General features: G+C 43.3%; 1 protein-coding gene across 1 annotated transcript; it reads left to right on the top strand.

Annotated features, from left to right (window-relative positions):
* Nucleotides 1-44,407: 44,407 nt before the first annotated feature.
* PRKAR2B (protein kinase cAMP-dependent type II regulatory subunit beta) lies at nucleotides 44,408-187,468 on the top strand. Its single transcript, XM_063448096.1, has 11 exons — nucleotides 44,408-45,469; nucleotides 98,640-98,675; nucleotides 131,432-131,484; nucleotides 137,389-137,472; nucleotides 143,376-143,482; nucleotides 149,290-149,443; nucleotides 167,221-167,322; nucleotides 167,414-167,488; nucleotides 168,285-168,350; nucleotides 171,508-171,646; nucleotides 185,787-187,468. The coding sequence occupies exons 1-11, from the start codon at nucleotides 45,202-45,204 to the stop codon at nucleotides 185,918-185,920; spliced, it is 1,218 nt and encodes a 405-aa protein (XP_063304166.1). The 5' UTR covers nucleotides 44,408-45,201; the 3' UTR covers nucleotides 185,921-187,468.
* Nucleotides 187,469-208,895: the final 21,427 nt, after the last annotated feature.

Raw genomic sequence — 208,895 nt, 5'->3', positions numbered from 1 at the left:
GGGGGGGGTTAGTGCGCGGTCAGAAAGTTGCTTTACGGGGGTGTGCGTGCATACAAAAAGAAATAAAAATACAAAAACACAACTTGTGGTAGCTTAGGGTAACTTAGAGTAACAATGGGTGTTGGGTACCCCGTATCATATGGAAGAGTTCAGGTGGTGACCGGTGTGGCTCCAATCGGTGGAGACTTCCGCGGTACGAAAGTTGTCACTTTTGCCGGGTCCCAGCGTTGAGGTGCAGGATTGGGCCTTTGGAATCCATCTGGTGGCACCGAGTCCAGTGTGAGTCCCATTGTGTGCATCAGAGCCTGAGCTTCAGTGAGGTCGCGGACTGTGTGCTGAGATTCTCCATGTAGGACTATGAGGGTTCGTGACAGCCGCCACTTGTACTGGATGCTCTTCTGCCTAAGGAGGGTGGTAACCGGGCGAAGAGATCTCCGCCATGCCAAGGTCCCTCCCGAGAGGTCTGGATAAAGGGTGAGTTGCGATCCTTCGAAATTGTAAGAGTCCCGGTCTTTGAGAGCCATGAGCATTGCCGCCTTGTCCCTGCCATTGCGGAAGCGAACTATTAGATCCCTCGGGGCTGCTGCTGGAGCTTTCGGTGCTTTCGGTATGCGGAAACAGTCCTCCATAGCCATGGATTTGGCCTGTCTTGGGGATACCAGTGCCACCATGAGGCGTCTCAACATATGTGGCAGCTCCTCTGTGGGTATAGCCTCTGGGATGCCCCTGATTTTTAAATTGTTTTTGCGCCGCATGTCCTCCAGTATCGCCAGTCTGGTATCGAACGCTGCGTTCTGTTTCTGGAGCCCCTGTACTGTTTGCTGCATGAAGGCAATTTGTTGGGTATGCTCCTCCGTGGACGCTTCTACGGTTCCAATCCGGCCTGTCAGGCCCTGGAGGTCTGTGCGTAGGTTCGCCACGTCAGCCAAGATATTGTGCTGAAGCTCCGCCAGCAGAGTTTTCAGCACCGCTGTTGTCACCGGCTCTTTGTCTGGGCTGACCGGTTTCACTGCTGGCGCCATTCTAGACGGCAGATCGTCCTCGTCGTCCTCCAGGGACAGTTCTTCAGACAGGTCTGAGTAGGCCTCAGGGAAGTCGGCCATTTTGGGCCCGCAGGCCTGTTGTGCCTGCCTCAGGAGCACGCCAATGTCGTGGCTTAATCTGGGTGTATCGGGCTTTATCTTTTTGTTTTTCCGACCCATATTGTATTGTGGGTCTACCGCCTGCTTTTCCTGGTGCCTCGGTTCGGTAATACTGCGGATAAAGTTTGTAAGTAACGCAATGTGTCTCGGAGCTCTGAGACCGTGCGGCCATGCAGGTCGGTCGCTTAGCCACGCCCCCAAAAATATGTGATTTTTAAGTAGCTTTGTAAGACTTAAAACATTATTTTTTGTGTGTCATATTCTCGAAACATACATTCCAATAATAGCTGCCCTCTCAGTAAAGTAATACTTCCTGATATTATTTTTAAACCTTTGCCCCTCTAATTTAAGACTATGTCCTCTTGTTGTGGTAGTTTTGCTTCTTTTAAATATAGTCTCCTCCTTTACTGTGTTGATTTCCTTTATGTATTTAAATGTTTCTATCATATCCCCCCTGTCTCGTCTTTCCTCCAAGCTATACATGTTAAGTTTCTTTATCCTCAATCCATGAACCAGTTTATCCCTTCTCTGAACTCTTTCCAAAGTATCAATATCCTTCTGGAGATACGGTCTCCAGTGCTGTGTACAATATTCCAAGTGAGGTCTCATCAGTGTTCTGTACAATGGCATGAGCACTTCCCTCTTTCTACTGCTAATACCTCTCCCTAAACAACCAAGCATTCTGCTAGCATTTCCTGCTGCTCTATTACATTGTCTGCCTACCTTTAAGTCATCAGAAATAATTACCCCTAAAACGCTTTCCTCAGATGTTGAGGTTAGGACTGTATCAAATATTCTATACTCAACCCTAGGATTTTTACGTCCAAGATGGATTATCTTGCACTTATCCACATTATAAGACATGTAAGACATATCACAGCGTCAAGACCATGAGGAGCCATGCAAGGCCTAGGCAGAACAGGGACACATAAGTGAGAGGGTAGTGTATACAGAGGAATGTGGTAAAGTGGTCCTAGCAGTGGCGTCTCTAGGATTCATTTTTAGGGGGGGAACAGGGTGGGCCAGGGACAAAAGTATAGGGGCACATTCAACCCCGCCCTCGCCGCAGATTGACCCCGCCCCTGCCGCATGTTAAACCCCGCCCCCGACAAAATGTGTTTGTTTTTTTTATAATCCCTGGTGGAGGATTTATTATTTTCCACCAGGGATTATTAAAAAAACCAAACAAATTCCCTTTGATACAGTGCCATAGTTGCCAACATATGAAAAAAAATTCCAAGGACATTTTGCAGCACAGCTATCAATTACTGTCTGTGTATAATATCCCTGGACAGTCAGTGCTCTCTGTATAATACAGGGTTGTGTGTATAATAAATTGGGACAGTCAGTGCTCCCTGTATAGTGCTGCTCTCTGTATAATACATGGCTGTGTGTATAACAGGGCCGGACTGGGAAAAAAATTAGGCCCGGGCATTTTTCAATCAGAGCGGCCCCTAAGAAGGGGGCGGGGCCAGAGAGGGTGTGTTTTGTCATCACTAATGACAAGCACACCTCCTCTCAAAGTGAGCAAGTTGGTTCAATGCGCAGAGCCGCGCTGAAGAGCTCTGGCATTAGAAAAAGGCTTGCGCTGTGTTTGCTTTTAAATGGTCTCTGGTGTCTCCACAAGTGGGATACCAGAGGACAATTGGGCCAGGAAAGTGTATGGTGCATGTGTTTGGAGCCTGCTTGTGAAATTGCGTGTGTGTAGAGTGTGGTGTGGTATTGTGTAAATAGGTCAATTTCATTTGTGTTTGTGGTGTAATATGTGTGGCTAGGGGCTGTAGATAGTGTGTGTATAGGGGGCATAGTGTTATAGGGGCTGTAGTGTGTGTGTGTGTGTGTGTGTATAGGTGACGTAGTGTGTGTAAAGGTTGTAGAGAGGGTGTATAGGAGATCTAGTGTGTAAAGGACCCAGAGTGTGTATAGGAGATTGTGTGTGTGTGTGTGTGTGTGTGTGTATATATAGAGGATTAAGAGTGCATATAGGGTAAGGGATCTAGCGTGTATCTGGAGCGTAATGTGTGTGGTGGTGCAGTGTGAGGGGTGCTGTAGTGTGTGTGTGTGTGTTTATATATATATATATATATATATATATTTGGACGTATTGTATGTGTGAGGGGCGCAGTGTGTGTGTATTTAAGAGGGGTGCTGTGTGTGAGGGTGTTTTTATCTGCCGTCACATTCTAGGTTTCTAATTTTCTTTGTCTGTTAACTCACTGAGGGTTATTTTATATATGTGTATGTGTGTGAGCGAGGGTGCGGTCTGTCTGAGGGTGCTGTCTGTCTGAGGGTGCTGTCTGTCTGAGGGTGCTGTCTGTGAGTGAGGGTGCTGTGTGTGTCTGAAGGTGATGTGTGTGTCTGAAGGGTATGTGTGCTGAGTGTCTGAGGGTGCTGAGTGTCTGAGGGTGCTGTGTGTCTGAGGGTGCGCTGTGTGTCTGGGTGCGCTGTGTGTCTGCGTGCGCTGTGTGTCTGCGTGCGCTGTGAGTGTTTGGGTGCTGTGAGTGTCTGGGGGTGCTGTGTGTGTCTGGGGGGGGCTGTGTGTGTCTGGGGGTGCTGTGTGTGTCTGGGTGCTGTGTGTGTCTGGGGGTGCTGTATGTGTTTGGGTGCTGTATGTGTTTGGGTGCTGTGTGTGTCTGGGGGGCTGTGTGTGTCTGGGGGGGCTGTGTGTGTTTGGGTGCTGTGTGTGTCTGGGGGTGCTGTATTTGTTTGGGTGCTGTATTTGTTTGGGTGCTGTGTGTGTCTGGGGGGGCTGTGTGTGTCTGGGGGGGCTGTGTGTGTTTGGGTGCTGTGTGTGTCTGGGGGGGCTGTGTGTCTGGGGGGGGGCTGTGTGTGTCTGGGGGTGATGTGTGTGTGTGAGGGGGCTGTTGGTGTGATTTTTTTTTATTTAAATATTTTAATTTAAATATATTATTAATAATTAATTATAATTTTTTTTAATTTAAATATATTATTAATAATAATTAAAAAAAAAAGTTATATCCCCCCCTCCCTTCTTACCTTTAGCATGGGAGGGGGGGAGCCGTTCTGCCTGGGGGGGATCCTTTCTGCAGCTTCCTTCCCTGGTGGTCCAGTGGTGAGAGTGAACTCTAACCTGCCGGCTAGAGTTCACTCTCACAAGATCTGAGCGTTGCCGCGGTAACCGCGGCAACGCTCAGACCTCGCGAGAGGACCCGGCGGAGCTGCTGGATTGAGCTCCGCCGGTCCTCTCTGCTGCCTCCCTCACACCCCACAGCCGGCGGCCGCCTGTCAGTGTCTCTGGGCCGGTGAGGGAGATCTTTGATCTCCCCACCGGCCCATGGAGGCTCAGAGCAGGGCCGGCGCTCGGGTAGCGCGCTGGGGCTGGCAGGGGAGATCCTGTGATCTCCCCTGCCGCCCTCGGCCCCACGGCCATCGCGGCCCACCGGGCATTTGCCCGGTGTGCCCGATGGCCAGTCCGGGCCTGGTGTATAATATCCCAGGACAGTCAGTGCTCCCTGTATAGTGCTGCTCTCTGTATAATACAGGTCTGTTTGTGTGTAATATCCCAAGACAGAGAGCAGCACTATACAGGAACACTGACTATCCCGGGATATTATACACACACAGATCTGTATTATACAGAGAACAGCACTATAGTATTATACAGATAGCTGAGCATATACCCCATGTCCCAATCTCTAGACTACTAGTACCTGTCAACAGCAGCTCCCAGACGTGTGTAACAGGTCTAAAGTGTGCGGCAGCTCACACAGATGATTCAGCTGTAAAGCGCACTCGCTGGCAGAGCCAAACTGAGAATCCAAAGCAGCCCTGGAAAAAAATTATGCCATTTCTACAAGTCAATATGTATATATTGTACAGTAAGCACACAAGCTCACTGACATGCACAAATAGGCTTACTGACAGACAAAACTCTGACTCACACACAAGCTTACTACAGACAAACTCACTTGTATAAACACAAGGCTCACTACAAAGAAGTTCAGGGACACACACAAGCTCACTAAAGATAAGCTCACTGACACACACATGCTCACTAAAAAGAAGCTCACTGACACACACAAGCAGTACTATCTTAACAGCGTTAAGGGCCCCCGGGCAAAGCAGTGCACTGGGGCCCTTCCTACACAACAACTCACAGGAATACATTTTTTCATTATTGATAGACTGCTGAGTACATACACACAGTTCACTGAATACATACACACACACACAGATTTCTGAATGCACACAGACTACTGAATGCACACAGGCTGATTTATACACGTACACACAGACTGCTGAGTCCACACACACACACACACACACACAGACACACAGACTGCTGAGTCCATACACACACACACAAACACACAGACTGCTGAGTCCATATACACACACAGACTGCTGAGTCCATACACACACACAGACACACACACACACAGACTGCTGAGTCCACACACACACACACACACACACACAGACTGCTGAGTCCATACACACACGCAGACTGCTGAATCCATACACACACACACACACAGGCATACAGACTGCTGAGTCCATACACACACACAGACTGCTGAGTTCATACATACAGACTGCTGAGTCCATACACATACACAGACTGCTGAGTCCATACACACAGACTGCTGAGTCCATACACACACGCAGACTGCTGAATCCATACACACACACACACAGACTGCTGAGTCCATACACACATACAGACTGCTGAGTCCATACACACATACTGCTGATTCCATACACACACACAGACTGCTGAGTCCATACACACACACACACACATACAGACTGCTGAGTCCATACACACACAGACACACATACAGACTGCTGAGTCCATACACACACATAGACTGCTGAGTCCACATACACACTGCTGAGTCCATACACACACACACACACACACATACACAGGCTGCTGAGTCCATACACACACACACACACACACACACAGACTGCTGAGTCCATACACACAGACTGCTGAGTCCATACACACACACACACACACACACATACACAGACACAGACTGCTGAGTCCAAACACCCACAGACTGCTGAGTCCATACACACACACACACACACATACACAGACTGCTGAGTCCATACACCCACAGACTGCTGAGTCCATACACACACACACACAGACTGCTGAGTCCATACACACACAGACACGCACACAGACTGCTGAGTCCTTACACACGCACAGACTGCTGAGTCCATACACACACACACACACAGACTGCTGTGTCCATACACACACACAGACACACACACAGACTGCTGAATCCTTACACACACACAGACTGCTGAGCAGGGCTGCCATCAGAAATTTTAGGGCCCCTGACACAGCTCAAGATCTGGGCCCCCGGGGCCAGCCCCGAGTCCGCCCTCAAGGATGAAGTGTGTGTGTGTGTATAGTGGATGTAGAATGTGTGTCATGGATGCAGTGTGTATAGTGGATGTAGAATGTGTATAGTGGATGCGGTATGTGTGTCATGGATGCAGTGTGTATAGTGGATGCAGTATGTGTGTCATGGATGCAGTGTGTATAGTGGATGCAGATTGTATGTTTTGTGTAATGTATTTAATGTTTGTATGCATGCATTAGATGCAGAGTGTGTGTGTAGTGAATGTAGGTGTGTGTATAGTGAATGCAGAGTGTGTGTTTTGTAGTGGATGTAGTGTGTACAGTGAATGTAGTGTGTTTGTAGTGAATGTAGTGTGTTTGTAGTGAGTGCAAAGTGTGTTTAGTGAATGTAGTGTATGTGTGTGTAGTGCCGTGTGTGTTTAGTAAATGTAGTGTGTAGTGAGTGAAACGTGTGTATAGTGAATGTAGTGTGTGTGTGTGTGTGTAGTGTAAAGTGTGTTTAGTGAATGTAGTGTGTGTGTAGTGCAAAATGTGTTTAGTGAATGTAGTGTGTGTGTAGTGCAGAGTGTGTTTAGTGAATGTAGTGTTTGTAGTGAGTGCAGAGAGTGTATAGTGAATGTAGTGTATGTGTAGTGCAGAGTGTGTTTAGTGAATGTAGTGTGTGTGTGTGTGTAGTGCAAAATGTGTATAGTGAATGTAGTGTGTGTGTGTAGAGCAAAGTGTGTGTAGAGCAAAGTGTGTTTAGTGAATGTAGTGTGTGTAGTGTGTGTAGTGCAGAGTGTGTTTAGTAAATGTAGTGTTTGTAGTGAGTGCAGAGCGTGTTTAGTGAATGTAGTGTATGTGTAGTGCAGAGTGTGTTTAGTGAATGTAGTGTGTGTGTGTGTGTAGTGCAGAGTGTGTTTAGTGAATGTAGTGTGTGTGTAGTGCAGAGTGTGTTTAGTGAATGTAGTGCAGAGTGTGCTTGTAAGGATTCAGTGTGTGTGTAAAATAGGGGGGAGGGGAGTATTTTTTTATTTATTTATTTGTGTATATTTCAATTTTATTCCCCCCTCCCTGGTTCTTACCGTGCCAGGGAGGAGGGAGATCGCATTTCCTGTTGATCCAGTGGCATAGTGGAGGGAGCTAGCCTCGGTACATTGAAGAGGGGGCCCAGCAGCACACATTGTCTTCCTTTCAAAGTTAGACAGAGAGCAGCTGGAAAGGAGGACAGAGTGTGCTGCTGGGCCCCCTCTTCATTGTACAGGTAGCAGGGGGGCCTCTGTGCACATATATGTAGCGAAAATCGCTATATAAATATATATATATATATATATGTGCACATAATGAATGTGGGGCTCGGGGCCCCCCAGGACCGCCAGGCCCATGACAACCGTTATGGTTGTCATGCCCTGATGGCGGCCCTGCTGCTGAGTCCATACACACACACACAGACTGCTGAGTCCAGACACACACACACACACACACAGACTGCTGAGTCCATACACACACACACAGACTGCTGAGTCCAGACACACACACACACACAGACTGCTGAGTCCATACACACACACAGACTGCTGATTCCAGACACACAAACACACAGACTGCTGAGTCCACACACACACACACACACAAACTGCTGAGTCCAGACACACACACATACACACAGACAGGGCCGGACTGGAGATGCAAAGCAGCCCTGGAAAAAAAATCTATGCCAGCCCCATAAGTCAATGCGCCATATATTGTCGCATGTAATATGTAAGGCTATGTCTTGCCACCCCAGATGATTGAGTAATATATATATGTGATGTAATTCCAGTAAAATACAAGTTTAGCAGGCTAAGATTGCCACAAGGCATATGTATGTATGTATATGTGTTTGTAGTATCAGTTAGTTAATAACACGTAGCTAAGATACTGTCATCACTGTACTGACCAGGTGCAGGAATGTAAGAACTGGAATTACGCGTCCCTCTCCTTTGTATCAGATGAGCCACGTGGTTAGACCGGATGGATGAGTTTAGACTCTATTTATTAAATAGGTTAAGGGTATGTGTGGGTGTAGTTAATTGTGGGAGGAGCTACAGTGCTATATAAGGAATGTACTCTATGTATTCAGTACTCAGACTTTGCTGTATTTTGGTGACGCTAGTCCCTCTGAGTCCCGATCGGTGATCCAATAAAGAATCTCTTCCTTCCTGAAGAAACCTGTGTCCATCTCTCTGTGCTTGGCTTCCGTCAGTTTCTCCGGTATCATTTGGTGCATTGGCCGGGAAGCTCATCGTTCAACGGTAGCTGAGAGGCAGAGGCGTGAGACGGTCTATCTTTGCCCACGTTCTCTACGGCTGCACCCCTGAACTTCTGCGTGGACCTCCCTTCGTCTCGGCGCCACTGGTCTGTTGTCCAGGAGATCATCGGCCTCTACGTGAGAAGTGCTGGGGTGTCCCCGTCGATGAGTGTGAACTCAGGTTCAGGAACGAGGAGGTAAGACAACTGCTGTTTTAGACGGCAGGACCCGCTAGGGGTATACCGATTGTGCGGTAGGCCCAAAGGGGTTTTTGAATCTGTATCTGCCCCCTCTGTCGGAGGGAAGGAGCGAAGGCGCACCGCTCGATCGAACGCTCTTTAGTCAGACCGTTTGATTTGGTTAGTCAGGCGGGGTCCTGGTGTAAGATAGCCCTAGCCGGACACCGGTGTCTTGTCTAGACTAGCGTTCTAGGGTGTATATTACGTTCGCTAGGTCGGAGGGACCGGGAGACTAAGCGGCGCCTGTGTAAATTCGGTTCGCTAGTTCTCATCCTATCTGGGCTAAGTGGGAAGGCGTGTAAATTTGGAACCCACTAGACTTTTGATAGTACGACTAAGAGGCGCCTGTGTAAATTCGGATCTCTAGCTCGTTGTATAGTGCGACTAAGAGGCGCCTGTGTAAATTCGGTTCTCTAGCTCGCTATGTATATGTGGTGATTGGGCAGTGTGGCTAACCAAAACGGGTGTATATAGTTTTAGGTAGTCCATTCAAGGTACTGGCCAATAGTTTAGTTGGGAATTGTAAATGTGTTAACGATTGTTTTAGTAAAGTGTATATCTTGTTAGATAGCGCGAGCTCAGCCGTCTAGCGAGAGTGTTAATAGTGTGTTGCTGTATTATAGTGCACGGTACCATAACCCTGTATATTTACTGACATTATATAATAAGTACTAATCATTGTCGTCCATTGCATGTTTAACACCATAACCACTAATAATTGTATTGTGACCTTAACTTGTGCTTTGACCTATGCTAACCGTACTGTAACCGCTATTTGTAAAAGACGATGTTACTGGGGTGTGTTATAGACGGGTAATTCGTATATAGAGAATTATAGCGTGGGTGACTGTGTAGTTACGCCAAAGGGCATAATATTGATTATATAGTGACTGGTGTAGCAGCTGTGTGTGTACGGGAATTCCCTGAGTGTTTATTGTTATTGTGTACGTTTCACTTGGTAACCGTACCACGTGGTGCTGTTGCCAGAGGAAACGGGTGTGACTGTTGAATAGTACGCGTGTATAGTATTCGTTGTCGACGACGTTCCATTGTTAAGTATGGGTGCGTCGCAGTCAACGATTCCGGATCCCTTAGGATGTATGGTTAAGAATTTTAAAAAGGGATTCAAAGTTTGTGATTTTGGGGTAAAGATGTCTCCTGTACGTTTGGTCACTTTGTGTACTAGGGAGTGGCCTACTTTGGTTGCGGCATGGCCGCCACGTGGCAGTTTGGATCCAACTCTGGTACAGCGCTTACACGTGGCTGTATCGGGTAGGCCTGAACTTTACGTCCAGTTTCCTTATATTGACTGTTGGAGACAGGCCGTAAATGACTCGCCAAAATGGCTCCAGACATGCCACGAGGAGCAGTGTCGCCTCATGGTAGCTAGGACTTGCTCGTCCACTAGGACTGGTGTTAGGCCCATTTTGGACACGCCCCCTGAGTCCGAGATCCCTTTGCCGCCCCCTTACTTTCCGTTAAGAAGAAGTGACGCAAACGCAGGAAGTCCTGCACCCCTCCCCTCATTACCCTCATCCACTTCCGCTTCCTCCTCCAGTACAGGATCCACCCCCCCTCGTACTAAATCTCCCCTTCCGGAACCAGAATCCACCCCCATTAGAAACGAATATCCTGATTTGGCGCCACTTCAGACTTCCGGTCAAGCTTCATCTAGCTCGGCTTGAAGTGTTTTATTTACGACCTTTTCCCAAAACCGACCTCCCACATCCCCATACCCTATCTCTCCCCGACCGGAACCCATGACTGACGCCTCTCTACGTAGCCCCATCCAAACCCGACAGTTGACTGGTGCCCAACAATTAAAGCACTATCAGATGCCTCTTCGTCTGAATCCCGGGTCAGCTTATATCGATGCCGCAGGTCAAATGGCACACGCTGACCCAGTCTTCGTATATGTCCCATTTACCACAACCGATCTTTTAAACTGGAAGACCCATAATTCCTCGTATACTGAGAAACCACAAGCTATGACTGATCTGTTCACCTCAATAGTACAGACGCATAATCCGACATGGGCTGATTGCCAGCAGTTACTAATGACTTTATTTAACAATGAGGAAAGGACAAGAATAAATCAAGCAGCCATTAAAGCATTAGAGGATAGAGCCCGTGCTTTGAACCAAGCCAATCCAGCAGCATGGGCCGCGACACACTATCCCAACACCGATCCCGATTGGAACGTAAATGGTGCTGATATGGTTCAACTCAGAGCCTATAGAGACGCTATAATTGCTGGCATGAAAGCCGGAGGAAAGAAAGCCATTAACATGTCGAAGACAGTTGAGGTGATCCAGAAAAGCGATGAAGCGCCCAGTGTCTTTTATGACCGATTATTGGAGGCATACCGCTTGTATACCCCCTTTAATCCGGAAGACGCAGACAATTCCCGAATGGTTAACTCCGCCTTTGTCAGCCAAGCATACGGAGATATTAAGCGCAAGCTACAAAAGTTAGAAGGGTTTGCAGGTATGTCCATCACCCAACTAATGGAGGTAGCAAATAAGGTCTATATGAACAGGGATACAGAAAGTAAGAAAGAGGAAGAGCGCAAGATGCGTAAAAAGGCTGATATGCTAGCGGTAGCGATCGCAGGCGTAGATAAACGGGGCCCAGATAGAGGCAATAATAGATGGAGTAGGGAGCCTTTGAGTAGGGATCAATGCGCGTATTGCAAGGAAGAAGGGCATTGGAGGAACGAATGTCCGCAAAGAGAGCAGTACGAGAGAGACCAACCCAGGGCAGGCTACGGAAACTTTAGAGGTAGAGCGAGAGGTAGAGGAGGCCCCGGAGGGAGTAATGGTTATAGAGGGAGTAATGGGAACAGAGGAAGTGTTAGGGAAGACAGGTATATTCCAGCAGCGCAAAGGTCCCGCGATAGAGAAGGTAGGGACTTCGTAGGATTGGCTGACACTGTCATGGAGGACTATTGATACCGACCGGGCTCCATCCCCCTTGGTCGAGCGGAGCCTATGGTCGATGTATCAATAGGGGGGAAAGAGGAGTGCGTTCATGATCGACACTGGTGCTGAACATTCAGTGGTGACTAATCTAGTTGCTCCTCCATCTGGAAGGACTATTACTGTGATAGGAGCAACTGGAAGAAGTGCTGAAAAACCGGTTCTTAAAAGTCGACTCTGTACATTGGGAGGCCACGTAGTAAAACACCAATTCCTTTATATGCCTGAATGTCCAGTCCAATTGCTGGGACGTGATATGCTATCAAAATTACAAGCGCAGATTACGTTCCTACCAAATGGAACAACATCCTTAAAGTTTAATGGACCTTCAGGTATTATGACTTTATCCGTACCAAAGGAAGAAGAATGGCTGTGGGAGTATTGACACAGTACTTGGGATCATGGCAAAGACCTGTTGCCTACATGTCTAAGCAACTGGATGCAGTGGCCAGCGGACTTCCACCTTGTCTAAGAGCCGTAGCTGCAGCCGCCCTGCTAGTAGCTGAAGCCGATAAACTCACTCTGGGTCAAGAACTTTATGTACGAGTCCCACATGCAGTACAGACGTTGTTGGATTACAAAGGAAATCATTGGTTTAGTAACAGCCGTATGACCAAGTATCAAGCAATGTTGTGTGAAAACCCAAGAGTGCATTTAGAGACTGTAAACACCTTAAATCCAGCTACCCTTTTGCCACAACCTACTGAAAGTCAACATGATTGTTTGGAAGTAATGGATGAAGTATTTTCAAGTAGACCAGATCTTCGTGATTTTCCCATCCAGAACCCCGATGTTCAATATTACACCGACGGCAGTAGTTATGTGAAAGAAGGGATCCGCTATGCAGGATATGCAGTGACAACAATAGACAAGGTGATAGAAGCTCGGCCACTGGCGAAAGGAACATCAGCACAAAAGGCAGAATTAATAGCACTAACACGAGCGTTACAATTGGCTGAAGGTTTAAGAGTAAATATCTATACGGACTCTAAGTATGCGTTTTTAACCACTCATGCCCACGGAGCTTTGTATAAAGAAAGAGGACTACTGAATTCAGAAGGCAAAGAAATCAAGTACGCAGCCGAAATCCTACAACTATTGGAAGCAGTGTGGGAGCCGAAAGAAGTCGGTATCATACATTGTCGAGCGCATCTGAGAGGAGATGGTGATGTAACCAAGGGAAATCGGATGGCAGATAGTGCAGCTAAGCGTGCTGCTGAATCAGGAAGACAGGAGTATGTGGGGCATATAGCTGCTCTTATACCAACTCCACTGTCCCAATGGACTCCAGTTTATACAGCTCAAGAAGAGGAGTGGTTAAAGACTGAACCGGGAAAGTATTTGGAGAACAAGTGGTATCAGCTAGAAGATGGAAGAATAGTCATACCAGCATCACTAGCGGTAGAAATTGTCCAAAATTATCACAACGGGACACATTCTGGGAGAGACAGTACTGAAGAATCTCTCAGGAAACATTTCTACATACCAAGATTGTCCAACTTGACTCAGGCCATTGTACGCAGATGTGTAACGTGTGCTAAGAATAATGCAAGACAAGGACCAGTAAAGCCACCAGGAGTCCAGTTTATGGGGGGACTCCCCATGTCCGATCTACAAATAGACTTTACAGTAATGCCTAAATCGGGTGGACATCGTTACCTGTTGGTAATTGTGTGCACCTATTCAGGCTGGGTAGAAGCATGTCCTACTCGTACAGAGAAAGCAGGAGAAGTTGTAAGATTCCTGCTACGAGAAATAATACCCCGATATGGACTACCCTGTTCTATAGGATCGGACAATGGTCCAGCTTTTGTTCATCAGTGCCTACAACAACTGACTCATATGCTTGGTATAAAGTGGAGGCTTCATACTGCATATAGACCCCAGAGTTCTGGTAAGGTAGAGAGAATGAATAGAACTATAAAGAACCAGTTGGCTAAAATGTGTCAGGAAACCCAACTTAAGTGGAACGTTCTCTTACCCATAGCTTTATTGCGAATCCGCAGTACCCCTACCAGAAGGATGGGCCTCTCTCCTTTTGAAATCATGTATGGGCGACCACCTCCCGTACTTGGTAACTTAAGGGGGGACTTGAGTCAGTTGGGAGAAGGAATTACCCGGCAGCAGGTTGTAGAGTTGGGTAAGACTATGGAGGAGGTACAGAAATGGGTACAAGATAGATTACCTGTGAATATTTATCCCCCTGTTCATAGTTATCATCCAGGAGACCAAGTGTGGATTAAAGAGTGGAATAATGTACCGTTAGGGCCCAAGTGGAGAGGTCCTTATGTTGTTCTTTTGTCTACCCCTACAGCGATAAAAGTAGCCGAAGTAACTCCGTGGATACATCACTCCAGGGTTAAACCAGCAGCAGTCGATTCTTGGCAAATTACAGCAGATCCAGAGAATCCCTGCAAGATCCAGTTGAAACGCACTACTCAGTCGGAGTAACGAGGAATTATTGTGGATTACAAATTTTATTGTTACAGGTGTGAGTGAGAAGGCCATAATAAAGCCTGTCCGCTTACCATCACATAGTGTATAAGCCAGGAAAGTCTCGAAGGGACACCTGTGAAGATGAGCAGAACTCCATTCCCTGCAGCCCTCACATCCTGGAAGCTGAGGTTCCATCGCACGGACGAAGACTGAGGATGACGGCGAAAGATGTGCTTTTGATTGTGTTTATTTATATGTGTTTTTATATTCAGGAAGGTAGAGGTACCGACACTCCTAGCTGTGAGGTATGCATTAAGACTACGAGAACAGGTAACCATATTTCCCAAACCCTAATTTGGCATTCACAATACGAATGTAAAGGAGAGGTATCAAGATGTAGATACCTAAATATAGACTATAGTGTGTGCCATTTAGGAGTAGGAGAACCTAAGTGCTTCAGTCCAGAGTATCAACCTCGTACAATTTGGTTGACTCTCAGGAATGGAGATCCTCAGGGGACCCTAATTAATAAGACGGTGTTAGAATCCGTACATTCTTCGGGTGTTCTGCTATTTGATGCATGTAAGGCGATATCAAGTGGTAGAAAACCGTGGAATGTATGTGGGGATCTTAGATGGGAGAGGACGTATGGGTCTAATGATAAATATATTTGTCCCAGTAGTAAAAATAAATATGTGAGTCCTAGATGCCCAAATAAAGACTATAACTTTTGTCCATATTGGTCTTGTGTGGGGTGGGCGACTTGGGGACAGACAGTAGATAAAGACATGATAGTGACTAAGTTGCCGACTAGCCCTTATTGTAAGTCTATGGAATGCAACCCAGTCCATATACTTATTAATAACCCCGACAAGTTCCTAGATAAGTATGGAAATTTATTTGGGTTTCAGATATACGGGACGGGTTTAGATCCTGGGACATTATTGTTTATAGGAATAGAGACTGATACGGTATCCTCCCAGACTCATCAAGTATACCATTCCTTTTATGAAGAGATGAGTATAGATAATAAGATCCCCCATAACGCTAAAAACCTGTTCATTGACCTAGCTGAAAGTATTGCCGGTAGTCTTAATGTTACCAACTGCTATGTGTGTGGAGGTACTAACATGGGAGACCAATGGCCTTGGGAAGCAAAGGAGGTAATGTCCGGTTCTGAGGCAGTTGACCAACTAATATCTACACAAGCCGATTATCATTTGAGTGTTAGAGGTAAATCTGAGTGGAGATTAAAGACCTCCATCATAGGTTATGTTTGCATAGCAAGGAAAGGAATAATGTATAATACTTCTGTAGGAGAATTAACTTGTCTAGGGCAAAAAGCTTATGATGATGATACTAAAAATACAACTTGGTGGTCGGCTTCAAATGTCTCAGAACCATCTAACCCGTTTGCTAGATATGCCAATTTAAAGGATGTGTGGTTTGATCTATCCATCACATCTACCTGGAGAGCCCCAGCAAATTTGTACTGGATCTGTGGTAAGAAAGCCTATTCGGAGTTGCCACAGGACTGGGAAGGGGCATGTGTGTTGGGTATGCTCAAACCATCCTTCTTCTTGTTACCGATTGAAACAGGTGAGACTTTAGGTGTTAAAGTGTATGATGTGAATCATAGGAAGAAAAGGGGACCCATAGAGATAGGCGCCTGGGAAGATGATGAATGGCCTCCCCAGCGTATTATAGATTATTATGGGCCAGCCACGTGGGCAGAAGATGGTACCTTTGGTTATAGAACCCCAATTTATATGCTCAACCGTATTATAAGATTACAGGCGGTGGTTGAGATTATTACTAATGAGACCTCACAAGCACTCAATCTTCTAGCGAAGCATAATACCAGGATGAGGACAGCAGTGTACCAAAATAGATTAGCCTTGGATTACCTTTTGGCAGTAGAGGGAGGTGTATGTGGGAAGTTTAACCTGAGCAATTGCTGTCTTCAAATAGATGACGAAGGGCAAGCAATAGCTGAGCTTACTAGCCATATGGTTAAACTAGTGCATGTGCCTACTCAGGTATGGAAAGGGTACAATCCAAGTAGTTGGTTTGGTAGCTGGTATGAGTGGTTTGGAGGGCTTAAGGCAGTGGTAGGTGGAGTCCTACTGATTTTACTGTTGTGTCTACTCCTACCGTGTCTTATACCCTTAGTAGTTAGGTCTGTGCAAAGCCTGATAGGAAGTATAGCAGAGAGGAAGGCTGCTGCACAGATAATGGCGATATATAAGTATAAGGCTCTAGATCAAGGAGAACCAATGCAGGAAGATGAGTGTTAAAAGATTCACATCATAAGATAAGTTTGGTCTGGTTCATGGTAACCTGAGGTATATGCAAACCAAGGTTAAGTGATGCCTCAAGTAATTGTGAAATATCAGAGGCATCAAAGGGGGGAATGTGATGTAATTCCAGTAAAATACAAGTTTAGCAGGCTAAGATTGCCACAAGGCATATGTATGTATATGTGTTTGTAGTATCAGTTAGTTAATAACACGTAGCTAAGATACTGTCATCACTGTACTGACCAGGTGCAGGAATGTAAGAACTGGAATTACGCGTCCCTCTCCTTTGTATCAGATGAGCCACGTGGTTAGACCGGATGGATGAGTTTAGACTCTATTTATTAAATAGGTTAAGGGTATGTGTGGGTGTAGTTAATTGTGGGAGGAGCTACAGTGCTATATAAGGAATGTACTCTATGTATTCAGTACTCAGACTTTGCTGTATTTTGGTGACGCTAGTCCCTCTGAGTCCCGATCGGTGATCCAATAAAGAATCTCTTCCTTCCTGAAGAAACCTGTGTCCATCTCTCTGTGCTTGGCTTCCGTCAGTTTCTCCGGTATCATATATATATATATATATATATATATATATATATATATATATATATATATATATATACACAATATATATTGCTTTTTCTAATATAAAATATTGGTCCTTTCAGAGTAAAACGTTTAATTATACAGTAAGCATACTCACATGCCGACACAGACAATCTCACTGACACACACAAGCTCATTGATATACAGCCTCATAGACAATCTCACTGATATATATAAGCTCATTGACATAAAAACACAAGCTCACTCACTAGCAGACACACACACACACACACACACACATACATGCAAGCAAGCAAGCAAGCTTACTAGCAGGCGCACACACACACGGCTTAATGTATTGGTTCTGGTGTCTATAGCCTGTCCCTGCAGGCTCTTCAATGTAAACACTGATTTTTCAGAAAAAAAGGCAGTGTTTACATTGCTTCCAAGTGACACTTCTAGTGACAGTCACTCAGACAGTTACTAGAGGTGCTACCTGTGTCAGTGAGTAAAAACACTATTTTTAAAACACACACAGACACACACACACACACCATGGCAGACACACACACACCATGACAGACACACACATACCTGGACAGACAGACACACACACACACACACGCACCATGACACAAGACACAAACAGACACATACACAAACACACACATCATGACAGACATACACAATGACACAGACACACACCATGACACAGACAGTCTATGACACAGACACACACACCATGACAAACAGACACACAACATGACACAGAAAGTCCATGACACAGACACACACACCATGACAGACACACACACATACACCATGACAGACACACACACACACACACCATGACAGACAGACACACACCATGACAGACACACACACACACACCATGACAGACACACACACACCATGACAGACAGACAGACACACACACACACACACACACACCATGACAGACAGACAGACAGACACACACACAAACACACATACATACACTGACAGCATTACACATTACCTGTGGGTGACCGGCCAGGGGGTCATGCAGGGCAGAGAGCTGGGAGTGCTGATGGTTGCAGAAGGAGCTGGGAAGGCGGCCGCAGAAGGAGCTGGGAAGGCGGCCGCAGAAGGAGCTGGGGAGGCGGCCGCAGAAGGAGCTGGGGAGACGTCCGCAGAAGCTGTGCTGTCTCTGCTCCCCCGCCCTCGCGCGCTACTGATTGAGACCAGGGCCGGAATATGACGTCATATTCCGGCCCCGGTCTCATTCAGTAGCGCGCTGGGAGCAGAGACAGCGCAGCACAGCTTCCCATGCGGCCGCTAGAACAGCTCCTTCTGCGGCCGCCAGCACACCTAGATGTCTGCCCGGTCCCAGGTGCCGACGGCCCACCGGGAAATTTCCCGGTGTCTCGGTGGGCCAGTCCGGCCCTGCACACAGACTGCTGAGTCTATACACACACACAAACTGCTGAGTCCATACACACACACACAGACTGCTGAGTCCAGACACACACACACACACACACAGACTGCTGAGTCCAGACACACACACACACAGACTGCTGAGTCCAGACACACACATACACACAGACTGCTGAGTCCATACACACACACATACACAAAGACTGCTGAGTCCATACACACACACACACAAACTGCTGAGTCCATACACACACACATACACAAAGACTGCTGAGTCCATACACACACACACACAAACTGCTGAGTCCATACACACACACATACACAAAGACTGCTGAGTCCATACACACACACACACACACAAACTGCTGAGTCCATACACACACACACACACACACACACACACAGACTGCTGAGTCCATACACACACACACAGACTGCTGAGTCCAGACACACACATACATATCAAGCCTACCTGTTGCTGGGGGTCAGCCATCTTCTGGCCTTTGCAGCAGCAGCAGCAGCAAGGGATTCTGCTTAACGGCGGGGGCGAGGCATATGTGCGGGAGGCGGGGCTTCGTTTGGGGGCGGGGCCTGTGCCGGGGAGCCTGTCAGTGCTCTCTCCAGCCACAGACAGCTGAGCTGCTCTGCCCTGCATTCCCTCCCTCGGGCTGTCACAGATTCTAAACACATGGCCAGCAAGTTGTTGGCATTTGGGGGGGCCCAAGGAGGGGCACAGCATGATGTAGGGGGAGCCATTGCCCCCTCTGCCCCCCCCCCCCCTAGCGACGCCACTGGGTCCTAGGACAGTGTGTGGAATAGTAAGGGGTAGGTGGCTGGGATAGTATAAATAGGTTGGCATCTTACAGGATAGCAGCCATCTTAATTATCAGTTGGTAACAGCTTGGTAATTGCTGGTTGTTGCGCTCGTAATACCTGCTTTCCAAGTGCTGTTTGCGGCCAGGGTATGGATATCGAAGCTGTCCTCTCTGCCCTCAGGGCTGAGGCCTTACAAGATGGGGGTCTGCACCTGCAGGCTCAGCTGGCTCGTCTTCAGGCCTCCGCGGCTGTTGCCGCCACCCCTCCCGGCGGTAGCAGAGGTTCCTGAAGGCAAGCTCGTCCACCAGAAAGGTTTGCCCCTCAAGGGGAAGCTACAGGCCCTCCTAAGCTCAGGAGTGCAGGCCTGGCCTCACAGAGTTGTTGGTCTGCGGCCGCGAGGCTTGCTTCACCTCCCTTGCAGGCTTTTGTCATTACTCGGGCAGCGGGGCGGTCTGCTGCTGTCTGCGCCTGCTTATCATCCCCATCTCAAGCCCCACACTGCAGGAGCCGCAGTCCTTCTTCCCAGGCTGCCTGGCCCGCGGCTACGCAGGCTGGTGTTCCGGCGCAGGCTGAATCTGCTTCCACGGCTGCTGAAGGTTTTCTGGCGGGCCTTTTCTTCATTGGCGGACCCGCCACGTGGGTCCCGCAGCCCAGGCATGCGGAGTGGTGGACGGGCCTCCAATCGTGTGAGTAGGCTTAAGGGTGTCCTCCTGAAGTGGGGGTGGTGGCATGGAGGACTTTGAGGCATCTGTCTCCTACCCCTTCCCGTGGGGTCCACATGGTGTGGGCTATATGTGCTGGTCAGGCCCCCTGGGGCTGCATTTCTGTCAGGAGGTGTGGGACAAGATTTGAAAGGGGGAGTTTGTAGAGATTTTCTCCCTGCTACCCTTGGAGGACTTGCCCCCTCCTGATAAGGAGTCTAAGGACTCTGACAAGGACAAGTTCCGGTATCGGAAGTTTCCCAAAACATTTGGGAATTGGATTAGGGCCGTTTCGATCCTGGACAGTATTATAGGGAAAAAAGTGCCTGAAAAAGGCTTGGCCCTGTTTTGTTATCAGGATATGGTCTGGACTGCATGTTGGGTATATGGGGGGGTTAAACTGGTGGCGCTATGATGAGCAGTTTCGCCAGCAGATGGCGGTTTGCCCATCCTTTGGCTAGGATCAAATGGATATTGGTTTGTGGCTGGCGATTATGACTCGCCCGGCCTTGCATCGGGGCGGTATGTTGTCCTTTCTCGGGAATGGAGGGCGGCGCATTGAGACACTGCTCTGCGTCGGCCTTGCCCAGGCGCACTGGTTGCTGCTGGCAATACAATGAAAGTCAGTGTAAATGGGGGATCAGTTGCAAATTTAAGCATGAATGCTCCAGGTGTGGGGGTTCTCACTCAGCCTCCCGCTGTTTCAAGCGGGGTAAAGCAAAGCTGCTCCTCGGGGTTTTGGATTCCCCATCGGGTAAGGAATTCTTCTGGGATTTGTCAGAACCTCAAGACTGTTCGGGATCACCCCGAGGTGGTGGCTGCCAAGCTCAATAAGGAGCTGTCTTTTGGACGGATGGCTGGTCCATTCTCGGCCCCTCCATTGCCTAACCTATGTGTCTCCCCGGGTATTGCCAAAGAAGGAGCTGGGTAAGTTTCGGCTGTATCACCATTTGTCTTACCCCTTCAGGGGTTCGCGGAATAGTGATATTGATGACCACCCTCATAATTATGTGTTTCACTCACCCATTGCGCGAGGATCTGGCGGTTTGATCCGTCTTCTTGGACGGGTTTAATGGTCCATCGTATTGGCAGGTGCCTGAGGTGTCCAATGCCAAACTCTATCTGTTCACCGACGCCGCAGGTGAGTTGGGTTTCGGTTCCATTTTTGGGGCCCACTGGTGTCCCAAATCTTGGCCGGAATCTTGGCATTCGGCGGGGTTGACTACGAACCTTGCTGTCTTGGAGCATTTTCCTATCGTGGTGGCTGTGGAGATCTGGGGTGATCTCCTCAGGGATCATAGGGTGGTCTTCCACTGTGATAATATGGAGGTTGTGCAGGTCATCAACAATTTGTCTGTTTCCTCCCCTCCAGTGGTTTGTCTTCTTTGGCGCCTGGTGCTGCGCAGTTCGCTTCTGAATGTGTATTGTTGGGGTGTGTATTTGCCCGGGGTTTCTAATGTTACAGCGGATGCTCTTTCTTGTTTTCAGTGGTGGGAATTGAGGGCGGTGGCGCCCGGGGCAGATAAGGTGGGCTTTCTATGCCCAGCGGAACTGTGGGGATTTGGGCTGACCAAATTATGTCTTGTATGCGGGGTTCGGTCTCGAAGTCTACTTGGCAGCGTTATGATAAGGTGGTTTTCAGTCAGATGGTGAGTGTGTGCAAGGTTTGTTACAGCTAATTTGGTTCTGGGAAGCTTAGGGATGTTCCTCCTTGGCTGTGTCTGGGAAGTTGTCTGAGCTGAGCTCAGGGCCGGACTGGAGATACGAAGCAGCCCTGTAAAAAAATCTATGCCAGTCCCATAAGTCATTGTGCTATGTAGGGTGTGTGTATATGTATATGTATGTGTGTGTGTATGTGCATGTGTGTGTGTGTGTATATGTGTATATATATATATATATATATATATATATGCAATTAAAATAGTTGGCTGCACTCTCGGATTTCCTTAAAATGTAACTTTTATTGAAATATTTAAGAGAAGATAAACTTTTCAGTCCCTATTGTGGACTTTCATCAAGTTTTAAGGAAATGTGAGAGTGCAGCCAACTATTTCAATTGCCGGGATACTGGAGCCCTGGTGATGCACCCGGTCACACAACTTTGAAGCCTGAGTGCAAGGTACAACAGTGTGTGTGTATATATATATATATATATATATATATATATACACACAGGGCTGCCATCAGAAATGTTGGGGCCCCTGACACAGCTCAAGGTCTGGGCCCCCCGGTGCCTGTACCCGAGTCCGCCCAAAGTGCTGCGCCCCCCCCCCCCCCCCGAGTCAGCCCACAGGGATGCAGTGTGTATTGATTCTGGTGTGTGTGTAGTGGATGCAGAGCTTGTGTGTTAAGTGGATGCGGTGTGTGTTTAAAGGATGCAGTGTGTTTGACGGGTGCAGATTGTACATTTGTGTAATGTATGAGCATAGGCGTGCGCACGGGGTGTGCCGGGTGTGCCTGGGCACACCCTAATCCCTGCGGCACGCCTATGTATTGAGACCGGCACGGGAGATCTCAGGATCCCCCCTGTCGGCTCATGCAGAGCCTGTGCTATCCAAACGCCGGCTCTGCTCTCAGCCTCCCGACCCACCGACCCACAGGCAGTGAGGGAGGCAGGAGAGGACCGGCGGAGCTCTTGCCAACAGCTCCGCCGGGTTCCTCTCGCGAGATCTGAGCGGCAACGCTCAGATCTCGCGAGAGTGAACTCTAGCCCCGCAGGCTAGAGTTCACTCACCACTGGACCACCAGGGAAGGATGGCAGAACAAGGATCCCCCCTCCCAGGCATAAGGTAACAAGGGAGGGGGGATATTAACTGATCTGCCCCCACCTCCACTGGACCACCAGGGAATGTAGCAAGGAACAAGAATCCCCCCTCCCCACATAAAGTAAGAAGGGAGGGGGGATATTGAGTAATGTATCCCCACCTCCACCCCCCACAATCACCCACACACATACAGCACCTACAGACATACACAGCATCCACACACACATACAGCACCCACATACAGCACCCACACACAGCACCCACACACAGCACACACACACATACAGCACCCACAGACATACACAGCACCCACAGACATACACAGCACCCACACACATACACAGCACCCACACACATACACAGCACCCACAGACATACACAGCACATACAGACATACACAGCACATACACACATACAGCACCCACACACATACAGCACCCACACACATACAGTACCCACACAGATACACAGCACCAACACACATACAGCACCCACAGACATACACAGCACCTACACACATACAGCACCCACACATACACAGCACCTACACACATACACAGCACCTACACACATACACAGCACCTACACACATACACAGCACCCACACACATACACAGCACCAACACACATACAGCACCCACAGACATACACAGCACATACACACATACAGCACCCACAGACATACAGCACCTACAGACATACACAGCACTTACACACATACAGCACCCACAGACATACACAGCACCTACACACATACAGCACCCACACATACAGCACCCTCACAAAAACACACAGCACCCTTACACACATTACACAAACAGCCCCCTAACACACAGCACACAAACAGTACCCACAAACACAAACATGACCCTAACAAACACACACAGCACACTACCAGTACCCTCAAACACAGTACATTAACAGCACCCTCACAAGTGCGCACACACACACAAACAGCACCCTCACACACAGTACATTAACAGCACCCTCACAAGCGCGCACACACAAACACCCTCACCCACATAGTACACTACCAGCACCCTCACACACACATCACACTAACAGCACACACACACACACAGCAGTGTATGTGTGTGTGTGTATATATGTGTATATGTATATATACACACATATATATATATATATATACATACATACATACATATATATACGCGGCGTGTGCTTGTGCTTTAGGGTGCACACCCTAATGCAAAAGGCTGCGCACGCCTATGTGTATGAGGTGTATATTAGATGCAGAGTGTGTGTTTGTGTAGTCGATGTAGTGTGTGTTTACAGTGAATGCAGAGTGTGTATGTGTGTTTGTGTAGTGGATGTGGTGTTTGTGTGTATTAAATGCGATGTGTATAGTGTATGCAGAGTGTGTGTTTGTGTAGTGGATGTAGTGTGTTTGTGTAGTGGATGTAGTGTGTGTGTGTAGTGACTGCAGAGTGTATGTTTGTGTAAGGATGTAGTGTGTGTAAATGTTAGTGTATAGTGTGTGTAAATGTTAGTGAATAGTGTGTGTAAATGTTAGTGTATAGTGTGTGTAAATGTATGGGGCTGCAAAACGTGGGGGGAAAAGTTTTTTTTTCCATCCATTAATAGTAATGTTTTATCCCCCCCTCCCTGTATCTCACCTGTGCCCATGGAGGGGGGAGATCACATTGGCTGGAGCCCTGGAGCCAGAGGTCCTGAGGCATGGTGCAGCCCCCCACTACCTGTATTCTGCAGGGGGCCCAGCACACTTGAAATATACTGCCCAGCTACTCTGCTCTGTAGAAGTCTTGCGAGCCATGCGGAGCGTTGCCATGGTAACCCGTGGCAACACTCTGACGATCGCGTCGCTCGCAAGACTTAAACAGAGCAGAGCAGCTGGGCAGTATATTTCAAGTGTGCTGGGCCCCCTGCAGAATACAGGTAGTGGGGGGCTGCACCATCATCTCACATTTGATGATGGACCACAGGTTCTCAATGGGGTTCAGATCAGGTGAACAAGGAGGCCATGTCATTAGATTTTCTTCTTTTATACCCTTTCTTGCCAGCCACGCTGTGGAGTACTTGGACGCGTGTGATGGAGCATTGTCCTGCATGAAAATCATGTTTTTCTTGAAGGATGCAGACTTCTTCCTGTACCACTGCTTGAAGAAGGTGTCTTCCAGAAACTGGGAGTTGAGCTTGACTCCATCCTCAACCCGAAAAGGCCCCACAAGCTCATCTTTGATGATACCAGCCCAAACCAGTACTCCACCTCCACCTTGCTGGCGTCTGAGTCGGACTGGAGCTCTCTGCCCTTTACCAATCCATCCATCTGGCCCATCAAGACTCACTCTCATTTCATCAGTCCATAAAACCTTAGAAAAATCAGTCTTGAGATATTTCTTGGCCCAGTCTTGACGTTTCAGCTTGTGTGTCTTGTTCAGTGGTGGTCGTCTTTCAGCCTTTCTTACCTTGGCCATGTCTCTGAGTATTGCACACCTTGTGCTTTCGGGCACTCCAGTGATGTTGCAGCTCTGAAATATGGCCAAACTGGTGGCAAGTGGCATCTTGGCAGCTGCACGCTTGACTTTTCTCAGTTCATGGGCAGTTATTTTGCGCCTTGGTTTCTCCACACGCTTCTTGCGACCCTGTTGACTATTTTGAATGAAACGCTTGATTGTTCGATGATCACGCTTCAGAAGCTTTGCAATTTTAAGAGTGCTGCATCCCTCTGCAAGATATCTCACTATTTTTGACTTTTCTGAGCCTGTCAAGTCCTTCTTTTGACCCATTTTGCCAAAGGAAAGGAAGTTGCCTAATAATTATGCACACCTGATATAGGGTGTTGATGTCATTAGACCACACCCCTTCTCATTAAAGAGATGCACATCACCTAATATGCTTAATTGGTAGTAGGCTTTCGAGCCTATACAGCTTGGAGTAAGACAACATGCATAAAGAGGATGATGTGGTCAAAATGTAAATGTAATATGGACTGACAGTGAGAAATAAATATACCCAATGGGATGAAATAACAGTAGGGCTGCGTCACATACAAGGGAGCGACTTATTAAATGAAACCGAAAAGATATAACTGGTATGTGAGCGCTCCAATTAATTATGCAGATCTACATAAAAATAAAGATGAAAATATCAATAAACTTAAAAATGACCAATCTCGCCGAGATCACCACAATAACCACCATAAACCACAATTGAATGTACTGGGTGAGTCTTATCTGAATCAGAATACTCTACACATATATATAAGAGTATAACAAAATATATATAATGGTCTTGAAAAAGTCCTCCAGCTAGGACGAAACGCGTAGACGTGCTGTCTGCTACCTCACCACACCGCCGACGGATTTGAACTTCCCAGCCGATTCGTCCTTTACGACCCGCCATTGATTTTCGGCAAGCGACCTGGCGAGAACGGCCTTTTTCCTGCAGCCCTCACGGTTTGGAGTTTATGTGCTCCCAGTTTCTCACCCGATGGTCGGACGGATAGGGTAAGTTGCTGAAGTGATATCCCCATAGTTTTCCATATCTGGATGTGATTTTTCACCTTTGGGGCCATCCCTATCGCTTCCCTCTTAGTCTTGACCAGGGTGTTTGGCTGGTGTTTGAGCTCCCTCTCCGTAAGACGGCTTGGTCGTCTGGGCACTATCCGTTTATCCACTTATATATTTTTTTTCACGGACTGGACTGGAGCCTACTGCTTGAACTTTTTTGAGTTCACATATAGTTTTTATGCTAATGTGCACATCTCGGATTTTTTACATCAGTCCTTTGTCGACAAGAATATGAATAAGGGGCCCCTTACTATTCATCACGATTACATCTGATACTGGACATTTTGAGATGTTGTTTCATTTTTTATGATTAGTTTATTATACAATAAATGATGTGGTCAAAATACTCATTTGCCTAATAATTCTGCACACAGTGTATATAGCGTTAATCGCTATATATGTGTGCACATAGCTAATGTGGGGCCTGGGACGACCTGAGCAGTCCAGGCCCCCCAGGACCACCGGGCCCATGACAACCGTTATGGTTGTCATGCCCTGATGGCGGCCCTGTATAAATATATATATATATATATATATATATTATTGATACATTTCTTCTTCTAATTCAAAATATTAGTTCTTTCAGGGTAATTAAATTATAGAGTAAAGTTACTCCAAAAAAGACACAGACAATCTTACTGATGCACACAAATGGGCTCATTGACAGACAATCTCAATGACACACACAGACAATGTTACTGGCACACACACAAATTTAGTACAGACAAACTCTGATACACACACAAGCTTACTACAGACAAGCTCACTGTCACACACACACGCTCACTACAGACAAGCTCACTGATGCGCACACACTCTCCCTACAGACAAGCCCATTGACACACACATGCTCTCTACAGAAGAGCTCGCTAACACACAGATTCACTACAGACAAGCTCACTGACACACACAAACTCACTAGCAGGCGCACACACAGAGGCTCCCTCACTAGCAGATGTGCGCGCACGCACGCACACACACACACAGAAGCTCGCTCGCTCACTCACTAGCAGATGCACACACACAAACGCACAGTCACTGACACCGAGGCAAACATCCACACATACAGAGACAGGCAGACAGCCACACACACGCAGACAGTCAGATACACACAGTCACACACACAGACAGACAGTCACACACAGGCAGACAGTCACACACACACAGACACACTGACCTGCTTCTTACCTCCACATCCCTTGGAGCTCCTGGAGGCTGGGTGTTGGGGAAGCAGGGACTCGTTCCTGCTTCCCATGCTGCAGTCAGCCAGGCCCTCGCCGCACAGCAAGCTCCGCCCTCGCTGCACAGCAAGCTCTGCCCTCGCCGCACAGAAAGCTCCGCCCCTGCCGCACACTAGGCTCCGTCCCCGCCGCAAATGTTTTTTTTTTTTTTAATGATCCCGGCCGGCCATGTGTGAGGTGTGCCGGCCACCTGGCTCCCCCCTGCTCCCATGGAGTCCTGTGCGGCCGCACAGCTCACACATAGCCGGCTGGGATCACAGGAGCCTGAGTAATGATAAGGGCTGTCAGCCCAGCCCCAGGTGCCGCGGCCCACCGGGAAATTTCCCGGTATCCCTGTGGGCCAGTCCGGCCCTGGCTGAGCTTTTGGTTTGAAGCTCACCAGGGTTTCAGACATCACGAAGGATGTTCTGGTTTTATTGGTTATGAGGGGATAGCATAAGGGGCCCAAGCTTTCGGATTCTCGGAGGCCGGTTTCAGTCGCTCTTATGGTGGGCTTGCTTACAGTTTTGCCGCAGGTTTGTTTCTCCATACTTGAGGTGGTGTTATTTTGATTGGCGTTCTCCCCTTGCCTTTTTCGGACCATGCGGGTGGGTGAGCTTGTGAGCCCATCCAAATCAGTCCCTGGGGGTTTGATATTCGTTGATGTCTTTGGCGAATCGGATGAAGTGAAGTTTTTGATTCAAAAGTCCAAGACGGACGTTCTAAGACGAGGTACCTGGGTCACGTTACTTAGCATTAGACTCTATGGTCTGTCCTTTGGCATGTCTTCATGCTATCTGGAAGGTTCGTCAAGCGGGCGTGGGTCCTTTGTTGGTTCACGGGGATGAATTGGTCCGTTGCTTGAAAAAAATATTGGTGATTTCACAGAGAGCTGTGGGTATGCTTGGTGTCGTGTTACCCTTTGTAGCACCACTTCTGCCCCGGGCATTGGTAGGAATCAGCACCCAATGTCCACGAGCCACGCTCCCTAAAACCATGGTACGGCTATGAAAAAGTCCTGAACAGGGATGGATCTCCAAGGTATGTGGACTGTGCTCTGCTGTACAAACCCTTGGGGTTCCCCCGCCAAAACTGAACCCCCACTGTTTATTAGCGGCTTGGCAGTGGTTGGAGTGTGTTGATTCAATCGGCTACTTAAGCTATTCCAGAACCATATGCATAGGGCGCCAGATGCCTCATGAAAGCCATCTTCTCTCCGTAAGTCACCTTCTCTTCAGCCTTAGCTGATGCATCTTAGATAACCTTTGTGGGAGCCAGTGGCGGACTAAGGGGGAAGTGGGGGGGCGGGTTGGGCAGTCCGCCCCGGGTGCCACCTGGTAGGGGGGCGCCATAACCCAGGTGTGAGGGCTAATGGGGGACGTGTGAGCTGTGCCCCATGGCAGTTGGGGTGTTGCACAGCTCATACAGAGACCAGCAAGCTTAAAGGAACACTATAGTCACCTTTTAAGTGAGTTAAATCACTTTGTTTCTGTTTATGCAGCCCTAGCCACACCTCCCCTGGCTATGATTGACAGAGCCTGCATGAAAAAAAAACTGGTTTCACTTTAAAACAGATGTAATTTACCTTAAATAATTGTATCTCAATCTCTAATTTGAACTTTAATCACATATAGGAGGCTCTTGCAGGGTCTAGCAAGCTATTAACATAGCAGCGGATAAGAAAATCTTAATTAAACAGAACTTGCAATAAAGAAAGCCTAAATAGGGCTCTCTTTACAGGAAGTGTTTATGGAAGGCTGTGCAAGTCACATGCAGGGAGGTGTGACTAGGGTTCATAAACAAAGGGAATTAACTCCTAAATGGCAGAGGATTGAGCAGTGAGGCTGCAGGGGCATGTTCTATGTGTGTGCGTAACTGTCTACCTGTAACTGTGTGTGTGTGTGTGTGTGTGTATGTAACGGTCTGCCTGTAACTGTGTGTATGCGTAACTGTGTGTGTGGCTGTAACTATGTGTATGACTGTCTGCCTGTGACTGTATATGTGACTGTCTGCCTGTAACAGTGTGCAACTGTTTGTAACTGACTGTGTGTGTGTATAACTGTCTGCCTGTAAATGTGTGTGTGTGGGTGTGTAACTGTCTGCCTGTAACTATGTGTACGTGTGTGTAATGGTCCGTCTGTAACTGTGTGTGTGTGTGTGCGTAACTGTCTACCTGTAACTGTGTGTGTGTGTATGTAACGGTCTGTCTGTAACTGTGTGTGTGCCTGTAACTATGTGTATGACTGTCTGCCTGTAACAGTGTGCATGACTGTGTGTAACTGTTTGTAACTGACTGTGTGTGTGTATAACTGTCTGCCTGTAAATGTGTGTGTGTGTGTAACTGTCTGCCTGTAACTGTGTGTACGTGTGTGTGTGTAATGGTCCGTCTGTAACTGTGTGTGTGTGTGTGTGCGTAACTGTCTACCTGTAACTGTGTGTGTGTGTATGTAACGGTCTTCTGTAACTGTGTGTGTGCGTAATTCTGTCTACCTGTAACTGTGTGTGTGTGTGTGGTTTTAACTATGTGTATGACTGTCTGCCTGTGACTGTATATGTGACTGTCTGCCTGTAACAGTGTGCGTGACTGTGTGTAACTGCTTGTAACTGACTGTGTGTGTGTGGAACTCTCTACCTCTCTACCTGTAACTGTGTGTATGACTGCCTGTGACTATATGTGTGACTGTCTGGATGTGACTGTGTGCATGTGACTGTCTGCTTGTACCTGTGTGTGACTGTCTGCCTGTAACTGTGTGTGAGGGAGTGCAGGGAGTTTGTAGAAGGGCCGGGGGTTTGAAAAAGTTTACAAATTTGTTTAATACATTTTTAAAAATGTTGTAGGTTTTTTTTTTTTGGGGGGTGGGGGGGGGGGGGTTGGAGAGGTGGGTGGGAGGGGGGTGCAAAACCCAGGACCCGCCCCAGGTGCCACATGCTCTAGGTACACCGCTGGTGGGAGCTGTCTTTCATGATTGTGCCCAGGAGCGAGAATTAAGAGAGTGCTTGGTGGGAACTGGGGAACCCCAACCGGTCCAGGGTGGGGGGGACTGCGGGGCCAGTACAGAAGCAATGAAACCTTGGCTGTCCCAATGGGATAGATCCGTTGCTTCTCCCATTAAGGGAATTCGCCAGGCCGCAGAGACTGGACACCAGACCTCCTCGGCTTATTATCGATAATATCTTGAGCTTGCAATAAGATACCCAGTGTACCAGATTCAGGTACAAATAAGCTTAAGTCTATGTCTAATCTGTTACTTTATAACGGGATTGCAGAGTAGCACACACCTCCTGCATCTATCTGGCATGGTGGTCAAGTCACGCCCCCACATAAATTAGTATAGTGATTAATAAAGCAACATGAGCCTAAAAAAATAATATCACACAACAAAATGTCATAATATATAGTAATATTATTGTCATTTTTTTTCAAGGTGATATATGGTTCCTTAAGAAATAACCATGAAAGGTGTTAACAATTTCTAAAGTATGTCCTGAAAAAAATAACACTGTATTTACATGTCTTATTTAGCAGCCTGTAATATTTAAAATACAAAACATTAAAATAATCTGCATTGCATAGCTCAAACGGATAAATATCATTGTTATTTTGATAAGTGTACCTATTTTTCAGCATTGCACAGCAATTGGTAAATTACTGCCAGAATGGCTGGAATCTCATAAAAAAGAGGCCATCTAAGGATAATCTGTGAAGGGCTCTTTACTTGATTAGGACAATATACATGCTGTAAAACTGACGGACAGTGACAGACAGGGAAAAGACAGTGGATTCTCTCTAGAAATTCATTTATTTTTCACCCAGTCTATTATTTTTAAGACAGCACTGAAAAATGAAATGTATCTAATGGTCCCAAAATACCGAGAATGAACTAGTTCTGTTTAAATATTTTTTCTTTAGTGTTACTACATTGCATTTGTGATCCCACCCATTCAATAGATTTTTAAAGACGACCTGTCACCTTATACTCACATTTTGAGCTTAGACATTTTGAAAAACTAACGATAAAGCTGAGAATGTTTTTTTAACACACATAAATAATATCATTATGTAGCTCTTTAATTTCAATTTGTTTCCCTTTCGGTTAGTCGGTAAAGCATAGATTACTCTTCACAATTGTTATCCTGACAACAAATAGATAGAGATAGTCCAAATGCATGCATTAAAGAGGTAGTCTAAATGAGATACATTGTGATACACAAGGTCAGGGTATCAACCATACAGCCCAAATGCTGGGTCCACAGCCGTGGTTATTGATACTGACTATTCGTGAACACCTTTTCTCACTTACCTGTCTGGTAGTATTTGGCAGTACTTGGTAATGTACCTTGTGCAAGCAAACATCACAGATTGGATGCAAATCAGAAGTGAAATCCTTTTCAAATGTTTTTTATTGTTTCAAATAATAATAATAAAAATAACAATTGTACATTTTTGTCAACGTTTCTAACAATCAGTAGTATTTAAACAGTATGGTATATGGACCATGACATAATAGCAAGGATGTTTGGTATAGTTACATTATTAATACTATGAGTAACAACACAAAGATCATAAATGAAGAAAAACATGAAAAATAAAAACTGGGGAAAAATTTATAAATTGCACATCCATAGTATAAAATGAAATAATTAAATTAGTAAAAGGAAGAAAAAAATGAATAACATTTCTTACGTCGTATATATTTATATAAGTATTGTAAAATGAATGACAAATGCTGTAAATAAGGAGTCAAACATAAGTGATAAATCGGTTTTCGGTCAGGTGGAAACACCGTCAAGTTTATACTTACTTCTCATTACCTTCTCCCACTCAGACCAGTCATGTCTGAGGAGTACATTGGTAGCCAAGAGCAAGTTCACATCTTTTATTTTCAAATAAAAACAGTAAAACATCTTTAACAGAGGGAATTAACAGATTTCCAATATCTAGGAATGATTAATATCCTAACATTATTTTTTGTGAATTGATAAATCCTCAAAAAGATGTTTAAGTAAACAATCCAGGAGTTAAATCTACAGGGAACTCAATGATAGATATGATAATTTCCAATATTGTTTGCCAATACGTGTATAGTTTTGGGCATGACTAGAAAATGTGGTATAAAGTACCTGTCTGTCCATAACCTCTCCAATGTAAATTAGATGTGGAGAGGTGTAGTCAGAACATTTTAAAGAAGTGAAACCCTTATCTAATTTTCAACATTATCTTGGCTAACTTGATGTGGAACCTAGGAGTAGGATCCCAAGGATAAAAAGTAACTCTTGTTCATTTTATTTTTTTTATTTGTGTCATGCTCTGTTTTCGGTGAGTACAGCACTTTTCATTTTTCTTTTTGGAGAATGCCCATATGGTGGAATGGGGTTGCAATCTACACGTGGCTCATAAATATGTTTAGTCTTTTTATAGGTACAATTACAGCTATGTCCAATTCCAGTTGCCACATCCACTTATATTTTCCATGACATATTAATTCTTTACTTAGGCTTTGAATTATTTTGTTTTGATAAGCTTTTCAAATTTAAATTTTTTGGATAAACTATTTAAATATTTTTTTTTACAAAATATTCAAATATCATAAAATAAATCATGATATATTTTATATGAAGAGACACTGTGCTACAGCTGCCTACCCCCTTTATACAAGCGCCACAAATCTTACTTGTTATTTATCATAAAATATATTGTATATAAAAAAATATATACTTTTTGGTGTATGTTCTATCGTGATTTTTCGCATAGTCATTTTTGTCCCGAAAGTATTTTTTCTTTTTAATTTCAACTATTCCTTTCTCCATTTTATCCAAATTGTTTTGGAAACAACTTTTCATCTGGGAGTAGTCATCTGGGGTGATATTTTCCTCTAGAGACTTTTGGATGCTGTTTATTTGGTTACCTAGTGTTTAGAGTGTTATCCCTTCTTTTAACTATTAGACCCATTAGGCCAAATTAAAAGTTCACAAGCCAATCTAGCCATTCTTGAACAAATTCCTCCTCATCCTGATCAAATGAGGGATTTTTTTGTGAATCTTAAACATCTCTATTGTACCCTAATTTCAATATTTTCTCTCTAATTATTATTTTAAATCTAATAACTATTTATTCATTTCTAATATTCAGTCCATATCAATTGAGTAAGACTGGCTGTTTTTAAACAATTGATCACTTGCCTTATTGGAGACATTGTCAATTCTGTATTTGAAAGACACAATATTATGTATAGACATGACTAATATCAATATATTTTCTGTTCCTTTTCTTCCTCATTATTTTAATGGTGACTACTTCACTCATAGAGGACTGATGTAAGGGCAAGATTGCATGTATATTTCTATTGATTCCCATATTCAAAATGGAAATAATGATTGTAATAGGAAGTGACGTTCATATTTGTTCCATCATGTCACTTGCGGTCTAGACTTGTGGACATATGCCCAAAAGGAAAATGGGCGGAATTGTGGAAGTGACGTAAGTGGGGACGTCACGTCACTCCCGATTACCTTAATCATCTGGAGGTGTTGAAATTTGACCTCCCACCATCCTGGAATCTGATTGGAAGACCGTTAAGGAGAAGGACCTATAGGACCCAAGTGCACACCTGGCATATTTAAACGCAGCAAGAGTGAAAGGAAAGAGAATACCGATTGAAAAAGTGCACTGCACGTGGGCGAAACGCGTCTTGAACTTTAACCCCTTAAGGACCAAACTTCTGGAATAAAAGGGAATCATGACATGTCACACATGTCATGTGTCCTTAAGGGGTTAAGCCATTATCTGGACATTTGATCTTTTGCACTTTCTTACATTTTTACCATTGTCTATTTTTTTATTTTATATTTAAAGTTCAATACATTTACCTAGTCCAATTGGCTTCATCCATTTCTTGCTGCTAAAGAAGGGAATGTGCCCCCTTTAGAGGCACCTAGGTTTAGAGGCTTTAAAGGAGGTGAGCAAAACCATCAACACTTTATGTTTTATATGTAAACTGGAACGTACAACACTAGAGATTTTCTAATTTTATCTCGTTTTCCTACCCCGGTAAAAAGGGTGCAGTGTCACTAACGACACAATTGTTGATGTGACTTGAGCCGGTCCCCTTGACACACTTACGATTAAGTTCTATTTTATCACCATCTTTTTTGTAGATTCACACTATATTGTTTTATTCTGTCTCCTTTGTATTTATTTATTGTACATCCAACCTCCACACCCTATTTAGGTATAACACTCACATCCTACTGATTTATTTTGTTCACTACTGCATATACTGAGGACTGGAACACCCAGCCTGCTTTTTATTACAAAAAGGTACACACAGGACACTCCCAGGGGGAGGTTGAAATTAACCAATCACATACATGGTACCACCCCCACGTCTCCTCCCCTCAGATAAACACATAACATAATTATAGCATACAGTAAAAATACAGTTTTCACACATACACTGTAACTTTAAAACTATACATTCAATCTCCATTAAAATTACATATTCAGACTCAGCATACATCAAACATAAACACTTCCAAAAATCAGCCAAATCCCTCCAGTGGATCAAAAGTTAGCTGGAGGTCCCTTTATGACCGACCGCAAGCACAATTTCCTGCCCAAAACAGTTCCATAGATTTGGGCTGTGCGGTCGGTCAATTTCATGCCGAAAAACGACTAAGTCCCATTTCGTCTCTGGAGCTGAAAAACGAAGTGTAGGAGAAGGTAAGGGTCAGCGGTGTTCGGTAAAATGTGTAGCCGATTTCAGTTCCACAGAATCTTTAGCATACACCCCTGACCGCATTCGAATGAACAAAGATGGCCGCCGCCACGTGCAATTAACCTGCAGTAACCTCACAGCCTGGGAGGTAAATTGCCTGCACACTTTAACTTCTGGGTGGTCCGCCTGTGTGGTACTTGGTTCAGTAAGCCCTATTTACTGAACCAAGTGGGGGAAAGCCAGGGGCAAGTTATTTTACAGGTCTGGGGACATAGTCTTAAAAGGGTATTGTTCAGCAAAGTCACAATATGTCCCCAGACGGTTCTTAAAGGGCCATACACACCCAATAAAAGTTCATCAGTTTTCAGGGGCACAATCTTCCAGGGGCCAGTGTCATGAGGAAGGAGGCTGGCAAACATGCTTCTCCACAATCCAGGGAAGCAGGGCAATTTCTCATTGAAAGGGCCAGTTACAAATAGCGATTTGTAACACATCTCCCCTTTGGGGGTAAGACTAACCAGGCACCTGACCTTCTGTCGGTCAGTGCCTCCGTTAGTCGATCCACCAACCCACAATAAACAAATGCCAGAGTTGCCCCCCCACAACAACAAAGTACAAGAGCAGCCCCGACACCTTCGGCCCCCTGGGGTACACACTGCCGCTGGGGAGAGGGGGTGCTGTGCTCCTTTCCCGGAAACACAGGCTGCCGCTGGAGAGGGAGACCGCCTTTCTCCACTCCCGTAACATTGTCCTGTTGCTGTAGAGAGGGACCAACTGTCTCTGCTCTCTGTAGGACACACTGCTGCTGGGGTGAGGGGGTGCTGTGCTCCTTTCCCGGAAACACAGGCTGCCGCTGGAGAGGGAGACCGCCTGTCCCCACCCCCATAACATTGTCCTGTTGCTGTAGATAGGGACCAACTGTCTCTGCTCTCTGTAGGACACACTGCTGCTGGGGGGGGAAGGTCGACACCTCCAGCTCCCTGTAACACACACTGCCGCTGGGGGGGAAGGACGACACCTTCGGCCCCCTGACACTCACTCTGGGGTTGGGGATTTTCCCAGTAAACCTCTACGATATCCTTCCAGCTGAAGGGCTCTAGACCTGGTTCTGCTTGCAGTGTAGACTGTGGCTGAATGGTGCAGAGCAGGCGTTGGTAGGCCTGCTCCAGTTCCCACTCCCTGGTTGCTAGGTGCATCATGTCTGGTTTCACCGCGCAGTCGACAGGCCAATCGTACATGCCCATCCTGTAGTCAAGGATGTCCCAAAATCGGAAATCCTCCGTGCTGCCGAAATCAGGCTCCTCCTCCATGGCATCCAGAAGTAGACCAGGACCATCATAATCATCCCCCTCCGGTAAGTCGTGCTCGGCCGTCCAGGGAGTAAGTATGGTATGGTATGCCACCAGAGGGCCTGGTATGCGTTGTCTAGCCAGATCTCTCGCCATACCAGGGTCTCTAGTCTTGTCACCCACTCATCCAGGGGCTGCTCTCCCAATAGATACATCCGCATCGCCACACGCTTCTGTAGCCGCTGCTCATCACTGGGGAGACTCTTACCTCGCCGCCACTGGGCGTCTTCCAGGGCATCATACCAGAGTTCCTTTCTGTCTGCATCCCTGTAGTCCGCGGCCTCCTCCTCCTCCTCATCATGGAACGCTGTCCGAAAACTAGCTGATTCCATCCTGCTGTAGCCAGGGGCGCTGTATGGATACTAGCGTTGCCCTCAATTTGTAACTCCAAACGTTACCAGTGTCTCTGAGCTGCTTCTCATCGCACTAGGACGCCATCCCACCGCTTGCCACCAATGTAACGGATCCACTGGCACCCCGACTGGGTACCTCCGTTGAAAGATGCTCCTAGCGCTTCCAGAGGACTCCAAGCACTCCACCAGACACCATAAGCACCGCAGGCTGCAGCTATCTCCCTTCAGAACGAAGCAGGAACAAGCTCTTACAAGAGCTCAGTAATTATAGCAAGGGAATATGCCTAGCATAGCAATCCCTTGTAGCAGATTCCCCCAATAAGAGACAGGACTCAAGTTGAGGGTAAAAATAGAACTCTCTGGCTGCTAGCTTGCAGCCCTTTTTATTAGGTGCTCCCATGAAGGGGAGGGACACACACAGTAACGTACATTAACCAATCACACAATAGTTACATCCCACACATAGCCCTCCCCTCTACCTGTAAACTAATTATCTGTACACACAGGAAAATACAATTATCATAGGTAGGGAAAATACAGTTTTTACACAACATTCATAACTCCCAAAATATACATCACATTCGCATAAAAATACATATTCACAATCAATCCGTTCGGGGGAACAACATACTCAAAAATCATACGAATTGGACCAGGGGTTCAAAAGTTAGTACAAATGTGCATTTGACCTTCTGGAAGCATGGTTTTTCCAGCTCAAACTAGTTCCCCAGAATCCTCTATCCTGGAGACAATGGAGAAGCTGATTTAATTATATCCAGGGACAAACACAGTCTCCATTAAGCACATGTTACCAGCAACCACCAAAAGACATAAAAATACATAACTCCTGTTATACTAAACAGAACCCCCACATTCAACCCATCCCCAGATGGCTTGGATCTGAGCGCTCAACATATAGGGCCAAATCGCCCAGGGACCGTAGTATCAGGGTAAGAGGCGGGCAAGCAGCCCCCTCCAAAACACAGTGGCGAAGTGGCTTTCGCTACAGAGCGTCTCTGAATATCTACCAGCAAGCCCAATGATTGAGGGAACCAAGGTTTGGCAGGCCACATTGGGGAAAAATACATTAAAGGGACACTATAGTCACCTGAACAACTTTAGCTTAATGAAGCAGTTTTGGTGTATAGAACACGCCCCTGCAGCCTCACTGCTCAATCCTCTGCCATTTAGGAGTTAAATCCCTTTGTTTATGAACCCTAGTCACACCTCCCTGCATGTGACTTGCACAGCCTTCCATAAACACTTCCTGTAAAGAGAGCCCTATTTAGGCTTTCTTTATTGCAAGTTCTGTTTAATTAAGATTTTCTTATCCCCTGCTATGTTAATAGCTTGCTAGACCCTGCAAGAGCCCCCTGTATGTGATTAAAGTTCAATTTAGAGATTGAGATACAATTATTTAAGGTAAATTACATCTGTTTGAAAGTGAAACCAGTTTTTTTTCATGCAGGCTCTGTCAATCATAGCCAGGGGAGGAGTGGCTAGGGCTGCATAAACAGAAACAAAGTGATTTAACTCCTAAATGACAGTGAATTGAGCAGTGAAATTACAGGGGAATGATCTATACACTAAAACTGCTTTATTTAGCTAAAGTAATTTAGGTGACTATAGTGTTCCTTTAATGATATCTGGCCTGTGGTGTGAAATAACACTTTTGAAATAATTAGGAAGGTGGAAAACATGTAGTGGGTCCCTACAGACCAATCCTGTAGAAATTAATCTAACTCATCAAGACAAAGATGCCAAAAATCTTTGGTTATATCTTTCAGATCTGGACTTTTTTCCCTCCGAGACGATCATTTATTGAAGAGGACGTATTGTCCATCTTCAGAAAAACATAGCAATTTGGTCTTTTTTTTAATGCAGAATTTATATCGAGAGGAGTTGTGTCTATAGACCATTTCCTGCCTGTGAATAAGATTCAACAATGAGTTTCCAACCTAATCAGCTCGTGTTGGACTTTATTGGAATATCGGAAAGAGAAAATAAATTTCCTGTGCTGTGACCAAACATATTTTAAGCACTACAAAACTTAATTTCTTATGTCCAGGTAGGAGAAATCAAGTCCAAATAACCTAGGCCCTCTTTCAGATGTTTGGCTTTGAGACTCTGTTGTGTAAGGGAGCTAAAAATATATTTTATTGAAGCAGGCAAGAGATCACAATGTGAGCTAAAGTTCCTGAGATATAATAAATCTTTGTTTAGAACAGATACTATTTCTTTCGAATTTATCCTTACCTTCCTGCTTTGAAGACTGACTATTAGTTTCTAGGAGTCTACTATGAAACTGAGAAATAATTCTTCTAGTAGAGGTACAATGGATTTTGGCATTTATAATGAAACCTAGATCCATCAATAAGGATCTGGTCCAATTCAAGAAATGTTTGGTTGCATGGTTAGAGACATAAACAGTATGTCATTGAAATAGAATGTGAAAAAACCAGAAAATGAATGGAGGGAGACGAGACTCTATATTGTAAGCCAGTACAATCCAAAAAAACTCAACATCTGACATTACTCTTGACTAAATGTGGACAAAAAGGGTGTGTGACAAAACTGTATATATTTTTCCCCAAGTTACTGTCCCTGCATTTGGTAGATAAATCTACCGAACACTGACCACCCCCTGGCTCATTAAGTTCATAGAAAACCACATCATTAAGTGCTCTCCCTGTGTGGCCGCCGTTCGTATAACCGAACGCCACAAGCTGGAGAAAATGCAGCCATCTTGTTGCATGAACGCAGGCAGCGGGACTTGGTCGTCGAGTGTCAGGAACTCTAAGTTGGACACTCGACCTTGCGGACACCGGTAAAACCATACGAACGCCTGCTTCTTTTCGCTACAAGCCAGGAGAGTGTTGTTCGGTATATTTGTTTGCACGAACAAGGCGAACAAACGCTACCTAGGAGCCAGGGGAACTGACCGTAATTCTTGCTAATTTAAAACTGAGATTGTCGGTCATAGGTTCCTTGGCCTGGTATTTCGTAGCCATTTTGTGTCAGAATTACAGGTTGATCCAGCACGCAGAATTGTGTCACACCTAGGACTAAGGATAATGTATAAACGGACCTTAGAATGGCCGGACTTAATGTATCCAAGAATAGTCAAAAGACTTGCAGAGGTCAGGAACACAGAATCAGACACAACGATGAGGGAAAGCCAAAAGTCAAGGATACCAGAATTCAGGGAAGTCAAAACTAAGCCAAAGTCAAATACCAGAAAATTAAGATCAGGAACGCACTCTCGGATTACCATCAAGATGAAACCACGACAGGGCAAAGAGCAAAAAGGATAATTGGGTTTAAATACCCCTCTTGTGGATCCAATTGGCTGTAGCCGGCCTTTGACCCCAAAAGCAATTACCAGGTTTCCATGTGCATGATTGCTGCTCAGCACAAACCCTCCTGTGGATCTGATTGGCCATGACCGGCCTTTGACCCCAAAAGCAATTACTAGGTTTTCATGTGCATGATTGCTGCTCGGCACAACTTTTCCTGTTAGGACGGTAATATTGCTTGAGACAACTTTTCCTGTCAGGACGGTAAATGCCATTAACCACATTTTTATGTGCGGATGAATACATGACAGTTTGCAAGTACATACAAATTATCATATTAAAAATAAATAGAATTGGTCTGTGTGACGGACCGCCTGGCACCCCGACTGGGTGCCTCCGCCAATCGCTGCTTCCTAGTGCTTACCGATTACGACAAGGACCGCACCAGACACCATCAGCACTGTAGTCTCTACTTCCAGCGTTATAGCTTGGTAGGGGTCTCACTGTCCTCCACCCACCCTGGATCCAGCTGCCAGCTCTCCAAGAAAGTATAGCAATATGCTCTTAAAAGATCAAGTGATTATAATCCCAGGGGAGTATAGTGATATAGCAATCCCCAGAGTAGATACAGCTGTTTCCCCCAAACATAATATGAGATTCTATGTTGAGGTTAAGCAGGAAATCGTTTATTGGCAGCCACAACTGGCCTTATATGCAGGTCCCCATGCAAGTGGCACCCCTCCCCCCTGGACCTGAGTGTACACTACAGTAAAAACATATACACGGTTACATTGGCTCTCAGGTCCAGGACACTCCCATACAAAATAGGTCAATCCCTCCCCTGTGCCTGAGAGATAATTGAGTCAAGAACTGTACTAAACTTCTCTCCAGGCACAGAAAACATACACTTTACCAAAACCCCAAAAATACCTTTAAACACACAAAACCCCCACAAAAGTTACATCTCTTGATAGCCCCGATCTGGGTGACCAACATATCCAATATCACCCAGATCGGTTTAGGGGTTCGGTAATTTAAAAACCGAACATAGTCAATGTTCTTACCCTGGAGCTTGTTCATCTTGTTCATGGGAATGTTTCCACCTAACAGTGCCCTTCTAAGTTGTGTAGAACCGAACGGAGGTGATCCTGGAAGTCCAGCGGTGTTCGGGAGTTTCAGTATCCGAAAACAGTTCCACGACCAAACACTGCTGTCTGCGTTTGCGGGAACAAGATGGCCGCCATCATGTGGTCGTTCATGCGAACAGCAGGCCAACCAGACAAACACTTAGAATACTGTGGTGGAAAGTGTTACAAACTGTCAATTAGGCTTAACAAATTCCCGGTGTCACGCCGCCCGCCAACACTGCTCCTGTCAGAGCTACTGCGGTATTCCCACAAACGAAGGGGAAAACTGCCAAACACTCACCAGAGTCTCAGCAGCCGGGTCTGTATCATTAAGGATGCCGTCCGCTCCAGCTGTGAATAATAAAGGGTTTCCTGTTTAACCCCTTAAAGGGCCAGATCAGTTAATGTAATATGGGTGTGTTACCCACATAAGCTTGATCACATGTTTCCCTACAGCCTATCAGGAAACACTTTTAGCTATTTAAACCCAGTTTGTCCATTTCTCAGTTCCCTGTTGTGGTTTCCAGTTGGTTATCCGAGAGCATGTTCTGACCTTGGCTTCCCTTATTGACTATCCGATCTCTGTATTCCTTAACCTTTGGCTTGGCTTCTGACTATTCTATTATCTCCATTCCTTGACCTTTGGCTTGTTATACCTTTGTCTTTGCTTTTCCCTATCTTGCGTCTTTTTCCTTTATACGTTAAATCCGGCCATTCTAAGGCCCGGTAATACGTCTTAGGTATTTACTTTATATCTACTTAAGTTCTGCGTGTTGGGCATCTACAATAATCCTGACACCCAGGCGGTCTCTGGTTTGTGCGGCTGTTCGGGAACCGAACCATATAATCACGAACAGAGCCTTTTAAAAGTATTTTAGCCAGGTCTATTGCAGGGGGCCATAGTCCTGAGGCAGGTAAGTAGGCCCCTTGAAGAACACGGGGCAGAGGCATTTCTGCTACAATCTGCTTATAATGAAACAAGTGTATTGTTATTTCCTGTCCTAATGTGTTTTATACCCCACTTCCTATAGACTGTAAGCTCGTTTGAGCAGGGTCCTCTTCAACCTATCTTTCCTGTAAGTTTTCTTGTGATTGTCCTATTTATAGTTAAATTCCCCCTCTCATAATATTGTAAAGCGCTACGGAATCTGTTGGCGCTATATAAATGGCAATAATAATAACAATAAATTAAAATCCTAAGGTATATAGTAAATCTTAAGGTATATAGTAAACACTAGTTTGTCCAAATAGATAATGAGCCTCGCTCTACTGCATCCTTAAGAAGAAACTACAGGTTTTAATAACTAGGAGAAACACCAAAGAGCAGAAGGAACTAAATGGAAGGCAAAACAATTGCTATTTTCAAGATAAAATCTTGAGGCTTTCTGGCATGTGTGACAAGAACTAGGACATATCAAAACCAGCGGCGTACATACCGCAGTCGCAGCGGTTGCAGCTACAACCGGGCCCATCACTCCAGTAGGCCTGGCCACCCTACGGACCCCCGCGACCGGGTACCAGCTGCCACATTTTGCGGCCCCGGCCTATGCGGCAAACCGACACGGCCGCATGTTAAGGGGTCCATCGGGTGGCCCATGCTGTCAGGGCCACCCAATGGATATGGATTGTGAGGGGGCCCGGTCTGCGCTGGGCGCTTTAACAGTGCGACCGGGCCCCCTGTGATGACATCAATGCTGGGAGGAAGTGACTTCCCGGTCACTCCTCCCAGCTATCAGAGCCCGCGTGGGAGGAAGCATTAAGCATTGAGCCCCCACTGGACCCTAGGGAAAGTAACAAAAGGTAGGAAACATCTTGTGTTTGTGTGTGTGTGTCTCTGTATGTGTGTGTCTGTGTATCTGTATGGGGCTGTGTGTGTCTCTGTATGTGTGTATGTATGTGTGTGTCTCTGTATGTGTCTGTGTGTGTCTCTGTATGTGTGTATGTATGTATGTGTGTGTCTGTGTCTCTGTATGTGTCTCTATATATGTGTATCTATGTATGTGTCTGTATGTGTGTGTGTGTCTGTATGTGAGTGTGTCTGTGTCTCTGTATGTATGTGTGTGTCTCTGTATGTATGTGTCTGCATGTGTTTGTCTCTGTATGTATGTATCTGCATGTGTGTATGTATGTGTCTGTGGGAGGGGGTTTTTGTATGTATGTGTCGGGGGGGCACAGTCAGGGGGGAGAGGGTCAGGGTAGAAGGGGAAGGGGGACGGGGGCCCACGGATCAGTTTCGCACCGGGGCCCCATGGATTGTGTGTACGCCACTGATCAAAACCCTTTTTCTTGAACTGTTATCATTTACATTTAAGGTACCAAGCAAATTTCATATCAATTGCCAATGTTAATTGGTAACTTTTTTGGCTTATTATTTTACACTACACATAAAAATCAAAATAGACCTGTATAAAGAACACAGTGAACTCAGTACCATCAGAAATCATAGCCCATAAAGCACTCAGATAATGACAGAGGGTTATTTTTCCAGTATATACCCAATTTCTCTTGTATCCCACTGTATGAGAGAGAAGAAAGGGGCAGGTTTGTGTTCTGTGTGGCTGGCATCGTTCAGAGTGACCCCATACCATTAATGAGGGGCACACCTTAGATACAGGTATAAGGGTATAACAGCCCTCACTGTGCCTCCTGTGCCCCTATCCACTGCAGCTTGCACAGTGCACACATCATGACACCCCCGTGCTGCTGCAGATGCCATCCCTCAGGTGGTTGCCATGGTTTCCGGGGGTCACATGCGCGTGCTGCCCCCCCTGGCGAGTGAATGCGGGGGGGCGGGGGATACACCGCTCGCCGTGTCCCTGGTACATTTCCAGCAGCAGGCTGTGCTCTGCCAGCGGGGGGGCGGCTCACTCACACAGGAGGCAATCAGGGATTACCTAGCGGCCGTGCAGCCCCCCCCGCCGCGGATGATGTAGGTGCGGGCAGACGTTGAGGCCGTGTACATGGTATACCCGCCCGTTCGCCAGCCGCAGGGTCCCCCTAGCCGGGGAGCAGGCCGCCCGGGCTCCGTCTGAGCAGCAGCGTGGGAAGGCGATCTGCATCACTGATGTAATTAAAGCGATCTGAGCAGCCAGGACTCCCTCCTCCCCCACTCCGTGTTGCGGTGTCTCCAAGATCCCGGACCCTCTCCTTCCTCCCGCAATCTGCCAGGGGCCCTCTGCACCATTAACCCCTTATGCACCGGGTCACTTATTACTCCTCGGACCCAGTGTCAGTACTCCCCCCATTTTACACTACCTTCAGCATTCACCTGCCCACACCCCTTCATTGACCCCTGAGCCAGACTTTGTGCTTCTCATGCCCCAGTAGTAGCCTGTGCCGCATGGTGTACCCCAGCCTGGAGCAGACCCAGGACATCTGACAGCTCTCCCCTCCTGTACCAGCTTCTCACACTTTCTCCTGGATCCCCCTCCCTCTCAAGGCCATTGCAGTGGATTCCTCATCTCCCCTACATTCCATCCCTGGAATTACTGCTCACTGTCTGGAGAGGCTCCCTTGTGCTGCAGCCTGGGGAAAAGAGACACATTGTATACACACCGATTAGCAGCAGCATTCATTTTTTTTTTTTTTTTTAACTTGTTACCCAAGTCCTCCTTTTGCCTATTGCCCCAGGAATGAGTATAGAAATCCCTGAGGGGCTGACCGAGCTGCTGCAGGGCTTTACTGTGGAGGTGCTGAGGAGGCAGCCTGAGGACCTGATTGACTTCGCCCTGCAGTACTTCACTCAGCTCAAGGAGTCTCACAGCCAGGGGACCACCCTCAGCCATGGCATGGACTTACCCTTCAAACACTTCAAGGGGGTCAACTTTTCCGAAGAACCCATGCAGACAGACTCTGAAAATGGCGATGAAGAAGAGGATGATGATGATGAGGAATTTGTGGGTATGTTACCCTGGAGAATAGTTGAAATAGGAAAAACATTGCCACCACCATTCATTAGCTTTCTTAGGAGCTTATTTTAGTAGTATGTTATGTTACATTTGTGTGAATTGGCATTACAATGCTGCATTGTATCTCAATGAGAAACACACCAACAAAGCCTGGCAAATGGGGGGTTCTTTATGGAGAAACTAAGGATGGGCATATTCTACCAGCTTGTATACAGGTGTCAGGTGCATGAAGCATACATAGCCAAAATGTACTTAGAATATTGGATTTCTTTTATATGATTCCTGTGCACAAATAATGTTATTTATAGATAATCCAATGGTGCTACCAAATATTTTTACTAGGAAGAATGATTTTTCAATTCTAGGTCTGGCATCAGTTGTTATATTACAAATCTCAGTGTAATACATATGACATTTTGATCTCTCTATCTATACCATTGATTTTGTAAGGTCTGTTCTCTATGGCTTCTGTCCATGTACAACAATTATATGTAATGTAGAAAGAATAATTGATGCTTCTGTGCACTTCCAGTGTTTCACTTGGATGCTTTGTTCTGCTTACCCTTACTTCACCCCACCTTGACTGAAACCAGTGGTAAAGATGCAGGAAGCAGAATACAGTGAGAATATCCAGATATATACAGTTGCAGTCATAGTGCTTTCAGACGTTTTCTATCCTGTGTACATTGTGTGTGTGTGTGTGTGTGTGTGTATGTTATGTCTGCACTAATGACAGAATTGGCCATCATCAGGTGGTTTCATTAATTTACTGAAGGAAAACACAAAACTCATCTTTGTTTCCATTCTTAATTTATTTGTAAAATAGGCTGGTGTGTTTTTTCCCTCTGCTGCCTCAGTGTGCGGGATCTGCGAACCAATCGGTGCTTTAGCCAGGATCATAGGCAGTACCACCTCTGTTACAGTGAATGAGATACATTATTCAGACATTTCTTGGTGAGAATGAAATTTCAATTGATTAATTGGATTCAGTCATTAATGTTAGATTTTTATTTTTTACATTTTTTTTAACATTTATCGTAACAACAATTTTATAAATATCGAGGTAATTAACTGTTCATTTAGTACACATGTATTTAGATAGATTTCAGTGTATGTATATATATATATATATATGTATAAATCACAATCTTTACTTTGCGTTTGATTAAATCAATGATTTAATTGTTAATTTAGTTTACCTATTATCATATGAAAGAAACTAATTGACTAGTTTGTCGCTTATCTTTAATCTCAATGAATAAATGAAAGTACAGATTAGATCTATTATTTAAAATGCATTTCTAGGCCACAAATGTTTAGGCAACAGGTCTAGAAATGAATTGAGATGGACAGATTAGGACAGAGGTAGACTACCTTTAGCACTCCGGATGTTGTGGACTACATCTCTTTAGGAAAGCTTATGGCCTCCAAGACTAACCCTTACCTCACATACCTCTCTTGCCCTCTCCTAAAGGGCAGCCCACCTGATTTGGTTGCAAATTCCTGTCCTAATGTGTTTTACACCCCACCTCCTATAGAATGTAAGCTCGATTGAGCAGGGTCCTCTTCAACCTATTGTTCCTGTTAGTTTATTTGTAATTGTCCTATTTATAGTTAAATCCCCTCTCATAATATTTTAAAGCGCTACGGAATCTGTTGGCGCTATATAAATGGCAAAGCAGGGTCAGAAAGGGTTATGCTCAAATGATCTAAAGCTCTAATTAGATCAAGCTTGCTTAGTTAATTTTTGTGCAATTATGCTTAAAGGACAAAAACAACTTAAGCTCTTGAAAAAGACCATAACATTCCATCCTAGAACAGGATTACAGGCTATGTTACGGCAGCGGGTCCTAGAGACTGGGGATTTAATAGACTTCACAGCGGAGAATGTTTGTCAAGTAGGTGTTCTCCACACCTGAATCACAGCGATGCTGGACGGTTGGCCCAAATCCATGATGCTCTCTGGAGGCCTCCCTCCCCAGCAGCAGATTGGGCTCCAGGGAGAAGAGGTAGTTGTTCTCTCTCCCCTGTGGCAGACAGGGTTCCAGGGAGAGGGAGGTAGCATGCCTCCCTCCCCATCGGCAGATTGAGCTCCAAGGAGAGAAGGTAGCTGGCCTCACTTCCCATTGGTAGAATGACCGCCAAGGAGAGCAGGTAGTAGGCCACCCTCCCAAGCATCAGATTGGGCTCAAAGTTGAGGATGTAGCCAGCCTTCCTCCACAGCGACAGATTGCAACCCATGAAGAGGAGATAGAGTTAGCTGACCTTCCTCCTCAGCGGCAGATTGCAACCTAAGGAGAAGACAAGGTAGCCAGTCTCCCTCTCCAGTGGCAGATCGCAACCCAGGAAAGGAGGTAGTTGACCTCTCTCCCTAGCAGCAGATTGGACTCCAGGCAGAGACGGTAGTCTGCCTCCCTCCCCAGCAAAAGGGGCAATTGTCACTGTGGGGATTGATATAGGGCCTCTGAAACTTACTGTGCATCCAGACCGACCTGAGGACCTCTCGTGATTGTCTGAACTTGTTTTATATATTGAGCTCCTGACAGGGAGATACCCTGAAGACCTTCAGAACCGGGACTGTGACGAGGTCCGGTCAATCATTAAGCTGGTATCGGTCAGTTCCTCAACCTCCAAATAGAGCGCTATTTTGCGGGGAAGTCAGGGAGGCATCGGATGATACCTGGATCTTGAGAGCACTCCCCTCCCTGAGGGTTCAAAACCACAATAAGCTGCTGCACCCTTGCTGTATCGGAGTATAGGTGCGAACCAGTAAAAATGTAATATGCTGTAATTCGGGCGCGGACCCTCCTATTGGAGTGCTATTTGGACAGCGAGAGTGCTCTGTGACAAGCCTTCTAGGGATATATATGAGAACATTTCCAGTTCGGCTATTTTGGCCTTAAATTTGTAAGTTACTTTGAATTGACTTCGAATTCTCACTTATACTGCCAACTGGCAATCGCCTGTTATGGTTCTGTCAGGATTGCTAGTAGATCCAGCACGCAGAATTATATCACATCTAGGACTAAAGGTAATGTCTTACCGGGCCTTAGAATGCCCGACTTAACGTACCAGAGAATAGTCAGAATACTTGCCGAGGTCAGGGACACAGAAGGAGGGAAAGCCAAAAGTCAAGGATACCAGAATACAGTGTAGTCAAAACGAAGCCAAAGTCAGTAACCAGAAATAAATGCTCAGGAACACACTCTCGGAGAACCACTAAGGGAAACCACGACACGGCAATGAGAAGTAAATATGTGTTTAAATAAGCCTCCTAAGGATCCGATTGGCCGTTACCGGCCTTTGACCCCAGAACGTGCGTGTGCTTCTTTTGCATGATGTCACACGCACGTTGACGTCAGCTGTGGGCGGACGTGGGGCTATAAAATGGCGTGGATCCGCAGCAGTCGGCGTCCACCCACATGTTACAGGAGTCTGGTATACTGGCGCATAGCAGCTGAGCGGCACAAGGTGAGGATGAATATGTTACAGGTTCTCGGCTTTAGTTACATAGTTTAGTTACCTAAACTTCAATTTTTTTGATATCTTGTCTCTTAAAATTGAAAAATTGCCAAAATAAATTGATATTTAAACATTTCTTCTTATAAATAGATAAAGACAGTTACTAGATAAAGTCTTAAAGGGGAACCTTCATGCTTCAGGATATTTAACATTATATTTACGTCTCTCATATTTTAGCAAATTTGTGTCTCTGATGTCTGAAAAAAAAGTCAAAGTCGAAATCCTCACAGCTGTATTTACCTCTATTCTGATACTGGGTGCCGCTATCTTGGTTCCCTATCAGTTGGCTTAAATGTTGTCCTTTTCTGCCCTTAGTCATAATTATTTTAAGAGGCTCAACAGAAACAATGTTTCCATTTGGTTCTTCATTTGCATTTCATAATTTAATAGACTGGCTGCGTTTGCAATAAAGCGGATTGTGATGTTGCTAGCTAAAAACTTAAAATACAGAGAATCACTTGAAAAAGGCAAATACAAGTCCAATGTAGTTACTATTGTGCACAAGAGAGTAAAAATGTATACATGGTCTAATATGTGCTATGCTATTGAGAAGTGGTATTTCACTTTGAGATGCTGGGCACACTACAGTGGCCAACGGGGATCAGAATCCGGAAAACAGAAAGCAGAAAACTGCTCCACAGGAGTCACATCAATGCATTAGTCATTTCTCTATATGAGAATGTGACCAACTCCTCCATTATCTTCATCTCAATGTACACACACTCAGCATTAGGAGGGGTGGTTTCCCGCTAATGTACTGGGATGAGGGATTTAGTGGCAATGAGAAGACATGGTCGTGTTGGAGAGGACAAATCGGAGGGATAGTCTGCTCAGTATCTAACAAATACCAGCAGTGCCTATAAAGCTTGTGTGAGTGGGATATTACTGGGAATGAACAATGGACAATGTTCTACATTAAATGGCCAGAGGTCTATCCTTTATCCTAACTCATAGAGCAGCATGATGCTATCACTGACAATACTCCCAATCCAACCTAATCCCTGTGGACAATATGAATATTTTAGTGGATTGCATCCTAACAAAAATATGGAACAAAAGATAGGGGGGAAAAAAATAGAACCAGTTTATAATGAAGGACGTAAGTGAGAAGATAAAAGGTCATCAATAATTATTGATTTGTAATCCTTTTTGCATTTGTGAAGAGTTGAGTCATTGACCCAGATCCTGGCTTTAGCGTAAGAGGGCATGAGTCATCATGTCTTGCATAGGACCAAATTACTTGAAGACCACAGCCAAGAGTAAGTCCAGCTTACTATTTTCTAGGACAGCAGACAATAACAAGGCAATCAGCTTTTTTGTCTGATGCAATGCAAGATTCTTTTTAAAGCCCTTATGGTATCTCCTCTGGAATGAAGCAGCTTTAAGTGGGTGGATAATTGTAGGGTGCATGGGACTGATTTTGGAAATCAATTTGATATCGTTCAGCAGTGAATTTGATTTGTAAAAGTTATACAGCAGGAGATCTTTACCATATTTTTAAAAAAGGGATAAAGTGCAACAGATTTAACATTTCACATGTCTGTTTCTGCTGTGGATCCAAAATAAAGATAAAATACCAGAAAATAGGGGGAAATCTTTCTTGACTCCAAAAAAGCTTTTACACTATATATAAATTATGTATTTGACCTTATCGGTAAATAATTAATATCCTTATTGTAAAAAAAAAAAACATTCTCCTCCTCTAAGAGAGATCCTATTTTTCTATTCTTTGTGGCAAATCTCTGCAAGGTTTAGAATTGACTGTAATGTTTGCTATTAGAGATTGTGGATGTTGATAGGGCCAGGACTTTTTTCATAGGGAATGTTTTCAAATTTTAGTGTTGTTCATTGATTTGTAGCACCGTTGTCCTCACAGTTCTTCTTAAAGCTTATTTGTAAATAACCAAAAAAGGACCTTAAAGGACCACTATAGGCACCCAGACCACTTCAGCTTAATGAAGTGGTCTGGGTGCCAGGTCCCTCTAGGTTTAACCCTGCCTGCTGTAAACATAGCAGTTTCAGGGTTAATACTGTCTCATTGACAGCCGCTAGAGGCGCTCCGGCGCTTCTCACTTTGATTTTCACAGAGAATGAGAATGCTTTCCTATGAGACTGGCTGAATGTGCGCGCGGCTCTTGCCGCGCATGCGCATTCAGCCAATGACGGAAGAAGAGGGAGGAGAGTCCCTTCCTTCCCCTTCAGCACCACAGGAGTGGGACCCTGAGGGTGGGGGCACCCTCAGGGCACTATAGTGCCAGGAAAACAAGTATGTTTTCCTGGCACTATAGTGGTCCTTTAATACCATGTGGCCATCAGGCATTTTTGAGCAATTATTCTTCTATATTCAGCATATAAAAGTTTAATGAAGTCTGTGCAAGAAAAAATAATAATCAATGAAGCACTATGTTTTGCAGCACTTACAGATGGATAGAGAAATGTTCGAAGAGAATGAAAAATAAACCATTTGCTAAAAAAAAGTCAATCAGGTTTTTTTGTTTTTTTTACAAAAGTTCTGGACAAAAGTGATAACCTGTGCATGGCAGTTTGTATCAGTTGCAAAATATTTGATGTACTGTATCAATTTGCTTTGTGGTTGACAATGCAAATAATAGGAAAGCAGCATAGGAGAACATAAGAGATACGTATCCACATATTACTGCAATGTGATGTGCGTGACATGTGCTAAACTTGATTTTTAATAGCATCATAAAACAGGACGCCCTCCAAAAGATGTGCAGAGGAGCGAAATAAGTTGTGCAACATGAAAAAGTAACTTACTTTGCAGCTGCCATCTTCAAGAAGACATAAGGAGTTATATGGCTGTGTGTACATAGGGGCAGATGTGGCAGCACATCAGAAGTTTTTCTTGCAATTATTAAAATGAACACCAAACTAGGATATGTGCAACTTAGTCTAGGACATGGCTGCCTCCTTAAAGGAACACTATAGGGTTAGGAACACAATCATGCCCACTTTGCCCCCCTAAATATAGTAAAGTCTTACCATTATTCCAGTCTGCTGCTGTTGGCCCTGCCCCTGATCTGCCTTCTTGGCTGACATAATCAGAAATGTTGTTAAAGCATTGGATTGGCTCAGAATGTCAAGAAGGCAGATCAGGTCATCAGCACAAGCCAAACACACCCAGCCAATAAGCATATCCTAACAGAGATGCATTGAATCAATGCATCTCTATGAGGAAAGTTCAGTGCCTCCATGCAGAGGGTGGAAACACTGAATGGGAGTGCTGCACACTGTGCAGCACTGCCCCAGGAAGCACCTCTAGCAGCCTTTTGAAGGTTGTTCAGTAAGGGCCAGCTCGTCCATAAGGTGACACAGGCGGCCGCCAGGCCCGGGGTGCGCTAGATGAGAGTGACCGGCAAGAAGAAAACGCACAGCGCTCCCTCCTACCAGCCACTCAATGTAGCGTAGAGGACCGCGGTACAGGAGTCTGTATGAGAGAGCACTTCCTGCCAGTCCGGCCAGGTACCGCAATCAGACGCTCCTGTACTGCGGTCCGCTCCGCTCGGCCACGGTACAAGAGAGCTGTTGAGGCATACCAGGGTGGGAGGGGTGATGACCACAAAGGGGGGGGAGTGAGAGGAACACGTAAGGGATGGGGAGACCACTAAGGTGGATGGCGGGGCACTAAGAGACGGGGAAGCAAGGGGAGAGGACCACTAAGGGACATGGAGGGGAGAACCACTAAGGGATGGGAGGGGAGAGGACCACTAAGAGACAGGAAGGGGAGGCGAGAGGAACACTAGGGGACATGGAGGGGAGGGGAGGGGAACACTAAGGGACAGTTAAGAGAGGGGAGAACCACTAATGGACAGGAAGGAAAGGGGAGAGGTCCACCAAGGGACAGAAAGGGGAGGGGAGAGGAACACTAAGGGACTGGGAGGGGAGCACTAAGGGACATAGAGGGGAGGGGAGCGTGGCATACAGGGGGCCTAACTGGGGAGAAAGACGCACAGAGGGGCTGGAGATGAAAGAGACACACAGAAGGGTCTGGGGTGGTAAAACAAAGGGGCTGGGGGTGAAAGAGATACAGAGAGGCTGGAGAAGAGGAAAAGGAGACACAGATGGGCTGGGGGTGACAGACGGGCGGGAATGAAAGAGAAACGAAGGAGCTGGGAAGAGTAAAATACATAAATGGGCTGTGAGAGAAGGGGAGACACAAAGGAGCTAGGGGGTGTAAGACACGCAAAGAAGGGATGTAAGAGATACACAAGGGAGAAAAATAGGGCATTAGATACACTAAAGGACGTAAGACAGTTAAAAGAGGGGATAACACAGAAAGGGGGGGTTAAGAGGCACACAGGTGAAGATGCTTTAGTTTGGTGATGGGAGGGAGGACGCCAAAATATCTTTGCCTGTGTACCCAAAAATCTTTGCACTGGTCCTGTGGCCATTGGAGATGCTGTAAATCTCAATGCTGTAATGTAAACTCTGCATTTTCTCTGAAAAGACAGTGTTTACTGCAAAAATTCGGAAAAGAATGATTCTACTCACCAGAACAAATATGATAAGCTGTAGTTGGTCTGGTGACTATAGTGTCCATGTAATCCTATAGGAAATCCAAGGTGACCAGGGAAGCATCATTGTATGTAGCAAGTTAGAAATTAAAAAAAATACTGAAGGTAACATTTACTGTAATGGAGTGACAGGCATTCCCATTATACAGCCTAATTATCATACAAGTAATATCTATGTGGGGTGGCCCCAAACCAATAATAAAATGACTTTCATGCTACATAAATTGTAATTTGTTCATTGTTTTCAAACTTTGTGGAAATTTGACACATCTAGTATTACCTCTACTAGAGGTTACCGTATTTATTCGAGTATAACGCGCACACGTGTATAACGCGCACCCCTAATTTTCGATTAAAAATCGGTATAAAATTTTATACCGATTTTTAATCTAAAATTAGGGGTGCTTGTTATACTCGAATAAATATGCTCCGATAATACCGACCGCCGGGCTCATTACAAGCCCAGCGGTCCTGGGGGGGCGGGCAGCAAGCGTTTACTCACCTCTGTGCAGCTCCTCCAGCTTCCCAGTGTAAATCTCGCGAGACCCGCGGCCAGCTCTGACGGCCGCGGGTCTCGCGAGATTTACACTGGGAAGCTGGAGGAGCTGCACGGAGGTGAGTAAAAGCTTGCTGCCAGCCCCCCCCCCAGGAACGCCAGGCTTGGAATGAGCCCGGCGGTCCTGGGAGGTATAATTGGAGCACCCACTCGAATATTTATTCAAGTATAACGCGCACCCCTAATTTTAAATTAAAAATCGGTACAAAATTTTGCGCGTTATACTCGAATAAATACGGTAACTACCAGAGATTGTTGCATCCAAGCAAATTAATAAACCATTACACCCCTAAAGGATGGAGCCAATTGTACACGTTGTGATCAAAACAAAACATAAACAAAACCTGGAATTTACGCTATATGTCTGTTCAACCATAATTCACCTCTTTCATATTAAGTGCACCCACACTTATTATATATCATTTTTATATATAATTTTGTTCAGGAGAAACAGGGCTTTTATTTCATCTCACATATTTATATATGAATCATAATTGTGGATAAAATCTTGAAAAGTGTGAGACATTTTGTTATTTTTCAAGTTCTACATGACATTTTAACTGTGAATGTCATAACATAATACTATTAGATTTTACTGCAATAAAATACACATATTTGAATTCAGCAATGTCTCAGGTGTACCACAGTACCATCCATGTACAGGTTTTATGGGTTTTTGGAAACTTACAGGGGTCAAACTCCCCTTTTCCATTTTTGCACATTGAAATTTGACAGACTGGTTTGCTGAGCCTATGTGACCTTTGAGACCATATGGTAGTCCAGGAATGAAAATTAACCCAATCTTGGCATACCATTTATAAAAGTAGACAACCCAGGGTAATCAAAATGGTCCCGCAGGGTCCACTGTATAGGAACACTTTAGGGTCAGGAACACAAACATGTATTCCTGACTAAATAGTGTTAACCCCCTCTCCCCCCCCCCCAGCCCCCTTAAAAGTTAATAAAATGCACCTTATTTCCAGCACCGCTGGTCCCGCCCCCCAGCCCCCTTGGTGATGTAATCCCCATGGGGAAAGCATTGGATTGGCTAAAATTGGCAAGGGAGCAGGGCCAAATGCAGTTTTGGCCAATCAGCACCTCCTCATAGAGATGCATTGAATCAATGCAGAGTGTGGAGATGCTGAATGGCACTGCTGCCTACTGTGCAGCACTGAGCCAGGAAGCACCTCCAGTGTTTGCATTAAAATGCCTGCATACAATGATTATACTCACCAGGACAACTACATTAAGCTGTAGTTGTTATGATGACTATAGTGTCCCTTTAATAATTCCTTATTTTTTATGTGCATGTTAGGAACATATAGTATACATTGGACACTAGCAAATCAGCACCGATGTGACATGCTGTATCAGGATAAGTGTACATATAAGTCAGCACATTTTTTTTTAAATTGATAGTAAAGAACAAGAATAAAGTGCAGGTTGAGTATAACATTAGTGTTATATTTGTGTAGAGTAATGTCGCACGAGTACAACAGTAACCCTCGTGTACAGGTTTTATGGTGTTTTGGGAAGTTACAGCTTCAAACATGAAATTTGCCAATTTCTGTTTTTTCAAATTGAAATTTGTTAGATGTTGCCTTTGAGACGGTACGGCAGGCCAGAAATGAAAATGAACCCCACCATGGCATACCATTAAAAAAATTAGACAACCTAGGGTATTTAAAACGGGGTTTGTTCAGTCTTTTTTAGTAGCCACTTAGTCACAAATGCTGGGCCAAAGTTAGCGTTCATATTTGTTTTTTGCATTTATTACACAAAAACTGCACTTTTATTGGTGATATCGTCGTGATAAGTTTTTACTGTTTTGAAACACTCATATTTGTGTTCAGCAAAGTCTCCCAATTACAATAGTACCCCCCATGTTCAGGATTTATGGTGTTTTAGAACGTTACAGGGTTAAACATAGGACTTGCAAATTAAATTCTCTGGACTTGCTGGCTGGGTTGTCAGGTCCCTCAAATTATATTTAATACAATTACTTAATTATGTAAAAAGATTAAATAAATATACACGTAGAATTTAAACATATATACATATTTATGTATTTAAATCCTACGTGTATATTTATATAATTATTTATGTAATTTTATCTATTTATATGTATATATTTTTTATTTATTTTTATATATTTATATTTATATATATATATATATATATATATGATCAAAATACTTTTAGAATGAAATTGCATACATATAAAAAGATTTAATTTTTTTATTGATTTAATTAATTTCATGTATTTATTATTTTCATTTTATTAATGAAGAGGATCACGGCGAAGGTGAATAGGAGCTGGGCGCAGGGGCTCAAAGCCGTTACGGTGTTAACGGGTTAGGATACATACACTACTTTATTTGTTTTAATGGGACACTACACTGCCCAAATTGGTAGAATTCACTGTTTCGTAGATACACTGCAAATTTCTCATGGATGTATTCATTGGGAAAATATCTTTAACCCCTTAAAGACACATGACATGTGTGACATGTCATGATTCCCTTTTATTCCATAAGTTTGGTCCTTAAGGGGTTAAAGAGCTTGTGAAATTTGCAGTTCTAATGAACTGCAGCCTTTGCAAGTCCTCTCCTTTATCCCAAGAAGAGACTAACAGTCTCTTCACGTGGAAAATAGCCTATCAGAGACTTCTCATTGAGAAGTTTTTGAAGCTCTCCTCTGTGTATGCGCCTGCTCGGGTGAACATGTGTTAGTTCTTGCATGCAGACATTGCACAGCATTCTGATCTGAGGTCTGAGAAGGAGGTATGCTGGGGGAACTAACAGAAGCTGGAAGCAAACCTCCCTGGCTGTTTACTAATTAGATTTTTTTTTAAAGTGCAGCTTTCTCATAGGAAATTAAATAGGATAATCCTCAGACTCGTCATCAAGCATGCTGAAGTGCTTTACAAGTGTGGCGTGGTCCCTTAAATATTAATTTAGCTTAATTTTAAGTGGAATTTAGAGTTTGAATAATATATAAGTTGAAGAGCTGCTTGCCAGTATTTTTTGTGAAAAGAAAAATTAAATAGCTATTTGACCTATTTAAAGGGACACTATAGTCACCCAGACCATTTCAATTTATTGAAGTGGTCTTGGTGCAGTGTCCCTGTCCCCTTTAGTCCTTCAATGTAAAACATAGCAGTTTTAGAGAACTGCAATAATTACCTTCTAGAACTAACACTGGCTCTTCCTGGATACTAGCGGAATGTGAGTGTCTTAAGTGACGCTGGACATCCTCACGCTCTTCATAAGGACAACCTTGAAATCACCATTGGAAAGTATTGACACAATGCTTTCCTATGAGAGGGGTGCTGTCAGGATCCAAAAATCTGTTCCTGCAGTAACTAATATTTGCCACTACTGGCCTCCCTAACCACTAGCACAGAGATTTCCATCTCATCTAATTCAGATCTTATATAAGGTTACATCCAACTCACCTCATGGCCTTGCCATTGAAGTTGATGATTGCCTGAAAGACCTCAAATCCTGGCTCCTGTGTTATAACCTGTGGACTTACCTTATTGGCTTCAAAACCTGCTTGACTCACAACCTACTCCAAATTTACCTGAACAACTATACATACTTGCTTTATTTACATACCTGCTCCATACCCGCCTGAACAACCCTGCATTCCTGCTTGACTTCCAACTTGCTTAATTCTATACTGGACTTTAATTTATTACTTTGTGGCTACCTGCATTACTCCTGCATTGGATTTACAAACATTCCAGATAATATTGGCATCAATCATGAAAGACCTGATACTGCAGTACAACCTCCAAAAAGACTGAACAACTAAAAAAATATATAATGCTAACTTTATATTTCTGTTTAGTTATTTGTTTTCCTGTAACTTATTACTTTATTAATATGTTTTCATTATCTTGCTTTACCTATCTCTCTCTTATAGGTTTCCCTGTTTCTTTATATCCTGTTCTGTGGCATATTGCCTAAATTCTGTTTTCCCTCAAGATTGTACCTATAATTTCTCTTATAGGTTTATCTTCAATCTCCTACCTATAACTTAATTTATAGGTTTACCTAATTTCCACTTTGGGCTTATTGTCTAAACCCTTTACTTCATAGCCTAGTTACTTCCCTATAACTTCAGTTATTCTGTTTTGTTTTCTATTTTTCTTTCCTATAACTTCAATTGTAGGATATCCTGTTTATACTATAATGCCTAAGATCACAAAAAAAGACCCTGAAGTTAACCCAGTGTCAGTCTCATCCCTGGCCTGCACAAGATCATGACAGGTGCCTAAGGTGCAAGGAAGGAGGGAGCCTAAGGGGACTATAGTTCTAGGGAATACAAATTTGTATTCCTAACACTATAAAATCCCTTTAACCCCTTAAGGACCAAACTTCTGGAATAAAAGGGATTCATGACATGTCACACATGTCATGTGTCCTTAAGGGGTTAAAGTGAACCTGTGACGCCATGTTAAAGGGACTTTCCATTGCTTAAATACAATAAATAAATGAAAAATAACTGCTTAGTAAATATATCCAAAATGAAAGCATGCATGCATTTAATTATGTATGTTTTCATGGGGGTTATATCTAAAAACGGCTTGCAAGGGCTGCAGTTCTCTTGTATGAGCCCTTCCCTTCTTCCTCAGCCCAGACTTTCTGTGGCTGTCCAATCACAGACTTCCCAATGCAGCTCAATGAGAAGTCTTTTCAAGGCAGGGGCTCTGAGTAATTCCCTGTCTCTTGAGTTTAGTTCCACTGAGCTAACCAGACCACACAGTAACAGGACCTGTTATTTGATTGACAGCTAGGAGATGTAACAAGGTAACATTATAAATTCTTAATTGCTGTAGCACCCACCTCTGGAGCCTCATGTGTCACACCCACCCTCTGATTTAATTTGTTCTGCTTTTGGAAATGTGCCCATTCATGATATCAACTGTTACGCTTCATTACCGAGTGCATGACAGTTGTCACTCCAATGCTATGCTCTCCAGCCAGTGCCTGAAGAGCACTCCAAGAGTATTTTCAAATGGTTTGACAAAAAAACAGCGATCAATGGTAGTCTGTGGGTATTGGGCAGCACAATGTTGTCAGGAAGTATAGTTTCCCTTTAATATTATTAACCAAAGTGGGAGAGATGCTTATAGTTGCATAAAGCGTTTGTTAATTTTAAGTCAGAAAGAGGATATTGGGTGTCTAAATATACACACAAATATAGAGAGACATGGATGAAGAAAGTTAGTTTTACACGGACTCATATGTGCAATAGCCAAATAAGTTTCATATTCTTATTAAAATGTGAATTCGGCATAGGACATGTTTAGTGTGCACACTATTTATTTGCCTTCGACATCACACTTGAACTCATTTTTCTTTCGTTAATATATAGGTCACTATACAGTGCTAAAAATACAACTTTGGCATCAAAATTATGCATAAATCATTATGCACGATTCCTTCTATTTGTATTTTTTTACCTTTCTGGTTTAATTTAAACAGTGCTTTTTATTTTTTGTTAGCACATAATATAATAAATATCAAAGTAAAACTATTCATATATGTATCCTGTAGGTTTAGAAAGTTAAAATTGGATTTAAAAAAAAAATCAATTTATTTGTTTTGTTTATTTCCAGAGTGATGACAATTAATGGATTAGGAAGAGCATAAATGAGCAATTGCTACAAGTCTATCTGGCAAAATAGGTATACCATGTATTAGGCATTCTGCCCATGCATGGACACACAATTACTTTTGAATGCATTTTAATAGGCAAATTGCTGTAACGAAAGTGAAAGAGCAAAATTATTTATTTATTTTATTTATAAAATATTTTACCAGGAAAGAAACATTGACATTTCTCTCATTTTCAAGTATGTCCTGGGTCCACAAAACATTGCATTGATACATTCGGGTACAATAAAATACAAAAACAATATTAATACACAATTTATACAAAATTTAACATAGAACAGGTAGGAAATATATAAGCAACCATAACAGGTGCATTCTGTTTTGAGGTATGTAGAGAGGGATCTCTTAAAGGACTTCGGGCTCGATGAAGATTTGAAATTGTGCGGGAGGTCGTTCCACAATTGTGGCACTCTGTAGGAGAAGGAGGATCAGGCCGCTTTCTTTTTGTATTGAGGTAGACTAAATAAAGTGCTGCTACTGGATCGGAGGTTATAGGAGGTGGGAACAGGCAGGGAGAGCATTCTGCTCAGGTAGGGTGGGAGTTTCCCAGAAAAGCTCTTAAACACAAGGCTGGAAAGATGAAGGGTGCGTCTGTATTCCAGCGACAACCAGTTTAGTTCTTTTAGCATGTCACAATGGTGGGTCCTGTAATTACATTGTAGCGCAAATCGGCAGAACGAGTTATACAATGTATTGAGTTAGTAATGTGGGATTGTGGTGCAGGTGCATATACTACATCCCCATAATCAATGATTGGCATCAGCATTTGCTGTACAATCTTTTCCTTTACTGTAGAGCTTAGGCAGGGTTTGTTTCTGTACATGCACCTAGTTTTGGATAAAGTTTTGATGCAAGTTTTTCTATGTGGAGGCCAAAAGATAGATTGTGGTCCAACAACATGCCCAAGTATTTGAAAGAGTGGACTGCGGTCAGTGTGCTATTTGAATTAGTTTTGATGGATAGGTGGGAATTGTGTAATTTGTGTAATTTAGGTACTGTTCCAAAGGTCATTGTGACAGTTTTGTCAGTGTTTAGGAAGAGTTTGTTTTTTGCAATCCACTTTTCTACTTCTGTAAACTGGTCTTGGAGCACAGCCTCAAGCTGCGGTAGATCAGATTTGCTCGCATTGATCATTGTGTCGTCTGCGTACATGTGTACATTTGAGGATTTGCAGGCATTAGGCAGATCATTTATAAATAATGTAAATAGTAGGGGGGCAAGAATGGAACCTTTGGGAACACCACACGTGACTGGGAGAGGGAGGGAGTCGCTGTCAGAAATGGACACATATTGCGAGCGATCCGATACATATGATCGAAAACAGGTTAGCGGACAATCACCAAAACCTGAGTTTTTGAATTTGTGCAGTAGAATGTCGTGGTCTACTGTGTCAAAGGCCTTTGCAAAATCAAGGAAAATAGCTCCAGTTAGATCTCCATGTTCCATGCCAGTTTGTATGTCATTGCAAACTTTTAAGAAGGCAGTTGTAGTGCAGTGATTTGGGCGAAAACCTGATTGTTCAGGGGTCAGATAGTTATAATGTTGGTGATACTAACATAGTTGCGTATGGACACATTTTTCTAAGAATTTTGACAATACTGGGAGCAATGATATTGGGCGATAGTTAGAAACCAAAGTAGTGTCACCACTTTTATGGATAGGCACTACTCTCGCAGTCTTCCAAAGTTTGGGTATGTATCCAGACACCAAGGATTCATTAATTAGGGTTGCGACAGGTTTAGCAAATGCCGGCGCACTGAGCTTCAACAGCATTGCTGGGATTTGATCATGTCCAGACTGGTTTTTCATTTTTAGATTAAGGTGTTTTTTAATGACACTAATAGGTACAGGTCTAAAAATGAACTTGTCTATATTGGGTCTTTGCAAATTTAGTGGGTCCCGATCCACATTTGTAGTTTCAGGATTTGTGTAATTTATCAGCTTGGCAATCAGAGTAGTGGAGCATCTGACAAAATAATTGTTAAAGGCATTTCCTACATCTAAGGGAAGTTGCAGGGTTTGGTTATACACTTTGACAGTAGAGGGTTGGGAGTGGATTGGGTGAGTTTGTAATTTATTTATGACTTTCCAAATGTTTCTAGGGTTTGATAGGTTATTGTTCATATATACTAAATCCACATGTTTTTACTTACACTAGCACAGCATACATATCTTTTATCATCTTTGCTAAATTTCACATACAGTGAAAAGCATTTGCAATCATCCAATGGGCACAGACCACTATTCTCTTATGGTCCTCTATGACATAGTCCATATCAGGGTTGGCACACATGATGATAGGGAAAGAGTGACGAAGATGTTCTTAGCTGGGAAGCATAGGAGAATCTACAAGGGTTACATCTCCAAAGCAGCAACAGAAATGGGGTATGTCACCTAAACTGTGACAATTGGAAAACAATAAAAAAAATAACAAACCAACCAAATAAATCTATAAAAGCAAAGTAAAACACAGTAGATATAGTTTTCATGGGCTGTTGAAGTTCTAATGCCTATGATTGAGTACATATATAGTTAAACTTTACTAAGGCACATGGAAGCCCAGATACGTTATGTAAAGCAGAATCCATAGGGTATAAGAGTTCCTATTTCCCTAAGTCTTGATGTTAAAGTACAACTGTGCTATGGTCTTAAAAAAACAAGATAAAAAGATCATATTGTTTTCTTAAAAATTACACTTCATTTCACACACGGTAAAAAGCACTTTCAGTGGACCTAAGCACATCAGGAGTACATAGTCTGATAAACATTCTGCCACAGTAGCACCACTATTTGCTTATTGTCCCCTACAAGGGAGTTTGTATCTGAACCAGCCTCCATCTCTGGTATCTACCCACAGAGAATTTACAGATTTTACTATTAACATGACGTAAAGTCATGATTTTATTAATGACACGGAGGCGAGTATTATGCTGCACTCTTTCTTTATTTACCTCAGCAGCAAAGAAAAATAACATTAAATCAGTATAAAAGAAACCAGTAAATAACATGAGGTATATCTTCCTAGCAACAGGAACAGCCAATCAGCATCCTCTTTGTAGCATAATAGGCAGTGTCCAGTATACAACTTCCTCTTTCTTGCGATCCCGAACAAGGACAACAAATCCAAATAAAAAGTGGGCTCCAATTAGAGGGTATACGAGCCTTAAACTGGATCTCGAAGTCAAGCTGGAAGAGAAAGGAGAATATGGTAATATCCAAGTATAAAACTGGATTTATGCATAAATTCGCATTACATGGAATATCATATATATATACATAACATGAAATTCAGTTTAGTCAAACCTTAAGCTCTTGACTGTCATTAACAAGGATAAAACCCAGTAATCAAAAAAGACTTACCGTGAAGTCAACTTACCCAGAGAAGACCAAACCTCCAGGGATGGGAGGGAGGGATAATACTCGCCTCCGTGTCATTAATAAAATCATGACTTTACGTCATGTTAATAGTAAAATCTGTAAATTTTATTAAGACACGGAGGCTCCTATTATGCTAGTTCAAAGCTGTGAAATTATGTCTCCAGTGAAGTGTTGAATAGGTCTAAAGTAGAAATCATGGAATGTAGACTCCGAAGACCAGCCGCTCTCATAATATCCTCCAAGCGACAACCAATCGAGGAAGCCTTAGAAGCCATTGCCCATCGAACAGAATAGGTATCAATACCTGCTAGAGACATAACGTATTTGACCCACCAGGCTAGAGTAGACACCGGACGATGCGACTTTTGGAAGGAGATGAAGAGTTCCTGTTTCAAAGGATTCCGTAACGTAGTGGAACGATGTTCACACACCCATTAGTATGCAACAGGGCAAAGGAGAGATCTATTAGGGAAAAAAAATTTCAAGACAATAGAGACGTCCCACAAGACAGAGTATCGTGGTAAGGGTGGATGAGCAAACCATATTCCTCAGAGAAGTCAATATATGACAGGATGTCAACCGACAGGCGTCCAATTGAAACTTTGATGGCCAGCAGAAGTGGACGATCGGTCCACAGTGCGATAGGCTTTACCTTCATCATAGAAGTCAGAAAAATGGAGGAGAGACATAAAAGGAGCCGATATGGGATTTAAATTTAATTTCATGCACCAACTATGCCATCTGCTCCAAGCAGATTTATAAGCCTGTCTCGTGTTGGGTGCACCCTTGATAAGTTGGGGAGTTGATTGCGAAACTCCCTTGACCGACCAAGGTTCCCTGAAATAGACTACACTATGAGATGCAAGAGACCTTGGAGAACAAGGGGATGAGGTACACCGTCCCGATCCTGAAGAAGGCACTTGAGAGATGGAAGGTCGATAACCCTCTTCATAAGAGGAGAGAACTATGGTTGGGACGGCGATAGAGGAGCCACAATCACCAGGTGTCGGACTGGTGATATCGATGGAAAGGCAACAGGGAATCAGTGCAAAGGGCAAAAAATCGTAATTCCTTGGAGAAAACATTCATAGCCAGTGTTATCGGATCTGGTCTCCAACTGAAAAAACTGGAAAGTTGAGCATTCAAACGAGAAGCGAAAAGATCTATTTGCAATAGACCACATAGGTTCCAGATGTCTTGGAAGACCATGGAATCCAAGTGCCCGTCGCTGGAATCTCTGAGTTGGCGTGAATACCAGTTCGCCGTAGTGTTGGAGAGACCTTGAATATATTCTGCCGTGACTGAAATGCTGTGTCTCAGGCAAAATTGCCAGCAATCACGAGGCATGTAGGTCAGAATTTTGTATTTTGTGCCTCCAAGTGATTGATGTAGCGGACTGCTGACACGCTGTCCATCTTCAGAATGATTGCGCATTGGGCTTGAGTTGGGGAGAAACTGTGGACTGCAAAGGAACCGGCCAGATGTTCCAAACAATTGATGTGGAGTGTCGATTCCAGGTTTGATTATCTGCCCTTGGTGGAAATATTTCCGCATTGAGCACCCTAACCGTGCAAACTTGCGTCGGATTTGATTATCAAATCTGGAGCTGTTCAAAATATAGTGCGCTTATTCCAAGCTTCTATGTGAAGAAGCCACCATTGGTGTTCACCCTCCGCTTCTGAGTCCAGAGTTACCATATCTGTGTATGATGCGCTGCCCTTGAGATAAAGTTTGTAATCGTTGTAGGGCTCGATAGCCAAGAAGACCTGGAAAAATGGCCTGTATAGATGCCGGTAGAAGGCCTAACATTCTCAACAGTTGTTTGAGAGACGAGTTGAGAGGTTGCTAGTGTTCGCCTATCTCCTTCTCGATATTGGCTAATTTTGCCACCGGAAGGTGTAGAGTTTGAAGGGTAGAATCTACAATAATCCAATATAACCCAGAAATTTGATTTGTTGCGTGGGAACGATAATGGATTTCTCCCAATTGATCAGGAAGCCTAGGTTCTCTAACAGAGTCAAAGTCCATGCAAAGTATGTCCGGATTAATTGAATAGACTGAGCCAGAATGAAAATGCCGTCTAAATATATTATAAGACGTGAGCTTGGTGAAGCACCATGGAGCTGAAGACAGTCCACATGGGAGGCACCTGAACCTCTATTTACTGCCCTACCATGTAAATTGCAGGAAGTTCCCGATCTTGATGTTGTACTGGGATAGGCACTGTGAGATATGCATCCTGCAGATCCAATTTGGCCATCGAATCTGCTGGTTGGAGAAGATCCCGTAAACAATGCCCTTCTTCCATCTTGTAAGTGCTGATATGCTCATAACTATTGAGCTGTCTCAAATTTATCACTGGACGGATACCTTTGCCTTTTTTGGGAAACAAGAAAAGGTTGCTTACGTAACCCAGGGTATGTGCCGGAATCTCTATGATTGATTGTCCACTGAGTCTGCGTCTCATTGGGAAAAAACAATTTCCCTTGATGGGGAACATTGAACAGGTAGAGAAAGGAAGTCTATGCAATACCCTTTCACAGTGTGAAGAACATAAGCATCTGATGAAATGAGGGATCATACATGGGAAAAATGTGTGAGCCTGCCCCCCCACTACCAGTAAGGAAGAATGGAAATTGTGAAGACTTCTTAGGAGCACCTCTTAGGCCACTAACAACCCAGGGTCTACCACTTTGTGGGAAGGAGGTTGGTATAGTGCATTGTTCAAAGAAATCGGCTCGTCAAGTATAAGAGCCTTGGTTCTGTCTAAAAGAACTTCTGTTTGTTTAGCCGGACAAAGGAGCCCAATTCTTTTACAAAGTTGTCCCCAAAGAGAAAACCTTTTGCCTGTGTTATCTGGCTTGTTCAGAGCCATAGTTAAACGTTTGGGCTCAATCTTGAGCAAGATCGATTTGTGGCCCCCCTGACCTTCCCTAAATATACTATAATCTTACCATTACTCCAATCTGCTGCTGCTCTACCCCTGATCTGCCTGCTTGGCTGACATCATCAGAAGTTGTATTTAAAACCAATCACAGGGGGCGGGGCCGGACCGCCGAGCTGGACGGTCGCACACAAGTTCAGCTCCTGCACCATACCCACAAATAAGCTTAAAAATTCTGGCAAACGACCTAACTACTACCCGGCAGCAAGGGTCTTCAGATCCACGAAGTTACCAGGTCCTGGGAGAGGCTGGCTCTCGCAGCTACAGTCCCCAGGAGGCGAGGCCCATGACTACCAAGTTGGGGCCTACGCCGGCGGTGAGAGGGGCAGGCGGCCGCTGCCCCACTATCCTGCCTGAAGGTACCAAGCCGGAGATTGAGACCCGGGCGGTCCTGGCCCTGTTCCCCCCCCCCCTTTGGACCGGCGGGGGTGATCCCGGTCCTCACCCGGAGGCTACACAGCCAGGGCTTGACGGCACCAGCATCATGCTCATAGGCCTGAACACGGCAACCAAGATGGCGATTACCATGTGCGCAGGGGCTGGGGAAAGGGAGTGCGCCCTCGCAGGGAGTAGAAACACAGCAACCCCACAAGCGACAACTTACCAGCCCATCACGCGGACCTCGCCACAGGCGAGCAGCGGAGGAGACCTTGCGCGAGCCACAAGGGCAGCGGAACCGGCCCACACTGCACCCGGCCTTCCACCACCAGAGACTGCCGACCTCGCAGCAGATCGAGGAACTCCCACAGCAAGGCCGACCACGAGAGCAACCCACACACACCTTCTGATCAACGGCGGCCATCACAACAGTCTCATCGAGCAGCCAACTGTATCACACAGCGCACAAGCAGCCATCCTGACAGGCGCTCACTTCGGGAAACCCAGAAAATTTACCCATGGCACACCGCACAGCGGCTCCCCCCGCCAGCGACTTTCAGCACAGCAGTCAAGCGAGGCGCACCGACAGCGAAGCCAACGAAGAGTCAGAAAGCACGCATGGCTGAACCCTGCTCGGAACCCTGCTCTTGCGGACACTCATGCTCTGTCACTCGGACACAGCAGATCGACCTGCCCCTACCAGCGAGATGTCACGCCAGCCCTGCAGTCAGCCCCTGGAGCCGGTATCAGTACATGCCCTTTAGACCAGCCAGGGTGATATTTTATGCGAAGCTTATGATTTAGACCCAGCATGTTCATAAATTAAGCTATTTGGTTCAACGTATCAGTAGAATCCCTTATTACACTCACTAAGCTAACTAGCCCTAACCCACTTTAATACCTATGCAGCCTTTGGTTTAGCGTTACCTCTTCTATTTTGCCTGACCTACATAACTTTGGTTTCTTATATTTACCAATGCTAAAGTGTGATTACGCTAGTCTAAATACCTAACTAACAATGTACACCTATAGATATATTCCTGTACTAATCGTAGGAAAATAACCTAAATCAAGCTCTTACTAAGCATGTATGCAGTATAGGTGTTTATGTTTAGTCAAAACTACAATGCTGAAACTTAAATGTAAAATTGTGCATGTTACTACTGTGCCCCGCATGTTCCGCGTGGGATAAACTGGAGGACTGCCTTTGGGGCACCTCTTGTCTGCTTATGTTACCTCTATGCGCTACAAAAATAAAGAATTAAAAAAAAAAAAAAAAAAAAAACAATCACAATGCTTTCTAATAGTAAAGCATTTGATTGGCTGAGTCTGTCAAGAAAGTAGATCAGGGGCAGAGCCAGCACAAGTCAAACACAGCCCTGGCCAATCAGCATCTCCTCATAGAGATGCATTGAATCAGAGAAAAGTTCAGTGTCTGCATGCATAGGGTAGAGACACTGAATGGCAGTGTAAAGGATCCTGCTATCCGTGCAGCGCTGATCCTTTTTAGCGTCTCCCGAAATCCAAGCTGAGTAGAGTAAAATAGTGATTAAAGCTCCCAATCCCCCAAACATGAGTCGAGACTTCATGAAGGGGTAAAACGATCTGTTTTAATGCTGGCCACACTCGGCCTTTTATGATGGTCTCCCAGCAAGGGAACTCCCACATGGGACCTTGTGGGAAACTGTGACATAAAATACAGAACCAATCCAGGTACAGTACAATTATTAAACACACCCACGGTAACAGTGAAACTACACCTCTCTATCCTTGAGATAATTGGCTTAAGCAGTTGGAGAAAACCTAATTATCTCCAGGCAGAGAGAAACATGCTTTTTGCTTTTTTACCTTTTAACAAAACTGTATTAAAATCAATAACTTATGTTTAGCCTAACATATTCCCCATGTTCCACATACCCCCAGATAGCTTGGATCTGAGCGCATAATATAGGCGAATAGCGCTCAGATCCCACGAACACAGTTCTCAATATCGTCGAGTAAAGTTTTAGTTCACCAGTTGTTCGCGCAAATGTACCCGAAAAGAGTTCCATAATTTCATCTACCTGGGGTCGGTCTCCTTCATCTGTTATGAAAATCCCGAAAGCATATTGTTCGTGCCTAACTAAACGAATGGCATGGATGGTGGTGAGCTTCAGCGGTGTTCGTCTAAATAAGTGTCCGAAAATAGTTCCAGAGCGTCGACGACAAACTACCGCTGAGCGTTCGGCAATTTAAAATGGCCGCCGCCACGTGTTCGCCAAACGAACGCCGGCCACCCAGGCATTTGCCAATTAAGCTGCAGTTAACTGCAGCTTCTGGGTGGCTAATAAGAAGCACACTCCGCAGACAGGGTGGTCGGCACTTCGGCAGTTTGTTCGTCAGTACGAACAGCCTTAGTCCAGCTGTAATGGAAGTTAAACTGCACGAACCCACATACGAATGAAACAGGGGAAATGTACAATCCAAGCAAGTAAGGCAAACAATGTAATCCAGGGACAGAGTACTCTGTCCCAAGTGCCTTAAGACCCAATAACTGAAAGGGCCAGCATCCCAGGTTAAGAGGCTAGCAACCCAGCTCCTCCAAGAGACAGGGGGGCAGGGCAGTTTGTCACATGTAAACCCAGTGACAAAAGACATTTTGTCACAGGCAGTACTGCACACTGTGCAGTAGTGCCACAGGAAGCACCTTTAGCAGCTATCTGAGGAGTGGCCAGCAGAGTTATCACTAGCATGTAACGTTCATTTGTTTGTGAGTTATTTGTAGTACAGTTTAGATGATATACCCCCTATCTTCTGCTTTTGAGATATTGGCATTGATAAAAAGCTTCATATTGTATTACAGATTCTCCCATGTTTCCCAGCTCAATATATCTTCATTACCCACACTCTTTCCCTATCAACATGTGTGCCCCATCTCTCTTAATTACTGAACACATGGTAACACTTTGCTTTGCAAATCACTTGGGCCAATATCTCTATTTAAATACACACACACATGCTCTATCCTTCCCAAGTACAACATGTGCTGCCTGTCTGCATGTACCACATGCACATCCCTTCCACTGCATAACAAAAGAGGAATGGTTCAGTTAGAGACCGCATTGTCATTTGCTGTTACTGTATTTTTTCAGAAGCTTAGACAGTGCTTTTTTATAAGCAGCAGCATTAAATGGCAGACCGTGTTTATATTTTTTCTATTTCCAAATAAACTGCCATCCAGCAAATAATTGTCAGAAAGCCTGTGAGTGAAATGATCTTTGATCAGTCCTGCAATGAGATGCCCATAACTTAATATATACTCTCAATTGGATACCCTATATGACTATAATATAACCACAGTAAAAATGGCAGCATGGAACAAACTCAGACAAATCAAAACGCTGGTTAGTTTGGTTCCCCTACAATAACAGTTTGCCAAAAAATGGGAAAAAAAGGAAAATACCACAATTTGTAATTATTTTACCTCTTCAATGTTGATGCCCTCCAAAAGAGAGGGCTTGTCTTTTGCTATATTGAACAGCTGTTGTTATAATTAATTTACAAAATTTAACTGGTGTCTATATCCTGTCTCTGCAGGCTTTTTAATGTAAACACTGTCTTTTCAGAGAAAAGGCAGTGTTTACATTACTGCCTAGTAACACCTCAAGTGGCAGTCACTCAGACAGCCACTAGAGGTGCTTCATAGTCCAGTGTTGCACAGTGTCTGCCAGCTCTGCATGGAGGCGCTGAACGCTCACCATAGAGATGCATTGATTCATATTGATGATCTCAGCCATGGAGGCAGAGTCAGGCGGGGCGAGTCTGGTGTGGCGTGAGAGAAAAGGTGTGAGAAATTGCCCTTTCACTGCACAGGGGGAACAGGGGACTAAACAGTAGGGATGTGCATGGGCAAAAAATTTGGTTCAGTTCAGAAATTCGGGTAAGTAAAAAAAAAAATTTATTCGCAAGGGGAACAGGGGACTAAACAGTAGGGAAAATTTGGTTCAGTTCAGAAATTCGGGTAAGTAAAAAAAAAAAAAAAATATTCGGCAATTCGAACCAGTGGTGTTCGGTTCGGCACTTTGCTAAGAGAATATAATTTTATTATTTTGCCTATCTTTTTTAATCATCAGACACTAGATCCATTTTGATTTCTGATTGCCAGTGCTCAAATTTTGTTTAATCCTGGGTAGACTGTAGTGCTAGATTAATTTATTACAACTTGGTGTCAACAATACCAAATTAATTTAACTAAATTGCTGAAAAAGCCCCCTTCGGCTTATACTCGAGTCAGGGTCTGTATTATGGCAACTTGTAATGAGCCCGGTGGTCCTGGGGAGTGCCGGCAGCAAGTTGTTACTTACCTTCCCGGCAACTCCCTTCATCTCCCTGTGTAAATCTCGCGAGTCCTGTGGCCGTCAGAGCGACACTCCGCGCAGCACGCGGACCGGGAGATTTAAACAGGAGAGCTGAAGGGAGCTGCTGGGAAGGTAAGTAACAGCTTGCTGCCGCCCCTCCCCCACTGCTCAGTAAATACCACTGGACCACCAGGGAATGCCATAGTCCCCCTCCCTGGCCAGGTAACAAGCAGGGAGGGGGGACAAAAAAGTTAAAGAATTAAATATTACAATAAAAATATTAAAATAATAAAAATGCTCTCCCCCCACCCTGTTTACACACACTACACAAACACACACACATACTCTGCATTATATACACACACACTGCATTCACATAAACACACACTCTGCATTATATAAACACACACACTGCATTCATTATATACACACACACACTGCATTCATTATATACACACTGCATTCATTATATACACACAAACTGCATTATATACACACACACTGCATTCACACAAACACACACATTCTGCATTCATTATACACACACACACTGCATTCACAAACACACACATTCTGCATTCATTATATACACACACTACACAAACACACACACTCTCTGCATTCATTATATACAGACACTACACAAACACACACTCTGCATTCATTAAATACACACACTACACAAACACACACACACACTGTATTCATTATATACACACACTTTAAATAAATATTCAATTAATGTAATTTTATTGGGATCTAATTTTATTTAGAAATTTACCAGTAGCTGCTGCATTTCCCACCCTAGGCTTATACTCGAGTCAATAAGTTTTCCCAGTTTTTTGTGGTAAAATGAGGTGCCTCGGCTTATATTCGAGTCGGCTTATACTCGAGTATATACGGTAATTTCCATTTACCTATTCAGCATTCTAGCAGCGTAATCAGATTACTTTACTAATCCAAAAAATAAAATCAGAATAATTTATTATAGACAAATCCTCCTAAAACCATGAGTTGGTTGTTATGCTCTTGGAAAAGGTTCTGAAAAAATGTAGACCTTTTTTTTCTTTTCAATTCATGTATTTTTACAAGACACAGACAAACGTGCATATATGAGTTTGCAAGAACATTCTAATTTAACTTTATAGTGTAGATAATTTTGTCAGCTCATGACTTCCAAATCGAGTATAGTAGATTTTGGTTAGCAACATAAATTGGATTATTTAGAAACAAGATCTTCAGCTGTTGGCAAAATACTGCCATGAATATTTGCCAGCGACTTGGTGGTCTTTTTGGAAAACAAAAATGAATACAAATTGTAGTTCATATGCAACTGGAGTTCCCTATCGAATTCATTTATTAAAATGATAGCAAATTATAATTATGCTCAATATTACTCAATTATATTTAAAAAGAAAAGTGCTTCAAATGAAAACTTTAATTGATTTCCTGTTATTTTCAGATTTTTACATGGCATTTCTGTGAGATATTTTCTAGAAACTATGGAAGGATAAAGAGTAATTCTGGGGAAAAGTTATCAAAGCAAATCACAATGGAAACCAATGGAATGTTCCTACTTATTCTGCCACTTTTAGAACTTTGTATATAAAAAATTAATAGGGATGCAGTTGTATAAGTTCAAAGGAATATATCAACAGTACATAATGTGATATTGTTACAAATAAGGTGACACGTTTTTTTGATGTCTCCACATTGTGTATTGTACCTTGTCATAAAGGCATATCTAAATTTCTAATTTTCCTTAATTTTCTTTTATATCAATGAGAAGATAATTTCTCTTGAGGTTTGACATACCTCTAATCTCTTTCTCTAACTATGTTGTTCTTATTAAATCCCCTTTGGACCCCTTTATCTTTAACATGTTCTTCCAGTGTCTTAAAATCCTGAGTTTTAGAACAGTTGTGTCTAACCCTAGTTAGTTGACTCTTTGTTATGCCCCTCAGCTTTGGCCGATGGTAGTGCAGTGGACGAAACGCATAGGACCTGGGCTCAATTATATATTTTTATTTAACTTTATTTTATATAATTTGTTTATGCTATTATAAATCTTTTCATACTTACCTGGATTCTTGACTTCTCTCGGTTCCTGAATCGAAAACATCAGTGACAGTGAGGAGATCGATAACGCCTCCCATCACCATCAGTGGAGGCACCCTAAGGCGATCTTAAATGATCTTGTGAGTGCAATTGAAAAAGGTGTAACTTTATTTATTTGTAACAATGTCAGGCTATGATCTGTTGATATATTCTTTTCAGATTATACAGCTGCATCCCTATTTTTTTTATATACATATTCTGCTATTGTGGTAACCATCCGGGAAGGTTACCCTGGGAAGTTACCTTGTGAAGCTGTTCATTATAAGTTAAGTTGATTTTTTTTTTGTTATATCCACCAAGCACTTTTTGTGGCAAAAAGGGGATGAATTGTTTTGTTGTATATTTTTTAGTATACACTTTTAGAACTTTGCCCCAGAATGAGTCCTTATATATAAAGCCCCTTATCCCTGCCCCTCCCCTGTTCCTTTTCATAGGTACCCAAGTCAGTATAAAGATTGGTATGAGGTGGATGTTATGTTAAAAGAACACTATAGGCTCAGGAACACAAACATGTATTCCTGGCCCTATAGTGTTAAAATAACTATTTAGCCCTCTCCTCACCATATGCTATAAATAACAGTGCCAAACATTCCATCATTTTCAATCATCAATCTTAAAAAACAGGTAAATGTTAATCAGAACTGGAGCATAAAATGTATCACACTGTCAGCATAGTATTCAATATACTCCATTGCAAAAACTTCTGTCTGAAGAAACCAGTCAAGCATGACAAATTTCCAAATGAAATCTATACAGTCAAGACTAAATTCTTGTGAGATCCAAAACAAATTGGAGGGAAAATCTTTATTACAAAAGCAGTGCTCCCAACAGTAGGCATGATCTATATACAAAAACAGTAGTAGTCCCCATTTCGTTGACCTGTCCCTGTTGACACTCCCACATTCGAGGTCTGTTATACCTGGAATGTAGGACACTGCCCACTCACTTTAACTAGTGGCTACACCCCTGTGATGATTCACTGGTCAGAGAGCGTGGCAGCCATCTTAACTCAGTGATGGTGAAGCAGTGCTGCACTACAGAGGACGTTTTACTCCTGTGTTCCTGTCAGTTATAATTTTAATTTCACCCACTGTGCTAACGTGGTTCATGAAACAGATTGGACAAGATCATGGAAAGATAGAGAGAGAGAGAGAGAGAGAGAGAGAGAGAGTTTACGTAATTTTTATTCCAGTAAAAAAGGTTTTTATGTAACTTTATACAGGACCCAAAATTGTTAATAAAAAAACAGGCTTTTATTCAGATACTGCTAAGAAAAATCTATAGATTCCATGCTAACCTGTGACTCTATTGTCTACGTATTATTATTTTTATATAGCGCCAACAAATTCCGTAGCGCTTTACAATGGGTGGACTAACAAACATGTAATTGTAACCAGACAAGTTTGATGCACAGGAACAGAGGGGTTGAGGGCCCTGCTCAATGAGCTTACATGCTAGAGGGAGTGGGGTAAAGTGACACAGAAGGTAAGGATAGTATTAGGGAAGTAGATTGGTAGAATAGTATTTAACCCCTTAATGACGGACCGGGTGGCAAAAATAAATAAATAAAATAAAGATTTACTCACCTTGTTCCAGCCCGAGACTCCCTCGGCGCTGCTAACCTCTCCCCTTCCAAGACCTTTAATGAAGGACACAGGGCCTTCTCTGGTGTGGTCCAGTCCAATGCGCATTCGCAGTAAGTGCCACGGATGCTATCAAAGTTTCTCATAGTAAAGCATTGTATTAAATGCTCTTCTATGGGACTTGCGTATCACATGACCAAGTTTTACTTGTTCAGTGCAGTGGAAGTGCTCCTATGGCTGTTATACTGAACTACACTAGAGGAGGACTTAAAGGAACACTGTAGGGTCAGAAAAACAAATACGTATTCCTGACCCTATAGCGTTGAAAAAACTATTTAGCTTCCTGCACTATATAGCACTGCCCTAGGAAGCATTTCTAGTGGCTCTCTGAGGAGTGGCCACTGGAGGTGTCTCTAGAGTGTAAAGTAAACACTGCCTTTTCTCTGAAAAAAACATGTGTACAGCAAAAAGCCTGCAGGGACTGACTGTACTCACCAGAACAAATACAACAAGCTGCAGTTGTTCTGGTGACTGTTGTGTCCCTTTAACCTTGCAATGTAAATATAAGTTTTTCAAAAATGTCAATGTGCAATTTTACATTGCAGTGTTAAGGGGATGGGACACTGTCCCCAGACTACTTCAATTATATCAAGTGGTCTGGGTGACTGTAGTGTCCCTTTAACTAACCGTGAGTATTTTAGTATGATAGGAGAGCTGTCTGAGTTGCACAAAAGTTCCTGTGACACCTCAGCCGGGAACTTTTTTTTGCACATCCCTGACAAAGTTATTATATATTAGTGGTTCATCACATTTGGCTAAGGATCTAAGACTGGGTCCCCATGTCATTTTTTTTAATACCCACTGATGGAGGCATATTCATCAGTCTCCAACAAATTCCCACAAGAGGTCATCTGTAGTGACACTGCTTTACCTAGTGCAGGAAAGAGTCTTCTGGTACTGGAGAGAGCCTAAGGTATTTTGCAAAATGTATTAGAATTTAAATATATTACACTTGAGGAATCAATCAATCACCAAGGTTAATTTTCCAATGAAAGGGTTACTCCAAGCACCATGACAACGGCATTGAATTGAAGTAGACATGTTGCTTGGAGCCTGCTTGAGCAGTGTTTCGCTATGAAACTTTACACATATAGAGTTTAACCCGTCTGCTGCCAGACTGTAACTCCACATCTGCTATGGTCATTGGGGCATCATTAAGAAGCCCACAAAAGTTACAAGCCGGCAAATGTAAGTTCTGCTTGCTGTCTGGTAACAGCGGCACTGCAACCCAAACCTCAGCACTGGAACACAAGTGAGTTGGGTTTTTTTTTGGAGGGGGTGGGGGGAAGGGTAAAGATAGGAAGGGTTATTCCAATGAAAATTTGAGTTTTCTTTTTTGATTGGAGTCACCCTTTAAATAATGGCTTACCAAGCCAATGCCATATATATAACATTATGCCCCATTTGTTATGAAGAGTCTAACAATTTTATAATTTATTTGATATAGTGATTTTAATAATTTAATGGGCATAATACTAATCCCATTAAACTAGTTCTTCCTGCTAATAAATTAAAATGTATGGCTTTTCGTATTGTTCGCTTTAGAATAAAATATTCTTTTCAGCAACTTACATTGTCATCACTTTTGACATTTTACTTTATTCTCTTGCAAAGAACATTAAACTGTAAGGATAGTTTTACTCATTGGCAGATATTGTTTTTAAGTCAGTTCCTGCTCACAGGATACTTTATCAGAAATGACAGTTTTTTATTGTAGTTTTTCACTCTATCATTGATATTCTTCTTTCTGCCAAGACTTTCAACACAAATAGTGTCATTGGTATTTAATTATTCTTCAGTTGTCTTTCTTATGTCAGCTCTTTACTCTGTGTCGTGTTTATTCACCAAAGTATGAATTGTCAGGAATTTAAAATGTATTTTAATTTTAGGTCAAACTAGCTGAATTGGAAAAATTCTCTGTTAGCCTGCTTCCTGAGCTACGTGTTCTCGCAAAAAATATCCTCTCATATACTGTGGGGTTTCAGTAAACAGTGATTTAAAAACTGCAAAAAATAGAAAAAAAATAGACAACTTCTAATGATACTGAACCTGGAGAATTTTTCCAATTTCATTTTTGGGTCTTTAGTTTGCAATTCAGTTTTAAGTTCACTACAATTTTACATTTAATGAATTAACCCCATGAGGTTGATCTGTTTGTTGACTTGTTAATAACAGCATTCTGATAATAACCACGCATAGCAGACTGCACAGCAGGCTCTCTAATTAGGCGGTTTAGGCGGCCGCCTAAGGCCTCGCGCTGGCTGGGGCCTCGCGGCCGCCTAAACCACCTGAGGGCACACTGTGTCAGGTCCTCGGTCAGTGACCGAGGACATAACACCAGGAAGGGGCCCGGCGGCTTGCCCGGTATGCCGCCGGGTGCGAGGCCCCTCCTGGCTGCCCGGCCAACCACCGCAGACACCGGTCTGCAGCACCGCAGTGAGCAGAGCTGCAGACCATGTGTCTCGCGAGAACTGGCCAATCAGAGCGTTGCCGCGGGTTACCTGCGGAGCTGCAGGCCAGAAGTACTGGCCACTGGACCACCAGGGAGCCCACTGGACCACCAGGGAAATTAAGGTAGGACCTCATTACCCCCAACCACCCTCAGCCTCACCCCCCACCCCCCTCAGCCTCACCACTCTCAGCCTTAGCTTCACCCCTCACCACCCTCAGCCTCACCCCTCACCACCCTCAGCCTCACCCCCACCCCCACCACCCTCAGCATCACCACCCTCAGCCTCACCACCCCCCCACCACCCTCAGCATCACCACCCTCAGCCTCACCACCCCCCCACCACCCTCAGCATCACCACCCTCAGCATCACCCCTCACCACCCTCAGCCTCACCACCACCCCACCACCCTCAGCCTCACCCCCACACCACCCTCACCCCCCACCACCCTCAGCCTCACCCACTCACCAGCCTCACCCCCCACCACACTCAGCCTCACCCCCACACCACCCTCAGCTTCACCCCTCACCACCCTCAGCATCACTCCCCTCACCACCCTCAGCATCACTCCCCTCACCACCCTCAGCATCACTCCCCTCACCACCCTCAGCATCACCACCCTCACCACCCTCAGCATCACCACCACCCTCAGCCTCACCACCCCCACCACCCTCAGCCTCACCACCCCCACCCTCAGCCTCACCACCCTCAGCATCACCACCCTCACCACCCTCAGCATCACCCCCCTCACCACCCTCAGCATCCCCCCTCAGCATCCCCCTCACCACCCACAGCCTCACCACCCTCACCACCCTCAGCCTCACCCCCCTACCACCCTCATCCTTACCACCCCCCCACCACCCTCAGCCTCACCACCCCCCACCTCCCTCAGCATCACCCCCCACCACCCTCTGCATCACCCCCCATCACCACCCTCAGCATCACCCCTCACCACCCTCAGCTCCATCACCCCCCCACCCTCCGTCACCACCCTCAGCCTCACCCCCCTCAGCATCACCACCCTCACCACCCTCAGCATCACCCCCCTCACCACCCTCAGCATCCCCCCTCAGCATCCCCCCTCACCACCCACAGCCTCACCACCCTCACCACCCTCAGCCTCACCCCCCCTACCACCCTCATCCTTACCACCCCCCCACCACCCTCAGCCTCACCACCCCCCACCTCCCTCAGCATCACCCCCCACCACCCTCAGCATCACCCCCCATCACCACCCTCAGCATCACCCCTCACCACCCTCAGCTCCATCACCCCCCCACCCTCCGTCACCACCCTCAGCCTCACCCCCCTCACATCGCCCCCTCGTTCTCACCATCACCCCCTCCTTCTCACATCTCCCCCTCCTTCTCACATCTCCCCCCTCCTTCTCACATCTCCCCCTCCTTCTCACATCACCCCCTCCCTCTCACATCACCCCCCTCTCACTCTCACATTACCCCCCTCTCACTCTCACATTACCCCCTCTCACTCTCACATTACCATCACCCCCCCTCTCCATCTCACATTACCATTACTCCCCTTCTCCCTCTCACATTACCATCACCCCCCTTTCCCTCTCACATTACCATCACCCCCCCGCTCCCTTTCACCATCAACCCCCCGCTCCCTTTCACCATCAACCCCCCGCTCCCTCTCACCATCAACCCCCCGCTCCCTCTCACCATCACCCACCTCTCCCTCTCACCATCCCACCCCCACACCATCTCCCGCCTCTCACCATCACCCCTTCTCACCATCACCCGCCTCTCCCTCTCACCACCCCCCCTTCCATTACACACAACACACTTCAAGCAGCTACCCCATACACATAGGGTCTCAGACAAAACCGCAAACATGCTCACAGAGACATACATTCACACACACAAGGATACTCTCTGTCAGACACACTCTCAGGCACATACACAGGTAGACAGTGCATCAATGTGTATATGTGACACTTTTTTTATTAGTGGGGCCTCATGTTTGCATTTCACCTAAGGCCTCATAAAGTCTAGAGCCGCCTCTGGCAGACTGTACTGTCACTGACTGACCACTGTCCAAATAAAGCTGCCTGGTGAGAAACACACATGGCAGACTGTACTGTCACTGACTGCTGCCCAATGATAGCTAGATGATGGGAGCCAGTAGCCCACAACAACTGAGAGCTGCCTGATGATAGTCACGCATGGCTGACTGTGCTGTCACTGACTGACCGCTGCTCAATGAGAGCTAGCTGATGGGAGCCAGTGACCGCACTGTCACTGACTACTGCCCAATGAGAGTTTCCTGATGGGAGACACACGTGGCAGACTGCACTGTCCCTGACTGTATCCAGTGATGACTACCTCGCACAGCAGACTGTTGCCAAATGAGAAAGTGATCTTTACTAACTGCTGCTCATTGAGCGCAAGGAGTCAGCTTCTCCTTGTGCATTGTGTAAGCCTGTCTGCCTACAACGTTCATCACTCATAGCTAGCCTCTGCAGGGCTGGGTAACATAGATTAACTAGTTACGAAACTATCAGGGTTATTCACTAGACGCTAAAATTATAATTTATTTTGCAAACCTGAATGGGAAAAGTGAAGCAAAATCTAATCTGGAAAAAGTCTCCAACTAATCACAACTAAAGCTATTCTTGCTCAAGTTTTAATTCAGTTTAGTGCATAGCCTTGTAAGAGCCTCGCCATCCCCTAGACCAGGGGTAGACAACCTTCAGCACTACAGATGTTGTGGACTACATCTCCTATAATGCACAGTACAAAGGCCTATATAACATAAAGGAAAAACAGGTGATCCAAAACCACCGTGATTATCACAAAATTAACTTGACTCATTTGCCTAAATCAAGGGTAGGCAATTTTTGGCACCGAGATGTTGTGAAATAAATCTCCCAACATGCTGTCAGAATTATGGCTGTAAGAGCATTATGGGTGATGTAGTCCTCAACAACTGTAGTCCCGAAAGGTGCCTATCCTTGTCCTAAATGAATACAGAGAAAGACTGACATCTTTACAATCCAAAAAGTATACGATTTCAAGCAGTCACAAATACTTGGTCAGTATTTCTTCTAAAATTGTTTATCTCTGAAATATAGATACATTCTTTGTTCTGAAAAATAAAGTGTATATGAATAAGAAATAGCTTATTGACTAACAGTATTTATAGTTTATTTCACTGAGTACTGTCAGAAGAGGGCCCAAGAGTGCTGCGGAGAACCACGTGGACACAATCCTTCCATAAAGGCTTTCAATATTAGTGCTGCTACACATGTTTATTCCAGCAGGAGGAACTTGTACCACAATAAAAAAACAGCAGCAGAAGTGTAATCAACCTCTTCTAACTGCTATTCTTAAACTCTGCATTATAGTGGACTGTCACATTCATCATTTAAACAAAAACATAGACATGGAACTGTTCTTCAAACAGAGTGGGCAATATTTTATGCATTTTTGTATTTGTCATTTGTCTCCAATGTATATGAGTGCCACTAAGCATGTATCTGTCAAGTTTACAGAAATATGTTTATGTATGATGTGGCAGAACTAACCTCGCCACTATGTTCTGGAGAAGCCTGGTTGCTCGCCTGCTGCCTCTGGAATATGGCCCCATGTTAAAAGCTTGTATTTTCCACTGCAGAAAGGCTTGTTCGTGCCTTTCTGCCTGGGTGTTCGGTAGATTGAATCTACCAAACCAACTCAAGAATGAATGGACCACTTGGGTAAGGAATGTGCCAGTGATTTACCTCCCATAAGCTGCGGTTAACCGCAGCTTAATGGATGAACGCTGGGTGGCCGCTGTTCGTATAGCCGAACACGTGGCAGAGGCCATTTTAAACTCCCGAATGGGCAGTGGTGTTCAGCTCCAAACCTGTGGAACTCAAAATGGACAGTTAAATGCACGAACACCGCTGAGCCACGACCTCCCTTCTCCTGCCTTTAGTCGTTTAGCCGAACACCTGTCCAAACGGTATTTTAATGTGTGAACAGTGTTACCCCAGATAGCTATGCCATGGAGCCTATTCATATACCGAAAGACTATGTGAAAGACTTTGGCTCCATGGCGATTGAACTGTATGTATGTGATCTGAGCGGTAATAATGTGCGCCCAGATCTAAGCTATCTGGGGATAGGTTGAATGTACCTGTTTTATGCAATGGCTGCATAGTTATATATTTTTATGTCTTTTTACTGCCATGTGGTTAATGGAGTTTTGCCTCTGTGATTGGAGATAATTGGATTACTTCCCAATTCTCTCCAGGATAGAGGAGAGGGATTGTAATGTACTGTGGGAGTGTTTTAACCCTGTATGCCTGTGATTGGTCATTTTGCCATTTGTGTCCCAGTCTTCCATCTGGTCCCCTAGGGGAGTGTCCACCAGGTGGAAGACCTGCATAAATACCGGGCAGGTAGCCCCATTAAATCAGACCACTGCTTGACCCTCAACACGGAGCCTTGTCTCGTTCTTGAGGGGATTTACTGTATGCTGCTTCAGACCGATTGCCAGGAGTGAAAACTGTTTGTATGGTTTTTCCTGTTCGCCTGTTTGCAGTATTCGTATGGTTCCAGTTCGGGAGTTTGAAGCATTCGTGTGTTTCAAGTTCGGGAGATTGGTGTTCTGCAGTAGCTGCCTGTATATCTGGAAGGGAATATCCTTTAAACAGCGTTTTAACCCCTTTTATGCCTGGGGTAGCCGTTACATATATGTTCATATGAGGAAGAAAATTTACATTGAACTGTAAGCATTAGCTGTAATTACCGTATTTACTTGAATCTAATGCACACCTTTTTTAGAAAAAAAAGTTTCCAAAATTTTAATGCGCATTAGATTCAATGGCGCATCACATTCGGGCCAAATTAGAATGGGCAAAATCTGGTGAATTCAAACACTCAGTATCAAACACAGAAATTTAAACAGGTGAATTTCATTCCGGCGACTTCACACATGCAAATTTCGTTCCTGAAAGAGGGCTTTAGAAAGAATAGACTTAACATGCCATGTAAAATTTAAACACCTCAATGTTACTATGGTATATGGCAATAAACATTTTCATTGCTGTACTGTCGCGCATTCATGAGAGTACAGCATTGAGGTCTCTGGAGGATCCCACAGACACAACCAATTCCCTGCAGTCGTCACTGGTGACAGCTGTTGGGATTCATACTTCGACTTTGCCCTGAGTCTAAGAAAGTCAGGCAAAGGAGAAATACAGAGACAAAGTAGTCCCTATTTTAGGAATTTCAGTGCAATTCTAATCTTCATTTAGTGGGATTCTATCTTTATGAAATACTCATTTTACAGGGAGGGGTGACAGTGGCACTTTAAAAGTGAATTTCAGGGGGGCGGGGCCTGACAGCAAAGATGGCCAGTCGCACTTGTTCAGTGCTCCTGTGACTACGGACAAACTTATGAGGTTACCGACTAACAAAGGGGCATTAGCGGCACACGGAGACCGGGATCAAGCGTAGCAAAGCATGCTGAACACACCGGTACCACTCCTCAACCGATGCGCCACGGACAACCTCCAAACGAACATGAGGCCTAACTCTGAGCTGAGCCAGCGGACTGGGGGAGGCGGCCGATTCCCCGGTTCGGGACACGCTCTTGAGCAGAAGCCTACCGCAGCCCTGCTACCCCCCCCTGTGGACCGGCGGGGGTCATCCCGGTCCCCGCAGGGGACGGTTACCCCCACACAAATATATGTACAAGCGGCGACATTAACAGCCACGAGGAGCTCACGAGTATCAGCCAAGATGGCGGCGCAAACGCGGTCTGCGATTAAGCGACCATGCCTCACACCACCCAAGCAAATAGGGGACTTCGTGGACCTGCTGCGCACCCATCTCTGGGCAAAACATAAGGCCCGGAGACAAGCCTACCGGATGGAGATGAAAAAGATGGCGGCGTGGATCCGTCCGACCACTCGACGCGCCCTATCTTTATGCCCCCCTCATACCTTCAGAGGAGCCTTTGCACCAAGCGGGACCCGAGGCAACACCACGCGGGAGGCCACTGGAGCTTGTGCTGCAACGCCTGCGGAGTCTTGCGAGCCCGCGCCACTGAGGGTGCCAACCCCTCGCTCGGCGATCCTGGAAACCGGCGACAAGCGAGACATGAAACCTCACGCTGACGACCACAGGGCCCAGTGTGGAGCGGAACCAGCTGCAGCGAGGCTGAATCCAGGGAGGCCGAGCTGTCGGGAGGCACACACACGGCCCACTGGGGAGGAAACCCAGAGGAGAAAACGGAGAACACTGCAGCCCTCAACGGCCTATACATGGGTCTCTTCCACACACCGGGAGACCGACCCCCCCTGTGGCGGGCAGGCAGGCCTACACGGCGACACAAGGGGCGACAACCATATACCAGCAGCTGGCGTTGGTTAAGTGACTTTACTGTTCATTACGTTAGCTGCCTTAATTATGCCGACCTACACATTACTAGTCAGCTTAGCACAGTTATTTTTGCCTTATTATTTCTCTATGGCTTAGCCTAAATGTGTTCCCTGGCACTCCTTTAGGATGTCTCTTGTAATGCACTACAATCACTAGCACCAACATTTCTCTTGCCTAAACTCTTCATATGCCTACAAGTGTTTACTTTGATATATAAGCACCTAAGTAGTCAGGAAGCTGTAGACAAATACACTCTTAATCTGATAGCTACTACTTAAAACAAGATATATTTTAACCTGTTATATGCCTAAGCCTGTTTAACCCTTACAATGCTTTTGACCTATTAGAGCCCACCTAAATCTTACTAAATTGCCTCATCAGCCTGTTTCACCTATGTTGGACTTATATACATAAAAAAAAGTGCAAGATCTAACATATACCCTAAAGTTTCAACTGTTAATGAAAAGCATGAGGAATGCCGTCGGGGTACCACATGCTCGCTTGTTATTTTTTTTCACGCACTGCAAAAATAAAGAATAAAAAAAAAAAAAAAAAAGTGAATTTCAGATTCAATGTAAAAAGCTGAACTAGAAACATTCTGTAAGTCAGCTATGCTTTAAATGAGCTTGCTGAATTGCTTTATGACTGTGGAGCATCCCTTTAAAATCACCATTTATAAGGTGCCAATTTCATTGTGAAATTACCACTTCTATATTTTAAAATAGGAAGGCCTCCCAAGCTTTAAATCAAACAACTGGGGAGATTCACTTCCTACTTCCATTAGCTCCACTGAACTAACGAAAATAGCAGGAGCACCCTAACATTGTCAGGAAGTACTGTCTGGGGGGCGATCGTCAGGTGACCGTCAGGAGAGAAATCGCTCCCCTCCTGCAAGTCAGTTCGTGTAGTCTATACCTCCCTCCCCTCCTAGTGTGTCAATCTCCTCTGCCTTCCATTAATCCCAGTCCCCCTCCTCCTCCTCCATATGTTTCAGTCCTCCTCCCCCTTCTCCCCTAAATGTGTCCCAGTCCCCCCACCTCCTCTCTCCTACGGTGTGTCCCAGTCCTCCCTTTTTAGTATGAAATGTGGTAGATAACTGTAATTTAGATTGTAGTATTTGTGTAACGCAAAAATACAAGGCCTCTCAAACGATACATAGCTAAATTTAATTGTACAAATTGCATACTTTATTGGTAGGCTTGACAAACACTGAGGTCAAGGGGGTTGCTAAAAAAAACAAACACTGTGATATGTTCATTGATCCTCCAGTAGTTATCACGATCTTATATAGGCACTTGTGCAGTATGTATTTTTCAGTAGCATCCATGTATAAGAGGCAATATGGTCAACACATTCATTACCAATCCAGGTGGTTTAGGTCCCATTTACAACATTAATGCCATCCCCATAATACTCACAATACCAATCACTAATCACATAAAGCTCGGCCATACAATCCATTCATTACAATCAATCCCAATCATGTCATTCCCAGCCCCATAATCCTCTCTATAACATAGAGATAAAATATTTTTGCCCATATTTTAGAACTGTATTAGTTACAGTCACAATTAAGCATTTTATGACACAGTTTCCACAGTGCTGTTTAATCAGTCATTCATTGCCATGGCATAAAAGCTTTCCTCCCTTTTAAATGTTAGTGAAAAAAACATTGAGAAATCATAACAACATGTTTAGGCATCACTGAATATAACATATATTTATTATCAAGGTGCGAAACCAGCTCTCTGCTTGTCTAAAAATACATCTTAGTAGTGGAGAAGATGAACCTGAGTGCTTGACAGTTTGTCTTTTAGAAAGATGGGCAGATTCTTTAGGCTGTAATTTGCATGTGAATTGTAATGACGTGAGGTATGTAATTAATGAGGTTCTGTAGCTAGGGATTGGCCGTAACACGTTTGTCTGGTGCTATTAGACACTGCTATGTTTGGTTACATCATTTGTAAGGCAGAGAAAAACCTGATCCTGACATTGAAGAGGACACGGAGTGATGATGTTGCCGAGGGAATCAATGCTTTCCTCATTTTTGCATTGTTGAAAATGACAGCTAAATTTGGATGTAATAATATGAGAAAGGCCTCACAGCTAAACAATGGTAAGTTGTCTGAATCCGTACAATGTGGCTTTTTGTGATCCAGGATCTCTTAAATCAGATTGTACTTTTAAGGTTTATTTGCTGATTGGTAACTTTACCTTTTGAAACAATAATACAGATGTTTTTGTTATTTTGACCTATATTTACACTTTCATTTCTGAATTACCCAATCATTTGAATGCAAAGAAAAAAAAGTGTACCAAATAAATATGATCACACTTTAAAAATATATGACACAACCTAATAACAGCAGATATGAAATTATCTTCTATTTAGTTCCAAATTTTAATTCTAGATTCACCAAAAAGTATGCTAAAGTGTGTGCTATGTTATTGTAGTGCAGTTAGGTTGCTCCACTTTGGTATTTGACATTGTCATTATTTTCTATAAGCATCTACATGCTTTATGTAGTTTAGTACTGTATATGAATTAACACACTATATGATGTATATTTTGAATGGGTACCGTTTTTCTTAATAGATTCAGTGGTGTTTTAATAGATGCAGTGGTGTTTTAATGCATACAGTGGTATCTTAGTAAATGGCTGTGTTTTTTTATTTTTATTTTTTGTAAACATCTTTCTGTGTTTTATTTGAAGAAATTGTCAAGAAATGCAAATTGGGACTCACAGGACCCTATTAAACTGAGAGGGTCAATGAGACAGGCAGGTCTCAACGGAGGTGTAACGTAATACATCATAACAATAAACATAAATAGTACTGTCAGCTTGTCTATTTATCCTTAGCGTGTATTGTGCTCTCTTACCCCAATGGGACCACGGGTGTTTTAGTAAACTATATACAATAGTACGTTTTAGTAAATGGCCACAGTGGTGGTTTTCGTAAACTGGTAGCCTGCTTTTTTAGTATCATGGTGTTTTAGGAAATGGTTATAGCTGTGCTTTTAGAAACTGGGTACACTTAACCTATATATGCTGATGTTTGTAGTAACAAGGAACAGTGATGTTTTAGTAACTAGGAATAGTGGTGTTTTAGTAAAGGACTCACTGGTACAGTATTTAGGTAAATAAGTACAGTAGTGCTTTTAGTGAATGTGCATTTACCCGATGTATATTTATACAGTGCTGTTTTTACTACCGTAATTGGTTACAGTAGCATTTTTACTAACTGGTTACCGTGGTGTTTTTACTAACTAGTTACAGTGCTGTTTTTAGTATATATAGTGGTGTTTTTAGAAATATATTATTTCTTTTAGCATGGACATTCGGTGTTTCATTCTATTCTTCTATTACATACTAATGGATGAGATCTACGATCACCACGACAGTGGTTTTTCTTTTCTAAAATGTACGGTAGTTGTTTTTTAATTTGTAGAAAATCACTTTGTTCCTGCTTCATGCTCTGCAAATGTGTACTATTCAATAATCAATAGAAATCATGAAGCTTTCCAATCCATCGATAAACAGCATAAACTACCTGTGGAAACATTGTGTGATACTTGCTTTTAAATGGGTTACAGTATGGCTAGGGAACAGTATAGTTTCTAGGCTTTTTTTTTTTTTTTTACATTCAACAGGAACAAAACTAAAACAAAATGTAAATAATAAAAAAAATTACATTTTTAAATTACAATATTTTGTTTTTACAAATGATTTCCAATAATTATATTAGTATGCCTGCTTGTTTAATGATTTGTGTATTACAAAAAAATGCAGAATGTGTAAAGATGGGGATAGAGCGTTAATACATCCATCTGTGTAATAACATGTATATGACATAAAGCAGAGATATATTTAAATATATTTAGAGTCCTATATTGCCAAAGTTTGCACATGGAAATCATTTGTTGGTTGCACTGAACTTAGAATTAAGGAAGAAATTGCAGAATTTGGGCAAAACTGCCTGAATTATTATTCTTTAGTATTTATAAAGTAAAAAAGAAATCTTTATCATGGGTTTTTGTGGGCCTAGAATTTGTTGAATCTCTACAATTTGCCGTTTAGCAATAATACCATCTCCTTTTTCCAGTTTGGGCATCAGAATTGTCATGTGTATTATTGGTGGCCTCAAGAACAAATCATCTGAACGCTATTGTGGTACATTCACAACTCTTATGAATTTTAGATCAAAAAAGCTTCATCTTTCATAGTTGAGTCTCAACAATGCATGCAGAGAAATGTGAGCGACCACAGGTCCATAGACTACGAGCTTTTTCTCAGGCGTCTAATATTAATTGTTTTCAATTTGCTTTTACATCCGCAAGGTCCAACAGCCTTTATTGGTAATAAAAAAGCCCACTACAAATTTTAAATTCCAAGCTGTATGCGCCTAATAAAGGAGCACCAAGGAATTTGAAAGCCTTCGTAGTTACTGGATTTTTACCAACAATTTATTTACAGACTATCCTTGATATTTAAAACCCCATACTCCTCTAAAGCCCTGACACCATTATTGATAGAGCCCACAAGCGTTTGAGGACACCCAACTTATACAAGTATCCACCCAGGGGTGTTATCTCACTTTACTTTGGTATACCTTTCTTTAAAATTAGTTTTTTTGTTGTAAAGTGCCAAAGCACTCCTGTATATATGAAAGGTCAGTTTACGAATTTAGTGCATTCTCCGGGACGTTTCTTATTGCGGAAAAATTGTAAACCGAAACGCGGTTTCCCATAGGAATGCATTGAAAACCAATTAATCCGTTCTGGAGGTCAGAAAAAAGCCAAAATAAGCTGTCATTGAAACCAACTCACAATGCAGAACACACAATAAAAGGCAAGCAAACGACGAAGCTCAGCTCCCTAGCTTTCCACAGCTTGAGAAAAAGTCCCCAAACAATTTCCAGAATGGCTCCAAAACTCGATGAAAAAGCCGCTTCAACACCTCCACACTCGACGCCCTGTGCTACCCACAGGCTCCAGCGTGCAGGAGGCGGTGCTATAAACCTCCTAGGTGCAATGCATCCTGGGGAAACTTGTTTTGTATTGCGAAAAAAAATTGTAAACCGAGACATTATTTTCAATGCATTTTCATTTGTAAACCGAAAATTATATCAACCGAGGCGTTTGTAAACCGAGGTCCCACTGTGTCTGTGTGTGTGTGTGTGTGTATATATATATATATATATATATATATATATATATATATATTGCTTTTTCTAATATAAAATATTGGTCCTTTCAGAGTAAAACGTTTAATTATACAGTAAGCATACTCACATGCATATACAATCTCACTGACACACACAAGCTCACTGATACACAGCATCATAGACAAACAATCTCACTGATATACATAAGCTCATTGACATAAATACACAAGCTCACTCACTAGCAGGCACATACACACACACACACACACACACACATGCAAGCAAGCTCACTCTCTAGCAGGCGCACACACACAGCTTAATGTAGTGGTTCTGGTGTCTATAGCCTTTTCAGAGAAAAGGCAGTGTTTACATTGCTTCCTAGTGACACCTCTAGTGACAGACACTCAGATGGTGCTTCCTGTGTCAGTGCTGCACAGTGTGATTCAATGCATCTCTATGAGGAGATGTTGATTGGTGTAGCATTTTGCAGCCAATCCTATGGCAATTGGATTGGCTGAGATCATCAAGCTTGATGATCTCTGCCATAGGGGCAGTGCCAGTCGAGGGGAGACCAGCACGGTGTGGGTAAAAAAACTTTGCTTTGTATGTGTCTGTCAGATTGTGTCAAATCAGTGAGTGTATGTGTCAAATTAGTGTATGTCTGTGTATCTGAGAGTGTGTGCTGGATCGTGAGTGTGTGTCTGTCAGTCAAAATTTGTGTCAACAAGAAGAGGTGTGGCCTTGGCAGGAATGGGCGGGCAAATGTAAATTAGGGGGTGCCCCAGATCTGTCATGCCTAGGGCAGCACCATTTCAAAATACTCCAGTTCTGATACTTGGTGCCAGGATGTGGCTTCAAACCAGCCCTGGCATACACGAATGAAGAGAGGATCCACACTCCATTCCAATAAACATCAGGTGCACTGGAGCAGACCAACAATCCCACAACGCACAGGCAAACAGAAAAATAGTCTCCAGGCACTCAAACCAAAGCCAGATTTATTGGGTAAAAAAAAAAAATGTGACCGAGCAGTGAGGTTTTTTTTTTTTAATTCTTTATTTTTATTGTGCATGTAGTTACAAACATATTTGCAGAGCCACAATAGCTATAGCAAACAATTCAAAAGGCATAGTAGTACAATTTTGTGACATTGCGTTAATAATGCACATTTTTAACAATTATAGCAAGAAAAGAGACACAGTGCTTGGCGTTTAAAACAAAAATAGGGCCACGAAGTGCAGCATATGCACTGAGTAGCTTAGCAACAACAGTATGTCGTTCCACCCTATAGGATGGTTAGTAAATGCTAAAGTAAATGCGGGCTAGTGCACGGAGAGAAGAGTAAGTATAAGAATAAAAACAGAGTAAGAATTGAACTTCTCGCTGGATGCTAGAGCAGTGAGGTTTTGACCTGCTACGATGTCTTAGTCAAACCAGCCCTGGCATAAGTATATACTAAGCTGGGCAGTAATAAGTACACAAACTGCTTCCAGAAGCTCTTCTCTGTACACCAGAGATGAGTTTCTACTCCAGGTGCCTTTAAATGTAATACAAGAGTATGTCTGTGTATATTAAAGGGTTTTTGTGTACGTATGTATGTATGTATGAGTCTGTGTGTATGTACTATTAAATCACTGAACTGAATACATTTCCACCCTCTTCCACTCCACAATATGATTGTGCATATTTCAGTTTAGTCCTCCATTCTGTTTTGCATTTTAATTTAGAGGCAGCCCTCTATTTGGTTTACCATTTTCCCGTGTGAGAGAGAGAGATGTTTTTTAGTACAGTGAGCAGTCTGGAGTGCTGTGTGTTGCATAGTGACCGAGAGCCATGGGAAATTATATAATTTACCTGCACTCTTATTCATTAGACTGGCTCTGTCAATTATGTGTTTTTCATAACTATAGAATATGTATTCAACAGTTCTTTATAAAGACACTTTCTTTATAATCTTTTGGACAGAAAACAAATCAAAGGTTACACGAGGCTGTAATAGTTTTCAATAACTATCACTCACAGTGACTAATGGGAATAAGCACACCCTTGTGCAAGATCTGTCGAGGATCCTGTGGTCTTGTATTTTCTATAGACAATTATTATCCTCTCTCACACTTGAGCAGGGAGACAATGATGATGTAACTCCTGGCCAACTCATTTGCAAGAAGGGAAGACAGCAACATTAAGGAGGGAGGTTTTTCAAGTAGGTATTTCTGCCTCCCTTTATTCCCCAAGTCACTTTTACCCATAGGACATTTGAGCATGCAAGATTAATCTGCCCCTTCGCTTCTTCTTTCCTGAAATGAGCTCCATTTCTAAGCCAACGAATAAACTACTACTTACTAATACCCCCAACTATAAAATTGATACCCTCTTCCAAATTCTTTCTTTAACCTGTAAAAAAAATACCTCCATACTGTACTTCTCAATCCCCAATGCTGAAAGTGGAAGCTGTCCCAACTGCGCCGGTTAAGAACAAAAACAAGAACAAAAACAAACAAACAAGAATCAAACCATTGTACAGGTCCGTGCATGGCATTAGTATGTGATAGGTGATTGCAATGAGCAGTGACTAATCATGACTTTAAGATAGTGTACCTCCATACACAAATTTGTTACTGGAGGGGTTAGGACCATGTCAGGGATACACACCTCTACATAGGGGCACGCCAATAACATGTAGGAGTATACTCACAAACAATATATAGCATGAGCTATATCATACGTTATGTGGCAAATGTGAGGGCCTACATTAAAGATTTTTAGTGTGACTTCATCACCTGCATAAATATTTATATAAAGGTACACTAGGCTAGAAAAAGAAGGGTATAGGCCATGAAAAATGAACATGATGCAGAATTCGCAGTTGAAAAGGTTATTTATTTAAAAGAGCTGCCATTAGTTTTAAACCTCCACTAATAACCCGCCTATCTGTATTCTCTAGCAAGGCTGTGCCTAGCATTGGGTTCTTTGTTCTCAAGAATTTGTTCCATGTGAAGATCAAACGTGTATCTACCATGCTTGCCTAACCTAGAACATGTGTGTGGTGTGTGTGTATGAGGCAAGTGTTCTATAGTGTTTTTATCAATGAAGTGAGTGAACAGAAGATATATCTAAATCAATCAATATTTGGTGTGACCCTTTGCTTTAAAAACAGCATCATGATTTCTCTGTATATAAATATTAGAAGGGTAGAGAAAAGTAAGCTTAAGGTAGTTAGTGAGGGGAAGTAGCATGGTGATGGGCAGTGGCCAAAAAGAAGAGATAATAGTTAAAAGGAGTGAGAGGGCATGTATTCGCTGTATTCGCACACAAAGGCAGTCCCTACAAATACAGACATTGGTTATGACTAACACTCCATATTTACCCCACACGTTTCTAGGGTGACCGAAAAATTTATTTTGACACAATCATTCACCGTCAGTCTAAATGCCTATATTGGACAGTACGTTTTAATTATAAAACATTTTTTGTCGATTGCCTTAACTTATTAGACACAAACTGAGTACTACTTATAGTGTCTCTTGATGTGTCTTAACGTGTTCCTCTTCATCAGTGTTGCAGTAATTCGGACATCAGCGTGTCTGCAAGTAATGTCCTAGGATAGATGACCAGTCCCTGAATCCTCTGTAGTATCAGTGATGGTCCATGTGAATGCAGAACACAACAGCTCATCAGACACTTTCACATTAAGGAAGCGCAGGCAGGTCACGATTATTTAGATAATTAACACATTAGCATGATCAGCTGTGTTTGGCAAAGTTTCTGTGGAGTCATTTTTGGAGTTTCAGTTTTTAACCCCTTAAGGACACATGACATGTCTGACACGTCATGATTCCATTTTATTCCAGAAGTTTGGTCCTTAAGGGGTTAAACTTTTTTTAACGTTTATTTTCGTATATAACGTACACATACAGGCATATTAGAGACAAAGTTTAGTTAGACAAGTTCTTCTGACATAAAGTTTGAAAGCTGTCTCGAAACAAAGCTAGGCAGTTAACTATGTAACAGTATAACATTTCAGCAACGTCAACATTAAGTTTGTGATGTGATCTCGCAAAGTCGTCTATTTCAAGTAAGAACTGTCTACTCACAGGAACATACTGTATGTATATATTGCTTGGGATAATGTTTTGATAACCAGGAGAAGTTATCATACTCCATACGATTTAGGGTCTGTGTTAATTTAGTGATATTTGTGAACTAAGAGTGGGGTGTGTCATTGGTTCAGGGAGCACCCTTCATAGAAATGTATACAATCTACATATTTGAGTAACATGGAATTTAGGAAGAGGCAGAATGAGAAAATTGTGTCTGAGTTAATATAGGTTATATAAAAGTTCCTTCAGAGTAGAAGGTAATGCTTATGTCGTGTGCCTATTTAGACAGGGGTGTCAGATTTTGTGAAACATTTTGGGAGAGTCATGAACATGGGATGTTAGCCTGTCCATATCTAGTACTTCAGTTGTCTTTCATTTTACTGTGGCAACTGGCAAGGGTTGGCACATGACCGGAGGACCATAGCTTTTCACTTGCTCTGTATGCTGATAATGCTACTCTGGCTGCCAATTTATTTTCGGCCCTTGTAACTGACTCCAATAGTTTGGACAAAAGTAGAGCCATTGGGTTTGGCTTCCAATATAATTTGGATAGTAGATTTGGGATTTTGAGCCAAAGGGATTTGACTTTGTGCAGGTCTACCAACAGTGTAAGAAGGAGCCCACCTCTTCGCTGCCCTTCCAACAAGAGTCAGTAGAAGGAGGTGCATTTTTTTCTCATTTAAAGGGGAGTCATGTACCAGTGATATATGTTTTTATAGACTTGGTCTTTTGGATTGACACAAAGGGTGAGGGACATCAATATATTTGTATGATCATGTATATCTGTATATTCTGTTATTTTATTTTGGGTGTATAGATGCAGCATATAGGAAATGTCTCTGTTTTTAAAGTTTGCAAGATGTTTGGGGGTCAGGCTTGGTGGAATTAGTTTTGTAGTATAGGTGTGAGAGTGAATAAGATGAAACTTCAAAAAACAATTTTTACCCAGTCCCATCTGCATTTAGTAGTGATACAGTTAGATAGTGTCCAGGATCTCCTTACCCTATTTGAGGATGAGGCAAAATATCTTAAGGTACTTTGGAGCCCTGGAGTAAGGTGTTAAATACTGAAGAAAATCGAGAGAGAATTAGAACACTGAATGTTTTGGAATACGTGGCGGTAAGACCTTCAGGTTTTTCAACTTTATTTATAAAAGAAAGGGGAAAAAAAGGGCCAATGATTACCTAATTTACAAGAATAGTAATTAAAAATGTTGGCACTTTCTAAATAATAATAACAATAATACTAATAATTATCACATGACAATTACTTATCACTGATTTACTAAAGTAAAGCTAATTAGTAGCATAAGTTATATATGATTTGACAAAATTATTTTTATTTTTTGTGTAGTGGTTATGGTTCTATCAGGCTACTGGCATCATTCCCTAGTTCAGACATTTTCAAGCCGTTTGGAACAAACTAGATGTCCTCCAGGCACTCACGGCATGACCCCTCACTTGCCATACTGCGAATGCATACCATTTTGCATTAGTAATGTCAATAATATCAGACTTGGGACAGCATTGAGTGGCTGAGTGTATAAGCCGACACTCTCAACTAAATGTTGACATCCCATTTTGGGCAAAACTGACACTGCTAATGCAGACATGTAAAGGGTCTTTGCAAAGGGTGACTGATGAGCTCAAAGTTTTTGTAAAAGCACTTGAAATTTGTTTTACACAGAACCATGGGACGGTAATAGTAGCTTCAGTTGATCTTTGAAAAAATTCACTGAATGTGTTTTGCAAAAAAAAAATATATATATAAAAAAAGAAAAAAATGAACTGCAAGCTGAAAAAAATTATTAAATCATCCAAACAATGCACATAATTTATTTATTATGAATTTCTACCTCTTACTCATGTTTGATCAATGGGCATCAATATGGGGTTGGAATTACAGAGCACTGGCATGAGAGCATGTGGAAGAACAAGTGCTTTCAGTATGTTCTTGGTCTAAATCAACCACCTCAACTCAAATCCTCACAATGTAGAACGGTGATCAAATTTCGCTCAACCTGCATTTTGTTACAATTGTTTACAGTGCCTCTTTTGTCATGTATAATCTAATAGCATAATAAGAGATGTCTTCATTAGTGTTTTTTTTATCCACATATAAATAGGCTGTTTGCTAAATATGTCTTTCACGTAAGCACTTAGCAGATCCTGGGACTGAAAGAAACTTTAAAGCGTCTAAAAATAAAAGTAGCATTATTGGATATTATATAGTTGTGCTCATTGTATGTATGTTGAAGATTGTCGCCATTTGTTTAAGTAAATCTGCAATATATTTTAAGTGCAATTACATTTTGTGTTATTGAGCCTTATATCAGGTACACCCTATATAATAATCATCATGTTTTTTTCTCAGGCATTCAAAATACACTGATTACTGAATATTTTCCAATACGATATTGTTAGTTTCGTCTTTGGCTGCTGATATGTTTCGTTTTCTGTGTGGCATCTGTTAGTTAGAAGCAGTGACATCGAATCATATGTTACACATTCAGACAGCATTTTTACATTTTTTTTCTCCTAAAAAAGAACAATTCTGATTTCTTAAAAAAAAAAAAAAAAAAAAGTTTTTTATTTTTCATTCTTTGTTTTCATTGAGGCTTAGATTCTCCATAAGTTACAATGGTACAGGCGTGTCAACAACAGTCAGAACAAGAATGTGCACAGTATGACGACATGGCGAGTTTGATTAGGTTGCAATAATAATTACGTCAGAAGCAGAAATGCATACAGTAAGATCGTATGGTAATTTCAATTTGATCACAGTTGCAATTACGGTAAAAGCAAAAATGTGCACAATTTTACACAATAGCAGTTTTGAATATGTCACGGTCAGAATAATCTAGCCTCTTTTATATGAAAATAAAACAAAAGCATGCATTATAGAAGAGCAGAAATAGTCCAGCTAGGCAGCATGTTTAAGTGAGTGATTGTGTTATGAAAATATAAACATGCTGATAAAATTTTAAAAAATCATAAAATAAACATGCTGGACATCAATATAATGTGTTAACCAAGGTAAAAGTACAGGAGTCCAACCTGCTAAGCATATGGGGAAACACAGCTGTGGCAAAAAGCAGAAATTGCCAGTTCACTCGAGGTATTGTTTCATCCGATGCCTAATCTGCAGCGGGGCATCAAGCCTCCTGTCAGAGTGATTCGATCAGGATGTGGTTCAAGGTATGGTGGCACCAGCCACATCATCTCCCAGAGCAGTCACGAGGACCCTGGACCTCCGCCGCCATTTTGGGAAGCCCTGGGAGAGGCCCGTCTCGAGCCCTGACCTCCAGCACCTCCAAGAGCAACACTATGCTTGTTGGTGTCGGAGATCATCGCCAGAGCCGGTCTCACTGTCACCTCCATGTGCGGGAGGCACATCAGGTGAGTATTGGAGCTGACTTTAGCTTCCCCCAACTGGGAACCTTCCCTGCAGATATACAGACCGTCGTACCACCTCAGGCTGCTTCTGTGCTGGTAACTTTGGTCTCAGCTCTTTTGCTGCTATACCAGCCATAAACCTCTTGAAGAGGATGTCGAATTTAGACAGGAATGTAGCCGTGGGTATCAACTCTGACACTTTCACGCCAGCAGTCGCCATCTTGGGAGTCTCATGGGTCCGTCCAGGTGATAGGTAGCTTGAGATGGACTCCTGGGAGCGGCATATCCCCCGCCGGTCCAAAGGGGGGTGGGGGGAGTAGCAGTAGTTTGCCCTATCTGTACCACAGGCCTCAGAGCAAAGAGAGTATCTGCCTCTCCACAGCCCCGCTGCCGCAGACCTCAAGAGCTCGTTCTGGGCAGTCCAATGGCGGATAATCACATGAGAGGTGTCACCAGGTTTCCTCTGCACTATTAGTGCTCGTTTACGGTGGTATCAATGGGCTGACTGGTTTTATCACTTGAGTTCTGGTGCCAAACGCAGGAGCTCGTTCAGCACCCGACTATTCTGCTCGGCAGTCAGGCCTAGCCCCAAATGGTTTGTTTTTTAAATTATGCTTGTGCACTTTAAACAGGGGGCAGATAACCTGGCTGGCATGGCCTTGCTCTCAGCTCACTAAACATAGAAACTGCAGTGGAAGCTGGACCATAGGGGAAATTGGGCATTGTCCATGGGTTTTTATTGCAATTAAAAAAATTATATATATATATATCTATATATATATATATATATATATATATATATATATATATATATATATGCCAGCCAGTAGAGGTGCTGCTGCGGCACAGGCCAAATAATATTTGGTCAAGTGACGCAGAAGCCCTATAGGAAAGCAGGGCCTCTTCTGTGACATCAGTGTCGGAGGAGAGGTCAACACTGCAGAGGGAGCCTCAGCACTGGAATAAGGCAAGTAAAACATATTTTTTTTTGTAAATAATTTTTTGCTGTGGAGTTGTATTTAGAGTTAGGGAGAGGGACACAATAGCGTTTGGATTACAGATTTGTATTCCTAACACTAAAGTGTTCCTTTAATTCAGAATTTGAGAGCATGGTGTTAATTGGACAGATTCCAATAAATAAGGGGGCAAAATCAAGTTCAGCCCTATCATATACCACCCTACCTTCTTAAAACATCAACAGCGTGCACTAGAGTCTACAATTTATAAGATTACACGCTAAACAATGAAACAACTGTAGCTTAATGAAGTGGTTGTGTGGATAGATTATGCATTTGCAGCAGCGGCGTAACCAGAGATATAGTCGCCAGGGGCAGAACAAAAGTTTTCAACCCCACCTATGTACAGGTGAATTACTATAGTAAAATTAAAATACTTTTCAAAAGTTGTAAAAACTAATTAAATCAAAAAGAAGTAAATTTTTAATGATTGTAAACTGCAATGGCAGGTCTCATCCACCATCTTCAGGCTCAGATACAGAAAATATTTTGTGTATTACAGAAATTATGTGAGATGTTTTTAAATGAGAAATCAATTTAAACTTTCAATCAAAAAACGGCAATCAAAAGACGTTTGCTGTCCATCAGCTCAGCTCCAAGTCCTCGCTAGTTTTTGGGTGCCAAAAAACAGTCTGTGTCACTCCGTAATGAGGTCGGAGCGTTGCTCAGTTCAGCCCTCACATTTGAGTGACAGACAGGAAGCTTCAGTGCTGCTAGTCGCACATCTAATGTAGAGAGGACCCTGGAGCAAGAGTTTTTTGGGGCCCCCTTAGCGCAATGGTGGCCAAAAGGTAGGTCATACATCTCCTACGGTGTGTTGCCAGCTTTGGATCTACCATTTGCCCATCTTTGTAGGGTTTTATTTGTGGGCAGTGTTTGTATGTTTGAATGTAAGCATGTTTTTGTATAGAGTATAGTAGTTACGCTACTGTTCTACAGTCTCACTGGTCAATTATCTGCCATTTTGGAGAGCTGAAGTGCTCGGACAGTGAGGTAGCCTTACCTCACTGCAGGGCTTGGCTCATGAGAGATGGTGGAAGCACCTAAGCAGGAGCTTTTTGCTCTGTGTAGGCTGTAGTAAAGGAGGGGCAATACCCAAATGACCCCGGTTAAGAAGTTAAACTTTTTTAATACGGATTGACTTCTGGCGAGGGAGGACCATGACACTTCTGACAACATAACCACTGCAAGTGGGTTTGGTGCTTTGAATGTTTCTTTGAGGGAGTTTATTACTGAAACTTGAAATATTGTAAAGTATTTAGAGCTCATACTATGTAATATTTTTAAATCATACACTCCGTAACTATTTCATATGTTCTACAGCAAGTCCTCAAGAACAGTAATAGGTTAATTATTATTTGATTAAACGGTTCTATTGAAAGAAGGGTATTGATACAACCTTGCCAACTGCTGGTCTTTGAACAATGACCATTTTTTGTAATTAAAGTTTCCAAAACTGTAGAAAACCTCTTTGGCTAGATTTTAAGTTGGTAAGTGCCATAACATTAAAAAAATAAAATCTCTTTTTTTGTTTCTTTTTTTGTAGCTCCAGTAATAAGTCGATTTACAAGACGTGCATCAGGTAAGCACCCCTTTTTTATGTGTATATCTAATTTATTTAAACAGTATATATCATTCTACATTTTATTTTGTATTCGCTGGGGCCTTCTTCCTTGCTCTCTATACCAAATACCTGGAAAATAATAGATATGTTTTAGATGATTTGAGATAAAGAAAACTAGACATAAAAGGTGTCTTTGACCTAATGTTTCAATTCTCTTTTCAACTCAGTATAGCTAAAAAAAAAGTTAAAAATATCATAACCCCTTTGTGACAGATGGCATCCTTTAACTTTTTTTTCATATCATTGCATTTGCCTAAACCCTTGTCCTGAAGGGATTTTTTTTTTTTTTAAATTCTTTATTTTGGTTGTGCAGGTGGGTACAAAGTGTCAACGAACGCCACAACAGCGTATAACAAAATCAATACATGTTAGACAGTGGCAAGAGAATATGCACATTTTTCTGTGTTTTTTGTTTATCCAGCTTTACTAAACATTTATTATATCTAAGTTAAAGTAGAGAAGGCAAGTAATAATAAAAACAATCGATTTTTAAAGCTTAACGATACTAAATTGGTCGTCTTAAAGCAGCTAGCACTTGATATAAGGTTACATACCATCTAAATCATTGCAATATTTTCTAATAGAGCTGCTATATGTTTACAAGTTAGGTTGGTAACGTGGCTTGCGTTACCGTATATTGTGGCATGGTTTGTTGGCAGGCTTATGTGAAGTATAAAACTACTGGCTACTGACATGCCGGGCTAAATAATGCCATGAGGTCGAAGACATAAAGGAAAAATATATACTGTTGTTAGCTAGCTTAAGTCATGTCAGGTATCATGCTAGGTGGGCTATTGAACTGACACCTATGAGACTGACACATAATGACTTGCATGATGAAGGCGTGTATGAGTGTGACATGCTAAAATTAGATCAGCTGAGAAAACAACATAAACAGCAACCAAGAGGTTCCAGGGAAGTGCTTGTCAGCCTGAAAATTGTGGGCTAGGTTGTGGGTCGAAGATGCTAGAAGCGACTTAGTACACTGGTAGTTTTGCACTACGCGGGGCTACACCTTACAGGAGTTAAGGAGGGTAGGATATCTGCATGTCAAGACTGTCGAGGCCTTATTATACAATGGGCCTCCGTGTGCAATAGCTAGGCAAACATAAAAGTAACATTGGTTATATGCGGCTAGGCAGAGAAAACGTCAAGGAGAAACATAACTTAGTAAGACATGCGTTGCACAGTTACTCTGGACCCGTGTGTCACGAAAGCAAAGTCAGGCTAGGGCATTTACTTAAATCAGGCATAGCGATTCGAACAAAATTATGTGTGTTTGGGACTAGCGGTGAAATGTGGGAGCTGTTAGGCTCTTTTCATCGGGTGTGGCATAAGTACAGCTTCTATGTTTGGGTTACCCTGGCTTATCAACTAAGGGGCTAAACAAAACGGTCATATAACAGGACCTGCGATTTGTTGCATTATACATGCACGAGCATCCGTTGGCATGGAGCAGCTTGACTGGCATATAGACATTAAGGCTGCTGTAAAGTAAGTGGCAGAGTCGTGTGTGAGCGTGAAGGGGATGGGCCCTCAGTGTATATATCCTAACTCGTAGCGTCCATGGTAGGTGACGCATAGGTCTGCCGGTAAGGTCCGGCTAAGTAGCTGGTGGGGTGTTAAAAGTATATAAAACAGGATGAGCGTGTGCAAGTTGGTTAATGAGGCTAAGCCAAAATAATACTGAACGAGTCAATGCAAAACAAAAGGTGGGTGGCTCCTTGGTGGCTGAGGCCTAGGGCCCGATGACAGACCTTGTCCGGTGGTTTGGCAGAAAGTCTATCCATGGATTTGCCGCGGATGGTGTAGGACCGGCCTTGATCCTTTGCGTACCGGTATTGCTGGGGCTATGGAGTGTCAGGTTGTGTTGTGCCCAACTAATGCTGTTTTTTTAAAGGTGTTTCTCCGGTGTGGTGGGAGCGTGGTAATAGGGGTCTAGCGTCCGTGTCCATGTGAGATGGGGGGTGAAATATTAACTAAATACCTTAAGTCAATTTTGCGATAGTCCTGCTTGGTGGTTTGTTGCTTTTCGGGTATCTTTCTCCTCAAGTGGCCGCTAGATGCCGGTTTGCTCGTTGCGCCTTGTAGGCGGTGGAGGGCGGGGCACTGGCGGTGGCCGGATGGAACGGCCTTACGTTCGCTACATCCCAGGTGTGCTGGACCCTTGGCCTCTGGTCAGTAGTGGCTTGTTCCTGTCTCGGTGGTAGGCCCAGCGCTGTCAGTACCGAGTCTATTTCCGATGGGTCAGTGATCCGTGTGGATGCGCCTTTATGTGTAATGAGCAGGCTTCTAGGGAATGCCCACCGGTATGGGACCGAGGCTTGGCGGAGGGCGGTCGTCAGGGGTTTGAGGAGGCTTCTCCACAGCAACGTAGGCCTGGATAGGTCTTGGAAGAACGACAGGCTCGCTGTGTCGAAGAGGTGAGATGTCTTTCCTCTCACCGCCGCCATAAAGGTCGCTTGGCCCGTCCGCGTTTGAAATTGGAGGATGATGTCTCTCGGGGTGTCTGCTGGGGCTCTCGCGGCTTTTGGTATTCTGTAAGACCCGTCTCTAAGGGGCCGTCTTTAACTGCTGTGGTGTAAGCAGGGAGGTGAGGAGTCGCCCAAGATATCCCTGCAGGCCTTCCTGGGTCACTGTTTCTGGGACCCCTCTGATCTTCACATTGCGGCTTCTATGTCGGTCCTCCAATGTGTCCAAGCGGGTGGTGAGCAGGGTTTGGGTGCGCTGCAGCTCCGTGTTTTGAGCCTCTAATTGTATACAGCGTGCGGTTAGGCCCTGCGAGTCCACCTCTGTCTTCCGCACTCGCTCCTCCACAGTGTGGACCTCTTCCCTCAGGACCGCTATATCTGCCGCAAAGAGGGAGCGTATATTGCATAGGAGGGCTTTTATGTCCCCCTTGGTGGAGGGCAGGTGGTTCTCCTCATCTGAGGACACACTATGTAATCCCCCTGTGCCGGGGAAGTCGTCCAGCTCATCGAGGAGCTGTTCTGCTGAGGACGCAGAGGCACAGTCGCCATCTTGGTTCGGCGCGGGAGTTACTGCGGCCTTGGCGGGTCGGAGGAGAAGTGCTCCGATGTCGCGAGCCCCCGCCGGTTTTGCAGCTCCCTGGTGTCTGGACTTCTTTCCCATTTCGGGATGCGGTAATATGATTAGGTATTTCGCTTTTAATCCGTTTTTGTGCGGTATTGCAGGCTGTCGGCTACGGAGCTCTGAGGCTGCACGTCCGCTGCGGTCGGCTGCTGGCTCCGCCGTCCTGAAGGGATTTTAATAAAAAAATATATTATTGTTTATTCAATGAACAGTGGATCTTGATTAACAAACTTAATAGAATGTCAAACTTTATTTTAGAATTTAATTTAGCTGCATTGGAACACAAATCTAAAATTCCACTATTTTCCTTGATTTACTTTTGTTGGCTAAGCTTTCCAAATGCTGAATATTTTTAGACAAACTTTTTAAAATTATTTTTGTTAACATATTACAGGGACACTATAGTCACCAGAACAACTACAGCTTATTGTATTTGTTCTGGTGAGTAGAATAATTCCCTTCAGGCTTTTTGCAGTAAACTCTGTCTATTCAGAGAAAAGGTATTGCTTACATTACAGCCTAGGGATACCTCCACTGGCCACTCCTCAGATGGCTGATAGAGGTGCTACCTGGGGCAGTGTTCCATGTAGCGGAATAGACGTTTGTATATACTTTTTGTGGCAGAAATTACCACCTCTTCATATGTTTTCTCTTATTTCGTGTGTTTGACCCTTTTGCCCATTCAGGAGTACTTCATACAAACAAAATCCATTTGTCTCCCGAATGGGGACGACCCCTGTACCCATAGGCGTGCGCACGGGGTGTGCCGGGTGTGCCTGGGCACACCCTAATCCCCGTGCGCCGCGCATGGATCGAGGCCGGCAGGGAAGATCAAAATATCTCCCCTGCCGGCTCAAGCTTACCCGAGAGAGGCTCTGAACTTAGAGCTCCGTTCCGTTTGGATACGGAGCTAACAGCCTCCACACTGCACACAGGGCAGCCCTCTCGCGATCTCCGATATTTTCAGAGCGTTGCCGTGGTAACCCACGGCAACGCTCTGAAACTCCTGCTCTCGCGAGAGGAAGACATGGTCTGTACCCTGCGGAGGTACAGACCACATCACTAGCCCACTGGATCACCAGGGATGACCAGCAGCATGCTCCCTCTTCCCCCTGCAAAGTAATAAGGTAATAAGGGGAAGGGGAGTAAATGTGGTGTAGGTTTTTTAAATTTTTTTATTTAAATAATGAAACAATCAAAACATATACATAAACTATACTCCACCACTTACTCACTACACCCTATATACACACTGCGCCTACACACACTATACACCTTATACACCCCCCTGCACACTATACCCCTATACATAACACTACACCCCCTGCACACTATACCCCTATACATAACACTACACCCCCTGCACACTATACCCCTATACATAACACTACACCCCCTGCACACTATACCCCTATACATAACACTACACCCCCTGCACACTATACCCCTATACATAACACTACACCCCCTGCACACTATACCCCTATACATAACACTACACCCCCTGCACACTATACCCCTATACATAACACTACACCCGCTGCACCTACACACTATACACCTATAAATAACACTACACCCCCTGCACCTACACACTATACCCCTATACATAACACTACACCCCCTGCACCTACACACTATACCCCTATACATAACACTACACCCCCTGCGCCTACACACTATACTCCTATACATAACACTACACCCCCTGCACACTATACCCCTATACATAACACTACACCCGCTGCACACTATACCCCTATACATAACACTACACCCCCTGCACACTATACCCCTATACATAACACTACACCTCCTGCACCTACACACACTATATACACACTACACACTATACCCCCTATATACACACTACACACTCTGCACTCACACACACACACTCTATACCCCCTATACACTGCACTCAATCACTACACAAACTCTATACTCCCTATAAACACACATATTACACTACATACACACACACACACACACACACACACACAAAAGCACTACACACTCTATACCCCTATAAACACCTCACCACTGCATTCATACTATGCCGATATACACCTCCTGTGCACCCACTGTACCCCTATGCACACACAACTCCCCTAAATACACACTACACCCCCTATTATTACCACACCAATACACACATGTGCACAACACCTATACGCATACACACAATGCCATCCCCTGCAACTCCTTGATACACAAAATACAGTCCTTACATGCAAACGCAACACACCACTAGGCACACACACTCTAAAGACCCTATAAACACACACACACACACACACACATAATATACAGCCCAAAAACACACCTATACACTACAGGCCCCAGCTACATATTATACACCACAAACAGACCCCTTTACACTCTACAGCATAACCTCTACACACATGCAATCACATAAAAAACATCCAAACACATATAACACAGCAGGGAGCATTCCCACACGTGCAAAACACACGTTAACAATCCTTTTTCACTACTGGGGACACCAGAGACAAGTCACTAGGACTTGTTGTCCATCAGACAGCACTGAATGCTCTGGTGGGGTATCACACTAACATAACAATTGGGAGGGCGGGGAGTGCTTGTCAATGGTGGCGATATAACGCGCCACATTTCTGGCCCACCCTTCCTAGTGGGCTGCTCTGCCTGGGCTGACTTTTTGTCCCAGTCCAGCCCTGTTCACCGGCCCACAGGTAGGAGAGGACCCGGGAAGCTCTAGCAGCAGTTCCGCCTGGTTCCTCTCGCGAGGTCGGAGCGTTGCCACGGCCACGCTCAGATGCAGGCTAGAGTTCACTCACTAGGACCAACAGGGATCAGGCATGGCAGCACAGACACACACACGCACTAACAGCACCCTCACACACACACACACACACAGCAGTATGCATATGTATATATATATACACACATATATACGCGGCGTGTGTGTTTGTGCTTTAGGGTGCACACCCTAATGCAATAGGCTGCGCACGCCTATGCCTGTACCCCATTAGAACGTTCACACCAGTAACTTAAATGCGAAACCGCAAGGGAAGTAATTAATGAATGCTTCCCCTGGGTGGCTGCCATTTCGGATAACCGAACATGTGGCAGACAAAAGAATGGCGGCCATCTTGTCTCTACAACGTGGGCAGTGGTACTTGGTCCTCAAGTGGAACTCTTTTCGGCTAGGCGAACACCGGTAAAACTTAGACTGCTGCCTGTTCTATTTCCCGACCACCTATATGAACGACGTTCGGGAGATATGAACTACCGAACAGGGGGAGCATATGTATCCTGAAATGAAGAGATTCCCTTGCATGTTGTTCGCACAGGAACCTCATGAACGGAGACCGGCAAGAGCACCTATTGTCCTGAAAACTGTTTTGGGCTAGCGCCTCCTGTCTGACCGGTCAAAACTTTACCTCAATGGCATTCCCGTTTTACCAAATTGATCTGAGTGATTCTTGGATATGTCATACACTCAGATCTGGGCTATCGGGGAATGTACTTTGTGTGGGGTTCCTGAGTATGGTGGTGGTATTTTTGGGGTACAGTATATTTTGCTGGATTTTTTGTGCCTGAGAGATCATTAACTTAGAGGATTTTTCTCACACAATTATCTCTCAGGCACAGAGGATCTTGGAATTGAAACCCCTGTTTTATTGTGTTGAAAACCCCTTGTAGGGCACTGGGCATAAAAGCCATGTGTCACTCAATAAACTTCAGTTCTACTCTCAGAACTGTGTGTCGTACAGTTGCTTGGGAGGAGGTGGGATATTTCTTTGGCGTTTTTCTTGTTCCTGACTGTATTTTGGTGGATCTAGTGGAGAAGAGTCCCTACTAGGACTAGGGTGCTACACTGCACACACTGCAATTCAGTGGCTCCACCCTCTGCACGGAGACACTGAACTTCCCTCATAGAGATACATTGATTCAATGTACCTCTATAAGGATATGCCGATTGGCCAGGTCTGTATTTAGCTTGTGCTGGCTCTGCACCTGATCTGCCTCCTTGAAAGTCCCAGCCAATCCAATGCTTTGAAAGCATTGTGATTGACTCAGAACACCACTTCTGATGATGTCAGCCAAGCAGGCAGATCAGGGGCAGAACCAGCATCAGCAAACTGGAATGAAGGTAGGCTTTTATTATATTTAGAGTGCAGGGGGGGCTGGATAGTGTTTTTAACACTATAGGGTCGGGAATACATGTTTGTGTTACTGACCCTATAGTTTTCCTTTAAAAGATCATACAATTTATCATATAGAATAAAACAAATATTAGGCAGTAGATCTGCAACTTTTGCATGCAATTTTTAGATATACCCAAAATAAAAATGCAGCAGTATATTCATATATGTTTTCATTGGGGTATATATACTAAATTTTTAATATCCAGTGGAGTGCAATTTTATATTTTAAAGTTTTAGATTTTAATCACCACTCTAAGGGCCTATTTAAAAACAGTGAATCCTGGTGAAATGACAAGTGGTTTCCAAGATTTATTAGTGTTTAGTTTAATTGAATTAAAATACAATTGTTTTTTTTAAGTAATTGGTAATGTATTTGTGAAAGCAGAAAGGCTAATTAAAGCAAGCAAATAATATCCAATCAATTTTAATTAGTAGAAAAGAACTATGAAAAATGGTTAGTGGACTCTGCCTAGAACGGGGCCCCTGAAGGCAAAAGAGTGAGCATGCATTGCCAATTGTAAATAAATTATAGTTCCCTGCATGGTAACACCCCTCTTGAATATGTTCACATTTTGTATTGTTTCAATATGTATTGTTGCAACGTGGACACCAGTAGTGAAGTAAAATGCTTTTATTTAGCACAAATGATGTCTATTTGTGCTAAATGAAACCATTTTACTTCACTACTACAGTCTCCAGAGCGCACTCATCTTGTTTCCTATGTGTGTGTGTGTATATATATATATCTATCTATCTATATATATATATATAGATATAGTTATATCAATGGTGTAGTACCCGGGGCGCAAAATTTCAACAACAACAAAAAAAGCAGTGATAATAAATAAAATATAGCGCGCCCTCCCCCTCACACAGAAAATCTAGACTATACACATTGCTTCAGGTGTGAAGTGGATTTTAAAAATGACACAACTTAACTACCAGTGTCACACATACCAGAAACAAAGTGGGTGGTGAAGGAGGAGTGAGGCTATCTAGGCGTCAATTAAGTGACTCTGGGAATGCTAACGGTCCACAGCTTAAGGAGCGCAATTCTTGCCTTACCTCGTGTACTGGCAACCCACGCTGCACCACTGCGTTTTTTTTTGTTTTTTTTGTATATATGCATTGGTGAGGCTCGTAGGTCTCCAAACAATCAGCGTCACTATGGGACACGCAGGTCACTTACATTGTAAACACTTGGATCTTGCATCACATTGTAGTAGGGTAATACCTCCTTATAATAACTCAGTTTGTCTCAATGTTGTTACATACATTGCACCACTTAGTTTTATTTATATATACCGTATTTACTCGAATCTAATGCGCCATCAAATCTAATGCGCACCTTAGTTTTTGAAACCTGGAAGCGAAAAAATTTTTTTGCTGGTGAATGTAATGCGCATTTATACAAGAAGATACCACTAAACAACATTGTGCTACAATTAAAATGTTTATTGTCATATGCCATAGAAACATTGATGATATTTAAATTTTAGTGTTATATGAAGCGGAGGCTAACAAGGCATTTGCCTTGGGCGGCACTTTCCTGGGGACGGCAAAAAAGCCGCCTCCAAACGCCCCAGCGTGTCCTTGGGGGCCCAAGAGCTGGCTGGCTGGCCACCTTTAGGCACCCCCTTAGGAGGGCGGCATCTTGCATTGTGATCGGACGACGAGGGAATGCTGTACTCTGAGCTCTTACTGCTCATCTTGCTGTGTGATGCCGGGAGCCAGAATATGACATCAGTCCGGCTCCCGGCATCACTAAGCGGCACGCGAGCGAGATGAGCAAGAAGATCACAGCTCCCTCACCGTCTACTCTGTCAGTTCGCCCCCTGCCTGCCCGCCTGCACACACACATGCACTAGCAGCCCCACTGGACCCCAGGTAAGGAATCCACTCCAGTGTGGGTGTCTGTCAGTTAATGCGAGAGTGTGTGTGTCTGTCAGTGTGTGACTGTCAGTTAATCTGTGTGTATGTCTGTCAGCGTGTGTGTGTCTGTCAGTGAGTGTCTGCGTGTATCTGTCAGTGAGTATGTGCATCTGTCAGTGAGTGTGTGTGTGTGTCTGACTGTCAGTGTGTGTTTGTCAGTGAGTGTGTATGTCTTTCTGCGTAATAGTGTGTGTCTGTCAGAGTGTGTCAAATCAGTGAGTGTGTGTGTATGTATGTCATTGTATGCAAGTTTGTGTGTCTGTCAGTTTGTTCATGCCTAGGGCAGCACAATTTCAAAATACACCACTGGTGATATGTTAAGTCTTCTTTCTTAAGAATTCTTTCAGGAACGAAATTTGCCAGTGTGTATTCACTAGAATGAAATTCACCTGTTTGAATTTGTGAGTTTCAATTAGTATGTTTCACTTTGTGTGTTTGAATTCATACGTTTTAATTCACTAGTTTTAATTCGCCAGAATGCAATTCGCCGGCAAAATTTCACATTTTGCCCCAAATCTAATGCGCATTAAAATTTTGGAAACTTAATTTTCCAAAAAAGGTGCGCTTTAGATTCGAGTAAATATGGTATGCGGTATATAGTATAGATGAAACAAAAAAATACATGTAGACAAAATGTAAGATAGTAATTACATTTGTTGCGTATTATTTCCTTTTTCTGCAACGTCATTGAAATGTTATGTTAAGTGCACATTTTATATTAGCAAACAACATAATTTTCTCTTTGACCTTCTGATAAGAAAAGTACAAATATTGTGAATTGTTATTTTGAATTTAAAAGCAACTAAAGCCTCTATGCTTGAAACATGTTTTGCTAATCAAGCCATCTGTACATTACTTATGTTCCAGAAATTAAAATCCACAGAATGTTTTCTGTGATATCCCTTCATTTAGTAATGTGCAGATTCTGACAGCGGGTGGAGAAATAAATTATTTTGCAGGAATATTTTGTGTAATGTGACCGAACATCAATCAAGCCTCAAACATACCATTTCATATTTCAAGACACAGATGTCTTAATTTGAGATCAGTTGTCTTGAAAATACAGAATGGAAGATGTCGCTCTACTGGTTAAGAATGTTAATAAGGTTAGATTTCTTTTTAATTTTCTGTTTCACCGATGGAGTTCAGCAAAGCATTATAAAGGCAAAATATGGACTATAAATTAAGGCCAATTTTACAAACCCCTCTAGTATATGGATTGCCCCCCTTCCACCAAAGAAACTGGGAGACCTACATTTCTTTCTTTTTTTGCTGAATGATATAAAAAATATATATATTACAATTTGTGAGCATTAATACTCTGAAGGATGAAAATTACAATTAAAAACTAAAAGTGGTAAACGATTAAGTGGCAAAAAAATTCAAACACCGTTTTCAACGTTTAAGTGTCAAATGAGCAATGCTTTATAATGTGGTAAACGTGAAAAGTGCCTGGTAGTCCTCTAGGTAGTTCAAGAGAGCGTGTAAAGAAGTCACTAGTGTGAACGTCCCTGCTGGCTGATTTAGTGAACAATGGAAATGCCAAGCAAGGCGGCAGCAATACTTTCCTCGTGAACAGTGTCAAAGCAGTCTTTGTTTAAGTTTGTAGCTGTGGCATCCACTCACGCGAGTCAGTTTTTTCAAGTGTTTTTCTCATGTCCAATTGTGTCCAATGAGAAAAACTGTTCAAATAGGAATCCCTCCCCCGTGAAGGTGACAAAAATTAAAGTGATTCAAGAAAGAAGGCGTTTGAAGCACTCTGGCAAGCCATATATGACGTCAGCAGGAAAGCTGTTGAAGGTAAGCAGCTCCCTTCAGAGAAAGTCACTTGCAAATGCCACTACGCTTATAAAACTTTGTCCAAGGAGTACCAAGACAAACTTTTTACAGAGTTGTATGAAATCAGTGACAAGGATCAAGGAACCTACCTTCTTAACCGCATGTAAGTCACCGAAATTTCTCGTTGTCGACATGGGAAGTATGGAGAACTTTCTGAAAGCAGACGACAGAGTACTATGTTTTATACAGTACACAATGGGAAGGAAGAACATGTCCAACTTTGTAGTAATACATTTAAAAACATTTTTGGTTTGTCGACAAGGCGTCTGCAAACTATGCAGCACTTCAAGAAGCAAGGGAAACCCGTGTACGAAGACGGACGAGGAAAAGCACCTGGATGCAATGAACATAAAAAAAGTTCACTGATGATGAGAGGAACCTTGTCCTATGTCACATTTTGTCATTCCCACCTGAGGTTAGTCACTACTCACGGAAAAAGTCAAAGATGAGTATCTGAACCCTGATCTTAATCATTCTCGATTACACATGGCATTCACAAAGATGTACCCTCAATCGAATGTCACACGAGCGTACTACGTATCTGTTTTTAAGGAGGATTTCCCAAAGTTAAAATTCGCCCGCCCTCGTATGGACACATGTAATAAATGCGACAAGTTGACTGCTTCTGTCACAATAAGTACTTCCCCAGCAGAAAAACAGAAAGCTAGCATTCAGCTGCAGCTTCAAATCCGTAAAAGTGATAAAGACCAAGATAATATGAGAGAGGAAACAGTCCGCTCTCCAATGTCAGGAAGCAATGTGACAGTCTTCGCTATGTACTTACAGCAAGCGCTTTGTTCCCACCCTCACACACCAGATATGTTCAAAAAAAGTTTTTTGCGATTTCCCAACATTTTCGCTTTTGGCACTTACTATGTTTGCCACTTTTAGTCCTCAATTATAAATTAACTTTTATTTTTTTATTTTTGTTTTATTGTGCAGCTAGCAGAATAAAGACATACAAATATCGTCGGCATCTAATACAACGTATGTAACATAGGCCTCGATTTAATAGGCTTTCCAAATGATTCAACGCTTTTAGAAATATTTTTCAAATGATTTATCTACAGAAGTAGATAACAGTTTAGTTGATACGCTTTTATGAAGAAGTGGGTTTTTAATGATTTTTTGAAGGAGTGGAGACTGGGTGAGCATCCAACGGAGGAGGGAAGTGAGTTCCAGAGGAATGGTGCAGCCTTGGAGAAGTCTTGAAGGCGAGCATCAGAGGTGGGAGTACGGACAGAAGATAGACGTAAGTCTTCAGCAGAGCGTAAGGGCCTAGACGGAACATACTTATGTATTAGGGAGGACAGATAGATAGGAGCAGCATTATGTAAAGATTTGAAAGCAAGAACCAGAATTTTAAATTGAGCCCTCTATCTTACAGGAAGCCAATGTAGGGACTGACAGAAGGGTGAGGTGTGGGCGGTGCGGGCGGACAGGAAGATGAGTCTCGCCACTGCATTCATTATGGACTTTAACGGCGCAAGTTGGGAGCACGTAAGACCACTGAGAAATGGATTACAGTAGTCAAGGCGAGAAAGGACAGTGGAATGGACCAGCACCTTAGTCGCATCTGGCGTTAAGTAGGGTCGGATGCGCATAATGTTTTTGAGTTGGAAGCGGCAGTATCTGGTGATAGACTGTACATGAGGCGTGAAGGAGAGGTCAGAGTAAAAGAGAGCACCTAGGCAGCGAGCCTGCATGGCGGAGTTGATGGTAGCACCATTGACTTGGAGGGAGACAGACACAGGAGTAGCAACACTTGAGGGTGGAAAGACCAGAATTTCAGTTTTGGTCAAGCTGAGTTTAAGGAGGTGGGCAGCCATCCAGTAGAAATAGCAGAGAGGCAGTCAGAGACACTTGTCAAGAGGGACGGGGAGAGATCAGGAGAGGACAGATAGATTTGCGTGTCATCCGCATAGAAATGATATTGGAAGCCAAAGGAGCTAATGAGTTTACCAAGGGAGGCAGTATAGATGAAGAACAGTAGGGGACTGAACATTGGGGGACACCAACAGAGAGGAGTTGAGGAGAAAAAGAAGAGCCAGAGAAAGAAACACTGAAAGAGCGCTGGGAGATGTAGGAGGAGCACCAGGAGAGCGCAATATCTTGTAGACAAATATTGCGGAGGATGAGAAGAAGCTCTTGGTGATCAACAGTGTCAAAAGCCACAGAACGGTCAAGGGGAATTAGGATAGAGTAGTGACCATGAGATTTTTCAGCGAGTAGGTCATTGGATACTTTGGTCAGTGCCGTTTCTACAGAGTGCTTAGCGCGGAAACCAGACTGAAGCGGGTCTAGCAGAGAATTGGACTCGAGGAAGTCTGTCAATCTCACATACACAACTCTTTCAAGGATCAGAGATTAGACGGTAAAAAGGAAGCGTAGAAATGGCAGCATTCCCCTCCCCCACATACCATCATGGCCTCTGACATACCGCTAACCTTAATATGCTTGAGACAGCTCTTGTCTTCTTTGACCGACATTTTCATCAGGAGATCATTACACACCCTGTACATAGTTGTGAGTATAGTAGGAATTGTGGGAATCCTCCTCCAGGGCCTTCACTATGGTCATTGAAGTATTGATGTCCTCTTTAATCACAAAGATAATTGCGTGAAAGAGTTGCCTGATGTCCTTCAATAGACATTTAAAGGAACACTATAGTGTTGTGAATACAAATACTTTTTGTTCTCCTAAGAATGGAGAAAAAAAAGAGTGTTTTTTCTCCCACAAGTAAATTAACCTTTTTTTGACTAAGATATAAGAACGAGTAGATGGCCAGATATTTGACAATGCAGATGAGCTCTGAAGTGATGTTTACACAGAACTCTAGTGACTGGGTTAAAGTATTAATATTTCATCTACAAAACAGCCCCTGGAACTTTTCAAAAGTATCCATTCAGCACTAAACACTTTAAGACACTTAATCATTTTTGAAAACAATGAAGATGCATGCTTATATTTCTTTATGTTATCAAACACAATTTTTTTTATTAAATATGCTAAAATACAGCGTCCATGAGACAGAGAAATCCAGTGTGAGTTTATATAAAATATTTTGCCCCTAACACTGCTATTCAACTAATGCACTGGTTACATGTGTGAGTTTCTAAACTGTTCTCATTCTGTTAGGACGCAATTCGGTAGTTTTGCCGGCGTTCTGTCTAAATGACAGAACGTTTGGGAAAAGTGAAAGAAGGCTTTGCGGGAACACGGAAAATTATGGGAAAATTGCTCTGACCACCGTAAATAAAGTACACTTAGCTCCTCCGCTGGTCAGAGATTGTCAGGTCTAGGAAACCTCCATAAGACAAGTAGTCCCTACTTTGTCTTATGTTTTAAAGAAAACTAGAGCAGACAGGAAGAAATGAAGAACAGATCCTGACAGAGGGAGAAAAGAGAAATCGATTAAAGAAAATTAAGTTCGGGATGACAGTGCCACTTTATTTTCAGATCACCTTTTGTAGTACTGGAATTGTCCATAAGCCCTAACACATTGTCTCCTTTGGATTATAGCCTAGGTCAGGGATAGGCAACCTTCGGCACCCCAGATGTTGTGGACTACATCCCCCAAAATGCTCTAACACCCAAAATGCTGGCAAAGCATCATGGGAGGTGTAGTCCAAAACATCTGCAGTGCCGAAGGTTGCCTATGCCAGGCCTAGGTCATATGCTACACCCGTCCTCTTTCTCAATACCTATTTCATCACACATAATATTGCTTTTCAGCCCTAATAGTACCTGCTGTCACTATGTACACCTTAAAATTATTACCCTACGTAAACCAACCAACACGATTACAGATAATACTGTTGTGATTGGGCCTCTTTTCTTCTGAATGCATTGCCCTTACAACATCACTCTAATTAGACTGAGCATTTTTCATTCACCATTTTTGACAGCTCTATTTTAAGTGGATACTCTTGAAGTTGCCTCTCTTACTGAAGCTATTGGCAATACTGTACCAAGGTGAACCTCCATAAAAATCTATATTCCACATATACATTGATCATATAACCACAGATGATTTGATCATTTTGCATCACTTGCATCACAATGGTACAATCTCTTCTAATCGTGCACATTATCCCCTGTTCCTGAAGATTTCTTACCTCTAAGGTTACTCATATCTCTAACCCTCTAAATAACAGAGTTTGCAAATACATCTTTGCTATATTTTAATTAATTAATGAGCATTGAGGACTCTATGATACAGATGGATGGTTTAAACACTAGTGGTTAAAAAAAAGCTGTAACATCATTCCTGGTCTATTACCTACCCACATAGATCACAGTACACCTCTTCTCTTTGGGAAAGAACCAAATTTGATAATCTGCCATGAATTGATTCCTTGTCTACTAGATTGACAGTCATCATATACACGAAAAAAGCATATGGCTGCTTGCATTGTGGAAATGTACTCATGTTTGTGAAGTATGTAGGATGTACAGTTATCCAGTTCAAGGTGTGGTATGCTATTATTCGTATTTATATAGAGCTAATATATTTTGCAGCACTTTGCACGTAGAAAAAGATTCCTGCTCAAAAAGCTGCCAATCCATGGTAGACCCAAGGACAATTAATGGTGAGGTTGTCTGCCTGGTTTTCAAACCTGAGTTTCCCATTTCTAAGTCAGTGATATAACCATTGCTTTACCCAGCTAATATATGTAAGGCAGATTTCATTAAATCAAATTATTATTTATAAAGCACTACTATTTTATGCATCTCTTTACAGTGAGGATATAACAAGAAGTGTAGAGCATCCTGCTCAAAAACCAACCACTATCTAGGGCATGGATTTTTAACCTTTATTTAAACAGACCCACATGATGTACATCGCATTAGCTTGACAACCCAATCTAGAATTGGAAAATTAGATTGATCCATTCAACCACTGACCCATTCATAAAGGGACTCAAATCAACATACCTAATACAGTTTATAGCAGGCTATGGGCACAGTGTCTCTGATTTTTGTCATACAAGTTGGGGTTTCCAGTACCTGAAGCTTAACCCATTTGCTTAGAGTGCAATAATCAGAAAGTTTCACATTGTCACCATTTGTCCAAAATTATTGTATGGGTAAGCTTCCTGTGCTGATTCTACGTTACCCCTGTTGGTGAAAGTAAATTGATATAGACTAGGGAATGCTTCAGTGCAACTACTTCCTGCGTCTGGTAACTTGAAAATATTTTTTACTTAAACACTACCAATTTTAAGTGAGAAAATATTATTAAACCCTTATGTGTTTAGCGATATCTGGTAGAGTAACCACATAAAACCGTGTATGCATCCATGCCTTCATACAGCCCCAGTTATTGCAGATTTATTCTTCTCTTACTTGGCAGAGCTAAAAATTGCACAGCCAGGGGTTAATTGTTCGGACTGCCTGCTGACAGGTGTAAAGATCATTTATTATTCAGCTTGCTGACTCTTCCCACATGCTGCGGCTGTGCCATTCAGTCACTGCTGTTTTGTTTTGATGGAGGTTCCTTCTGTAGATAAAGTGTCATTAATAAATCCTTCCGAGATGCCTATTGTCATACTGTGTATACCATTAAGATCATTTTAGTAGATTAGCAATGCCTATAAGTGACACCATATAGTATATAATATAATACAGTCAAGTGTCCTCTTTTTAGTGTTGTAACAGTTTCTGTTAGACAGGTAGAAAATTATAGGACATTAAATGTTGCGTTGGCAAAAGCTCCTATTTTCATTTGAAATGTACTTTTCTTTGTGCCAGAGTTATTGTATTTGAAAGAGATGCCAAGTTTATAAGTGCTGTGATATTCGAAGTGGTGAGGCTTGTACTGTCATACTAGTTGAGAGGTCCAACGTGCCCATCTCTGGGTGAGAGATTTACCATAGCAGTAAATTTTACATGATGAGTTTTGTTATTGTCTTTGAGACTATAACTGCACCATTTACCATTAATCTGAGCATTTCAACCAATCAGAGGAGAAATTGTTTTCTGGACTACAGTAGCGGTAGACAAATAAATCAAGTACCAGTCAGTCCCTGTAATACCATTGCTGTACATTTCAAAAACACTGATTTAGAACGTATTTAAGAGAAGTAGTCAGGTTGACAAAAAGGCTAAGGTCCATCAAGTTCTACCCATTCTTTTAAGCTGCTGATCCAAAAGGAGGCAAAAAAAAAAACTAAGCCATTTCTAGTCATGCTACAAAATGGGAATAAAATCCTTCTTGACTCCATAATGGCAATATGATTTCTCTCTGGATCAACCTGTTCACATGCATATCCATTAAATACTAGAATATTCTGTTTGTGCAAAAAACATCCAAGCCTTCATATATATATATATATATATATATATATATATATATATCTCTTTAGAATCTGATAAGACAACATCTTCAGATAGAGAATGCCACATCTTTATTGTTCTTACTGTAAAGAACCTAATCCTCTGCTGTAAGTGAAAACTCCTTTCTTATATTTTGATGATACGGCCCTGGTGTCTCTGGCACTGAAGGTGTACCAGTTCAGGCACTCTATTGTCTGTCGGTTTCTTTTACCTAACCTGCACCACTAGCTGCTTAACTAAATGCTAGGACTCAGCTTTGGTAGCGTATCCACTGGCAATGCAGGATATACTGCACTAGTATAGGATATTGTATCTATCTAGTCCTATGCCAATACTCTTTTTAGTAGTTGCCCTATAGAGGACAATGAATAGCAATATACCTGTGAGACCTCAAGTCAAGTCTGTGAGACCTACAGTCAGGTCCATAAATATTGGGACATCGACACAATTCTAATCTTTTTGGCTCTATACACCACCACAATGGATTTGAAATGCAATGATCAAGATGTGCTTTAACTGCAGACTTTCTGCTTTAATTTGAGGGTATTTACATCCAAATCAGGTGAACGGTGTAGGAATTACAACAGTTTGTATATGTGCCTCCCACTTTTGAAGGGACCTCAAGGAAGAGATAAACCAGCTTCTTCGGGGCAACTCAAAGAACTTAGTTTATTGTAGAAAAAGCCAGCATATATAGATCACAACACACAGTGAAACATAGTGTATAAATATTTACAACAATGGGAATATAGAACTGGGCAGGACAAACAGAACACAAAGGAAAACACAGGTTCCAAAGTCATTCATTACACTAGTCCTCCTTAATTCTTGAATATTATCCCTTAACAGCCCTTCAATCAATTTCACAACCACCGATGTTAAACTCACATCTGTAGTTTCCAGGTTGAGCTTTTGAACCCTTTTTAAATATAGGAGAGAAAAACAAGTAGGAAGAGAGTGAGAACGGACAATAGCTCAATTAGCGTGCCCAGGCCCGGACTGGCCAACGGGCACACCGGGCAAATGCCCTGTGGGCCGCGATGGCCGTGGGGCCGAGGCCGGCAGGGAGATCACAGGATCTCCCCTGCCGGTCTTTGCAGGGCCAGCACTATCCGAGCGGCGGCCCTGCAGTAGTCCACGGCGGGCCAGTGGGGAGATCTCCCTCACCGGCCCACATACAGTATCCTGCAGCCGGCGGGGGAGAGAGTGAGCGAGCCAGGAGAGGAACCGGCGGAGCTCATACTTACAGCTCCGCCGGCTTCCTCTCGCGAGAGTCGGAGCGTTGCCATGGCAACACTCCGAGTCTCGCGGGAGTGAACTCTAGCCTCACAGGTTAGAGTTCACTCACCATTAGGACCACCAGGGATGGATGCCAGCAGCAGGATTCCCCCCTCCCAGGCATAAGGTAAGCAGGGAGGGGGGAATATAATCACCCACATCACTTCAGCCTCAATTGCTCTCACACACTCCCTGCACACTTGGCACTCACAGCACCCTCACTCACTTACACACTGCACCCCTGACACTGACAGCACCCTCACTTACACACACACACACTGCACCCCTTACACTCACAGAACCCTCACACATACACACACTGCAACCCTGACACTGACAGCACCCACACACACACACACTGCACCCCTGACACTGACAGCACCCTCACACATACACACACTGCAACCCTGACACTGACAGCACCCTCACTCACACACACTGCAACCCTGACACTGACAGCACCCACACACACACACTGCACCCCTGACACTCACAGCACCCTCACACATACACACACTGCAACCCTGACACTGACAGCACCCACACCCACACACACACTGCACCCCTGACACTCACAGCACCCTCACTCACACACACACTGCACCCCTGACACTCACAGCACCCTCACTCACAGACATTGCACCCCTGACACTCCCAGCACACACATACACTGCACTCCTGACACTCACAGCACACACACACACACTGCACCCCTGACACTCACAGCACCCTCACTCACACATACACACACTGCACCCCTGACACTGACAGCACCCACACACACTGCACCCCTGACACTCACAGCACCCTCACACATACACACACTGCAACCCTAACACTGACAGCACACACTCACACACACTGCACCCCTGACACTCACAACACACACACTGCACCCCTGACACTCACAGCACACACAGACACTGCACCCCTGACACTCCCATCGCACACACACACACACTGCACCACTGACACTCACAGCACACACACACACACTGCACCCTCACTCACACACACTTCACCCCTGACACTCACAGCACCCTCACACACACACACACTGCACCCCTGACACTCACAGCTTCCTCACACGCACACACTGCACCCTCACACACAGCTTCCTCACACGCACATAGCACCCTCACGCAAACACAGCACCCACTCATACACATAGCACACTCACACAAACACAGAACCCACTCACACACATAGCACCCTCACGCAAATACAGCACCCACTGACACACAGCATACACATACTGCACCCATCACACACACAGCACCCTTACCCACATAGCACCCTCACAAAAACAGCACCCATCACTCACACACACTACACCCCTTACACACACACACACACACACACACACACTGCACAATATGCTTTCCTAGCATTTTTGTTTCCTGGTATCCCAACTATGGAGACACCAGAGACAAATTTCAAGCAAACACAGTGCAAGCATGTTATTAAATTTGCTTGCGCTGTGCAGAACAAATAAAGGGTCTTTTTCTCATGCCAGAGCTCTTCAGCAGAGCTCTGCGCATGGTCTACCCTGGAAGATCATTGAACCAACATGCTCACTTTGTGATGGGGTGTGCTTGTCATTGGTGATGACAAAACACACCCTATCTGGCCCCACCCCCTTTTTAGTGGGCCGCTGTAATTAAAAAATGCCCGGGCCGAATTTTCTTCCCAGTCCGGCCCTGAGCGTGCCCTTCGGTGGGTCCCCGCTCAGATCTCAAGCTGGTTTTAGCTCATTTAGTGCCATTACAGAGAAAACATATCTGAAGAATATCAGACTGGTCCTACCCGTACAGGCAGTCCAGATCCGAAATGCCAGCAGGTTCCCTCTGCATGAGAGATACAGCAACCCCAGACAATTGTTTCAACCTTGTAAGGTATCATCAGTGAGGTATACTCGATATCCCTCTAGGCACCGTGAGCAAGAGAGGTGAGAACGGATTAGCCTGCCTTTTGGTGGGTCCCCTCTCTTGCTCCTCTCTCACCTGCTACTTGTTTTTCTCTTTTTAAATATAGGCACCAAATCTGCTTTTCTCTGGTAAATTCCAGAAAGAAAGGAATCCTGAAAGATTAAAAACAGCGGTATAGATCTTTATACACTAAGCTCCCTAAGCATTGGTGAATACCAACTGACCCTGGAGCTTTTTTTACATTAACTTTATTTAATTGCTGTAGCACTTTATCCTGTGTTTATTAATCCCCTGCTTGCTGTAAAGCTTTTGTAACATAGATTTACAAATCTACATTCATAGATTCTTCTTACCTAAATAATGAAGAAAAAAAATATCCTGATCTTCCTTGATTGTCACCTAGATTCCAATGGACTAACATTTTCACTCTTTACCTTTTTGACATTAAAGGACCACTATAGGCACCCAGACTATGGGTGCCAGGTCCATCTAGGGTTAGCCCTGCCTGCTGTAAACATAGCAGTGTCAGAGAAACTGCTATGTTTACATTAGGGTTAATCCAGCCTCTAGTGGCTGTCTCATTGACAGCTGCTAGAGGCGCTTCCGTGTTTTTCACTGTGAAAATCACAGTGAGAAGACGCTGACGTCCATAGGAAAGCATTAACCCCTTAAGGACACATGACGTGTGTGACACGTCATGATTCCCTTTTATTCCAGAAGTTTGGTCCTTAAGGGGTTAAGAATGCTCCCCGGCGCTGGAAAAAGGTAAGCGTTTAACCCCTTCTTCCCCCTTCAGCCCGCCGGGAGGGGGGCCATGAGGGTGGGGGGGACCTATTAATACTATAGTGCCAGGAAAACGAGTTTGTTTTTCTGGCACTATAGTGGTCCTTTAATATACTTAAAACCCTTTTTGGGGTTGGCCTTGCTCTCTTTTCACTATGCACTTTTCATTTTCAAGTCCTATGTTAAGCCCTCTTGGCTTGTTTTATTAAGCCACATTGGTTTTAATTTGCTTCTTTTATATTTGTTTTCCAATAGCATGTATTGAGAAATGTTCTTTTATAGAGTTTAACGACCTTTCATCTGTCCTCTGTGATTTTTGCCAGTGAATAGTTTCTGCCAGTCAGTTTGTTGTAAAGATGTCATTATCCTATTAAAATTAGCCTTTCTTAACCCCTTAAGGACCAAACTTCTGGAATAAAAGGGAATCATGACATGTCACACATGTCATGTGTCCTTAAGGGGTTAAATTAAGTGTTTTTTGTACACTCCATATAATATTTTTGTATTTTCTTTTATAATCTCAAATTATATTTTGATATTGTGGTAACTATTACCAAAGTGTTCCCTAATTTAAATGTTTCAAAATAGTCAACATTTTAAATTTTGACAAGATCCAGACAAGCATCTATTTTAGTTGGTGCTTCTACCAATTGAGACATCTATGTGTAATTTATCAGGTTCAAAATTTCCTTTCACTGTACTATTAGTCGCCCTGGCCCAATCAATGTCTGTAATATTAAAATCGCAAATGATTAACACATCACCCAGATGTGCACCCTTATTAATTTGAGATAGCTGTTGTTCCCCATCAGTAATAATGTTTGGGGGCTTGTAACATTCCTACAATTAATGGATGTCCTTTGTTTCATCCTATACATATTTCTACCCACTAGGCTTCCACATCCTCATCTGTATCATCACATAGAATTTTAATAACGCTTGGCTTCAAAACAGGTTTAATATAAATGTATACATCCCACCAAGTCTCAGTAATCTTGATTATGTCATACTGCTCTGTGTATGCCAAAATCTCAATCTCCACAATTTTCTTAAACATGCCTCTTGCATTAGCAAGAAAACATTTAATGTTACTATTTGTTTCTTGAATTTTATTTGGACAACATGTATTTAATATCTTTTTGCTCTGTCTGCTAATCTTACCACTATCCACCAATCCCACCATTTTGGGCTTCAGCTGAATTAAATCTACTTTCTATACTATCTGCTAAGGGGAGTCCGCTTTCCGGTTAACCCGGACCGGTTACCTCCAGTTAGTTCCCTTCCTTCAGCCGATCAGGCATGGTTAGGGGACTTAGCTCTATGCACTCCCAGGCAGAGGCGGCACTTAGCCCTGGAAGCTGTTAGTCCTCACCAGGACTTTTCTCCTTTGCATCCCCTGCAAGCTGGAAAGCAGACACAGGGGTTAAATCTTGCTTCCCCCCAATAACAGGACGACACACAGTTTTGGAGGTTTAAGCACTGGCCTCTCACCAGGCTGAATCACAATCTTTATTTTGAACACACAGCCTTTATGCTCAGAACCCCGCAGGGGGTCTCCACTCAGTACAGCACAATCCCAGGGAGGAGGGGGCTGGGTTACAGATAGCCATCTCTAACTCTGGGAGATACCAACAGCACATATAGGTAAATCACACGAAATACATAACCAATACATGGGGAAACACAGAATGCAAGGGGAAAACACACAATCAACAAGGGAAAACCATGAGAATACAGATTGGGGACACAACATACAAAACCAAAACATCTTAATACTCAGTGGGCATGGTACATATTAGCGATGTCCCGCTACACTATCTATCACATTTTCAGGGCCGGCGCCACCTGTAAGGCGACCTACGCTGCCGCCTAGGGCGCACCTTAGCAGGGGGCGCCGGATCCCTGTGCCCGGAGTCCCCGCAGTGGCTCCTCATGCTGCGCCGCCTGAGCGCTTTGGCAAGCCTCAGGCGGCGCAGCACTGCTGTGTGGAGGGCGGCCGTGTTTGAGTGACCGGCAGGAGGGAAGCGCAGAGGACCATTAGGGGAGGGGGGTGGGGTAAAAACCATTAGGGTAAGGGGGGGGGAGCAAGGACCATTAGGGGAGGGGAGGGGGGGGACTAAGGACCATTAGGGGAGGGGGGGACTAAGGACCATTAGGGGAGGGGGGGGGGAGCAAGGACCACTAGGGGAGGGGGGGGGAGTAAGGACCACTAAGGGGTTTGGGAGAGGGAGGACCACTAAGGGAGGGAAGGGCCACCAAAGGGGGGTAAGGAGGGAGGACCACTAAGGAGAGGGGAGGAGGGTAAGGACAACAAAGGGGGGGGAGAGGGTAATGACCACTGGGTGGGGGAGATTACCACTAAGGGGGTGGGGGAGGCGGGGAAGGTCTACTAAGGAGTTTGGGAGAGGGAGGACCACTAAAGGGTTTGGGAGAGGGAGGACCACTAAGGGGAGGGATGGAGGACCACTAAGGAGGAGAGAGGGGGAGTGAGAAGACCACCAAGGGGGGACTGCAGTGGGACAGGGGGCCAAGGGAGAACACGGAGGGACAGGCGGGAAGGGGAAATCAATAATTGACAGGAGGGGAGAGCACTATGAAAATGTTTTTAAAAAATAAAGAGCTGCTCCCCTCCCAGTCCCTATCCTACCCCTCAAACCCTCTCTTTTACACTACACACACACACACACAGAAACATACAATGCATTCCTACTCACACACAGACGCACCTGAAACACACAATGCATCCCTTACATTCACACAAACATTCAGTCTCTTACACACAGAAACAAAATGCATCTCTTACACAATCAATGCACCCCTTACAGACACACACTGCATTCAATTACATACACAGAAACACACCTTGCACCCCTTACACACACACTCACACACAGAAACATACAATGCATTCCTTACACGCAAACATACACTGCATCCCCTATAAACACACTACATCCCTTACACAAATTGGTATCCCTATACACTACATTCTATAAGAACACACATACATTGCATCCTCTACAATAACACATAAAACATCACCTACACACATACACTCCACTTCCTGTGAGAGAACTCATGGGTGGGCCATGTAGGTATTTATGGGTGGGCATTGTAGGCATACTCACGGTCAAGCCCTGGGGGCCCAGACCTTGAGCTGTGTAAGGGGCCCTAAAAAATGGAGCTGCTTCCTGTTTGTTAATTGTTGTGAGCACTGTTAAAAACAGTCTCCAGAGAGCCTCTTCTACACCAGACCTGTGGAGCCAGACTGAGCCCATCATCAGCCTCTTGTCCTCATCTGGTGGTAAGTAGGCAATCCAATATATTATTAGTTGCACTAATCTCACATTAAATGGATACTATAGTCACCAGAAGCACTACAGCATAATGTAGTGGTTCTGGTGTCTATAGCCTGTGCCTGTAGGCTTTTTAATGTAAACACACTGTCTTTTCAGATAAAAGACACTTTGTGAAGACTGGCGTTGGCCCATATGGCAGAGCATATGGGCGGGGCATTGTGATGTCACATGGTGGGCAGGACATATGGGGGGGGCAAAAAATGTTTTGCCTAGGGCGGCAAAAATCCTTGCACCGGCCCTGCACATTTATCTTTTGTGTCCCTCCTCCTCTCCCCCCACTCCTATTTTAAAGCTTCGTCCAACCTTCTTACCATCCTCTCCCCAGCACAAAAGACTCCCTTCCATTCAGGTGCAATCTTATCATGTCTAGAAAGATTTTATATTTAAAAAAAAAAAAAAGAGCAGTCTTGAATTAGTGATATCTTAGTGCTATCTATTAGCTTAGTGCTGCCTAAAACCACCTCTTATGGTTTTATATATAATACATGCAGAAAATGTATATATAATATACTGTGTCTTAGGCGCAAAATCAAAAGTGCTATAATGGGAACTCACACAACACAACACAATTGTAGATTATACTAGCTTTAGTGTAACTATAATCTTAATTTTATTAATGACAAGAGGCAAATATTTGCTTAAGTCTCTCTTTACTAGAACTCCACAGCAGCACATTAACATAGAGATAAAAACACCAGTGACAAAAAATCAGTTATCTTTTAAAGGCTTCTCCCATCTAACTATTTCCTCTCTCACGCTGACAAATAAAGTACATGAACAATACACCACAAATACAATAACAGGAGAAACAAACATAACATAATGAAGAATGCCATCCGAAATTGAAACCATGGAACCAGTGGATGAAGCCTTGACCTTTATCCTGTAGAGTAGTCGGATCTAAGAACTGTAGCCAAACCATTAAACTGAAATGAGATAAACAGAGTCGAAAACACTGATAAGCGAATTAAATGTACTGAGAAAACATGAATCCCCATCATAAATACTGACAGTATAATATCCCAGATAGTGAAAACAACTGAATCCCCATCATAAAATACTGACGGTACCATATCCCAGATAAACCCCAACTTCCCCAGATAACCAACCTAGTCCAGGAGGCCAGGTGAAAAAACAAGTCAGTCAAACCAACAAACAACAAGGAGAGGGAGAAACTGGGAGGGAAATATTCGCCTCCTGTCATTAATAAAATTAAGATTATAGTTACACTAAAGCTAGTATAATCTACAATTTTATAGCATGACAGGAGGCTTCATATTTGCTGCTTTAACGCTCGGACAGCAAAGACCAGAGAAACACGATCCGCCATACCAACCTAAATTCTGTGAAGATAGCTCCTCGTAACCGGCAGGACAGCGTACAATGTCTTGGAGAAAAACTCCCACCATGTCGGGGCCTGAAGTCACCGTGTTACTGACTGAAGTGAACCGAAAACACCTATACGCCCCGCCAATGCCAACCACAACCAAGCGGTACATGCAGGGCGAGAAAAAGGGGAGAAGCATTTAAACAAACGGTGACGTCGAACACCGCCTAAAGTTGGGAGCACTATCAAAGTAAGAATATGACCCTCGGGTCCGACTAAGGCTGATAGACAACTAAGGTGCGAACCCCAGAACCCATCTGAAAGAAAAACAAGGTATAATAACGGAAATAAATCCAGAGTCAGTGAATGGGCAAAACCCGACAGAAACCACCATAGGAGCATGACAGAAATGCGTGTACCCCCTGGGGAGATGAATACCTGTCCTCAGGAATCGTAAAGGGAATTCTACGCAGAGCGAGGCCCGCCGACAACAGTTGTACGCGCTACCTAATCTAAATAATATGGCAGTCCCCAGTAATAAAGTGACAGAACAATACCCGAACCCTGTGAAAGCGGTAGCAAAATTAGGAGATCCGTACCAGACCCAACTACGTCAGGGTCGCCATGCAGACCAAAGTCTTACAATCCCCGAGATCAAATGATCAAGGGTCCAGGGAATCCAGGGAATCCAGGAACTAGGTTCGACTCTGCCGAAGCGGATATCATAATTTCAGAGTACCAGCAGACCGAGGCACCTGTAGTAAGGTCCTGAGACCAAACAAACGGAGGAGACGCGTCCAATCCGCCCTCCAGGACTCTACTACTTGAGATGTAGAGGAGGTCGATATTTCCCTGGTTGGAAACGAAATCCAGACTCGAACAAGGGAAAACGCAGGGAGCATCTGACCTTTCGGTCCGGGAGGTACCTCTCAGGGGGTCCGGGAAGCCCGTCCAGGTAGACCGTACAGCAAGATGTCCTATATCGATGAAGAGTCGCGTCCAGGTCCCAACGCGTGGAAAACAAGAAAGATCTCTTCAGATAGTTCAGGTATTCCTGAATGTTCTCAATTCCTCCCAACCTGCCAACCAGGTTGTATTATCGCCCAAATGACTGATGCACAAGATACCTATCTCGCCAGGGAGAAAATAGAGGCCACCTTACCAGAACTGGGCCCCACGGTCCCTAGAAGTTTCTTGAGGGCCGCATCTAATTCAAAGTAACTAATGAATATACGTTCAATTGTAGACTCGTGCTGGGACTCCGAGGGGTTTGGATCCCTTTCCAAAGCACCTCAAGCGGTCCAAAATGCGATTAGGATAGGTTTGTCTGCCACCCCAGACTCGGGGCCCCGTCTGGGATGTCATCCGGAACTGGAGGCAAGTGTGAAATTCCGGGTCAAGGGTCCAATCCCCTATAAAAGGTACGGGTTGGAGCTGAGATAAGCCTCCGTCAAGTATTTCCATGTAAAAAAGGACACATATTATACTTCCACGTATGTTCCGCTAGCACAACTCACTCGTGTAGCGGAGAACAATCGGCTTGCCAGTGCGACTTAATAGTATAGGCACTGCAGTGGGCCGCACTCAGGGTCTCCTGAATACTAGACAGGTGCTTGACCAGCAAAACCGCAGTGCCCCATCGGGGTCTAAGTCTGGGTTTGCAGCTACTTGGTTCGGGAGCCCGGCTGGGAATACCGCTCGAATTATCCTGTGGGCTTCAAGCCAGCGGACTACCAGCCCAGAAAAGCACCGATGGTGCCAGGTGATTGGGCAGAGACCATTCCAAAGAAACCAGGTGAGCAATCAGGGGTTTGTTTAAGGTGATCCACGAGACGACCTCTTCTTCCATGGTTGTCGGGGCCCCTGTAGTGGACTTTGTTCTACATCTCATGGTGCCACAAGGGACCGCCATCATAATCCACACCCCCATCGTCCTCTCCCTCCGAGGGGAACCGGTCCGCTCACCATTCAGCTAGGACGGCCATGGCGGCGGGGGGGGGTTACAGGGACCTTCACCCCTGCGCCACATAGGCAGTGTCGTCTGGCCGTCAAGGCCGATCGTATCAGGGCTAGACACTTCTCCGGAGTCTAAACTTTTCGGGCGTCTGGTTCTCGGCCTTCACCCTACCCGTAGTGCTTATGCGCCCTTGCCTGCTCTCCTCTCGGAGAGTCCGACTCCTTCAAGTCGTCTGCCTTGTTAAGAAGGTGGTCACTGCCACGTCCAGTGGTCATCGCCTCCCCCGCGCCATATAGGCAGGGCCGTCTGGCCGATTGCAGAGGGGCTAGCCGCTCCTCGGAGTCTTATCTTTCTGGGAGCCTGGTTCAGGGCATTCACCCTTCCATGCGAACTTTCCTGCTCTTCTCAAAGAGAGTCTGACTCATTCAAGTCAGTGGTTCAGGGCCTTCACCCTTCTAGTAGCGCTTATGTGCCCTGGCCTGCTCTCTAGGAGAGTCTGACTCATTCAAGTCGCCTGCCGTTTTAAATGTGGCCCCTCTAGCATTACGCTCCTGATAAGCTTAAGGGAAGACCCCGGCTAAAGTCTAATTCCACGGAGGCGGTCACTGCCATAGTAGTCATTGTCTGCGCTGCTAACCCGGATAAGGGTTCTCCTGTGCAGCGGTCCCAGGCAAAGTGATCTCAAGGAGTATAGAGGACAAGTGTCACCGGCAGGGAGATAGGGGCAGCACCCCATATAGTGACCGAGGCAAGTTGGGCAGCGCATGCAATGCACAAGCGTGAGTATGTGGCAGTAGGCTTGGCATGCAGACATTCTGGCACAGACAGCATGGGCCAGATCAATGGGGCACAGACAAAGCAGGCCAATCAATGGGGCACAGACAAAGCAGGCCAATCAGTAAGGCACGAACAAAGCCGGTAAAGTCCTGGGGCACAGACAAGTCAGGACCTTCAGAGATGTACAGGAGAGGAACTTTGCATTCCATTCTTCCGATAAAATGTACATTTCGCTCTTCAGATAAGATGTACATAACACTTCTTCAGATTAATAGCACATAACACACTTCTGTGAAACTGTACATAACACTCTTCTGTGCAACTGTACATAACATCCTTCTGTGTAAACGTACAATACGCTCTTCTGTGTAACCGTACATAACGTTCTTCCGTGTAACTGTACATAACATTCTTCTGTGTAACTGTACATAACACTCTACTGTGTAACTGTACATAACACTCTACTGTGTAACTGTACGTAACATTCTTCTGTGTATTTGTACATAACGCTCTTCTATGTAACTGTACATACATTCTTCTATGTAACTGTACATACATTCTTCTGTGTAACTGCACATAGCATTCTACTGTGTAACTACATAGCGTTCTCCTGTGTAACTGTACATAGCATTCTTCTGTGTGACTGTACATAGCATTCTTCTGTGTAACTGTACATAGCATATTATTGTGTAACTGTACATAGCCTTCTACCGTGTAACTGTACATAGCATTCTTCTGTGTGACTGTACCTAGCATTCCATTGTGTAACTGTAGATAACGCACTTCAGTTAAATAGTGCCTGACACTCCGTAAATAGTGAACTTGCATATTGAGTACACCTGTAGTCAGGGAACTCACAAACTGAGTTACCTCACAAGAGGTGCTCCATTGGTCAATATGATAAAACAGAGAGCGCTGCAAGCAAACATCTGAACAAACAAAAAGGGGGGGAGGGTGGTGAGTATAAGTGGTAACACTGCCAGTTGTGCCTGTAACCCCTGAGGGGTTGTGCACAGCTCTATAAAGCATGCCTGTGATCTATATCATCCACTTTGGTCCCCAGTAGCCTAACCTGACAGCCACATAGGGCACAAAGCCAGGACAGCCTGAGGGTGCAATTCGCCCAAGCCATAGCTGAGTCCCAGTCAAAGCTACAGCACATGTGCCTGCCATCGACGGAACTAAAGCGTTAAGTCTGGTAACGGTCCGGCCCTGCCCCCACCTGACCACGCGGTCGCGGGAAAGTGGATGCTCGGGGCCGCCGCACTGCATGGGAAGGTAACCCCCCCACCCACGCTGCGAGAGCAGTTATACCACGAGCGGAAGCGTGGGTCGGGTGGGGGGTGGAAGCAGAGGATCTCGCTCGGCGGACGGAGCCGGCAGGCAGGATCCAACACGGCGGTCGGCAACGGAAAGCGGTCGGAGGGCAGCTTTCCGGCAGCTGCAAAACGGACAAAAAGTAAAGGGGGCAAAGCCATCCGGAAAAGGTAGAGGGAGGGAGGGAAAAAAGGAACCCCCCCCCCCAAACCAGATCAAAAAACGATCCCCAGACAGGGGGGCCCAAAACAGGAAAGTGCAGAAAATTCATAAGAGAAAATACATCCCTACAGCAAAAAAGTAGGGACAGAAAAATACAATCTAAATAAATAAATCATAACAGCATTAGGAAGGTAAACACATTACAAACATATAAATCCCTGCAGCCATAAGAAGGTAGATGCAGAAAAACAGATTAAATAAATCAATCAATCAAGCAATCACTACAGGACTAAGCAAGTAGGAGAAGAAAATACAGTATAGCTAAATAAATCATTCCCTACAGCACTAAGTAGGTAGATGCAAAAATACCCTCTAAATAAATAAATCAATACAGTAATAAACATATAAATACAGTAAAATATCCACAACCACCTATATATAACAGGAGGCAGTGGTACTCTGACCTGTACTGACTGCGGTAAATGTAGAAAATTGATGGAAGTGCACTCCACCCCTTGCCAAGGAATCCAGGGTGCTTCACTGGATATGTCCCAGTACCCAAATGGACCAAATATAATAGTAGAAATAGAAAAATGAATCCAGGCACTCCAAATGAATTCCAAGAAAAAGGCAATTTATTGGAACCAGCAGCTACAAAACAAAGTTTCAACCCCTAAGGGTCTTTATCAAGCTTGATAAAGACCCCCTAAGGGTTCCAATAAATTGCCTTTTTCTTGGAATTCATTTGTAGTGCCCGGATTAATTTTTCTATTTCTGTACTGACTGCGGAGCAGCAAAGAAAGAGGAAATAGTTAGATGGGAGAAGCCTTTTATAGATTCCTGATTTTTTGTCTCTGGTGTTTTTATCTCTGTTAATGTGCTGCTGTGGAATTCTAGTAAAGAGAGACTTAAGCAAATATGAAGCCTTCAAGTCTTCAGCCACACATCGACCTCCCTAATCTCCCGCTGCATGTCAATTGTAGCACGAGGCCCAGGAAGCATATCAAAAAATACCAACTTGGAGTTGGTAAGTTTGCTACCTAATTCCCTGAACTCATTCTTTAGGGCCCTTTATATTCATATAATTTTGTCATTTGGTACTAATATGGATTAGAACAGCCAACATCCAAGCTTTATTACAAGGCCCTCCCAATAATCCATCCACTCTGTCAACAACATGCCGGAACCAAGCACCTGGGAGACAGCAAACTGTCCGGTTGATGCGATCTGCTGGTGTGTACAAATTCAGGACTGACTCAGACGTGTTCACCAGTAGTCTGGCAATTTTCCCAGAATTCCCCACTTCAAACTGTCGAACCAACTGTATCCAATTGGTCTTCCCCAATATCATGATATACATAATATTATGGCAAGGTAGCCCATAAATATAACATAATGTTAAGAAGCAAGTTTGTAAAGCGTAATTAAATAATACCTCCCAATTAATGTGTGAATATGATTAGCAGGCACTGGAAATGTGTGGTTGAAGTCAGTGCTGCTAAAGGAGATTAAAAGTTCACATACATGTTCCAGTTAAAACAAAGAATAGAAGCCAAAGGCAGTAAGCACTGTCTGTGGCATATATGTATGGTGGCAATTATGGAGTTAATCTGCGTTATCTGCGATTGGAATGTAGGGGAGGATTACATTTTGCAGCAGTTAGCCAGGTATCTGTGCAGAATTGATGACACTGCTGTTGCTGGGGGCTGGAAATTGGTTGAAGGTTGCAAGCATAAAAAGAGCGGGAAACTGGGGCAGTATAAAAAGCAGCAGCCAGAGTGCAATTCTGTCAGAGTGTAGTGAAGCAGGAGCGTTGCGGATGGACCCAGCTCACCCTCTCTTTAATTTTATTTAATTTTTATTGTCAGGGTATTTTGAAGCATGATACACAAGTCATCCTCAGGGTCAAGTTCTGAGGAACGATATGGTGGTTTTAAATAAAACGCCATCTAAGACTGACTGGCACTTTGGTGGTTAATAAAGTTAAACGTTTTAAATGTTTATGTTATATGGTTCTGGTTATGAAATTATGGTTGTAAGCCCATTAAGCTTTAAATAAACACCACGCCAAGCCCATTAAAAATAAAAAATACGTTGTTGTGTTACCTATTTAAAGTGACATTATATTTTATATTTGCTTCTTAAATAGCCAGAAAATGTTATATTTCTGAATTTGGTGAAAGATATGCTCCGGGCCAAGGAGCACTATGCACATATATGATTCTACTGCTTAGAGTTTATCTCCTACCTGAACTGAAAGCATAGCTGACGTTTTCCAATTGACCTTAAATTTGAAATTGACCTTGAATTCTCACTTTAGTGAACAACCCTTTATACAGTAACAGAAGTCTTAAATGTCAGCAATTTCATAAACACATTGCACATAAAAAATATGTTGTGGCCATGACTCTGTTTGTTTTTGTGTTACAGTGTGCGCAGAAGCCTACAATCCAGATGAAGAGGATGACGACACAGAAACAAGAGTAAGTCAGTAGATACGGGGGCATTTACAGTACATAAGTGACCATCCAGACACAGTATATATCCCCATATTGGTTCTAATTTGGGTATGAGGGGATAATTGGAGCAATAATTTTTCTGCAATGTACCTCCCTTCTCCATTCACAGCCTCATGTTTCCCTGGCAATTAAAACAATGAATTCCCTCCAAACCCCCCATTTACATTACTGTAAAGATTTGTCTTCACTACCACATATGCAGAAACAGAGCACACTGACCAATAGAAAATCAGACTATTACAAATGCAGGCACAGATATACACATGCAGACATACATTCACACATGCATAGCTGTAGATCTTTCCATTTTCAGACACATGCCAAATGGGGTGCTGTTCTGTTGCAGCACCTGACTTCCCCTCTGCTACCCTCAACACGTCTGCTGCACTTTCCTTTCACTTTTCTTTTTTAAAGAGGCCATACTAGATTTAGTGTTAACAAATGGAGATGTGGTATCGATATTACTGTAGGTGAAAGTTTAGGATCCAGTGATCATCAGTCAGTGTGGTTTAATATAAGAACAGTGACTGAGTCACACCACACAAAAACAAAAGTTTTAGACTTTAGAAAAACAGACTTTTCTAAAATTAGAATATGTGTAAAGGAGTCATTATCAGACTGGAGCTATTTAAATGGAGTCCAAGAGAAATGGGATTATTTAAAAGTTGCACTGCTGAAGGCAACAGAAAATTGCATTAGGCTTGTCAGTAAAAGCAAAAAATTCAAGAAACCACTGTGGTACTCCGCAGATGTGGCCAAAATAGTAAAAAACTAAAAGTTAGCATTTAGTAATTATAAAGAAACCCAGAGTGAGAAAGACAGAATGATCTATAAGAATAGGCAGAAAGAGGCTAAGCAAGTTATAAGAGCTTCCAAATCACACACAGAAGAGAAAATAGCACAGTCAGTAAAAAAGGGGGACAGATCTTTTTTTAGATACATAAATGAGAAGAGAAAAGTAAAATAAGGATTAGTTAGATTAAAAACAAAAGAAGGAAGGTATGTAGAAGAGGATAAAGGTCTAGCTGACTGCCTCATTGAATATTTTTGTTCGGTATTTACAGATGAAAGGGACCTCAGTTAAGAAAAAGGATAAATGAGTAATTTATTACACGTGAGTTTACAGAGGAAGAGGTTCTATTTCAACTGTCAAAAGTAAAGACAAATAAGTCAATGGGACCTGATGGAATACACCCAAAGCTATTAAAAGAGCTTAGTGGTGTAGTAGCAAAACCATTAACAGATTTATTTAACCAATCATTGATAGCAGGAATAGTCCCAGAAGATTGGAAGTTGGCGAATGTTGTACCCATTCAAAAGAAAGGTAATAGGGAAGAGTCGGGCAACTATAGGCCAGTAAGCCTTACTTCAGTAGTGGGGAAAGTGATGGAAACCATGTTAAAGGATAGGATTGTTGAACATCTAAAAACACATGGATTTCAAGATCAGAGACAACATGGGTTTACTTCAGGGAGATCATGCCAAACTAATCTTATTGATTTTTTTGATTGGTTAACTAAAATTATAGATCAGGGTGGTGCAGTAGACATTTCTTACATAGATTTCAGTAAGGCTTTTGACACTGTTGCACATAGAAGGCTTATCAATAAACTGCAATCTTTAAGTTTGGATTCCAATATTGTTGAATGGGTAAGGCAGTGGCTGAGTGACAGGCAACAGAGGGTTGTAGTCAATGGAGTATATTCAAAGCTTGGGCTTGTCACCAGTGGGGTACCTCAGGGATCTGTACTTGGACCCATTCTCTTTGATATTGCAGAAGGTCTTGATGGTAAGGTATGTCTTTTTGCTGATGATACTAAGATATGTAACAGGGTTGATGTTCCATGAGGGATAAGCCAAATGGCTAATGATTTGGGTAAACTAGAAAAATGGTCAGAGTTGTGGCAACTGACATTTAATGTGGATAAGTGCAAGATAATGCATCTTGGACGTAAAAACCCATGGGCAGAGTACAGAATATTTGATAGAGTCCTAACCTCAACATCTGAGGAAAGGGATTTAGGGGTGATTATTTCTGATGACTTAAAGGTAGGCAGACAATGTAATAGAGCAGCAGGAAATGCTAGTAGAATGCTTGGTTGTATAGGGAGAGGTATTAGCAGTAGAAAGAGGGAAGTGCTCATGCCATTGTACAGAACACTGGTGAGACCTCACTTGGAGTATTGTACGCAGTACTGGAGATCGTATCTTCAGAAGGATATTGATACCTTAGAGAGAGTTCAGAGAAGGGCTACTAAACTGGTTCATGGATTGCAGGATAAAGCTTACCAGGAAAGGTTAAAGGATCTTAACATGTATAGCTTGGAGGAAAGACGAGACAGGGAGGATATGATAGAAACATTTAAATACATAAAAGGAATCAATAAAGTAAAGGAGGAGACTATATTTAAAAGAAGAACAACTATCACAACAAGAGGACGTAGTCTTAAATTAGGGGGACAAAGGTTTAAAAATAATATCAGGAAGTATTACTTTACTGAGAGGGTAGTGGATGCATGGAATAGCCTTCCAGCTGAAGTGGTAGAGGTTAACACAGTAAATGAGTTTAAGCATGCGTGGGATAGGCATAAGGCTATCCTAACTATAAAATAAGGCCAGGGACTAATGAAAGTATTTAGAAAATTGGGCAGATTAGATGGGCCGAATGGTTCTTATCTGCCGTCACATTCTATGTGTCTTTGTTTCCTTTCCCTCTTTCTCCCTCAATTTAAAAATTCAAAATTTAGCACTACATGATTTCCCGTGGGCCCTGGCATCGATGCACAGCAGTAGTTTAGCCCCTGTTTCTGTATCGATAGTCATTAAAAGGTGCAAGGTGGAGAGTGTCCCTACAGAACCATATTAAAACTTAATAGCTATAAATAATTTGTAACTGTCTGGCAATTGATAATAATAATTGTGGTAACATCTGCCATTCTCTATCAGCAGATATTATAATAATGTTCTTGTAGCTGGTTCAGAACAGACACTTAAAATGCAGTATTCATCACTAAGTTCACTTGTTGACACAAGGTTAACCAATATGTGCCCCTTGCAATACTTTTCAAAGGGTGTTAGTTCTCGGATGGCCCTCTGAGCCAAGTGTCCTTTCTTTAAAAAGTGTACCATTTGAATGTATGAAAACATTTGCATTGCTGTGATATCAGTCTCCGGTAACAATTTGTGTAAGGGTTGGATTTAGTTCCCTTCAATTACTGCCTCCACTGACAAGTATTGTGAGTTATGATATTGCTTATATATTTTCCCATCTGCTCCAGGAGGGAACAGGGGGTTATGAGTGATTGGATACAGAGGTGAGGGATAGGGGGATATGTCCTGATGTGAGCGTATGTGCGCCCATAATCTGAGCGTGGGGGTGATGGTAGGATGTGTGCCATGGTGTAGTAGGAAAGATCCTACCTTGTGCCACGGGATTGTGTAGATCGGGGTTCTGAAATAGGCGGCTTCCAGTTTTACCCATTGCTCCGGGAGGCCCAGCACCCCTCATCTTTTGGTCGTTTAAGAAGTGAAAAGGATAATCTGGGTTTCTTATTGGCCCATATGTAGGTGGTGAATAACTTGTGGAGGGTATTGAAAAAGTGTTTGGGCGAGTAGATGGGTAGGACTTGCAGTAAATAAAGGATGCGGGGTAGCACATTAATTTTTAGAATGCTTATTCGGCAAAATCCAAGACTTAAGGTCCGTTGTTTGGATCAGTTTGGGGAAGTTGAGATCGTATATCTGAGAGATGTCATTTGGTATGTGTACCCCTAGGTATTTAAGTGACCCCTTTGCCCAAGTAAAAGGATAATCCTGTCGTAGTTGTTCTGCAGTTTGTGAGGGAAGTGTGATCGGGAGGATTTCACATTTGCTTAAGTTTGTCTGACAGTTTGAAACTTTACTGTATAATGTAATTTCCCTCATGATATGTTTGATTGTGAAGAGCATATAATCTTCAAATGCGGCTATCTTGTGGATTGTGTTAATATCACATATTAAAAAAGTAGCTTATCTCTGTCATGTACACTCTCCTTCTCTCCATACAGCCCAAACACCCTCAGGCCTTCGCTTCTGCATGGGAATAGGAGCTCAATATCACCATACCACCTGATAGGTGGCACAAAATCTTTAGAAATATTCACAAAACATCTAGTAACACAGAGACCCAAGAGAGTAACTATAAAAGAATAGTTAGATGGTATTATACACCAGCGAGACTAAGAGCCATTTTCCTTCAATCCTCTGATCAATGTTGGAGATGCCATCACCCCTCAGGCACAGCATCACACATCTGGTGGTCCTGCCAAGAAATACAAACCTACTGGAGGCGCATTTCTAGCCTCATACCGACAATACTGGGGGAAAAACTGACCCCAACCCCAGATTCTTTCATCTTCCTTCTCCCACCATCAAACTTTCCCAAAGAAAAAACTGAACTACTCCTACATTTGATAACAGCGGCAAACCAATTGATCCCTATATACTGGAAAAAATCAAAGCCGCCGCCCATAAGAGATTGGGTCCAAAGAGTGGAAACCACTAGGAATATGGAGGAAATTTGCTACTCCCTCTCAGACAGTTACCACTCTTACACATCTATCTGGTCCTGGTGGTGCACGTACCTTCAGCATTCCCAATGACGGGGGAATCCCACACGCACCCTTGGGCAAGACACAATAGCATGGGCAAGCTAACCGAAGGGAAAAACTTCCAACATACACTCCATACCATTCTACCAGGGTTATCTTTGTTCTTTGTTTTTGTATTTACTTCAACACATCTTGATTCACAAACCATACAGACAATTGTTATCAACAAATTCTTGTTTTCTATGTATTTGACGCATACAGATAATTGTTACTTCTCAATATTCTATGTATACAAAACAGTGATATCTGTACCATGACTTTATGCCAAAAAACAAAAATATATAAGTAAAATGCTTTATTTTAATAAAATTTACAAATAGTTGCCAAAAAACAAAAAGTTAAGCAATATGCATTGGGTTCTACTACAGAGCTGTCCGTCACTAGTTATCTTAATAGTTCTCTATGAATCTGAATTATTTAACCCCTTAAGGACCAAACTTCTGGAATAAAAGGGAATCATGACATGTCACACATGTCATGTGTCCTTAAGGGGTTAAAAATATTGACATGTTTCATAACCAAATATGCACCATTCATAGGTTGTGGTGAAAATTTGGGGAAAGCATTGCCCATATAAGACTGTATCATACAATTCTCTGCAACCTTCACGAACCTTTACAGAGTGTATGCCATGATGCTTTGTCATTCTCAGCTAGTATTTCGTTGGCAGACAACTATACATATGTTACAGATTTTTTAACCGATTTATAAAAACTTTACAAGTATATCTATTAACAGTTTGCACTCTTTCCTGAGTCCATGCCGGTTTCCAAGGATCCTCTACTGGTGGGTGACGGACTTCTGGCTTTCTACAGAGCTGCAGAAGCTGCAGAACTGCAGAAGCCGAAAGTCGATCCAGTTGGCATTCATACTGTGCATAAAAATTTGCACAGAATTGCCTTTAGCCAGCACGAACCTCTTGTTCCACTCTGGCCACTCAAATGATGCACCTTCAGACTTCAGGCACCATGACCACTTTAAATCACTGAACATTTACATTCTGAGCTGTCTGCTTTGGAGGTGAGTGGCAGGCTCCTTACCATCACTGCTGACACTATGCAATAAGAGAAAAGGTATTTATGTAAATTTAGTATATGTATATTTATTCTCTTACAAAAGCCAATATGAAAACTTTTAAATGATACTTTAAAGTTGTATACATACATTGTGTCATTTAAGGCCAAAATTAATACTGTCACATTATATTTATATATTGTAGGTTATCCATCCAAAGACAGATGATCAACGGAACAGACTGCAAGAGGCCTGCAAAGATATTCTTCTCTTCAAGAGCCTGGATCAAGTGAGTGTTCACATACATGCACTGATACGTGTACGTCTTCCCTTTACCCCCTCATTGCTCTAACACAGTACACACTACCCATTAACCTTTACATTACCCTAATACAAAATACTAAACTGTATCCTCTACACTACAATCTAACGTATAAACTAAATTAACACAAAATATTAACCTCTACAGTACACTTAACACTAACCATTTACACCTACATTACCTTAACATGTACACTAACCTTAATCTAAAAGTCTCATGCATATGAAAGGTGCATAATTGTGTAGGCTGTATTATGGGAAAGTAATTCACTGGCCACAATATCAAAACCACCTGCCTGATATCGAGTAGCCCCCCGTCATGATGCCAAAACAACTTTGATGCGTCAAGGCATGAATTTCACATGACCTCTGAACTTGTCCTTTTGTATCTGGCAACAAGATATAAGCAGCAGATCCTTCAAGTCCTGCAAGTTGCAAAGTGGGGCCTCCATAGATTGGATTTGTTGTTCTTGCACATCCCACGGATGCTCAATTGGATTGAGATCTTGGGCATTTGGAGGCCAAGGCAACACTTTGAACTCTTAGGCATATTCCTGAAACCATTCCTGAACAATTTTTGCACTGTGGCAGTGTGCATTATTGTGCTGAAAGAGGACACTACCATAAGGGAACACCATTGTCATGAGGATGGTCTGCAAGGTAGGTGGTACGAGTCAAAATAACATCCACATAAGTGCCCATAATGCATCCTGCTGCAAACTTTACACATGCACCTGGCCATCTATCTGATCTAAAAGAAAACATGACTCATCAGATCAGACAAACTTCTTCCATTGCTCCATGGTCCAGTTGTGACACTCACGTCCCCTTTGAACGTGTTTTCGCGGTGAACAGGATTTATCATGGACACCGTGACTGATCTGCGACTATGCAGCCCCATACACAGCAAACTGCAATGCACTGTGTGTTCTGACACCTTCTATCATGGCCAGCATTAAAGGACCACTCTAGTGCCAGGAAAACATACTCGTTTTCCTGGCACTAGAGTGCCCTGAGGGTGCCCCCACCCTCAGGGTCCCCCTCCCGCCCGGCTCTGGAAAGGGGAAAAGGGATAAAACTTACCTTTTTCCAGCGCTGGGCGGGGAGATCTCTGCCTCCGATCCTCCTCCGTTCCGCCCCGTCGGCTGAATGCGCACGCGCGGCAAGAGCTGCGCGCGCATTCAGCCGGTCGCATAGGAAAGCATTTACAATGCTTTCCTATGGACGCTTGCGTGCTCTCACTGTGATTTTCAGTGAGAATCACGCAAGCGCCTCTAGCGGCTGTCAATGAGACAGCCACTAGAGGATTTGGGGGAAGGCTTAACCCATTAATAAACATAGTAGTTTCTCTGAAACTGCTATGTTTATAAAAAAAATGGGTTAACCCTAGCTGGACCTGGCACCCAGACCACTTCATTAAGCTGAAGTGGTCTGGGTGCCTAGAGTGGTCCTTTAAGTTTTTAAGCAATTTGAGCAGTAGCTCTTCTGTGTGATCGGACCTTTGCTCCCCATGTGCATCAATGAGCCTTGGGCACCTATGACCCAGATTCCAGTTTACCAGTTGTCCTTCCTTGCACCACTTTTGGTAATTACTAGCCTCTGCATACTGGGAATACCCCACAAGACTTCACATTTTGGAGATGCTCTGACCCAGTAATTTAACCTTCACTATCTGGCCCCTGTCAGAGTCACTCAGATCTTTTTGTTTGCCCATCTTTCCTTGCATTCATCACATCAAATTCAAGAACTGACTGTTCACTTGCTGTTTAACATATTCCACCCCTTGACAGGTGCCATTGTAACAATATAATCAATGTTATTCACTTTTCCTGTCAGTGGTTTAAATGTTTTGGCTGATCAGTGTATATCAATATATGTCTATCAGTTTTAGTAGATATTTCTTTAAAATGTATTTATTTTTGATTAGGTTAACATTATCTAAAATCTAAATTGTTTTGGTGTTGTTATGGGTTTAAATGTTCTATGTAACCTGGCCTCATAATCTTGACTTTCTTTTTAGATTCATAACAGCATTGTGCAATCTGTCTGTGAGCCATGGGGGTCCTTTAAAAATTAAATACATAAGCATTTCTTGGCTTCAGTTAGTGCTTAGATCACTGAAGTGGTTTTAAAGCTAATTATGTGGTAACAAATGGATTTTTAGAGCTTTCTGTCATAGTAGATCAGTTTAAATTGAGATAATGTTTTAACCCCTATTAAAATAGAAAACAAATAACTTAACTGCAGTTGGGGAACCAAAACAATAACAATAGAGTACTCTGATTAGACGAACATAGATTTTATTTGACATCTCTATTTATCCTGAAAATTTCCACCTCTATCTTAATTCACTGTCTACAAAGGAGGAGCCTAGTTGCCGGGTAAAGCGAGATGTCAAATGGAATTTGCCTGGGGATTTAACAAGAAGAAAGAGTATTGATTGACATTGTTTCAGTTTTGAAAGATCAAGCATGGTTTCACATTGTTTTATGCATAAAATAATAGGGGTCCAGGCACTCCTTGGTTCAAGACAGGCACTTTATTGAGAACCACAACAGCAACGTTTCGACCCCAAAAGGTCTTTGTCAAGCTGATACATATATAGATTTTACAATATATATAACAGACTTTAAACAATCACAATTATAAAATACACATGTGAATCAGTATCCTAAGCAAGTAGACCTCCTCCTTTTGGGGTTGAAACGTTGCTTTTGTTGTTCTCAATAAAGTGCCTGTCTTGAACCAACGAGTAATAGAAAAGGAAATATTAGATAATATAAATGATCCGATATAGATTCAGGAGTAGTATATACCTTTACATTTTAAACTTTTTTGATGCAATGCTAAAAAAACATGATATTACTTGTATTAAATGGTGAAAACATAAGTGTACATTTTGTTAAATATATCCAATAATAAAAAAGTCCAATAATAAAAATGTCTCTGTATGGATACAATTGTATCACTCAAATAGAAGTTCGCAACAGTCCGTGATTTTTGTTAGCTTTTTCAGCTATTTCCAGTTATAATCAAACTGGGATCTGTATGCTGGATTAGCTGAATTGATATTGTACAGTATTATATCTATTTGCATGTGCAGCAATATATGTAATAATAATAATGTACTATTGTTAAAAATTGCTATAATAGCTAGCAGATCATGGTAAGTGACCTGTAGTATAATGGAAGTAATCCCTTCGTGCTTGCAGAAACTGAGTTTGAAATCCAAAGTGCTTGCTATATTAGAATAGATTTATTGACCACAAAGTAAAAAGGATTGAATGGACTAGCTGAGAGCCGCGTGCGTGTCACCGATCTTCCTGCGTTCCAAGTGGAGCCCGGTCGTCTTTACGGTAAGTGCCAGAAAGTGAAGAAAAATGTCCTTACGTGTTTCGTGAGTCTATTGCTCACTTCATCAGAGGATGTTAAGCAGGTAAATCCCACGGGTTTAAATAGCCGATAACTGCTTTGGCTTATATTAAACCTTTGAGGTTTGAATCCATACTTGCTCTAACTTTTCATTATTTTTCACAGTTTTGATTACGGTAATATAAGCACTAATGATAAAATACACATTGTAAAAGATACAATTTAAATAATAAAATAGTAAATACATTCTTTGCTTGAAACTCTTTGATTACATAAAAAACTATTGTTGTATAAAAAAGACCTTTGATGCATAAAAAACTTATATTACATAAAAGACTCATTTAGAATACTTATAGATTATTGAATGACAACATACTTGCAGAATAATAATGTTCAAATATGATACATAGTATAGTAATATAGCTATTATAGAGAATGAATCATAAGTCTTGGTTGTTGATACAACTATACCATTAGAGAGAAAAAATCTTGAATAATTAAATAACTTGTCAATGTGATAAAAATATGAATAAACATAAAAATAATATAACACTTTGGATTTCAAACTCAGTTTCTGCAAGCACGGAGGGATTACTTCCATTATACTACAGCTCACTTACCATGATCTGCTAGCTATTATAGCCATTTTTAACAATAGTACATTATTATTATTATATATATTGCTGCACATGCAAATAGATATAATACTGTACAATATCAATTCAGCTAATCCAGCATACAGATCCCAGTTTGATTATAACTGGAAATAGCTGAAAAAGCTAACAAAAATCACGGACTGTTGTGAACTTCTATTTGAGTGATCCAATTGTATCCATACAGAGACATTTTTATTATTGGATATATTTAACAAAATGTACACTTATGTTTTCACCATTTAATACAAGTAATATCATGTTTTTTTTTTAGCATTGCATCAAAAAAGTTTAAAATTTAAAGCTATATACTACTCCTGAATCTATATTGGATCATTTATATTATCTAATATTTCCTTTTCTATTGCACTTACAGGGATACTTTAGTGGAGTCCCTTTTTCAGTTGAGAGTTTACCTTTAGCTGTGTTTTATACTCTTAAATTAAGGTCCATGTTGGACCTAATCTTTTGATTCTTGAACCAAGGAGTGCCTGGACCCCTATTATTTTACTAATGTTTTGAAATCTGGTGTTTGGTTCCGGCTCAGCAAGCACCCTGGCTCAGATTTGTGGGAGTTAGTGCAGTTCCACATATACTATTCATTGTTGTATGCATAGACTTTTGTACTATGAATGTTTTGTGATTTATTTCTTTTATTTTTTGTTTTATTTAAAGGGACATTCCAGGCACCCAGATCACTTCTGCCCATTGGAGTGGTCTGGGTGCCAACTCCCACCACCCTTAAAGGGAAACTCCAGTGCCAGGAAAACGATCCGTTTTCCTGGCACTGGAGGGTCTCTCTCCCTCCCACCCACCAATCCCCGGTTACTGAAGGGGTGAAAACCCCTTCAGTCACTTACCTGAGGCAGCGGCGATGTCCCTCACCGCTGTCTCCTCCTCTGCGACCCTCCTCCTGTCCATTGCGTCGGCCGGTGGGCGAGACTGATCCCGTCCACCGGCCGAGGAGACCTAATGCGCATGCGCGGCAATGCCGCGCATGCGCATTACGTCTCCCCATAGGAAAGCATTGAAAAATCATTTCAATGCTTTCCTATGGGGTTTTGAGCGACGCTGGAGGTCCTCACACAGCGTGAGGACGTCCAGCGACGCTCTAGCACAGGTTTCCTGTGCTAGGAACCAGGAAGTGCCCTCTTGTGGCTGTCTAGTAGACAGCCACTAGAGGTGGAGTTAACCCTGCAAGGTAATTATTGCAGTTTATGAAAAACTGCAATAATTACACTTGCAGGGTTAAGAGTAGTGGGAGTTGGCACGCAGACCACTCCAATGAGCAGAAGTGGTCTGGGTGCCTGGAGTGTCCCTTTAACCCTACAAGTGTAATTATTTCAGTTTTTATAAAATCAGACAGCCACTCGAGGGACTTCCGTGTTCATAGAACATGAAAAGTGTTTTAAACTACGCTGGACGTCCTCACGCTATGCATGAGAACCTCCTGCGTCGCCAGAATCCTCGTAGGAAAGCATTAAATAATGATTTCCTATGGGGAGGTCTAATGTACGAGCATGGCCATGACGCGGCTGACGTCGGCGGGGGAGGAGTGTGGGCAGAGTCTGACCAAGCGCCGATGTCCCTCACCCCTTCAGCAACATCAGATGGGGGTGGGAGGGAGAGGGGCACTGCAGAGTCCTGCAGTCCCAAGAAGAAAAAGGAAATGTTTTTCTGACACTGGAGAATCCCTTTAATTTACATATTTATAGCTACTCTCTTGGTCCTGTAAGCACCTTCCACGTATTTATTATATTGTATTTATTTATTTTTAAATTAACAGTCTTTATTAAAATAACATATTTGAAATACTAACAGAAAGTGTCATATCTTTTGTTTTCAGGAACAGATGTCTCAAGTACTCGATGCCATGTTTGAAAAATTGGTCGAATGTGGAGAACACATAATTGATCAAGGCGATGATGGAGACAACTTTTATGTAATCGACAGGTATAGAAGCATAATTGTGAAAATATACATTCTCTGCCTTTTTAGAGAAGCACATACAGCTAATGACTCAGATTATAACATTAGAATATTGAGCCACAAGGTCATTAAGAAATCAATAAAATGGGGGATAGTCCATGGAGCTGAAGGAACACAACTACACTTCCAGGGAAATTAAATCTTTGTGTGTGGACCCAACATTAGCTAGTCAGTTTAATATGGAGTCTTTATTTTTGACATTTTAAAATTTGTCTGTCTATCTTTTACAGTCAAATTTCGAAGGTGTGTAGGCCAGCAAGAGATTGCTGCAGCTTGGATTATAAACTCATGGGCTATTACAGTGGCAGAAGTAGCACTGGTGCAGCCAATGCAAACACACCAGGGCATCCAAGCTTGTGGTTCCATCATATAACTCTCACACGTAAGACCACCAATGGTCCTACCAGATGGGCCCCACAGCCCTTTAATAGTGTGATTGGGGCCCTAATAACAAGGCCACTACAGGGGGTGTTAAAGCTAGTAAGGGGTCCTATAATGGTGTGTTGTCTGGTTTGGGGCCAGAATACAATGTGGATCTGACACTGCACGGGCCCCTTAAATGATAGTACAGCCTTCCGCCACACTGGGAGGAAGCGATGTCCAATCGTTTCTCCCAGCGTTTAAAGTACGTTGTGTGGGCGAAAACAACAACCCAGCAAAGCCTTCTTGAAAGACGGATTCCCACTGGACCCCAGAGAAGCCACCCTCCTGATAAAAGGTAGGCAAAGCGTAGGGTGGCCGAAACTACTTACATTTTTAATATCTAAATTTGTGTATGCTTCTGTCAGTGTTTGTGTATTTGCGTCTGCTGGTGTGTTTATGTGTATCTGCTGGTGTGTGTGTGATTGACAATGGGTTTGTATGTTTGCCGGTGCATGGCTTTCACCCTGCATGTTGTGTATGGTTGTAAGTGTGTAATGGTATCTGTGTGTGTCTGGCATTGAGAATCACTGTGTGTGTATGTCTATCTGCTAGTTATTACAAAATGCGTATCAGAATGCCACATCATGTATCTGGGTGCGTGTGTATATCTGTGAGTGTGTCTGGAATGTATATATATGTTTAAGTTTGTATGTATGTGTCAAGGAACATATGTGTGGGTTGCTGAGGGCCCAGCCACTGGGTGTGTAAGAGGTTCTAAATGTTATGGTAGCCATGCCTGTTATATCGTCAGTTTGCTCAAAGTCCTAGGAGAAAGTAAATTCAGGTCACTTCCTTCCAACTAACCATAATGCTGCGCGGTGACAGTGAAGAGAGAGGAGAAGGCAGTCAGAGAAGGGTGGTGAATTGAGAGAGCCTGGAGAGCCTAACTCAGACTCCCAAAAGCCTCAGCTAGCATCCAACAGGAGAGTGGCTAAAAATATGTAAATTATGAATTCCATCTTCACCCAGCGAGAACTCCGAGCAGAATGAGCTTTCAAGGCAGAAATATGTTTTCTGAATGCCTTCCCACTCTTTGAAAGCTCAGTCAGAGATTTCTGATTGGTTGATTTGTAAGCAATCCAATGTGAGTACTCTGACATGTAAATCTCATTTCTATCGAAACTTGTCATGTCAATATTCTGACTCCAACAGATTTTTTTGGATCTGTTGGGGTGCACTGCCCATATTCTATTTCCAGTATAGGCATATTCAGATTGATAGTACTGCTCTAATCACTACTTTGTATAAGACAGCCAATGAAAGTTGACAGTACAGTGACTGATAGATACACTAATCAATAACCGTTCAGAGAAGTGTAATGACTGACTTTCCATCCTTCCTACACTGTTGCCAATCTTTCAAGCAAATGGACAGGGGGGTAAGGGGGGCACATAATAATGGTCAATTTGGGGCTCTCCTCTAAACGCTTTAACTGCTCCCTACTTTCCTATGTAGCCAAATGAATGAGCCAGATCAGGTCCCAATTTTAAGTCCCAAATGCCACCCTTTAAACAGTAACTAGCTTAACTCCAGCTTACACTTATAATCAATCAAGCATAGGGTAAAGACAGCAAATTGTTTTTAAAAATCTTAGTTTAACAAGTTTTGCTTTAAGTCCTTTATTTCTACCCTTTTTGTGAGCTAGAAGGAATAGGAAAACTGTGCTATAATAAGTCATGAGTACACATGTTGGTAATAGCTACAGGATGAAAATATATCTACAGCTGGATTTTAAATGAGTCAGATGTCTTTCCTAAAGTCTTACTACTCATTTCATGTGAATAAATCATGACATCTGTTTGGTAGCTTTCTAATTATGCAATTTGGCATCCAATGTCATTGCAAACTAGCTAATTCTACATCTGACATTTACAAAAGCAGAAACAATCTATCGTAAATCTGTACATATCAATAAGATGCCACATTCATGGAAGTCAGTGTAATGTAGCAACAGGTTTTATCTGTAATGTTCATACTTAGAGGACACAATAGTCACCAGAACCACTACGGCTTGTAGTGGTTCTGGTATTTATACCATGTCCATAACACCCCAATATGTGTTCAACAACATCTCCTGAGTACAAGAGTGACCCCAATGTACAGGTTTTATGGGTTTTTGCAAACTTACAGGGATCAAATGTAGGGCTTTTCCATGTTTGCACATTGAAATTTGCCCGATTGGTTTATGTAAAAGTACTTTGATTTTATATATATATATATATATATATATATATATGATATAAGTACTTTTTATGTACTTTATAAACTTTTATTAACTTTTAAAAGTTTTTTGCAGGCATTAGGGGGACTGCCTGAGAGCTCAGACAGGCCCCCTGCAGGCACTACAAAAGCCGGCTATTCCAGCCATGTGATCGCGTGGACCTCGCGCCATCACATGGCCCGGTAGGGACGGATCGGACAGGGGGGGTCAGCCTGAGCTTCCAGGCAGACCCGAGGATCACGATCGCCGGCGGGGATCAGGTAAGTGGCGATTTACTCGGTACGTCCATGGTCATTACCGATAGGTTTTTGGCGGACGTGCCTGGTACGTCATTGGTCAGGAAGGGGTTAAACCCGGGAGGTTGCGAGGTGAGGCTTCCATGAATTGGATTTGTTGTTCCAGCACATCCTACAGATGTCCCCATTGAAGGAGCTTTCGATGGTGGACAGAGTAATTATGAGCACTCTATCCAGTTTGCGGCTACGCAGCTCCATATACAGCAATAAAAGCAAAGTACTAAATAGAGTCTCAAAAAGAATGGGACTCAAAACTGGTTTTAAACAAAATTTGATGCACTGCTGTATAGGCACCAGTGGTATATAGGCACTACTATCAATATACTAAATAGTGTGTATATAGGTGCATTAAATCAGGCGATTCCCTTACCACCTCAAGCCACAATATACCAAAGAAAAAGACAATAAAAATTCATACACCCCAGAGGGAACACACTAAGATACTTATATGAATCCCCAAGTATCTTTAACTGCAACTATGACAGCAGCAGGAACAAGAATAGAGCCCTGCTAAATTAATTAATCATTGAAGGTACTCCCTTTTAAATCTCCCATAATTGTTGCATCCGATACAGGTGTTTCCATACGACATCCCTCTTCCTAGATAGGTGTGGGTCACGCCACTTCTGGCACTATTTCGGTGACGTGTGTTCACTCTGGGGTTTATGAATTTTTATAATTTTTTTATTTGGTATTCAGATCTTTTCGATTTTCCTACTGGTTATCCTTCCTCCAACTTTTGGTAATTACTAACCACTGCATACTGGGAATACCCCACAATACTTTACATTTTGGAGATGCTCTGACCCAGTAACCTAGCCTTCACTATCTGGCCCTTGTCAGAGTCACTCAGATCTTTTCGTTTGCCCATTTTTCCTTGCTTTCATCACATGAAATTTAAGAGCTGACTGTTGACTTGCTGTGTAATATATCCCACCCCTTAAAGGGACACTATAGGCACTGTGACGGAGCTCCTGTACTCTGACCGAGTACCTCCGCCCAGTGTGCTTCCTAGCCGCTTGTTGGGACCCCGGTCACCTAGGCTTGACTGAGGTCCCTTTGGAGCTTTACCACCCGGCCAGGCTGCAGCTCTCCTTTTAGGCTGGTATCCCCTGCAGCCCTTCTTCCAGGCAGGTATTGTCCCCTCTGCCTATTCCACTGCAGTCCTTCTTTCATGCAAGTATTATCCCTCTGCCTAATCCTTACAGTGATTATAGCTACTGCCTTTACAAAGACACTTGCCGCTCTCAGGCCTAACTCACATGATTTATCCAAGGGCTAGAGGGATCCTGCAACCAGCCAACAAATGTGTGGACTCTGTCTCTGGGATCCCTAATAATCCACACAGGACACAAGTTCCAAAAGAAACTAACATACAAAACTTTTTTTTTTCTTTGGATTGGCCCAAATGCACCTTACATGTAGCTTATGGGGACAATTCAATAAAAAAAAATAAAAAAATAATCAAAACATATCATAAGACATACAGGGAATTATAATAACACAATAACATATCTACAGATGGGTGGGGAAGTCAATAACCAACACAAAATATCTCTCCTGCCTGTAGAATTAGCAATATGCAAATCTAATTGAATTGCAAATTAACTATCCTTGCTATTCAGTTAGTGCATATTGATGTTGCTACCAGCAGAGGGCAGTTTACAGGCTCCATAGGCAAATCCACAGGTTGGTAACAAGCATCAGCAAGACAGGAGAGCACACAAACCAATTAACAATATACAAGCACATTATAAACACCCTGCACCTATAATGTGTACAGAGTGACTTATACATAGGAACAATTTAGGAACCTTTGTAAAGTGTCCTTCTGCTCCCAGTGATGGTGACTACCGTCACAGGCACCCAGACCACTTCAGCTCATTGCAGTGGTCTGGGTGCAATTTCCCATGTCCCTTAACACTACAGGGGTAACTATTGCAGTTTTTGAGAACGACAGCCACCAGACAGCCATTAGAGGGACTTCCGGGTGTTTAGATTACTTTTGGTTGTCTAAATGACGCTGGACATCCTCCTGCTATGCAAGAGGACTTCCAGCGTCACTGGAATCCTCATAGGAAAGTATTGATTAATCCTTTCCTATGGGGAAATCCTAATGCGCGTGTGGACATTGCCGCGCATGCGTATTAGGTCTTCCCTGACGGCTGACGTCGGTGGGGGAGGAGAGGGGGCGCATCCTGACACAGTGCCGAGGCACTTTGGTGCTGAATTCAGGTGAGTGACTGAACGGGTTTTAACCCCTTCAGCGCCGCGGGAAGGTGGGGAAGTGAGGTAGGGGGCTCTGTAGGAACCTATAGTGCCATGAAAACTTCTTTTTTTCCTGGCACTATAGAATCCCTTCAAAAGGTGCCAGTGTAACGATATAATCAATGTTATTCTCTTTACCTGTCAGCGGTTTTAATGTTGTGGCTGATCAGTGTATTAACCCTTACCTATAAATCTCTGAACAATTCTACTCCCTGCTACATATTTCTTCTCTAATTCCTTGGTAATTCATTCTTCTCAGTCACTCTGCCGCAAAAACTGCAATATTTTACATTGCTGAGTTTAAATTGCAGGACCACTGCAGCCAGATCACTTCAATAAGTTTATCCACTGCTTCATTTCTCATAATACTTTACTCACTACCCCTTTCATGTCTCCCTCTTTATCTCACTATTTGTCATGACTTCTCTCTGGAAACCTTCCTGTATAACCTTTTCACTTTTCTAAAGTTAAATTCCGGTCTGTGAATGTCCAGACTGTATATTGCAAATGACAGTAATGTGTATAAATTAATATGTACATTTTCTTTTTTATATATATAACAGGGGGACCTATGATATATATGTAAAGATCGATGGAGTTGGAAGGTGTGTTGGCACTTACGATAACCATGGGAGTTTTGGTGAATTGGCATTGATGTACAACACACCTAGAGCAGCTACAATTGTTGCAACATCTGTGGGTGCTATATGGTGCTTGGTAAGAACTGAAAAAGTGTGGTAATTTTATCAAATTGTACTTTGAACATTAGTATTTAATTTAAAGGGAATTACTGTGCCACATTTATTAAAGGGACACTATAGGCACCCAGACCGCTTCGGTTTATTGAAGTGGTCTGGGTGCAGTGCCCCTATCAGTTTAACCCTGCAATGGTTAAGGGTTAATTCCACCTCTAGTAACCGATATTGTACAATTAACAGCTAGAATGCATTACTCTCTGGTTGCTATGTTCACGATAAAAAACCTGTGCAAAGTTCAATGTCATACTATGTCTACAGTATGTTTTTTAAGTAATTGCCTCAACAAAAAACCTACAAAATAAAGAATGTCTTAAAAAAAAAAAAAAATCCTCTTCCAGTGATTGTCTACCAGACAGCCACTAGAGGAGCTAACGAGTCGTTAAGCAACTTTTGGTCGCATAACTGATGCTGGATGTCCTCATCGTCTTCCAGGTGATCTAAGGTTTCTAGGGAAAATTCATACTGTGTACCCTTAAATCTTGTTTTTTTTTTCCAAATGGGCTGTTTTCTGTGCAGACTACTTCAATTTCATTTGTTATCGTAATGTAATGTATTATAGCAAGAATATTAAAACTCATCACACTGTGCAGTTTGATGACTGGTGAGTGATAAATAATTTGCAATGGGTTTAAGCTTTTCAGTTCCAGAGGTGTGCCACTCACATTTCTTCTCAATGTGCTGTCTATATATCTGGTACTCAGATGGTATTACAAGTTATATAAGGAAATAATAATTTTTACATTTCATATGATTCTAACAGGTCAGGGGGTTAGGCTTATAGAAAGAGGGTGGAGTCAAAATGCATGGGTGAATTTTAGTACCCGATCACCTTAAAGGGACACTATAGTCACCAAAACAGCTTTAGCTTATTAAGGCAGTTTTTGTGTATAGATTGTTCCTCTGAAGTTTCACTGCTCAATTCTTTGCCATTTAGATCATCTTTGTTTCTGTTTATGCAGTACTTACCACACGTCCCCTGGCTGTGACTGACACAGCCTGCATGTAAACTAAATGGTTTAAGTTTAGTCACACACAGGAGGCTCCTGCAGGGTCTAGCAAACTGTTAACAGAGCAGGAGATAAGATACTCTAAATTAAACATAATTTGCAATAAAGGAACTGTAAACATTAGATCCCTCTTTACAGGAAGTGTTCTGGAAGGCTGTGCAACTCACGTGCACGGAGGAGTGACTACTGCTGCATAAACAAAGTTATTAAACTCCTAAATGGCAGAAGATTGAGCAGTGAGACTGCAAGGGCATGGTCTATACACCAAAACTGTTTCATTAAGCTGAAGTTGTTGAAGTTGGTGACTATAGTGTCCCTTTAACTTCGCCAGCCACCACTTTAGACTATTTCAACCTTTTTGGGACAAGTCTTATGTGCCATCATCAAAACATTGTCATTATTTGCCAGGTTCTGTGAGTCTTTCAATTATAAAATAAATAAGTGAAAATGTTTTTTTTATTTATTTTTTTTATTCTGTATTTTATGTTCAACATCACAGATATACATAGACATGTCATATTTCAACAGTATGGAGTGTTAGAGAGAATTAGCAATGCCTGTCAAGGTTACTGCATCATTTTTAAAATATAGGTTGCAAGAAGAAGTAAGTTGCTTAGAATTCAATAAATAAGAAATCATATAGCATGGAAATGTAAATTAAACTAAAATATGAACTGGACACATGCAGGAGGTGAGTTTTTGCCTACGGTAACAATGTCCCATGATGTGTAGAATGTAGAGACAGGACCCCAGGACTACATGCCCATCAAATTAACGCCTTTTAGCCTATGCCCACAGGGTATACATAAATGTCCAGCATGAAGGTGACTTGCAAGGGAGATACACGCTCGCTCATGCCCGGTCATGAGGGGCAGCTCAGATGTAACTGTGGTGGTCTCTTCATGTAGCTTAGTACAGACGCTTGTATAGTGGGACTCGGCACTCCACGGCAGCAGCGGGCAGGACGCCAGTCCACAACTCGCTTAATCTGCTGGTAGTGCGGTGTCGGCAGCTTATGTCGCTTTGATGTAGTCGAGTTAGGAGCCATCTTGCGGGTACCACCATCATGAGGTAGAGGTGCACTTTGCTGAGTTAACTGAGGTAGGGTAGGTGCCTTCTGAATCTCCACTGGAGCTTCAATGCGACAGGCGAGCCTAGACCAAAAGTCTGCAAACAGTCTGTCTATTTTTTGCAGGATAGAGGGCTTCGGGTCTCGTGGTGTGAGTTCACACGTGGCATCCGCCATTGTGTAGGAGGCAGGTGGGCTGCAGCCTAGAGGGTACTGCTGGAAAGCTGTAACCGCAGCACTGGTAATGATTACCGGGATATCCCTCACCGCTGGGGGGGAGAGAGTGGGGAGACCCTGAGCTGTCTTGTTGCCAGAAGGTAGAGGGATCAGCCGCTTCCCTCTCCTCGTCCGTGAATAGGCCCCTGCTAGGCCGCAGGTCAGTTCTAAACAAGATCCGCCAAGCTTGGCCAGAGGAACAGCTAGAACAGCCACCGAGGGGTCCACCCGGTTACCAACCAACGTTGGGTTGCCTAAAGTCTGCAACTGTGGATTGCTAGTCGTCAGTTTAGGCAAGTTTTTTATTTTTATTCCCCCGGAGTTCTAGGGATGTGCGACTGATCAGCGCGGCAGTCAGGCTTTGCCCCAAGTGAAAATGTTTTTATTAGAGCATTATCTTTGTGTTTTTAATCACATTATTGCAATTCTTTGTAGACGTTTTGAGCAGACTTTTCTGTTTTTGGGCTCACAAATCTTGTATGAAAAATTATGAAAATTGTGATGATATTCTCACAGATATAAGAGAGTGAAATGTCACACTGTTTAGTAGTTTGGAAATAAAAAACAATGTAATCGCTGCTGGGGACACAAAGACAGATGAGAACGTTGCCTTAAGACACGCCGCAACCAATATGGCCGATGGAACGGGGAACCACCCCACAATGACTTGGGAAGCCAAATTTAACGCAGCCTTCGACAAGATCTGCGAAGCGTTCTGGTGCCGGATCACAGCCCGAGCAGAGCATACGCTCCCGCCTATTACCCATGCCTCACAGATCCAGACAGCAGCTCTCTTGGCGACTGGTCCCACCAAACCAGAAAGCCCAGCCACCCGCATGGACGAAGCCGCAGTCTCAGCCGCTTACCCTTCTTCTGGGCTGGGTACTCACCTGGAGGCACCTCTCCTACGCCAGCCATACACAGGATACACAGGCTCCCTCATCGCAGCCTGACAACCGGGCACCCCGAGACCATTGCGCTGTCTCGCCCTGCGGAGTGGGATAAAGACACTTCCCAACGCCCATGCCCAGGTCCACAAGGACACACGCTCTGTCACCAATTACCTGCCTGGTCTTACTCGCAATATGTTACTCCTGTTTAACATGCTTATTAATCTAAAGTTATCTTCTACTTAACTCTCAACCTAATATTGTGCTCCAACATGCAAACGCATTAATACTGGTTTATCACTGTCTTAACACGCTATTTTCAGCACTGTAACCAATAACAAGTACCCAGTAGTATTATGAAAGATGTGTAAGCTATAGCAAACGAGTCACACACCAACACTAGCTATTATCATTTATACTTGCACACAAGCATGCCTCACTACTTTTGCAACAGGCTTTCTATACTATGTGCCATGCTGAAAAGTCTACGCCTGTTTTTGCGTGGAAAAGTGCAAATTTCCATGCCGCTGCCTTATTACTATGCTAGTATACACGCCGCAGATTTAATCCTATTCTTGACTTGTATTGCTGTCTTCTAACTTGATATTACCTACCTGATAACAAGCCAATAGTTTTGCCTTTCTTTAAGCCTGAATGTTTTAATTTAAAAAATTGTGCTGATCCAACCTATGCCATATATATGTCAAATACAAGTTCTCGGTACCTGCTATTGTGGCATTACCTGTATGTCTGTAAACCTTTTGCACACAAAAATAAAAAATGTAAAATAAAAAAAAATAAAAAAATTAATTCAATGAACGTAACTAAAATAATCTGAAACCTTTGCTGATTAAATGCTTGGTAGGAGGTAGATCATTTTCATAAGTAACAGCAGATAAAATATTGATGGGGTGTTTATGCAGCACCAGGGGGACTTCATGGACTGTCAGAATTCTCTCAGTGGTGTTTACTTAAACACTCTGAATGTATCCTGCTGGTTGTACCCCCTGATACAGGACATCTGCGCCTATGGTGAAGCGTAATGCTGCAAACGAGAGCTGAGTTCTTGATGTGAAAAGGTCATAGAGTGGTTTTCATTTTTGGAATCCAAAAGTTTGGTAGGCAGTGGAAATGTCATAAGCTGGAAAGATAAAACCCCTTTGAGAATTCTTAATATGCCTTGCTATCTGCCTGCTGGGTGCTAGCTTACTAAGTAGTGTGACAGTAGCTGTGAGATGCCAAGCTCTACATATTCTGGCATTTGTGCAGCAGGCTTAAGCATAGACTTTTTATGCCCCTAAATAAGATGCTATATACATCAGGATTTTTATACATGAATTTACAGATGAATTAACACAACTTAAATTGTCATTTTTTCCATCCCTTGAATGAAAAAAACCCTCTTTATAAGCCTTTATATAAGAGGTACAAACAGCCCTTCATTATTTTTAGTTATTTGGCAGCATGTATTCTGTGAGATATTTTACTCTGACATGTCAAGAGAGAATGATTGACAGAATTGTGACTCAGTAACCAGTGGTACATGTATCTATAAAATAAGTATTGTAAAGTTATGAGTATAGAGTACTGACATTTTGATAAATTACCACCATAGTGTTACAATCCTGCAGAATGACCAAGAGAGGCAGGGCTATCATCAGATCACTTCGGACCCCGTACAAATCCAGAATCTCGGCCCCCACTAACTCATATGTATACTCACACACATGCAACCTGACAAACAGTTACCATTCATACACATTCGAGACACACTCACAGATGCAAACTGCCATACAGACATACAAACAGGGATACTCACTGCCAGACACACACATAGAATAAAAGACACACTAGTAGACAGACACACACTGACAAACATACACACATGAAAATCTAGTACAGGGGAGGGTAACCCAGTAGGAATTACCCTGATAAGAGGACGGAGTATAGAAATAAGATGCTAAATAGTGCTCAACTGGACCAGGATTCACCCGTCTTGTATAAGACACTAGATAAAGTAAACACTTGGGATGACCAGGAGCAACTATTTAGGATATAGAGGAAATATAATAGTATATTGTAAAAGAAGGCAGGAAAAAAAAAAAAAAAACAAGCTCTTATACAGTATGTGATAAATATATAAAAATAGATAATATAGCAAAATAGAGAGACTGTATAAAACACTGAAAAATAAAATAAAAAAAGAGGTATAGAAATAAGGTTGATAAGAAAATGTAACTAAACACGTATTCAAGTCCAATATCTTGAATAAAAAAGAGAGCCCCACAAAAGTCCCTTTAAAGACTCTATTTGGACAGAAAAACATACATTTCTCATCTACCTTATTTCTATACCTCTTTTTTTCCATTTTTTAAGTGTTCTAGACAGTGTTTCGTATGACATTTTACTATATTGCTATATTATCTGTTTTTTTATTTTTATATATTTATCACATGCTGTATTAGAGATTATTTTCACCCTGACTTCAGAAACAATATTACATTTCCTCTTTATCCTAAATAGAAGCTCTAGGTCATCCCACTATTAACTTAATGTTTCTTTTATAAACATACACGCATGTTGACAACCACACGCACACTGGTAGACACACACACACACACATACCTACAGACACACTTACACACTGACAGAAACACAGACAAATTTGAAGGGATACTACCGATACCTCTGCCAACCCCCTCCCTCACGCCCCATCCTAACTGGTAAATAAAGGGTTAAAACTCCTTTATTTACTTACCTTATCCCAGAGCAGATGTCCCTAGGCACTGGGTTAAAGCTCCGCCCCTCCTACGTCCCGTGGCGAGCGGGGTCTAAAGCACATGCGTGGCAAAAACCACATGCGCATTAGACCTCCCCATAGGAAAGCATTGAATCAATGCTTTCCTATGGGGAAAATCTGACACTGGAGGTCCTCAGGCAGAGCGTGAGGACGTCCAGCATCAGATAACGGACCAAAAGTCTGTTACGATTCCGAACGCGCCCCCAGTGGCTGTCTGGTAGACAGCCACTAAGGGCAGACTTAGAGCTGCAATGTAAACATTGCAGTTTCTCAGGAACTACGATGTTTAACATTGCAGCACGAAGTACAAAAGAGACCCAGCACCCAGACAACTTCAATTAGCTAAAGTGATCTGGGTGCCTACAGTGTCCCTTTAATGTTTTGGCCACCCTCCTCTTTGCCTACCTTTTGTCAAGCGTGTTCCTTGTGGTGCAGCGGGGACCTGGCACTGGCTCATAGATGTGCTGAGGGGGCTGTGCTGGGCTGTTACTCTCCTACTGAGCTAATTTGAGCTCTGAGAGGAAGTGAACAGACATCACTGAATTTTAATTTTACACAAAATAGAGCAATTGTAGCTTTTTAACCTTTTTTCCTTCCTATACCTCACATTTCTGCTCCTCTTTTCTTTTGTTTGTGTTTTTGTTTTTCTTCACCTTTCCTCTATTAATCTAGATTTCTCTTTTTTTTTTTTTTTCTAATTCTTCTACTGCTTTTGTAGTCAGTCAATTATAAGGGGAGATTTGCTATTTCCATTTTGGAAGTTTAATCTTAGATCCTAGTCCTTCCTGGATTCCACCTGTACTGTGTAGGAAGGAGAGCTATTTCTAATTGCTAGCTCATACTATATATTTTTTTCTACTTTTTAAATCAATGGAGTAAGTGATTGTACTGTAGGCGATTTCCAGTGTTTCAACACAAACAAACAAGCTGAAATTTTAAATGTTTAAAAATGATCTTATGTGAATTAGAAAACTAAAATAGAACATTTTAAGCAATGTTATTTGTAAGTTTATTTATATATTCAACCTCGGGGTCGGGCCTGACAGCTAAGATGGCCAAACCTGCTTTCTCAGAACTCTGGCTCCTGCATGCATTAAACGAGCTTTAACTGCCTGAACCTGCATTGGAAGGGGTTCTATCTGCCGGTGGACTGACCTGCAAACAAGTGGGAACACAGAGATACCCGGCTCGTGTTGTGCCGGCAGAAATCGCAATTCAGCCATGAGGCCTGGTGTGCCACGCGGCCTGGTGTCTGTGGGAAGCGGCCAATCTCCCGACATCGGACGCGCTTGCATCAAAGACTCCTCTGTAGCCCGGTCCCCGCTGGATATACCTACCTCTTTACCACAGTGGAATCTTCTTCACACACAGCGTTCCTAACATCGCCGCAACTTTCGCCACCTAGAGAGACTCCGTGTTTATTACTGCCTGCACAGGAGGGCATGCTAAAATTACCACCAGGCTGGATGCAATTTTTGAGGACTTTTTGCGCAAACTGGCACTCCATTTGCAGGAACCTGCTACGCTTAAGCACAGTGTTGACCTACCTCAGAGTGGCCGTGCTGTATGCAAAATTTCTGATATGCCATAGCAAGCACACCTTGTTTGGAAAAAAAAAGGGTCTGTCTGAGCATGTGTACTGATACTGACATGTGTATATATGTGTCACGTTCGCTAAACGTGAGGGGCCTTAACGCCCCGACCAAGAGGTGCCTGCTCTTTCGTGAATTGAAAAGGGGAGGAGCTGATATTGCATTTGTCCAAGAAACGCACTTGCCTAAACAAGTGCGCTTTACACTTAGAGACCACACATACACAGTCTCTCATGAGGCCAGGGCCCACCGTAAACGCAACGGGGTAGCAATCTTGGTGAGGAGTAGTTGTCCATTGCAGATAACAGCGACTGATGCGGACGTAGAAGGGCGTTATATCATAGTATCTGGGGTTCTATATTCCCATACACTCCATCTGGTTAATGTATACGCCCCTAACCAACCGGAACCGGAGTTCTGGGACACATTACTTGACAAAATCCAGAGACTGCCGCGGGGTATGGTCCTCGTGGGTGGGGACCTCAATGCGGTGTCGAGCCCGGCGGTGGATAGAAGTATCCATAGAGGCTTGCTCAGATCGCAGGGGAGAGGGAGACAGGACAAGCTGCTACACAATTTTATGACACGATCGGGATTGGTGGACGTATGGAGGGCTCAACACCCGAGTGAGGTCGATTACACGTACTACTCGGCCCCACATGGCACATATTCAAGGATAGACCTTTTTTTGGCTAACGATTGTTGTCTCACGCGCACCACTGACTCGACTGTGGGATCCATCACGTGGTCTGACCATGCGGAGGTCTCGATTACCCTGGGGAATCTTTGTGCAGCGTCCCCCTGGACATGGAAAATTAACGCCTCCTTACTACGAGACCCCATGATCAAAGAACAGATACAGGCGGAGATTGTGGACTTCTTCACCCGTAATGACACACCTGACGTAGGAGTGCCCTCGGTTTGGGCAGCGCATAAAACAGTAGTGAGGGGAGCCCTTATCCGCCTAGCAACTATAAATAAAAAGCAAAAGACAAAAACTTGAGAGAGACTCCTTAGGGAACTTAAGACTGCAGAGCGGAGACACCAGACCTGCCCGGACGGGGAGACACTGAGACAGGTAGATGCTAAGAGACATGACATACGAGCATTGCTTGTAGACATTGTGGCACGATCAATGTCATGGTCTAAACGTTCCTTTTATGAAATAGGTAACAAAATGTACAATCTGTTAGCCAGGACTCTACGGCCCCGACAGGGACGTACACATATCACATGCATAAGACACACAGACGGATCAATAAAAACGACTCCAGGCGAAATTGCGGGAGTCTTCCGCGATTTTTACAAAGCATTATACAACTACACTCCTACAGACGGACTGAGAGAAGACCAAGAGACGGAACGCATCCACAGATTTCTGATGGATCTAGGCTTACCGAAACTCTCCAGGGAGGCTAGGGCCCAGCTAGCGGCGGAGATAACTGAAGAGGAAATAGACAGGGCGATCACTGGGCTTAAAGGGAATAAAGCACCGGTGGCCGGATGGGTTTGACGGGACCTATTAGAAGACCTTTCTGGAGGAGCTTGTACCCTACTTGCTCAAACTATTTAACAACTTTATAGAGGGGGGCGCACCGAACCCAGACATGGCATTGGCATCCATTGTATTGCTTCCCAAGCCAGATAAGGACCCGCTGTTACCTGGTAGTTACAGGCCCATATCCCTCATAAATCAGGACATGAAAATACTAGCCAAGATACAGGCGGATAGACTTTCCCCACACCTGACCTCCCTAATAGACCCCGACCAAGTTGGCTTCATCCCAGGGAGGCAATTATTTGAAAATACCCGTAGGAATATAGATCTCATATGGAAACAAACGGTTACGAACACGCCTACCCTGGCGGTCTCTATAGACGCTGAAAAAGCCTTTGACCGCAGCAAATGGCATTATATGTTCACAGTGCTGCAACATCTGGGGTTCCCTGCGGAATACCTTACAGTAGTAAAGGTTATGTACAGCAATCTTAGAGCACAGGTCCGGATCTCGGGCGCGCCCCCTCCCCTTTCCCACTTCATAATGGCACCAGGCAGGGATGTCCACTCTCCCCTCTGCTTTTTGTCATATCGCTAGAACCCTTTCTACAGGCGCTCAGGAAGCACCCGGAGATCCAGGGGGTGCGGGTGGGGGGCCGGGAATTCGTAGCAGCAGCTTACGCTGACGATGTACTTCTGATGCTCATGAGACCCATGGATTCTATGAGGGCGCTGAGTGAGGTCTTAGAAACGTACGGGGAAATTTCAGGCTTCAAGGTGAATATGGCGAAATCGAGGGCACTTCCCATAAATATGCAAGCGGCAGACATAGCCCAGATACACAGGGCGTATCATATAAAGATAGAAACACACTCTCTCAAGTATCTTGGAATTCACTTAACGGCCAACCCAGACAATCTTTACCCCTGCAACTATACACCCTTATGGCACACATTGAAAAGAGATATAGACAGATGGACCGACAAGCCAATATCTTGGGTAGGGAGGATTAATTCTGTAAAGATGAATATACTACCAAGAGCCCTCTTGCTATTCCAGGCCCTTCCGATCCCCCTGACCAAAGCACAACTTACCCCACTCCAAAGAGCGATAGGAGACTTTGTGTGGCAGCATAAAAGACATCGCGTTTCTAGACATGTCCTGTATCGGCCAAAGACGAGGGGTGGGCTCAGCCTTCCTGACCTATATCACTACTACGTGGCGGCACAACTAGCTCAGGTCGCACTGTGGCATTCACCCCCGGACGAACGGAAATGGGTAGAAATAGAGTCGCTCCTGATGGGGTTAGATCTACTCCAGTTTGCGATGTGGGTTCCCAGGGAGCATAGGCCGCTGCTGCGATCCTGAACTCCCTTCGGTTGTGGGACTCCTGCAACCGGAAGTACGGGTTGGCGTCCTCTCCCTCACTCCTTATGCCAATCCTACGCAATAGAGAGTTTGCCCCAGGAATGGCGGCAAGGAATTTTAGAAACCTAGAACACGCGGGTCTGCAAAGACTACACCACTTATACCAGGGCTCTGACATAATTACTTTCGACCAACTCAAACAGGGAAGACACCTAACACCTGCAGACTTCTTTCGATATCTGCAGATTAAGGACTATGCCAGACAACCCCACATGAAAGCACAAGCACAAAAGACACTGACGTTCTTTGAATCCATGTGTGACTCAGGGAGTATACCGAGAGGACTCATAACACAACTATACGCACACATAAGCTCCGAAACCCGGGAATGGGGAGAACTGACGTACATTGCACAATGGGAGAGAGACCTGGGTGAAGAACTTGAAGGAGTAGAGTGGCAGGAAATATGGGAGGCAAGCAGAACAACCTCGGTATGTGTAACATTACAGGAACAATCTCTTAAAACAATGTTCCGTTGGTATACGACCCCAGTCAAATTATTTAAGATGCGCAAAACCACCACGGACGAATGCTGGAGAGGGTGCGGGGAGAGGGGGACTTACCTGCATATGTGGTGGAGGTGCCCAAGAATCACTGGATTCTGGAGGGCCATACAGGACCTTCTGACACAGGTTTTTTCCAGAGCCCCAGACTTAGACCCGTGGGTGTATCTCATAAATAGAACTATAGACGGCTGGACGAGAAGGGAGCAAAAACTGATTCACAAACTTACCTTGGCCGCAAGGCGAGCGATCGCATACACATGGTTGAAACCGGAGGCACCACACGTAGCGAGTGTTATTTCACGGTTATTTCTTGGCTTTGTCACTGTTGCAAGGTTGGGGTACCCTTGTTTTAAAAGGGGATTTTCTTCCAACGTGTGATGACACTTCCCCCCTCTCCCCCTCCCTTGTTGGTGTATATGGGAAATGCATTGAATTGTATAATCACAATATGCAAATTCAGAAATTGCAACACAAACACCAGTTGCATCTGTATATCTGTGTTTTTCCATAGTTATGTTGCTTGTTCTTCAAGTTAGTATGTTTGCTTATTTTATATGGATGTCACTACATGTTCAGGGACAAGTCATCCTAGGATAGTCCTCGTCCAAAATAAAGCATTGTGCTAGTTCCAATTGGAACTGTGTGTCCGTGTGGTTTGTTCAGGGATGGCAGCAACAGAGTTTTCAGACCTATTGGCTCCCTGATTCATAGGATGAGTTAAAAAAGAGATAGGCCAGAGAATCACAATTGCAAGAGAATCACAAAGGCAACAGAAGAGGCAAAGGTAGAGGGGACGATAGATGCCTGGAAAGAAAGAGCTGCAGCCTGGTCCAGTAGACGAGATAATCTGAGACCCCAGTAAAGTTTCAGTGACTGGGTCCAAAGCGCTCCAGAGTCGCTGGTAGCAGAGAGAAATCTGACCTGCTGGAGTTACTCAGTCAGAGTACATGATCTCCATCACATACTGTTCTCGAACAGTTTAACCTGATAGGTAGCTTCCAGAGCCGATTTCCAGGTCCCCCAGGTGGCATCCAACTTCTGAATGTGAGTTACAAGAAGTGCGTGTCGCCGGCAACTCAATTTGCTGCCACCCTATTTACCAAGGGTGCCAATATTAGTGGAGGGCACTGTATCAGAACCTTATTATTTGATGTCGATGTATTTTTACAGTGCTATAAAAATACAATTGTTCCATACCATTCTGGTGACATTTGCAATAACCTGCAAAATTTGCAATAACCTGGTCAGTATCCAAGAATTTCCGGTTTAGCGAATAATCCTACAAACAGATAAAACTCATTGTGGTTTTCATCATGCAAATAAGATTATGGAATTCGCATTCAGTGGATTTCAAGTTTTGGAATGCCCCCTAGTGGAAAATATTAATAATGTCTGCATCTGGTCTATTTCAGGGAGGTTCACAATGATACAGTATTTTATAAAGTAAACTTACCAGAGTGCTAAGCCTGAATTAAAAAGCAAATCCATAAACATTCTTACAAATTTTCTCTTGGGGAAATTTCCTATCTAAGCTAGCCTTTAAGGAATAACACCCTACTCCTATTCCTTTAGAAAGAAGCCACTGGTATCCTTTACCTCCTTAATTTTTATATATAATTTTGAAAACATTTTATTTTTCTATATAAGAGGATCTTTATTTTTGAAAGTATAGGACATTGGTTCTCCTCTAATTTTTAAGCCCATGTGTATCTAAAGACAAAAACTAAATTGAAATTTGCTGCCAAAATGAACACTGCACAGAGGGGCTGTGGAAGGGGCAAAAGAGACAGACCAGGGCTTGGGATAGAGACATCTAGATGGGCTGGGAGGACACAAACAGACACAGAGGGGCTGGGGAAGGGGCAACAGAGACAGATAGAGGTTTTAACTAAACCCATTTTTAGGCGTGTCAACTAAGCTACTGGAGAGTGGACTAAAACTAAAACAATTCAGATGACTAAAATACGACTAAAGAGCAGTTTATTCTGATATGTATTACTTAGACTCCTTTACTCACATATATACATACTAAGATCTTATCCCTGTTATTCTATATTTATTAAAATCTGAACTCTGGCAAATTAGAGTAAATAGAGGTTTTAGCCATTTGGCTTTAGATAATTTCTTTTGACCTTACACCTCTTCGATTAACTTATAGGTCAAGATGCACATGTAAATATTATTGTAATTTTGGAACCATATTTCTTTGAGACTATTTTCCAGCCGACATTCACTGGCGGAGTTTGTACTCTAGCAAGTTTTGTCATTATCCTCACCATGCCAGCATATTGAGATTGTGTGATTAACGAGGACAAAAGTTAAATCCAGTTCTATGTCACTGATGATTTCTAACTTTGGCAGTATTATTTATATTGAGACATTTTTGGCTTGTGATTCTGATAAACACAAAATCAGTCATTGGTGTCGCTATGGGAGGTGCGGGTCAGAGGGAGTGACACCTGGTGCATTTCCTTTCCTCAAATGCAGCCCGGAGCCAGGGCCGGTACAAGGATTCTTGCCCAGGCTGCTTCCTGTTCCCCTCAGAGTGCTTCTTGTATTCACAGGCAGGGGGCATCCAGGATATCAGGTCTGGCGAGTGCTGGGGATACAGCATACAGCACATTCAGCTCCCCAAGCAGGTAACTCACAGCAGCTGAATGGCTGCGCTGGGGGGTGACTAAGCAGCCGCTCACCCAGCACAGCATCCCCAGACAGCAGCAGGGCAGCCCACCGGGAAACCACCCAGTGGGTGCCCCCCAGAGGCCAGCAGCCCAAGCGAATGCCTTATTCGCCTTAATGGTAGCGCCGGCCCTGCCCGGAGCTCTGAATTTCTAGGTCTGTCCAGCTGTCGTTGACCAAGCTCTGTGACTTTTGCCTAGAGACTGCCAAGGAGTAGACTGGGCCAGGAGAGCAGCACAGAGCTGTGCGTGGAAAGGAGAGCAGAGAGCTTCTGGGCTCACCCTCTGCTGGATGCAGACCTGATGTAATGAGTTCTTAATGCTCTGGACCTTTCAGAGCATCGCTGCAGGCTATCATGACAACACTATGATATTATGAGTCCGGAACTCGTGAGAGCCTTTACACCAGGTCTGTACTAGACAGTGGATGTACACCAGAAATTCTCCACACTGGACCACCATGAATAGGCATTGTCACGGGTTCCAGTCTGACACCAGTGTCACGGGTTCCAGGGTCTCTTAGTATCCATTGGTTGCCGCTTCTCTAATCCTCCGCTGCTCCTGAATTCAGCTACAGCATACAGGGATTCTAGCCCTCTGGAACTTTGTAAAATTCCCTAATATAGTGGACAAGCCGAGTCGTATTGGATAAAAGCAACAATCAGAACTTTATTAGGCCACACTTGCAGTGCCCCTAGCATGGGGTTTTCAATACAAAATCACAGGGGGTTCCTTCCCACAATCCATTGTGTTTGAGAGACAATTGAGCTCCAATTAAGCTAATCCAATTATCTCTTAAATAGGAAAACTTACATGCAATTTTTACATAAAAATACATGACAACAGCATCGGAACCCCACAAAAATTACATTCCAAAATAGCCGGGATCTGAGCGCACAACATATCCAAAAAGCGCTCAGATCAGTTTGGTAAAACGAAAGTTATGTTCGAACATATATGAAATGGCTGCCTGGTAGAGGTAGTATTGTCAATTTAAAAAGGGATTAATTTGATTGTATGGTAGGTCAGAGCTTACAACCTAAATACCTCTTTGAAGTTGGGACCCCAGCAGAGCTACTCTGTAAGGTGTGAGAAGTCACACATAAGTGACCTGGACGCCTGGTTTAAATATAAACTAGCTCTCTAATTTGCCATATGTCTAGATTCCCTCTTAGATAGGGGTCCTTTGATATGTTAATGGCCATTAGCCTTGTGTTCCAGTATCATATTCAAAAGGAACACTAATACCCACCCACAGATTAAAATCAAGCCTCCTATCATATTTAGAATGGGATAAGCACAATCTTCTAATCAAGCCTAAACATGATTTGCGAACAAAGGGGACCACACAAACAATACATTGTTAAAAAGCCCTGATCTGAGCGCCCAAGTTCTCCAAATAGAGCTCAGATCCAGGCAGTGTAGGGAAAACGCAACTGTGTTACAGTTCTGACTGGCCGCACACGTGGTCCTATACCCAAAATAATTCTAGGGCGTTTGGTGCTTTTGCCGTTAACTTTTGGGAACTCCTGCGGCTGCAATACGGGGTGTTCCGTCTGGCTCTTAGGTATCGTTTGTTCCCCTTAGTCTCAGGCACCCAGGAAAAGCTACTAATGGCAGCTGGGCAGGGTAACTCCCAAACGGTGTCCCAGACCTGGACCATAGTCGGTGGGCAGGAGGCCGGCTTCTACTCTCCTCCAGGAGTCCGTGGCAAACGTACTTGAGAAGGGGCATTTGTCACTGGCATCTCACTCCATCAAGGCCCAAGGTGGCAAGAGGAAGGAGGGAATAAACTTTAATTCTGTTTTAATAATAATATATATTTTAATAGTAATAAAAAAAATACTGTACTTTTCAGTATATAAGACGCCCCCATGTATTAGACTACCCCTATTTTTTGAGACTAAAAGTAGGGAAAAAAATGTTTAGACATCAAAGAGAACAACTTTGATATTTTAGAGATGACTTCTGAAGAGAACACACTTCTGATACTTATGTCTCCCCTGTGCTATGGTACTCTGCGAAGTTAATGGCTCTATAGTGCATTCTGGGAGACTACAGCTCCCACAATACAGCAGGTGGTGTGAGGGCATGCTGGGACATCACAGTGGTATTCCCTCTACTCCCTGATCCCCCTTTCCTCCCCATGAATATGAATCAGAAAGCAAGACCTATCTGAGGTGGAGCATACCTTAATATGACTGCTCTTTTCATGGTGTGGCATGTCTCTGAAGTTTTGTTGGTAATTGCTGATGTCTGCTGCAGCTCCCATGCATATAGGCACCTTTTCCTCCCTGCCACAGCATTCAGAAGTAGATCGGAGGGAGACTAGGTATGTGTGTGGGCCGTGGCACACTGAAACACAACATGCGCCATTTTGACTTAGGCGCACAGGTGGGGGTTTTGGGGTTTTTAAACCCTGCAGTGACATTCCGTGTATAAGATGACCAACAACGTTAGACAAAAATTTTTTTAGAAAAAAACATAGTCTTATACACAAAAAAATATGTTAAATGCTCCCACAAATTGGTGTCACCGCACCAATCCTAGTGAAACCACTACACACCATACCGTCCAAAGTACATAAACCACTATTAACCAAAAAAAAGTACAACAAAGAATGGAAGAGCACTTACTAATGTGGAGGTGCTGTGTAAACCTCCAGTATCTCCATGCAAGTAATAAATCCTAAATATAAAAGTATGGTCCAGCACTTTCCAAAAACAATGTAGTAGTGTTGTTTTACTTACTGCATAGCAGGAAACACACAAACAGCAACATTCTACCAAACATAAGCACAGTATTGTGTACATGATGGAACACCTTATTACATTCTCAAATTATGATAAATATGTGATAAAATAAAAGAGAAAAATTACCAAATGTGTTACAGTATGTTTGGTGTGATGGGCAAGAGAAAAAAAGAAATGCACTTACAGTATATAGAGCTAGAATTACTTTATGCGCCTGGGTAGTACAATCCCCACCTTTGGATATCTTAATGTATATTTTATCCAATGGAAAGTGCTCCAGAGAGTATACCAAATAAACAGAAGGCAAAATCCAGTCTGATGTAGTATCTTAGGTTATTGAGGTAGAGTGAAAATATGTGTGAAAATACACTTACAGATTTTGGCACCTCCAATTGGCTTCCAGAAAGCAGCATGAAGTGCTATAATCTCCATTTAAGGATCTACTTTGTTGGCAAGAAATCACATAGTGAATTATGCAGGATTGTAAATGAACTCTGCTTATTCTGCTCTTTCAAGCACATGCTGTCATTGTTGATAGTTTAACCCCTTAAGGACCAAACTTCTGGAATAAAAGGGAATCATGACATGTCACACATGTCATGTGTCCTTAAGGGGTTAAAGGGACACTATAGTCACGGAACACCTACAGCTTATTGTATTTGTTCTGGTGACTATAATCATTCCCGTTCAGGCTTTTTGCAGTAAACCCTGTCTTTACATTACAGCCTAGGGATACCTCCACTGGCCACTCCCCAGGTCGCTGCCAGAGGTGCTTTCTAGGGCAGTGCTGCACAGTGTACAACACTGCCATTCTGTGTCTCCACCCTCTGCATGGAGACACTGAACTTTCCTCGTAGAGATGCACTGATTCAATGCATCTCTATGAGGAGATGCTGATTGGCAAGGGCTGTGTCTGGCTTGTGCTGGCTCTGCCCCTGATCTACCTACAGTCTCAGCCAATCCAATACTTTCTATTAGAAAGCTTTGTGGGTGTTTGTAAACACAACTTCTGATGATGTCAGCCAAGCAGGCAGATCAGGGGCAGACTCAGCAGCAGCAGACTGGAGTAATGGTAAGATTGTACTATATTTAGGGAGGGCCAGATGGTGTTTTTAAAAACTGAGGGGTCAGGAATACATGTTTGTGTTCCTGAACCTATAGTGTTCCTTTAATGACTATTTATTATAATGATTTAGAAACACAGTACAAGGTAGAATGTTAATTTTTCTTGTATTGTATATTTTCTATAATGTGATGTGATTTCATTTTTGTTGCTCAAAAATATTTTTTTAATTAAAGGATAGAGCTACCTTTCGGAGAATTATTGTAAAAAATAATGCCAGAAAGAGAAGAATGTATGAAAATTTTATAGAATCCCTGCCATTTCTAAAATCTTTAGATGTAAGTATTACTTTCACCGCATTCACAGAATTTTACTTTTTTTTTTGTACGTGAAAGAGTAAAGCACAATGACTTTGCTTTTATTCCTTAGTTATCAGAACGCTTGAAAGTGGTGGATGTAATAGGCACCAAAATGTATCGTGATGGAGAACAAATCATTGCTCAGGTACAGAATGTGTGTCTGTCTTTGTTGTTATTGACCAGGCATATTTCTTACTAGATATTACTCATTCTACACTGATTGCAAAGGATAAGAGTAAACCATTCAAGTAATTAATCTAAATAGGATATGATGTATTAAAACAGGATGAATTGTTTTTGACAGTACATGGGTTTATAAGAACAGATTAAAAGAGCCACACATTGGCACACATTATTAAAAAGAACTTTATTAAATACAAGTTTTGAATATAACCCCATTTCCAGACTATGGCCTTGATTTACTATTGTTGGATAAGCTATATTTACTATTCTTGGATAAATATTGATATTTTTAGATTAACTTTTAAAATATCTTTTTCAAAATATAAAAATATCGAAAAAATAATTCAGATATTAATATATAAAAATTTTAAAATATTAAAACATTTTTCAAAATATTAAATAATTTTAAAAGTTTATATAAAAATATTAAAACATTTGAAAAATGTATCCAACAATCTTAAATCAGGCCCTATGTTTGCCAGACAAATCCTCAGTTCCTTTCAAGCTAGTTGCAGTAAATTAGAGATTTCGACAGACAACAGTGTGCAGTAAATTAGGAATGTTTGAACTATTTGAAATAGAACAATCAATTAGCTTCAGATATAGGGATTCTGTTTTGTGTCAAGTTATATACACTTTCCGCATCTATGTATCATGTGTGGCACCTTTGTATTTAAACCCCTTTGTGAAAGTGATTAGTGTTATAAATATTTTATATATATATATATATATATATATATATTTTTTTTTTTTTTCAGGGAGATGGTGCTGAGAGTTTTTTCATTGTAGAAACTGGAGAAGTCAGAATAGCGATGAAAAGTAAGGTAAAATAATGAATTTACAATTAATTTACTATCCCTTTTGAGTGCTGTTTATTTACTTTTGTTTATATATTGTGAATAAAATTTTTCATTAGTAGTATGATTGGCAGATAATTCTGTATCTTTATTGTTAATACTGTAAAGAAACCCTTTGTTGTAGGTAAAATTGCCTTTCTTCAAATCTCAATGAAAGGTCTTTGTTTCTTCATATTTGTTTCCTTACTGTATATATTAAGAAAACCAAGAAAAGGTCAGGCCAGACAGTTTAACATAGTGTAGCACAGGCTGGGACAGCTGCAGGGATGAAGATGGGCAACAGAAGGTTACTAAACATACAGTTTCAAAATTGCATCTTTATATATTTTGTGGTGAAACTAGAAAATTATAATGTCCACCTCTGGTCCTTTGTAATACAAACCACCCCAAACCCGGAGTGGGAGCCTCTTATGGAGACAACTATGATTAAGTGGATAATCACACAAAATCACATACGTTATTTATTTTTTTCCTGCTTTTGCCTTATGCTTTGTTTTTATGGATACTTAAATAAATATTTCAGTGCTATAAGAATATGGCCTGGGCACTGAGCTTTCTGAAGCTTCTTATTCTCTGTGGACTTGGTAACTAGCCGATTGATACCACCATGGACACGAGTGTCACCAACAACATAGGGGGATCTAGGAATGTGGAAAGTCAGGTAAGTGGGTCAAGAATGCCACTGCACATGGAGTAGACTTACACAAACAGACATAGACAATCTATATATTTGTTCATTTGGCTGACACTTCTCTCTAAGGAAAAAAAGAATGTTTGAAAATGTTGAATCTCAGTCACCGAGTATTGTGAGGGTGGAAGGAGTGGAAAATAGCAAATGCAATTGGAGTGTAGATGATGAGGAGATGCACAAGTGATGTGGTGAGGTAGAGGGGAGAGAGAGGCACAACCAAGAGAAACTGGGAAAGCGGTAAAAGTTTGGGATGGTGGAGTGACAAATAAGTGGGACAAGATGTTTAGAGAGACGCAAGCTGGGAGTGAGGGAAAGGTACAAAAGTGGGGGGGCAGGGGAGGATGAGGGTGAGATAGCACAATTGGATGGATTGATGGATGGGTGGATGGACAGAGGAGAGAGAACACAAGTGAGGGATTTCGTGGGCCAACATGTCCTTGAAAATAGAAATGAAATAGGCAGATACTATTGGATCATCGTGGGATGAATGTGTATGGAATGACAACATGAGCCAAAGCAAAAATCTGCTCCAAAGGCCAAATGCTATAAGTACACATCTGCATGTTTTTCTGACTCAGGAAGAGTTTTACAGCATGGGTTCCAGCTTCAAAGGATGAAAAACATTTTTGCCTAATTTGACCTACCATCTTTTACCAACATCACAAACACATTGCATATTAAAACTATACGTTTATATCCGCTGTCAGGAGTGAGGGTGGCCAGGCTCAACCTGTATTTTCCTCTTGGCCCTTTAATTCCTTGGGAACAACATTTATCATAGCACAGCAAAGACCAGCAGGTGGAATGAAGGAATTAGCAGGCAGTTGGTACACAACTTGAATGCACATGGCTGATTGTGTCCATTGTGCCATAGTACATTTCAATTATTCTGGTAGTAGGTTTCAATATAATCATAATGCAGATGTTACATCCATGGACACACACAGGTGACATAAGCAAATTATTACCAATAATGACCCAGCATCACGGATTTTGTGAGCCCTGAGCTATTAAGCACAGCTAAAAGAACACTGTGAGCACCGTAAACACTACAGTGCTCTCTACGGTGCCTTGAGTGTCCTGGCGATTCTCCCAATGTTAGTAGTCGAGCCATTTGAGTTTTAAACAAGGGTCAGCAAGGAGCATTTCCAAATCTCCACTACATCTGAAAGAAGGCTGGAAGCTCGCTGTCTGAACTAAGCCTGGCAGGACTTACACAGCTGGAAACTACTAATTAGGAGTTAGTTTTCCTGATCTTTCAAGTGTAGTGGAAGTGGGGAGTGATGCCTGGCAGACCCTAGGTGAGAAGTCAGTCTGTTCTAAAACGGTTTAACTACTTACAATGGGGGTCAACATGGCACTCCAGGCACCATTAAAGGAGCACTATAGTTCCAGGAAAACAAACTCGTTTTCCTGGCACTATATGGTCATTAGGTCCCACCCACCCTCAAGGGCCCTCTCCTGCTGGGCAGAAGGGGTTAAAACCCCTTCAGCCACTTACGTTACCCCAAGCGTTACCTCCTCCTGCCGACGTCAGATCTGAGTGCGCATGCGCGGCAAGAGCTGCGCGCGCATTCAAACAGCCCATATGAAAGCATTACTCTAAGCTTTACTATGGATGTCCAGCGTCTTCTCACTGTGATTTTCACAGTGAGAATTGCGGAAGCGCCTCTAGCGGCTGTCAATGAGACAGCCACTCGAGGCTGGATTAACCCTTATTGAAATATAGCAGTTTCTCTGGAACTGCTATGTTTTCAGCTGCAGGGTTAAAACGAGAGGGACCTGGCACCCAGACCACTTCATTGAGCTGAAGTGGTCTGGGTGCCTATAGTGGTCCTTTAACACTGCAGCGTGCTGTTTTGGTTATGGTGATTAAAATGGTTCCTTAAAGAAGTTATCTAACATGTTAACACAAAAAATACAGAAGTGGAAATTATTCTGTAAATAGATTTTTCATAGTTCTGTCATTTGGGTAATGTACCAAAATGTGGTACACATTGCAGAAATAATAATAAAACAACAAGTTTATGTCTTCAAGTTATAAGAATAAACATTCATTATTGAGAAGAGGATTTTATTCACAGTATATTTTAGCTGTTTTTCTATATAGTGTTAATTTAGTATGTGCCTCTATGGAAGCCTTTAAAATTCCTGTTTCCTTAATTTTCTGAATTTAGCAATGCATGTTCTATTATCATAAAATGTGCTTTAATGGAGTGTGATTATCAGGTTACTTATACAGCTGACAGCTCCTGCAATTTTGTTTAAGTTGCTAAAATGACAAGAATGAAATGGCAGGCAGTAGGATCATCACATGATATAGCAGAACTGCATATCGTATGCTCTTGCTTTATTTAAAATTTCAAGTTCAATGCAGCCCACTCATGCAATAAGTTTATTATTTTGTTGTTATTTCTTCATATTGTCCAACAGAGCAAGCAAGATGCCGAAGTGAATGAAGCTGTGGAGATTGCGCGCTGTTCCAGAGGACAGTATTTCGGAGAACTTGCCCTGGTGACCAACAAACCCAGAGCAGCTTCAGCTTATGCAGTTGGAAACGTCAAATGCTTAGGTACTAAGTGTTATTTTTGCTTTTGTGTTTTTTTGTTGTTGGTTGGTTGGTTTTTTTGAGAATGTAAAGCAAAATGTATTGAAGATGGGCAGTCAGACAGCACCAAGGTAAATGTGATTTTTCAGATACCCAAATGAATACATCTTTCGTTACACACAGGGTATTTAGATCAGCTAACTGTTATTACTTTTCAGTTTTCTTTTGTTGCAAAAGTATGTAAATGTCTTTCTGTGACCACACAAAAATGGAAAATTACGTAAAATAAATGACCTTATCCTGAGTCCCTCAGTATTAAAATGTTGATATAGTATAATGTAATTATGAATAGCTTCTGCATATATATTGTTAGAAATAAATAAGGTATAGAAGCAATGGAGAGAAGGGAGAAAGGGAAAATTAACCTCCTTACTTCATGCAAGCTTTAAAGGTTGCTTGGTGCTTGTTTTTATGAACACCACTACTCCGATTAGTGAATTACTTCATGTGACTTTCTTCAGTGGGTGAAAGGGTTAAAAACCACTATACGTCTCTACTAGACTCAAAATAATGATAAAAAAAACCTAGTAACATCATTCACACTTCTTTCTAGTATCAAAAGCTTCAACTTTCAGTCGGCCGCTACCTCGCTCTGGATCTGTTCCAGCTTATATTTGGGGTTTTTCCCCTCCCCTCTGGACTGGTGGGTTATCCCAGTCTCCACTGGAGTGCATACTTTGCTCCCATAAGAGACTATAGCGGTCCATCTATGCATGTCGCACAGGGCCTTACTTTTAAGATGGCAGCCGCAAACCTTTTTCCTATGGTGCCGTCTGTGGCGAAACCAACCTCGCCACTGGGCCCTGGAGAAGCCTGTTTGCTAGCCTCCTACCTGCTGACTATGGCCCCTGGAAAATTGGTACACTTAAAGATTTATATTTGGGCATATTGTACTGTATATTGCTGCTACTGGCCCTTTTAACAGCATCTATGGACACATTGGGACTTTTGGGACTACTGTCCCTTTAAGACTGTGAAGCATGTTCTAGTGTGCTGCCTGTAATATTGTATATGTATTCATGTGTTAAGTTTAGCCTGGGTGATATGTATGCAGCATTCATCTGATTGTTCGGTAGAATCACTCCATTCATTATATTGAGTGAAACTACCGAACAACCAGACCACCCAGGAATAAGTGTGCCTCCAATTACAGTTTGCAACAATGTTGCAAACGGGTAATTGGCAATCAGTGTAATGTATCCTTTGTCCTCTGGGTGGCCGCCATTCGGGAAACAAACACGTGGCGGCGGCCATCTTAAACTACCGAACAGCGGTGTTTTGCCGTCGAGTGTCTGGAACTAAAATCGGACACTTGACTAGGCAAACACCGCTGAGACCTCCATACTTCCAGAAATTCGTATGGAAACTACCGAATGACCCGCCGTTCGGTAGAAAGAACCCCATAAACAAGGGAATTCATTCAAACCCTCTCCAGGCTCTATAACACAGGCAATTCGCCTGTTTTCATTCCCTTGTTTGTGACCGACCGCAGGGCCAAAATGCATGGAACTGCTTTCGGATACTTTACCCATGCGGTCGGTCAAATCTTTGGAACCCCATATCTCACGAACCATTCATCCGAATTACTTGAATTTTGGATATGTTGTCCCCCTGAATAAGGGCTATCCAGCGATGCTGGATTTAAAGGTTTACCCCCGGGTTTTGGGGTACATCCAGAACTTGGCTGAAAAAGTGTACCGGATAATTGAGTTTAATGTTATCTGAGGGGAGGGGATGTGTGGGCTGAACCATGTATGTGATTGGTTATTTTATGCCTCCCCCTGGGTGTGGCCTGTATGTGGATTAGTGTAATAAAAGCCAGGCTGGATGAGCCAGTCCAGAGTTCCTGTTTTACCCTCAAAGTGATGTGTCGTCTCATTATTGGGGGGAAGGATTCGTTGGATGCTGTTCCAGTTTGACTGCTAGGAGTACAAGCCTATTCGTATGGTTCCTATTCAATGGTCTACAGCATTCATATGCTTGGGAGAATTTAAAGGTTTCTCGGATTCGGTGATTGTGGTGTCTGCCAGAGTGCTTGGAATCCTCAGGAAGCACTAGGAGCATCCATTAACGGAGGTACTCAGTCGGGGTGCCAGGCGATCCGTTACATTGGTGGCAGCGGTGGGATGGCGTCCTAGTGCGAGGTAAAGCAGCTCGGAGACACAGTACGTTTGGATTTACAAATTGAGGGCAACGCTAGCAGTCGTGCAGCGCCCCTGGGAGCAGACTAGTATGGAAGGTTCTGGCTCTGGAGATGATTGGCTGGCCGAGGTGAGGCAGCGAGTGGGCGAGTATGGGGATGATATACCCATGGAGACACGCCGGGTGATCTGGAACCAGGTCATGGCCGAGCGAAACACAAGGCTGGACCGAGAATTCCGGTTGGCGAAAGAGAGGAAGTATGCTCAGCAGCAGGAGCGTTACAGCAGCCGAGTAGAGGCTGCATCCGAGGAGGTTAGCCGTCTTTCCCTGAGGCGGCGGGAGGAACCCGAAGTGGGGGTCCTCATAGACTGGTCCTGTGAGGAACCACAACAGGCAGGTAGAGATCGGACCAAGGTCTCTCCACCGGGCCCACCGGGATGCTGGGCAGCCGGCCCAGATCCCCAGCAGCAGCCAGAGTTGCCAGGTGGGGAAGCAGGTGGCCCTTACTCACAAATGTTGAGGGGCCTCACGGATTGGTCCTGGGAAGACCCACAGATGGCAGGTGGAGATGGGACTGCGGTCTCTCTACCGGCCCTACAGGGATGCTGGGCAGTCGGCCCAGATCCCCAGCGGCAGTGTGCGTTACAGGGAGCTGAAGGTGCCGTTCTTGCTCCCCAGCGGCAGTCTACGGTGCAGGGAGTGGAGCCTGTTACCCCCTCTCCCCAGTGGCTGAAGGTGTGTAAGGGAGAGGAGTTTGTTATTCCCTCTCCCCAGCGGCAGCGCAGCTCACCAAGGGAAGACAGTAAGCCCCTCACCAGCGCAGATGGGACCGTGGTCTCTGCGCCCTGCCTACAGGGAGTACAGAGGGTCAGCCCTGCTCCCCAGCTGCTGAAAGTGTGTAAGGGAGAGGAGTTTGTTACCCCCTCTCCCCAGCGGCAGCTTAGCACACCAAGGGGAGACAGTAAGCCCCACACCAGTGCAGATGGGACCGTGGTCTCTGCGCCCGAGTTACAGGGGGCAGAGGTAGTGGGTCCAACCCCCCAGCAGCAGCGTGATTTATTGGGAATTGGGAGCCCAGTCTCCACTCCCCAGCGGCAGTGTGATTTGTTGGGAATTGGGAGCCCAGTCTCCATTCCCCAGCGGCAGTGTGAATTGCAGGGAATTGGGAGCCCAGTCCCCATTCCCCAGCGGCAGGCTGAGTTACAGGGGGCAGAGGTAGTTGGTCCTACCCCCCAGCAGCAGAGTGATATGCCGGGAAGGCAGTGTGAAGTGCAGGGAGAGGAGAGCAGCGTCCTCCCTCCCCAGCGGAAGGCTGAGTTACAGGGGGCAGAGGTAGTTGGTCCTACCCCCCAGCAGCAGCGTGATTTTTTGGGAATAGAGAGCCCAGTCTCTATTCCCCAGCAGCAGGACACTGAATTGGGAGGAGAGACAGTCGGTCTCCCTCCACAAAGACTGAAAGTAGGCATGGGAGAGGAGATTGTTACCACCTCTCCCCAGCGGCGGTTCATCAATGGGCAGAGTGTTCTAATGGGAGAGGAGCTGGTTACCACCTCTCCCCAGCCACAGCTTAATGTACCAGGGGGAGACTGTAAGCCCCACACCTGTGCAGATGGGACCGTGGTCTCTGCACTTCCAGCACAGGGGGTAGGGACGGTCGGTCCTGCCCCCCCACAACAGGGCTGTTTAGCCAAAGGGGAGACAGTCTGTCTCCAGCAGCAGAGCTGTGTAACTAAAGGGGAGACAGTCGGTCTCCAGCAGCAGAGCTGTGTAACTCAAGGGGAGACAGTCGGTCTCCAGCAGCAGAGCTGCGCAGTTAAAGGGGAGGCAGTCGGTCTCCAGCAAGGCTCCAACCAGACTACTCCCGTAGTAGTGCTGGCACCAGTCTGCCCACTCTGCCCACTCAGCAACCCACCAAAACAGCCTACCAGTCCCCCACACAGCCGGGGTGAGGCACCTGGACCTGGACAAGTTTTTCCATTACTCAGGTGTAGTAACCATTCATTGTGGGTGGACTGTACTGCTGTTTCTGTTTTGTGGGTGGGCTGCTGGACTAACAAGGGCACTGACCGGCAAGAGGTCAGGTACCCTGTTAGTCTGTTTGGAAAAGGGGAGAAATGTGGCGAAACCAACCTCGCCACTGGGCCCTGGAGAAGCCTGTTTGCTAGCCTCCTACCTGCTGACTATGGCCCCTGGAAAATTGGTACACTTAAAGATTTATATTTGGGCATATTGTACTGTATATTGCTGCTACTGGCCCTTTTAACAGCATCTATGGACACATTGGGACTTTTGGGACTACTGTCCCTTTAAGACTGTGAAGCATGTTCTAGTGTGCTGCCTGTAATATTGTATATGTATTCATGTGTTAAGTTTAGCCTGGGTGATATGTATGCAGCATTCATCTGATTGTTCGGTAGAATCACTCCATTCATTATATTGAGTGAAACTACCGAACAACCAGACCACCCAGGAATAAGTGTGCCTCCAATTACAGTTTGCAACAATGTTGCAAACGGGTAATTGGCAATCAGTGTAATGTATCCTTTGTCCTCTGGGTGGCCGCCATTCGGGAAACAAACACGTGGCGGCGGCCATCTTAAACTACCGAACAGCGGTGTTTTGCCGTCGAGTGTCTGGAACTAAAATCGGACACTTGACTAGGCAAACACCGCTGAGACCTCCATACTTCCAGAAATTCGTATGGAAACTACCGAATGACCCGCCGTTCGGTAGAAAGAACCCCATAAACAAGGGAATTCATTCAAACCCTCTCCAGGCTCTATAACACAGGCAATTCGCCTGTTTTCATTCCCTTGTTTGTGACTGACCGCAGGGCCAAAATGCATGGAACTGTTTTCGGATACTTTACCCATGCGGTCGGTCAAATCTTTGGAACCCCATATCTCACGAACCATTCATCCGAATTACTTGAATTTTGGATATGTTGTCCCCCTGAATAAGGGCTATCCAGTGATGCTGGATTTAAAGGTGTACCCCCGGGTTTTGGGGTACATCCAGAACTTGGCTGAAAAAGTGTACCGGATAATTGAGTTTAATGTTATCTGAGGGGAGGGGATGTGTGGGCTGAACCATGTATGTGATTGGTTATTTTATGCCTCCCCCTGGGTGTGGCCTGTATGTGGATTAGTGTAATAAAAGCCAGGCTGGATGAGCCAGTCCAGAGTTCCTGTTTTACCCTCAAAGTGATGTGTCGTCTCATTATTGGGGGGAAGGATTCGTTGGATGCTGTTCCAGTTTGACTGCTAGGAGTACAAGCCTATTCGTATGGTTCCTATTCAATGGTCTACAGCATTCATATGCTTGGGAGAATTTAAAGGTTTCTCGGATTCGGTGATTGTGGTGTCTGCCAGAGTGCTTGGAATCCTCAGGAAGCACTAGGAGCATCCATTAACGGAGGTACTCAGTCGGGGTGCCAGGCGATCCGTTACACCGTCCTCTCCAGTGGTTCCGCTAATATAGGCTTTCGGCCAGCTTTGCCAGCAATTTTGGGTAGCACTGATAGCAAGCCGACAACTACACAATAATTCCACAACACATTACAGGTCTGTTACCTCATACTTGGGCCAGGAGCCCATTAGGAATTACTCGCTCTGCACAGCTCACACCCTCGGAGGGTTTTTGATCAATGACATCAAGCACATATTAAAGGATCCTCCAGAGAAATAGATTTTGGCACAGATGGCAGCTGGCTCAGTGGGCATTATATGCAGGCATTCGTGACAGACTCAGGGCTTGTGTAACGGGCATTTTATAGGGATGTGTTTCCATCTGTGAGCAATTATCCAAGCACTGGAATTGGCTAAATTATTCAGTGGACTAAGTGCCTAGTGCAACTTTCTTTATTGTTGCACTATTAATGTATAACCGCTTATTATTATTTACAGAAATACATGAGTAAACATCCTATACATTACTGCTTCACACTCTGACTGACTTAAGATAGCCGCCATGCTCTCTGACCTGTGAGTCATCACAGGGGCGGAGCCACTAGTTAAAGTGAGAGAACTTGTTGTACATTTCAGTTATAACACCTTCCTGCCCACCGAGAAAAAACCCCACAAAAAAAACAATAATAAAACAACAATAATAAACCATAGAAATACAGTTCATACACAGGCACCAGAACAATGTCACCAAAGCAGAATATTAGTCTTCAGGAGAAGGTTGTGGTGACATCAAAATTTTTTGGGTCCTATGGGAGGACCGTCTGAAGTCTCGTATTTGTTCTTGAAGTTGTAAGCGGTCAGGAGGGTGATGGTGGCATTGGGGATGGCCACCACCAGGCAGTATGTTGAAGGTTTTAGGACCAAAATAAAGCCTTCTTAGATTAGGTAAAATGGGACCGGGTGCATGGGGAACCTCTGACCCAGCGTCACAGGCCACCACAGGAGTTAGGTCCAAGTTTTCGGAGTCAAACCAAACTACATTCCAGATGTCTTCTGTTACTCTGGATTTTAACTCTGGAATCTTTGGAATCAGTGATGTCATCAAGGATGCGGGTAACTGGGAACGGGACCGCAGTTGGTCTACATGTTGTCTGGTAATGGATCCATCTTCCAGGCGGGCTCTGTACATCTTGAGTCACAAAGATTCCACAATTGTGGCAGGAAGCCACCGAGTTTTGATGCATAAGATCGAATCCAGACCTCTTGGTGGACTACAAAAATGGGAGACTCTTTGGAAGTGACCATCTTCTCTTGGGAATGCAATACATGTTCATGGACAGTCTTAGGGCAAAGCATGTCTAAAGCAGTCCATGGCCGTCTTCCTAGAAAAATCTCAGCTAATGTTGTACCAGTTGTAGCATTTGGTGTTGTTCTATAAGCAAAAAGAAGAGTCCAACTCCTGAGGCAATATGGACCTCTGGCTTGTGAAAGCCACTGAGGTCTTGAAGTAGTTCTCTAATGTCTGTACACACCGCTCTTCTTGACCATTGGTCGCTGGGTGGTAAGGTGCGGTTAACTTATGCTTGATTTTATGAACAGTAATAAAACTCTGGAACTCATGGCTCGTGAATTGGGCACCACTATCTGTGACAATGTCCCTGGGGTACCCAGTTGTGGGAAAGAGGTGCAATAATATGGCAATTGTTGCTTTTGCAGTGGACTGGGTAATTGGAATGACCTCAGGCCATTTCGAGTTGGCATTAATTCTAATTAAGAAGGTTTGCCCTCTTATGGGACCTAAAAAATACAAGGTGAAATCAGGGAACCATGGGCCAAGTTCAGGGTTGAATACCTTCTGGCGAAGAGTCTCTGGCAATTTGTGCACATCCTACACAAGCATTGACATATGTTGTGATATCAGCATCTAGGTTTGGCCACCACACATAGCCTTGTGCATTCTGTTTCATCCGTGTATTACCAGGATGACTAGTATGTAGCAAGTCCAAGATATGTCTCTGGAGTGTTTTTGGAATGACCACTCTGTGTCCTCATAAGAACCCCTTTCAATCCACAAATCACCCCAGCAAGAACATTACATTGTTAGGCACCTTATGTGAATTTAAGGGAGATCATTTGCTGAAAGATTAGAACAGTACTCCAGTGCAAACACCATACCTCCTAAAAGGCTGTGTTCCTGACAGCTGTGGGTGCTAATACATATGACACTATAAAAGACCTACTGTTTTCTGAGAAACAGGCAAGCAAGATGCCACATACATTCGGGATACTGAAGAACTAAACTCGTAATTCGCAGAAGGGATGAAAGAGGAAGTTTTCAGAACAGCAGTTACTCCCTTTACAACCAACTGGAAATACAGACCCTCACCGCAATGCAAGCTAGCTTACTACCGGTGCGGTAATACAGACCATGATTCCAAAACCTGTTGGTCTAAGGATCACCTTTGTCATCACTGCGAAAAAGTGGGCAACCTTAGACGGGTCTGCCATAGTAGCAATGTACAAGAAAAACAACCACAGTATACCAAGAAGAGAACTTACATGGTAGAGGAACTTACCTCGTCCTTTGAGTCAGACAATGATAAAACATTACACAAATTATCTATACATCGCCTGCACTCATCATATCTTGCAATGACAGTAGAAGTAAACATTGAAGGAAAGACATTTAAGATGGATGTTGATACAGGAGCGGCGCATTCAGTTATCACCCAAAAACACTGAAGACAACTACTTATCCAGGCAACTGTCCACCCAACCCCAATCAAGCTGCAGACATGTTCCATGCAAGCACTTCACCCACTTGGTTGTGCAAAGGTACAGGTATCATACAAGGGGCAAAGAAAGAGACTACTATTGGATATTCTGAAAAATGGCAGAGCACCACTCTTTGGCAAAGAGTGGGTTGCTCATCTGGGAATGCCTGACATCATTAAGAACTCTTGCGACACCCTTACAGTCCCATCAGGACAGAATGATAGATGGGTGTTGTGGCGAAACCGACCTCGCCACGTGTCCTTGGAGGGGGCTGATTGCCCGCCTCTTGCCTTTGGACTATGGACCAGACTTTATGGGAGTGTGATACCCCAGATAGCCATACCATGGAGCCTATTCATATAATGAAAGACTATGGGAAAGACTTTAGCTCCATGGCAATTGTACTGTGTGAGTAGGATCTGCGCGCTATTCGGTAGTTTTGTGCGTGCAGATCCCAGCTATCTGGGGATAGGTGAAATGTCTGTGTGTTATGTGTAAATGTGACGTTATGTATTTTAAAGTGTTTTATGTTGTTTTGCAACCATGTGGTTAATGGAGTCTGCCTTTAGTTCTGGGTAATTGGATTACTTCTCCAATTAACTCCAGGGCAGAAGGGAGGAAACCAGGGTGCATTGTGGGGATGTTTTTCTGCCAGCCAGAAAGGAACAAAAGATACTTTTAGTAACTTTTGTTTCCCTGGTCGGATTCATGCCATTTTTTAATATGTTGTTCCCCTGAATGGATTGATTGTGGATATGTATTTTTATGTGAATGTGATGTATGGTTTTAAAGTTATGAAAGTTGTGTAAAAGTATATTTTGAACTGTATGCATAATGGGATTATGTGTCACACTAAGGGGAGGGGATGTGTGGGAGGTAACATCTATGTCATTGGTTCTTTTATGCCTCCCCCTGGGTGTGGCCTGTATGTGTGAGGTGGAAATAAAAGCCAGGCTGGATGAGCCAGTGGAGAGTTCCTGTTTTACCCTCAAAGTGATGTGTCGTCTCATTATTGGGGGAAGGATTTATTGTATGCTGTTCCAGTTGACTGCTAGGAGTACAAGCCTATTCGTATGGTTCCTATTCAATGGTCTACAGCATTCATACGCTTGGGAGGATTTAAAGGTTTCTCGGATTCGGTGATTGTGGTGTCTGCCAGAGTGCTTGGAGTCCTCAGGAAGCACTAGGAGCATCCATTAACGGAGGTACCAAGTCGGGGTGCCAGGCGATCCGTTACATTGGTGGCAGCGGTGGGATGGCGTCCTAGTGTGAGGTAAAGCAGCTCGGAGACACAGTTCGTTTGAATTACAAAGGGAGGGCAACGCTAGTGCCCGTACAGCGCCCCTATCTACAAAAGAAGCAACGTCGGCAGGGCAAGCATGGCGCCCAGTTACAGTCAACAGGAGTTTGACTCTATGATGAAAATGCTGCTGGCTTTCTTTGGACCAGAACCCCCGGAGGAGAAATACATACAGAGCACAAGGAAAGTAGCGGCAGCGTATCTGCAGGGTCTAGCAGACAAAAAAGCAGCTGAAGGTGTCGTCCTTCCTCCCCAGCGGCAGTCTACGGTTCAGGGAGAGGAGCCAGTTATCCCCTCTCCCCAGCGGCTGAAAGTGTGTAAGGGAGAGGAGTTTGTTACCCCCTCTCCCCAGCGGCAGCTTAGCACACCAAGGGGAGATAGTAAGCCCCTCACCAGCGCAGATGGGACCGTGGTCTCTGCGCCCTGCCTACAGGGAGTACAGAGGGTCAGCCCTGCTCCCCAGCGGCAGTCTACGGTGCAGGGTGAGGAGCCTGTTATCCCCTCTCCCCAGCGGCTGAAGGGAGAGGAGTTTGTTACCCCCTCCCCCCAGCGGCAGCTTAGCGCACCAAGGGGAGACAGTAAGCCCCACACCAGCGCAGATGGGACCGTGGTCTCTGCGCCCAAGTTACAGGGAGCTGAAGGGGCCGTCCTCCCTCCCCAGCAGCAGCGTGATTTATTGGGAATAGAGAGCCCAGTCTCTATTCCCCAGGAGCAGGACACTGAATTGGGAGGAGAGACAGTCGGTCTCCCTCCACAAAGACTGAAAGTAGGCATGGGAGAGGAGATTGTTACCACCTCTCCCCAGCGGCGGATCATCAATGGGCAGAGTGTTCTAATGGGAGAGGAGCTGGTTACCACCTCTCCCCAGCGGCAGCTTAATGTACCAGGGGGAGACTGTAAGCCCCACACTTGTGCAGATGGGACCGTGGTCTCTGCACTTCCAGCACAGGGGGTAGGGACGGTCGGTCCTGCCCCCCCACAACAGGGCTGTTTAGCCAAAGGGGAGACAGTCTGTCTCCAGCAGCAGAGTTGTGTAACTCAAGGGGAGACAGTCGGTCTCCAGCAGCAGAGCGGTGTATTTAAAGGGGAGACAGTCTGTCTCCAGCAGCAGAGCTGTGTAACTAAAGGGGAGACAGTCGGTCTCCAGCAGCAGAGCTGTGTAACTCAAGGGGAGACAGTCGGTCTCCAGCAGCAGAGCGGTGTAACTCAAGGGGAGACAGTCGGTCTCCAGCAGCAGAGCGGTGTATTTAAAGGGGAGACAGTCGGTCTCCAGCAACCAGGCTCCAACCAGACTACTCCCGTGGTAGTGCTGGCAACAGGACAGAGTACCGCTGGTCTCTGCCCCCTCAGCAACCTACCAAGGCAGCCTACCAGTCCCCCACACAGCCGTGGTGAGGCACCTGAACCTGGACAGGATTCTCCCTCACCCAGGTGTAGTAACTGTTTATTGTGGGTGGGCTGCTCTGCTGTTTCTGTCTTGTGGGTGGGCTGCTGGACTAACAAGGGCACTGACCGGCAGGAGGTCAAGTACCCTGTTAGTCTGGGGGGTAAAGGGGAGAAGTGTGGCGAAACCGACCTCGCCACGTGTCCTTGGAGGGGGCTGATTGCCCGCCTCTTGCCTTTGGACTATGGACCAGACTTTATGGGAGTGTGATACCCCAGATAGCCATACCATGGAGCCTATTCATATAATGAAAGACTATGGGAAAGACTTTAGCTCCATGGCAATTGTACTGTGTGAGTAGGATCTGCGCGCTATTCGGTAGTTTTGTGCGTGCAGATCCCAGCTATCTGGGGATAGGTGAAATGTCTGTGTGTTATGTGTAAATGTGACGTTATGTATTTTAAAGTGTTTTATGTTGTTTTGCAACCATGTGGTTAATGGAGTCTGCCTTTAGTTCTGGGTAATTGGATTACTTCTCCAATTAACTCCAGGGCAGAAGGGAGGAAACCAGGGTGCATTGTGGGGATGTTTTTCTGCCAGCCAGAAAGGAACAAAAGATACTTTTAGTAACTTTTGTTTCCCTGGTCGGATTCATGCCATTTTTTAATATGTTGTTCCCCTGAATGGATTGATTGTGGATATGTATTTTTATGTGAATGTGATGTATGGTTTTAAAGTTATGAAAGTTGTGTAAAAGTATATTTTGAACTGTATGCATAATGGGATTATGTGTCACACTAAGGGGAGGGGATGTGTGGGAGGTAACATCTATGTCATTGGTTCTTTTATGCCTCCCCCTGGGTGTGGCCTGTATGTGTGAGGTGGAAATAAAAGCCAGGCTGGATGAGCCAGTGGAGAGTTCCTGTTTTACCCTCAAAGTGATGTGTCGTCTCATTATTGGGGGAAGGATTTATTGTATGCTGTTCCAGTTGACTGCTAGGAGTACAAGCCTATTCGTATGGTTCCTATTCAATGGTCTACAGCATTCATACGCTTGGGAGGATTTAAAGGTTTCTCGGATTCGGTGATTGTGGTGTCTGCCAGAGTGCTTGGAGTCCTCAGGAAGCACTAGGAGCATCCATTAACGGAGGTACCAAGTCGGGGTGCCAGGTGATCCGTTACAGGTGTAATCCTTGAAACAGCGTTTTCCTGAGGTTGACCAGTTGGGAAAAATAAAAAATGATTGTGTGAGGCTCAAGCTGAAACCAGATGTACATTCTAAATTCTTTAAGGCTCGGACAGTACCATTTGCCCTTTGAGCAGGAGTAGAAGCGGAACTAATCTGGCTTGAAGAACGGGGTGTCATTTCTAAGGTAGAGCACAGTGAATCGGTCTCACCTATTGTACCAGTAAAGAAATTAAATGGGGACTTTATGTGGGGATTTTCCTATGGTACTGAATTCCTAACTGAATATAGACCAGTATCCTCTAACCAAAGTAGATGACATCTTCTCCTCACTGACCACACTGGGGGACAGTAGTTGACAAAGATTGATCTCGACAAGCCTGCCTACAGCTTGAGGTCCACCTCCTTTTCTAAAAAATACCTCACCATTAACACTTACAAGTGTTTGTATGAATACAATCAGATGGTGTTTGGCATAGCACCTGCACCTGCACCAGCCATCTGAAGATGGATGCGATTTTAGTAGACATTCCTTTTTACAGTGTCGATTAGATTACATGCTCATTACTGGTCATACGGATCAAGAACACAAGCAGAACATTTTTTCAAAGACTTCAGGACCATGTTTCAAGGTGAACTTAACAAAATGCAAATTCATGTTGCCTTAATTGGAGTTTTGCGGCAACCTAGTAGATGCTGAGGGCATACACACTACTGAAGCCAAGGTCGACGCTTTAGCTCTCAAGGCTTCAGCCCCAACAAAGGTTCAACAACTGCGATCATACCTTGGCCTACTTTACTATAATACATTTCTTCCGTGGTCAGCAGAATGTCAACAAGGTTTTGAGGTCTCTAAACGGAAACTGTTGGCCTCACGTATGCTTGTACACTAGCCTCTCACTTTAACTTGCAACATGTTAACTCCAATGCTATGCTCTGTTATTGGGTGCATACAACTACAGAATACAGCATGGAAGTCGTGATGTACATGCCAATGCGGATGCAATGTCCCAGGTAACAGAAATGCTTCCAGGCTCTTTTCTACCCCACCACCACACACCTTCTGACTTCCAGTCAGATAGCAGCCCATACAATGAAGGATATTTTTCTGAACACAGTGATTTAATTTACACAAAATTACTGGCTTGCGACTGTAACAAAGGATTACGAACCTTATTACCGAAAGCGTATGGAATTGGCTGTGAATAACAATTGTGTCTTATGGGGAGACCAAGTGATTATTCCAGAAACACTCCAGAGAAATATCTTAGACATACTGGTCATCCTGGTACCACACAGATGGCAGCCTGGGGTTTGTAGAATGGGCATTTTACAGGTAATGTGTTTCCGTCGGTGAGCAATTATCCAAGCATCGGAATTGGCTGCATTATTTAGTGGACTGTGTGCTTAGTGTGAATTATTTAAATGTTTCTTTAGCAAATTACTAATTTTACTTTGATTATACATGTTCGTGTGTTTTTCCTACCAAATAGTTTAGTTTATTGCCTAACAAATGTATGATGGTTTAACTATTCTCCACATAGTGGTACTCTGTTTTCAATGTTTATGCACGTAGTTAAGAATTGTTGTTATGGTTTTACCATGCTTAGCAACTTTGCCTATGTTTTTTTCTCTTTTTGTGTTTTCTTATAATCCCTGCTAAATTTGCAATCAGTGCATATGTTATACTTTATTTTATTTTATTCAGTTACAATCTACAAGCACTTTGTTCTTTTTGTTTTATTTTATTATTTAAAAAAATAATTGCAGCCTATCATTTATATGTTATTTGAAAGATTTCTCCCTTTTCACAGATTAATATCCTACTATTAATTATTATGAATCATGAAATATATAATCTAACTTAAAATATTACCCATGATAATTTCAGTACTTTCCTTTTGTTCTAGTGATGGATGTTCAAGCTTTTGAGAGGTTATTGGGGCCATGTATGGAGATTATGAAAAGAAATATTGCAAACTACGAAGAACAGCTTGTTGCTTTATTTGGAACAAACATGGACATTACCGACTCTAATGCATGAGTAGTGATAACAAGCAGAACCAACATGAGGAAACGTAGCACAGTAGTGGTTGGTCCACTGGAAATGTGTCTATCTTTTGTGTAGATACCAAGCATACCTATGATTTCTGTTAGCCCTTTTAGTGTCAGAAGAGCTTGCAATTCATTACCGCTTTGCACTAACTCACAAATCACACTGAAAGGGGTGGTACTTTTGTAACTATTACGTTTTGTTGTTTTTTTTCTACACATTACTACAAAAATACCGGTACAGAACATTGTGATTTTATAGATAAACATAATTTGCAATATTTCCTAAACATTAGGGTGTAGAAAGGCAGTATTCTGATATAGAAGACCCAGCATGTTTCTCACATTGCTGTTACTCAGTTAATATATCATATACGTATTAACCTCGAGGATGATATAGGTAATGATATCCCAGCAATACAAATTCATGCAGTTAGTTTAATTAGCATGGTTTTATATATAAATTGCCATTTTTATCACCAACAATACACAAAACGCATGCCACCTCAGATTTATGTTGATCGGCTTATGTGTCATTTACTCATAAAACTAAATGACAATGCTTTGTTTACAGAAATACTTTATTTCATACACAATAAATAGACCATACACAATTGACTATTTTAAGGTAAAATTTGTATTTATAGTCAAAGCCAAATAGTAATTTGCCACCACGACACATTATTTCTTTACTGCTTAATATTTTAAGGATTACAAAAACCTTCTTTATTCACGCTGTGCTAATTTGATCATAAACAGAACATATCTGAACTAAGTTTCCTAATTTGCTTTAAACAACTTTAAAAAAATCTGTTTCATTTCATAATTTGAATATAAAAATGTACTTTTCTCATCAGTGTTAAACTGTAGTTTTCTAATGGATGGGATAAGGAGCTACATATGTTATAATAATAATAATAATTAATAATAATAATCTGATCTAATGGTGGGATATGGGTCAAAAAATTATTTCCATTTAACGTTTTTTTTCCAAACCATTTTTGCATGATGTCTCCACAACACATCCTGCTTCTAACCACACCTTAATTTTTTTTTTATAATATGTACCTGGGCATACTGTTGTATAAATAATATAATGTTGTAAGCAAAAACACCACAATAATTTACACCACAGCTGTATCTCTGTAGCCATTGCTGAGAACAGGAACACTTTGAGGTGTAAAGTAACAGAACAAAGTAATGATTGAATGTCCTTCAGTTTATAGAGGGCTGGTAGGTGTACGGCTTAAGAGTCCCCTAGGAAGTAAGGGTTTAGGCTGTCTTTAAAGTAACCTCTAAGGACTATGTATCAAGATAGGGTGATTAGCAATCAAACTTGGGTTCCACCATGGATGCAAAATGTGTGAAAGAGGTCTGTATAGAATGATTTGATTGTGAAAAAAATAAATGCAAACACTAAGGTAGAGAAGACCACCAAGTCTACAACAGACAAGTAAACATACAAAAGATACAGCAGAAGACAAAGGAGCAATTTGTGTATGTCCTTGCAGCATATACTTAATAAAGGTATACCTTAAACCAAGAACACAAGTAATTAGAAAAAGAAGCATTGTCAATCTTTTGTTTCTAAAGCAGATTTTTACACTGCTTATATGAATCATACAGAGATGCTGTCAAATTTATGAACACATCAGTGCTAGGACTGTGCTCAAGATAAATTATGGGTTATGTATAAATCGTCTTAAAATTGCTTTCACCTTTGTGCCAGTTTTGTGCTCATGCGCCATTTTTTTAACATTTAAAAAAAGGTACCCACCTTTTTATAAATCCATGTCTTTTTTTCCCCTACCTTTACTTATAGTTTCCAACACTTATTTATTAGTTTTACTGATTATATACACATTTTTTTTCCATTCCTGTTAATTATCCATTGATTACATTCATGAAAAAGGCACACAATTTAAAAGGATTTTTCATACATTAAGCAAAAAAGAAGAATAAGAAAGTGTCTTACCTATAACAGAATACAATCTTGCAGTAAATGGGAAAACAATTTTTTTTTTAAATGTTTAATAAAAAAGGTTAATTTTGAGCCACCTTTTTTTACATTGGAAGTTGGATGCAAAGAACTAAATAGAAAGAAAAAAAATAGGACAGGAAAATAAAATGATAGAGGCACAGTAATGAATATTTTGCAGAAAATAAGGGAATACATTGGGGGAAATAGGAGAGGCGAACAGAGAAAGTAAAAAAAAGGGGGGGGGGGGGAACTGAACACTTTCTATACATAAATCCCAGTGTATCTAGAACAGCATATAAGCCATATTAAATTGTGTTATCTATAGAAAAAGGTGACACATACAGTACTAGTAGAAGATGAGGGTGTTATGGGGTTACAGCTGACAGTTTAAGAAAGCATTGTAGAGAGTAGATGGTTTTGGAAGAAAGGTTTGTCTAATATAGAAATTAATATATATTTAAAAGATATGAGGTTGTGAAGAATAGCATTATAAAATTAAATCAGAGGAACCCGACCTGATCTTTGGAAAGTTTAAACAGCCCCCAATATATATGGAGATCATTTTGTGACTTAACATGTATTGTTGCATATTGTTCGGGTTACACTAAAACAGTATTATGGTATGCCTAGTGTTTACACATTCCTTGAGAAACCTTATTCTGTCCCTCTTTAAATGAAACATATTGTTGTACAGATTTGATCAAATTGTGCTCCTTTTGACTCTGCACAGTATCATGTAAAACGACACTATATTGGTGAAACAAGGATAAAAATCAGCTGTTGTATGATTGTATTTAAATAGTCTACAGCTGTTTCCTCCATTCTACAACATCCTTCAAAACACAGCCTTCTTGTCTGACAATAATACTATTGTGGCCACAGACTGCTCTGATGACTTTGTTTTAGGAAATAGCTCATCTATGGTTTCTTAAACTTTGTAGAAACATAGCAGAAAGGAGCTTGTAGTTAATTTCTTATCCCCAACTACCAATAATTCAGTAAAATTGTAATTGCCCACCACACTGCAGGAGTCAGAAATATCACAGTACCATTAAAAGGCCTCATTGCTATTTTCTTATACCTGATGGCCATAGGTTAGGGTTGCCACCCTTTTTGGAAAAAAAATACCTGCCATGCTAATTTGCATAATGAATTATGTATGCATGACAGCACAGCACACAACGTACATAAAAGAACGAGAACATTTAGAAGCAGAAAATTCCCTAAATCACTAATAAAATACTTACAATGTTTGTACTTTGTCTGACTGTGTGTATGTGAGACAGTGTGTGTATATATTGTCTGGATGAGTGTATGTGTATGTATAGCAGTGTGTCATTGTCTAAATGTGCATATATAAACTAGGGATCGACCGATATTGATTTTTTTAGAGCCGATACCGATACGATAATCTGTGAACTTTCAGGCTGATAGCCGATAACTTACCGATATTCTGTACATTTACCATTTTGAAAAAAATATACTATTTCTAAAGGTAAATGCACAACATATATATGCCACATGTAGTGTGTGCAGTGTTTTTAGACAGGGGAGCTGTGTGTGTTTGTGTAGTGGATGCAGTGTGTATTTGTGTAGTGTGTGTGTGTGTGTGTATATAATGAATGCAGAGTGTGTTTGTGTAGTGTGTATAGTGAATGCAGTGATTGTCTGTGTAGTTTGTATATATAGTGAATGCAGAGTGTGTGTGATTGTGTAGTGTGTGTATAGTGAATGCAGTGTGTGTGTAGTGTGCTAAAGTCAATGCAGTGTATACAGTGTGTGTTTGTAATGTATGTGTATATAATGAATGCAGACTGTGTGTTTGTGTAGTGTATGTATAATGAATACAGTGTGTGTGTGTTTCTGTAGGTATGTAATTTGTGTAAAATGGGTGTGGGGAATGGGAGGCATTTTTAATTAAAAACAAAAAAAATTGTCCCCCCTCTCTGCTTGTTACTTGGCCAGGGACGAGGGATATAGCATTCCCTGGTGGTCCCAGTGGCATGGACTCTGCAGTGGGTCCACAGCAAGCGCTTACCTTCTCAGCAGCTCCCTTCAGTGTAAATCTCATGGCCAGCGTGCCGCGCGGAGCGTTGCCATGGTAACCCGTGGCAAAGCTCTGACGGCTGCGGGACAGGGTTGCTGAAGGGAGCTGCTGGGAAGGTAAGTAAGCTGCTGGGCCCCCCAGGACCGCCGGGCTTGCCATGGGCCGGCGGTCCTGGTATGTATTATCGGCAATATCGGTATCTCTATTTGCCGATACCGATATTGCCGAAAATACAGAATATCGGCCGATAATATCGGCCAGACCGATAATCGTTTGATCCCTAATATAAACACACGCAGACTGCTAAATACACACACATATGCAGACTGCTGAATACACGTACACAGACAGCTGAATACATACACACAGGCTGCTGAGTACACACACACACACACAGACTGCTGAGAATACACACACAAACTGCTGAGTACACACACACACACAGACTGCTGAATACACACACACACACACTGCTGAATACACACACGCACTGCTAAATGCATACACACACAAACTGCTGAATACACACACACAGACTGCTGAGTACATTCACACAGACTGCTGAGTACATTCACACAGACTGCTGAGTACATTCACACATACTGCTGAGTAAAAACACACAGACTGCTGAATACATTCACACAGACTGCTGAGTACATTCACACAGACTGCTGAGTACATACACACAGACTGCTAAGTACACAAACACAGACTGCTGAGTAAAAACACACAGACTGCTGAATACATACACACGCAGACTGCTGAATACATAAACACATACACTGCTGAATACACACACATGTACCTGCTCTCATGACTCAGTTCCTGCTGCCAATCTTCCATATGCTTGTCCTGTAGCTCCTGCTGCTCCCACTCCTGCCATGCGGACTCTATTAGTGGAGACGGCAGGGACATCCCATCTCAGCCCTCTCCACACATCTCTAGCACCATTGAGTTTCCCTAGCACTGCACATCCTGGTGTCCGGTGCCGATATTGCAGCACATTATCTTCAAAGAAAAATACCGGCAATTGTATTGTCGATATTTTTTCAATACCGGCACCGGCCACAGACACTCAAATACCGGCTGTGCCAGTAAAATACCGGCCACGTGGCAACCCTACCACAGGTGTGTTTTCATATTGTTTATTTTCTACTATAAATTATGTACTATTACAAGTTTCGAAAGCATTATTTTCAGTGGTTTGTGTGGTCATCCTCAAGCTGGGTACTGCTCAGTGTATCACATAATACAGTCAGTTTATATTATTTCTTCTCCTGGGCTGGGTTTGATTCTAACTTTATCTCTATTTGAAGACTGCAATGTAATTCGTAAATCATGGACTGCTGGTTATGCATATATGTTCGCAATATACAGTGGCTGAAGCACACTCTAAGACTACAAAAGCATATAGATAGAAAAAAACTGTGTTAGCTGCTTATTGTAGTCATAAAAAGTATTAGCTTGCCAACTCTTTGCATTTAGACTATATTATACATATATACTTGTATTGCATCCAGTATACAAAAAAAAAGGTCAAAAGAGAAACTCTTCTAAGCAAGTGTTAATTATTTTAGTGCTTTTGAAATGACCAAATATTGTATACATTACAAGAGGAGGTATCAGCTCATGTATGGAAACCAATTCATACATGTGCAAGTGATATACTAAAACACATTGTATGTGGTTATTTAGGCGCACACACAGCTACTAAAACTAGGGAACAGTACTCTCTACCATTCACTAAAATAGGCATTTTGGCAAAGTGACAAGCAAACGGCAGAAAAAAAATGCCTTGTGAGGTTAAACCCGTAACCTTTACATTACAATCCCTATTCTCTACCTCTGTTAGTTAGTATGACTTTCTGTCTCAGATGTCTTACTGTAGACTAAATAGGTCACTTCAGACATCACCTCCAAGAGCAGACTGAGCATGTGTGAGGTGTACTCAGCCTGGACATTTTTTTACACAAGTTCTACAAGTTCTGCCCGTCTGTTCCAAAAGCTTATCCAGACATTCATCATTTGTTGTCAGTGAGTCAGTCTGTGCTGTGGTGGAAGAAGGGCAGGGGAAATTATAGTACTATAAGAGGGATGCTTTCCATTTATAATGAAAATCAATGTCATGAGTGTACTCTTTTACAATTGTCAAAATATATATTTTTAATTTTTATTATGACAACATTTATCTGGAGGGGCTGTGCCCTAGGTGGTCCATTGCTATCACATGTTTTTTTAATTGTATTTTAAGATGACTTTGTTATTTTACTGTCCTGTAACTGGCTGGAATTTGATGTGCATTTTCCACATTAACTACATCGCCAGTGAGAGTTTATTCCTTCATCTTCAGTTGATCTAAGTGGCTGCATTTTAGCTCACATGCTTGGGAAAAATTATTAGCCATAATCACATGACAGTCTTTACCATGCATTTGTGTGATTAGTGTCTGCTAATGAACTGTATGTATAATCAATAGCTTGCATACTAAAACAAAAACAGGTTACTGGCAGTTTTCGCGGGATGCATTAAATCTAGTGTACCCTTGTTCATTTGTGTATTAATTCCTTCTGTGCAGGTTGGCATATTGTTATGGGAAGTATTTTTAATCCACTCACATATTCACTAAGTAGTGATTTGTTAATGAAAGTGTGTTCGTTTGTGTGACACATTTTTCCACCATGTGTGAAGTATTAATGAATCACCCACTGTGTAAATGATTCCTGATCCACACTGATGTTAGTAAATAGTACCTTTGTAACCTTTGTTTCAGAATCTAAATTATATCACTACTGTACCAAATTCTAACTTGTATATTACTCAACCACCCTTTCATACTATTTCAAATAATTAAAAGTAATTCAAAGACCTACCAAGGTAAGGGGTGTAAAATGCAGTACATGTCCAAAAATGTTTCTGGGTCAATTATAAAGTCAAAAGCAAAGACAAGTGAGCAGAAATTGGCCCTAAAGACAATTCTCTGTTAAGTCCATTAGGGCTATAGTTTTTGGAACAAGTACAGCAGTATTGTGATCTAGTAGGCAGCAAATCCTTCATATTGAATATTTATGAATGTTCATGGATAATAATAGGTGACATTTTCTAGATATATGGATGTTGCCATATTAATTACTCATACTATCTTGCTTTTTTTTGTATAACTTAATTGCCCTTTATATTACGTTACACATGACTGCATCCCAAGAGTTCACAGATGGAATGGTAGTACAACATGAGTAGATGGACAATTCGAACTCACCAATTTCACTCATCAATATTTTGTTCTATATTCTCATTGCTGTCCTTGTTTAATTCATCCTCCATATTGTCAAAATAAAATGAAAAATAACATAAAATAATAGATTTGTATTATGGAGAAAGTTGCAAAATCGTCACTGTTTGCTTTGATTGTACATATTAACCTTTGCTGGAAGAAAGGAATGTAATGAATCTTTCCATCCATGTAAATGCTTATACCAGACATCATTATAGAATGACACTAGCTATATGTCAATCTCCTTTAAACAGTGAAATGAAAAAAATATCAGTAATTTTGAATAATTAAGGCATTTAGTGCCAGTCAAGACATTTTCAGTACTGGTTATCTTAAATTCTCCTTATACACGAGTTACACTTCTGAATAAAGAACATTTTTATTAAGTAACACTTGCTGTTTTATTTATGCAGTTTATTTTTATTTTTGGAACATTGAGACAAATTGAGTATAAATAACTGCGCTGTAGTTTGCAGTTTGATGACTTGGGATATAAAATATTCCACAACAGATCTTTTTGGGAATGACATGACATAAAGCATCACTTTTGTGCATCCATATGATGTTAATAATCAATGGTGAATAAATGAATTATAGTATAGTAATGGATTATGCTAATAATAAATGGTGAATGTAGAATAACAGATCAGTAGGTGCACAGTGCAGCTATTTATTGGTAAATAAAGATAATGTACATCATTTGACAGTGATGCCTAGTAAATATTTCAAAAGAACCTATTCTTACATATGTACTTATATTACTTCCTAAAGAGTTAGTAGTCTAACTGCAGTTTGTTTATTGGTCATAGATTTATTTTCTGTCAGTCTCACATCAGACTATCATGCTTGCAATATTAAACTGGGAGACAATGCTAAGACATTCTAGGTAACATAACCACTAGAGCAAGCTATAATAATAAAGAAGATAGGATATTTTGGGATCTTGCTGATGTGCCTAAAATAAAGGACAAAAAACGTAGTGCAATATTGTCTGGAACCAATTATAAAATAAAGAATTCCATTACACTCACAAATTCCAGGGGATAAAAGCGTGTTAGATGTGCCTCCCCACGATATGAAAGGGGGGTGTAAATGCAATTCCTCCTTCAGTAATAACCGCAGGGTGCCTCGGTTGCTAGGGTGATCCAATAATCCAGCCACACCAAAACAGCTCCCATAAATCGGTTTAATTGATAAGTTGAATTGAAAAAATGAAGGAATTACAAAAAATACATAAAAACATTAAATAAATTAAAGGATAAAAGTCCACAGGTCCTACGCGTTTCGTTCTAAATGAACTTCCTCAGGGACCAATAATTGATAAAAAGCAATAATCAGGAACAAACAATCTAACACTCTGCTTGAAATAAAACACGTAAATAAGGCTAATCTCTTACAGTCCATTGGTGGAGAAACGTGGGCGTCTTTTCTTCGGAACTCTGCTATTCGTTTTCAAATTTTCTCCCATCTGAAAAACGTTACCGGCTTGATGAGCGTTCTGGTCCTATTCTTTAGCCGCACTTCCGTGTTGATACACGTGTTCCGCTTGCGTTTCAATTAAAATGGCCGTGCGTTCCAAACAGGAAGACTCTGTAAAAATTTATCAGCTCCCCCTCTGGTCGCCAGAGGAATTTTTCACCAATGTATCTAAACGAGAAGCCTATTAATATACAATATCCATTGCCAATATCCATTGCCCCATCTTGTTCTCAGAATGATTGAATATTTTATGCACATAAATTGAGAAGGACTCTTCTATGTAGGCAATGGATATTGTATATTAATAGGCTTCTCGTTTAGATATCGTGGGGAGGCACATCTAACACGCTTTTATCCCTTGGAATTTGTGAGTGTAATGGAATTCTTTATTTTATAATTATTTTTTATTTTATATTGGTTCCAGACAATATTGCACTACGTTTTTTGTCCTTTATTTTAGGCACATCAGCAAGATCCCAAAATATCCTATCTTGTTTATATCTGTTTCATGTGGTTGCTAACTGGGAAGCAACCGTGGGATGCTATGTACCTATAAGCTAAGTGTTTTAATATATTTTTTTGCACTGATCACTTTTACACTGGTGGTTTGCAAATTTGTCTAAAACCAAGCTATAATAATGTTGCTTTGAGTGTTCCTTTAAGCATCGGTAATGTGAAAAATACAGACCAGTTTCCACCTATGATTTTAATATCTGCAAGTGGCTTGCTATTTTTTAGATATGTGATAGGGATCAGCACTCTTCATCAATCTTCCAAGAGGGTGCCTACCGGCCTCTTGTCCCATCAGATAACCAGCAAACTTTCATCACACTGAAGATTAAGATTGTGCAGTGCTGCTCGACAATTGCAAATTCCCTTTATTGTGCACTTGTAAAGCGGCAATGCATACTCAGAGCTGGATTTACAATTAAGGTGTATGTAGGCATGAATTTGTAAGGCGCCCTCTGCTCCCAAACCCCAAAATAAAGCAGAAAAAGTATGTATAATGAATTTATTAAAGGGACACTATAGTCACCAAAACAACGTTAGCTTATTGAAGCAGTTTTGGTGTATAGATCATTTCCCTGCAGTGTTACTGCTCAATTCTCTGCCATTTAGGAGTTAAATCCCTTTATTTATTAACCCTAGTCACACCTCCCTGCGTGTGACTTGCACAGCCTTCCTAAACACTACCTGTAAAGAGTCAGCTAATGTTTACACTTCCTTAATTGCAAATTATATTTAATTTAAATGTATTATCCCCTGCACTGTTGATAGCTAGCTAGACTCCACAGAAGCAATGGTTTATTGTCAGGTTTAGGTTTTGAGTGCTGGAGGTTGAATGGTTATTCAGATCTATGTTGATATCAGAGCTGTGGTTGCTGCTATACAATGTGAATTACTGAGATCTTCCCCTGCTCCTCCTGCAATACATTTCTTGTGTGAGAGGCTGTTAGTGGGCAGACAGGAAGTGATCCCTTCCACTTCCTGTCCAGACCCACACACAGACATCAAAGAAGCTGGGACAGCACTGAGTTTTACATCCTCTTTAACTGTTCCTATTGAGGCTGACTTCAGAGTACACTAACCAAGGCTCCTGGTACTTATCTCAACCCACAGGTCTATATAAGCTCAAAATGCACATTATACGTGCTGAAAACAGTATTGCCACTAGTGCTGCCAGCCTGCCCAAAGAATAGACAGGTCAGCCTGAATGGCCTGTCCACTAATGACAGATCATGCACAATACTCTGTGCATGGTCCTTATTCTAATGATGTGCTTGTGTTACGCTGTCTAGGGGCTGTCCCTGGTGTCTGGCTTTTGTTTTTCCAATTTTGTACAATTAACTGTTTATAAAACCCAACAAACAATTGAAGCATTTGGACTGAGACCTGTCCTCGAGTCTCAGTTGAAGTAATGTTAACTATGATGGCAAAGAGCCTGAACCAGTGCACTGTTCTACCTGGAACATAAAACTACTGTAGTGTATATTTATAATACAAGGTTAATTTGAATAATGTTACCAAGGCTAAACTAAGATTTGTTTCCTTTGATCTGTTTCAAATATGTATGTTTGTGCTTGAATCTGATATTCTAACGTAACATTATAGTCGTGTTTCAAAGCTGTTGTATACAGCAAACACAGACTCAAAGGAATCCATGTTTAAAATGGAATGAGGCAAAAATTTGATTCTTTGTTAAACTAATTTGCATATGCCCACCCAAAATCCTTTGCGGTAGTAACATCACTGCAAATTTGTGATTTCTGTGGGAAAAGCAAGTCTTATGACTGGTCTGGTGTGCAGATTGTTGTTTAACATTGTATTAACTATCCACAGACTTCAGGTGGAAGGGGTTTTCAATCACAATTTTTTCCTCACCATAACCTTTTTGGTTTTTGCTTTCTAAGTAATTTAAAGTATTTAAGTGGGTTCTAGCTATTGATTCAAAATTCTTTATGTGATTATTTAACCCCTTAAAGACCAAACTTCTGGAATAAAATGGAATAATGACATGTCACACGTCATGTGTCCTTAACCCCTTAAGGACACATGACATGTGTGACATGTCATGATTCCATTTTATTCCAGAAGTTTGGTCCTTAAGGGGTTAAGGGGTTAAATAACCTAGTGTACAAGTAAAATTTGACAGAACTCTAAATGTACAGTCACTTTATAAAACCTTGAAATAATCATATAGTGATATTTTTTTTTTTTTACATTCTTTATTTATTGCATTCCACATAGGCATAGTCAGACATTATGTTACATGGACATTAACCCCTTAACACCGCAGCCAAATGTACAAGTTGTGAACAGAACAAAACGTAAACAAAACCTGGCATTTGCGCTATATGTCTGTCCAACCGTAATTCACCTCTTTCATATGAAATGCATCCCCCCTTATTATATATCATTTTATTCAGGGGAAACAGGGCTTTCATTTAACATCAAATATTTAGGTATTGAACATAATTTAATATAAAAAATATATAAAAAAATGGGAGAAAAAAAGAATTTTTTAATTTTTTTTAGTTCTATGTGACATTTTAACTGTGGATGTCAAAATACTGTTTGCTTTTACTGCAATACAATACACATATTTGTATTCAGCGATGTCTCACGTGTAAAACAGTACCCCCTATGTACAGGTTTTATGGTGTTTTGGGAAGTTACAGGGTCAAATATAGCGTGTTACATTTGAAATTGAAATTCGCCAGATTGGTTACGTTGCCTTTGATACTGTATAGTAGCCCAGGAATTAAATTTACACCCATAATGGCATACCATTTGCATTAGTAGACAACCCAAGGTATTGCAAATGGGGTATGTCCAGTCTTTTTTAGTAGCCATTTGGTCACAAACACTGGCCAAAGTTAGCGTTAGTATTTGTTTGTGTGTGAAAAATGCAAAAAACGCCAATTTTGGCCAGTGTTTGTGACTAAGTGGCTACTAAAAAAGTCTGGACAAACCCCATTTGCAATACCTTGGGTTGTCTACTATTGCAAATGGTATGCCATCATAGGGGTAATTTTCATTCTTGGGCTACCATAGGGTCACAAAGGCAACGTAAGCAATCTGGCGAATTTTAATGTGAAAAAAATGAAACACAAGCCTTATATTTGACGCTGTAACTTTTGAAAACACCATAAAACCTGTACATGTGGGGTACTGTTGTACTCGGGAGACTTCGCTCAACACAAATATTTGTATTTCAAAACAGTAAAAAGTATTTCAGCAATAATATCGTCCGTGTAAGTGCTGTTTGTGCGTGAAAAATGCAGAACACGTCACTTTTACTGGCGATATCATCGTTGTAATACATTTTACTGTTTTGAAACACTAATATCTGTGTTCAGCAAAGTCTCCCGAGTAAAACAGTACCCCCCATGTACAGGTTTTATGGTGTCTTGGAAAGTTATAGGGTTAAATATAGTGCTAGCAAATTAAATTCCCTATACTTTCGGCATGGGTTGTCAGGCATTTATTTTTTTTATATTACATATAAAAATATATATAACAATAATTATATATATATTTAATCAGTATCAGTCTACGTGTAATTTGATATTAGTATATATATATATATATATATATATTTATTAATATTTAAATACACGTCGTGTATGTGTAAATGTGTGTGTGTGTGTGTGCGTATGTGTATATATATATATATATACTTAGATCATATATATATATAATATATATGATCTAAGTATATTTTATTTGTAACTGTAATTTTTTTAATTTATTTTTTGAACTAATATTTTATTTTTTTTACAGGACAGGGGGCAGAGACAGTGTCAGCCAGTGATTTCACATCACTGGCTGACACACAGGATCAGTGATCACAGTGACTGCCTGTCACTGTGATCACCTCCTGCAGATTGGGTAATTGACCACAGGGGGGAGTGCCTGGGTGGTACAAGCACTCCCCCCTTCCAATCTGCAGGGGGATCATTGTGCCAGTTACATGTGTCAGCCAATAGGCTGACACATGTAACACTGATCGCAGTGACAGGCTGTCACTGCGATCAGAGTGCTTTGAGATCGCAGTGACAGCCTGTCACTGCGATCAGACTTAGCAGATCGCGGTCACTGACCCCAGGGGGATTGCCTGGGGGGCCAGGTAAGTCCCCCGACCGCGATCTGCACAAGGGGAAAGCCGCCGGCCACATGTGTCAGCCGATTTGAAATCGGCTGACACATGCTGAATACTGGTCGCAGTGACAGCCTGTCACTGCGATCAGATAATGCAGATCGCGGTCACCGGCCACAGGGGGGGTTGCCCGGGGGGCCAGGCATCCCCCCGACCGCGATCTGCAGCGGGAGAATACCGCCGGCCACGTGGGCGGCAATAAAAGCGAGGACGAACTATTACGCCCGCCGGCGTTTAGAGCCGGTTTCTGCGTGGCGTAATAGTACGTCCTCCGGACTTAAAGGGTTAAGAGCATAGAGGTAGTCGACATTGGGAATCATAACATCTCCTATAGTAAAATATGTGGATTGTTTTTTTTTCGTTCGTTAAAAGTTTAAAATTAGGAACATAAGCAGTATCAACGAGTATTCCCCAGTAGACATGAAGTGGCAAACGTATAAGTAGGCTAACTGAATAGATGTTATACACTCCAGGGGAAGAATCACCTTCTGGGATAACAAACTTCCACATAGACGTACACTAGAAAGTATCCAGAAAGGGCGTTGATAGTTGGCTCGATAAAGGATCTTGATAAAACTGTACAAAGAGGATCATACATTGGGTGTAAGACAAGTGGCAGACGTATCAATCATACTGCTTGTATGATATTCTCGTAATCTACAGTAAATCAACCATTTAACCTAGCAATTTCTATAAAATAAAGGAAATATTCTAAAAATAATATGAGAAAATAATAAGGGTCTTAAAAGAGCAAAAACTTGTCAACAGGACTCAGTGGTGGAAAACGGGTTTCCTTATAGTAGTAAACTTGTTCCAGGTTGAACCGCCTCAGGTCGGCATTCTATCAGGTACAAAATGCCATGATGCACAGGGAGTAAACTCCTTGACTGCAGAAGGATCCAAGTAAGAGAAGCCTGCTCTGCCCGCAGTCTGGAACTCTATTTTTCCCAGATTGTGTACAGTAGATGAGTCTCTAGTTTTGGGTAGTCCCGAACTCAATGGATATCATCTGTTTTGGTGACCCCCATCTGTAGGGAATGTCTCTGGCATGGAGGTGCTGCAGGAGGGGTTGTAGCGATTTGCGTCAGGTGAGCAGGTTTCTGGTTAGGTCTGGGAACACCAGCAGAGGTATAGCAACAAGAAATAAGGTTTTATCTTGCAGTGATTGAAAGTTTATTATTAAATCAGCGTTATTATTAGATCAGTGGCAAAGAAGGGCAGAAGAGGAAGGGGCACACAGAGGGGCAGGGAAGACAAAATTACACAGAGGGGCTGGGGACACAAAGAGACACACAGAGGGGCTGAGGGGGGACAAAGACACACAGAAGGGCTGGGGGCACAGAGAGACACACAGGCGCACCTAGAGACACACTGAGTATCAAAAAGAGACGCACAAAGAGACACAGAGACTTGGGGGGAAAAGACACACAAAAGAGACAAACTGAGAGGCACAACGAGACAGGGAGGCTGAGAGGGGACAAACAGCACACAGAACCCCCACAGAGGGGCTTGGCAGATTAAGAGACACAGAATGGCTGAGGGGACAAAGAGACACACAGCAAGGATGGGGGCACAAACAGACACACAGAAAGGGCTGTGGGGACAAAGAGACACACAAGGGGGATTACATGACAGAGGGGCTGGGGAAGGGGAAAAAGAGACACAAAAGGGTTGGGGAGAAACAGATGCACAAAGGAACTGAGGGAGGAAAGAGGCTGCGGGGGACAAAAAGGCATACAGAAGGGCTTAAAGGAACAAACAGACACACAGAGACAAACAGACAGCCTGTCAACCAGCCACAGCAGCAGCCAGAATGCCAGTTGGCCACAGAAGTCTGCTAGCCAACCATAGCAGCCAACCAGCCACAGCAGCCAGCCACAGCAGCCAGCCAGCAAAAGTAATTAAGGTGAGAAGAGCCAACTTGGGGAACAGTGGATCTGTGAATGGAGGCCAGAGAGACCCCACTTTAGGGCACATTAGACTCAGTGGCGTTGCTAGGGGGGGCCAGAGGAAGCGATGACCCACCTGCATCATGCCGTGCCCCCCCAAATGCAGGCACTGTATCAAGGGCAATGTGTTTTTGTTTTTTTTAATAATCCTTGGTAGAAAATAATGAATCCTCCACCCGGGATTATTAACAAAACAAACACATTGTGGTGGGGCAGGGCTTACTGTGTGGTGGGGTTGGGGCCAAATAGCAGCAGAGGTGGGGCTAGAGGTGCCCAGGAGACATCCGTTGGGGTAACTGCTGCACAGGAAGGGGGAAGCAAGAAGGAGTCCCTGCTTCCCCAACATCTAAACTCCAGGAACTGCAACTGCCTCCACTCCAGCCCATAATAAACCAGGTAAGTGTGTGTGTGTGTGTGTGTGTCTGCCTCTGTGTGTGTGATTGTCTGACCTCTGTGTTTGACTGTCTACCTGTGTGTGACTGTAACTGTGTGTGTGAGTGACTGTCTCTGTGTGTTTGTTTGACTGTCTGCCTGTATGTGAGTGTAACTGTGTGTGTGTGGCTGTCTGCCTCTGTGTGTGTGGCTGTGTGCGTGTGTGTTTGACTGTCTGTGTGTGACTGTAACAGTGTGTGCGACTGTCTGTCTCTGTGTGTTTGACTGTCTGCCTGTATGTGACTGTATCTGTGTGTGTATATGTGTGTGACTGACTGGCTCTGTGTGTGTGTTTGTGGCTGTGTGCCTATGAGTAACTGTAAATGTGTGTGTGTGAGACTGCCTCTGTCTGTGTGTGGCTTTGTGCCTATCTGTGACTGTAAGTGTGTGTGTGACTGTTTGTCTGTGTGTGACTGTAATTGTGTGTGTGTGACTGTGTGTGGCAGTGTGCCTATGTCTGAATTTTAATTTGTGTGTGTGTGTGTGACTGTCTGCCTCTGTCTGTGTGGTTGTAAATGTGTAAATGGAACTGTGTGTGTGTGACTGTGTGCCTATGTGTGACTGTGTGTGTGTGTGTGTGTGTGTGTGAGTGTGTGTGACTGTCTGCCTCTGTGTAGGTCTGTCTGCCTCTGTGTGACTGTAACTGTGTGTGTGTGACTGTATGTGTGTGTGTGACTTTGTGTCTCTGTGTCACTATAACTGTGTGCATCACACTCTGCCTGTGTGTGACTGTAAGCCTGTGTGTGTGATTTTTCGCACCGGGCGCCTAAAGGCCAAGGCCGGCCCTGGCTCTAGCTATCCCAAAGTGCCCGCATGGACGTGTTCAGTGCTTCCTCCTGATTTGGAGGTAGCAATTTATGGACCCCCAACGGGCGGCTGTGAGCACATCAGAGGCAACGAGGAAGCTGTAATCCTCCTGCTTTGGTCCCTCGCGAGCCATCTACTGATGCCGGGAGCTGGAATATGATGTCATATTCTGGCTCCTGCATCTGTAAACATCCTGCGAGGAAGCAGAGCAGGAGGATTACAGCTCCCTCGCCGCCTCTGATGTGCTCACAAAGTGTCTGCCAGTGAATGTGTGAGAGTGTGTGTGTGTGTGTGTGTGTGGTGGCGTTTAAGAAACACAAAGTGCGGTGCTGTTAATTTCACCCAAGTATATTTTCACTGGATATACTTAAGAAAGAAAATTCAGAAGCTGAAAAAGGTGATAAGCGTACACAATAAGAGGAATTGTTACCTCATACATACATTCCTCTTGTTTATGAATAACAAGAATTGTTTCCTATACAGAGATAAAAAAAAACACAACATAGTGTAATCTGCCAATATACTCTGTATGTATGTAGTTGTTAGAATTCAGAACACTCACAATTTGCTGAGCCCACATAAGTTGGCTCTGGTCTTAAAGCGTGTATGTCTCCTTTAGGACACAGGATAGCTTCTTCCAATACTCAATAAATCGTTTTTACTGCTCAATTTTTCTTGGAGTTCCTGATTTTCAGCCTTTTATTATATATAAAGTAAAATATACAATAAATAAAAGATGCACAACACGTTTCAACCCCAGAATGGGGGTTGAAACGCAAAAACTATGTATTCAATACAGACACTGCATACAAAACAAATTACATCCACGACATGGAAGAAAAGGGGAGAAAAGACATGAAAGGGAGGAACACAGAGACATGGATGGTAGGGGGGAGCAAAAGAGACATGGATTCTTCAATCCATGGGCTAGATGCGAGCTGAACAGACAGTGCGACTACATCTAATGTGTGACACATTACCTACCTAGCTGAGACTGCAGTTTGCGGAGGGATTAAGGGAGCATGTGTATATACATATATACATGTTGTAGCGGATAACATTGGGCTGTCCTAAAAATTGCATTTATGTCTATGTGTTCGGTTGAATTTTAACATGTATATTTGAAGTGTATGCAGCATTCGTCTGATTGTTCGGTAAAATCACTCCAGTTATTATGCGAGTGAAACTACCGAACAATCATACCACCCCAGGAGTAAGTGTGCCTCCAATTACCGTTTGCAACAATGTTGCAAACGGTTAATTGGCAGTTCGTGTAGTGGGTTCTTTGTTCTCTGGGTGGCCGCCATTCGGGAGACGAACACTTGGCGGCGGCCATTTTAAACTCCCGAACAGCGGTGTTTTGCTGTCGAGTGTCTGGAACCCAAATCGGACACTCGGTTAGGCAAACACCGCTGAGACCTCCACACTGCCGCCAATTCGTATACAAACTACCGAACGGCTTCCCGTTCGGTAGTTTGAACCCCACAAACAAGGGGATTTACCCGAAACCTCCCCAGCTCTCCTAACATAAGCCATTCATGTGTTACATTCCCTATTCTGTGACCGACCGCAGGGCCAAAACACATGGAACCCTTTTTGGCTGTTAAACCCAGCGCGGTCGGTCTTTTTAGTACTTCCATAAATTTCCCGAACCCCTGGTCCGATCTGGGTGATTTTTGGATATGTGTCTCACCCAGATCAGGGCTACCAGGGGATGTAACATGTAAAGGGGTACCCCTATGTTTAGGGGTACATCCAGAAACCCATGGAATTTGTGTCTTGTATAATGGGATTATGTGTCACACTAAGGGGTGGGGATGTGTGGGTGGCAACTTGTGTATTAGTGGCTACTGTAATAATTATTGTGAATCCCTCCCTTGCATGGGAGAATGCTTTATAAGGAAGTTGTGTGGATTAAAAGTCAGTTCTGCTCCTGAGGCTGTGTGTCGTCCAGTCATTGGGATCCGTATTGGGATATTCGTGGATTACCTTGCTTGCTGTAGTTATTATTCTATGTTATTTTATAACTTGTTCCTGAGCCTTACTGGGATCTTTAGTGGACTTAACCTGTGAAAGACCAGCTCTCCGCTACACTGGTTGGCAGCGCCGGGATCCAGACTCACAGAGGAACAAGTGCCAATGGAGTACGGATGGAGATTGACTATTCTACACTAAAACGCTCCACGCTAAAAGATCTCCTGAAAGCAAGGGGTATTCCAGCCAGCAATAAAACTAAAGCTGTTCTTATTGCTGAAGTCATGGCAGAATACCGCACAGATGGCGGTTCGGTTCCTGAACGTAGTGATGCAGTGGAAGGACAAGAACAAATGGAATTTCAAAGGCAGCTACAATTTAGGTTGTCCTTTTATGGGGAGAATCCACCAGCAGAGATCATCTCCAGGACAATGACGGAGGTCCAGGAGTTTGTACTGAGGCAAAGGACAACGTCAACCCCAGAACGCAGCGCTGCAGTCACCATGGTACAAGAGGGTAAGCCAAAAATACCTTACCAAGCATTCGAAATGTATGTAGAGGCAGAGGAAGACATATATGCATTCCTCCAGGATTTTGAAAGACTTGCATAAGATCAGTACAGAAGATTAGGTTCCCATTTTAACTGGGAGAGCAGCAGAAGCTTATCATACTGTACCAGACGAGGAAATCTGGGACTACAGTAGAGTAAAAGAAATTATATTGGCCCGGTATGCCATCACACCAGAGGCATACCGAAGGCGGTTCAGGGAATTAAAGAAAGCAGAGAAAGACTTGCATGCTGAGTGGGCTTGTAGACTACAGCGGGCGGCCCTCGGATGGGTACAAGCTAGCAAAGCACGGTCCATGGAGGACGTAATACAAATGTTGCTGATGGAACAATTTTATGATGGGGTATCAACAGATGTCCAGGAATGGGTAAGAGACCGTAATCCTACATCCCTCACGGAGGCAGCTAGGAAAGCAGACGACTACCTGGATGCTCGCAGGCAACAAAAAACGGTAGTCCCAAAGATCACAGTGAAATCCTTCGGAGGGACAAACTACCCCACAGTACCACCATGACAACTACCACCACCTGCTGCACAACCGCGATTCCGCCAGCCTAGCTCAGTGCAGTGTCATCAGTGCCAGAGGTGGGGAGACTACAAGAGGGAGTGTCCTCAGCTGCGAGACCGATCTACCTGGATAAGGCCAGGTCCACCACCACCACCACCGAGAGCAGCCGCACGCCAGTACCAGGAGGAGACACCAGCCGCCTGTGGCTCCGCAGTCCCCATCCCTAAAATAGAATAGTGGGAGGTACTACATGAAGCCAACCCGCTACAAGCCAATGCAGATAATCGCCAACACCACAGGCAAAATGTATACCTGGAGGGAAAAGCGGTGCAGGGGCTCTGAGACTCAGGAGCCACCATAACCCTGGTAAAAAGCCACTTGGTCTCTGACAAGGCCAAGACCAGCAGGACTGTAGCTGTCAGGGTTGCTGGGCGAGCCGTCTACCGTCTGAATACCGCAAGAGTACATTTGCATTGGGGAGCGGGGTATGGAAATGTAGAGGTGGGGTTGATGCCACAGTTACCCGCAGAGGTGGTACTGGGAAACGATTTGGGAAAGCTCACTTTGGCTTTTGAGCCCCAAACCACAACCACTGAGGAAGCACATTAAGTGGTCACCAGGCAACAGGCCCGCACCCAGGACTACAACACACTGCCGGAGGTTCAGGTAAAAGAGCCTTCCCCTTCCCTAGACTGTGTACCCTGGGCCCCTCCTAACGAATTTGCGGCAGAGGTGATCACTGACCCTACCCTACAGGTATATAGAGATAAGGTCACCTCTGACCAACCTGGGGCGGAGGGGGAAAGATTTGTATGGGATAGGCAGTTGTTATACAGAGAGTCAGACAAACAGGTAGCTGGGTCAGACCCGATTGTTTTAAGGCAGTTAGTTGTACCACAGAGGTACCGAGCCGAATTGCTCCGGATAGCTCACGATATTCCGCTATCCGGGCATTTGGGGGTCAGTCGTACCCGGTATCGATGGACCCAGAGTTTCTTTTGGCCAGGAGTTAGCCAGGAAGTATGATAATATTGCAGTACATGCGATACGTGCCAGAGGGTAGGGAAGAGGGGAGACCGGCGGAAGGCGAAGTTGCATCCGCTACCTATAATTGAGGAACCATTTCACAGAATAGCTGTAGATTTAATAAGCCCTCTTCGGAAACCTAGCCCTTCGGGCAAGAAATACATTTTAACTGTTGTGGATTACGCCACCCGATATCCAGAGGCGGTGGCCCTGACAAATATACATGCCGAAACCGTGGCCAAAGCCCTGATGCAGATTTGCTCCCAGATGGGGTTACCCAGGGAGATCATCTCAGATCAGGGTAATCAATTTACCGCAGAGGTCTCTCAGCACCTCTGGAGATTTTGTGACGTTAAACCTATCATTAGTGCCCCATACCACCCCCAGACCAATGGGCTCTGCATACGGTTCAATGGTACATTAAAACAAATGCTCCGAACCTTCGCCGAGACCCACAGGGACTGCCGCAGGAGTCAACCGGGTTTTCCCCATTTGAGCTGTTATTTGGGAGGAGAGTAAGAGAGCCCCTAGACCTTATTAGAGAACATTGGGAGGGAGACCGGAGCGCAGACGGTACCCCCATTGTAGCATATGTGTTGGCGCTCCGAGACCGACTGGAGGCCCTAACTAAGATAGTAAAGGAAAACCTTCAGGCGGCTCTGACGCGCCAACGCACCTGGTATGATCAGGGCGCCAGGGACCGTAGCTTCCAGGTTGGGCAGAAAGTTTTAATTTTAAAACCTGTCTGACATGATAAGCTGCAGGCCGCCTGGCAAGGCCCTTATAAAGTCGTGGAACAGAGATGTGACACCACTTATATAATTGGCCCCTGCACAGGAACTGGAGGGTGACGCATGCTCCATGTGAACATGATGAAGCCCTACCAGGAACGCTCAGAGGAGGTGACAGCTATTTGTGCACCCAACTCCGACGAGTTTGACAGCCTTCCCCTCCCAGATCTGCTGAATGTACCGAAGTACAGCAGCTGTTGAGAGAGAAGCAAGACACCTTCTCTAACGTACCTGGATACACTCCTCTGGCCACTCACTGGGTGGAAACCCCAGGGCAACTCCCCATGAGCCAGACCCCATACCGCATCCCTGAAGCGGTACGTGAGAATATGCGCAAGGAGATTGATGAAATACTCCAACTGGGGGTGATTGAGCCCTCAGACAGCCCCTGGGCTTCTCCAGTAGTCCTCGTACCAAAGCGGGACGGTACGACCCGCTTCTGCGTGGACTACCGGAGGTTGAACGAAAAGAACGTATCAGACGCCTATCCTATGCCTAGGATAGATGAACTGCTAGACCGGATGGCCAGAGGCCAATACCTCACTACTATTGATCTGTGTAAGGGGTATTGGCAGATTCCCTTGGCTCCGGACGCCATCCCTAAGTCAGCCTTTGTCACCCCATTCGGCCTGTACCACTTTAAAGTCATGCTGTTTGGGATGAAAAACGGTCCGGCTACCTTCCAGCGGATGGTGGACCGACTCCTAGATGGGTTCCAGGACTACACCTGTGCATACCTAGAAGATATTGCCATTTTTAGCAATACCTGGCAGGAGCACTTGGCCCATATAGGAGCGGTTCTAGACAGGATTAGGGAGGCCGGTCTGACGTTGAAACCGGCCAAATGCAGTATAGGAATGGCCGAGGTACAATACCTGGGACATCGAGTGGGCTGTGGAAAACAAAAACCAGAACCAGCCAAAGTAGAGGCCGTAGCCCAGGCCCACTCCTAGGACTAAGACTCAGGTGCTGGCATTTCTAGGGACAGCGGGATACTATAGGAAGTTTGTCCCCAATTATAGCGCCCTGGCCAAACCCCTTACTGACCTGACACGTGAGAACCTTCCCCGCCAAGTAACCTGTACCCCGGAGTGTGAGCAGGCATTCCAACATCTGAAAAATGCACTTAGCAATGCCCCTGTCTTGGCAGCTCCCAATCCAACTAAACGTTTTTCTTGTTCACACAGACGCTTCTATGTTTGGATTGGGGGCAGTGCTAAGCCAAGTCGGGGCTGATGGCAGAGAACACCCCGTGGCTTACATGAGTCGCAAGTTGTTACCCAGAGAAGTAAGCTACGCCGCCATCGAAAAGTAATGCCTGGCTGTGGTGTGGGCCCTAAAGAAGTTGCAGCCATATTTGTACGGACAGCCCTTTTCTTTGCTCACGGATCACAACCCGTTAGTATGGCTGAACCAGGTGGCTGGGGACAATGCCAGGCTGCTGCGCTGGAATTTGGCGCTGCAGCCCTTTGA

Source organism: Pelobates fuscus, chromosome 3 (genome assembly GCF_036172605.1).
Source record: "Pelobates fuscus isolate aPelFus1 chromosome 3, aPelFus1.pri, whole genome shotgun sequence".
NCBI classification, from domain to species: Eukaryota; Metazoa; Chordata; class Amphibia; order Anura; family Pelobatidae; genus Pelobates; species Pelobates fuscus.
This window is presented reverse-complemented; position numbering and strand designations above follow the sequence as displayed.

Excerpts from the sequence above, each read along its gene's own strand:
- PRKAR2B (XM_063448096.1), top strand. The coding sequence starts at position 45,202 with ATGAGTATAGAAATCCCTGAGGGGCTGACCGAGCTGCTGCAGGGCTTT. Across the intron at positions 98,676-131,431 it reads ATTTACAAGACGTGCATCAG|TGTGCGCAGAAGCCTACAAT; the intron begins GTAAGCACCCCT and ends TTTGTGTTACAG. Across the intron at positions 149,444-167,220 it reads TGGGTGCTATATGGTGCTTG|GATAGAGCTACCTTTCGGAG; the intron begins GTAAGAACTGAA and ends TTTTAATTAAAG.